The 288,358-nt window shown below is 38.2% G+C and overlaps 8 protein-coding genes across 15 annotated transcripts in view; 4 read left to right on the top strand and 4 right to left on the bottom strand.

Moving 5' to 3' along the window:
* Positions 1 to 14,331, top strand: part of golga1 (golgin A1) — a 23,905-nt gene extending 9,574 nt beyond the window's left edge. Inside the window, exons 8-23 of one of the 2 annotated variants that reach the window (XM_081349828.1) lie at positions 293 to 404; positions 1,452 to 1,547; positions 2,003 to 2,128; positions 2,216 to 2,311; positions 2,450 to 2,545; positions 2,626 to 2,721; positions 2,966 to 3,118; positions 3,216 to 3,311; positions 5,017 to 5,106; positions 5,199 to 5,301; positions 5,827 to 5,987; positions 6,072 to 6,227; positions 7,483 to 7,542; positions 7,640 to 7,894; positions 11,178 to 11,264; positions 13,266 to 14,331. In XM_081349828.1, coding sequence (XP_081205954.1) covers positions 293 to 404; positions 1,452 to 1,547; positions 2,003 to 2,128; positions 2,216 to 2,311; positions 2,450 to 2,545; positions 2,626 to 2,721; positions 2,966 to 3,118; positions 3,216 to 3,311; positions 5,017 to 5,106; positions 5,199 to 5,301; positions 5,827 to 5,987; positions 6,072 to 6,227; positions 7,483 to 7,542; positions 7,640 to 7,894; positions 11,178 to 11,264; positions 13,266 to 13,343 — 1,861 coding nt within the window. In that variant the 3' untranslated portion in view covers positions 13,344 to 14,331. The remainder of the gene's footprint in view (positions 1 to 292; positions 405 to 1,451; positions 1,548 to 2,002; positions 2,129 to 2,215; positions 2,312 to 2,449; positions 2,546 to 2,625; positions 2,722 to 2,965; positions 3,119 to 3,215; positions 3,312 to 5,016; positions 5,107 to 5,198; positions 5,302 to 5,826; positions 5,988 to 6,071; positions 6,228 to 7,482; positions 7,543 to 7,639; positions 7,895 to 11,177; positions 11,265 to 13,265) is intronic. The other variant, XM_081349829.1, reaches the window with a different exon arrangement.
* A 6,654-nt stretch (positions 14,332 to 20,985) lies between these two features.
* On the bottom strand, positions 20,986 to 27,028 carry arpc5la (actin related protein 2/3 complex, subunit 5-like, a). The gene is made up of 4 exons (XM_081348770.1): positions 26,754 to 27,028; positions 24,950 to 25,022; positions 21,643 to 21,819; positions 20,986 to 21,549 (listed from the first exon to the last, which is right to left on the bottom strand). Exons 1-4 carry the CDS (start codon positions 26,894 to 26,896, stop codon positions 21,487 to 21,489), a joined length of 456 nt encoding a protein of 151 aa, XP_081204896.1. The 5' UTR covers positions 26,897 to 27,028; the 3' UTR covers positions 20,986 to 21,486.
* A 43,191-nt stretch (positions 27,029 to 70,219) lies between these two features.
* olfml2a (olfactomedin-like 2A) lies at positions 70,220 to 95,574 on the bottom strand. The gene is made up of 8 exons (XM_081348263.1): positions 95,233 to 95,574; positions 78,622 to 78,885; positions 76,909 to 77,016; positions 76,646 to 76,825; positions 75,713 to 75,980; positions 74,007 to 74,255; positions 72,228 to 72,413; positions 70,220 to 71,629 (listed from the first exon to the last, which is right to left on the bottom strand). The coding sequence occupies exons 1-8, from the start codon at positions 95,299 to 95,301 to the stop codon at positions 71,025 to 71,027; spliced, it is 1,929 nt and encodes a 642-aa protein (XP_081204389.1). The 5' UTR covers positions 95,302 to 95,574; the 3' UTR covers positions 70,220 to 71,024.
* A 1,612-nt stretch (positions 95,575 to 97,186) lies between these two features.
* pop5 (POP5 homolog, ribonuclease P/MRP subunit) lies at positions 97,187 to 99,894 on the top strand. The gene is made up of 5 exons (XM_081348262.1): positions 97,187 to 97,255; positions 97,358 to 97,500; positions 97,650 to 97,799; positions 97,899 to 97,982; positions 99,339 to 99,894. The coding sequence occupies exons 1-5, from the start codon at positions 97,236 to 97,238 to the stop codon at positions 99,440 to 99,442; spliced, it is 501 nt and encodes a 166-aa protein (XP_081204388.1). The 5' UTR covers positions 97,187 to 97,235; the 3' UTR covers positions 99,443 to 99,894.
* A 75-nt stretch (positions 99,895 to 99,969) lies between these two features.
* Positions 99,970 to 113,440, top strand: rnf10 (ring finger protein 10). 2 transcript variants are annotated; one of them, XM_081349959.1, is made up of 17 exons: positions 99,970 to 100,489; positions 101,944 to 102,134; positions 102,323 to 102,528; positions 104,928 to 105,018; positions 105,105 to 105,289; positions 106,138 to 106,274; positions 106,351 to 106,508; positions 107,220 to 107,354; positions 108,923 to 109,121; positions 109,229 to 109,362; positions 110,453 to 110,570; positions 110,901 to 111,002; positions 111,161 to 111,298; positions 111,376 to 111,467; positions 111,654 to 111,711; positions 111,819 to 111,983; positions 112,340 to 113,440. In XM_081349959.1, exons 1-17 carry the CDS (start codon positions 100,339 to 100,341, stop codon positions 112,411 to 112,413), a joined length of 2,334 nt encoding a protein of 777 aa, XP_081206085.1. In that variant the 5' UTR covers positions 99,970 to 100,338; the 3' UTR covers positions 112,414 to 113,440. The 2 variants fall into 2 exon arrangements, with proteins under 2 accessions (XP_081206085.1, XP_081206084.1); XM_081349958.1 differs by having other exon boundaries at positions 111,816 to 111,983.
* A 7,101-nt stretch (positions 113,441 to 120,541) lies between these two features.
* LOC308681248 (putative aminopeptidase W07G4.4) lies at positions 120,542 to 132,993 on the bottom strand. Its single transcript, XM_081349957.1, has 16 exons — positions 132,669 to 132,993; positions 131,419 to 131,460; positions 130,149 to 130,239; positions 129,922 to 130,070; positions 129,635 to 129,743; positions 127,908 to 128,032; positions 127,714 to 127,813; positions 127,545 to 127,620; positions 126,527 to 126,612; positions 126,343 to 126,447; positions 126,190 to 126,265; positions 125,990 to 126,108; positions 123,492 to 123,575; positions 123,348 to 123,405; positions 123,089 to 123,270; positions 120,542 to 121,290 (listed from the first exon to the last, which is right to left on the bottom strand). Exons 1-16 carry the CDS (start codon positions 132,677 to 132,679, stop codon positions 121,162 to 121,164), a joined length of 1,542 nt encoding a protein of 513 aa, XP_081206083.1. The 5' UTR covers positions 132,680 to 132,993; the 3' UTR covers positions 120,542 to 121,161.
* A 426-nt stretch (positions 132,994 to 133,419) lies between these two features.
* Positions 133,420 to 149,074, top strand: fahd2a (fumarylacetoacetate hydrolase domain containing 2A). Of its 4 annotated transcripts, none has more exons than XM_081348424.1 (8): positions 133,420 to 133,483; positions 134,165 to 134,427; positions 135,579 to 135,795; positions 136,044 to 136,103; positions 143,242 to 143,404; positions 143,487 to 143,595; positions 144,583 to 144,670; positions 147,087 to 149,053. In XM_081348424.1, exons 2-8 carry the CDS (start codon positions 134,165 to 134,167, stop codon positions 147,147 to 147,149), a joined length of 963 nt encoding a protein of 320 aa, XP_081204550.1. In that variant the 5' UTR covers positions 133,420 to 133,483; the 3' UTR covers positions 147,150 to 149,053. The 4 variants fall into 4 exon arrangements, with proteins under 4 accessions (XP_081204550.1, XP_081204552.1, XP_081204553.1 ...); XM_081348426.1 differs by having other exon boundaries at positions 133,429 to 133,483; positions 134,226 to 134,427; positions 147,087 to 147,603; XM_081348427.1 differs by having other exon boundaries at positions 133,450 to 133,647; positions 134,226 to 134,427; positions 147,087 to 149,074.
* A 75-nt stretch (positions 149,075 to 149,149) lies between these two features.
* On the bottom strand, positions 149,150 to 199,699 carry gpat2 (glycerol-3-phosphate acyltransferase 2, mitochondrial). 3 transcript variants are annotated; one of them, XM_081348421.1, is made up of 22 exons: positions 199,653 to 199,699; positions 193,815 to 193,922; positions 186,534 to 186,644; positions 183,351 to 183,424; positions 176,837 to 176,947; positions 173,586 to 173,720; positions 172,932 to 173,031; positions 169,932 to 170,065; positions 167,378 to 167,477; positions 163,391 to 163,576; positions 162,354 to 162,452; positions 160,193 to 160,275; positions 158,844 to 158,962; positions 158,659 to 158,729; positions 157,662 to 157,926; positions 156,425 to 156,567; positions 155,944 to 156,021; positions 154,268 to 154,393; positions 152,066 to 152,186; positions 151,849 to 151,917; positions 150,342 to 150,397; positions 149,150 to 150,147 (listed from the first exon to the last, which is right to left on the bottom strand). In XM_081348421.1, exons 2-22 carry the CDS (start codon positions 193,878 to 193,880, stop codon positions 150,022 to 150,024), a joined length of 2,373 nt encoding a protein of 790 aa, XP_081204547.1. In that variant the 5' UTR covers positions 193,881 to 193,922; positions 199,653 to 199,699; the 3' UTR covers positions 149,150 to 150,021. The 3 variants fall into 3 exon arrangements, with proteins under 3 accessions (XP_081204547.1, XP_081204548.1, XP_081204549.1); XM_081348422.1 differs by having other exon boundaries at positions 149,645 to 150,147; positions 199,640 to 199,659; XM_081348423.1 differs by lacking the exon at positions 199,653 to 199,699 and adding an exon at positions 199,078 to 199,135 and having other exon boundaries at positions 149,645 to 150,147.
* Between the last annotated feature and the right edge of the window lie 88,659 nt (positions 199,700 to 288,358).

Raw genomic sequence — 288,358 nt, 5'->3', positions numbered from 1 at the left:
TTTTCATAAGCTGGGCAACAAAATGGAACAGAATATGGCAGTCTCAACAAAAATATCATTTTAAAGATAGATTAAAATCTTAAAATCTAGGTCATCTAGTTCAATCACCCTGATTCATTCCTACTTGAAGATATTTGGAACAGGATTAAATGTTTCAAAGAGTGTTGAAATATTCATTAAACAAATAAGCACTTTCAAGGCTTCCTACTGAAAAAGCGATTGCAGTCAGATTATTCTGTACATCTGTGGAGTTTGCTTATTTATTTCAGTTTTTCTATTTGGTCTCTCTCAGGGATGAGTTGTTGAGTGAGAGAGCGGAGGCTGAGAGGAGGGTGGTGGATCTGGAGAGGAGAGAGCAGGAGTTACAGCAGCTCATCCAGCAGGTCTCGCAGGATTTCCAGAAGGTGGGCACTTGACAACTTTCAGCTCTTCATCAACACAGATGACACTCAGAAGCCAAGAAGGTTACCTTTGGGAGCATATAGTCACCACTCCCATATAAGTGTTTTCATTTCTTTCACTTTTATTTATGCATTGTATTTATGCATTTATAACAGTGTTATAACATTGCTTATGGTGTGCTTAAAATTGCATTGCTTATGGTGTTCACCCAAAATTCTAAATTACCCCATGATTTACTCACCCTCGAGTCATCCTAGGTGTATATAAATTTCTTCTTTCAGCCAAACACAATCAGAGTTATATTAAAAAGTTTTTGAACTCCAAAAAGTGCATCCATCCATCATAAATGTAATCGATATGGCTCCAGGGGGTTAATAAAGGCCTTCTGAAGCGAGAAATATCCATATTTATAACTCTATAAACTATAAGCACTGGCTTCCGGTAACGTCTGTACCCGAGTCTAGTTTTGGCCGAAGAGTGACCTTTGACCTGACGCAACTCAGGTTCTTTTCACTCCCATAAAGCTTGGGAGAGCCAGGATATATCACTCCAATTGTGTTTTGCTAAAAGAAGAAAGTCATACACACCTAGAATGGCTTGTGGGTGAGTAAAAATATGGGATCATTTTTGGATGTACTAACCCTTTAAAGAAGACATCTTTTTTTATTACTATTATTAAAACCAATTACTTAATTATTTCCAATATTTGCATATTTTATTATTTTTATTTCTTCTGTTGCTTGTGTTTGGTCTTTATTTTATTGCTGACAGTTTACATCTCTTGTATAATTATTATTTTATAAATATCAAGCAATAATTGCATCGTGACAATCCTTGACTAATATTAAAAATGCTGATAATTTATTACATTTATAAAAAAAAAAACTTTAAAATAATCTGTTGTATAAATATTTTAACCCTTGCTTTCACTTGCATAAAATGTTCCTAGCGTATCCATTCACTCCAAGAAACTAGAATATGTTTTAAATTTTCCTTGAATGGTATGATAATAATCATTTCCACATTCTATTGTTTCTTTTGCTCTCCAGGCACAAAGCAATGCAAATGTACTAGAGAAATCAATGGAGCAACTCCAGTCTGAACACAATAAGCTAAAGCTACAGCATGAGCAGCACAAGAACAAGGTCTGATTGACTCAACAAAGAATTCCTTGATACTAATAATGTAAAGTATTTACTCGCATTTGCACGTGAAAATTACTGTCTGAGAAAGTGATAAATTATTCAGACTCACATGTGAGTGGCATCCGATCAAAACCTGTAGGTTATAATATTACATCAGAATAAACTATAAATGCAAATGACATTTCTATGCTTTCCATCCTGATCCATTTTATATCCAATTTGTTTTTTAGACAGAGTGTAAAGATAGTTTAAACAATGCATCTTGACACCTTTGGGCTTTATTCCTTTTCATTCCACTGCATAGCTGTTTTTGGACCCAAAAATATGTCCTGTTCCTAAGCCCTGATGCTAAGTTATATATATATATAGTGTGTGTGAATGGATTGACCTATTTGCAACTCTTTATTTTTTTGTCACTTTGGTATAATTCTTCATACCATACTGTGATTGGTCAGGTTGCAGTGACAGAAGAGGAGCGAGAGCGTCTATTGGCTGATCTGCAGGAGAAGGCCACCTCCTTAGAGAGGAGACTAGAAGCAAACTACTCTCAGGATGAACACCTACAGGAACTGCTGAAAGAGGTCAGAGGACACGTGTTTATACATGCCTTTCATCTTACTGCAGTTTCAGTCATCTAATATCCGCATGTTTTGTTTGTGTGTGTTTAGAAGTCTGCATTAGAGCAGAGGTTAGAGGAGGCCAGAGGTCAGTTACTGGAGACGAGAACAAATCACACCACAGCAGTCAGTTCACTGGAGGCCCAGGTAACCCAGCATCTAACCTCATTCGCTGCTCTACGTTATTACATGTCGTTTTTAAAATGTTCAGTGCTTAGTGCTGCCATACTGTATTGTTTCATACAGCTATTAGTGAGAGAATTCCCGTTTCTCATTTGTTTCCAGATCTCTCGACAGAAAGCCAGCATCACAGATCTGCAGACTCTGGTCAAGCACAAAGACGATTCGTCCAGGGCTTACAAGGAGAGGACAGACGCACAGGTGAGATCACTGCGATTCTCCAGTTAATCCACACATCACATGACCGTGGCTGATTGATCTGAATGATGTGAATGTGTCAGATCTCAGAACTGGAGCAGAGGCTGGCTGACTGCACTGAGAAGATGAAGAGTCTGCAACAGCAACTTGAAGACAGTGAAACGCACACAGGAAAACTGGTACATTATTGTCAGTCAAAGTCTCACCAAACGTCCCCAATAGCCTGTTCAGTGTCGTCTATCAGTTTGTTATGACTACCAACTGTTTTTGCTGAAATGTCGCCCTCTTCTGTCAGAAATCTGTCCTAGGACGGCAGCATTAGATGAGGAAAAGATGTTTAGGGTTATTAAAAAATGGGCTTGTTAGGCAGCTCAGTTGTTGTGAATCCCTTAGAGTTTTGACCTTTGACCTTTGGTCCCATAGCAAGTGGAGTGGTCGGAGGAGAGAGAGCGACTACAACAGCAGGTCTCGACACAGAGACAGAGAGGCTTGGAGAAAACAGCCAGGCTGGAGGAGGAACTTCTTGCACTACAGAGAGAGAGAGAAACCGAGGTCAACAAGCATCAGGACAACCTGGTGTGTAACACATCACTCGTGTTTCTTTGACTATCATGAACTTAACATGAGGACATTATTATTATTATTTGTCTGATGTTTGTGTCTTTCTCTCAAGCGGTTGCTGGAGGAGGAAAAGGCCTCACTGTTGAAGAGCAAAGCTGAGATGGACAGCACTGTAGAGAGACTGACAGCAGAACTCGAGCAGTCTAGAGTGAGAATTATCTGCATCTGCACAAACAGATTCACTATGTAACACTACCATGCAAATGTTTGGGTCAATAAGATTTTGATAAGAAGTCTCTTTATTTGATCAAAAATGCAGCAAAAACCATATTTTGAAATAATATTACTATTTAAAATAACTGTTTTCTACTTTAAAGGGATACTTCAGGATTTAGCATTAAGCTTTGTATTAGTAGAAAACCTGTAGTATTTTCGAATTACCATGCTTTCCACCCTCATATCCCCCTGAGACAAGAGATTTATGTATTTTTTGTCTGGAAAAAATCCTCCGATGACGCAAAAATCGTCATTTTGCGTCATCGGAGGATTTTCTGGCCAGAGGCTAAAGACTACAGCCAGTAGTAGGGGCTGTTCCGCATGTGTTCAGCCCGCCCATAGAGGGTGGGATCTCACTCACAGAATGTACACAGTGTCAGCCGTCTTTCTTTGGAAGCTAAGCTAGCAGGCTCTTGTTCTGTGGAGAAAGCTGAAAAGTAGGAGAAAGCTGAGTAAGTAGGGGTTACCATCCTCCTTTTCCCGGACTTGTCCGGCGGGCGAGATCGTTCAAAATGTACGGGATTCAGCTTTTGCGTTCTGCGGTCGCCATTCATTGTTTACATGCACACCTTTTGTTTCAATCTAACTGAATTCATTCTGATTGGTGAATCTGAATGTAGTGTTTACATGAACGCTAAACAAGTGATCGGTTGATGTGCGTTTTACCATTGCTAAGAAAATTCCCGCTCCTCCGTGAGAGATACGAGACCCGGTGCGTCTCAGTAATCACGCCACCGGCCTCGCACTGTTCTCCCGCAGCCGTCAGCCTCGTCCTGCTCGCCACAGTAAACATAATGAATGGCGACTGTAGAACGCAAAAGCCGAATCCCGGACATTTTGGGCTATCTTGAAATCACGGGCAAACTCGTCACGGAGACTCACTAAGTTAGTAGCCTAACCTTCTTGTTGTTTTCAACTGCGCTCTCTAACCGGTAGGCGTGGCCTCCTAGGGCAGCGAAGCAAGTGCATTCTGGGAGTTGTTGTATTTCATCCACATAAGCCAAAAATACATTTTCTGGCTTTTCTCAGGCTAGAAAGCTCAGAATTCAAAAATTTCTTCACATTTCTTCTACATAAATGACCTATTTTAAATACACATTCATCTTTCCAGAGGTGAAGTATCCCTTTAATGTATTTTAAAATGTAATTTATTCCTTTGTTGTCAAATCAGAATTTTCAGCATCATTACTCCAGTCTTCAGTGTCACATGATTCTTCAAAAATCACTCTAATATGCTGATTTGGTGCTCAAGAAACATTTCTGATTATTATCAATATTGAAAACCAGCCGTGCAGCATAATAGTTTTTGCAAACTATGATACTTTTTTTTTTCATTATTTCATTATTTAATGAATATAAAGTTCAAAAGAACAGCATTTATTTGAAATAGAAATTAGAAATGTGTAAATACTGTCACTTTTGATCAATTTAATGCATCTTTGCTGAATACAAGTATTCATTTCTTTTAAAAAAAAAAAAAGACTTTTGAAAGGTAGTGTAAGTTAAAACCGAAGGACAGTACAGCTGATATTATAAAGCGGTCCATCATAATCCCTACTGGTTGACCAGTCAGTCATACCGCGTCGTGTTGCTGACCAGTATAGCATTTGTGTGACATGTATCTGTTTGTGTCACAGGCGGATTTGAGCAGCAGACAGACGGTCAGCGTTGAAATTGCCAAAGCTCTGGAGGAAACCAGAAAACAGAGGGAAGAACTCCAACAGCAGGTTAATTCACTGGCATAGTCAAGTATGCATAATTGTTTTCACTCATAAAGTCATGCACCTGTTTTACTTAATTTATTGCTTGTCTTTTATAGGTCAGCAAAATGACTGAGTCTCTTGAGAAGGCGGAACAGGAAGTGAGTCGTCTTTCTCGGGATTTAGGGGCAAAGGAGGAAGAGCTAAACTTGTTGAAGGAAGGTGAGGGACCAGATGTGTTCTTGCAGGAAAGAAACTGGTTCAACCTACACATTTAAATGCTACACATTTTAATGTTTTAAAAATTTAAATATATGTTTTGTTAATTTATTGCTTTTTTATTATTACTTTATATATATGTGCGTATATATATATATATATATATATATATATATATATATATATATATATATATATATATATATATATATATATATATATATATACTGACTTTGATACTAAGATTCTCAAACCTTAAGAACACAAAACACCTTCAGTTAATTTCTTGCTTCATTTCAAATTCAGACATGACCAAAAGTAAGGTTGTTCAGTGAGTCAGATGTTAATTTAGTAACTGCTTTGACTTATTTAATGGGTTGGTTCAGTGAGAATTTTGTTTAAATGATTTAAACAGGTAATTAGTGTGAGCAATTTATTAAAAGAACCATCTTCAGAACGTTTATGTGCTTTATAATGGTCAGCGTTAAAAAGCTTCTGTTTCTTATTGTGTGTGTTTGTGTGTGTCAGAGCTGAAGGCAGCCCGTAGCGGTCTGTCTTCTCTGCAGGCTGAGTGTGAGTCTCGTCGTTTGGAGGCTGAGGAGAGAGAGCGAGAACACACCTCTCAGCTGACATCACTGCAGCAGGAAGTCCTCACACACACACAGCAACTCTCTTCTTACCAGTCCCAGGTCAGTGTGTGCTTTTATGTAGTTAGATACATTGTCTTTCCAATTTGATGTTTTTGTATTGACATATCTCTTTGTGTGTGGCAGGTGTCTGATCTGGAGGGTGAGGTGTTGAGATTAACAGCACAGTCACATGCAGACGAGTGTGATGGTGAGCAGAACGGGACAGTTACTGCAAGTGATCTTGACCAGTTACAAAAGGTCAATAAAGACCTCGAGCAACAACTGGCTGAAAAAAACAAGGTGAGAGCAAAGAAATGAATCAATATAAGTTCTAAGAAGAGCAGCAAAAACCTATAATGCATTTTGGATATTAGCTTTCATGTTGTGTGTAATCTAGCTGTTTGTTAAGGTAAAGGGTCTACAAAGCAAACTTGCTGCTTGCAAACTACATCTACCTTACACACTGTAGTTGTAGCTGAGGCCTGAAAGAGTTTTGTTCGTGTTGTCATCATGTCAAAAATGTCTGTTTTATGCGCTACGAATGCAAATTAACTCAGTCTTGAATTTATATGGTAAAACCTATGCCATTGTTACTGTTCGTATCACTGTGTATCCAAGTGCTAAGGAAGCCTTCGGGGCTAAAATTCAGATATGGTAATGGAAGTTTCATAAGCGGTCGACCAATCCCAACAGACTGGGCCATCTGACCAATCAGAGCAGAGTTGGCTCGTGAGGAAAGGAGTTTAGAGAGACTGAATTCTTTATCGAACCATTTCTGACACTGAAAATGAAGCTGAATAAATTATCATAATATTTATTTATTTTTTCCTTGCATGTAAATCTTTTATTGAAGACCTACAGAACATAATTAAGAGCCTTTAAATGGGCATAATAGGGGCACTTTAACATTTTATTTTTTTTAAATTATGAACTTGTAATTTTATGTAAGAGCATAATTTATACAGAGAACATGTTTTACAACAATAAATTATTTAAAAGAATCACATCAGTTATTTGGAGAATGTTTTATTTGGAGAATGGAGAATATTTGGAGAATGTGCAATTGTCTTGAAAGACAAAATAAAAAAAATTCTCTATTTGTTTACTTAATATGTCTAGTTTCATTGTGCACCAATCATTCATACATATTACTGTAAAAAATAATACGTATATATGTAAAAAACAGTTGTAGTCAAATTTTCATTACAAATGTAATACGTTTCTCCGCATTTGCACCAACTTTGCGGACATAGCCAAGCTTGCACTGGAGGCGAACATTGTATTCACCAATAATATTACCCTATTTTAATTATAATTTGGGTTAAGGGGTAAGGGAAGGGTCAAAGGTATAATTAAATATGCAATTACAGAAATAAATTACAGCTGTAATTATAAGCAGGTATTTTTTTTAATTTAAGTACAAAGTACAAACATGAATATGAAAAAAAAAAAATATATATATATATATATATATATATATATATATATATATATATATATATATATATATATATATATATATATATTCCCTGATGTTTTTTTATTTTTTTGTCAGACAATAAAGCAGTTACAGCAGAGGCTTGCAGAACTGAAGAGGACGCTACAGAAAGAGCTGGTACGTGTGTTTATTCAGATGCATTTGTCAGTGTACTGTATGAAACACAGTCCATGTCAGCTGTCAGCAAACATTTCCTCACGTGTTTATGCAACAGAAACTGAAACCAGATCCTGATTCTGAGATGAGGGAGAGACTCCAGGAGAGATCGGCCGATAAGATGCTCACAGAGACACAGATGCCCACCACAGCTCCAACCCCAGCTCCAGGACTCCCTCAAACCCCAGGCCTGCCGCCCATCACCGCCAACACCACAGTCACCAACAGTTCAGACCTCACCGACACAAGAGAGATCAACTTTGAGTACCTCAAACACGTGGTGCTGAAGTTCATGTCATCCAGAGAGGCAGAGGTGAGGGCTTGATCACTAATGTACACTACCTTTCTAAAGTTTGGGGTCAGTAGTGTGTATATATATATATATATATATATATATATATATATATATACAGTGAGGAAAATAAGTATTTGAACACCCTGCTATTTTGCAAGTTCTCCCACTTGGAAATCATGGAGGGGTCTGAAATTGTCATCGTAGGTGCATGTCCACTGTGAGAGACATAATCAAAAAAAAAAAAAAATCCAGAAATCACAATATATGATTTTTTAACTATTTATTTGTATGATACAGCAGCAAATAAGTATTTGAACACCTGTCTATCAGCTAGAATTCTGACCCTCAGAGACGTGTTAGTCTGCCTTTAAAATGTCCACCTCCACTCCATTTATTATCCTAAATTAGATACACCTTTTTGAGGTCGTTAGCTGCATAAAGACACCTGTCCACCCCATACAATCAGTAAGAATCCAACTACTAACATGGCCAAGACCAAAGAGCTGTCCAAAGACACTAGAGACAAAATTGTACACCTCCACAAGGCTGGAAAGGGCTACGGGGAAATTACCAAGCAGCTTGGTGAAAAAATGTGCACTGTTGGAGCAATCATTAGAAAATGGAAGAAGCTAAACATGACTGTCAATCTCCCTCGGACTGGGGCTCCATGCAAGATCTCACCTCGTGGGGTCTCAATGATCCTAAGAAAGGTGAGAAATCAGCCCAGAACTACACGGGAGGAGCTGGTCAATGACCTGAAAAGAGCTGGGACCACCGTTTCCAAGGTTACTGTTGGTAAACAACTAAGACGTCATGGTTTGAAATCATGCATGGCACGGAAGGTTCCCCTGCTTAAACCAGCACATGTCAAGGCCCGTCTTAAGTTTGCCAATGACCATTTGGATGATCCAGAGGAGTCATGGGAGAAAGTCATGTGGTCAGATGAGACCAAAATAGAACTTTTTGGTCATAATTCCACTAAACGTGTTTGGAGGAAGAAGAATGATGAGTACCATCCCAAGAACACCATCCCTACTGTGAAGCATGGGGGTGGTAGCATCATGCTTTGGGGGTGTTTTTCTGCACATGGGACAGGGCGACTGTACTGTATTAAGGAGAGGATGACCGGGGCCATGCATTGCGAGATTTTGGGGAACAACCTCCTTCCCTCAGTTAGAGCATTGAAGATGGGTCGAGGCTGGGTCTTCCAACATGACAATGACCCGAAGCACACAGCCAGGATAACCAAGGAGTGGCTCTGTAAGAAGCATATCAAGGTTCTGGCGTGGCCTAGCCAGTCTCCAGACCTAAACCCAATAGAGAATCTTTGGAGGGAGCTCAAACTCCGTGTTTCTCAGCGACAGCCCAGAAACCTGACTGATCTAGAGAAGATCTGTGTGGAGGAGTGGGCCAAAATCCCTCCTGCAGTGTGTGCAAACCTGGTGAAAAACTACAGGAAACGTTTGACCTCTGTAATTGCAAACAAAGGCTACTGTACCAAATATTAACATTGATTTTCTCAGGTGTTCAAATACTTATTTGCAGCTGTATCATACAAATAAATAGTTAAAAAATCATATATTGTGATTTCTGGATTTTTTTGTTTTAGATTATGTCTCTCACAGTGGACATGCACCTACGATGACAATTTCAGACCCCTCCATGATTTCTAAGTGGGAGAACTTGCAAAATAGCAGGGTGTTCAAATACTTATTTTCCTCACTGTATATATATATATATATATATATATATATATATATATATATATATATATATATATATATAAATTAGTACTTTTATGCAACAAGAATGCATTAATTTGATCAAAAGTGACAGTAAAGACATTATATAATGTTACAAAATATTCAATTTCACTTAAATGTTCAAATTATAATAACAGTGATAATAATAAGAAATGTTTCTTGAGCACAAAAGAGCTGTTCACACAGAATGTGTTTTTCCATTCCACTTTTTTTCTAATGTAAACTTGCTAGATGGACATTTAACCGTTGTGATCACATTTTTTGTAGTCTCGTGCATGACACGGCATTCTAAAAATACAGCGCTCAAGTTAAAAGAAGTTCAACTTTTAAAAAGCTTGTTTCTAAAAGATCATGTGACACTGAAGACTGGAGTAATGGCTGGTGAAAATTTAGCTTTGCCATCAAAGAAATAAATTAAAATATATTAAAAACATTTAAATTATAATAATATTTCACTATATTACTGTTTTTACTGTATTTTTGATCAAATGAATGGAGCCTTGAGCATAAGAGCCATCTTTCAAAACATTAAAGGGATAGTTCACTTTGAAATAAAATTTTGGTATGTTTTAGCTTACCTCAAGGGCATCCTAGATGTAGGTGTCTTTTTTTCCACAGTAGTTTCAATTTTGATATTTTTAGGCCAAACTGTCCTTGTCTGTCAGTCGTATAATGCAGGTATACGGTCACTGTCTCAAAGAGCATGCACAGAGTCCAAATTAAAACAATTCCACATCGTCCAAATTAAACAATTCCCCATCGTAAGTACACATTGATGGCCTAAGACACGAAACGAGCGGTTTGTGTGAGAAAAGGAACAGTATTTATATCGTTGTTACCTCTTGAACACAGCCGCGTCCAAATGATCTGACGGCGCGGGCGGGTATAGATATATAAACTAGATGTCGCTTGGCTATGGTTTCGTTCCAATGAACTGCAGTAGCCAAGGCGACGTCTAGTGTATATATCTATACCCGCCCGCGCCGTCAGATCATTTAGACGCGGTTGTGTTCAAGAGGTAACAACGATATAAATACTGTTCCTTTTCTCACACAAACCGCTCGTTTCGTGTCTTAGGCCATCAATGTGTACTTACGATGGGGAATTGTTTAATTTGGACGATGTGGAATTGTTTTAATTTGGACTCTGTGCATGCTCTTTGAGACAGTGACCGTATACCTGCATTATACGACTGACAGACAAGGACGGTTTGGCCTAAAAATATCAAAATTGAAACTACTGTGGAAAAAAAGACACCTACATCTAGGATGCCCTTGAAGTAATCTAAAACATACCAAAATTTTATTTCAAAGTGAACTATCCCTTTAACAATTCTTACTGACCCCAAACTTTTTTAGTGTACATCCAATCATTTTTTGTTGTCCTATAAATGTTTTTTTCGGTACATTATTTACCCTAATAATCCTCTTAATACAATCTGGTTAGTATGTGCTTCAGTGATTTTTAAACTCCGGACTAGCGTACATGTAAGTGATGCTTGAATGAATGAGATGTTACCTCTCTCTCTCTCTGTTCAGGCTTTCCAGCTAATCAGAGCTGTTTCAGTACTTCTGCATTTCACAAAAGATGAAGAGGACATGCTCAAACAGACACTGGAGTACAAGGTGTGTAAGAGAAACAAGTCTAAGTATGATAGAGGACGACATGTAGAAAGTCAGCTTGCTTTCTTTTCAACCCTCGTCACACCCGGCAGCGTTCTCCCATGGACGCTTGAGCTAACTAGGCCACTCTGCTAAGGCAGATAACAAGGTGGGTCAGGATATCTGGCTCACCGCACCAAATCAAACCATTAGCTCTCAGTGACACGGTCAGGAATAGCAGCACAGGCTGGTATTTATAGCTCAACCCAGCTGGAAATCACTGCACATCACTGTGCTACATTACACACGCTGCCCCTTTGAACACTGTGGTACACTGGTACTCTGTGGAGTGTGTATATGCTTTCCTGTAGCTTAGTGGTTCTCAACGGGGTCATTCAGAGAACAACGGGGAGCGTTGGAAGCAAGATTTTTTAAAGGGGGGTGTTCAGGTGTTCATGGGACCTGGATAAAGGATAGGGGGCGCTGGCCCAAAAAAAGGTTGAGAACCTCTGCTGTAGCTCAGACAGTAGAGCGTTGGCACTTTGGGTTTGATTCCCAGGGAAAGCAAGAACTGATAAGAATGTCAATGTGTACCTTGAAATGCAATGCAAGTCATTTTGGATAAAAGCGTCTGCCAAATGCATAAATGTAAATGTAAATTTATGTGAAAAAAATAAATAAATATATACATTTTTATTTTTTAATACAGAAGTTTGACTTATTTGAAACAGGGTTAGATGTCACATGTCATCAGTTTTTTTTGTTTTTTTTTTACCCTCAGAGAGTCTTCGTTTAGCAGTCACACTGAGTGCCTTCCCGGTCAGAAGTGACCGGACACCTAAAAATTAAACTTCCTCCATCCCAGTAAAAACCAATGCAATTTATTTTTGTTCTATAATATTTATTCTTTTTAATTTAGTATTTTGAGACAATTTGATTGAACTTATTAATATTTATGCAATATTTATAGTCCATTTTTTGCCATTGAAAATAATGTTGTTGTTTTTTTATTATTATTATTATTTTATTTATTTTTTCTATGCGGTATTTTTGGTTAAAATAGAGACTAGGCTTTCAGAAAAAAAAAAATCAATTTATTAAACATAAAATTAAATAAATCATGTTATTGCATGGGTTTACCACTAGATGCCTGTAATAGCTCTAAACGGAGATGCTTGTGAATTCTAGTTGTTTTTGGACCAAATTACTTACTTTTAAGATGTGGATTGAATGTATTTTTTTAGAAATTCTCAAATAATACTTTTTGCCAAGGTTTATAACATTTTATTAATTATTATTTTAATAATTGTAATAATTATTATATATATATATATATATATATATATATATATATATATATATATATATATATATATATATATATATATATATATATATATATATATATTAATTATAATTATCAATTATGTTATGTTTTTCACTCTTGATGTTTTAGAGTTTCACCCCTTCATTGCTGAGCACTTTTTTTCTGCATTGTGGCCGATTTGTAGCGAATTTTTGTGTTTTTGTCAATTTCCCATTCATTTCCTATGGGTCGGTCATTTTTGACCGAAGACCATGAGTGTGACTTTTTTTTTTACGACCACTTAGCATGCTCGGATCATGACCTCAATTTTTTTTTTATTCACATACCTAATGCCATAAAAGTATCATAACCTTCCGATGAAGCTGTGAATTCTGTCAGAAGTGACCGAGGACTCTCTGAGGGTTAAATGATCAGAAAAGCAGAATATTATCAGGGATTTATTATTCACCTCCACTTCTGTACTCAAAATGTTTACAAAATGTTTTTGTAAAAGACATTTTCCAGCTTTATTTAAAATTAAATGTGTTATATTGTTTATTTAAAATACTGTGAACTCTTTCAGTTTTTTTTTTTTTTAAATATCAATATTGGATGGATATTAAAAATTAAAAGGAAAAACATTTATAAATGTATAACTTTCTATAGCTGTGTGAAGGATAGAAGCACTATTTAAGTCTAATGTTTTGTGTGTGTTTCAGATGTCGTGGTTTGGTTCCAAGCCCACACCCAGAGGAATCATACGGCCTTCCATCTCAGGAACCTCAAGTTTGAGCTGAGAGACAAAAACATCTCTGAGACAAAGCGAAAGAGGGAACGGTGAATGATCTCGGTAGGAAAACTACTGACGTCTGAAGGGAACAATCGCAGACTCTGCAGTTTCAATCTCTGCCTCAGCAGTTCCTATGTAGCTCATGCCCTTTAAAGAATGGGACACAAAAACAAATCTGTCCATTTTACACTCAAATATTGCAGGGACTAAAAACAAATGCTTTATGATCATCATCTTTCTGTGACCTGGGGAGTTTCATCTTTAATGGTTAAATGACATCATCCATCTCAACTCGTACACTCTGTAGTTTCATCCGCTTTCAAAAAACTACCACTACTGTTTCCAAGAGCCTTCAACTGAGGAAGATCTTTCAACACAAGAAGGAATATTGTTTTTCTCATTTACTTTTTTGTAACACCAGTCTGAGCTTGAACTGGTTCAATCAAATCTTCTACTCCATTTCACTGGTACTCGTGAAGACAATAATATGGCCTTTTTTCTCTTCAATACTGGACATCAGTGAAAATCAGGAACGGGATGTTATAAGATATAATGTTGTGATTTTGAATATGTGGAAGCATCTTACTTTAATCTGCCTTGTTTATGTCTAAATTACAATTACGTACATTCCATACAAGTATTTATATATGAATACCTGTATATAAGTGATAAGAGGATTTATAAATCAGTGGATACTTAAGTTATGTTTTTTGTACATCATATACATGGCATTAGTCACAATACTGTTCATGAGTGTGTATGTGTATGAGATTCTTCACTGTGGGCTTGAAACTGTAATATAGAGGCATATATGCACAGACTGAGGAAACAAGCATGCATGCCTTATACAACTGAATGCTTTGATTGTACTTTGGTTTTGAGTGTATATTGAAGCATTTGAGTACACTTAAAGCCTTAATGTTCAAGGCTAAAATACTGTCAACTGCATTTATATTTCTCTGAGAATAAGTCAATAGAAGCATCTTTTCATTTTACCTGTGAAAACAAAGTCGTTTTCGGTCAGAGCCAGTGTTTTGCTGTCAGAACGATGTAATTTTGTGTGTTTTAACACTTAAAGGAGCATCAGCAGTAAGGTTAACCACTCTAAATGACAGACTCTTCTGGTAATAATAGCTGAATTCAACATTGAATATATCTGTGGGATGCTTAACGTGCGTTTGCTGTTTTTAGAAAAAGAAACCCAAAGAATTTCTGTTCTATGTAAAGCTTGAATCAATGCCGTAAATGAAGGTTCTCTGAAATCCCATTGGAAAATGCAGATAAAATGCCCTGTGCGTGAACAGTTAGGAATGAGACCCATAATGCACTTTTCTACAACTGTATTCATGTTTGTTTTGATGTTATGATACTGTAGCTAGCACGACAGTATCCATTGCCTCTGCTTTCAGCAAAATATCACTACATCCTTAATTTGGTTTGACTTCATGGTATGTCAGGAATATCAAAACTTGATAAAAATTGAAATCTTTCTCAGTGACTTAGTCTAAAGAAGACTCGTTTGTACTTCCATGTGGTTACCAGTGCTGACTTAAGTGTTTTTGTTCTAATAGTGGATCTGAAAGTGATGAGACAAAGCCTTTCTAAATCATTTCAGAGCAGAACTAACAGATCAATAATTAACGATGAACATTAACATTCAGTTTCTCTTGAGAGATTATAGATTAGTTACGATATAACTAATACACGTACACACTACAGCAAAAAAAAATTTGTCAATTCACCATTTAGTGCTAATCCCATTCTATACACACACAGTTCTGTGTGAGCCTTTACTTAGGGTATGTTTACGCGTCAGTGACGGTAACGGTATCGCTTTCAAAAACGTGCACTTTAGGGGTGTTTACAAGACACCGTTTTCAACTAAAAACGGATAATTTGGCCGTTCAGTTACACGACAATGGCGTATTGGGGGCCTGAAAATGGAAACTTTTGAAAACGGGTTTCAAAGTACAAGCAATAACAGTATAATTTTCAAAAGTTTTCATGCTCCAAAAACACTGCTGTCAAGTCACCTTTATTTATATAGCGCTTTTTACAATACAGATTGTTTCAAAGGAGCGAACATTTTTATGTAAACTGTCGTGTAAATGTTTTTAGTTGAAAATGATCTTGTAAACACCCCCTAAAATAAACCTAAATAAATCCAAGTGCTTTTATATTGAAAATAAGACCAAAATATCACAACCCCATTTTAATAACTCTATAATGTTGATGGCCTTATGAGCCAGGCCCAAACAACAAGCTTATTATAATAATATGGGCATGGCAATACTGCAAGAGAGTGCCCTGTAAGCAGCCTTTCAATCATATAAAGAAAAAAACACTTCTGTTGATGGTGGTTTAGTTAAAATTGCAGAAAATAATGGCCTGGTTTCAAAGACATTCTTAGATTAAGCCAGGATTAGGTTTTAGTAGTGACGGTATTTAAGTGGCTTTTGTAAACATGCCTTAGAAAAAAAACATTATTGGTGTGCATCTTGAGACAAACAATGGCAATGATATGTTTTAAAATTTGGTCAGTGCAAGTTGCTTTCAGTTAAAACAGCTCAAATGTGCATTTTAGACTGGCACTAGAATTAAGCCTTGTCTGTGAAACCGGGGTAATGAGTCTTTGGTTGTTTAATGTTACTTTGGTCAAGAATAGGAGATACCAAACATTCAAGATGGCAGAGTCGTGTTCCGTACACACTTAGTGGTAATTTAGGGCATCCATTCCGTATTTAAATGTGTTTGTCACTTCTGAAACTTTAGTGAGTACATGGCCAACTCAATAAGTACTTAGCTGTACTCAATAATGCATATTCATTGGCATATTATGTGGCAACCTGTCATTGTTGCTATGGTATTGCTCTACCAGTGGCCGCCATGGGGGGCCCACAAATTTTGTCTTGATCCCTCTAAATTTTAGCAGCAGCCATGTGTATCACTATTAGTATTCCTCATATTAGGATTCAGGATTAAAGCATCCTCCAACCCTGTGTTTTAAACCCGATGTGAAACATTCTACATTCTGTGACATGAATGATGCCTCAAATCATGTTTTTTTTGTGTTTTTTTTAAGGAGAGATATACTATTACTCTTCAAATTGGACATACCAAAATAGGCAAAAAAGTCATACCTAGGGGAACAATTCCAAAGAGACTTGTGTAGGTAATCCTTGTGTTGGAAAACCATATATTTTCCTCAAAAACTGTAAAGTGAAAAGACTGGAGCGCTTTATGAACAGAATAAATTTAGGCTTTTATTCACATATAAACATTTATCAACCCACACATCAGTTGTGGTAAACGAAAGATGAGGTTCATTCTCGTGTTACGCAGCACGTTTGAGCTTCAGCAAGAACCAATGAGGTTCATTCTCGTGTTACGCAGCACGTTTGAGCTTCAGCAAGAACCAATGAGGTTCATTCTCATGTTACACAGCACGTTTGAGCTTCAGCAAGAACCAATGAGGTTCATTCTCGTGTTACGCAGCACGTTTGAGCTTCAGCAAGAACCAATGAGGTTCATTCTCGTGTTACGCAGCACGTTTGAGCTTCAGCACGAAACAATGAGGTTCATTCTCATGTTACGCGGCACGTTTGAGCTTCAGCAAGAACCAATGAGGTTCATTCTCATGTTACGCAGCACGTTTGAGCTTCAGCAAGAACCAATGAGGTTCATTCTCATGTTACGCAGCACGTTTGAGCTTCAGCAAGAACCAATGAGGTTCATTCTCATGTTACGCGGCACGTTTGAGCTTCTGCAAGAACCAATGAGGTTCATTCTCATGTTACGCAGCACGTTTGAGCTTCCGCAAGAACCAATGAGGTTCATTCTCGTGTTACGCAGCACGTTTGAGCTTCAGCAAGAACCAATGAGGTTCATTCTCATGTTGCGCAGCACGTTTGAGCTTCAGCAAGAACCAATGAGGTTCATTCTCATGTTACGCAGCACGTTTGAGCTTCCACAAGAACCAATGAGGTTCATTCTAGTGTTACGCAGCACGTTTGAGCTTCAGCAAGAACCAATGAGGTTCATTCTAGTGTTACGCAGCACGTTTGAGCTTCAGCAAGAACCAATGAGGTTCATTCTCATGTTACACAGCACGTTTGAGCTTCAGCAAGAACCAATGAGGTTCATTCTCGTGTTACGCAGCACGTTTGAGCTTCAGCAAGAACCAATGAGGTTCATTCTCGTGTTACGCAGCACGTTTGAGCTTCAGCAAGAACCAATGAGGTTCATTCTCGTGTTACACAGCACGTTTAAGCTTCCGCAAGAACCAATGAGGTTCATTCTCATGTTACACAGCACGTTTGAGCTTCCGCAAGAACCAATGAGGTTCATTCTCATATTACGCAGCACGTTTGAGCTTCAGCAAGAACCAATGAGGTTCATTCTCATGTTACACAGCACGTTTGAGCTTCCACAAGAACCAATGAGGTTCATTCTAGTGTTACGCAGCACGTTTGAGCTTCAGCAAGAACCAATGAGGTTCATTCTCATGTTACACAGCACGTTTGAGCTTCAGCAAGAACCAATGAGGTTCATTCTCATGTTACACAGCACGTTTGAGCTTCAGCAAGAACCAATGAGGTTCATTCTCATGTTACACAGCACGTTTGAGCTTCAGCAAGAACCAATGAGGTTCATTCTCGTGTTACACAGCACGTTTGAGCTTCAGCAAGAACCAATGAGGTTCATTCTCGTGTTTCACAGCACGTTTGAGCTTCCGCAAGAACCAATGAGGTTCATTCTCATGTTACACAGCACGTTTGAGCTTCCGCAAGAACCAATGAGGTTCATTCTCATATTACGCAGCACGTTTGAGCTTCAGCAAGAACCAATGAGGTTCATTCTCATGTTACGCAGCACGTTTGAGCTTCAGCAAGAACCAATGAGGTTCATTCTCATGTTACACAGCACGTTTGAGCTTCAGCAAGAACCAATGAGGTTCATTCTCATGTTACACAGCACGTTTGAGCTTCAGCAAGAACCAATGAGGTTCATTCTCGTGTTACACAGCACGTTTGAGCTTCCGCAAGAACCAATGAGGTTCATTCTCATGTTACACAGCACGTTTGAGCTTCAGCAAGAACCAATGAGGTTCATTCTCATGTTACACAGCACGTTTGAGCTTCCACAAGAACCAATGAGGTTCATTCTCATGTTACACAGCACGTTTGAGCTTCCACAAGAACAAATGAGGTTCATTCTCATGTTACACAGCACGTTTGAGCTTCCACAAGAACCAATGAGGTTCATTCTCATATTACGCAGCACGTTTGAGCTTCAGCAAGAACCAATGAGGTTCATTCTCATGTTACACAGCACGTTTGAGCTTCCACAAGAACCAATGAGGTTCATTCTCATGTTGCGCAGCACGTTTGAGCTTCCGCAAGAACCAATGAGGTTCATTCTCATGTTACACAGCACGTTTGAGCTTCCACAAGAACCAATGAGGTTCATTCTAGTGTTACGCAGCACGTTTGAGCTTCAGCAAGAACCAATGAGGTTCATTCTCATGTTACGCAGCACGTTTGAGCTTCAGCAAGAACCAATGAGGTTCATTCTCGTGTTACACAGCACGTTTGAGCTTCAGCAAGAACCAATGAGGTTCATTCTCGTGTTACACAGCACGTTTGAGCTTCCGCAAGAACCAATGAGGTTCATTCTCGTGTTACGCAGCACATCTGAGCTTCAGCAAGAACCAATGAGGTTCATTCTCGTGTTACGCAGCACATCTGAGCTTCAGCAAGAACCAATGAGGTTCATTCTCATGTTACGCAGCACGTTTGAGCTTCAGCAAGAACCAATGAGGTTCATTCTCGTGTTACACAGCACGTTTGAGCTTCAGCAAGAACCAATGAGGTTCATTCTCATGTTACACAGCACGTTTGAGCTTCCGCAAGAACCAATGAGGATCATTCTCGTGTTACGCAGCACGTCTGAGCTTCAGCAAGAACCAATGAGGTTCATTCTCGTGTTACGCAGCACGTTTGAGCTTCAGCAAGAACCAATGAGGTTCATTCTCGTGTTACGCAGCGCGTTTGAGCTTCCGCAAGAACCAATGAGGTTCATTCTCGTGTTACGCAGCGCGTTTGAGCTTCAGCAAGAACCAATGAGGATCATTCTTGAGTTACGCAGCACGTTTGAGCTTCTGCAAGAACCAATGAGGTTCATTCTCGTGTTACGCAGCACGTTTGAGCTTCAGCAAGAACCAATGAGGTTCATTCTCGTGTTACACAGCACGTTTGAGCTTCCGCAAGAACCAATGAGGTTCATTCTCGTGTTACGCAGCACATCTGAGCTTCAGCAAGAACCAATGAGGTTCATTCTCGTGTTACGCAGCACATCTGAGCTTCAGCAAGAACCAATGAGGTTCATTCTCATGTTACGCAGCACGTTTGAGCTTCAGCAAGAACCAATGAGGTTCATTCTCGTGTTACACAGCACGTTTGAGCTTCAGCAAGAACCAATGAGGTTCATTCTCATGTTACACAGCACGTTTGAGCTTCCGCAAGAACCAATGAGGATCATTCTCGTGTTACGCAGCACGTCTGAGCTTCAGCAAGAACCAATGAGGTTCATTCTCGTGTTACGCAGCACGTTTGAGCTTCAGCAAGAACCAATGAGGTTCATTCTCGTGTTACGCAGCGCGTTTGAGCTTCCGCAAGAACCAATGAGGTTCATTCTCGTGTTACGCAGCGCGTTTGAGCTTCAGCAAGAACCAATGAGGATCATTCTTGAGTTACGCAGCACGTCTGAGCTTCAGCAAGAACCAATGAGGTTCATTCTTGTTACGCAGCACGTTTGAGCTTCAGCAAGAACCAATGAGGTTCATTCTCGTGTTACGCAGCACGTTTGAGCTTCAGCAAGAACCAATGAGGTTCATTCTCGTGTTACGCAGCGCGTTTGAGCTTCAGCAAGAACCAATGAGGTTCATTCTCATGTTACACAGCACGTTTGAGCTTCAGCAAGAACCAATGAGGTTCATTCTCATGTTACACAGCACGTTTGAGCTTCAGCAAGAACCAATGAGGTTCATTCTCATGTTACGCGGCGCGCTTGAGCTTCCGCAAGAACCAATGAGGTTCATTCTCGTGTTACACAGCGCGCTTGAGCTTCAGCAAGAACCAATGAGGTTCATTCTCGTGTTACGCAGCACGTTTGAGCTTCAGCAAGAACCAATGAGGAGGTTCATTCTCGCTGATCAATGTTTATATGTGAATAAAAGCCTAAATTCAACCTGTTCATCATATAAAGTGAGTCTCAATTCATATGGATTAGTTTTATGATCTTTTTGAAGATTCAAAGATTCAGTTGCATAGCTACAAATGGAGGGATTAAAATCTCTCAGATTTCATTAAAAAGATCTTCATTTGTGTTCCAAAGATGAACAGAGTCTTACGGGTTTGGAATGACATGAGGGTGAGTAATTGATGACAGAATTTTCATTTTTGGGTGAACTAAACCCTTTAAGTGTTAAGTGTAAAGTTAAAAGCATAAAAACTTTTTTTTTTTGCCATTAAAGCCTAAATGTCTAAAAATGATGTCCCCGAGAAGTATATCAGATATGTAATGACCAAATAGTCAGATAAAAAGAAAAGAAATACACTCTTAATGTTCTTTATTGCACCAGGCACTTCACAATAACCCTCCCGACGCCACACTACGAATTGAATTGACCCATAAATCCACCACCTAAATACTATATATTAAACATCATCCTCTTTCTGTACAATAAGAAAAACTGAGAATTGGAACTAAAGAAATGAGAACTACACATCCGAGAGTGAGTGTAAACTAAGTAAAACAAGCAAATAAAACTTTCATATTCATCACAGTATTTAACGCCCTGAAACTGCTGCTCAGGGCTTATACAGCAAAGTCTCTTCATGAGACCCATAGTCCTTCTGTCTCAATTCACAGACTGTCACACAACCGCTCACCTTCATTAGTCGAGAATCGTGTCTTCCGTATATTGAAGAATCAATAATTTACATTAAATATCATACAATATCTCTGTATTGAGTGAAACAATCGCTTGGGGTTGAGTGGTTTTCCCCCGGATAAGGTCGAGTTGTGAGAGAGGAAATTGTCCACGTCTAAGAAAAGAGAAACAAATCTCTCTTATTTCTTTCAGCTTCTCAGACAGATTTTCTCGCAGTCAGCACCCGTACGATGGACCCCAGACCCCCCACAGCGAAAGCCTGAGTGAGAATATGAAGACAAAAATAGAAATAGACATGTGAGATGGAAAAAAAAGGCTAAAAGAAATTGAACCTCTTTATTCCCAGGCCGACCTTTTCGTGCCACTGGAGCAGGATGGCGCTGCTGTTGTCTGAGGGCTTCTCGAAGCCTCTGTAGATGTACTTCATCAGCAGGTCCACTCCGTTCTTGTCCAGGGACTTCACAGCCGGCTCAATATCGCTGCTCTTGAATGAAGTCAGAACTCGTAACACCACCGCCTGGGCCCGCTCCTGAGAGAGGAGGAGGATGGAGCGAAAGAAACAAGTGGAGGTGGTGTAAAAGAGAAACAGCTTGGACCGTTCAAATGCATGTGCTAGTGACGCACCAAAATGAATTTGAAACGTATTTTTATCTTCTGAGAACACGACAGCATACTGAGTTCAGTTATCCGCTTCCCCAAATTTACTTTTCAAAATGTTATTTTCAGTTTTCATCTAAATGAAAACGTTTATAGAGTGGTGCAGGGATGACATCAGAACCCAGACGACTAATTTGTTGCTGGTTCCTTCAAGATTTTACTTTGGGGTTTTACAATGGGGTTTTTAAATTTAGGAGTAAAATAAAGCCTGTGGTAAACATAACTTGACTATACTTTGATGTTTTGTTCTTTAATGTAAATTGCACACACTCATAGCAAAAACACGAATTTTGAAGCAGTTATGTTCATTTTTGAAAACGTTAAACTCAAAAGAAACAGAGGCAAATGAGACTTCCGAGTTCTGACATCATCCCTGCACCACTCTATAAACGTTTTCATTTAGACGAAAACTAACATTTTTAAAATTAAATTTGGGTAAGTGGATAACTGAACTGTTTGCTGTCGTGTTCTCAGAAGATCAATTAAACAAGTCGTAATAATTTTTTTTTTTTTTTTTGAAAATGAGCTGCCTCACGAAATTGTACATATTGCTTCTCAAGCATAATTTTTTGGTTTTCTCTGGATCACTTTCCTGTTTATATATATAATGCTATATATATGTATATATGAAGAGTTCAGATGCAAAAGCCTCTAAGTGCCATCTGAAAATTTCTTCTAGAATGATCATTTTTATCAAGCTCGTATATTTAAGTTCAGTAATTTCACTTAAACTACAAGTAATAAGTAATTTGCATTGCCATTTAAGTGAAATTACTGAACTTAAATATACGAGCTTGATAAAAATGATCATTTTAGAAGAAATTTTCAGATGAACTCTTCATATATATATATATATATATATATATATATATATATAAGCTAAAATCAAAGCTATGCTGAGGTGCTTACTATGGTAGTGAATGGGGCCAATTTTTGGAGGATTTAAAAGCAGGAATGTGAAGCTTATAATTTTGAAAAAGCACTTATATTAATCCTGTTAAAACCTGTGTACTAAGAGCTGTAAAACTGTTCAGTTTTGTATAGTCATATTAGGCATTACGCTGTAAAATTGGATATAACTTTACACAGAAAAGGTTAGCGAGCTAATTCTTTCACACCAAAAACATGTCAACGCATACTGTTATAAATAGTATTTTATTGTTTACCAATCGGCTCCATTCATTTCCATTGCAAATGCCTCAGTATGGCCCAGATTTAGCTATTTTTGAAGAAAAAGAAAGACAAGTAGAAATTAATTTTAGTGGAATCAACATTTAGCAAATGCTGTCAAATGAGCTTAAGTTGTACTGAACCCAGAATACTCCTTTAAACCATCCAGAAGGCTGAATTTCACACCCCTCAAGTTAAAAGAACAGCACATTTAAGGCACACAATGATGCCATTGTCATCACAACCTGTTGTGCACAAATAGGGCCCCTAATAGAACAGTGAGTCCAAAATCACATACTGTCTGAGTAGGTACTACTACATTTCAGTTTACTTCACGACCATTAAAATGTACATTTGATATATTATGAATATATGTAGTATGAATGAAATTCAGATGAATTACATCCGCCATGTTGTTAAAATTAGCCATTCATAAATCCTCTCCCATGGCTAGGGCCCTATAATTTCCGTGATCACGGAATCGCGGAATTGGCAAATTAACGCAGAATCTAGTGTCAACGCGGAATTTCGCGGAATTTTACATATTTGGAATAAAATTCTGTTTTTGTGTGGGAGAAAAACGTATGTCAGAGGAAAATGTAGACCGGGGGAAGCAAATCTGGGCGCAGTGTTTCCCACACATAGACTAATTCATGGCAGTGCGCCACAGAATCAACACCGGCCGCCACATTGCGTTTCGTTATTATTTTATTTTTGCTTACGCTATAGGCTATAAAACACGCGGCGTATTCATTCCGCTGCATTTCCTTTCCCTGCTCTCCCTCCGTCTCTCTGTCACGTCACGTGTCTCTCTCTTTTTGTCTCGCCAAAGCCTTATTTGATCGGTGAGTGATGTATGACTGCTGCGCTTGCGATAGGGCGCATATTACTGAAAGAACGAGCAGAGAGAGAGAGGCCCGGTCGAGTCTTCAAACTGTCTTGCTCTCTCTCGCTCCCTCACGCTTATTAATCTAAATCAATTGAGAATTGAGACGATGGTAAACGATCGGAAGACCGAAGTTTTAAGTGGAACATTCGGATATTTTTTTCCTGAATTAGCCTACCGCTGGGTGTGAATTGTGCAAAAAAAAAAAAAAAAACTTTTTTACGTTGCCTTCTCCTCTGAAAAGCGTTCCGCCCATTCAGCTGACATAAAAAACACTTTCAATAAACTAAACTAAACCTATCCAATGATGAAATGTTTTCTGTGTTGACAAATCTTGTGCGATGCCTACATTATTTAAATCAAAAGTTGTATTTGTTAACATTAGTTAGCCTAATGCATTGTGTGAAGTAAAATAATAAAAATACAGCTGTTCATTGTTTGTTCAACAAAGATTAACAAAGATTAATATAGTAACAAATGTATTGCTCGGGGTTCATGTTAGTTAAGCCTAATACATTCACTAATGTAAACAAATCAAACCACATTTAACACATTTACCTCAATAAATTTAAGGTCATTCCTATTTTATTTGTGTACATTTTAATCATTAATATTAAATACACACTTTTTAAGACTAAAATAACAGTAAAGGGTAAAAAAAAACTGAATTTCCAAAAATTAAAATGGAAAAAACGGAATTTGCAAAAATTTAAACGGAAAAAACGGAATTTGGGAAAAAATAAAAAGGAATTTGGGAAAAAATAAAACGGATTTTATAGGGCCCTACATGGCCTCATGGGATAGTAGTATCCATCGAATAGTACTCTTTTGGCGTACTGTTTTTCGCATTCTACATAGGCAAGTAGAGAAGTATTCAATTTCGATTTCTTCTTGAACATCTGAAATTGATAGATCAAACTGTCTGAGTAACAGAATTGGCTCTTACTTTCACTGCTGGATTCTTGGAGCCGATTGGTGAATTCCTCAAGGCGATGTGAAATGCTGACATCATGTCCCCTGTGCATCACAGTTAGTTAAGGAAAGCTGACCAACCAGTCAGTTGGCCACTCTCAAAGAACCATGAAGAGCATTCCTTAGAGAGAGAAATCTTATTTTTGTGTGGTTGAAATTGTTTTTGATGATTATAATAAAAGTTAACAGAGAAGCTGGTGTTCAGAAGTTTGGTTTGAACATTTCTGGTGTTGATTTCACTGGCTAATCATGACTTTATGTTAGAATATGTTGATTTGAAAACACTTATTCTATCCCAGCTTAATATAGAGACAACTATAAATAAATCATTTGTGGGTTGATTTCTCAGAAAAATTAAAACTCTCTCGGATTCTCTGTGGTATATCGAAACATCATTCTGTTTATAAAAATATCATTCTGGCCATCCCTACACTAGCTCAAATGATTTTGGGGTGGGACTATCTAAAATAATCATCTGAAACTGAACACTAGAATAGTCCATATGCTGATGACATGAACATGAAAATCATGTCTTTATTTCATAGTGAGGGTAAAGGAGGCGTCAGACTCAAACCTCATTAAAGATCCTATAGTCTAAAAATGTGTCTCTGAGCACCAAAAATGGACACAAACGCTGATGACCTGATTAAATAAATGACATCACGCACAGTTGGAGGGAAAAGAGGGGGAGATTTTTTCTCAGAAACTAAATAACTGTTTACGTTCTGAATTGGCAGCTCTGGTGTGTCATTTAACAACACATCTGAAGATTAATGCTTATCTATCACACGTTAAAAATAAACGACCTTGTCATATTCAAGGTTATTCGAGGTTTAAAAAAAATAATGTATCTAGAAAAACCGAAACTAAATTTTGGTTATACTAGCGTCCACGTTACAGTGTAATAATACATTTAAGTACTGAATAATAGTAATTAACTACACGTATTTACTATAGGGTTAGGGTAGGGTTCGTTTAGGGTTAGTTGCATGTAATTATACATAATTTATAGTTATTACTAAAGTAAATACATGTAATAACGTGTGTAACAAAGACGCATTAAAATAAAGTGTTACCTAAAATGTTAATTGAATCAAAAGTAATGGCATTGTTTAAAAAAAGTGCATAAAAATATTTAAATATTCTCAGTCAATGTGTTAGAACCCCTTAAAGATATGAAACCTAAATATAATAAATTATAAAATAATTGATAATTGATATATCACTAACTAAACTAACAAAAATAAAATCTGTGACAACTTTCTAAAACTATTGCAAGGACAAATAAACTATAAATAAAAAATAAAAATGCTAATAAAATAGAAATAAAACCTAAATAGTCTACTTAAAAAACAAACAGAGCTATAATAAATGAATGCAGAAAGTAATAAGCATTTAGCACCAGCGATAACTCCACAAAATAACCTGTTACCTCAAATAAAATAAAAAAACATCAATCATTTCGAACAAACCTAAAACCACATTCCTATCCTAACTATTTGACTGTTATTAACATTCGTCTCAAACACACAGTGAGCTGCCTACACTTGGACAGCAATTCTGGACAATGATGCCTATAGATAGCTGACTGGTGTTTAAACACAACATGTGTCTAAATAATGTACGAGTTAATCTAAACTAGGACAAGGTTGTTTTTGGGTGCCCTTAAAAGAGATGAACTTTTTTCCCTGCCATGTTTTCTAGAGATAATAAACAATATCCGTCATGGATAATATACAGTATAATGGATGATGACAGTGAAGGCAGCTGAAGGATATTGTCCGATGAGCTCGTCCACCTCACAGGCGTCCGGTTCCTGCTGCTGCTCGGCCGCCTCGTCCTGCTCGTCCACGAATTTATTCTCGTCGTATTCGTCGATGTCGACTCCCCGGAATCGTGAGGACAGGGTGTTTTTCGCCATGAGGAGAAGCCCGGGAATGTGCGATAACGGACAGGTCTGCAGCTTCCCTCAGTGACAGTGCAGAGAGCCGTTAATGTGTTCATCTGTCAGTGGGAAGGTGCGGCTGTTATACCTCCTCTTCCTCCTCCTCCTCCTCCTCTTCCTCTCTCCCAGCTCGAGCATCTCCACACATTCCTGCAGAGCGGACACAAATCCCGACTGGAGCGGAAACGGAATTACACTCCATGGTTTACGCTGTGACACTGTGTTTCCGTTTCCTGAGAGGCAACGATGAATGCGGCTTGACTCAAATGAAGTTGCTTAAAAAATGCTATATTGTTGTAAAGCCTTGAAATGTCATCATTTTTAAGGAACGTTGTGTTTATTTTAGAGATAGGTGACCGGCTGCATAAACTGCTTAGACTAGTCTTAAAAGTTAGTCATCTAATTTTATTCTTCAAGACTAGTCCTAAGATTTGATGTGAGCATCAAAGCATATGATTTTCTGAAAGAAAATGTGACAAACTGAAGACTGAAGTAAGTTAATAATGCTGAAAATTCAGAAATAATTTACATTTTAAAATATATTCAAACAGATCATTATTATTTTACATTGTAATAATATTTCACAACATTACTACTGCTTTTACTGTATTTTTATCAAATAAATGCAGCCTTAGTGATCATACAGACTTCTTTCAAGATCATAAAAAAAAATGATTTGAAATGTTCTAGTACAGCATGTTCATTTGTTTTAGGCCTATATGAAATTTATTTTTGTTATTGACATATCCTATCTGATGAACCTATATGTCTCCCAAGGTGAACCTATTGTCTCCCAATGTGTTTGGAAATATGAACAGTTATAAAGTCTGGAGAGTTTGTGACTAATAGCCTACTAAATAATAATTGTAGATTTTGCATTTTAAATTGCACTAGAAAGATTTGGGGTTAACATGTTATAAGGTTTCATTAGTTAACATTATTTATACTTTAGTTAACATGAACTTAAAACTTCTACAGCCTTTATAATTTGTTAATTTCAACATTTAGGCCTACTAATACATTATTAAAATCAAAAGTTGTAGGCTATTTGTTAACATTAGTTAATGCACTGTGAACTAACATGAACAAACAATGAACAGCTGTATTTTTATTAACTAACATTAACAAAGATTAATATCAAGCCCAATTTATACTTCTGCGTCAAACTTAACGCCGTAGCTACGTCGTAGGCTGTGTGTAGCGCGCGTACCCTTCGGCGTACCCTGACGTGCACCTCTCCAAAAATGTAACAACGCGTCAACTCTACGCGGACGCAAGCGCTGTGATTGGTTTGCTAGGACCGCTCCATCGGGTTTTACATGCTCCCTCTGCTGCACGCGTGAACGCGGACAACGACGCAGAAGTATAAATGAAAATCAACGCGTTGCCTACAGCGTAGACTAGAGGCTCCGGCGTAGGTCCGACGCAGAAGTATCAGTTTTTACATATGTATTGGGTCATTGTCAGTTCATGTTAGTTTATACATTAACAAATGTTAATGAATGAGACCTTGTTGTAAAGTGTTACGGATTCAGAGGAAAGATAAGAAAGGTAGAAATTAGAATAAATAGTCTATACAGTTATTGTGTCTGTTTTCCACAGGTCAAAAGCAGAAAGTGACCACTAGAGGACAGCAAATATTTTCAAGTAAATCCAATTTCACAGATGGATCAAATCACCCCACCATCTTGAACACGTGTTTTATTTGTTTACAAAAAAATATTGTTGAATCATATACTGTTTGACAATGTCAGACATGCAGCTTGATGATGCTATTGTCTTATAGAATTGGATTTATTCAACTTTAAACAAGTAAATTAAATTGTCAGGCTCATGTAAATAGAAAACATTTAACTCAAATTTGACTTTAGCTATTACATTGTCTTATAGAATTGGATTTATTAAACTTTAAACAAGCAAATTAAATGATCTGGCTCATGTAAATAGAAAACATTTAACTCAAATTTGACTTTAATGAAATAGCATGCAGATCACTGAGAGTGTCTGACCCAGTCTGTTCCCATATACCATCATGATTATCATGAATTACTTCTAGTATTTTTCTACTTCTACATGTATATGTTTTAGCAGTTGTTCTTGCCTTGCAGCTAGGTAATGTGTATGTTCAGGCTTTATCAATTCCCGGCTTACATCCTCTCTCTTTCATTTTCTGAGGGCAATACAAATATTTACTCTGAGTCTGAACTGGAAGGGAATGCTGGGAGACAGAGACCTCTGGGTATTCCACACAACCCTGCTGCTGTTTTATGAATCTATAGTGTTCATTTAATCAGAAAATCTTTGGCATTGATGAGAGTCTCGAGTTACAGTCTTTGAAAATGTTCAAAATCTGAATAATTCATTCAACATATAACAGGACAGCATATAGATACAAAATGAAAGTGTATGAAGAATGACTGATTTAGAGAGCTGTGAGCATGTCATTGTGTTCTTCAGTGCCTTAAAAATGAACTGATTCTTAATATATATATATACTGTGTGCCTTTAGTTTCAAAATCAACAGCTGTTTTTGTTTAATTTTTTGTTGCGTTCAGATACTTTTCTCTTTGACCTTCAAAAGTCTATGTAATGCCACTCCCCAGTGCTAAGAGACAGTCACCAGACATGATTTTTGGATGAAAAAGATACATTTTTTATTTTTACATCAAGTCGGAAAGAAATAAAAAGCACCAAAACCCGCAGAGATTCAATTTTCAATGAATCATAATAATCGGCGTCAACACCATTCACTGAGAAAGACCAGATGGGAGTCAGAAATACTAAAAAGTCTATCATTCTTATTTGATGGACTATATTGAAGGAGAGAACATTGCAGACGGTGCTAAAAACCCTTCTTCTCAAAATGTCATAAGGCATTTGAGTTTATTAACCCTAAAGTGGTCCAACGTCAATCAGTTTTTTGCAAAGCAGATTTTCTGTAGTGTAAAGGCATGAAAGGTCACACACAACTGTGCCGTCACGTCGCTCTCAGACTTAATCCAGGCTTCTCCACCTGTTCACAAGACTTTCTAGCTCACACACTGTCTTAGTCTCTCGGGGCCCCTCTGGTCCCCACAAAAACGTCTTGGTAGTTTTCATTTTACGAGGCTGGGACCCCCTGTCAGTGCTCATTATTTTGGGGTGGGGGCTGACTGGCGCTCCAGCCCTTGTTTTTAATAAGCAGGGATTTCCTTTTATTTCTATGGTATGCTGCATGTCATTCATCGGCCGCGCAAATCTGCTGTCATCACAGGCTTTTCTGGTCCTTGTTTTGGATCGGCTGGGTTCAGACGTCGTGCTGAAGCGATAGCCAAATGAAGTTCTATAAAACGATGGCAGGACGCTAACAGAGGGAAAGGGATTTCTGTTGGTCTGGGTGGACGGGAACGTTAGAGGCGTAGCTGTGGCCGGAGAACGTGTTTTGGCATCATACGCTTTGTAAGAACTACTAATCGATATGGTCCTCCTATATATGCCTTCAGTCTTCTCTGTGACAACATGTTCTGGCTTGTCCTCTATGATATTAAAAGATCTGCCAATGTCACATTGAGTTTCTGTGGTTTCTTGTTGTCTGTTGGCGTCTTGTTGGCGTCTCTCCTCCATCATGTCACTCTCAAAGGTTTCATCTGGAGTATCGTTCTGTGTGTCATTCCGACAGGTCTCTGTAATATCATATCGTGTGACATCTGTGAAATCATTTTGTCCTTCATCTTCTGTTTTGTTGATGGTGGCGTCTTGTTTTTGGCTCTCCATGGTGATGTCACGCTCTCCGAGATCCTCTGTGACGTCTTGGTTCTCATGGACCTCTACGCTGCTTTTAAGGAAAACAAATTGTCAACACTTGAAGGGGAAAAAAGGTACACTGTAGTTATAACAACTTAAAATTTGTTGAGATAAATATCCAACTTAACTAAACTAATTAACTAAACTTAATATTTTAAGTCAATCACTAACATACTTTTTTAAGTTGAAAAAACACATTATTTCTTATTCTAATGTTGAATTTTAAGTTAATCACAGCAATCCTTTATTACAGTGAGAAAACAGACTGTTTAAATCTCCTCTTGTTTGGAAAAAGCTGTGCACATGGACTATAAAGTTTACATATTTGTTCGTAGATTAAAAGACTGTTTTGTCTGGAGGGCAAAATAATTTTACAGCATATTACTTTTAAAACTATTTTGTTTTAGATTTCCAAAAGTCATAAAGAGTGATTACATCCTGAGGCTAAGTAAACCTGAAATCCCTTCTCGATTACAGCACCCCGGAGAGCTATGTTCAGAGAAAAGAGTTTTGCTAGCCTGGAACATGAGCAAAAGCCTAATGTGGAATTATATTTGCAGCCTGACCTACAGCTGTATTACAGCTGCTATGATACTGAAACATGCAGTGAACTATGTAGTCATGGGAAACTGAAAATATGTACAAGACAAAACGTACAAATTTCCATTGTAATGTAGATTGGAGATTAGCTCTATTGGCACTCTGGAAATGCTTTAACGGTACAGGTGGCATCAGTACTTCATTAGGTTAATTAAGTCAGCGATGTGACTTACTCTGTTCATGTGTTTTGAAGGAGGCGTGGCTTTAGAGACGCTCTGAAGGGAGGGTGGGATCTTATGCTTTCAAAACTAGCTCGCTATTGCTAGCCTCAAAAATTACCTACCCTACCTTTAATTTATATAAAAATGCAATAAATGCAATTCATACATAAATTACTTGAAGCACCTCTTCCATTATGAGCATGTTTTAGTTTCTATATGACATATGTTTGAGGTATTAAGTAAAAAATGAACATTTTTGGCATAATCATGGAAACACACATGACAACAATGCAATAAACATTCATTTAGCATAAGATGTAACAAAATGTTGAATTACAAAATGTTATGTTTCATTTTTTTGGAGAGTAAACAATGAAGATTATTCTTTTTCTGACTGAAAATCAACATAAATTTACTTGCGCTGGGTTGTATTATGAATGGGCCCCTTCCACCCAGGCCAAATGAATAGTCAGTATCACAGAAGACCTTAGTGGGACCCCCTCACCACAGGAGTTAGGGCAATGTTCCCACCCTGACGACGACAGTAATGTCTCAGTTGATGAGTTACATTTACTTCATCTGTGAGTGTCAGGTTAATGTCATTCCTAGCATGAGTTCCTCTAGTCTGTTGTGAGTTTCCATGGAAGTGAGAACATCATACTGTCACCATCTGAATGGCAGACACTAACCACACGGCTTACAATGTCACTTAATACTGCCTCTGTAGCACAGAAGACTCATGATATCACTCACGTATCCTTAGTAACCGCTCAAGGGGACGGATGAATGAGTCCAATATTTTTGGCATTCGAATATGCTAGCCATCTATTTCGTTTCATGTAGCTGTTACTGTACAAGGGCTTTACACTTAATCTGTTCTTACTTCCAAGGTGTCCGATACTGCCACATGTCGAAGAGATAAGGCTGCCAACCCATTGCTGTCAATGAGAAAAACTTTGGAGTCAATAGAGTGCTGCAGACTTATTTTTGTAGGCCAAACTGGAAGTTAGCATCACCCTGTTTCACTTGGCAAAAACCTTGTGGTGTCTGTCAGGAGTTAGTCAGAACCACACGAGACAGGAGAACTACATCCATCTTGTTTACTCTTCACTCTTCGCGTTCTCCACACATTACATCATTACACAACACTACATAAAAATAGTGACAACATAATTCACTCATGAACACAACAAACCTAATAAGATTTTTCCATTGCTGCATAAATTAAGCTTTATGACCAACAAACATTTATGATTCTTACACATTTTGTAGAAGAAAATGAACATAAGTGTTATGAAGTTTGAAGATAATCTTCACAAATGAACACCACTTTCATGAATTCTGATGTCTAAATACAATTTTAGGCATTTTTTTGTTTGTTTTGCCCTAAAAAAGTATGTCATTCCTGCAGCACACTGTAGATTTACAAAGGAGTAAAATAGTTTTATTGATATGAAATTATATGTTGGGGAATAATAATGTCACCATGACGTATGTTGAGGTATGATTTTCACTTCGAACTTCCACAATCATTTTAATAACCTAAAATTTCACTATTAGCATATATGTTTAAGCACCTAACCTAACATTTTTTCAATAAAACAACATTACATAAAACACATATTGGCTATAAAGATAAAAATACAATAATGTCTTCCATAAAATGAGAAATATCCCAAGTATTTTGAATCCAAACTATCACATTGTTTGAGTAACAGGCGCAAATACTTCACATCGCGTCCTAAATTGCTGTCTGAAATAATGTTACAATGTGAAGTTGGCCATTAATCTATAGTGAAATGCTGAAGTTTGTATTTTTCTTTGAATGAAATGTGACTAGAAGATTATATGTTTGTTCGGAGCATTTGACTGCAGATTGTAATTGTAAGTGAGGTACGTGTAATGAAAGATGTTGAAAGATGAAGAAGACAACTGTATTGGATCTGACAGCAGCTGCATCACAAACCACAAGTAAATGATGTCTATGCTTTGTCTGTAAAGGACTTTTACATGGATTATGTTTTCAAAACACAGTGCAGTATCCAGTGGGCGTTGATACTGTTTCCTATGCAAAGACGTTAGCCAAATCGGTTAGTCTATCAGTTCAGTTTTAGTTTTACCTGTTATCCTGTCGCTCAGCTGTGTCTTCTCCCTGGTCCTGCGGATGGTATGATGAAGGCAGGTAGAGATGTAGTGATGGGGATAGATTGCCCTCAGTAAAATGTCCATGAGTATCTTGAAGGACATTCTGGTCATCTTTTTTTCTCCAGACAATTTTACACATGGGAGTTTCTCCGTAAAGAATGAAACGATGAGAATTAGTGTGTGAGAAATGGACTAAGAATGATTTCTAAATTTACTGCTCGTGACTGTGTCTTGTAAGCATTTGACACTATTTACTTTGAGAAGGAGAACATAGCAACAACGTTCTTCCGCTAGTTTATAACTTTGATCATGAGACCTTTGAGATGACGTAAACAATTTATTCAATCTCATGTTCACAGGTCAATGATTACACTTGTCTCAGATGCCACACAAAACTCTCAGTGTGCCTTTGCTAAGCAAATAACATTTCGAGCATTATCTTTCATTTTGTTATTAAATATTTAATGGCGTGTATTTATAGCATTTGGAAAGTAAAAAGTGCATGTTCTGCATCAAGGGGTCAAATCCAATTTTTTCATCATGATAATCTTCAAAAATTAACTTTTATGAATTTTTAAACATAAATACAATTTTTTTTGTCATTTTATGTGGTTGTGGCTTACAAAAAATAAGTAATCCCTGCAACACTCTATAGACTTATGCAAAGGGGAATTTTAGCATCATGACATTATATGTTGGGGAATTTTTTTTGTCATTTGATCTTATACAGAGTCTTATACCTGGTGTGCCTAATGCTCGCCGTCCCATCTGAATCTCCAGTGGGACAGTGGAAGGCCGGTGGGTTGAATCCAGCGGGACTCTCTGTCTGTGTACACCGCTCCTCGCTCTCTCTCTGTCCTCTGTTCTTTTTATCGCAGTGTATGATTCCCATACCCTCAGCTCACCCTCTTTTTCAAAACCGTCTCTACTGCATTTCTGTCTCCTTGCAGAAGTGGAATGAGGTCTGTCTTTCTCGTCTTTATGAGGTGATGATGTGGAGCAGTTGGAGGGTCGTGATGACAGGACACATCGCACTCCACATGCTGCGAGAACATAAACAGAGATCTTGATTAATAGGGTTTAAACGTCTTTAACTGCAGCTGCTGCCAGCATCAGCTGGATCTTGGTAAAGTATAAGGCATATTTATTTAACTGTTAAGTAGCCAAATAATAGGCAGGATATGTTAGTATCACAGGCTGATTGTGCATTTTTCCTTGCATAATATAAGGAATAATTGATGACGGGCAGTTGAATTTTTGAAAAATAATGCACACCTAAGGTGGTAATGCAGTCACAATGTAAAGTCCAATCGATAATAAAAGTTCATTTAATTGGAAAAAATGTCATCGTTTGCTTTTTTTATCCTATTGTTAGTCATATTTAATTGCCTGGTCACTATCTTTTTGGGCTTTGGTTCATTTGCTGTTTTTAGGACTTTTAAAATAGCTGAAATAATTCAACTTAAACATCTTAAACATCATTAAACATTAAACAAGTGAATTGTACTTAAAAATGAAAGGCAGCAACTTCTTTTTATTTTTACAGTTAACAGTATAATGCATTTGTGTCACTGGCTCCTTGTTTTGTTTGTGTCCCCGGGCTTTTGTTTTGTGACTTTTAGCTTGACTTTTGGTGTGCTCTATTTTGTAGTCCCTTTGTAGTTTTCTTGTTAATTAGTTCCCTGATTTTTTCCAGGTGTGTCTTGTTAGTCTATTACCCTGTGGGTATATAAACCCCAGTGTTTCCTATGTTCATAGTCAGGTCTTTTCTTTCCATAGGTGTTTTGTTGATGTTCTTAATTATTGTTTCCTGAGTTCTTAGATGTTATGCATCTAGGTTGTTTTGTTAATAAATTACTACTGCAATTGGATACTACTGTCCTGCGCCTTTAAAGTTTACCAAACTTTACCGTTTAAAGGGGGGGTGAAATGCTATTTCATGCATACTGAGTTTTTTACACTGGTAAAGAGTTGGATTCCCATGCTAAACATGGACAAAGTTTCAAAAACTAAGTTGTACGTTTGAAGGAGTATTTTTGTTCCAAAAATACTCCTTCCGGTTTGTCACAAGTTTCGGAAAGTTTTTTTCGAGTATGGCTCTGTCTTACGTAAGATAGAGCGGAATTCCTTATATGGGTCCTAAGGGCACTTCTCCGGTAAGATCGCGGGCGCGCGCGCACTCGTAGACCAGAGCAAGAGAGTGAAAGCAGTTCGCCATCAAAGCGCCCTGCCCGGCTTTTGGGAAGTCAATGTCACCAAAGAAGTGTGTTTTTGGTTGCCAGGGCAAGACAACCCTGCACAGATTCCCAAAGAACCCAGCGTTAAGGAACCCGTGGATGGAGTTTGTTTTCCTGAGCATAAACGGAGTTGTGTAAGACTGTTGTTCCCTGCATTTCGACGATGATTGTTTTATAAACAAAGCCCATATCGACGGATTTGCAGATCTAATGCTTAAGGATCGAGCAGTCACAATGATAAAGGTTCGCGGTCGTGCGTTGGAACGGTGAGTAAAACTGTTGTTCAAATGTCTCTGTGTGTTGTTAGCTCGGCGCATTAGCACAGCTTTAGCTTCGCCCACACGGCCCGCCCCCAGCCGCTCGTTTTTTTCCGGAAAGACTCGGTACAGCCAATCTTTCAATTAAAAATATAATAAAACAAAAGACTTTTTGGAGATATGAAGGATGCAATATTACTCTATAGGTACTCAAGATTAACAGGAGATTGAGTGAAAATGAGCATTTCACCCCCCCCTTTAAGACCTGGAACTACTTCCTAGCTTTACATTTACTGGAAAATAATTGTGTTATCATCAACCAATCAGAAGTAAGCATTCAACTGCCCTGTGGTATGGTATGGTATAATATGATATAATATAATTTCATGTCATGTCATGTCATGTCATATAATATAACACTTTAGTTTAGTGTCCAATTCTAGTTACTACAAGTAGTAGCATATTACTAGTAGTTTATTAGTTCTTATAAAGCACATATTAATGCCTTATTCTGCATGACCCTATTCTACATCCCTTAAACCTCAACACCCAAACATAACAACTACCTTATTAACAATTAATAAGCTGTAATTAGGAATTAATTGAGGCAAAAGTCATAGTTAATAGTTAGTCAATAGTGAGAATTGGACCAAACTATAATATAATATCATTTTAAATACAAAACATCTTTTTAATTGGTGTGCAAAATCCCACTAAGCATGTGTAATGTAGTGTTTAAATATATATTTAATACTTTCACATTTTAGAAAAGCTTTGGAATATAGTTAGTTACCTATGAGCAGGGCTTTTTTGGCTGTGAATGATTTCTTGGAGGTTTTCTCTGAGAGGTTTCTTGAATCTTTAAAGGACCTCCCCTGAAGCATGCCGTTGCTATAAGCATAAGTGTTTGGAGAAGATGATCCATGTTGATGTATTGGAAATGTTTTAAGAGGTTGGACCCCTCTCTGGTTTGTGATTTGGAGTTGCAGTCTTTGTTCCAATATAGAGTTCCATGCCATTGAGCCTGCTGTTCTGATGGATCCTGTGTGGTCTCTGAAACGTCTCACGGGACAGAACTGCATCCCATGGCTGTGCCCATTTTTGTTCATGGGTCAACAAGGGGCACCTCACTGAATCTAAAGTGATTGCTAACAAGTTACACCTAGAGAATGTAAGAAGAAAGAATGAGAGAGAAAAGACACAGTCATAATAAATCTTACTTTCTGTCATTTCTGTTATGTATTTTGAACTATGTACTGTTACTTCAACAAAATAGCCATGCCTTTAAGAACATATTTCTATAAAAGGGTATATCAGACTTCCAGAATTATGTTATGGTCAAACTCAACTTTATTAATGATGACTTGATTATTTACACAATAGAAAGAATACAAACATGATGCAACCCAACAGGATGAAAATAAAGAGCTATATTTACATTGGAGTACAGGGAATTTACACGAGAACATCAACTTGAAATTAATTTTGATTTGTTTTAACCATCTTTGGAAATTTTACAATTATCATCCTAATTTCTATAACAGTACTAATTCTATTCCTAATTTCTATTCCATACTAATGTATGGAATGTATGGAGCCACTAAAGGGAGGGGAAATTATATTTCAATGGGTTTGTGTTTATTGCCAAACTTGTGCATTCTCTTAAAGCATTTGCATTCTCTCACAAAACGTTTGCAAGCGAAGTGAACACAAAACTAGTGTTGTAAATAACATGAGATGAGAGGAAAAACTATGTCCGTGTCCAAAATCGTATACTTCTTTTGAATAAGTAATTACTTTGCGACTGCTAACATGTATGTTCTGTATAGTATGAATGTGTATATGAATGTAATCCGGACAAATGCTACCATTGTCATGTGACCTACTGTACCAGTGTCAGTTGCAACTCCTCTCCCGTGGCCTCATGGGATAGGAAAGTGTTCATTGTAATGGTTACTTACTGCCAGACATTTGTGTTCTGTCACAAAACATTTGCAAGCAATACCAAAACTGAGATGAGTGGAAAAAATACATTTCAATGCTTTTGTGAGTAAGCAAGTTTTTTTTGTGGGGAACGCAGAACTTTTGCAGGAGAATGCAAAGTTTATTGGGGGAACGCAATGGATCAAAAGTGAAAAACGAAAATTATTTTCATACTTAAAGGGTTTATTCACCCAAAAATGAAGATCTTTTAATGAAATCTGAGAGCTTTCTGTCCCTCCATTGACAGTCTACGCAACTACCTTTTTTAAGCCCCAGACAGGTAGTAAAGACATTGTTAAAGTAATCCATGTGACTCCAGTGGCTTAACCTCAATTTTATGCAGCGATGCTTTTGGAGCTTTGTTTCTGTTTGCAGAAAAATATAATTTACCACTTTATTTTCCAAAATATTAATCTCCAACGCACGTTCACGAGAGCATCAATGCATGTTGACGCGAGGTCAGATGTTGTTTCGTGAATGTACATTGGAGATAAATATTTTGTCATAAAATTTATATTTTGTCAAAAACATTATGGGCCCTATTTTAACGATCTGAAACGCAAGAATCAAACGCAAAACGCAAGTAAATTTGTGGGCGGATCTCGGGCGGCGTTGCTATTATACCGGCGGGATAAATGACTCTTGCACCCGATGCACATCTAAAATGGGTTGGTCTGAAGTAGCTTCATTGTTCATAGGTGTGGTTTGGGCGTAACATGTAATAAACCAATCAGAGCGTCATCTCACATTCCCTTGTTCCATGGCGGATTGCTATTATAACGGCGGATTTGCCAGGAGACCGACGTTCTCGTCAGGGCCGTACAAGACAGAGAAGTGACATTGGGGATGGAGAAACCCACCCAAATTAGCTTTGGTTGAACAGGCGTATAATAATTTGGGTAAATGTGTAAGCTAGATTTATGCCTATTTTTCTATCTTATCTTCATGGACACCACAATTATTTCCCTCGTATGGAATATTTTTCCTTGTAATTATGTATGATTTGCAAAATGAGAAGCAAAGTGTATGTGCGTTGTGCACACGCTACATTATGGCCAAGCATGTGCGCTTAAAATAGCATCTGAATAACACGCCACTGACTGTAAACTAGGTTTTTCATGGTCTATGGCGGAATTGTTTTCTGAAACTGCAAAATAGCACCAGGGAATTTTGCGCCGGAACATTCCTCCTCTTTTTGCTGAACCGCCCCCGGGAGCACAAGTTCATTCCCTAATTTACTGACGTGCGTCTGTCGAGGGAAAAGTCCGCTGTGCGTCGGGTGCAAAATAGGAATGATACATGCGTCAGTGTACAAAGTCAATTGCGCTGGGTGCAAGATAGGGCCCTAACTCATAAAATTGAGGTTAAACCACTGGAGTCACATGGATAACGTTAATGATGTCTTTACTACCTTTCTTGGCCTTGAAAGTGGTAGTTACATAGACTGTCAATGGAGGGACAGAAAAAAAAGATCTTCATTTGTGTTCTCAAGATGAACGAAAAGTCTTACAGGTTTGGAACAACATGAGGGTGAGTAATTAATGACAGAATTTTTGGGTGCACTAACCCTTTTTATCCAATATGTAAATATACTAAAATGAGGACTGACCCGGCTAAACCTGGATTATCTGTCAGTTGGTGCTGTCAGTATGACTCTTTTAAAGAATGTAAGTCCCAGCTGCATCTGCTGCCTGCACGGAACCCATGTGCTCTCTCCGTACAACCCTCTTGCTCAGCGTTTTGATGTTTTATGATTTTGGACAGTCAGTTAAGCTCTAATCCCATGATGAAAAGGCTTCGGGATGGCATTCGGAATGTGAAGTCAACAGTAACACCAATAAGGGCTTCATCATTAGTCTTTAATTAGCTCAAGTTGTGCGGGTTTGTTTTTCTGTCTGTGCCACATATTGTTGAAAGACGTTCAGACAAACTTTAGGCAGTTAGACATGATAAACAACTGCTTTCCCATGCATAATGTTTTGCATGCATCCATATACTCATCGTATCCTGTCTAAAGGTTTACCTTCCATTGATTTTACTTTAAAATCGTGCTTTAAAATAATATACTTAAGTCTGAACTGAATGTAATATTTTCAGAGACTTAAATGCATGTTATTTGTGATTAAATGAAACTTAGCCTATAGTTTAAACTATACTAAATGAAATTAGTAGTGTTTTTTAAACCACATAATGACTTTAGTACATCTTTATATGTAATTTCATAATTACTATTGTCATTAAAATATGGTTAAAGTGCACTGCCGAATGTAGTGACAAGCATTTATGGGAACTAAAATACTTTCATTTAATTTCTATTGGAACGTGTATGTCATGTATTTATTTGTAATTACTCATTTTTTAATGATGAAGGTGCAATTTAGTACAAATACATTTTAGGTGTAAAACTACAGTTAAAATTATAATCAAGTGCATGCCCTTTCAGTCAGCACATCAAAATAAGTGTTCTTAAAAGCTTTTTAATGATTTTAATTTATGGTGAAACTTCTAATTTAACATTATTGCAAAGTGCTTAAGTGTGATAAAAAACAGTATTGCACTCTCTTTAAAAACACATTGTCTTTAAATTATATTGTCATTCACCACAATTAAATGCACTCCTTTTTCACAAGGTTTGCTTTGAAATCATCTGTAATACATTGTTTGCAGCTTTTACAATGAATCAAGTCTGTGATGTGTGGAATAAGTGGAAATACACGGAGGGTCTTCATTACACCATTCTCATGCACCCTCAAAATACACAACATCTGCAAATCCTTAAATTATCCACCAAACAAAGAGATACATACGTTCTCTTTCATGCGGCCCAACCCTGAAATGGGATAGTTCATGAAAACCCCACTGGTTCCTTTGAGAAACGGGAAAACATGTAGGAAGATTTCCATACAGGCTTCACTCGGTTTGTTTGACTCGGCATCTTACCTGCCAGTAAAGTTAAGGTCCAAAAATAGTTCCTCTGCTTTTATACAGTGTTTTAAACTCCAGTTCAAAAGTATAGATGTCTCTTTGTTGAAGGTTTGACCATCTTTGGAGTTTCCTAGGGAACTTGCAGCTTTGATTTGTGTTTTGGTTTAGTGTCTGGTGGCAAAGGTGAATGAGCAAGACCCATTATGTCGTCAATGGATACAACAACAAAACCTTGCATGAGCTCTATAATTATGTGCTTCAGTGTTAAACCAGGGCACCGTTTCAAATCCGAATGTTAAGCGTTTCCGTGATTTCAGAACCTATTCCAGAAAAATGTGTTCCGAATATCTATGCATCTGTAATCCACATTCTGTGGAATATATTCGAAAGCTTTAGCAAACTACAAAAACACCATCTAAAGATTGCGAAACATATCGCATATGGATTAACATTCTGCCTGTTCGTTCCCCCTTCCCCACCCATTGTTAAACTGTCAGGGCATGATGATGGCTGCTAGCTAAGAAAAGCATGTTTTCGATTTATAAGCATGTGTATTCATTTCAATAGCATGTACCTTTGATTCCAATAAAAATAATGCTTTGTCCATCTATTACAATTATGTGGCCTGATAGTCTAAAGTCTGAATTTTGATTTGAATGTTAAGTGTTTTGTCTTATTCTTGAGTCTCATTTACTCGACAAATCTGTCTGTCAGCGCACTGGCCAACTCAAGCCCCCATGATCCTTTGGGGCTGCTGACTTATGTCAATTCTACAGACGTACATTACCTTGCAGTACAAGTGATGTCATCTCCTTTGAGAGTACGCTTACAAAACAAGTTTGAATAGATATACTGGAATGTGATTTTTAAATGTTGGCATTTCAACTAGCATAATAAAATCTCTCCGTCTGATGTGTTTTTACAATGAGGGAAATGTGTTTTAATCATTTTAAGGTCTGGTTTTATTCTTTCAAAAGCCTAGATCAAATTTAAACTGAGTATTTAAAAAAACGGGTTTATAATATAAATAACATATTTGAAAAATAAATAAAAAATATGTATTAAATCAACAATAAATGAAAAAAATATAAAATGAATTAAAGTGAAATATTGTTCTTCTTGCAAATGTCTCATGTGCTCTTTGTTTAATGGCAACATTCCCGACGTTAGCCAACACTAACATTAGCATTATGAAGTGAATGTCTCAACATGTTATAGATTACAGTACACTTTATCCAGTGGGTCAAGTTTTTGCTTTTTCATCCAAATGCTCTTTCTTTTCTTCACACTTCTGTTGATTTTCACATATGGAGCTTAGCTTGCTGCTATATAAATATGCTATCATGTGTATTATCAGTACCATGTTGCATTGAAAATTCCCCTCTGGCGGTGAATCTGTGATCAGTAATCTTCTTTATTATTTTATCAGTAAAGCATGGCACACATTCTTTTTAATGTGATTTGCTTGGTGCTGTGCTCGAGTTGGATAATATCAATGAGAACCCTATTGCAGAGTTTATGCTCACTGTGTCAGTGGCTCGCTAGTACTTCCTTTACATTCAGATGGATCAAAGAAGACAGTTGGCGATGGATTCAATGAGGGAAGTCTTGGGGTGAGGAATGCAACGGACACTCACTGTATCGACTTCAATATCATCTCAAACAAACAGTTCGGAGCTGTAGAAATTCAAGCAGCACATATTACAGCCTGAGGCTTAAGATATAGATCTCTTATGAATGTCCATTTCATTTTTCAACACTCAGTTTGAGGTCTGAAATGCATCAGGTTCCCTCAGCTGACCTCCTTGGATAGATTCAACATCCAATATGTTTAGGCTCAGAAAGGAGTTCGCAAGCCCTATAACAATGTTTCCTATTCCTGCCCTGGGGGTTCTCAAACTCAGAGCGTCAAGGGACATGAACGGGAATCGCTGCCCTATACGATTTAAAACATGCTTTATTAAAGGTTTAAAAGGCATGTCCTGATTTTGCCGAGTTAGACGCGTTCCTGGGTCAACATATTTTGTTGATCCTGGAACAACATTCCTGTCCGAAAATTTATCCCTACCCTTGAACCTAACCTTACCCATAAGTTATCCCTAAAATCAAATGATAGGGAAATGAATAACAGTGATGTAGAAGCACCTAACCCTGGTAGTAATCCTAAACTTGACATAAACTGTAAACTTGTCCCTCAAATTTGATTGGTTGATTGGAATGTTGATCCAGGATCAACAATGATGTTGATCCAGGGACATGCTATCCGTGGTGAGATCAGGTTCACGTCTAAAGGTATCTGAATGGATCATACTAGGCCACCATTAAAGTTTGATTCATCAAGTCTTCTAAATTTACTAACATTATGAGATATAATTACAGTTTTCTTACAGAAACTCATAGGATAATTATTTAGAATTTTGTTGTATATTATAAGAATGTTATGTTTGGCTTATGCCATTGATTTATCTTTAGACACACACTGCATATTTTAGACACAAATGCATATACCTGGTGTTATTGTACACTAATTATCAGTGCACATTTTAAATCTTTGTCATTTTATTAATGCAATGCCTTCCTCTGAATAAACATTTTCTTTTCAGTCAACGTTACAAAATTTTCAAGCAGTTTTCAAATCCTGATCAATAAAGTCTAATGTTGTCCTATTTTCCTTGAATATGCGTTTTCACTCCGCAAAAACATCACATTTCTGACCGTAAAATATGTTTAAAATGTTGTTTAACATTGCCTTTAATGTCAACTGGAAATTTTTGTTTTTAATCCAAAAGATAGACATCAAGTCTTAAAAAGTTTCCAAACATAAGGTAAATTCATGTTTCTACCGCATTCAAATCATTCTGAGTATTTAAAAATCTTTTGGATCACTGAATACAGGTCCTGCTTTAAAACATGTGAGGTTTATTATGACGGATGCATTTTAACATTGTTTGAAGCTGGATTATGAGTAGCGCTGAAAATGAAGTGGCTGTCTTTGGCTAAGTGGAACATATTTAATAAACAGTACATGAACAGCACATATTTCAAGTTGTCACATTGTTTTAAGTTTATGCTTGTTCACATTCATCTTCTCAGCAACCTCAGGGCAGTGGCTCCTTAAAAAAATCAGTTCATATTTGTTACAGTTGGCAGTGGATAAGTGATAAAAAACAGATGTAATCAAAGAACAACTTCTATATAGCTCTTCCATGACTTTCCCCCATTAAAGGGGTCCTATTATGCCCTTTTACGAAGTCTTGATTTTGTTTTTGGGGTGTACTAGAATATATTTTCATTAATGATTGTTCAAAAAACACATTATTTTTCACATATTTACATTATTACAGCATCTCTCTCCCCAGTCTGTCCTCAATGCGCCATTTAGTTCCAGTTTCAATGAAGCCCCTCCTTTTAAAATGCTAAATGTGCTGTGATTGGTTAGCTGGCCCAGTTGTTGTGATTGGCACTGTTTAGTGCTTGTTTGGGAAATGTCATCTCCCTAACCATAACCGCAAGCTCTACTCAGATGTAAATATTAAGTATGGCATAAATTTCAAACCATTTCACACCTGATTCAGACTTCAGAATGTTAACAAAGAAGAGCATTGTACTGAACTGATTTCAAGCACGGACTTTGCAAGAACGGATTTGCACACCATTTAAGTGTGATATTTGTCTGAAAACTATGGTAATACAAAGTAATCGATCACAAAACCATGGCTAATTTTCACAAGGGGCGGTGAACCATCTTACAAAAGCAAAAGCTACAGTAAACACTAAATCAATACTGTAATGTTAGTTAGCAGGCTAGCAGAGGCTTTGCCCTTAGTTTACATTGTAGCAACAACATAAAACTTATAATTGGAACTGTTAATAGAAAACGGAACTACAAATAATAAGACATACTTACAAGTTGTGATCCAAGAACAACAGATTGTCCCGACAAAGTGGGAACTGCCCCATGTCTTTTTGACATAGCGACAACACTGTCTTCTCTAATGCAGCTCAAACAGGCCTCGTCCCCTTTTTTGCGTAATCCTTGGGCGGGATTATTTAAATGAGTAAAATTCTGAATTAAAATATCTCGAATAAACGCGTTGTAGTCTAAACGAGGTGTTTGTTGTAGTTCTTGGAAAATAAATTCTGTTAAAGGACAAGTTCGGTATTTTAAACTTAAAGCCCTGTTTACAGATCGTTTCTGATGAAATAGAACGGTTAAGATTAAAATTTGGACACATGCTGCTGTCCCGAGAATTTTAGGTTTATTTCGCTTTCCCCAAAACCTCTAGAATGGGTGTATAGGTGCACTGGAACAATCCTTCATAAAACGCATCAAACTTTCGTTTACAAAGACCTGAAACTCACTGAGTGGTCAGGGGTGTTCACTGATATGCTCACACAAAAATCGCTGCAAAAGATGCTTTCCAACAGGTTTTATCATAGTTTTTGTCCAACTCCATTGACTTGTATTGGACGAGCTGTGTGAGGTACGGTATTACTCCGCCGCTTCTTCTTCTGCTTCTTCTGTGTATTCAATAAAATGCCAGTGGAGAAACCTAAAATTCCTGGGACAGCAGCATGTATCCAAATTTTAATCTTAACCGTTCTATTTCATCAGAAACGATCTGTAAACAGGGCTCTAAGTGTAAAATACAGAACTTACCCTTTAAATAAAATATCACCCATTGGAGTGGACTTTGCAGATATTTTTTATGCACAAACAGCAACATTACACATTAACTAAAGTTGAAAAAGTAAAAAAGCATAATAGGACCCCTTTAAGACAAACAATAAGAGACAATGAACTGAAGGCTTATGTATCCACTAATGTATCCACTCTCTAAATAACTCTCTAGTGCTCCTGGATTCAGAGATGCTGCTATTTCCTTCAGAAAAACCAAACAGGCAATTCCATGGAATGAGCGTCTAGGAATTTGCCCTGGTTCTTTGTCTTCCCACTCAAATTTTACAAGTAAAATGGACTCTTGCCCTGCCAACATCTGTTCTGTGGAAGACACCAGTAAATCCACTTTTATATTGGCTCTTTATCTTTTTACCCAACACATGCGGATACTGCTGATGTCCACCTCAGCCGGTGGAGGAGATATGTGAGTGAAATAGCGATTTCAGAGCTTTATGTAACTTTGTGTGTTTGCATATGAGGCGTATAAGCTGCATCAGTTCAAATGTTTTTATGTTATGTTAAAGGAATAGATTACCCACATTAAATGTATCATAAAAGTCATCCATATGACCAGTGCGCCATACGCCAAGTCATCTAAAGTCATATCACTTGTGAAAAAAAGTGCACTTTAGCATACTTTAAAAATGAAAATAGTATACTTAATTGGGAACTGAATGTAGCGTTTTCAGACACTTAATTGCATGTTATTTAAAATTAAATGAAAATGTGTTACAGTTTAAATTTATATTAAATGCGATTAACTGAACATTATAGCACTTTCTTGACACACTTATGTAGGACTTAAGTACATCTTTATTAGCCTATAAGTTCATAATTTCTTCCATTGTCTTTGAAATATGGTTAAAATGTAATGTCGAATGTACTGATAAGCATTTGTGTTAAACTAAAATATACATTAATGTGATTTAAAATGTCCTTTAAAATGAAAACTTTATGCCTAGTTTCACAGTCTAGTCCCAGACTAAAATGCATGTTTGAGCTGTTTTAACTGAAAGTAATATCTTAAAATATGTCACTGCTATTGTTTTGTCTCAAGATGCACACCAGTATGTTTCTTTTTCTCTGACATGTTTAAAAAAGCTACTTAAATGTCTTAATTTAGCTAAGGCCTACTCCTGGCTTAATCTAAGCCATGTCTGTGAAACCGGGACTTGAATTGACAAGCTCCAGCGACATTACTCTTTAAAAATTCTCGCTTTAGACTTCTAATTCGTGACCGGTGTTTTGTTTTCCTCTATCCTCTGTGCTTCCACGTTCGTCAATACATCATGCATCGGGCCAGAATTCACTCTTTGGCCAGAACTCGACTTGTGTACGGAAGCCAGTGATTCTATTTTTTCTTACAAAATCGCATCGCTTCGCTTCGCTTCAGAAGGCATTTATGAGCCGTATAGATCACTTTTATTATGGATAGTTGCACTTTTTTAGTCTTCAAAATCTGTTACTATTCACTCCCATTATAAAGCTTGGAAGAGCCAGGATTTTTTTTATATATATATAACTCTAATTGTGTTTGACTGAAAGAACAAAGTCATATACACCTGGGATGGCTTGAGGGTGAGTAAATTATGGGATAATTTTCATTTTTGGGGGAACTAATCCTTTAAGTTACCCTAGAAATCTAGACGCACCCTAGCGGCAGCAAAATGTATTTTGCAGCCAGGGTAGTCTAGCAACTCTCCATTGACTTTCGAGCTGCAAAAACCTAAATTGGGTCAGGCCAATCACATTGTGTATAGAGTAGGCGGGGCGGGCTTAACATAATGACGACAGAGTTGCGACGGTTCCCTGCTAACGTTACTTGAAAACAAAGAATGGCTGCTGCTGCTGGAGAACAATCTTTCGAATCGGCTTTGTCCGCGACTCTGGAGGACTTGGAGTTTTTCTTTGAGAAAAGAGCAAAGAATGGCACTTAAGTCATTCTTAAAAAAAGGAAGATGTGTTTGTAATTTTGCCGGCCAGATTCAAAAGTTGAATCTATCATCTAACGTTAGCTCCGCTGTTGGGAAAACGCTCTGGTTGGTTGAAGCGCTGTCCTATTGCGTGCAGAGGGAATTTGAAAGACAGCCGTTTATCCCGCCCCTCGGATTGAGCCGTGTCTATGTTGAGTTGCCAGACCCAACATCTTGATGTAGGTCTGGCTTGCCAGGCTACCTTTAAGTATGTTAAAAACAAGAATGTACACGTGTTCTCTTTAAGTACATTTAGCTAGACTTTTGATTCAGTATAATATATTATCTCAGCTAAAGTAAATGACACTTTTTAGATTTGAAGTAGATTATTCTGGGGCATTGCTAGTGTGGGGATAAAGTGGGACTGAGTAGAGGGGGTCCAGATCACAACGGTGCCCCTCCCCGATGGCCCCTGCGATTTCATTTTAGAAAACCGGAGTGATTCATTCATAAATTGGACTTATTGAGTTCTTGAGATCAACTCACTGATGCATTTATGTTGTTGCAGTTATAAACAGCACACTGGAGGTGAAGCTTATCAGTGAATAACTTATTTTGGTCTTTTCCTCACACAAAGTTATTATATGCCTTCAGAATATAAACCACTTGCATGATACTTATGGTGCTTTGTGTACTTTTGAAACTTAAAATCTAAGATCTTGATTTTTAAGTGAACTATCCTTTTAACTTGGGTGTTGGCATGATAGAGCTATTCTTTCCTTCTCCCCAAACTCCAACGCTCACATAAATCAACGTTCTCCAATTCAGTTCCGGGTGATAGTACAGTTTACTTTTCGAAACATTCCTTTTCTCCCCTTGTTTGCATTGGCACAGCATCTGAATATCATTGGCTTCAAAGTCAGTTGCAGAACGAGGCATAAAATCAGTTACAAAATGACCCACAAGCATCAGAGATGCAGGGCGATCTGATTTCACAACATATGGCATCACCTGTTCTCTGGAGGCGAGTATAACGCTCATCCCACCGTATCCCACTCAAACATCTGTGGCTAATTTATCATCCTCACATTAAACAGAGGATTTTTCAGATGCCTGACTGAATCTGCTCTCAAGCCCAAGGCATTAAATCCTGTTATATCACTCACAGCAAATCTCAGCTTGTCATAGAGAGAAATGTAATATTACACCATGTGTTTGGCCCAGTTTATGGAGGGTGGGTTGGAGGATGTATTAATTAAATGTGTATTTGATTCGACCAGAGATTGGGTCTTGCAGATCAGATTAGATGAGTAAAACATGTAAGAGAGGTGCAAGTCATCATGCAGGAAAGTTGTTACAAGGACAAAATCTCAGTATAATCAATAAAAGCAATTCGAATATGGGTCAACCATAATGAAGGTAGAAGGTAAGTTGCCAGGTGTTTTAAATGTTACACATTTATAAAATGTATTAATAATAAACAATTTTATATTTCAGTACATTAGAATATTATTCAAATGTTTGGGGACAATATAATTAAATATATTTATAATGTTACAAGATTTCTATTTCAAAGAAATTATGTTCTTTTGGGATCGTAAAAATATTTCCAGAACTGCTTTCAACATTGATTATATATTTGTGTTTATGTGTGTGTGTGTGTATATATATATATATATATATTCTTTCTTTCATTTTTTTGGAGTACCAAATTAGCATATTAGAATAGTTTCTGAAGGATCATGTGACACTTAATACTAGAGTAACAGCTGCTGAGATTTCAGCTTTCCCGTCACAGAAATATATTACTTTTCAAAATATATTAAAATATTTATTTTAATTTATTTTATTTTACAATATTACCTTTTTTTTGTATTACTGATTTTAAACTTCTATTAGACTTCTTCCATGTGGTTCCTTGCACAATACATGACCTGAAAAGACTATTAACATAGAGCTTGATTTGTAAACTCATACATTTTGATGTTTGCATCAAATATCTAGCTCCGTATGTATGGCTTTTCTGATGTAGTAAACCTTCTCTGTAGCTCACCTGGTACAGCACTCGAGTACGAGTATTTATTTTACAATAATTCTGTTTTTACTGTATTATTGATCAACTAATGCAACCTTTGTGAGCATAAAGAAATTCTAAAAAGTAATTAAAAAAAAGTGACCCCAAACTTTTGAACGATAGTGTACTCTTCACAATTTTGTATGTGAAATCAACTTTTTAAAATAAACCTTCCTTAAGAAATATTCACTGGAGTAAAAAGTGACAATTAGTTCCCCTTGTATAAATATGAAAATGCCCACCCACAAAATTCAACTCTCAGCTCAACTGAGCGATGCATCTCACAAATAAAAATAAACAAAAGCTGAAGTACGAAAATAGTTGCTCATGTGTGTCATTTGAAAAACACTGTGGGCCCGATGAAGGGTTTCATTTACGTAAAGGCCTCACTCGGGGCATTGGGTGATGTCATCAGGGCCTTTTCTGACTGATTCTCAAAGGCATTAGTTAGAATAATAAATGTAAGTGCATGTTATGGGTTCAGGTTACTGGGCTGTTTCCTCGTGTTGGATCTGGAGAGGAACAGGATCAGAACAGGAAACAAATGATTAGTGTTTTTGTCAAATATTGTACACGCACTCTGACCTTGTACAGGAAATTAGTCTTTAGTGATAGAATGTGTGAGTTTTTATGTGTGAAAAAGCTCAAATAGATGCAATAATAATTTAGTGGTATTGGGTGCCATAAAACTCTATTTAGTGAGACATTCATTGTTGTTTTTCTTTTTAAAAAGATGTTGAGAAAAAAAATAATTTACAACATGAGTTAAACAATGCTTTTTATTAGAAATTTGTGGTGCACAAGAGAATAAAAGGATTCCAACAAATTATTTTTGATTTATGGCAGAGTACATGCCCTTGGGAACAGCTGTTGTTGACAACAGCATTTTCATAAGCATTTTTCCAATCCTTAGAGCAAATATACGTTTTGATGTGAGTCTGATTACTCATGGCTCCCAGGAATCTGGAATCTCCTTCATCCAGAGAGAAAGCAAGAAACAGAGTCAAAATGTATCAACACTTGACATTAAGTCCACTTCTTTCCAAACAAATGAAAGAATATTTCTGCAGAGGAATAACACACATCTGTACAGGGCTGCTGATAGCGACACGTTCTGCCTTTATGTCAGCTATATTAAACAAACAGTCCAAAGCTGCATCAATATTCATGTCTTAAAGGGTTAGTTCACCCAAAAATGAAAATTCTGTCAGTAATTACTCACCCTCATGTTGTTCCAACCCCGTAAGACTTTCGTTCATCTTCAGAACACAAATTAATATATTTTTGATGAAATCTGAGAGCTGGATCACTCCTCCACAGGCTTATGGACACCTTAACTTGCTGGCCCAGAAAATGTATTAAAGACATTGTTAATATAGTCCAAGTGATTCCAGTGGCTCAATCTTAAGTTTATAAAGCGACGAGAATACTTTTTGTGCGCAAAAACAAACAAAAATAACGACTTTATTCCACTTTTCATTTCCTTGTCTCTGGGCCTCAAGTCTTTTCACGTAGTGTTTAAGCGTAGCGCGTCTGTGTTGCACGTCACCATGTAGGCTCACTATTGGGCGATGCTGTGGTGACGTGCAACACAGAAGCGCTACGCAAAAACACTACGTGAAAAGACTCGAGGCCCAGAGAGAACGAAATGAAAAGTGGAATAAAGTTGTAATTTTTGTTTGTTTTTGCGCACAAAAAGTATTCTCGTCGCTTTATAAACTTAAGATTGTGCCACTGGAGTCACTTGGACTATATTAATGATGTCTTTAATACATTTTCTGGGCCAGCAAGTTATAATGTCTATAGAAGCCTATGGAGGAGTGAGACAGTTCCCTTTCGAGAACGTTCTCTCGTACTGCGTTGCAAACGCTGTGGGAAAACTCCTTTTCTCGAGAATATTGAAGCCTTTATTTTAAAACGCATTGCTTGCAGCACAGGCGAGAGCATCAGGCTCGCGCGAGCGAGCTGATAGGCTGTGCTGTGGGCAACTGCACGAACCAATGGCGGATCGGCAGAGGCGCGCGAACCAATCAGGGAGCTTGGCACACTGCCAGTGTCAAGCGCGTGAAACTGCACGTGACTGAAGCATATAAATATAGATAATAATCCGCCATTTGACAGATTTAATCTCCTTCAGCTCGACTCACCTCGTCGCTGATCTTCTCCGGATAAAGAAGCCGCTCGTCGTTGAACAGCCGTCCAGCGGAACAGCTTCGCATCCCGGCATCTGCCAGCTGAGCGTTTCCCTGTGGCATCCAACGAGTATCCTTTTTCTCTTTCTCTCTATCCTAAAAGAGCAAATTTGCTGTTTTCACAGCGCGCTGTGTTTATTCAAATGCCGCTCTCTATCTGTGAATACTGCGGGTTTCCCCTGCTTGTGTTTACAGACACACACACTGTGTGCTGCCTGTCTCGGCCCTGAGCACGCCGAGTCAGCGCTCACTATAGGCGGCTGCCTTCTCTGCGACGGGATGCCTGTTTCTACATTGGAGGTCTAAGACTGTGCACCCATCCAAGCCGTGCAGAACCACTTCGGCCATTGCCAGCCGCGCTTATGCTGCCGCCGGTCAAGTTACCTCTGCTCTTCACCCCATGGCGACCCTTCAAGTGTTTCAGGCGAAGCTCCTCCGCTCCATGGACGAGTCAGGCCCTGACCCAGACACTTTTAAGGACCTCAGAAGTGCGACAGATTTGGCGCTACGGGCCACAAAGGCCAGCCTGGTTGTTTTAGAGCGCCACCTATGGCTGACTTTGACTAAAATCAGGGACGCAGACAAAACCGCCTTCCTCGATTCTCCAGTCACAGCATCTGGTCTCTTCGGGCCATCTGTCAGCGGCTTCGCAGATCGCTTCACTGAGGCTCAGAAAGCTTCCAGCGCTATGAAGCATTTTCTACCAAAACGCTCCAGTTCGGGCCAACGGCGCCCCAAGAGCGCGCCGCGACCTGAGAGGGTAGCTTCACAGGTCCTCCAGCCCCGCCCAGTGGCTGAGACCAGCCAGCGCCTGAAGCCTGCAAAGCGGTTCCCGTTCTCTAAGCGCCAGGGCCCGCGGCCGAAGCTCACGCTCGATCACGAGCCCAAGAAGCCGTCCTAACCGGTATAAAGAGGGGCCATTGTCCCGCCGCGGCCGGACCAGCCCCGAAGATCGCTCGAGTGCTACTCTCAACCCCCCCTTCAGTTCAGGCGGTTGGAGCAGTTTTAAATGCAGTACATGGGCCCGTCACCTGTCACGCACCCCTGCACACAAACGCTGTTTTAACAGCGACCCACAAAAAGCACAAATCGTGCAAAATTTCTCCCTCACATACATGTCAGTGCGAACCCCCAACTCTGGGCGTTCCAGATATGATATTGCCTCTGGCTCTGAGGTCTCTAGCTTGGCAAGCTATCCCCGGAGTTTCAGAATGGGTAATGAACATCATAAAGCACGGTTCCTCGCTTCAGTTCGCCCGCAGACCACTGCATTTTCGCGCGGTTATACAAACCACGGTAAGGAGCACACTGAGTCATGTCCTCCGCACCGAAGTGTTAAGTCTGCTGGCCAAAGGGGCCATCGAGAAGATCCCCCCCTTCTCAGAGCGAGTCAGGTTTTTACAGCCGTTACTTTCTTGTTCCAAAGAAATACGGCGGCCTGAGACCCATTTTAGATCTCAGACATCTGAACAAGGCTCTCATGTCACGGCCGTTCAGAATGTTCACGACCAGACACATCCTGGCGCAAATTCACCCAGGCGACTGGTTTTTCTCAATAGATCTAAAAAATGCTTACTTTCACATTCAAGTGAACCCCCACCACAGGCCATTCTTGAGATTCGCCTTTGAGGGGCAGACATACCAGTACACAGTCCTACCATTTGGACTGGCACTGGCACCTCGTACATTCACGAAGTGCATGGATGCAGCTCTCTCCCCCCTGAGACAGCGGGGAATGCGCATCCTGAACTACCTCGACGACTGGCTCATATTGACTCAGTCAGAGGCGGAGTCACATACTCACAGAGCCTGGCTCCTCAAACATCTAGAATGTCTAGGGCTCAAGGTCAATTTTGCCAAAAGTATTCTGTTGCCCAGCCAACGTATTACGTTCCTGGGAACAGTTCTCGACTCCGTACTTATGAGAGCATTGCCCACGCCGGCCCGGGCTCTAACGATTCAGCAGCTCACAGCATCGTTCACAGAGGGCTCTTATGTACCCCTCAGAACGTTCCAGAGGATCCTTGGCCTGATGGCCTCTGCATCATCAGTACTCCAACTCGGCCTACTGCGTATGCGTCCTCTTCAGCTGTGGCTAGCACCTCTGGTGCCACCCCACGCCTGGCACTCAGGCCACTTGGTTATCAAGGTGAACCAGCGCTGTGTTCAAGCCCTGGCCCCTTGGAAAGACGCCAGCTGGTACCAGCAGGGCGTAAGCATGGGGTTGGTCTCAGAGAGGAGGGTGATTTCAACAGACGCTTCCAACTCGGGTTGGGGAGCTCTGTACGAGGGCAGGCCTGCTTCCGGCCTCTGGTCGAGCTCGGAGAAACGACTACACATCAACTGCCTCGATATGAGAGCAGTTTTTCTAGCCCTAAAAACCTTCCTCCCACACCTGGCTGGACACCACGTGCTGGTCCGAACGGACAATATGTCGGTGGTCTCCTACATAAATCGCCAGGGTGACCTCAGGTCCCGCAACCTGCTTTCCATAGCCACGCAGCTCCTACTATGGGCTCACACCAACCTGCGCTCGCTCAGGGCAGCTCACGTGCCAGGCACGTTGAACACAGGAGCAGACATGCTCTCTCGGGGCAGAGTTCCCCCAGAGGAATGGTCTCTCCACCCTCAGACGGTTCTCCTGCTTTGGGAGGTCTTCGGGAAGGCAGAAGTAGATCTTTTCGCCTCAGAAGACAACTGTCACTGCCCAATATTCTTTTCAAAGAACAGGGATGCGTTGGCCCACGACTGGCCCAACCTTCCTCTCTATGCGTTTCCTCCGGTCTCGATGCTCCCTCAGGTCATCGAACGGATCAGGAAAAGCGCGGTTCTCTTGGTGGCTCCTATCTGGCGGACCCAGATTTGGTTCCCAGAGTTGATGCAACTGTCTGTAACAGACCCGTGGCCAATTCCACTGAGGTGCGACCTTCTGGCTCAGACCAACAGGACAATCTGGCATCCTCGTCCCGACTTGTGGGCCCTACATGTATGGCCACTCAACGGGTACCCCAGGATCTCCCAGAAGGTGTCCTGAACACTATTATGGAGGCTAGAGCTCCGTCTAGACACCTCTATCACCTTAAATGGCCAGTGTTCTCCAGCTGGTGTTTAGCTCGAAACCTCGACCCACACACTTGTGAAGTGCCAAAAGTGCTTTCTTTTCTACAAGAGATTTTGGACGCGGGTCGCTCCCCCTCCACTCTCAAAGTGTACGTGGCAGCCATCGCTGCTTTTCACGTATTGGAAGCCGGAGCCTCCTTAGGTAAAAACGACCTTATAGTTCGTTTCCTTAAGGGTGCCAGAAGGCTTAACCCGCCTCGGCCACCGTCTGTACCGGCCTGGGACCTTTATCTGGTCCTGCGGGCTCTTAGGGGACCTCCCTTTGAACCACTTCAGTCGGCAGATCTCAAGCCCCTCTCTCTGATAACCGCCCTGCTTCTAGCACTGGCGTCAGTTAAAAGAGTAGGGGACTTGCAGGCGCTTTCTACTGGCGCTTCCTGTATGGAGTTTGGCCCTAATGACTCCAAGGTCATTCTTAGGCCAAGACATGGATATATTCCTAAGGTGCTCTCAACTCCGTTCAGAGCCCAGGTTATCTCTCTGTCAGCTCTTCCCTCCTCTGAAGAGGACAGTGATTCTCTCACGCTTTGCCCCGTCAGAGCTTTGAGAATTTATCTGGAGCGTTCGGCCTCTTTCAGACAGTCTGAACAGCTCTTCGTTTGTTTCGGGGGCCGAACCAAGGGCCTTCCTGTTACTAAGCTCACGCTGTCCAGGTGGATAGTTGACGCCATTGCTCTGGCTTACACTTCACTGGGCCTCTCTTGTCCCATAGGTGTTAGAGCTCACTCCACGAGAGGTGTCGCCTCTTCGTGGGCTTGGTCGAGTGGTGTTCCTATTGAGGACATTTGTGCGGTGGCCGGCTGGTCCGTTCCGTCCACATTTGTGAGATTCTACAACCTAGATGTTTCTGCCCTGCAGGCACGAGTTCTTTCTGTCTAGACCCTGGCTTTGCTGACCCAGACTGACTTTAGGACTCGGACACATGAGTGTTCCTATCTAGACATTTATGCGGCGGCCGGTTGGTCCGTTCCGTCCACATTTGTTAGATTCTACAGCTTAGATGTTCCTGCTCTGCAGGCACGAGTTCTTTCTGTTTAGACCCTGGCTCTGCGGACCCAGTCTGACTTTAGACCTGAACACGTGAGTGTTCTTATCCAGGACATTTGTGTGGCGGCCGGCTGGTCCGCTCCGTCCACATTTGTGAGTTTTTACAACTTGTATGACTCTGCTTTGCAGACACAAGTTTTTTCCTTCTAGACCCTGGCTCTGTGGACCCAGACTAGTTGTGAAATTGGACACACGGCTGTCACTTTGAATTGTGGTAAAGTTAATCTGGCCCTTGGCCCAGATCTTTATTATTGGATAATCTCTGGGCCCGATATTCGGTCTCGTTTATCCTGGCTATTCTGTAACTTCCCGGAACTTCTGGTGAGTCAGAGCGGCCATAAGAGATTAATAGCATGGCGTTTTAAATAGCGTTCCCACAGCGTTTGCAACGCTGTACGAGAGAACGTTCTCGTAAGGGAACGTACTTGGTTACTTACGTAACCTCGGTTCCCTTAGAGATAAGGGAACGAGTACTGCGTTGCCTTGCCGTGCTATTTCTCTTATGTCAGGTGTTTTCGCTTCAGTCGATTATACCTGTCAAATGGCGGATTATTATCTATATTTATATGCTTCGGTCACGTGCAGTTTCGCGCGCTTGACACTGGCAGTGTGCCAAGCTCCCTGATTGGTTCGCGCGCCTCTGCCGATCTGCCATTGGTTCGTGCAGTTGCCCACAGCACAGCCTATCTGCTCGCTCGCACGAGCCTGATGCTCTCGCCTGTGCTGCAAGCAATGCGTTTTAAAATAAAGGCTTCAATATTCTCGAGAAAAGGAGTTTTCCCACAGCGTTTGCAACGCAGTACTCGTTCCCTTATCTCTAAGGGAACCGAGGTTACATAAGTAACCAAGTACGTTCTCAGATTTAATCAAAAATATCTTAATTTGTGTTCCGAAGATGAACGAAAGTCTTACAGGGTTGGAACAACATGAGGGTGAGTAATTATTGACAGAATTTTCATTTTTGGGTGAACTAACCCTTTAATCTATGACTTTCCCCCCCCTATAATGTTTCAGCTCTTCCTAGTTCCCACAGGATTTTTTAATGCAGTTGCAATGAAGTATCAACTTTGTTATTTCTATCTTAAATTTCTATATCTACCTAGGCTCATTGAAAAAAAATGTCTACTTATATTTGTTCAATACAACTCCATAAATTTTTCACGCAACTTTTTATTACAGACGCAAATTATCAATTGATAAATGCTTATTTCCATGCAGTACCTTGCAAAAAACTAAGCTACGACCTCAAAGCACTTTTACCACAGAGCTTGATTTGTAATATAATACAAATTGTTGTTTGCGTCACATAACCAGCTTTGTATGTATGGGTTTTCTGATGTAGTAAACTTGCTCTGTAACTCACCTGGTACAGCACTTGGGTCTAGTATCGTGAAGCACAAATCATGACACTCAATAAAAAAAGACTTGTAGATGCAAGCGTGGTGCTAACACTATCAGTTAGGTTTAGTGCAGGGATGGACATACCAGGTCCTTGAGCTTCAACCCTGATAAAGCTCATCTGCAAGTAGCCTTCTAACCCTGAAGACATTGAGTTTGCCAATGGTTAGGGTATTAACCAGACATTTCATTTTTGAACTGCCGCGATACTTACAACAACCAGCGTGATAACAAATTGTCTGATGGCTGATTACAGACTTTAGATATTTTGGCAAATCTAAGCACACTTGTTGAGACCTCTTCTTAAATTATGGAGAAGTTATTATCATCAACTACAGTCTAAAGGCCCATTCACACAAAGAATGACAACTGTAACGATTTGGTGTGAATGGGACTTGAGAAAAATTTTTTAGATATTGAGGTGTTTAAGGCCTACATTTGCGTGTAGAATCTGTGTACAATTTCAAAATATAAAATACTAATTTAATATTCAGAAAAAGCTATTAGTAGACCATTTGTAGGTTGATTCCTCTCCAAGGTTGTAAACACTCACTTTGTTCGAAATCGAATACTTACTATATAGTGTGCAAAAAACAGCACACAAACAGAGTATGTCCAAATACATAATGTTCGAAAACCCGTAGGTGAAAAAAGTCCCCGGATGACCTACAACGTGTGCATATAATGGACACTTTACAATCCCATGAGGCCACGGGAGAGGGATATGAATGGCAGAGATGCAACTCAACTGACATTGGTAGGTTAGAAACAACATGACAAATGTAGTATGTCTGAATTTCATTCATACTACCCATATAGAACAAATTTTTTTAACAGTCATGAAGTAAGTTCCAATTCAAATGTACCTATTCAGATAGTATACAACTGTGGACGCAACTGTAAAACATATTATTTTGAGGATCCCAATCAGCTTGACAGCTCAACCAATAGTATTATTTTGGGGTGGATCTATCCGTTTTCTGACCAATGACAGCCAGAAGAGAAACATGTTTGAAAATAGTAATTATTTTCACATTTGGCTGCATCCAAAAATCACATACTTCCCTAATATATATTCAGAATATAGAGGATTTGTGAATGGTAGTGACACGATGCAACTGACGCTGGTAGGTCACATGATAATTACAACATGGCGAATGTACATCCAGATTACATTCACACTACACACACTCATACTATATAGAACATACTTTTTTAGCAGTCATGAAGTCATTCAAAATAAGTACCTACTCAAGAGAGTATGAGATTTCGGACGCAGCCAGGTATTCCATTCGGTGACACATAAATCACACACTTCACCTTTAACCCATGTTTCATTTACATTGCTTATTGTATCAGCCAAACTCTGAAACACTGATTGAAAAATATTACCTCTTTACCTTGTTTATTGTGCTTGTCTGACCCCGCCACTCCCTGCATGTTGAAAGAGATACTTTCACAGTTGAGCGACTTGAACCACAAGGATTTTTTACAGCATTACGTTGTCTTCAGTGGTGCTGAACTCAGTCCTGACAACACGCGAGAGTTGATTATTCTGGCATTTTACAGCACGCTTCGTGCCTGCATGTGTTTGTGTGGATGGATGGGTGATTGACCGTGTGTTTGTGTGTGCTGAGTGTGTATTTTTCTTGGCTGTTTGCCACACCATTGTGTTAAACAGAGCAGCTGGGTAACCCCGTCGCCGCGTTTTGTTACATAGTTTTGGTCTTTCAAGCGCCATTGCCCACACTGCTGAATCAATAAAAACTGGTTTTGCATCATTAAGTTTTATGTGTTTTGTCTTGTGTGTTTCTCCTTGTGTGTCATCAAATGTGTCTGGAAGTAATCTGTTCTGCGTTTGTTTGTAGATTTGTTACTCTTTACTGTACATGGACCATGTGGAATTTTTCTTTGGAAAGTACCAATTAGATTTATTTATCACAAATTCCCTTGTGAAAAAGAAGTGTGCTTAATTGCAATGGATGTACACATGTGTACTTCAAATCTTAAAGTCCCCATGAAATCAAAATGGAAGTTTTTGGGCTTTTTCTATAAATATGTTAGACTGTTATCTAAGCTAGTGTGCTCCAAAACAATGACAAAAGTCACTTTTAGAAGATATAAGCATTCAAAACTTATAGTCTCTCACTTCCGACAATATGATTTTTCTGACATCAGCTTCTCATCAGATTTTCTGTCCAATGAAATGCTCTCTAGAATCTAAAGCATCCCGCCTCCTACGTTATAAATACGCTGATGCTGCAGCTAAAATTGGTCACTTGTTCACACATTTACTATTTTCTACGTGTTGAAAACATAGTGGTGCACTATGGTGCACCAGTGTAAATATGCTTTCCATTTACATATCGTTAGTGTCACGTGAAACGCCGCAGCACACACACAGTCTGCTCCGGTCCAGAGACACGATACACAGAACGGATCATATGCGCGAGTCGGCGCAGAGCAGAAAAAGTAACAAACCCATTTGAATTCTGCACAGAATGTTATATTTTAAAGCGATATGGAGGAGATTAGGAGGAGAAAGGGTTAGAGATTATGAGGAAACTGTGGTTTTATCGAGCTCAACGGCTCTGGCCAAGTTGATATAAACGAAACGCTATTGGCTATTTTAAAAAAGGGGAGGTGCAGTTAGATATGTCCCGCCCTGTCTTCCTGTTTCAGTGGAAATTACGTCAACGTTGAATAATGCTGCACGTTTCAAGGCACTTTTTAACTGTACTTATGGATTCTATACATTAAAGGTCCCGTTTTTCGTGTGTTTTTGAAGCTTTGATTGTGTTTACAGTGTGCAATATAACATGTGTTCATGTTTCGCATGTAAAAAAACACAGTTTTTTCACACAATTTACTTATCTGTATACCGCTGTTATCACTGTCCTAAGAACGGGCTGATGACTTCCTTGTTCTATGAAGTCCCTCCTTCAGAAATACATAAGTTCTGATTGTGCCAGCGGTTTCTGTGTTGTGATTCGACAGCAGCTTAGCGCACGTTGCCCGGAAAGGTCACGCCTCTTACATATGCATGCGCTCAGTGCCAAACAAAGGTGATTGGACTCCAGGATGAAAATAACAGCGTCTTGACGACATGGCGACAAACACACTCTACAAACGCAACTCTTCCTCTTCTCCGTGGGAGCGCAACAAGACCACGCCCTTTTTGTGTATTCCTGTGGGCAGAGGTTAGTCAAAAAACTGTTCTAGTGACGTCATTAAAGAAGGAAGTAGAGGGATGTAGTCCAAACCGGCCGTTCGATGTAGGTGACTTCTGTTGAATAAAATATCTCGCTTGGCATTGAACTTTGAGCTTTATAATTTTACAGATATTATTTATACTCTAACAACAACATTACACACTAACTAAAGTTTGAAACATGGGATCACGAAGAACGGGACCTTTAATGAAATAAAAAGGCCACTTAAGGAGAGGACACTTTCATGACTCTTTTAAAAGTGCACTTTGTAATAATGTAAATAAAAAAAATGACCTTATAGTATACGTTTTAAATAATTATATTTTAATAATAGTTTGTTGTACTAAAGCACATGTAAAGTACTTCATAATTTGACTTTAATGTGTTATTCAATATTATATTTAATTAGTCCTGTCAAATCGGGATTAATCGATTTTACAGCACTAAATTTAATACATTTTCACTACATTTAATACATTTTAAATATACTAAACTGCAATAGAAATTACATTAAAATATGTTTTAGTTACCATGGTTTGCCAGTACATTTGACATTTTAACCATATTTTAAAGACAATAGAAGTAATTATGAAATTACATTTAAAGATGCACTTAAGTGTGTCAAAAAAAGCATCCAATGGACTTGAATATACATTTATATATTATATTTAATTAAAAATGTGTGACATGTCTGACCTCTGTATACATTTCGCCACATACTTACCCTGGGAAGTATTTCCTATTGCTTTCGAACACTGATTTATTAAGTGCTTTAAACCTGCTTTGTGACGAATGTGCCTCTTGTGGTTCAACCTATTAAGACAAATGTCCCTTCCTCTATACAAACCATTATTTTCATTTCTGTTTTCTCTCAGTTTAAGACTTTGTATGTTAGCCTGACAGTATGTGAGCCTTTACATCACAGTCTGAACATGTTGAGCTTTTTCTGTCACAACACGGGTCATTATTCTCTCTCTCTAGACTCTCTTCCCATGGATGACATTTGCACTAAATGAAGACAAACTGCATTAATTCAGCTTCCTGTTGCAGCTGAAACTCTCAGCGCTGTGGTTGATAAGTGTTACACAAAGGCCCTCTCAAACAGAGTGCACTTCTTATGTGAACAATCAAACCAGACATCCCAGACATTTTCTGAACCTATAGATATCTCATCAGAAACAGCATGACTTGGGTCGGTCATATTTCTTGTCAGGGTCAGAGAAAGGGTCATATTTCTGCTATATGCCATGCTTTTTATTTCAGGCAGTGATCTATGAAAGTGACGTACATAAGTATTTGAAGCTTCAAGATGTGTGTCATACAAAACAGTCTGTGCAGTTATTTTCAAACTCTTTATCAAGATATAATATCAGAACATCAACCTCTCATTTGACATCATGAGTGGGAACTCTGAATTTTTCAGATTCTTCACATTTGACTCCATCAGTCCTTAAAGACAGCATTGTGTTTTTTACAATGGCTTCCTACTGTGCCCGTACACTGTGTGTGTTCGTGTGTGTGTGCGTGTGTGTGTGTGTCACAAGGTCATGAGGTCACGAGGGCTACTTCTTTTTCTGATTAGGGCTGGTCATACCCCTCACATCTTGTTAGTAAATGCTTGCACTACACGACAGGACACACCAAATACTTGCCAATCTATTACTGATAGAGTTCAGTTTCTTCACTCCTTTTTCCCCCCAGCAGACTTTAATCAGTGTTGGGGAATCTATTTTGACACTGTAACTTGTGACTTATAAAGTAGTTAAACTTAAGTTATTCAAGGTTTTCTTTGGTAAAAATAGAAAACATTAAAACTACTTGATTTTACCAAGTTTCCAGTGACATAATTTATTATATAATTTTTATACAAATGTATATTTTTTCACTATTTTTTATTTATTTTACAAATTTAACAATTACAGTTACAACTTAAATGAATAAATACATATACACTGAATATATATATATATAAAAAAGAAAAAACCAAAAGTTCCACAAATTTATTTTATTATTTTATAAATTTATGTGAATTGTCTGAATGAACCGATTCACTATAATGAATCAGACTTTCCAATAGGTGTGTATGACTTGAAGCGACACTGCGCATGCCGATGACTTCAAAAGTATGAAATCAAAGTACAGCGAGAGCGATTAGAGAGCAGACGGCTCTGTATGCTTTTGATTTGCTCTCGTGGTACTTTAATGTCATACACTGATCGGAAGTATCGCCATTTCAAATTGAACACATGTAATGCTACACATGAGAAACAGAATCACTCAGCATGAACCAATTCACAAGAAAGATTGTGATTTTTTTTTTTTTTTTTTGTGCTATGAAAGAGAGGATCATTTAGAGTGAAGGACGATTGTTTAGGACGAATCGACTAACTAATAATTCTGATTTTCCAATGCTAAATGTTCTTCCAATGCTACATATGAGAGAAAGAAACCATAAATGATTCAGAATGATTCAGACTTTCCAACACTTATGAGATTAAGACAAACCCATTCACTAGATTTATTCTGACTTTGGCTGTGTCCGAAATCGCATACTCTCTTATATTGAATAAGTAGCCTAATTAATTTGTGATCGCAAATCTATATAGTATATATTTGTGTAATGTGTATGTAATCTGGAAGTACTACATTCGCCATGTTGTCACTGTCATGTGACCATCAGTTGTGTCGCTTCACTGTCATTCGCAATTCCTCTCACATGGCCTCATGGGATGAAAGTGTTCATCGTATCAACAAATCAAAATCTCGCTGGAAGTAGCAGGTCATCTGGGGACTTTTTGCCTACTCTTTTATATGTGTGAATTCGGACATGCTACTCTTGCCACATACTGTTTTTCGCCCTCTATATAGTAGGGAAGTTTGCAATTTTGTATGCAGCCGATATGAAAGAGAGGATTGTTTAGGACGAAGTGATTCACAAGAATTATTATGATTTTCCAGCGCTACATGTAAGATAATAAAATTGTTTAGGGTGAATCGATTCCCTAGCATGATTTGGTTTTCCAGGGCTAGGCTACATTATGAGAGAAAGAAGAGCCATTTAGAACGAATCAGTGATTCAGAGTTTTCAATGCCACATACAGAAAGAATAGTTTAGGGTGAATCGATTCACTAGCAGGATTTGGATTTCAAGCTCTTCATATGAGAGAAAGAATCTTTTAGGACAAACTAATTCACAAGAATGATTGATTTTTAAGCACTGATCTTCCAATTCCCTGAGAGAGAATAGTTTAGGATGAGTAGACTCACTAGACCGATTCAGATTTTTCAATGTTACATGAGAGAAAGACATAATTTAGTATGAATCAATTCACTAGAATGATTTGTATTTTTTCAAAATGCTACATAGAGGAACAGAAACATAGTTAGATGAAAGTTTGCTGATCACCAGCCCTGGAAGCTACTGAGGGCTTTTAATTAACTTTAGCTTGTTGCAAACTTCACACATTTTCTTGTTTTGATGGGTTTCCATAGAGGGATCAAGTCGCTGTTTTAAACAAGTTCAGTAATGTAATGCATGAAATATGATTTGAGTCGAAGCCAGACATTTGCGAATGCAATTGATAAATCAAGGCTTATTTGCTCAGTGTCTTGCGTAAGTGAAGGGGGCTTCTGGGGGCTTCTAGCAGTGTTATTGTCATAATGAGTTTCAATCCTCTTGCGGTCAGCCTTCAGATTATGTTCCCTTACGAGAACGTTCTCTCGTACTGCATTGCAAACGCTGTGGGAAAACTCCTTTTCTCGAGAATATTGAAGCCTTTATTTTAAAACGCATTGCTGCAGCACATGCGAGAGCTAGAAGCTCGCGTGAGCGTGCTGATTGGCTTGTGCAAAGCAACTGCACGAACCAATGGCGGATCAGCAGAGGAGCGCGGACCAATCAGGGCACTTGGCACTCTGCCAGAGTCAAGCGCGCGAAACTGCACGTGACAGAAGAGTATAAATACACAGAGAATCCGCCATTTGACAGATTTTATCTCCTTCAGCTTTCGACTCACCTCGTCGCTGATCCTCTCCGGATAGAAGCCGCCTATAGTGAGCGCTGACTCGGCGTGCTCAGGGCCGAGACAGGCAGCACACAGAGTGTGTGTCTGTAAACACAAGCAGGCTTAACACTTCACCAAAGTGTTAAGTCTGCTGGCCAAAGGGGCCATCGAAAAGATCCCCCTTTCTCAGAGCGAGTCAGGTTTTTACAGCCGTTACTTTCTTGTTCCAAAGAAAGACGGCGGCCTGAGACCCATTTTAGATCTGAGACATCTGAGATGGATGCAGCTCTCTCCCCCCTGAGACAGCGGGGAATGCGCATCCTGAACTACCTCGGCGATTGGCTCATATTGACCCAGTCAGAGGCGGAGTCACATACTCACAGAGCCTGGCTCCTCAGACATCTAGAATGTCTAGGGCTCAAGGTCAAATTTGCCAAGAGTATTCTGTTGCCCAGCCAACGTATCACGTTCCTGGGAACAGTTCTCGACTCCGTACGTATGAGAGCATGGCCCACACCGGCCCGTGCTCTAACGATTCAGCAGCTCGCACCATCGCTCACAGAGGGCTCTTATGTACCCCTCAAAACGTTCCAGAGGATCCTTGGCCTCATGGCCTCCACATCATCAGTACTCCAACTCGGCCTACTGCGTATGCGTCCTCTTCAGCTGTGGCTAGCACCTCTGGTGCCACCCCACGCCTGGCATTCAGGCCACTTGGTTATCAAGGTGAACCAGCGCTGTGTTCAAGCCCTGGCCCCTTGGAAAGACGCCAGCTGGTACCAGCAGGGCGTAAGCATGGGGGTGGTCTCAGAGAGGAGGGTGATTTCAACAGACGCTTCCAACTCAGGTTGGGGAGCACTGTACGAGGGCAGGCCTGCCTCCGGCCTCTGGTCGAGCTCGGAGAAACGCCTACACATCAACTGCCTCGAAATGAGAGCAGTTTTTCTAGCCCTAAAAACCTTCCTCCCTCACCTGGCTGGACACCACGTTCTGGTCCGAACGGACAATATGTCAGTGGTCTCCTACATAAATCGCCAGGGCGGCCTCAGGTCCCACAACCTGCTTGCCATAGCCACGCAGCTCCTGCTATGGGCTCACACCAACCTGCGCTCGCTCAGGGCAGCTCACGTGCCAGGCACGTTGAACACAGGAGCAGACATGCTCTCTCGGGGCAGAGTTCCCCCAGAGGAATGGTCTCTCCACCCTCAGACGGTTCTCCTGCTTTGGGAGGTCTTCGGGAAGGCAGAAGTAGATCTTTTCGCCTCAGAAGACAACTGTCACTGCCCAATATTCTTTTCAAAGAACAGGGATGCGTTGGCCCACGACTGACCCAACCTCCCTCTCTATGCGTTTCCTCCGGTCTCGATGCTCCCTCAGGTCATCGAACGGATCAGGAACACCAAAAGCGCGGTCCTCTTGGTGGCTCCTCTCTGGCGGACCCAGATTTGGTTCCCAGAGTTGATGCAACTGTCTGTAACAGACCCTTGGCCAATTCCACTGAGGTGCGACCTTCTGGCTCAGGCCAACAGGACAATCTGGCATCCTCGTCCCGACTTGTGGGCCCTACATGTATGGCCACTCAACGGGTACCCCAGGATCTCCCAGAAGGTGTCCTAAACACTATTATGGAGGCTAGAGCTCCGTCTACTAGACGCCTCTATCTCCTAAAATGGTCAGTGTTTTCCAGCTGGTGTTTAGCTCGAAACCTCGACCCACACACTTGTGAAGTACCAAGAGTGCTATCCTTTCTCCAAGAGATGCTGGATGCGGGTCGTTCCCCCTCCACTCTCAAGGTGTATGTAGCAGCCATTGCTGCACATCACGTATTGGAAGCCGGAGCCTCCTTAGGAAAATGCGACCTTATAGTTCGCTTCCTTAAGGGCGCCAGAAGGCTTAACCCGCCTCGGCCGCCATCTGTCCCAGCCTGGGACCTTTCTTTGGTTCTACGGGCTCTTAAGGGACCTCCCTTTGAACCACTTCAGTCAGCCGACCTAAAACCTCTCTCCCTGAAAACCGCCCTGCTTTTGGCACTGGCGTCAGTCAAAAGAGTAGGTGACTTACAGGCGCTCTCTACTAGCGCTTCCTGTCTGGAGTTCGGCCCCAATGACTCTAAGGTCATCCTTAGGCCAAGACATGGATATATTCCTAAGGTGCTCTCAACTCCGTTCAGAGCCCAGGTTATTTCTCTGTCAACTCTTCCCGCTTCGGAAGAGTTCAGTGATGCTCTCACACTCTGCCCTGTCAGAGCTTTGAGAATTTATTTGGAGCGTTCAGCCTCTTTCAGACAGTCTGAACAGCTTTTTGTTTGTTTCGGGGGCCGAACCAAAGGTCTTCCCGTCACGAAGCTCACGCTGTCTAGATGGATAGTGGATGCCATTGCTCTGGCTTACACCTCACTGGGCCTTACATGTCCCATAGGTGTTAGAGCTCACTCCACGAGTGGTGTTCCTATCGAAGACATTTGTGCGGCGGCCGGATGGTCCGTCCCGTCCACATTTGTTTGATTTTACAACCTAGAAGTTCCTGCTCTGCAGGCACGAGTTCTCTCTATCTAAGCTCTGGCTCTGCGGACCCAGACTAGTTTTGACATTCCTTCTGGCACATTCGTGCGATGACCGGCTAGTCCGTTTCGTCCACATCTGTGAGACATTACAACCCAGAAGTCCCTGCTCCGCAGGTACGAATTCTCTCTATCTAGGCCCTGGCTCTATGGACCCAGACTAGTTATTGCAGTACCTATACAGGATATTTATGCGGCGGTCGGCTGGTCCGTTCCGTTCGCATCTGTAAACATTTATAACTTATAGTACCTGCCTTGCAGGCATAAGTTATCTCTATCTAACGCTGGCTCTGTGGACCCAGACTAGTTTGTGACTCAGACACTGGTTGTCATTCTGTGTTGTGGGACTCTTAAGACTGGCCTTTGCCCAGCTCTTGTCTGTTTGGATATCTAAGGGCCCGAAGATTCGGTCTCTTTATCCTAGGCTATTCTGTACTTCCTGGAGCTCCCGGTGAGTCAGATTGGCCAAAGATTGACAAGCACGGCGTTTTAAATAGTGTTCCCACAGCGTTTGCAACGCAGTACGAGAGAACGTTCTCGTAAGGGAACGTACTTGGTTACTTACGTAACCTCGGTTCCCTTAGAGATAAGGGAACGAGTACTGCGTTGCCTTGCCGTGCTATTGTCTCTTATGGCAGGTGTCTTTTCGCTTCAGTCGATTTAAACCTGTCAAATGGCGGATTCTCTGTATATTTATACTCTTCTGTCACGTGCAGTTTTGCGCGCTTGACTCTGGCAGAGTGCCAAGCGCCCTGATTGGTCCGCGCTCCTCTGCTGATCCGCCATTGGTTCGTGCAGTTGCTTTGCACAAGCCAATCAGCACGCTCACGCGAGCTTCTAGCTCTCGCATGTGCTGCAGCAATGCGTTTTAAAATAAAGGCTTCAATATTCTCGAGAAAAGGAGTTTTCCCACAGCGTTTGCAACGCAGTACTCGTTCCCTTATCTCTAAGGGAACCGAGGTTACGTAAGTAACCAATTACGTTTTGTACGCCTTAACTGCATTCTGAGAGAACTGAATTAAGGACTGCTGTGGAAAACAACCTCAATGAGCTTCATTAAACTCAACAAAATCCAGTTATGCCTGTAGTGAAGGTCAAAGCCTCTGCTGGGCTGGAATGGAAATCCCCTCTTTGAGTAAACAGACATGTACAAAATTCAAGAATTTATTGATCATCTTGACATTTTTTTCTTGCATGTCAGAGAATGAGTGTTCAGTGGCTTCAAAAACTGTTTATTTAATGTTTTTAAAGGAATAGATGACTCGAGGTCCCAACACAGTGATTTGGATTAGGGTGTGTATTGGAAAGGGTGAGCAGACTCTCCGATACACATAGCGACTTGTAGGAAAGCCAAGAGGACCTTCAGGGGGTCTGGGACACTGGAGCTGCACAACACTAACCCGCCACGGCTCATTTGTCTTCTCAGTTTAATCATATTAATGACATCCTGCACCAAATATGACAACCTGCAGCTTTTATTAGGGTTGCTAGTGAGGTCTTACATGTATTGATGCCCATATTAACAAAGAGATGCAAGTCTCCAAGTGTGGCTTTCACATAAAACAAATTCTTATCCTGCTGAGCATTCGAGCTAACAGATAAATGCGGTTTATTTGTGCATCATTGATGGAGTACTGATGTTGGCTTGAAATTCTGCTGTGCAAGATTTTGGCTCACGGGGAAGTGTCTTGTGGGTTAATTCAGATGCGAAGACTCCACACATTAAAGAAGAACCTCCGCCCTGTTCTACCAACAATTCTATACCTCTCCTGAGTTCCTCTAAACACACACACCGTGTCATGTCAGTCAATCATCACCACACCCAGACCTCCCAAACGCAACAATGACCTCATGAAAACACTTCTGGGTTTTATATCTGGGTTTCCTCTTTCCTGCTCAGACAGAATGAATGTGACCTCAGACCTGGAAGACAAGAAATATGCATGCCATTTGTGGATAAACACCCACTGATTTTCTAACTGGAAACAAAGAGTGTTATTAATGGGTTTGAGCATGTTACTATTTGGTTGCTATAGGGTGTTCTGTGTGGTTTTTACTAATTTTGTCCATAAACTGAAAGTCAATGGGGTCCAAAACAACCCTGGACCCCACTGATTTTCATTGTGGACACAAGACGTGTCTCAAATTATCATCTTTTAGGTTTATGTGCTTGAAAGATTTGGTACAATGAAGGTAAGTAAATGATGACAGAATTATAATTTTGGGGTGTACTAACTCTTTTAACTCATTGGATTCACCTTGGTGAAAAAGCGCAATTAAATATGCGTTTGTATAGTGTACTTCAAATCTTAATATTCTAGCAAATGCTTGCTAATAATATAATATGAAATTAAAGTGTACTATGGTTCTTAACCCTAGAATGCATAAAGGGGGTCAAATTGGGTTGACAGCATGCTGTGATTTTTTAAATATTTTTTCATTGAAAAGATTTATTTATTTGATATTCCATGAATTCTTCAGAAGAAAACCTTGTTTCTGACCCTCATCGATGTAATTTTAATTTTTCTTGGTCATAGGATGAAAAAAAAAAAAAGTTTTATCACTGGCACAAGAATGCATAAAGGGGGTCAAATTTGACCCGTATTCATTTTCTATGGAATTCTGGCTAAACAGTATTTTTGGATACCTTTTTGTCAATAATAATATTTACTTTCTTAAAACTTTATGGATTACCTGTAAATTATTTTTGTTGCTTTTTATTACACATTTTTATTTATTTGCCATTAACATGCAATTGAGTGTAAAAAAACCATTAGTTTGCTCTTAAGTATATTCTTTTAAAGTATATAATTTTCATAATAAGTATTGCTAAAGTGTACTGCTTTTTCACACATGGCTAAAAGAAATATAAATATCCATAAACCTAAATCTTACTGTACACTCTGACCTAAAGTTATTTCCCACTATGCCTTTCCCACTTTTCTCACTATGTCTATGTCTTCAATCATATGTTGCAACATTCTTAAAATGTCAGACATCTGGAGATGGGGAGATGTATGTCAAGTGACAATGATTTATTGTATCTGAATTATGTATGGTTGCATACTGTATTATACAGTATACCACATATTGAAGTGCAAAATGCATAACATTACATTGTGTGTTATCAAGTAAAAACAGCAACTGATTTTAGAAAGTTTATTTGAACTATTTTACACAAAATGTGAAATTTTACACATACTGTAAATGCAACATACAAAACATTGTAACTCATCCAGGAGTAATCATAAGTAACCACTTATATTGAGTGACTACAATCTTAAATATCTGGGGATGATAAATCTGAGCTTTATAATAGGAATATTGTACCACAAAATATTTACAATGAGAATTTAATATTTTACAAAATGAATAACTAAAATAATGAAATTTACATAACATTTAACATCCCACCCATCCAAAATTTGATTGGCACAGAGTTAAATGATATTTGGCTGTTAAATGATTTCACAACACATTTCGCAAATCTTGAATATAAGAATAAACATTATGGCACAAAGCTGTGTAAAACAGGTTACACTTTATAATTGTTCAGTATCCTTAACTGTACCCCTTATTTACAGTGGTAAAGGTTTGGGGACTGATAATGAACTACATAGAAAATGAGACATGCAAGTCCTTAATCTCTTTAGTTGAGGGTAAAAATATATTCCCAAATAACATTGACTCACTTCAACACCTCATCTCAATCATTATACCAATAAAGAAAACAATGTGCTCCTATAAATGGTGTATTTCCTTATTCACCAGGCCCAGTTACGAAAACGCCCACCGCGTCAGATTTTGGACCTTCATTGGCCAACAAAATGAACATTGTAGGTCAGCTGGTGGCCATTGTCCCATGCATACAGCACCTTTTCTTTGGGATTGTAGTCCACTTGGGTCACAAAGGCATACTCATTTGTGAACGGCAAACGTGGAGCGGCCTCCGTGTTCGTGTGCGTATCGTAGGCGTACAAAATCTCGCCGTCTTTATGGTTGTAGACGTCAATGGCGTACAGCACGCCACACACGATGAAGCAGTTGCCGTACGAGTTGCGTTTCAGCCCAGTCCTCCATGTCGTCTCTTTCTTCATGGAGAGGTCGCTTGGGTCCAGCTTGCTGATGACGATGACTTCGTGTTGCGAGTAGTCGTAATCCAGCGCTGGGTAGATCACCCAGAGGCCACTCTCGTCTACGGCGAAATCGATGTCTGAATGGCCTCGCCATTTCCAGGGAGTGGTGTCCTCGTAGACCGCATCATGAAGCTGAGTCCAAGCTGCCACATAGCGCATGCGCAAGTCATATTTGATGATGTTTTTGGTGAAGGCTCTGTTATAATAGAAGGCACCGTTGTAGACCACATGACCAGTTCCTATCCAATTGTAGGGAAGCTTGTAGAGGTTACTCCAGCGACCTATTGATTATGATACAATTTGTTATTAGTTACACAATAAAGGCCATCATGAATATTCTCATACCTATTCTCAACTGCATTTAACTCAAGCCACAATGGGGGAATTTACTGCCTGCATTGGTTTAACACCCAATTCTCAAGAAATTATACAAATCAGTACTAAAATTTTTGCTGAATGCCATTTTTCACAGTGCGATTCTCCATGTAGCAGGCCAGATTTTGAGGACCCCCAACACTGCAATACTGACACCTGAATTGGCTCTCAAAAATGCCATGGTCTTGCTATATGTCTGGTTTTAGCGCTCTTCTCCATGATCAATCATTATTTCATTCAATTACTGCTGCCACGATAAAAAAAAAACATGATTTAAGAAAATGTATGAATAAAACATAATAAAAAAATTTAACTTTTGTGAATTAGGGATGATCTATATTCTAATTTACATAAAAAGAGACATTTCACCAATTCAAATAGTTCAGGTACATTGCTATTTTATTGCACATAATTAGCAAACAAGAATTACTGCTGTAAACTACCATGGAAAAGGTGCACAGTTGTTTAATGGATTAACCCCTCTTTGTTTTTGACTGTTTTTACCTTGTTTGAAGTTCTCCAGGTTGCGGAACTCCACCAGGTTATTGCCGTAGTAGTAGTTTGTGACATAGATCTTGTTGTCTTTGGCCACTGGGTCTTTCATCCAGGCTCCTTCATTCCGTCCATAACTGTGATGCTTCTCTGGAATCTCCACTGAAGCAAGGGTGCCCTCACAGTCTAGAGATTTACCTATTCAAATAATAATACATAAAATTCCATTTTACACATATCCCATGAAAATCTAGAGAATGTGTGTGTGTATATGTGTATATATATGTTTATGTTACATTCCCGATGTGTTTGCCAAAGGCATTCAGTGGAAGGACAGTGATGTGTCAGAGCTCACAAGTATTACATGTGACAGCTCTATAAACAAGCAAAACATAAATGTTTAAAAAAAAAATTGTATCCTCGTCTTTGTTTTTTTATATTGCTTGCACTTAAATTAGCTGGTTTCTGTGGCAGATCACACAATAAATAAACATGTAATTGCTTGCTTTAATGTCCTCCGTGTTTACTTCCGTATAACAGCATGGCGTCTTTTTATCCTTTTTTTTACGCATGTGCAAAATATGAAAAGACAATGCAGAAAAGCTGAGCACATGTGGCGGAAGACAAAACTTGTAGTCCATTATAACATCTATACAGCCTTCATGCTTTCAATGTGGAACTAGGCAAAGCTAGACAGACTTTTTTCTCAAATATTATAAACAGAAACATAAATAACGCATGCACTCTTTTTGCTACTGTAGAGAGACTGACAAACCCCCCAAGCCAGATTCCCAGTGAAATGCTCTCAGACAGCAAATGCAATGAGTTTGCTTCCTTCTTCTCTGAGAAAATCTAAAATATCAGAAAGGCGATCAGCATATCCTCATGTGGCACTGAGGTCAGACAGATCAAAACACATTCTCAGAAAGTTGCTATGTCCGATTTTGAAGAAATGAATGCTAAAATTTTGGAAGAAACAGTACAGCACCTTAAAACATCAACCTGCGCCCCACCTCCTTTTTCAAAAGTGTGTTAAACTGTTTGGAAGCAGTTCTCCTAGAAGTGGTAAACCCCTCATTTCTCTCTGGGACTTTTCCAAAGTCCCTTAAAAACTGCAGTTGTCAAGCCCCTCCTGAAAAAGAGCAATCTGGATAGCAACATATTGAGCAATTACAGACCGATCTCAAATCTTTCTTTCACAGGCAAGATCATTGAAAAAGTTGTCTTCAATCAGCTGAACAACTTCCTAATCTCAAATGGATACTTTGACAATTTTCAGTCTGGTTTCCGACCACATCACAGCACAGAGACAGTGCTCATAAAGATAATAAACGATATTCGGTTAAATAGTGATACAGGCAAAACATCAATTCTGGTACTACTCGACCTCAATTCTGCATTTGACACTGTCGATCACAACATACTTCTTGACAGGCTGTAAAACTGGGTTGGGCTTTCTGGGATAGTCCTAAAATGGTTCAGGTCATACTTAAGAGGGAGAGGTTAATATGCGAGTATAGGAGACCATAAGTCTGAGTGGATATCCATGACATGCGGAGTCCCTCAAGGCTCAATTCTTGCTCCACTCTTGTTCAACCAGTACATGCTCCCACTGAGCCAAATAATGAAAAAGAACCAAATTGCTTACCACAGCTATGCAGATGACTCACAGATTTACTTAGCCCTATCGCCTAATGATTACAGCCCCATTGACTCCCTGTGCCAATGCATTAATGAAGTCAACAGTTGGATGTGGCAAAACTTTCTTCAGTTAGGCAAAATAAATTGTACCTGCTTTGTGCAAATGCGTCTTTCCTCCAGTGCCCATTGGTTTCTCTGGAGCTGGTGTTGACAAGGTTGAATTCATGATTGGCACTTCCCTGGTGGTTGCTAGTGTGGTGCTTGTTGTTGTCACAGCAACAAGCGTAGTGGTGGTTGTTATTGGCGGTACAGTCGACGTTATTTCAGAGGCTTCCAAGACTAGCTCGGAGCCCCTTTTGTCCTCGGTTTGGTGGCCAGTGTGGGTTTTGGCTGGGTTTTCTGAAAAGAGCAGTAAGAGAAAGACAGGGAGGGTTTGAAAGGAACATTACAACTCTTGGCCTAAAGTTTTACCCCAAGCATTTCAGATTCCTCACATCAAAAGAATTATTAATGAGATGTTGCATTTGAAGAAACTTCCTGCATTGTAACCCAGTCTCTGCCTGCAATGCTTGGATTCGACATTCCTACACTGAATCCATTTCATCTCATGCCATTTACAACAGATCTCCGTAAGACAATGTCAGTGGAGAGACCCTAATCTGAGCTTTCTCTTCCTGCACTGTGGGACTGTCTGGAACATTAAACATATGGACATGAGCGCAGGAGAGAGTACATCAGATATTAATACACACACCATCACTGCCATCTGTCATTCAAGGACACAGGACCATTACTGTAATAGTTTAGGACACCTCAACAAACTTTTGATTATTTTCACTTCCCTTCATGTCATGTTTTTTTAGACAGCAATGTAAATGATTTCATCCCAGAGGAAAGTTATTGGTGATACTGCTGATGAAATAAAGAAATACAGACCAGCCTTTCACTAAAATAACTTAAAGTTTGTTGCCGCCTCTCAAGAGAAGCATTTAAAGAGATAGTTCACCCAAAAATGAAAATTCTGTCATCATTTACTTACCCTCAAGTTGTTCCAAACCTGTATGAGTTTCTTTCTTCTGCTGAACACATAAGAAGATATTTTGAAGAATGTCCATAACCAAACAGTTGATGAACCCCATTGACTTCCATAGTATTATTAATCGGGTCCATCAACTGTTTGGTTAATCATATTCTTCAGAATATCTTCTTTTGTGTTCAGCATAATAAAGAAATTAATACAGGCTTGGAACAACTTGAGGGTGAGTAAATTATGATAGACTTTTCATTTTTGGGTGAACTAACCCTTTAAAACAAGAGCAAAACGAATAAAACGACTATACTGTAGATTTCATGTCCAGATTCATGAAAAGGAAACCCATTTTCCTATCCATGGGCTATTCTGGTGTTCACAATTACTACAGTGTTTAAACAAGGAATAAGATATAAGTGGAAAGGGATTTTGGAGGATTTTTTATAGAGAACATGTCAGAGATCCAGTCTTACTAGAGGTTTGTGGAATATAAACAATAAAATGTTTCTCTCAACTTTCTGCTTGTAATGTTTTATTTGCAGGTTCACTGTAGCATTCTCAAAGCCGTGGGTCACAAAAGGGTACAGCTGCAAACAACTATCCTAAAACTCAGCTAAGCAGTATATAAATATGAAAAAAGAAATAAAAAATAGGTGGTTGCTTACTGGTCCAATCAAAACATCTCATCCTCAAGTCTCTACGATGTGTTTTACCCATTTTATCACCCACAGTTAAGCCAGTTGTGCTTGGCTCTGGTAGAACTATACTGAAGTTGCTTTCAGAACACATTAATTGAACACAGATGTGATGTGCATGGTGTCCATACCTCTCTCTCCTCTCCCTGCTGAATGTGATTCAGAGTTCTCTGTCCTGGACGCTTTGTAGTATGTGATCCCCCTGATGACTCCCGTCTGGTGGACTAAGGTCTTGGTTTTGGAGGTGGGGTCTGGCTTTGCAAGTTTTGATGCTTTGGCAGGAGCCTCTTTCTTGGGCTTGACAGGTTTCTCTTTAGGCTGTTTGGGTGGAGGTTTGACAGCTGGGGGTTTCTTGTTGGGTGGTTTTAAGACCTCCTTGGACTTTTTACTTTCTGTGCCCTGGAATCATAAAGTTTTGAATTACAAGGCTGATCTTGTGCAATTGTGCGTGTGTGCTATTGTGTTGGAGAAACTGTGGGCAATAATTTAATGATCTAAGCGCATGGTCTAAAGCTCACGACGCAAGTGCACTTAGGGCGTGTCCGAATCCACTTTTGCTAGTTTAACGACGGGAAAAATGGTCGGCGCACCCGGCGCATGGTCTAAAAGGGTTGTCCCAATTCTCTTAATGAGTAATGGGTGTGTTTTGGGCGTAATGTGCAATAAACCGATCAGAGTCTCATCTCCCATTCCCTTTAAAAGCCAGTTGTGCTCGCATCATGGCGGATTCGCTATTTACATGATGGAATTTGCAAGTGGAAAAACTGAATGCTTCTCTTGCGGATCTGTTGATGTGCGGGGTTAAAGCGCACAAGCAGACCATCTACGGGACAAAGTGTACGTGCATTCTGGACCCGCCTATAGGTGCATATTACCAACGCGCTAACAAAAAAATATTGTGCCATTGACTTCAGGTTTCAGTTGGTAAATGGCACAATCTATTTCAGTTGCCTCAAAATAGCAACGCGCCAACTGAAAATGATAACTGCGTCAGGCTGAAACAAGCAAAAAAACACTTGCGTCGGGCCTGGCGCCACATTGTATGATAGGGCCACGTGTTTTACCTGTGCTTTACTGTCAGAGGCTGCATCTTTCTGCAACATCTGCAGTCCCAGGCTGGAGATCTCTTTCTTGATGCTCACCATGATGTCAGAGTAGTTCTCGTAGCGCTTTAGCTGATTAGACAGATTCACTACACTGTCTCTCACAAAGTCATTTTCCCTGGTAAGGTTTGTCTTTATGGTCTATGAAGAGATCATCAAAACAGTGTCATACTTCTGGCAATTTCCTTGAAGCTTGAATCTTTCATATACAATCTGATGGTTACCTCTTCTAATGTGTTCATCTGAGACACAACCTTGTTCATGTAGGCATGGACCTTCATTAGATCCATACTGTACAATGTTCCTTCCAGCAGATCCACCATGGAATGGAGCTAAACACAAACAGGATAATAAAGAATGTTTATATAATTATAGCCAATATAATATTTAATATGAAACCATATCGGCATGGCTCTTGGTCACTGCTCTTTTGAGCACTGTGGACAGCATCTGCATCATGCTGCTAATTACCACAGAAAACCATTTGACTTTCAGTTAGGAAAAAAAAACTAATTCTGTCCATGTGTTTTTTTGTTATTTTTACCATTTGAGGGGTCAATATTATTTTCTGTTGTAACCAACAGCATCTGTGCCATGCTTTCCATTAACAAAATTTTTTTGACTCCCAGTAGAGAGGTTATTTTGCGTTTGGCACCTCTTGATGAATATGGTACAAATTCAGGCCTAAATATCTAAAAAATGTCAAATTAAGGCCTGAACAGCTTCATAAAAGACCAAATTAAGGCCTAAACATCTTTTAAAAAAAAAGGCAGATTAATGTCTGAATATCTTTTAAAAATGCCAAATTGAGGCCTGAACATCTTTTAAAAATATGAAATTAAGGCCTAAACATCTTTAAAAAAATTGCTAAATTAAGGCCTGAACATCTTTTGAAAATAACCAAATTAAGGCCTGAACATCTTTTTAAAAAAATACCAAATTAAGGTCTGAACATCTTGAAAACGCCAAATTGAGGCATGAACATCTTTTAAAAATACAGAATTAAGGTCTGAACATCTTCAAAAATGCCAATTTAAGGTCTGAACAGCTTCATAAAAGACCAAATTAAGGCCTAAACATCTAAAAAAAAAAAAAAAGGCAGATTAATGTCTGAATATCTTTTAAAAATGCCAAATTGAGGCCTGAACATCTTTTAAAAATATGAAACATCTTTAAAAAATGCTAAATTAAGGCCTGAACATCTTTTTAAAAATACCAAATTAAGGTTTGGACATCTTGAAAACGCCAAATTAAGGTCTGAACTTCTTTTAAAAAAATACCAAATTAAGGTCTGAACATCTTGAAAACGCCAAACTGAGGCATGGACATCTTTTAAAAATACAGAATTAAGGTCTGAACATCTTCAAAAATGCCAAATTAAGGTCTGAACATCTTTTAGAAGTACCAAATTAAGGTCTGGACATCTTCAAAAATGCCAAATTAAGGTCTGAACATCTTCAAAAATGCCGAATTAAGGTCTGAACATCTACAAAAATGCTAAATTATGGCCTCAAAATCTTAAAAATGACAAAGTAAGGCATAGAAATAAAAATGGTAAATGAAAAGAAGTTAACCTTCATAAAAAGTTGCTGACCGACCTCAGGAAGTCAAACTAAATATGTGAGCTTCTTTTATTTAAATGTATCTTATTTTGCCATTTTTTTGCTATGCTGTTACTAAAATGTGTCTAAATAAATAGTGTTTTAAACATTACTTTTTGGTTCATCACTGAGTGAATATATAAATTTAACAGATTTGTTGAGGTGGTACGATCCAAATCCCCATTTCAGTTCTTTTAAAAATGCCCTTCAGTTTGGTGGCTATAGTGCAACTTAACTAAAAATGCCATGTAACTGGAAAATTCTTTTAAACTAAATTCAAGTTGAAAAATCAAGTCAAATATCAAAATCTTTTTTTTTTTTTGTATTTTCTTTTACCTTGAGTAATTCAGGAGCTTGTTTCCTGAGTTTTTCTGTTCTCCATTCATTCTCACAAGGGTTGAGTGAGGATGGAGGAGCCGTGCAAGAACATTTACAGTCAGAGCCTGAGCTCACCGTCTCCACAGTGTAAAAATCATCCACTCGCAAGCTTCCGTCTTTGAGCCTCGTGCACGCCTCAATACTCAGCGGCCGCATCACACACTTACAGCGGCAGTCTGAACCCTCAGATATCATCCGGACCGGCTCCGGCTCACCAAAAATCTGACAGAGATAGACAATGTGAGAAAGTCAAACGTCAAAGAAAAAATATAAAACACATTTACAATAGAACTTTTTATACAATTCCGTTCAAAAGTTTAGGGTTGTTAATGTTTTTGAAAGAAGTCTCTTATGTTACCAAGGCTACAGTAATATTGTGAAATATTAGCTATTACAATTTAACTGTTTTCCATTTGAATATATTTTCACATTTAATTTATTTCTGTGATGGAAAATCTTAATTTCCAGCATCATTACTCCAGCCTTCAGTGTCACATGATCCTTCAGAAATCATTCTATATGATGATTTGCTACTTAAGAAACATTTCTTATTATTATCAATTCAAGTTGTGCTGCTTAATAAAAAAAATAAAAGATTCTTGATAAATAAAGTTCAAAAGAAAAAACATTTATTTGAAATAGAAATCTTTTGTAACCTTATAAACATTTTATCTGTCACATTTTCTTGTTTTTGAATGACTGTCATATTCATTTAATATGGTGTAAACATTTATATGATTTTTTTTTGGAATTATGTGTAAAAAAATATGGAATAATTCTTATCATATCCAGCCTAAACATGAAGGTCAACATAAATCCTTCAAGAGTTAGCGGAATGACGTGATGCAATTGTGAACAAAACAAGTTTAACCCTTTCACGTCCCTCTTCAATCATCAGATTCAAGTCGTTCTGCACTTTAATTCACCGTAACAGACTTTGTCTGTCGGCTTGAACCCTGACGCTCTGGAAGTGATCAGCCGTTACACTCTGGCCTGTGAGGAAACCACTGCAGTGAAACTTTACCAGGCCCTATAACACTTGCCCACAATTTCAACTCCCTACCAGACCTTCATAAACACATACTTTTACTTGATGAATCTGTGCCATTTTACATAGCCTATATGTTTAAAGTCTTATCTGAAGTTCCAAGTTACACAAAACTTAAAAATCTATCTACTTTTTATGAATCAAGACTACTAACTCTGGAGAAGATACAAAAAACGACTACTTTCTCTCTCACGCACACATCTGTTGTGAGTTAGCGCTATAGCTTTTACCATGGCACTGGCTTTGAAGACGGCCTGGGGCTTGAGATTCCCATAAATTCAGCACAGTGATGGGACCTGAGTGGATTTGCACCTTCTCCCATAAACAACTTGTTTTTAAACCACATCCTGCAGCACCTCACAGTTTGACAGAACTTCTCTCATTTCTCAATAACAGCCTTGCATGACATCCAGTGAGATACATGTGAATATCATTTACAGAGTATGTATTAGTGCCATAAAGCAATAATTGGAATGATATGAAGCATCATGAAAGCCAGGTGTTGTTGAATATGGAGGTTGTCCATATATGGTGCTGTGCTCTCTGAGACGTCTACCACATGCACTTCAAAAAGATGAGGAGCTTTTTGCCTTTGTTATACCTGCCTGACGCCGACAGCACTAATAAATCCAGCCTCATGAACAGTAGCAGTAAAAGCGAAAGGAATATGTCAAGCCACAGGGGAAGCAACCACAGAACGGACAAAAGCGCAATGACGGCATACAATTAAGAAAGAAGAAGTAAATGATGCACAGATGTGCTGGTTTTTTTCTCAGGCTGCCAAAACAACCTGCTGCTGTTGAGTATGTACTGAAGAAAGGGTTGTAGGAATGATCTGAAAAGTTACAAAACCTTATTTCCTTGGCTCATGAATATGAATTAGGAGGCCTAACACTCTACTCTACTGATTGACAGAAGCTCTGCTTTGTCTTAAAGGCACAGTCCACCCAAACATGAATTATTTACTCACCCTGTTTCAAACCTCTATGGCTTTCTTTCTTCTGTGGAACACAAACGGTGATTTTCTGAGCAACGTTTCAACTGTTTATGTGCATACAGTGGAAGTCAATGGGGTCCAAAATTGGATTGGAACAACATATGGGTGAGAAAATCATGACAGAATTATAATTTTTGAGTGAATTTTCTCTTTAAGTTCCAAGTTCCCGGTTGCTCCAAACCTGTACGGCTTTCTTTTTTCTTCAGAACACAAAAGGTGATTTTGTGTTCATTGACTTCCACTGTATACACATAAACAGTTGAAGTCAATGGGGTCCAAAATTGGATTGGAACAACATAAGGGTGAGAAAATGTTAACAGAATTATCATTTTTGAGTGAACTTTATCTTTAAGTTCCAAGTCTCCGGTTGTTCCAAACCTGTACGGCTTTCTTTTTTCTTCAGAACACAAAAGGTGATTTTCTGAAGAATGCTTCAACTGTTTATGTGTATATAGTGGAAGTCAATGGGGTCCAGAATTGGTTTGGAACAACATAAGGGTGAGTAAATGATGACAGAATTATCTCTTTAAGAACTATCTCTTTAAGATCACTATAGTCTCAATGACAGCTTTAGTACATCAGTGCATCAGAAACGTTCCTTTCTGGTTGGCATTAATATGTAAAGACAGTATGACCCTATATAAAAACCCTACTGTATTTGATTGACATCGGGCCCCGCCTCCATCTTGGCCCTTTTGCTCTCTGACTGTTTGCCCAAAGAGCTCAGGCCTGTCCTCTATCTGTACTGAGATTTAGAGGTCTCTATAAATGCCCAGCCATAGCACATATGGAACTGCTTACAGACAGTGAAAGATTTCAGCCTTTCCGAAATTCTTTATTATAAGATCCGCTCTGTCTTTGAGACATCCATTTGTCTGATCTCGCAACTGCCACGTAGTCGGGTATAATGGGTCCAAAGGCTCAGCGGGGTAAAAGGAACTCTTGGGGTTTTTTCTCTCTCAAAACAATAAATAGCAACAAAAGACACCACAGACCTAAACACCTGTTTGTTGTTATGTGCTGTAACATTGTCCTGATACATGAGGTCATCATGTGCAATGCCTAAAGGTTTTTTTTTTTTTGAGGTAATTTAAACATTTCATCTCATGAGAATCCTATAACATAAATTTTTGAGACAAAAGCTTGAAGAAAAAATGCCATAAAAAAGACTGAAAGAAAGAATAACTACTTGAGAGGTTTTGAAAAGTGAGTGTTTAAATACTACTAATGAATTAAAATGACAATAAATTAATAAATAAATACATAAAAATAGCATATCAATAGCATATGATGACAAATTTTGTGGCCATATCACTATCACCTCTATATCTACCAACCTAATCTGTATTACTAGGTTCTTTGGGGACTTTTACCCCAAACTGCCTTTATTTTACAATTAAAATCAAATGTTTATTAAAGGGGTCATGACATAAGAAATCAAATTTGTCTTGATCTTTTGACATATAAGAGGTCTTTATATCATTAGAATGTACAGTATACTGCAAGTTGTATAGCATAAAACATCCTCCTCATTATAAACAAAGCATTTATTTAATCGCTCCAAAAACGGTTTGTTTACATATAGTGTGACTTATGACATCACATGGGCAAACACATTTGCATATGACTTCCTTTAGAGCAAGAGCGTCACGTTGCGTCAAAAGCGGATAGAACCCATTATAATCACTGACGCTGTCTACACCGGATACAGTATACAGATGCATGTTCAGTTTCTGACACTCCACGGCACGCTCACGACAGTTAGAATAGTAAATGGAAGAGTAAGGGCCTGCTCACATATCGCGTCTTTTGCGCGCGCAAGTTCGTTATTTCAAATGTAGGTATGCGCGCTCATAATGGAAGCGACGCGGTCGCGCTTGTTTTTTCCAAGCGCGTCCGCGCCGCATCGAGATAAAAACATCTCAACTTTTCAGAATGCCGCAAGCGCACCACAGGTCACGTGACAAGAACCAAGCTTAGCAACGACAGACGCCTCCGAAGCGCAACCACCTCGAGCGCTTTGGAAAAAGGAGAACGCGGCGCGCCTAGCGTTTTCGACGCGTTTTTATGCGCGATATGTGAGCGCGGCCTAAAGGAACGTTTGCTTTGACGCGCCCCTGTTTAAACAGCTCATTCGCTTGCGCGCTTGTCTGAAGTTTAAAATCATTGGTTACCCGTAAGCCAATCACATAACGTTTGGTTATGGCGCGTGTTATGCGCCGGCTCAGCCGCATCTAACTTCCACTGTAAACACATGTATGATGCGAAAACAAAACCATCGAGCGAAATACCGGAGTGAACATGGCTGTGAACAACTTTTGCAGATTATGTGAAGTAAATCTACGCATCCACGGTACAATCAGCGTCTACGTCACGGCTCTCAGCCCGCCCTCTGTTCGTTGATTGGCCGGCTGTTTTGAGGCCGGAGGAAAACGGGGAAAACGGTCGCTATCTCAGACTGAGTACAGAAGCTAACTGAAATTGAGCGGAAGTACGAAGTCTGACATAGTCAGGCTAGCTACATTGTGAACAAGGAAACAATTTTGTAATGCTTTGCTGCAAATAAGGGTTTTATATGGATATTTTTTAGCCAAGACATTGACTAAAGACGTTAGCCAATCATAACAATGGCCATTTACTGACAAGCCTTAAGAGCCGCGCCTTAAAGGAGTAGTTCACTTTAAAATGAAAATTACCCCATGATTTACTCACCCTCAAGCCATCCTAGGTGTATATGACTTTCTTCTCTCAGACGAGTACATTTGGAGTTATATTAATAAACACCCTGATGCTTCCGAGCTTTATAATGGCAGTTGATTGCAACCATTGTAACCATCAGATTGAAGCTCAAAAAAGTTTAAACTCCACACGGCTCCGGGGGTTAATAAAGCCTTCTGAAGCAAAGCCATGAGTTTGTGTAAGAAAAATATTCATATTTAAAACTTTATAAAGTAAAATAACTAGCATCCGGCCAAACGAACATATGGATTTTACTTTAGTCTAAAGCACAACTTATGCGAGTAATGCGACGTACTGCTGATATTTATGCTATGCCATGATGCACTACACTACTTCTGAAGTAATAAGTTGCGTAAGTTGCGCTTTAGGCGTAAGTAGACTGTATATGGCCGTTTGTCCATGCTAATATTCAATAAATTTAATTTATATCTTTAAAAGGGCCATGAACTGGCTTTTCAGTTTTTTTTATATTGTTGTCTGAGGTCAACTTATGACGTTCGCTTGGTTTTTACATTCAAAAACATCAAAATGAATAAGTAATAGGCTATTTTCTACCCTGGTTTTGAGCCTAGCTCCTGAAACGATCGTTTTTTATGGGCGTGCCGTATTGAAGACTTGGAAGTAAACGGCCACTGCTATGATTGGATAACAGTTTTGCATATTATAATGAGTTTCACGTAATGCGCAAATCGGTGGGCGGGCAGTGTTGAAGTAGGCGTTGATCTTCTTCTGCGGAGGCGGTGTTTGATACCCTTTGACGTCATAGATCCTGAAAAACCTGTCGTTCGCTGTGCTTGGTGTCAATAAAAGCTTTTATTGGACTAACAAGGAAGTTTTCAGTTCTGAAACTTACAGGATATTCTTATAGTATGATGAGCTCTTATATGTCAAAAGCTCAAGGAAAATTTGATTTCTCAGTTCATCACCCCTTTAAATAATCATTTACATCAGAACCAGAAAAAAAAGTCTGCCAGATGGTTAAATGTAGTTATTACAATTTAAAGTAAATTATTCATATTATGGGCAGGGAATCCCAATACTATAGACTTAAAATGCATTTGTAGCAGCCAGTTAATTACCTGGACTGACAGATCAAAACTCTTATATTAACAAGGCTTAAAGTCCAAGTCCTTGTGGAGACTTTAATCATGTAGTTCCATGACAACCACACAATAATGCACACAGGGTGCCAAGCAGAAACTGAGCTGTCAGCTTGAAGTGGAAGGTTTTAATAAAGCTTTGCTGTTCTTTTGTGTAAGCTCAGACTGATAGGGGATATTAAAACGATTTAATCTGACAGTAATTTGCCCAACTTCTTAAAAACGCATTTTATCCTCTGTTGAAATTACCAGAATGGCTAAACGAGTTAATTAGGTGAAAAGTCCAGCAACACTTGCAAACATATTCACACACACACACGCAGTGTCTATAAGGCCTAGTGGGCTTTGACAATAAGAGCCCTTGTTAACTGGAATGAAAGAATGTGTTATGGTCATTTTGATGTGTGCATCAGGCATCAAGGCATACTCAGTTCTTTGTGGGCTCTATAGCTTCCCAAACACTCATACACATATGTATTATACACTGCCCGACCCAAAAAAAAAAAAAAGAGTCTATGATTGGATCATTACTACAGTGATTGTGTTTCTAGCATGTTATTTGCTTGACAAAAGTTCTTCTTCTTCAAAAAAAGATCTTCCACCCATAATTGAAGGAGTGTGTAACTTTTCATTTCTTAAATAACCATGTAGGAAGACACATCATGGCCATATTTCCGGATGACAATGTCAAGATTCATCAGGCTCAAATTGGTTGGGAGGGAGCATGACAAATTAATTGGGACCTCTGAATCTATGGAAATTTATTTTCGCCACAGAATAAAACATTTTAAAAGATAATTGCGACTTTTTATCTCACAATTGCGAGTGTACATCTCAAAATTCTGACTTTATTTCTCAGAATTGCGAGATATAAACATTTTTGCGTGTTATAAACTCACAATTGCGAGAAATAAACTGACTTTATTATATATACACTGTTAGAAAAATCTGTAGAAATTACAGTATTACTGGCAGCTACTTGCCAGTAACTTACTGTAGATTTAAATTGATGTTATTTGCTGGCAACAATTTGTTCAAAATTAAATGAACATTAAACATTAGCAAGTCTTTATCTTTACAGAATAAAACTAAAATAACATCCTCACGCAAAGCATTCTGGGAACCAAAATCTGAAGGAAAAAAACAGAAAAAGGTTGATGAAGATTTCTGGTTCCCAGAATGCTTTGCATTAGATTGTTATTTTATAATTTTATTCTTTAAAGACAAAGACTTGTTAATGTTTAATGTTCATTTAACTTTGAACAAACTGTTGCCAGTAAATAACATAAATTTAAATCTACAGTAAGTTACTGGCAAACAGCTGCAAAACTACAGCAAATTTTTTACAGTGTAGCCTACTATATTTAGTATATACTGACTTAATTCTGACTTTTTTTCGCACAATGGGGAGTTTATATCTCACAATTCATAAAAAAAACCCACGCAATTTTCACATATTTTCTCAGAATTGTGAGATATAAACTCGCAATTGCGAGTTACTCAGTGAAGTCCAATTCTAAGGAAAAAAATACTGACTTTTTTCATCAGAATTGCGAGTTTATATCTCACAATTTTGACTTTATAACACACAATTGAGACTTTATATCATGCAATTCTGACTTTATATCACGCAATTCTGATAAAAAGTCAGAATTGCAAGATGTAAACTCACAATTGTGAGAAAAAAAGTCAGAATTGTGAGATGAAAAGCAATTACCTTTTTTATTTTTTATTCTGTGGAGGAAACGAGCTTCAATAGAGTCCAGGCTTAAATTCATTGTAAGTCTTTGGGATGTGCTGGAGGAGACTTTACAGAGTTGACTCTTGCATTGTTGAAACATGTAACATGCTAGAAACATAATAATTACTGCTCTAATAAAACTTTTTTTGCGAAATTCAGCATGGTTATACATTTAAGCTATATTTCAACAGAAAATTGTTTTTTTTTTCTTAAGATATTTGTCATTATTTTACTTCCATATAAATGAACCACTAGTGCAAATTAAAACGGGGTCTTTACCACACAATTTTAGGTCTAATCAATTAAACAAACAGCATTCCAACAGTTCCAGGTCATGCAAACAAACACATTTGTTATCTAAACCTGCTACACTGACATTTGGTTTAACTGTACCAGTGTACCTTAGTCTGACCAAACAGGGAATGGGCTGCTGTCCTGAGATAAGATAGTTGTTTTTCCAAAAATACTTGGCAGGAGCAGTTGTCAACATTGGCCGCTTTCCTGAAAAGGCCTCTTAACCTAATAACCCCATGCCTGGTGAAGTAGTTCAGGTTATGAGTCTGATCTCTGTTTCAATGAGGTGTTGTCAATGGCCGGCTCATCTTCTCCCTTTAATCTAGTGCTTTGAAACAACAATAAAGCAAGTTTATGGCTAGAATTCAAGATGATCCCACACTTAAAAAAACACGTGGAACTGTCTAGAGCATTCTGAAATTTCAAAGATACATTTCTTTGATGCGCACCAGGGTCACGGTTCATATCAAGTGTGCCTTCATTATTCTGCTAAACAAATAATAAGATTAAAAAATATATAATAATAAAAATTCAGCATCATCCTTCAGTGTCTTCAGAAATTATTCTAATATGCTGATTTGCTGCTCAATATATATATTTTTAAAATTATTATCAATGTTGAAAACAGTTGTGCTGCTTAATATTTTTGTGGAAACCATGATTTTTTTTCATGATTAATTTATAGAATTTAATAGAGAAAGTTCAGATGAATAGCATTTATGTAATACATAAATCATCTTAACTGTCACATTTGATCAACTCTTAATTTCTTTTTTTTAAACCTAAACTTTTGAACAGTTGTGTGTGTGTGTGTGTGTGTATATACATATATATATATATATATATATGTATCATATGTATCATATCATGAAAAAATATATAGTAATATAATTTATCTGTGGCTAAAAAAGGTTATATTCTGGTGAATATTGTAGATCTAGACTATTCTATCATTGTTGGATAAATTGGTTGCTTCTGTCATGAAATTTAAATCTTTCTTTTCTATATGGCGTATCTTGACATCTTTCTGTCAATACGATGACCCGATGAATCAAGGACATGGCAAAAGAGTCAACATTAGCATACCAAGACAATCTAATCCCGTGTTAGTTGAGAGTCTGGGTGGCGTTCCAGGGGTCACAAAAGACTGAAAACGACTGAAAATAAATCAATGCCGTAACACATCCTAGCAAAACATATCAGTGCAGAAGTATTATATTACTGTGGTTATCACAGCCTTGAAGACACTTGACAAAATAATGAATCTAGATCTGAAGACACAGACCTCTCCATCACTCCATTCCAACAGGACACACACAGACACACACATGCCATTAGGGCAGACGTGTCAATTAGCCCCAAACTAGCTTAGTGAGCACTTGTTGATTTTGGGGACACACAGCTACATTCCAGATGAGTGTGTTTATGTGTTACAGCTCTCTCTGAACCTCAAACTCTTCATGCTCTCAGCACAGCCAAGAGATGCGAGACGTTCTGGCTGAGGAAGTCAAACAGATGGTTCACGCTGAACAGAATCAGACTGCATCTCAGATATGGTGATTTCATTCAATGCGAATTATAACACAAGCTTTTTTTTTTGCACATCAAATGATGCATGATAATGATATCAGTATTTTCACGATTTTTTCATTCTTTTAAGGTTTTAGTATATGTAATCATTGCATGTTTGTGTCCCCTTGTGAAAAGAAATACACTTTAGCATCCTTTTAAAAAAAGAGTACTTTTTATGACAATAAAAGAATATACTTTATACGAACGGAATGTAATGTTTTTCCGACCCTTAATTGCAATTAAATACAAATTTATTATCGTTTACATTTATATTAAATGCAATTAGTTTAACTTAAGTGTTTTTGAGTAGTACTTCAATTTCATAATTAATTTCATAATTTCTTCCATTGTCTTTAGTAAAAGTGTACTGCTGAATGTACTGACATTATGGTAAACTAATAAGCATTTATGGTAAATCAATATAGATTTTAATTTAATATCTGTTGAAATATCATGTTTTTGAATATCTTTAGAATTGGACATTTGTAAAGATGTATACGTATATTATAAAATATATTAACTTTAAATGTAATTTTAAACTTTAAAACAAGTTAAAATTATAATCAAGTTTACATGTGCTTTAGTATGGTGAACACATCCAAATAAGTGTACTTCTTTAAAGCACAACAAATGCTATCTGCAAATCAAAAATATTTGAAATAAACCAATCAGAGAGTCTTCTCACATTCCCTTTAAGAGCAGGCGTGCTTGTTCCATGGCGGGTTGCTATTACAGCGGCGGATTTGCCGGGCGCACGCCAGGAGCGGTTCACAGCCGAGGAGACCGACGTTCTCATCAGGGCCGTAAAACACAGAGAAGTGACATTGTATGGGGATGGAGAAACACAACTAAATAAGCATTTGGGACAGGGTCAATTTAATAAAAACCAACAATGGTTCAATAAAGTGTAACCAGCATAACCAGCTCTTTTGCCAAGTAATCCACCTAGTGTAACCCCTCCAGTCCTATTTGCCCCGCTCAGAGCGGGACTCAAACCGGCATCTCCAGCATGGAAGGCAGGCGCGCTAACAAGGCCGTAGTCTCAAGCGTCAAATGCTACTGCGCCTCTTGAGATCAAATGAGTGATGTTTACCCTGTATGGTATGAACATGAATTCAGGCACCAGAAAGGTTTTATACATTAATCATTAGGGCACTGATGACTCAGTTTTCAAAACGATTACGTAATTTGTGCAATAAAACATCAGTTAATTAGTATCAACAACGCTATAACACTTCCTATTTGATTTGTTACGATTTGATTTGTATGACTTTTGTTTATCATGCATCTGAGCATGATCACTAGTTTTTAAAGTGCATTGAGGAAATTTGAATGGAGCAATGTTTCAGCGAACTTCTGACTGCCTGGAACCAATTGAGACACACCCATGGTTCATTATTCTAATGCTGTTTATGTAGTGTGTGTGCTGTTTATGGTTTCCAGGCAACTTGCGGCATTAAAATAGAATGCGCATTGGCTTTGAACACAGCTTATCCAATCAGAATTTAGAGTCAGAACTATCTGTTCTATAGAGTGCAACAGTGCCCGCCCACTATTTCAGCGGCACTGGTTCCGGAAGTATTTTTTCCATTCATTACTCCCCATAGGGTTAAAAAGTCTTTATTAAAGTATTATAAGCCATGAACCAATAAAATCAGCTGAGGAGAATCACAACACTACAAACTTTGATTTGAAGCAAAAAAGTATTTGAAAACCGGACAAAAATACAAAGGTACAAGACTATGTACTCAACGGCTTTAGGAAAGAACTACAATCCCATGAAGCATTGCGTACAACATAACTGAATATGGAGAAATATTAAACTGTTAATTTAAAAATATTGATTACATCTAGCGCATTTTGCTTGTGGCGGCTCTCTGATTGGTGGAATCTTCTGTAGAGCATCATGGGCAATGCAGTTTTTCACCATGAATTTTTTTACCATGAAAGTTGAAATAATGCGGACTGACAGCTTCAACAGAAGCAAATATCATCGATCAACAACCTTGTAGGTCTGTCTTTAAAGAGTTTTTACTTCCAAACCCCATCAGTTCAAAGCGAACATCAAAAAACTACAATCGTTTGTTGATTTAACAGAGAGTGCAGAAAGCACTTGAAAATGAATGTCGAGAAACCCAAATGTTTTACGCAAATATGCTGCAAATAGCCCAGGTTCATGCAGGCAAATAAACATTAACCAAACATCATCTGCTGTGGCAGACCATGAGTTATAATAGTGCTGGATGGTCAGTAGCTGCCAACAGAAGGGCCACCAAAGGTCCAGATCTTGCTCACCACACAACCAATGTATTTCCTGTTCATTCACTAAACACACCGAGGTCAAAGATCAACTCTTATGTAAAGGTCTATATAAAAGAATATTGGCATTGTTGCAGCGTTTTGAGGCTCAGTGTCTGGTCCGGATAAAAATATGACAGCCCTTCAGCTATGATGGCCATCATTACCGTGACGGCTCGGTAAAAGATGTGACGCATTAAATGGGACACAGATGTTCCCGGTTACTCCTAGTTTAAATCTTGTGGTAGAAGTGTTACGACAGTTTCATAAACAGGAATTGCTTGAGTCTTTGATTGGCATTGTGTGAGGTATATGTCCCAAGAAACTACAACCGATAGACTTTTTTCTTCTGTTTTAGCATCAACCCTATAATTCTTCATCCCTCCATCTTTGTCTTCATTTTTGCCATAATGTGCTAATGATAGTATATTTTATGTTTAATGTTAAATAGCATGTATTTAAATAATTGTTTTATTTGAAATCACTGCCATGACAAATCTAGTGACTATAAACCTTGTTTTTATTATAAATGACATGATGCTTTTTTGTCTGTATTTAATAATTTATTTTAAATACATTAAAATGTATATATATATATATATATATATATATATACAGTGAGGAAAATAAGTATTTGAACAACCTGCTATTTTGCAAGTTCTCCCACTTAGAAATCATGGAGGGGTCTGAAATTGTCATCGTAGGTGCATGTCCACTGTGTGAGACATAATCTAAAAAAAAATCCAGAAATCACAATGTATGATTTTTTAACTATTTATTATTAGTATTTGAACACCTGAGAAAATCAATGTTAATATTTGGTACAGTAGCCTTTGTTTGCAATTACAGAGGTCAAACGTTTCCTGTAGTTTTTCACCAAGTTTGCACACACTGCAGGAGGGATTTTGGCCCACTCCTCCACACAGATCTTCTCTAGATCAGTCAGGTTTCTGGGCTGTCGCTGAGAAACACGGAGTTTGAGCTCCCTCCAAAGATTCTCTATTGGGTTTATGTCTGGAGACTGGCTAGGCCACGCCAGAACCTTGATATGCTTCTTACAGAGCCACTCCTTGGTTATCCTGGCTGTGTGCTTCGGGTCATTAAGACCCAGCCTCGACCCATCTTCAATGCTCTAACTGAGGGAAGGAGGTTGTTCCCCAAAATCTCGCAATACATGGCCCCGGTCATCCTCTCCTTAATACAGTGCAGTCGCCCTGTCCCATGTGCAGAAAAACACCCCCAAAGCATGAAGCCACCACCCCCATGCTTCACAGTAGGGATGGTGTTCTTGGGATGGTACTCATCATTCTTCTTCCTCCAAACACGTTTAGTGGAATTATGACCAAAAAGTTCTATTTTGGTCTCATCTGACCATATGACTTTCTCCCATGATCATCCAAATGGTCATTGGCAAACTTAAGACGGGCCTTGGCATGTGCTGGTTTATGCAGGGGAACCTTCCGTGCCATGCATGATTTCAAACCATGACGTCTTAGTGTATTACCAACAGTAACCTTGGAAACGGTGGTCCCAGCTCTTTTCAGGTCATTGACCAGCTCCTCCCGTGTAGTTCTGGGCTGATTTCTCACCTTTCTTAGGATCATTGAGACCCCACAAGGTGAGATCTTGCATGGAGCCCCAGTCCGAGGGAGATTGACAGTCATGTTTAGCTTCTTCCATTTTCTAATGATTGCTCCAACAGTGGAACTTTTTTCACCAAGCTGCTTGGCAATTTCCCCGTAGCCCTTTCCAGCCTTGTGGAGGTGTACAATTTTGTCTCTAGTGTCTTTGGACAGCTCTTTGGTCTTGGCCATGTTAGTAGTTGGATTCTTACTGATTGTATGGGGTGGACAGGTGTCTTTATGCAGCTAACGACCTCAAAAAGGTGTATCTAATTTAGGATAATAAATGGAGTGGAGGTGGACATTTTAAAGGCAGACTAACACGTCTCTGAGGGTCAGAATTCTAGCTGATAGACAGGTGTTCAAATACTTATTTGCAGCTGTATCATACAAATAAATAGTTAAAAAATCATATATTGTGATTTCTGGATTTTTTTTTTTTGATTATGTCTCTCACAGTGGACATGCACCTACGATGACAATTTCAGACCCCTCCATGATTTCCAAGTGGGAGAACTTGCAAAATAGCAGGGTGTTCAAATACTTATTTTCCTCACTGTATATATATATATATATATATATATATATATATATATATATATATATATATATATATATATATATATATATATATATATATATATATATATATTGCTTTTTTAATCATAATTGAGATGTGTATTCTCCAGTATTATTTTAGTATTAATTGCGATTATAGCATTTATTAACATTTAAATAGCTTTTATTTTTTTATTTATTTCAGGTTTATTTTAATTACTGCAAATGAATTTGAATAGCCTAGTTTTAGTTTAAGTTAACAATAACAACACTTAGACAGTTAGACACTTAGAATGAATTACACTTTTTGCTTGATTTTTTTTTTTTTCACCAGATAAGTTATTCCATCAGACATGTTCTTGAAAATGCAAAAAAAGTTAATCAACCCTCTATACTAGGTGACATAAATGTCTAAAGAACAAACATTCTCTTGGCTCTTCAGTTTGAGCTTTTTTTAACACGCAGATTTGTGGTTTTTACAAAATTTTCTGCTAATTCTCCCACATAACAGGTTTTTGTTATCACAGCCCTGCTGCCAATGCTGTTTTAACCTCCTCACCTTTTCACACATTTAACCAACGACAAAGACGTTTTAAAAAAATTCGCAACATAACACAATTAGTTAGGGTTACTGAGTTGGTGACTATCATTTACAATGAGTCAAGACCTCTCTCTCTCTCTCACACACACACACACACACCCAGTCATAAGAGGGTAGGGCATGTTTCTGTGGGACCGACAGGGCTGTTCTTAAGTGCTACAGCTGTGTAAGCAGACATATATTGTTTTTAACCCCAGCAGAACTCGACTCCAATTACCATACTAGGCACCAAGCCCAAAACACACTCACACACCCTATCAGGGTCAGTTTTAAAACAAATGTCGTGGTTTTCAGAGGAAATGACGGCTGTGCTGTCTGTCCAAAAACGTTATTGAGGGACATCTGTCTCTGGCTGTAATCGCAGCCTCAGTTGCACTGTTAACACAGCTGAGGTTTGATAAACTGACTCATCTGAGTCTAAAACAGGGACAAACAGAGCAAAATAAATACATTAGGGAGCTTTGACAGGGACTTCGGCTACTTTACAACTCAGAGTGGTGTTTTGCAGGTGCACTGTGCATTAAAACTATCAAAGCGAGCTGCATTGTGGTCAGTTCTCACAGTTTTAGCCTAAAAGGCCTGGACTGGATTTAGAGTAAGGTCAGGGGTCTAAAATGCCAATTAAATCATATTGCCATGCCATCTCAAGGATTAAAGACTGGAATGTTCTGGCAGTGCCAGGAGTCATTTAGGCCAAGGCATATGTGCCAAAATATGTTGCCTGTATCCCGCTTTGGGAGGTGAGATTGTGTGAGAAAGCATATTTGTTAAGTGTTGTTTGAGTTATACTGAATGTTCTGTCTGTGAAACTGACTGTGAAAACCTCCCTTCTCCCATATGGGCTTTTCTGCCCAGTTGCACCACTTGCATAGTCTGATCTGGAACGCCGTGAACACGGACAAGTCGAGTGATGCAAATCCCAGAGCCTTTGAACTTAACATCAGCATTCCTGGAAAGCCGCTTGGCCAATCAAATTCAAGGACTGGTGTCTGGAACTGACTAGTGTATCTTTGTCACCAGAATGATTATTAAACACATAGGCCTGGTTTCACAGAAAGAGCTTAGATTAAGCCAGGATTAGACCTTAGTTCAATTAGGGCATTTAAGAAAGCTTTTATAAAAGTGCCTTAGAAAGAAAAGAAGAAGAAGAAAAAAACATTAATGGTGTGCATCTTGAGAAAAAAACAATGGCAACTGACATTTAAGATTTAAGATGAGTGAAAGTTGCTTTCAGTTAAAAAAGATCAATGCATTTTAGTCTGGGGCTAGATTTAAGCCTTGTCTAAACCGGGGCATAATATAATATAATATAATATAATATAATATAATATAATATAATATAATATAATATAATATAATATAGCATTCAACAGTTTAGGTTTGGTAAGATTTTTCTAATGTTTTTCACTTAGGCTCACAAAGGCTGCATTTATTTGATAAAAAATACAGTAAAACAGAAATATTGTGAAATATTATTATATAGGCCTATATAAAACTTACTGACCTCAAACTTTTGAACGGTATGTATAATGACTTAATACAGATTCCATGTTCCTTCAGAATCCTTTATTAAGTCAGATTAACATTATGCATTTGACCTCGTGGAATTTCACGTTTCATTAACGCTGATTAGGACACGTTATTTCACAATCCCCAGATGAACTTCCATTTCAAAATCTCACGAATGCTACAAATACAGGCACTCCCATGATCCAGCACTATTGCAAAATCAAGAAAATACTGTCTGCTCTTATTAATTTGGCTGGAGGTTTGATGTCCAGTCTTCAACTCTGCCAAAAACACCATGCGCAACAAACGAATGGCATGCGAATATTAAAGACAAACGAATCTAGTAATCAGATGATAAATGCACTTGTCAAGTAATCGAAACGAGATCATACACTAATAATCATGTTTATTGCAAAAACGTGTTTAGCAAGCTGTGCGTAATCTGTGCGTAAAATGTGTTCAAAATAAAACGAAATGAAACGCCTCTTACCTTATTCATAGCTCTTGCATCTCTGGCCAAAAGAAGCATATATGTTAAAATACTTGCGTAGATCAACATTTTTCATTAACTAACCCAAGTCCTTTTTTTAATGCACACCTTCCACCTGATGATATGATTTGGCGTCTCTGAAAGCACCTGTATCCTCAGCCTGGAATTATGAGCCTAGATCCGCTAGAACACAGGTTTACGGCTCCATGATTACAGGTCGGTGCCATGCAGAGTTGTGTATGTTGTGACGCGCAACTTCAGTATAAGCAGCAGTTCGGGCTCGAGCTTTGCTCCGCGCAGATCTGTGATAAACGCGCGCACACACCCACCACCATCATCATTATCCCCATCTCGGCCACGCGGTCTGTGCCAGTGCAAGGAGGGGAACCACTGGCACCACTTCTGTGCCACAATGACATTTGTGTTTTGAGCGTATTTGTAAATCTCCAAGGACATTTAAAAGTCACCGCTGACCACTATAATTATATTTCTATAATAAAAAGTTATGCGTAAATTGCCTTCGTGGTTGATGCTAGATACAAAACCTCTCATTTTTATGTTTCATGTTGTTCTTATTAATAATAATCGTATCGATATTATTAATGTTAGTATTATATAGTTTATATTTTCAGTGGGCAGCAACGTAAAGCAACCTTCAGGTTAAGTTTTGGCTGTTGTCTAGCGCCCTCTTTCAGTTAATAATGATATTACAATTATGACGGGAACATCTCGTGTGCTAAAAATATGGTGTGAATAAAGTGTTTTTAAATGTACTAGACATGTTAGAAGTGTTTATGGTTCTTTAACTACAATGCATTAACTACTAACATAACTAACGAACTTTTTTTTGTTTCAATGTTTACTAATCTTCGTTAAGTTATTAAAAATAGTTAGCTAATGAAAATGATCCATTAAATAATAGGCTATTAATAGATACGACTTTTGATTTTTATAATCTGTTGGTAAATGTTGTAATTAACAAAGATTGATAAATGCTAGAAGTAGGCCTAGGCTATTTTTCACAAACTGATGTTAACAAATGCTACCTGTGTAAAGGTTAACATTTTATTTTACAGTTTTCTGGTGTAGTTACTGTACAATAACTATAAATAATGCATAATTACATGCAACTAACCCTTAACCAAACTCTCATCCTATAGAGTACATGTAGTTAATTATTTTTTACTCAGTACTTAAATGCAAAATTACACTGTAACACAGTCACCTTAAAATAAAGTGTAACCGTAAAGCGTTGATAAGAAAAGCATAGGCTATCTATTCTCTTTCAGAAAAAAATAATAATCAACTTTAATAAACAATAATACAAATTCAAATAGGCTAAATAAAATGTCAATAAATATAATAAATGGGAAATTAAATGTACATGAATAAAATGTCAGCATGTGCATTAATGAATATGATTAAGAACTGCTTTCAAATCAGCCTGGTTTTTGTATAGTCCTAAACTTTCTCTCCAAAAATGTTATTTACATTTTTTTATTACTTACTCACCCTCAAGTTGTTTCAAACATGTATGAGTTTCTGTCTTCTGTTGAACACAAAAGAAGATATATTTTTTAAATGTTGGTAACCAAAGTTGATGGCACCCATTGACCCCAATAGAAAAAAAAAATACTATTAAGTCATTCTTTAAAACATCTTCTTTTGTGTTCATTAGAAGAAAGAAACTCTTTGGAACAACTTGAGGATCATAGTAATGAAGAGAAAATTTTCATTTTTGGGTGAACTATCCCTTTAAGATAACAGGACGACGAACTGGCGACAATTACCCTAAATAATCCTAACTACTAAAAACCTCTAATATTCTTTCTGTTTTAACTGTAAGTGATCTTCAGAAGAACGGTCTGCCACTATGATTATTGTGTTACTGGTTTCCAAACTGTCACCCCGCCCATTTTGACCAACGTGGAATATTATTGGCCAAAAGCAACCCGGAAGCAAAGTGCATTGTTTTCAAAGCCAGTTATGCACGTGTTGGAAAAATGGTCAGATTTAAGTCGAGGTAATGAAGAAGCAAACAAATAAAAACAGATATTTTGCACTTTGGTAAGTTTTGAACTTCTAAACAATTCCGACCTCTCGTTATTCTTTGGACTGTGTGCAGGTATTTGCTATGCGAGGTTTGCTTCTCTGAACGGAGCAGTCTGCCACTGTTGGAGGATAAAGCCATTTACCACACAGTCCGAGCAGCCGTGAACCGAGCACACGGGGACTATGGATCAGCGCACTTCAACATAGGGGTGATGGGTAAACACTGGTCTTGTTTTCATGTTGTGCTCATCGTGAAGATGTCAACGTAGGCTATAAGAAGTAAACTCATTTAGCGACATTGCATTTACTTAGCTCAGCCTAACGTCTCGTTACATAAAGGTAAAATCATTTCAAATGTTCTGTAGTGAAATACCTGAATGCCCACACCGGAGTGGTCCTCATACGCTGCAGGAAAGGGCATTATCAACTCATCTGGTCTGCCCTTACTTTCATCACCTGCCTTGAGAACAGAGGCCAGAGGGTGCCGTGCTTCTTCAACTGTTTACATGTTGGAGGTACTGGTCCAAGTTTAGAAGTCTAGATGAAAGTCAACTCCCCACAATGTCTTTACGTGTATTTCTTACTGCCGTCCATGTCCTTCTTGATCTCCACAGGAACGATTAGAACATGTCAGAAGTTTCTTGTTAAGTACAATAGACAACAGCTCGACAGAATGCTGCTGGACTGCAAAACAGATGGTAGGTTCTTTCTAAGTTACATTGATACATAAAGATCCAATCCATTATCCAACAGCAATTACATTTCATGCTGTGTGTATTAGGAGCACTGTACTTTTGCTGTAGATTAATAACATGAAAGTCCACATGAAATGGAACTTGATAGTCTTTTCTTCCTTATTGTGACAAATCTGAGTTAAATGGCTTCTCGAACAAGAAATGTACAGTAGGGCGAGATTTGGTTTTGTCCATCGTTGATTGATTGGATGGTTGTTGTTTGCTATTGCTGTGATGTCATGTGAGTGACAGGTTGTCCCGCCCTCATGCCAATAAACATCATCAGAGAAGAGAACAGAAGAGATGTCTCTGCTAGAGTTATTTGGTGTAAAGATTACGAGGGTACATGAAAAATAATATTTTTTATTAGTGTTATGCATTACTAAGTAATTTAATTACTTTCCCCTTGAAAAAGTAAAGTAAGGGATTACTCTTAATTTTACTGTAATTTAATTACAGTAATTGCATTAAATACTTTACAGACTTAGAACAATTCTGTATAAAACAGTAGTGGATTTAACATCAACATTGAATTTCTATGTTAAAATGTATGATTGGTGAATACATGAGTTGTACAAGGTATCTATTTTAAAACATGCTAAATAAAATGGCTGCTGATGACACATTTTACATGAGAATTTTAACTACCCTTGGAGATGATTCAGGATTTTGACGTGTAAATCAAATAATTATAAAACTGAGGTTAAATTATGGAATAGAGAATTCCAAAACTAAGATTAGATTGGTATAATGTTGGGTTTTTTATATATAATTTAGGTTTATTTCCTAACTTTGTCTGTTGGTATGTTACTGTGTTATGTAAAAGTCCAAATGTTGTGTTCTGTTCAAATTTCCCAGAAATGAGACAAAGTATATTCAGTTTAATTCAATTAATGTAAGCTCCTTAATGTAATTCTTTGGTAAGTTCTATAATAATTTATGCAATTTTCTATTATTTATTTGAATGAATTAAAAGAGCAGTTTCATGTCTATCCTTGTATTGTTGATATGGGATTTAGAAAGTAATTAGTAATAACTAATGCAATACTTTCTAAAGAGAGTAATAAGTACAGTAATCTAATTACTCTGTTGAAGATGTAATTAGTAGCTAATAATTAATTACCTTTTTAGCACCGGTATATTTATTTCTTTTGGAAAAGAGTGGCAGATGGCAAACTATACATCTCTGGAAGTACTATAAATCCAATATTATAAGAGTGTTATTTTCTTATAGTTTGTGATATTTGAGTAGACAAGGGATTTAATACGACAAGTTTGTGAACACACCGTATTCTGTGTTTCTCTTCCCTTCCACAACAGCCGAAAAACAAGAGGTTAGGAGATCAATCCTGAGCTGTTCCCTGAGTGCTGTCAGAGAAGAGGAAGCTTACGAAGATTGGAGTGATGATAATGAAGAGATCTAAAACCCCTCATGCACAACTTTGTGGTAGTTGTGTAGGTCTTAAATGCATCTTGTAACCATGCAGTGATCAGATGGTCTGATATTTTATTTTATACAACTAATAGGACATGGCTCATGTGTGAAGTAACATTAACATTTCTGATAATATATGAAACCGGTTTCATTTTATGCTGTAAGTGATTTGTAAATTGAGTAGCCTATATCTTTACATTACTTATATAATTGTGTGAAGACTTTGGCCATGTGTTGTGTAGGTCACGTGTACTTTTTCTTCTGTACTAAAACAACTGCTGCTTTTCTGTTATTAACTCAAAACGTCTGTAAACATTTTTTTTTTTTAAATAAACGAAATATTAATAACAGAACTCTTCGCCTATAAAAAGTATGCGAAATTACACATGCATTACACCCATAGACTGTAAGATTACACCACATTTTGCAGTCGGATGCACCAATGAGAAGCGGCGACTCCGCGCATGCGCACTTCGTAACCCCTGTGAGGCTTATAACCCTCATCCGGGTGTTTACGGTTCCCGTTTGGCGACCCGTCGCCATATGTCTGACTTTGTTTAGCTGAAGTAAAATTTGGGTTAAAACCCATTTATTCATCCGTTTTCCTCTTTCGGAGAGCGGCTAACGCCTTGTGGGGCGCAACAATTCCCACGCCAAGGAAAACTGCGCTTTTCAAGGGGCGAGGCCCCGCTTTTTGGGCACTTGTTTTTTTGTGTTAGCGCACAGCTTTTTTTTTTACTGAGACATTTGGATTGTGTCTCTATTTTTCTCGGTTTGTCTGTGGTCAAGATGTCGCCGTAATGGAGTCTCCGCGTTTGAAAGAAATGAATAAGGGCCTTCGTCGCCTGACCCGCGTTCACAACAACCCGTTGTTCTCCCCGTTTAATGCTAAAGAGCTCCGACGCTCTCTCCCCGGAGTTCGGCCTCAAAATGGAGAAAAACCCAAACGCAAACAACAGCAGCAGCAGCAACACGAAGATCCCGCCCCGTTCTAGCTCTACAGGCTCGACTCCTACTGACTCTAAAGCCAAAACAGGTACAGGATCAGCGTCTTATACACACAAACACACGCTTGTCTGCTTCGAGGGAAAGTATTTATATGTTTGGGACTTGCGGCATGGTTTTGTTTGTGTCTGCCGAGATGACGTAGCCACGGCTAGCGATTGGCCCGTTTCTCGAATAAACAGTGGAGAAACTCATACAAATCAATAAAGCTTAGCATTTAACGTGTCAGAAATGAACTGTTATTCATTAAGAGGCAGTAGGTCCACTAGAATTGTTTTTCAGGTATGTTTTACTTTTTTGGTGTACATTCATATTTGTATCAACATCAAATAAATCCATAGTAAACTAGATGGACCAGTATGATAGACTATATTAAATATTATATAAATACTAAAATTATAAATATATTTAATGAACAGTGTTATATACATTTATGGGAATTCAGTTTGTTTTAGAGAAATGTTAGGCTAGTAGTTTTGAATCAAAACTATTGATAACTGTTTATTTATCTATATAGATGAGTGGCAGTCACTACCCGTGTTATCAGAACATGTGAGGTGGAATGGATCTATGCACTGGACACCACAATAAATTACATAAACACATGGACTGAAAGCTGTAAATTCTTGGACAAATGTGGAACTCTGAACCTTTTATGGGATACTATTTCAACCTTTTCCAAACTTGATCAGACTGCTTTTTCTGTGATTGTCAATTAGACTGGTGTCCATCTGTATATATATCCACAGTCCACCTAATATAAACTAATGTTCTAATAACACAAAATGGGTGGTGTTTGTCACTCTCTTATATAGATAAAACAATATCAAAACTGAATTCCACTAAACTAACCCAACATTTTTAACTGCATTCCCCCAAGGAGAAGTTTTTAGTATTCCCCCAAGGAGAAACATATTTAGGTTTATTGTGTCTGCTACTCCTCTTAGTAGCAGATCAGATGCATGAGGATCATGGTCAGGATCTATTCTTGTCAGCAGTCTGCCATGTGACCAGACGAAAAGCTTCAGTGCTGTATTGCCTTCCAGCATATCAGAACCAAATCACTGTAGATAACTTAAACCGTGTTGTCTATGTTTTAGTTATGAGTATGACAATGTTTTGTTGTGGGCTTGTGAAGCGTATGGGACAGCGATCTCTGCTGCCAGATGATAAGCGATGTGTGTTTACACCCCCTGCTCTTATCATGTGGTTCTCCGAAACACTTTAAAGTGCAGTGTGTGACTGAATTGATTAGCCAAGGCCTGTGTGAAATTTAATGTTGTCAAAAATATTTCATTTTACAAAAGGCCCATATATCTAATTTCAGCTTGCAGAGGGACGACACGTATCAAATTGTCAATTTTGCAATCAAGAAACTGCTATATTTTCCCTGAAGTTGGTGGAGGCACCCCCTTGTCTTATGTTATGGTTGGAGTAATATTCATGTATTTTGACGTTTTATCCTCCTTTTTTCTGTTCTTTTAGATGGTAAGAATAATGGGGGCTCAAAGCGCTATAGCCGCAAGCGCGAGCCTACTTTTGCCAAAGCCGAGAGCTGTCCAGGCCCACGTCGCTCCCAGCCACAGAAAAGCAAGAATTTTGACAAGAGACCCCCTCAGAGAGGTGGCGGAGTGGGGCGACAGTATGGCCTCGCTGGTGGTGGCAGAAGAGAAGAGGTGTGTTACAATAAGCCTTTGGATCGTGATTCATTTGTGCTTTCATTAAGGGCTGTTTTTATGCTTCCTTATTGCATGTTTACATGCTGGTTTGCAGTTATCATGCTGATTAATGAACTACTAGAAAATAACACAAAGTAAACAAATAGACCTGTAGTTATGTGGAATAACTTTTGGGTTCTCATTAGGTAGCAGAGAACCGCCGGGCAGAGTTTAGCCCGGCTCAGTTCGCTGGACCCAAAAAGATAAGTCTGAACCACCTGCTCAACTTTACGTTTGAGCCACGTGGAGGCCATTTTGGCTCCGGAGGAGATGGCCATTCCTGCTGGGGTCGCCGCAACAAGTGGGGTCACAAACACAAGCCCTTCAACAAGGAGCTTTTCCTACAGGCCAAGTGAGTACAGCAGAATGTTGCATATTTTTATATCAATTGGTATTAAATCACATGCAATAATATTTAGTGTACCACGTTGTTATATTAGTATCATTATTGTACTATTATATAATTTATTAAAGGGGTCATGACGTGAGAAATCAAATTCACCTTGAGCTTTTGACCTATAAGAGATCCATATACCATTACAACATCCTTTTTTTTTTTAAGCTCCAAAAACTGCTCGTTTTGATATTGTGAGATTTGTGATGTCACACATGCTGCTTTGATACAACCTGTGTTGTGAAAAGCGCTATATAAATAAACTTGACTTGACTTGACATGCAAAAACATTTGCTTATGACTGCCTCTAGAGCAAGACATCGACAATGGTTATAGATCATCTCACCATAGTAAATTATTTTATAACGCTTTGTCTGTGAATGACGGTTTTATATGTATAATATTTTCAAAACACAAACTTGCATGTAATAGCGAGTGGGTGATGATACTGTTTTCTAAGCAATTACGCTAGTCAGTCATAGCAGTGGCTGTTTACTGACAAGCCTTAAAGGAGCCGCCTCTTAAAAACTGATCATTTCAGACAAAGGGTCAGAATGAAGGTTGAAAATAATTGTTTTTTTTACATATATAGTTGTTTTTTGTGCAACAAAAACTTTATTAATATTAAACCTGAAGGAAAATATTAAAATAAAATAAAAAATCCATGTCATGACCCCTTTGATGTAGTTGGATTATATTATTTTTTTTATATTTAGAATTTTTATTTAATTATTTTTAACTACAGTTTTAGTTTGGTTATTTTCAATTTTAGCTTAGTTTTTAGTTTTGATTAGGGATGCACCGAAATGAAAATTCTTGGCCGAAACCAAAAACCGAAAAAGAGGAAACCAAGGCCGAAAACCGAAACACCGAAAGAAATTATGCCAATTATTGTTAGTACCATTGCATTTATGGCTATGACTGTGTACTAAGTTTACTAAAATCAAGGCATTGCAATTGCATAAATTAATATTAAAGTTTCAAAGAATAAATCCATTAAAGTTTTATGCAAATATTTATTTAGCATTTGCAAAGTATAAAATTAAATGTTTAACTTGACCCCACTCATGTGTACATTAAATAATAATGTAAAAGCCTACTGGCCTGGAGAAAGGTTTAAAAATGAAATGTTCTCTCATAAAAACAAAGTGCATTTAGGTCAATACTGCCATAGCCCAAAATAATATCTGCAGTTATATGCTCATGGACGTGAGTTGCAAAAACCATAAACAGCTCAGGTAAACCTCTGAGAAATGACGGCTGCTCTGCACACACACGCAAAGGTCTCTCGCTCCCTCTCTCTGCCGCGCGCGCTACGTATGCGCGCTCATGCTCGCTCGCGATTCCGGGAGATTTAAACTAATTTGCGGGCATTAGGGAGCCGGTATCAATACGCGGGAGACTCCCGGAACTTCCGGAAGACTTGGGATGTCTGTGTTTTGAAAATCGCTGTCCGTGGGTCACTCTTAGATATATTTAATACGTCCACACCGCAGATATGTAATGTTGCTTCAGACAAGCACGTGCAGGTCGCGGTGTCTGCTGTTTGCGTCATCACAACATTTCAGCCGTATTGTTTCGGTGATAAAAGTCTTTCGGCCGAAAACCGAAAATGCACTTTTGGGCCATTTTCGGCCGAAAATTTTCGGTGGCCGAATATTCGGTGCATCCCTAGTTTTGATAATATAAATTAGAAATGATAGCTTGGCAACTAACTGATTTATTTACTGAAAGTATAATCTAAATTGCTTTAAATTTTATTTCAGTTAACATAAATGTTCCTTAATGGTTTTAGTTAACCGTAATAACACTTGTGTACTGTTTAAAGCAGGGTTCACCAATCTCGGTCCTGGAGGGCCGCTGTCCCTGCAGAGTTTAGCTCCAACCAGCTCCAACACACCTGTTTGAAAGTTTCTAGTATGCCTAGTGAGACCTTGATTAGCTGGTTCAGGTGTGTTTAATTGGGGTTGGAGCTAAACTCTGCAGGACAGCGGCCCTCCAGGACCGAGATTGGTGAACCCTGGTTTAAAGGTTAAATTAAACAGTTTAGGTCTGCTCCACCTTTTTCCATTTGATGATACAGTTTTCTAAGCAATTACGTTAGTCAGTCATTACAGCGGCTGTTTACTGACAAGCCTTAAAGGAGCCGCCTCTTAAAAACTGATCATTTCAGACAAAGGGTCAGAATTATTTTTATTTTTTTCATATATAGTTGTTTTTGGATTAACTGGATTAGCTGGATTAACAGCTTGCAGTCAGTGTGATTGCTTAATTTGTTGTAGTGTACTTGTGTCAGTTCATGTTGTCAAAAGAGAAAAATGATTAGCTGATAAGCACATTTTCCTTTTCTCGACAAGTTGCCAGTTTGTGGTGATTGACGATCAGGACTATCAAGCACACTTCACTGATCCGGACACTTTGGTGGACTGGGACTGCGTGCAGCAAGTGGTCAGTTCAGACTTTACTCTTCCTTGTATATGCTGTCAGTGTAGTTTCTTCAAATGTTGCTCATGATTTGTTCTCTTTCCACACAGCGCATCTACAGTCACGAGGTGCCGTCTTGTCCGATCTGCCTGTATCCCCCTGTGGCGGCCCACATCACGCGCTGCGGCCACATCTACTGTTGGCCATGCATGTTGCACTACCTCTCTCTGAGTGAGAAGAGTTGGTCCAAGTGCCCCATTTGCTATGAGGCCGTGCACAGCGCTGATCTCAAGAGGTTCATACTGAAATTGGCAGTTTATAATGCTTGTTTTGTTTTGGTTGAAGGTGCGGTAAGCGATTTCTGAGAAACACTGTTAATATTTGAAATCGACACCCAAACAAACACATCCCTCCCTTCATTGCTCACCCGAATATAACAAACATGCTGATGCTGTGCATCACAGGCAACCACAAACCACTTTAAAAAAGTTCTCGTAAGTATGGATGAATCCACTGCGATTTAACAACAGCTTATCTTGGTTCTGTTAAACAAAGCAAATATCAGTGTTACCCATGTATCAAGCAGAAACAAAAGTAAACTCTGCATCCATTTTCAGGCCTTCCCACTCTCTAATGTCTCTCTAGCGCTGGAAAGCTTCTACAATATTAAAGCAGGTCCTAGGTCTTGCCTGATTGGAATTCCAATTATATTCCTCTGACCTTTCCCTCTTTGGTTATATCTCAGCCATCTCTCTTTCTACAAATGTCCCCTTCGCTCACACTCTCTTCTCCCTCATCCTGAGTTGATACAAGAGTGTTATGGTGTTTGGTCTAATAGGTACGATCCATGTTTTGTTTTTCTCCTATTCACACAGCTAGGACTAGGTACAAACACAATATTTTTTTTCAGCACACACAGAACAGACATCTAGCAAATATTCCCTATTTTTTTAAAAGCGCGTATCAGAAATCGATTACTGCACCTTTAATGATCAAATAAATGCAGCTTTGCTGAGCATAAGAGATTCATTTAAGATAACAAATTAATCATGCCAAGCTTTTGACCAGTAGTGTACATATTTACTTAGAGTGAACTAATTGTAATGTCTCGTTGTCAATAAAACCCATCTGGTCAACTTTCAGTGTGGTTGCAATGGAGACCCGTCAGTATGTGTCTGGTAACAGCATCACTATGCGTCTGATGCGGAGAGAGAAGGGATCGCTGGTGGCTCTTCCCAGCTCTCAGTGGGTTAAAGTGGAGGAGCCCATTCATTTTGAAGGTGAGGCATTCTGCTGCTTGCATGAGATTTTTGTGGTGATCACTTGAGTATGTCTTATTTGACACTTTTTCTGCAGATGTGCATTTGCGCGCATACTCTAAGCTGCTGCTGGCGTCTCAGCACCAGGTTTTGGGTTTGCTGGCTGAAGAGAGGATGGCTCTCCAATCCCAGCTCAGCCAGGAGAAGGACAACCCACAGGCCTGTTTCATACAGAGCGCCTTACTGCAGCTGCAGGTACACATGCATTCACACCGGCATATGAATGTTGGGTTGGACAAGCTGCTTTGAAACTCAAAACTAGTTAAACAAGTCACACTGCTGTTTTCAAAAGTAGTTTGTATACTCAACTAGTAAGTTACTCAACTAGTTTAGATGTTGACATTGAAGCTATTTAAGGGGACAAAAACATGAGTTGTACAACTCAGGTTATGCAATTTCTGGTATAATTTATTTCAGAAAAACGATGAGATTTAGGTTGATGGCAGCAAACTTGAAGGTTTACATGCAACCAACTATATAATGTTTAAAAACGGTTTTATAAAACTGAAAACATACAATGTGACATTAAATACCTGAAAAAATGATAAAGGGAAAAGCTACATGATTTATTTTTTACACTTTGAAAAGTCCCTGTGGATAAAAGCATCTGCCAAATGCATAAATAAAAATAAAATTGCTGTAAGTTACTTAAAAATATCTTAAACTACATTAAAGCCATTTACGGAGACAATAACTTGCAATATGTCATTTATTATTATAAAACATTAATGCTTCATGCTTTTATGAAACTGAGTAAATACATGGTGACATTTAAAAAGGCTAAACAGCTCCATGACTTTGAAAAGTGTTGAGCTATTTTACATTATTGAAAATTGTTAGATTTTGTCACTCTCCAAACACTGCACTCTAACATGTAACCCTCACATTTCATCTCTGAATGAACAGGAGCGGGAAGAGGGTCTTTTGAAGTCTCGCCGTAAGGATGGCGGTTCTGTTGATATGGCGGACATGAGGAAACTATCTCTGTCAGAGCACTTCTCTCCAGAGGTGATTGTGGTCAAGAACCTCACTAACTCCAAGGTCAGTAGAAACTGTGCTCCTTCCTTTTAGGACCCTGCTCTGCTGCCCCACAGGCTCTGGGCTTCAGATTATAAGCTTTCCTGTAGCTCAAACAGTAGAGCGTTGGCGCTTGCAACTGATAAGAATGTAAATGTTTAACTTGAAATGCAATGTCAGTTGCTTTGGATAAAAGCGTCTGCCAGATGCATAACATTTTTTAAATAAAATTAAACATAAACACAAAATAAAACATTATAAATGTCTTTACACTCACTTTTGCTTAATTTATTTCATCCTTGTTGATTAAAAAGGCTGTTTGACAAGTAGTCCTCATCCACTGTGCTTGCGAATTTTGTCATTCATTGTTTTTACACAGCATAGAAAAATAAAGTCTTAGTCAAGTGCTGTGTTGCAAGTTTATGGCTTCTAATTCAGCTCTAGCAATATGATAGACAATAAACGGTGTGATCTGTTCAAGAATTATTCCACTGAACTCCACTTGGAATCTTTTATTTCTCTTCCTAAACCTGTGCCGCAACCGCTTAAGACTGTCTACACTGGACGAGACAAAGCGCTGCATCCAGTGTAGACAGCATTACTGATTATAATGGGTTCTATTTTGGTCATTCTATGTCAAATCATCCAATTTTCAGGAACTTCTCCGTCTCAAATTTTTGATTTTGATAATATTTTTTCTGAAGAAAGATGAACATCAATGATGATGAAAGCCAAAATATTAAATGTCGTAGATATAAAAAGTTTTTGAACTGTCACTGTTGGCATAAAATGCAACAAAGATTGCAAACGTAAAAAGATTTAACTAATGATGCTGCTATCTCTCTACCTCCCTGTAATTTGGCTTCAAATCTCAGGTGAAAATTGTCATTTTGGCCCCCCTCTACAAAATAGTGGATTACTCAGGAAATATACAATCATGACAGATATTATTTTGCCTTTCTTCTTTGTTTATGTATTTCTTTCACCAGGAAAAAAAAGATAAAAATAAAACAAAAATTAGCCAGGGACCTCTGGTTGAGTTGACACGGAATGACCCATTTGCTTTTGCTGCGCCGCTCGTGTCCGGTGTATACTGCGTTAAACTGCTAAAAATAATTTTTAGGTACAATGTGCTTATTGTGTTCATGTTGTATTGCAAACTTAATTTTACAGTCCTGTTCCCCATGTATTAGTAATTGCGATAGCTGGATAATAACTAGGTACTAAACTTGAACCTGCCCCTAAACCTAACCTTAACCAATGTATTTACAGTATTACCCAGTACTTTCTTAGGTAAATGCACATACTGTAAAATAAAGTGCAAACCAAAACACTTTTGCTGCTATTGAGGTGAGATACGGGTAAGGTTAGAGTGTATTTATAGATTTTACAGAATTACAGCTGTTATTACCTGTAGGTATTTTTTTCTGGTAAAGGTACAATGTAAAACATGTAAGCACACAATAAGTGCATTGTATCAACTGATTCGTTTACATGCTAGTATATAGTAGTTAGACACTTAAAATGGAACCTGAATATTGACCAAATATCAGTGTGCATCATTGGACTTAATGTAGTGTGTCCCACCACAGCCCATCCTGCAGTATGCCTCAGCTTTTGATGATGAGCTACAGGAGGCTCATGAGGAGCCAGTGGAAGAGATGACCACTCCGAGTGTTCCTGAGGTGGCTGAGGAGATGCCTGAAGGGGCTCTGGAGGACAAACCTGTAGAAGAGACCCCTCAGACCAGTCAGACTGCTCAGCATGGCCCATATTACTACTTCTATCAAGGTGTGTGTTAGTCTATTTGAGGCTTTAAACCTCTTTTCCAGTTATATTGTAACACTAACTATGTGTAAGCAATGGAGAGTAAATATGACTGTTATTTCTCTCTGTAGCTGAGGATGGTCAGCAGATGTTTCTGCACCCGGTGAACGTGCGCTGTCTGCTGAGAGAGTACGGGAGCCTGGAGAACAGCCCTCAGTCGATCACCGCTACCGTAGTGGAGATTGATGGACAAACGGTCTCTGAGGTACACACAGTCTCTCACATTTATGACAGTACTGTCACACATTTTCAGATGACCTCAGTGCCCAGTTAACATCCTGGCATTAACCCCTTCAACCCGGTACAAAAAAAAATTACTAAGCAACCACTGAATGGAACAACATAAAATAGGCTTTTTAATGCAACTATTGCTGAGTAATTGGGCACCACCTAGCTGTGAAAAAATGAATCATATTTTTCAAAGCTACTACCTAGATCAACTCAAAATAGGTGTCATTTGAAAGTTTAGAGTCTGAAGTGTACAATGAATGTAGCCAATTTGATTAACTCCTAAGTAGTGCAAAGTTATTTGTCACACACGAACCTGCACAGGCGCACACAGAGCCTTGTATATAGATGGATCACTGATGTTGCGTTTTCACTTGTAACTCAATGAAGCATGAATAAATTGTGGAAAATGGCACATCATTATTTACAGCAGATTATTACAATTAAAAAAAGCCCAAATTCACTATAATCCGTCACTCAGATCTAAAGATATTCCTCATGGACTTCTAACACATACGCAGGCGCACATCCAATGAAGTCTGTAGATGCATTTATGTGATGCATTGATGTGACGTTTTAGCTCATAACTCCATGAAACATGCATGAATTGTGGAAAATCATCTTTATTGACAGCAGAGTCTCACGATTACAAAGAGCCCAAACACAACATAATCCATTGCATTGGTCACGAGATATTCCTCACAAAGTGTTTGCACTTTGACCACAAAATTTGATCCAGATGCAGCTCACATGCATAAGAAAGATATGCAAAATCAAAAATATATATTTTGTCTTTTCTCACCAGTTTCTCAGCATGAGAATATCCTAATGTAATGTATATTTTCTAAAACTTTAAAAAGCGTTCTATCTTTTGACTCTCCTTGCTATAGTTTTGGAGTTATGAGTCTTTAGTTTTGTGTGTGTCACTCAGAAAAACAACTCTAAAAAATGTATTTTTGTGTGTAAAAATAATCTTTTACTAGAGTGAATTAATGTTCCTCTCAAAGGATCAGGATTTAAGTAATGCCTACTATTGATGAAGTAATTAACACAGAGCTCATTTGTAGGATATTCGCCGTCGGCATCGTTACCTCTCTCACCTGCCCCTCACGTGTGAGTTCAGCCTGTGTGAGCTTAATCTTCAGCCACCCGTTCTCTCTAAAGAGACCCTGGACAGCTTCGCAGGTACATGCATGCTAAATACAATACAGTAATACAGCTCCACTATAAGATAAATGTAAGTGATAAAGAAATATTAAATAAGTCAAGTAAAATACATACCATACCCATCATGTCTTAATTTCTGAACTTGCAAGAGTTAAACCATCTTGCTTTTATTTTGATGGAAAACTGCACTTTCTGTGAAAACCATGTTTACATAGTGGAAATGGGAAACTATTATCCTACATATGTCATGATTCAATGTTTTGCTATTCAAGTTTGGGGAAAAATAAATAGTGATTTATCATGTAATCGTTTTTGCGAGTTCTACAAACGATTTTGTCTGTCTTGCAGATGACTTGGAGAAACGGAAGCGCCTGAGACAGAAGAAAGCAAGGGATGAAAAGAGAAGGGAGAAGAGGATTGAGATAGAGGAAAACAGGAAACAGGGGAAATGTGAGGATTTAATTCCCCATTGCTTATTGTGTTTCTGAAGAAACTTTTTTTTTTTTTTTTTTTTAATTACACAATGTCAGATTTTTGAACTCAATTTAGATGATGTAGTTGGTTTGTCAGGGTGTGATGATAATTGAATGTCTTGGTGTGGTGTTCAGATCCAGAGGTGCACATTGGGCTGGAGAACCTCCAGCATTTTCCTGCGTTTGGATCTCCTCCTCAGAGTGGCTCAGGGATGCAGATCCCAGAGTTCCTGCTGGGACCCCCGTCCCCTCTGAGCACCAGCCCTTTATCAGGTAACACTCACTCTCTCTCTCTTGCCCTGGCCTTCAGTGCCTTTGCCTTTTGTGCTTATTTCCCATATTTATTTCAGATGGAGTGATGTTCCCTAATCTGAGTGAGCACAGTCCGTCTTTGAGTGTCGCCAGTGTGGAAGAGGACTCTCACTGCATGTCCTTCGCTCAGGTTTGCCTAAAGCACTTTCTTTCATGTTTATAACAACAAAAGTCAATTTCGAAGCCATCACATTGTGTTCATTTTGTGGGAAAATCTGCACTAAAATGAAATTAAAACGAAATTTGAATATAGTAAAAAAAATAATGCCATTGTGAGTGTCAAATTGTCCCATACTGATGATCCTCTCTGGTGTAGATGCTGAAAGATGGGAAAGCCCGTGTGGATGCCGGGCCTAAAAGCACCCCAAAGAAAGGTGAGCCTCCTGTCAACACTTGACCTGACTGATACACTTGTTTCTTGTTGGCTCACTAACTCTTATTAGCGTAGTTTTGTAGTGACGTGTGTTTTCCTCCATAGCAGACATGTTCCTGGCTCCTCCTATGGCAGACAGTGATGGAGAGAGTGACGGCTCGGATCGGGTCCCAGTACCCAGTTTCCAAAACTCCTTCAGTCAGGCCTTCGAGCAGGCTTTGTCTCAGCTGGACAGTGGACATCAACGCCCAGCACAGGCTTTACCCATCCCTGGTGAGAAAAATGCTTATATACACTACTGTTCAAAAAGAGGTTAGGTTACAGTTTATTTTAAGGTGTCTTTACACTCACTTTTGCTTAATTTACTTTTTTAAAGCAGTGTCACGCCAGTTTACTTAAAAATACTTCTAATAAAACATTTGTTAAACCACAAAAGTGCATAAAATACCACACAGGGACTTCTGGACAGAGATCTTTCAAATGAATCAGTAAATCTTTTCTTTGAACCAGCGGATTCATTCAAATGAAACTCCCCTTAACTAGCTCGCTCTGAAACGAAGGAAAAATGAAAGCGGATTGAAAGTGATTTCCAGAACGTTTGTTACACATTCCCTTTCTTTTCTTTGTAGATGAGAAAGGGGGGAAGAAGAAAAAGAAAAAGCAGAAGCTTCTGTTCAGCACCTCTATGGTTCACACCAAGTAAACACTGAAGTTCACCCTTCACTCCCGTCACTTTCTTCTGCCTTATTCCTCCCATTTGCTTCGGTTTCATTATATCCCGCAATAGCAGCTTCCCTCCTTTCAAGCCCCAGTTGAACGAGACCCTCTCCAGATGTTCAGTGACCAGCAGGAAGTTCAATAGCAGCAGTGATTCAGTATTATAGATCAGTCCCACAGTTCTCCAGCGTCTCTTACAGAAGAGACTTAATGGAACAACAGACTCCTGTAACTTCAGCATACGTGTCTCCTATCAGCATTTAAAGAGCTTTAGATCAGTTCTTTTTTATAGTTCAGTGCCGATACTCCATTATTGTCCAGAAAGTGGTTATGGGTTGCAGTGATGTATTTCGGGGGGTCCTGAGGTAGCAGTCAGCCAGCTGTAGAGACGTCCTGCCCCCCCTTCATCATATCTGTGACACCCTTATACTTCAATCTTCATGATTTAAATCTTGGAATAAACCTTAGCAATGCTATCAGCAGAAAAAAAAATGAAGAACCTGAAGTGAGGATTATATGCAGTTTTTCTTCCTGTCAGGCACAAAATATGCTGATTGTAACACGTTCATGCTTGTTTGTTTACACGACATCACACATTTTTCTCCCTACTCTTATTGTGAACTTCAGTTTGTATTCAACTTACCAGCTGTGATCATTTGTCTAGCCTGAGAACTGCCTTTCAAAATCAGACATTAATACATAAACATGCAAATGAGAAATCATCTTTTTTTTTCTGCTGGAATTGCTGAGAACTTAGTGGGTCTTTTAAGCACTTGACTATTAGAACCTCCAACTATTAGACGGGGTTCAGAGCTGCTCATGTTCTCTAGATGTCACTGCTTGCTGTGTGTTGAGTGAACAGAATATGTAAAGACAAAGAGAGGCTATATCAAATTTTGTAGAGGGTTATTTTTTTCCTCTTTTCTTTTCTTTTTTTTCTGATGAAACCTGTGGTAAAGAACCATATGCATATAGATTAAGTTGAATGAATAAAGGATTCTTATGCACTGGTATTCTGTTTGTCTTATTTAAAACATTTAATTTCACACCATAAAATGACAATATTTGAACATTTGCATATAAATATATTGTATGATTGTAGTCACAAAGATGGCACTGCATTATAATGTTAAGGACAGGTTTATATGGATTTTGATGTTTTCATACAGTTTATATTGTTTTTGCAATTCTTTTAAATGCATGTATTCACCATGACTTCCTTTTATAAATGTTTGTAAACAAAAACAAAAAAAGTTTCAAATTTTGAAACAAATCCCCAACTACCTTACTATCAATAAGCAGTAAATTGGAGTTTGAGGAAAAAGTGAGGATAGTGTGGAAGCATTTGGGTAGCAATATTCAATTTGAAATGTAATATGCAAAATGACAATGCAATATGTAATATAGCAATGCATTTGTATTTAAATTTACATTTTTCCATTACATTTATGCAACATTTGTTGCAAAATGAAAATTAAATTATATAATTTACATTTGCCATTTCATACACTCAATTTAATGTTTCATTCATTATTCTATTTCGGAATGAAAGATGAAATTTAAAAAAGGGTGTGGCTTGTTTTTTTGTTTAAAAGAAAAAAAGCAGAAAGTCATAGATATATATATACACTAGATGTCGCCTTGGCTACGGCAGTTTGGACTCCTTCAGTTCACGAGCTTCAGTTCTTCAGTTCATGAGCAATGTAATCGAGCAATGTAAGCAAATGTAATTATATTATATTTGCCTTATTTATTAAATCCAGGCAACTGGTTGATGAAACATTGATTAAAATTAAGATACAATTTATACAAATCGAAATTCACTTTAAAGAAAGGCTTTCTTCAAAAAATAAAAAGATCTTTCTATCCATCAAAAAATCCCAAAAAATGTAAATAACTGTTTTCAACATTGATAACAATGAATGCTTTTTGAGCATTATTCATATATCATATTAGAATGATTTCTGAAGGATCATGTGACACTAAAGACTGGAGTAATGATGCTGAAAATGCAGAAATAAATTATAATTCGTATTGAACCATTATTGGCTTTCGGTTCGGTCCTGCCGACCAAAATTTAGATAGCAGTCGCGCTGGCGCGAACACAACAACGCTGCCAAACATCAAATGGCAAACTCAATCATGCGATAATCATTTGTGCTTCTGCTTCACTGACAGTTTATCAGTTTGGACCAATGTCAGACAGTGCAGCGCGAGCCGATCTTGATCAAGCGACACAAAGATAGGCTACAGTAAAGAAAGCATGTGAATTCGCCACAGAAATAATAACATCGCTGCAAAATCTAGTGAGAAGCATTCAAATTTCTCCCTTATTATCCGTAGATCTCTATAAGATCAAACAGTGTCGATTTACTACTTACCAACATCTGACACACGTGTGAACTGATGCCAAATATCGCGATGTGTTCAGAACGAGACTTCTTCAGCGCGATTTCCTACTGATAAAATATCATTTAAAAAATATCAATAAACAGCAAATCTATCCAGCTTCCCTGGCAATAAGATTGGAATAATAACATAAAAAAATACATAAACCATGATGAGATAAGATCTCGTGAATAAATGTTGATTAAACAGCTTCTCCGCTGAAGCCCGACAGGCAGAAAGAATTTTGGCAATATTGTTTATAAAATGTAACTCATGATGTTAATTTATTGTTAATTTAACTGTTCCTTTCCGTTCACCTTACTTAATAATCTTGACGTAAACATTACATACACCAATAGCAGCGCTTAGTAATCGTGACGTGGGCCAATAGCAAAGCAGAATCATTGTGGGAAATACCGACTGTTTTAACGAATAAAGGTAGAATTTGTGTTCTTATCGTGTTTAACACATCTGTATTTGATCGCGTGAGTATATCCAACGTGAAAAATCGCAGCTTGAATTTCCAGTCACCGTCGAAGAGAAAAACAGGTTGTGTCTGCCCTATATACAGTGAGGAAAATAAATATTTGAACACCCTGCTATTTTGCAAGTTCTCCCACTTAGAAATCATGGAGGGGTCTGAAATTGTCATCGTAGGTGCATGTCCACTGTGAGAGACATAATAAAAAAAAAAAAAAAAAAATCCAGAAATCACAATGTATGATTTTTTAACAATTTATTTGTATGATACAGCTGCAAATAAGTATTTGAACACCTGAGAAAATCAATGTTAATATTTGGTACAGTAGCCTTTGTTTGCAATTACAGAGGTCAAACGTTTCCTGTAGTTTTTCACCAGGTTTGCACACACTGCAGGAGGGATTTTGGCCCACTCCTCCACACAGATCTTCTCTAGATCAGTCAGGTTTCTGGGCTGTCGCTGAGAAACACGGAGTTTGAGCTCCCTCCAAAGATTCTCTGTTGGGTTTAGGTCTGGAGACTGGCTAGGCCACGCCAGAACCTTGATATGCTTCTTACAGAGCCACTCCTTGGTTATCCTGGCTGTGTGCTTCGGGTCATTGTCATGTTGGAAGACCCAGCCTCGACCCATCTTCAATGCTCTAACTGAGGGAAGGAGGTTGTTCCCCAAAATCTCGCAATACATGGCCCCGGTCATCCTTTCCTTAATACAGTGCAGTCGCCCTGTCCCATGTGCAGAAAAACACCCCCAAAGCACGATGCTACCACCCCCATGCTTCACAGTAGGGATGGTGTTCTTGGGATGGTACTCATCATTCTTCTTCCTCCAAACACGTTTAGTGGAATTATGACCAAAAAGTTCTATTTTGGTCTCATCTGACCACATGACTTTCTCCCATGACTCCTCTGGATCATCCAAATGGTCATTGGCAAACTTAAGACGGGCCTTGACATGTGCTGGTTTATGCAGGGGAACCTTCCGTGCCATGCATGATTTCAAACCATGACGTCCTAGTGTATTACCAACAGTAACCTTGGAAACGGTGGTCCCAGCTCTTTTCAGGTCATTGACCAGCTCCTCCCGTGTAGTTCTGGGCTGATTTCTTACCTTTCTTAGGATCATTGAGACCCCACGAGGTGAGATCTTGCATGGAGCCCCAGTCCGAGGGAGATTGACAGTCATGTTTAGATTCTTCCATTTTTTAATAATTGCTCCAACAGTGGACCTTTTTTCACCAAGTTGCTTGGCAATTTCCCCGTAGCCCTTTCCAGCCTTGTGGAGGTGTACAATTTTGTCTCTAGTGTCTTTGGACAGCTCTTTGGTCTTGGCCATGTTAGTAGTTGGATTCTTACTGATTGTATGGGGTGGACAGGTGTCTTTATGCAGCTAACGACCTCAAACAGGTGCATCTAATTTCGGATAATAAATGGAGTGGAGGTGGACGTTTTAAAGGCAGACTACCGGCGCTGATACACTTGTCCGTGCGACACTTGTGTCGCGCCCACAAAGCATTCAGGGAAGGCGGCGCTTCATTTGAAAAATTGCTGCGCGTCAAAAAACTGGCCGATGCCCATCTTTATGCAAATGAATTCCGTTAGACGCGACGCGTCTATCCAATAGAAGTAGAGCATATGGAGACGGAGGGAAGTCTCTCGCAGGTCCTCTGCACTAATACGCTACATTTCCCGCTCGGTTAAAACCACGCCCGCAGCGATAAACGCCCATCAACGTACCAATGTAGGGAGGCGTCGCGACACCATGCGACAGTCGTGTCGGACAAGTGGATCAGCGCCGTATCAGGTCTTTGAGCGTCAGAATCCTAGCTGATAGACAGGTGTTCAAATACTTATTTGCAGCTGTATCATACAAATAAATAGTTAAAAAATCATATATTGTGATTTCTGGATTTTTTTGTTTTAGATTATGTCTCTCACAGTGGACATGCACCTACGATGACAATTTCAGACCCCTCCATGATTTCTAAGTGGGAGAACTTGCAAAATAGCAGGGTGTTCAAATACTTATTTTCCTCACTGTAAATCTGCCGCGCGCATTCTGCAGTAGTGTAGGGCGATCAGGCTGTGAGCGACACTTGACATCCTATTGAATCACATTGATGGGTGATGAATCGGTTGATCGTGGTTGCTGATGATTCTGCTGATCTGGGTGGGTGAACACTTATCGCCCTACATTTTCTTTTTATTATCTCTTCATGATAATGACATAAATTGAGAAAATAACTAATGGTAACATTTCATATAACATTAAAACACAAAATCATTCAATAATTTGAAATATTTCGAATATTTCGAATCTGCACGTTTCGAAATTTAAAAAAGGGTACGGCTTAGTTTTTTGTTTAAAAGAAAAAAAGCAGAAATGTATATTTTGTTTTCCAGATGTATTGTTGTCATCAAATAATAGTATTAGAAAATTTATAATATAATATTATATTATATATTATATTAGTAATATTTGTACGTTTATTGTATTTGATTGATCCCATCTTTACCCAGAAGTAAATTACACCGTCGTGCATTAACATGAACTAACAATAAGCAATATTCTTACAGCATTTATTATTTAACCTTTGTTAATGTTAGTTAATAAAAATATTCACATCCATGTTAAAATTAACATTTAGTACATGGCTTGTTTATCATTAGTTAATTTTAACTAATGTTAACTAATTAAACCTTAACCCTCCTATTACCTTTGGGGTCAATTTGACCCCATTCAGTGTTTAACGTCTCAAAATACATACTTTAAAAAAATTTTTTTGCTTCAAATTTAAAGACTTTTCCTAATTTAATGGGGACAACTGGGTAAACATAAAATTAACATGATGATAGGTTTTCAATGTTCTGTACGTACTTTTGTAGCATCGGTGTTCTTTGGGGTCAATTTGACCCCAGGCTCATTTTGCTGTATAAAACATATAAGAAATATAATTTTTTTTGTTGTTCACACATTGGTGATTAGGCACAAATCCCACATTTATTCTGGATGATATTGAGGTCATTATAAGTTGAGATTTTATGATCTTCAAAAACCTTCCCTCTGCTTTAGGGCCCTAACCTGACATTACCATATAGGCCTACTTGAAGTATTGCGAGAACCACTGATAGTTCACACGATATAGTGGAGGGGGGAATCATAATTCTCACAAGAAATTAGATATTTCCAGTGCCAATTATATATTTCCAGGGAAGGGAAAACATAATTCTTGCAAAAACTTTGATATTTTGTTCCGTGGGGGAGGGGAAAACATAATATAGGGGAGGAGCAAATGTATGAAAGCTTCCACAGAAGCCTTATAAACCATTTCTCTTTGTGCTTTGTGAGCTCTCTCTTTATGCTCTTTCTCAATTGAAAATTACCTCTTAGCAAAGTTTTTTGGGGTTTTTTTGGGGTTCTATACGGACCTATTCGCCAGCAAGACACCAGTCGACCCGCCCGAAATGCAGGACGACGCCATACCAGCCATCCCGTCAGTGTTGACCAGTGAGGTCAGGCATGCGATCCAGAACATCCAGAAAGACCGGGCGCCAGGGCTGGACGGAATCGAGGCCGAGCTGCTCAAAGAGGGTGGACCGATGCTGTGGGCAGCATTGGCCAGCCGTTTCAGCCGCTACATGGCGCAGAAAAGAACACCAGATCAATGGAAGACGGCCAAGACAGTGCTGTTGTACAAGAAGGGTGACCGCGAACAGCTGAGGAATTATCGGCCAATCTGGCTCCTGCCGACCGTGTACAAGGTCTTCACCAAGGTGCTGTACAACCGATTAGCCAGGTAGTTGGACGAACAACAGCCACCCGAACAGGCCGGCTTCTGGTCTGGCTACAGCACAATGGACCACATCCACGTGCTGAACCAACTGCTCGAACGCTGCCGGAAGTACAAGATGCCCTTGGTACTGGCCTTCATAGACTACGAGAAAGCCTTCGACAGCATAGAGATCAATGCCGTACTGCTCGCCCTACAACAACTGGGCATCTCCTACGAGTACGTGGACCTTTTGCGGGAGCTGAACAGCGGATGCGCCACCAACATCACCTTGTTAGACCGGACACTTCCCACTTGAATGACAGGGTACAGCTGTGGCCAAATTTGAAATTTTTGCTGCTTCAGTTGTTATGATGTTGATTCACATTTTTCTAGATTATTGTGCAGAGTGATCAGTGGCATTTTACATCATTTCAAAAAGCTTTATCACAAAACCCCAAATTTCACTGTTTTTGTCCTTGGCACCAAATTACCAGCTAACATCATTTTACTAATCATATCATCAGCACATGATTGCTATAAGGAAGGAAGAAGTGCTTCCAATCATTGTGTTCTTCTGTTAGCAATGGTTTCCTCCAAAGAAAGATGGAGGATCATCTTTGCATCAAAATGGCCTCCATTTACCAGATCATCAAGAGCTTCAAGAATAGAGGTTCGGCTGCAGTGAAGAAGGCTTTAGGATGTCCCAGAGTGTCCAGCAAGTACCAGGAACTTCTCCTGAGGAATCAGCTAGGGAATCGTGTCACCACCAGTGCAGAACTGCTCAATATTGGCAGCAGGTGGGTGTGAGAGCATCTGCACAAACAGCGAGGCCAAGACTTTTGGACAACGACCTGGTGTCAAGAAGGGCAGCAAAGAAGCCACTTCTCTCCAATAAAAACATCAAATATTGGCTGAAATTTTGCAGGAAGTACAAGAATTGGACAGCAGAAGACTGGTGCAAAGTTAATGTATCTGATTAGAACATCTGGAAAATCGATTGTCCAGAGAAGAAAAGGTGAACGCTACCATGAGTCCTGTGTCGTGCCAACAGTGAGGCATCCTGAGACTATCAATGGGAGTGTCATATTGACCCCAAACCTATCCTTGATAAAATATATTGTATAATATAATAAATAAATAGCTATTAAAACACCAAAAATATATATAATTTTTGAATTTTAGATAAATCAGTGACATTTTATAGTGATTTGCTAATTTGTCCATAGTCGTGCAATAGGTATTCTGGATGTATAAGGGGTGGGGGTGGGGGTGGGGGTGGGGGGTTGGTGGTGTTTTATTTAAAGGGCTATTTAAGTAGTCAACAAAGAAACATAAAGTACCTGACTTAAACCTTTGGGGAAAAAATCAAATTGTGGGGTTTAAATTGGTGGGGTCAAATTGACCCCAGTGGGTAAAAGATGTTGGTAGATTTGAGGGTAACAGGAGGGTTTAGTAACAAACAAAAAAATAGTAAATGAAAACATTTTAGATGCACATTTTAATTAGGCATTTCACAAACTTTCAAATCATATTCTATTCAGTATTCACAGAGACATTTATTCTTATGGTCACAGCTAAACTGGACTTCCAGTTGGATACAAAGGGCAACATGTTCCTTTTGTTTGCCAAAATGCTTTTATTCTCATATTTTGATTACATACAAAATGGGCGGTTACACGATATGCAACATTCTTCCAACAGTATTACCAAACAAAGTCACAGATGCAATTCAATATCAAAATCACTGGCTCAACTGAGAAACTGTAAGGCTACTGGGTAAGAACGGAAATAAAACTCTGCTTTGGTTAATTAATCCGATACAGAAAACCAGCACGGGTTCAAAATGATAAAAATGTGATAAGATGATTTTGGTGTATGAGAGAGCAGCATATAGGTTTTTTTAGGACGTGAAGAGATGAATATATATGAAGCGATAAAATGATAAAGATGGATGGCGTTCATAATGGAAGGATAAAAGTGCCATTATTTGGCCACATTGTGTCAGACGGAGCAGATAAGAAAGCCATTAATTAAGAAATGGCACAAGACGGAAATGATTGAATTCACGAAGGAACAGAAAATCATTGGATGTATGTTTAGAGCTGCAGGTATTTTGCCGCCATGGCAAGTATTGGGGCTCCTGTCGGGACCCCAGGGAAAGGGCCGCTGGATCCAGCAATGTCGATGTGGGAGTAAGGCAGAGGTTTTTCCGAGTCCACTCCATGCTGCGGGGGAAATGTGTAGATGGTTATCATATGTATTTTTACAAAAGGGTTAAGATTTTAACTCTTCGCCACCAGCGTTTTATTTTCAGGTTGCCAGACAGCGCCATTTTTTTATCATATATTCACAAAACTTGCATGGCCCCCATAATGTTTTATTGTATGATAACATGAACAAAAAACTAAATTCTTTCATTCTTTTTTATCAACACTTTAATGTTGGTAACGTTTTGAACAAAAAGCTGAGAAAATGGTATTTTTGTCAAAGACTTCGCATGCTAAAAATGTCATTGTTTCGTTAAGGCAGTTTTGATTTATATGCAGTTAAATGTTTGATACGTGGGTTCACAAGAACGAGACGAGAGAATATTTTAACCACTTTTAAAGGGATAGTTCACCCAAAAATGAAAATTCTGTCATCATTTACTCTCCCTCAAGTTGTTCCAAACCTGTATGATTTCCTTTCTTCTGCTGAACACAAAAGAATATATTTTAAAGAAGGTTGGTAATTAAACAGTTGCTGGTCCCCATTGACATCCATAGTATTTTTTTTTCCTACTATGGAAGTCAATGGAGTCCATCAGTCGTTTGGTTACCGACTTTCTTCAAAATATCTTTTTTTGTGTTCGGCAGAAGAAAAAGTCATGCAGGTTTGGAACAACTTGAGGGAGAGCAAATGACAATTTTCATTTTTGGGTGAACTATCCTTCAATGACGAAATATATGACTGGAAAATTATCTTTTATCCGACTGAAAGTCACAAAAAGCAAAACAATGAAAGTGCATTTTGAAATGTTTTAACTAATCTAGTGCTGTCGCTAATGATTATTTTGGTAATAGATTATTTTGATGATTAATCGAGTAATCCGATAATCTTAATAGCCTTTAAAATTACTTAAACATATAGAATAACAATGAGGCAATTATAATTGGTTCAAAAGCAAGAAATCAAACGGTTTTATTGAACAACACTGTTAAACACATAATGTGATATGCTGTATATAATATAAATCAACTTATGTACATTTTTACAACAAATGCCTGTTGTGGTTAAACTTTACAGTTCAAATCCTTGTTTAATATTAGCCAAACAGCATTCAAATTCAAATGTCCACTTAATATTTAATATTTGCTCACTTCTTTACGATAGAAATGCTACAGCCACCGTCATTTCTTGAACAAGAACATTTGGACGTTAAAACGCGCAAACTCAGAGCAAGGGTTTAAACTTTTATTTTGAAATCGGGATGAACAGCAATTTGTATATTTAGAAACATTTTGATGTATTCTCCTGTGTTGGCGTAGGGTTATAAATGATTTCTATTACGAATCTGGGGAAATATGGCGCATGTTGTGTTCCCAGATAACCGTTATGGCCAACTCAAAACTCACAGCATACGCAAAGATGGAGTTTGAGACGCTCCACGCATGTAAATGCTAACAGCGCAACACTTTGCAATGAAACGAAGTGTGTCAGACTTTATATGCCTTCCCAAATGCACGTTTTTGGAAACCGAAGCAAACAGCAAGGTTTTGCCACAAACTCAACTCATGCTGATATCACAAGACAGCTTTCACTTCGACGAGAAATATCATCACGTTTTGGTATCGCGAGATCTCGTGGCAAGAGATCTCGTCAAACACCCCCAGAGGGGAAGTGGATAATGTGTCATAAATAACGAAGGAGAAAGAGCTAATACATCCTAAACTGATATTACATCAGGAATAAGGTTTTTCCCCATAGTTCTCTTAACGCTAAAACCTTAGGCGAGTGTGTGTGTGTGTGTGTGTGCGCATCTACCTTATCCAGTCCAGAAGCCATGATGAGGAATGCGCTGGGTGCCTGGTGTCCGCGTGGTGTGGCAGATGAAGGCAGGTTATTGGACTGCAGGATCTCCTCATACTCGGACTTCCCTTTGTGGAAATCATAATCATCCCGACGGATAGTGGACACCTCAAACATGTCTCCCAGCACCTCTCCCGCTGCCACACAGACAGATTTCAGACGAATCAAACTACGTTGATGGAAACAAAAACAAAACGGTCTTAGCTATTCTTACCTTTCTGCCACTGCAGAGCGTTCCCAGAGCGTTGAGCAGCACCGTTATCCATTATGATCTACAGGGACACATGGAGAGGGACACGGTTGAAATGAAAGCGGTCACAGTAGCACTGATGCGGGATGAAGATGTTCAAGTACTCACGGAATAGTGCGGCCCCATGGCTCTGATAGCATGTCCGGTCAGAGTGGCAATAGTGAAGAGATGAGGAGACACCTCCCGCAACGCCTAGAGAAACAAACACGAGATGTCCAGACATCCAAAAAGGATAAATGTCATATTTAACTGTTTCCATGCCATTGATGGAATTTTCCAGCTTTCCTTGTTTTCACTGTTATAGACCTTATGTAGCTCCGCCCCATTTCAGCGCAGGGCTCGTTGTGTTCTGTCTTCCGGTTTGTATTTTCAGAACGTGAAGGTAAGATCTTACGGATTTATGAATGAATCGCTCGTTTTAAAATCTTTCCAAGCTACTGACATTTGTTATGATGTCGCTTCAAACATTACAATGCTCATGATGACTTTCGTTAACTCTACAATAAGTGAATCCACGTCACCGGCTAATTACTCTTCGACAGCAATGTGATAGAAATATATAGAGCTACCGCAAAAACAGAAGTTTTCAAATGGACGAGCAGAGGAAGAAAGAATATGGTTGCGACTTGCAAGATACCAAAGAAAAAGAAAACATCATATAAGTAGGTTTTTAAGGTTTAACGTCAGGGTTGTTTGCTCTGAATACATTTTATGAGACGCTGTGAGTTAATAAGGCAACTCACACAGCGTTAGGGCTGTCACTTTTGTGAAAAAATCCTGTTCGATTTTTGAGACATAAGTGTTCATTGAATCGATTGTAAAATCGAAAATTGAAAAATAAAACGCCATATATGGGCAAATCCACGGACAACTAACAGGACGAACGTAAAGAGGGCGCGCCGCGCCTGACGTGCACAAGTCAGCAATATTTCTGATAATTTATTGGCGAGAAGTTTCGCGCACAATGACTAGTGCAACATTCTCGAAAAGCAATAAGCAATAATTTCCCAGATAGCACACGTACGTGTGCTATCTGGGAAATGTCAAACAAATTTCGTCTACGTAGGCGATTGTAGACCGTAGCCCGAATCTGTATCTGAATGCATGAGACTGTCTGAATACCGGGAAAATTCACAGTTTTGTAGTAAAAAGAGACACATTATGCAGAAGGATCATTTGCTGTTATGCGTGTTTGTCAGAGCCTGCAGTTGCAAATGACGCGCGTTCGCTGCGGGCATAACATGACGAGCTGGACGCGCTCCGAGAAAAGACCGTTAAAATCGATTCCCTATTTTCGTTTTCGAAACTTGCATTGGTTGGTCCGATCGATTGTGCAATCGATTTTCGAACGTAAAGTGACAGCCCTACACAGCGTCTTATAAAATATATCGGTTCGCAGTTTAGCATAACAATCCATATACGCTTACACCTGAGCTAGTAATACACGCATTTACCATGTCGTGTTTACGTTACGGTTTACAAATGTTTAACTAATGTGGGGAAGTAAGCTACAGCTGTCAGTGTTCAGCGAGTTAACATTTGGCAGTTTGAAATCGATTAGCAGCTAAGTAGTTACTTCAGTTCAGAATAGGGCTAGAAATGATAAAATTGGTAACTTAGACAGCGGTTTCTTCTTCCGGTCGGCGGACTGTGAATCGAAACTAGGAATCGAAATTTAAACTTTTGAACGATTCCGGGAAAATCGCAAAGCTAGTCCCGGTTCCAATCGATACTCGATACTCGATACCCAAGCCTACCGATATGGAACCGGTACGCAAGTAACTGGGCCGAATCAAAACGCAGATTTTGGTGCCTCATTTCGGTGTCACTTAAATGCCTCAGCTGTCGGTTGAAATGGTTCAAACCGGTATGATTAGAAGGTTCAGATCGCGTGATCATCAACTGATAAAATTCAAATTTATGATATAATGCATTAAATAATTTGTTGTTTAAATGGTTTTTAAACGTGAATACGTCTATTAAAGAGTGTAAGTGTACAAAGAGAATGGCAATGCTGACAAAACTTTTTTTTTTAATAAAAGTTGCTGATAACTTCTAGATCTGAAATAAAAATAGTGAGTATGTGTTTATGGTACAGCCACGGATCAGTTACGCACTGCAAACGAATCATATGTGAAAGCACTATAGCACGTGCTGCTCCTGCTCCACATACACACTGCAAATGGAGTATGTGTGAAACAGGCGTAAGTCAGGAGAGGTGTATTTGGCCAGAAAAGGCAAAAAATGTGAAAAGAATGGCTGACATTTAAACAGACTACTTTGCTGTTATTAGTATACTGTAGTGTTTTTTAGTGTTGAATTATTGTATATGGGTCAGGTGGCTAAGGTTTTATTGTGTATTTGTTATGTAAATTTGTTGTGTTTTGTATTTAGACAACTTATATTTAGAAATTTACTCTAAAATTTTAATATATTAAATTGTAAGAATTTTTTATTTATTTTTTTTCAATAAAAAAGCCGTTCTTTAATGTCATTCACCATCGTTTTGAGGCTCTCTTTTTTTAAAAGTATCGATTTGGCACCGGTATCGGAAAAAACCCAAACGATACCCAACCCTAATTCTATATGCTGATATATGTGTGTACCTGCTCCTTCATCTCACACAGCAAGTCCACCATGACCATTCTTCCTTCAGCATCAGTGTTTCCAACTCGGATTCTACGACCAGCGCGAGACACCAACAACTCGTCCGCCACATAACAATCTGTCAAAGGGTAAAAAAAAACAAAAAAGACTAAGTAACAGACACCCAAACTGGTAAACACATGCAGACAAAGTTGCTTACCAGACCCGACACTGTTCCGCACCATGGCCATCGCACCCACAACCTTCAGGTGTTTGGGCTTCAGTTTGGCTAAGATCTAAAACAACAATGATATTAGTCTCTAAGATTTGTCTGACCGTCAGTAACACGAGCAGGTGTGTGTGGGACCAGTACCTGGAAGAATCCAGCAACAGCAGCAGATCCGCATTTATCCCTGTGCATTCCAGCCATGACTCCACCGGCCTTGATGTCAGCTCCACCGGTGTCATACGTAATGCCCTGAAACAACATACAACGTTCATATGGACTGGAAAATGCTCTGTCCTGGGTGTCCAGATACAGTGAACCGAAATATTACCTTGCCAACCACCATGAGAGTCTGTTGAATGGGTCCTTCTCCAGAGTACAGCAGTTTGATCACTCTGGCCTGATGACGCGGCACAGCTGAAGAAGAAACATCAGCCTTTTAGCACTTTACAGAACACAATCACTAATGAGATCCAGGGATGGACTCTTGGTTTGGGTCATGGTCTTATGGTTTATGGCCTCATACCTCATCCTACTTCCACTGTACTAGGTGAAAATGGGCTCAACAATAACCACATCTTACTTTTATTGACAATGTAAAAAGATATTGTAAACATTAAAATTCCATTATGCTCATCAAGGCTGCATTTATTTGAACAAAAACTACAGCAACAGTAATGTTGTGAAATATTATTATTATTTAAAGTGACTTTTCTATTTGAATACATTTTAAAATGTAATTTATTCCTGTGATGACAAAGCTGAATTTTCACCATCATTACTCCAGTCTTCAGTGTCACATGATCATTCAGAAATCATTCTAATATGCTGATTTGGTGATTAAGAAACATTATCAATGTCAAAACCAGTTGTGTTTCTTATATATATATATATATATATTCTAAAATGAATATAAAGTTTAAAGATTCTAAAATGAATATAAAGTTTAAAAGTACATCATTTACTTGAAATAGAATTTTTGTGACATTATAAATGTCTTTATTTGATCAATTTAATGGATCCTTGCTGAGTAAAATGATCAATTTCTTTCAAAAAATAAATTAAAATAATAAATTATATATTTTTCTCTGCTTTTGGAAAAATTAAACAAATTCAGTGTTTGAAATAAAATGTTATTATGAATAATTTATAAATACATACTGCACTTTTCTCTTTTTTTTTATCAGACTTGGTTCTGGATCAGTACTTTAGGGATCTAGTTTTGGCTTTAACTGATCTGAAACAAGTTGTGTTTAGAATCCATTTGCTGAAATTTGTCTGTAAATTAAACCCATATTATATTAATTGGATATAATTTCCACATATTCCATATTAAACTGTGCTCTTACTGTTAGCACAGCGGTTGACTGCAGCCAAACAGGGGTACTCCTTCTCCAGAGTATTCAAATTACTCACTACAGTCACCTAAGAAACACATGGAGATGAATGAAGCATGCCAATGCTTACTGACACGAGATACAGCTTAAAACTCTATTGAACGTTCACTCAAAGACTCACCGTCACAGGACTATCTTTGAAGACAGCTTGAACATACTCAGAGACACGCGGGGCAGCCATGCGCTCTGGGTCAGAGCCGCCGATATCACGACAGACAAACCTGCATTATACACAAAGGATATTTTTTTATTGCTTATTGTACAAAAAGTCAAAATGATGCTCCTGAGAACACAGTAAAGTACACACACTCATACCTGCCGCTCTCCAGAGCAGTGGCCATCTCGGTAATGGCGACTCCCTCAGTCTGGTTCTTCGCCCAGATGCCCAGAATCGACACCTTATGACCGGGGGACGGCTTGGACTCCCTCACCTCTAGAGGCTGACCACACAGATATTAACTACAGTAGGTTACGCTGGTACTGACAAGCATTAAGGTCTAAAACTAAAGAACAGATAGGGCATTAGTTCTATAAGATCTAGTGTTAGTTTAGTTTTACTAGTATTTATTATTTTAGTTTTAGTAATTTTGTTAGTTTTTTATATTTCTATTTGGCTTGAATTTATTTTAATTTCAGTTTTACTCATTGAAATTAAACATTTTATTTCAGTTAGTTGCAGTGGCAACATTTCTAAGTCTCGTTCAAGTTTCACCGTTAATTTCTTCATCTAATATTTATATATTTTTTTTTTTTATTGCAGCTTTAGGTGCCCACATTATGTTTTTCAGGTATACCTTTCATTTAGGGTGTTATAAAAGCTGTTTATTAATGTAAAAGGTCTGAAAAATAGATATGATAAATTGAGTTATTGTCTTGATGTATTGCGACATCAGAAATGAAGAAAAACTAAATAATGACTATTGTAACGCTTGACGTAAAGCAAGTCTCATTCGAACTACAGAAACGCGACCCGGTTTGGCAAATTTGCATAGCGCGGTTATAGCAGATATAGGGCTGCAAAGCGAATCCAGGAGTGCCTTTCACCCTGTTACGACTTGATGAACCACTGAAACCATTTTGGAAACATTATTTTAAAGGTAAAAAATGTTACTTAGTGTTGCTTTAAATTAAACTGAATAGAGGATTTTAACTGTGACAAGATGATGACAGGGCAGTTTACGCTGACAGGATGGACGTAACTAAGCGGCAGAGATGTCCGTTAAAGATGACGAAGTAGTATGTCCCAAAGCTTGTCTACTTTTTTGCTACACACTCAAAAGAATGGATTTTTTCTTCACAAAAATAGTACATACTTTAAGGGCACAGTATAAGTAGGCGAACTGGGCATGAATCTTCGAACAAGTTATTTTCAGACTCTTTGGGAAGTGAGGTCACGTGCAATGTATATTATGAGAAAATAAGTGTTTTAGACCTCGGATGCTTGTAAACCTATTGTAGGGCAAAATTAGGAACCTTTAAATTAGCATAATAGGAAGTCTATGTACATTTTGGGGTAAACTGAATTTTTAATATGTGACCCTGGACCACAAAATCAATCTTATGTGTAATTTTTTTCAAATTGAGATTTATACATCATCTGAAAGCTGAATACATAATCTTTCCATTGATATTATGTTTGTTAGGATATGACAATATTTGGCCTAGATACAACTATTTGAAAATCTGGAATCTGAGGGTGCAGAAAAATCGAAATATTGAGAAAATCGCTTTTAAAGTTGTCCATTTCTATTGGCGATTGTGCTGCATCCACTCACAAAAATACTTTTTTTATATATATTTAAGGTGGGAAATTTACAAAATATCTTCATGGATCATGATCTTTACTTAATATCCTGATGATTTTTGGCATAAAAGAAAAATCGATCATTTTGACCCATGCAATGGCTATTGCCACAAATATACCAGTGCGACTTAAAACTTAAGGTTTTGTGATCCAGGGTCACATATGTGTCTATTTTGATGATTTGATGAGTAAGTAAATATTAAAAATGTAAAATGAAAACAAAAACAACGCTTCTTACCATGTAGAGAATTTGCAGGGCTCCTAGCACGGCTGCCAGGGTGTTTTTTGCATAGCTGTTGTGTTGGGGACAAACCAGCAGAGGGCGCTGCATGCCAGTTTTCAGAGCCCTATATGATCAAAAATCATTCAGATCAATGAAACAAAACCTTTAGATGAGTAAAAGCCTTCTTCAAACACAGAAATATGTCCTCGAAGGACAACAGGCCAAGGACATGAACATTAAAGACACAATGTTGTTTTCAGAGGATGCAAGATGATCGTCACGCATCATGTTTGCATAGGCACCTCTTAATGCCATTAGCAGCAGCATCACTGAACCGCCTGATATCATCATAGTCCCGATTCACTGGACCGGTGGAGGCAAACAACAGTCTGTTTCCAGGGAGACCAGGGGCCTTGACAACCACGACCTCTTCCCCGAAGCAACAGTCCACCTGCATGAGAAGAGTGACAGAAGTGAGCAAGAGAAATATAACTCAGGGCTGGTTAGATGTGTGTGGTGTTGAACTCACAGCGCTGTAGTCCTGTAATGGTGCTTTCAAACACTCCAGTTCATCAGGAAGCTGCTCATAACTTTGGGTTATTAAGATAATGCCATCAAAACTGTAAAAGAGAAGAATAATCCAAATCAACCTTCAAAATATAGCAATTAGCAGTATATACTTTCACTCTAATATATAAACATCCTTAAACCACAAAAACTTGTGAAGCAGAATTGTGTAAAGGTTATATTGGGTATATAAAGGGTTATATTAAGACTTGTTTTCAGACAATATATCCATTAAAAATCATTTTTGTTCATTGAAATAAAGCTGAAATTAAAATACAATACTAAAGTACTCTCTTTCTTGCACTTTCTAACTTTCAACAACGCTATACTGTGGTTGCACGACTGTTTATACTGTGTGTTGTTTAAATTATATTTATATTGTTTATTTTATTCTTTATTTATACTAGTTATGTATTATCATTTATTGTTTTCTGCATCTTTTTTAGAGCTGCTAACTCCATTTCGTTGGTTTGTACTACTTTGAGCATACAACGCCAATAAAGATTCTTATAGATATTAGGGAAAAAAAGAAATGAAAAATACTGAATTGTTGCTTTAGCAGCTAACTGAAATAAGTTGAAGCTAAAGTAGACTAAAACTGAAATATTATAAATTAAAGCAGTACACAATACACAACAAAATTACAAATTCAAAATATTAATAACCTCTATAATCGTATATAAACAAGCTGCTTCTGCTGGGATCATTTTTGTTTGTTAAATGTATTAAAAATAACAAAATTTGGTGTCAAGGAATAAATGATTTGCCAAAAAACTAGATATATTCTTATAGTCTCATTACATTACATAATTTTGCTTTTCATGTATATGTACAGGTATGTGGTTTTGAGGATGTTCAAGTACTTTTACTGGAAAATAAAGACACAAAAACAGATTCATTTGTTTGGAAATGTAGCTCAGTTCACAAAGAGTCACACTCGACACAATAAACTATACTCTTACACATCAGGGATAAGAGAGCGGTCTAAAGTCTAAAGTCTGTGTGTTGTAGATTGCAAAGCAGACAGGTCAGGTAACGGCAGTGAAGACTGATTCATATCTAAGATACAAAGTCACAGTTCCAGTGATGGTGATGAAATGAAGTAGTCTATCACCCTTCTGAATAAAAAAAAATAAATAAAAAAAGGCAAATGGGACAGGGACACCATTCTTCACGTCTGTGAGCCAACAAGATTGCAATGGCACATTCAGTTTGAGACAGGATTTACTCACTTCGGGTCCTTGCAGTCAGAGGTCCACTGGAGAGGCTGAACACTGGATGGAAGGAAAGACAGAGAAAAGATTAAAACCTTAACACATGTGCTGAGACATTTGCTTTAAGTGAATCTTGCTTAATTATTATGCTTATGGTCATGAGAGGCTCTTCAAGAAAAAAAAAATTGAGTTGATGTTTAGCTCGACACATTTCCGCTACGCTCGTGATTTCTGATAATGTTTGATCGATATTTGAGTGTCTTTTGGCATCTATACAGTACAGTCCAAAGAACTGAGACTATGACAAAGGACTGTGAATATGAAAAATGTTTCCTTTTAAAAACTTGTTTTTAAACTAATGGCAATTTATGCACGTTTACAAATTTGATTTGCATCCTAGAAATTGCAGGACTTCTGCTACTGCAAAAATGTTGCATTTAAATAATAATTAAATTCCAATGAATTAATGCACTGAAACATTTGCAATATTTTTCAGATGAGGGACGAATAAACAACTTGCAGCTTCCACAAAAACAGTTCCTCAATACTTAATAATTAAATAACAGTTTCAGCAAAAACAGTTCCTTTTTGCTGACATAATACCGTTAAAAATAAATTTTGACATTTAAGAAGTATTTGATTTTGTCATGTCAGCAGCGAGGAATTGTTTTTGCTGAAACTGTTATTTAATTATCCTTCATAAACTTGGTACTCTGGATGGGGACTGCGATGGGGGATAGTGAGTGTATGGAAGACTTAGAAAAGCAAAAAAAAAAAAAAAAAAAAATTCTAATAAAACGCACAACAGCATGTCACAATGGTTTCATCCTACACTAGTAAGAAATCATATCAAATCACAAAATAATCAATTAACAAAAAGGTAATTACGTCCCCCAAATAGTATTTTATATATAATATATATATATATTTTTTTTTTTACAGCATAAATGGGTCTTTGTCGATAAAAATAGACGCCATTATATTTTACCCCCTGCTCTGGAACAAAGCGCAAAAACCCAACCAAAGGTCACTTGCATTTTTCTGCCAAGAAACAAATGAAAAAATAAATCACAGAAAAATATTTCAACACGTTTATCTTAGCACTGACTATGTAACGAACCAACATCTAACGTTTAGCAAGTATTACTTAAAATAATTGAATTTGAAAAAAATATATAATGATCATACCAAACACAATATACCCCAGAAAACAGTAGTAATGACGGAAACTTATTTTAAACATTAACAATTATAAATAATCCTCTTACCTTACAGACATCCTCACGTTTCCTCCTCACGCCTTGCAGAAATGAAGTCGTGATGTCAGCTGAGCTGATAGTCTAATCACATGACCAATGGAGTCACGTGATGTATGAAAATGTAGTTTTCCCGAACTTTGTAGTGAAATAAAATGCACAGAAATTGTGGAAATAATGCATTTATTTATTTTAAATGCGCGATTTTAATACGCACCTTAATGTTTTAACCCACAAGTGTATTTTAATACGACGAATTCCTTAACTTACATCCTTCTCAACAAATACTCCTCAAACTACAAAATACAAACCGGAAGTCACCAGTGATGACAAGTCCAATTAATTTCTGCGAATCGGTTCTTTTGAACGTTACAAACCTGTTAAAAAACAACTCCGTAATTCTTTTATCATCCTGTCGTGGCTGGCACGCTATCTAGCCACTAAACATGGCTGTTTATTAAGTTTTTATGTTAAGTTTTATTAACAAAGAATAGGTTTTATTGCATTTCTATGTATCCCGGTTCAGTTTGTTGAAGCCATAAAGTCTTTAGAATTTTTTTTTTTTCACGTACAGTAGATTTATAGTAAAATCTATTTAAATCAGCCATCTTTAAAACTATACTGACTTGTTTCGTATGTCTTTTAATGAATGGTCGTGAACATACGTTAGTTTTTTCTTTTTCTTTTTTTGAAATCCACAGGTCATGAATCATTCTGTCCACTTTTGTGAACCGGTTCAATATATACACTGAAAAGATCCGACTCAGGAGACGATTCTTTGACGAATCCGGACATCACTAGAAGTCACATGACAGCAACGACAGAGAGTAAGCGAGCTGTACTTGTATCAAAGTACAAAGATTGTGTTATTTTAGTCGAATCACATTGAGATGGTACAGTGAGCAACACATTAAACCTGAGACAGGTCATTTTGTAATCGTTTTGCAACGTGCACGATCAAACTATCATTTTTTCTTTGCACCAAGATCAGGTAGGATCCACTGCACTGCAAAAAACTGAAAGCAGGGGAAAGCGACCTCTTATCTACACTGCCTTGCATGATATCTTATTTCTAGCGATAAATAGGTTGTCTTAAGCAATGCGTAATCTGACGATTGCTGAATATTGTTACATAATCGAAAAACCTGCTTTGATGTCTTTATCTTAAATAACTCTGCTTTCTGGTGCACCTGGGAAACTCGTAACTTACCTCCGAGTCGGGCATTCAAGTCAGAAACATAACAAGAGCCTAACAAACAAAGAAAATAATTATATTGTAAACAATAAACGAAATAGATTCGTCAAAGTTGGTCCAAATTTAAATTTGACCCCTTAAAACAGTATATATATATATATATATATATATATATATATATATATATATATATATGATTCCATTTGAAGGGCTTATTCTGTCATCCTGCATTTTTTTTCCATGCTTGTCCACTTCTCTCTTTCACTGCTGTATGTCCTTTCTTCTATCCGTCTCTCTTTTCCTGTTTTAATAGATGAGAATTCTGGGTATCTCTCAGCTCAGTTTGAGGAGACTCAATGCCGTATTTTCTGCAGGCACCATCAGAGGCACCTCAAGCTCAGCCGCTATGAGACTCGTCCAGTTCTGCCACAAAGGCGGCGAGGAGAGCGTCAGAGTCGGGGTGGAGCAGGCAGAAGGTCAGGGGGTCATTGATCTGAAAGCTTTCGACCCCTCCATGCCTTCCACTATGAGAGAGTTTCTAGAAATGGGGCAAAAGGGAATGGACTGTGCTAAGAGGTATAAACTACAGGAACTCAACAAAGAGAGCACAACATTTACACTCACCTGCCACATAATAGAATGGTCATTTTGTCCGGATCTGTTGATTTTTTTTATTTTTAAATAACATTAAAAATGCAATTTATACATACAATGACTCCAATGCACCTCTTCTATGATTTTTAATTGTATTTTTCTGTATTTTTGGGACATAAAAAAATGAAAATAATGTCACAGAGAGGACTCCTTAAAGGGATAGTTCACCAAAAATTTTAATTTAGCCCATGATTTACTCACCCTGAAGTCATCCTAGGTGTATAAGACTAATACTGTATTTCAGACTAATACAATCAGAGTTATATTAAAAATGTCTTGGCTATTGCAAGCTTTATAATGGCAGTGAATGGCTGTATGTCTTTGGATGTCCATCAAAGCCCATCTATTCATGATAAAAGTGCTCCACACAGTTAGTAAAGGCCTTCTGAAGTGAAGCGGTGCATTCGTGTCAGAAAAATATCCATATTTAAAACTATATCGACTAAAATAATTATGCCAAAAGAGAACTTGACACGCAACTTAATGATGGCAGTTGACGCCTCTCGCTGTTCAAACAGGACTTAGCAACCGCGTGCGTCTTTACGTTGTCCGTCAAGTAAAATAATTGAAAGTGGGGGGGAAATCACATTATGAAATAATGGCCACAATTTTTGGCACCTCTAGAATATTCCCATTAATATTTACCTTTTTTTAGCACACCAGGGTGACTAGGAACATGAAATTGTCCAGCTATGACTTCTTGTTTCACAGGAGTTTAAATATAAGGAAACACAAAGGCCAAATCCCCTTAATCATCCATCACAATGAGTAAAGCCAAAGAATATAGTTCTGATGTGCATCAAAAGATTGTTGAGCATCACTAAATAGAAAGTGGCTGTAAGACAATAGCTAAAGAATTGAAAATCCCCGTTTTGACCATCAGGGCAATAATTAAGAAGTTCCAATCAACTAAAGATGTTACGAATCTGCCTGGAAGAGGACGTGTGTCTATATTGTCTTAATTGTGTTTAAGACTAAAGGTCTATTAACATGATTTGTTAATTATTAAGGCATTCAAGAGCTGATAAATATGTGGAGCGTGTCATGTCTTTATTTTACCGTGTCTCTCTCAGGGCTTTGTCCAGCGGTCAGCATGTGGTGTCGCGGTCAGATATCAGGCTGCTCTCCCCCGTGACCGGCCCAGAGAAGGTGGTGTGTGTTGGTATGAATTATAAGGACCACTGCCTAGAGCAAAACGCCCCGATTCCTAAAGAGCCCATCATATTCAGCAAGTTCCCCTCCACCATCACTGGCCCTTATGATGACATCATTCTACCGGAGGAGAGTCAGGTGAGCTCAGGATTATAATTCAATTTCAAACACACACTTGGTGTCACTTTAACCCAACAATTATACTCAATATTAAAGAACGCTCTATAAGACTGACTCTTGTAATATCAGCAAATGCAGTTTTTTTTGTTTGCCGTATCCAGCATGTGAGGATTGAAGATTTTGTACATGTAGAATAATACTAGTGTTTTTACTCCGGTGTGCGAGAACGAAATCCATAGTTTCACATTGTGGCGGCTCATTCACAGGAAGTGGACTGGGAGGTGGAACTTGCCTTTGTGATTGGACGAAAAGGGAAGCATATTAAGGTAGTAAAAGATTTATATCTCCATTTGTTGACATATCTTAAAATGAAAATGTTCTGTTAATTGATTGATCAGATTTACTATATTAAACATTACAGGTATAATTTCAGCAGCTCTTGTGAGACGCAATCTCCTTTAGTTTTGACAAATGCTAAATGTGAACAGTCAAAATATGCAATATAACACATTTAACCCTATAAAATCGACTATATCATAATTGATACAAATTTCTAAGGCCTCTAATTTTCAACCTAAAAAACTTTGCTGATTAATAGTTCATATTTTTAGCAAGTCAAAGGCTTTTTAGGATCATTCTAAAAGGTTGTAGGACATGTGTCTTTTAGTTGTTAAAAGCTGGAAAATCGATTTGGTAACACTTTACGGTAAGGGTACATGAATTACCATGAATTCATGTATAAATTCATGCATGAATTATGCATTCATTCATGCATTAATATCTCATGAATCATCAGGAACTAACACGAGTTCAACGTTTTCATTCATGACTTCATGGATGAACAACACCTTAATTAAAGGAGGATTCAAATAAGAGGAGTACATCATCATGAATTATGATTTATTATGCATGATCATGATGTTTATTATCACATTGTTCATCGGTGTTTCAAAGGACCTAGTCAACACTTTAGTTGAGGGGCCACACACATGATGAAGTCATTGATAGATAATGCTTAGTTAATGATGACTACTGTATTGGACAGGCCCCAAAATAGACCAATCACAGCACATAACATACGAATTCTGTTGACATTCAAATACAGTAGTCATCATTAACTAAGCATTATCTATCAATGACTTCATCATGTGTGTGGCCCCTCAACTAAAGTGTTGACTAGGTCCTTTGTTCACAGTTATGCCACCATTAATATCACATTGTTCATCAGTGTTTCAAAGAAAACATCATGATCATGCGTAATAAATCATAATTCATGGTAATGTACTCCTCTTAGTTAATGTTTTAATTAAGGTGTTGTTCATCCATGAAGTCATGAATGAAAAACGTTGAACTCGTGTAAGTTCCTGATGATTCATGAGATATTAATGCATGAATGATTGAATTTATAATTCATGTACCCTTACCGTAAAGTGTTACCACAGAGGTTTATAAAAATAAATGTAAGAATGTTTTAATATTGTTAGTAATATTTCAAAATGAACACTTCCTGAAGTGAAATTAGTTTTTACTTGATTAATCCAAGCATATTTTCTTTGAAAAATCATGTTAAAATGTGAGTATCATATACAATACATCAGGCTTTTGAGGAATGTTTATTTGTACATCTCTTAATCATCATTGTCGTTTCCCCTTCAATAAAAACTACATAAAACTTAAGACATTATTGGGAGATACAGAGTGACAACTTATATTATATGCATTTTATGTAGTCTGCAATATGGTTATAAAGATCTCATTGATTTACATTACAAGCGCTTAGAATTTCACTGTAGTCTTTGGCAATATAAATAACATTGGTTTCAAATTGCAAATTTTTTGCTTAGTTTGGTCCTCTGTATAATTCAGAGATGTTTTTTTTTTCTCATTGAGTATGTATGGAAGCTTGTTTCCGCCACTGAATAGAACATTTTAAAAGATAATTGCGACTTTTTATCTCACAATTGCGAGTTTACATATATAAAGTCAGAATTGCGTGAAATAAAGTCGCAATTGCGTGTTTTAAAGTCAGAATTGCGAGATATAAAGTCAGAATTGCGTGAAATAAAGTCGCAAATGCGTCTTATAAATTCAAAATTCTTGCGACTTTATATCACGCAATTCTGACTTTATGATCTCAGAATTCTGACTTTATATCTCAGAATTCTGACTTTATAACACATAATTGCGAGTTTATATCTCGCAATTCTGACATCTTTTCTCAGAATTGTGAGATATAAAGTCCAATTCTAAGGGGGGAAAAAAGATGGACTTTTTTTTTTTACCTTAAAGGGACAATAAGTAACTTTTTAGGTATTTTATTATCTAAAATCAATATTTTTATTCATAAATATGTCCTCAATGGTGTCCAAATACCTCTGCCAATGATCTGACTTATCCTCGTAAACGAAGAATTTATTATCTTTATATACGGGACTCATAAATTTTGGGGCATCTCGCCCGGGGGGCGGGGTTACGTCCTGCGTCACATCTCTAATGCGGGTTCTCGTCGACCAGGGTCAGCGCGCACACAGGCAGGCACAGAACTAGCTAGCGAACCTAGGTCTTAAATCTAATAAGTTATGTTTTTTACAACACGTTTTTTGATGGAAAAGTGATGTTTAATTTCCATAGTCTTTGTTTTGAACGAAAGCGAAATCAGGAATCGCGGTCTTTCAGTTTGTTTATCGTTGCCTAGCTACCAAGGGTTGTACAAGATGTTTTTTTTGTTTTTTTTTTGCATTACAATATAAATCAATACAATGGAAATAACACAAAACAATGAACATGAACATGTGGGGATACAGAGAAAATGAAAGTAAATAATAACAGTAAATAAAATACAATTACAATTTACATAAAACTTGTTCTATAATACAGGATGTTTTCAAAGCTTTTTTATTGGAGGGGATTTTCTGAAGTGAAGACAATAATAACTAAATCATAAGCAAAAATTTTGCAACTAGGTTTGAATTTAAGGTATCTTGCTTTGTGGATGTGGTATTTTCCCATCATACAGAACAAGTTTAATATATCATCTAGCTTTTTATTTTCAGAGACATCAGAGTGAAAAATAACCTTACTGACAGAAATATTACATAACTGATGAAATGCAAGAAATATGGAAGCTGAAATTTGAAGCCAAAATTGTTTAGTATAAGAACATAAGTAAAATAAGTGTAAAATAGATTCTTCCTCCTCTTGGCAAAAAGAGCATAGTGGGGAAATATTACTGTAAAATTTACTTAGATATTTATTACAAGGGTATTAACGGTGAATATTTTTAAAATGGATTTCTTCTATTTTATTATGAAACAAAAATTTGTTTGGCACTGTCCATACCTTATGAAAAGTGATATTTGGGAAAAGCGCTAACCATTTCTGTTGTACAAGATGTGCTGTAGCCTTAATTACAATGGCCAAGTCTCGTTTCATATTAACAGATGAATAGGCTTCGGCTTCGCTCAGTTTATTAAATACATCCAACCTGAAATGTCTCTTACAAACTATGATGGGACAATGAATCAATACACTGACATGGCAATGCTAGACAGATAGTCTACTTTGTTTGCACAGTCCTACCGTGATTTTCAGGTTGGATGTATTTAATAAACTGAGCGAAGCCTATTCATCTGTTAATATGAAACGCGACTTGGCCATTGTAAATAATTAAGGCTACAGCACATCTTGTACAACCCTTGGTAGCTAGGCAACGATAAACAAACTGAAAGACCGCAATTCCTGATTTCGCTTTCGTTCACTAAACAAAGACTATGGAAATTAAACATCACTTTTCCATCAAAAAACGTGTTGTAAAAAACATAACTTATTAGATTTATGACCTAGGTTCGCTAGCTAGTTCTGTGCCTGCCTGTGTGCGCGCTGACCCTGGTCGACGAGAACCCGCATGAGAGAAGTGACGCAGAACGTAACCCCGCCCCCCGGGCGAGATGCCCCAAAATTTATGAATCCCCTTTAGGGACTAGGGACGGGTAGATCCACGGAGGCTTCCATGTAGTTCCGCCATCTTGAAAAACTATAATAGCAGAGAGGGACAAAAAGTACTAGGCCAACGCGTTTTCGTTCAGAGCCCGCGTCAAGTGACTGAAGCAGAAACGGAGCAGAGCAGTGAGAGGCGCTTTTGTCACTGCCCCGGCAAGTTTAAAAGGCTGCACTGCACGGTTAAAGGTGCTGTATGTAGGATCCAGCGGCCTCTAGCGGTGATGTTTCAGATTGCAACAACAGTGCTCGTGCGCGTGCTCAAACTCAAGAGCGCGAACTCACTACCGGCGGCCACACTTTTCAACACAACGGAGAAAGCATCACACAACATGCTGGAAACTCATGTAAACTCCCACTGCAACATTACCATAATAGGCTACTTTTATCAGCTTGACGTAGAACTAATGCTCCATGCTCGTACCATGATAACGTTACATTGACTGTATTTTGCCGACATGTGGTGTTATCTAGCATTATTTTACTAACTATTTGTGTATCTTTCACAATCAGCAATGTCAATATAAGGTCAATGAATGAAAACGAAAACGGTTAGTCAACTAGACTGGACAATTTCAGTGTAACAATAAGACAGTAAGTAATATTACTGTACTGAACATGTCTGGAAATGTGTATTATAAACAATATGATAGTAGTGGGATGAGTGACGTTAGACAGTAGATCTAGAACATAAAATAAAAGTTACATCCTAAAGCACCTGCTTTTTGTTATCATGGAACAGTCTTTTGTATTCATTTCATGTCTTATGTATGTTATATTTTACCTTGCTATTTCAAAACGGAGGTCTCTCATCAATTCAAACGCTCTGCCGATGTTGATCCGTGTTTTCGTCCTGAGTCGATCCGATTGACGTTTGGCCTGACGAGCTTCAGCAGATATATATATATATATATATATATATATATATATATATATATATATATATATATATATATATTTTTTTTTTGGAGTTTGTGTTGTGCTGGAGGCAGGTCGTTTTTTGGTGTTATCAGACTCCATGTCGTTAGCTGCAGTGCAGTTGCAATAGACTGTAGGCTCGGGAGCGCGCATGCACGTCACATCCGGTGGATTTCGCAGAAAATCCGACCCGGAGACTTCACATAAAAATAGGAATACTGGCCTTCAGAGGTAATAGCAAAACACGAAAAGTGGATCAATGTAATGTGTGACAACCCCTTCACAGACGGGCAATAAAAAAAGGATTCATTTTATAAAAAAAGTTACATACAGCACCTTTAAGTCACAGGATAACGAGTCCTCTTAGTCGAAAAACTCCACAATAAGACCGTAAAGGGAAACGTGATCGGAGATTACAAAAACAAGGGTTATTAGCTATAATGTCGGGATAGCTAATGCAGGAGAAAGCTTTCAAAAGAGACGCTGAAGTTGCCTGCTTTCTTCTCGACAGGTAAGTCAATGTTAAGGTCTTAATTACAGGCTTTTTATTTTTTTTATTAGCCTATATAGACCAGCGTTTCCCAGCGGGAAACTGTGTAAAAAAAACAAATCTTTACCATCAATCTCGGATCGTCGGAAGTCTCTAATAACAACAAATAATGCGCACAAATTTATAATACAAATGCAAATCATAAGTTTTTGGCGTTGAATTGCGGAGGTTGCGCTTGCATGTGATTTTATTCCCGTGCCTCATTCCCAGTGCGTCCACATAAAGCTGCCTATTTTTCATTGATGCGCTTATAGTCAAATACACACGAATTGTCACAACGTCCGTCTTGTCGCGTATTCACATCGGTTGTGCTGTTGTCAACGCAACGCGTGCGATTAATATTTTTCAATTTAACACGTTAAAAATATTTAACGCAATTAAAGCAGCATTTTTTTCTGTCATCCTTTGGCTAGCGTTACATTATATAATCACGTTCGTCTTCATGCAAATGCTTCTAACCATGAAAGCGAGAAAATACAAAAGAGAATGCGCTGTCCTGTGATGCTGACACGACGCGCGCCAGACTCGACTTCTCTTTCGCGCTTTCGCTTTGAGTATCCTCATGAGAGCAGTCTTAAATTAGTTAAATAAAGTCTTAAATGAACGTTAAGAGTTGTGAGAAAATGGGACGCTTGTGGGATCCACATGTGACAGTGCAGCAGTGACATCAGAATCAAATAACACTTCATTCATAAAAAGATGCCATTAAACAATTATTTGAAATATACTGTCTTTATGATGTTTCTACATTAATTTGGAGATTTACTGTGAAATTATTAGGCTACATAAAATATAGTAAAAACAAGCTATCTTGTGCAATTATAACAAAATTATATATTATATAAAATTAAAAATGTTTAATTCATTCATTCATTTGTAACATGCATGAATGAAGAAAAAAAAAAGGAACAGGAAGAAGAAAATCTTATGGTAGCCTACCTGTCATTTATTTGTGCACATCAAAAATAATTAAAAAAAAAAAAAAAAACAGCACATTTCAAAGTATAGTATCAAAGTAGTATCGTGACAACACTAGTGTAGGGTGCCACACATTTTTTTTAAAATTTCAAAGGGTGCCTTGACTGAAAAAAGGTTGGGAAACACTGATATAGACAGTAGAACATGGTTAAAAGTTAAACAGGCTCTTTGATGAATAGCAGCTATTGAGTAAAGTAGAGATGGTCCTATAAACAAGGTTGTAAGTTTTGTTTGTTCAAAACTGTAACATTCGTTTGTTCGTTGTGTCAAGTTGTAGTTTGTTTGAAATAACAAACCAGTTCACCAGAAGGAAAACTCGACGAGGTGCTATTAGAAGACATCCTGTCAAAGCTTTTTGGTACATATCGCTTACCGTAGATGCAACGCGCATTTGAAAACGCGAGGCGCTGGAGAGCAAAATTAGTTTGATTGCAAAATACAAATTCACCACTAGATGGGAGTAATTCTTACTTACTGCCCCTTTAAAATAGTTTACATCTCACAATTCTGACTTTATAACACGCAATTGCGACTTTATATCATGCAATTCTGACTTTATATCTCCCAATTGCGTGATATAAAGTCGCAATTGCGAGAAAAAAAGTCTGAATTCTGACTTTATAAGACGCAATTGTGACTTTATTTCACGCAATTCTGACTTTTATATCTCGCAATTCTGAGAAATAAAGTCAGAATTGCGAGATGTAAACTCGCAATTGTGAGATAAAGTCGCAATTATCTTTTTTTTTTTTTGTGGCGGAAACAAGCTTCCATATATTATCCTATATACTAGCCTGATCAAAAGAAAAAGAAACACAAAACATATTTGCAAACTTTTTTTTTTGTCTTTCATTAAATATCTTAGATATTTTTATTAGTTATACCTATTATTTCATACAGTATGCCAGGCTTACATGATTAAGTGTACCTCCTAGCAGCAGGACAATCTTATGCCATTCCTGTTGGAATTTCAACAAATGTCCCAACCTAATCGATGTCAAATAAATGTGTCTCTGTCTCAGGAAGAGGAGGCTCTTTCCTATGTTGCAGGTTTCACTGTAGCGAATGATGTGAGTGCTCGTGATTGGCAGATGAAGCGCAATGGAAAGCAGTGGCTGCTGGGAAAAACATTTGACACGTTTTGTCCACTCGGGCCAGCGCTGGTTACCACTGCAGCACTGAAAGGTACTTGAATATGTGAAAACAGTTAGGACATGTTATATTTGGGAGTTAATACTAGTGATATTATTTCTGCTTGTTCAAACAGATGTTCATAAGCTGGGTATCCGTTGCCTGGTGAATGGGGCCGCAGTTCAGGACAGTAACACCAGTCAGTTGATCTTTCACACCGAGAAGCTGGTGGCTTGGGTCTCACAGTAAGAAAACTCACTCTGGTTTTAAATGTTTAGTATAATATTCATTATAAAAGTCGTCATGCTCTCCAAGGTTGCGTTTATTTGATCAAAAATACAGTAAAAATATTGTGAAATATTATAATTTAAAATATAATTTATTCCTGAGATGAGTAGTAGTCATTAGTAGTCTTCAGTGTCACATGATCCTTCAGAAATCATTCTAATATGATTTGGTGCTCAAGAAACATTTCTTATTATTATCAGTTGAAAACAGTTGTGCTGCTTAATATTTTTGTGGAAACTGATTTTTTTTCTTCTTCTGGATTCTTTGATTAATAGAAAGTTCAAAAGAACAGCATTTATTTGAAATAGAAAACTTTTGTAACATTATAAATGCCTTTAATGTCACTTTTGATCAATTTAATGCATCCTTGCTGAAATAAAAGTACCGGTATATATATATATATATATATATATATATATATATATATATATATATATATATATATATATATATATATATATATATATATATATATATATATATATATATATATATATATATATATAAAAAACAGCTTTTTGTTCATGTTACTTCACACACAGTGTATTAACTAATGTTAACAAATGCAACTTTTGATTTTAATGTATTAGTAAGTGTTGAAATTAAATGAACAGATTAATAAATGCTGTTGAAGTGCAGCTCATTATTAGTTCGTTAACTAATGAAACCTGTAAAGTGTTACCATAATTTATTGTGTATAATAATGTTTTATGGGATATTCTGGTTTACATTTTACCTTTTTTGTTGCTGAGCAGTTATTTAAATGTGTATTTTATTAAAGTACATAGTCAGTAATGCTGAAAATGTTATTTTTAATGTATTAAATTACTTAATATTCAATTGTTAATATCTGCCCCCCAAAAAAACATTGTTGCAACATTTGAGAGTTTTTATAAATTTGCTTCTCAACTTGTAATTGTTTTTTTTGTTTTTGTTTTTTGCAGGTTTGTGACTCTTTGTCCTGGCGATGTGTTTTTGACGGGAACGCCTCCAGGCGTGGGGGTGTTCAGAAATCCACCTGTGTTTCTAAAGGTGAGGAAAATCAATGTATATTTCAACATTGCTGGGTTAGCGTCACAACTCACAATCACTGCACCTGGCGGGCTGTCAACACCCGTTTAGAGCCTTTCCTGAAACCTTTGTTTTGCTGCACAGATAAAGTCTAAACTCAAAACCTCTGATTCCCTTCTGTTCAAACGGTCAGAACAGTGTGACTGACGCTGACACAATGAAAACAGTTGAAACAGAACAACACAAGACCAGCTGTAATGGCCTCATTGACGTTGACGCAATGCCAGTTTTCACACAAAACCTAAGTTCAAAAACGTAAGAGGCACATTTAACAAGCACTGGCTTCAGTGTTTAGGCTTTCTAATGGCCATTGATTGGGCTGACACCAATTAAAGCTGATTTACAGAGGGAATCGCGGGACCGAACAAAACACTGCAAAGATAGGCTACAATTACTGACTTAGTGTTCTACATCTACTTGAGCTGTTCTTCATGGTTTTCCTAGTTGTCCATAGTTGAATCACACTCTTTATCAAGAAAAATTGTACATGAAGATCTATCTTTATATCATCTAATCGCATTTTATAGGTGTAGACAATTCAATGAAATATAATGAAACTAAAATAAGAAAACACAATCAGCTGAAACACACAAATGCTTTGTTTTATTCTCAATATGTAACACCAGAAGAAAATAACAGTAGTAATGCAGACTAATTTGTTTAAAAAATAAAATAAAAGGTAACTCTTTACAACAAAGGTTTCTTTTGTTAACATTAGCTAATTTTAAACTCTTTTTTTGTGCAAATTTTGAGAATTTCTATCAAATAGTAAACTAAGATGATTTTATATAGTTGTTACTGTGATGTAAGTAGTTGAATTGATTAAAGAAACACTCAACCGTTTTTTGAAATAGGGCTTATTCACCTTCTTTCCTACATTTAGATAGGTGGGCAAATGCATTTTTGTCTCAGTGCATGCATTGTTTTAGTTTGACAGGGTCGGCGCTAGCTTAGCTTAGCATAATGAATGGAATCCTTTGTTGCCAGCTAGCATGTCCTGAGTAAAAGTAATATAAAAAAATAAAAAAAAACCCACCTAATTACTTCTTGTGGCCTGCGTATTCACAATAGGTACAAATAGCGATGCAGATTAACACTAGGCGATTTCCTAGGATTTCCTATATATTACTTTTACTCAGGACATGCTAGCTGGCAACAAAGGATTCCATTCATTATGCTAAGCTAAGCTAGCGCCGACCCTTTCAAACTTAAAAAATGCATGCACTGAGACAAAAATGCATTTGCCCACCTATCTAAATGCAGGAAAGAAGGTGAATAAGCCCTATTTCAAAAAACGGTGGAGTGTTCCTTTAAAGGTGTAACTACTATCTAACTTTTGGTCTCTAGCAGTCAAAAAATAGTTTTGTGGAAGAATATTGTTTTGGTTGTGCTTCGCCTCTGCATGGATGAATATGGTTCAAGGTACAAAGTGTATACAAAGGTACAACGTGTATACAAAGTATCATTTTTTTTTTATTTTTTATTTTCACAAACAGTGAATCCCTGGATGTTTGCCATTTTAAATAACCCAAATTTTTCATTCGTCGTGACGACAAACTTTAAACTTCACGCTACTGACAACCAGAGCGGCCGGTCTAATTTTCAATTACCCACAAAATCCGTCCTGACAGCTCTAAAATAAAAATAATTATTATTGGTTTATCAGCGTGTATTTGGGTAGGACATGGTTTGTAAGATGGATTTTCTTTGAACCCTCTCATTACTTTATAAAAAAAAAAATAAAAAAAAACTTTAATAATAATAGTAATCGAATCAACACATCAAACCATCAGAACAGCAGCTGCTGCAACTCTTCCTTCGGAAACCAACCAGAATAAAAAAAACGTCTTAATCTTTCATCCATACAAACACTGTTTATCGAGCGTGCAGCATGCCGTGCCCAAGAGAAAAGCAGCCGCCACGCCACACATCATTTACACCAAATGAGCTGCTTGAGAAAATAACTAACATTAATCCTGTGTGATTAGAAATGCAATTTACACAACAGAAAAGTGTTAGTTCCTTTAGAAAACTTTTGCATTTATCTGGTACACTGGGGTTTACAAGCCCCACTGGGTAAAAGCACATCATTAGACTTGTCTGTTAACAGAAACTCTACTCTCTAAAAAATTATTATATATTTTAATGTATAACATGTATACTAAATCTGTGTCCCAGTAGATGTAATTGGTTCATTTTTCTGAATAAAAAAGCAGCCAATTTCCTATAAATTAAGTCCTCAAGTGTATAAAATGTATAATCCGTTTCCTAAGGCAGTAGATATCATTTTAAAATATTTCTATATATCATTATATTATTGTTGTATTTACTGAAGGTCGGTATATTGTAATGAAGTAACTTTAATGATCTGTTTCAGAGGGGAGATGTTGTGGAGTGTCAGATTGACGAGATCGGATCGATACGGAACACAGTCGTGTAACAGGAAGTCCTGCAACATAGATGCGAGTGCCAATACGGAATCCAATTATTTCATATTGTCAATGTAAAAAAAAAAATGATTTTTTTTTTTAGCTGAAGTAAATCAAATAAACATTATGCTCTGGGCCACTTCTTAAATAAAAAAGTTTTTAGAATGCAGCATTTTATTCTGATCATCGCCGAATCTGGCACACGTGTATTTTTCATAAAGAAGTGAATTTCATGTTAATGTCAAACTGGGGTTTTCATGAACAGGATACAGAACAGATCATTTCCAGTAGAGGGCATTACTGACCCGTGTACGTTAGCATTCTTGTCCAACTATTCTCAGCTTGAGATAGATAGGCTTGGTTCCCAGAAACAATTTTGTTTGCGTGTGTGTGTTAATTTAAACTGTCATCCGAACTAAGATGACTTTTAAATATGCAGGGTTCTTATTGAAAACCTTTAAAATGAATAAAAACCATAAAAAAGGCTTTATTGATTTTTTTGTTGTTGCAATTTTGCTAGTAATGATCAGCTTCCTCTTTATGATTGCTAAATACTAGTGATGATTCTTGAACGAATCATTCTTTATAGCTGGAAAGCAGTCGAGCCGGTTCACAGAATCGAACTGAATCTAACTATGGTTCTGGTTTGATGACGCAAGATGCACATCTATAGTAGCCGACACGCTCCTTGTGCAGCACTGCATGAACCAATGAACGTGTCCAGATGGGTTACTGAACCAAAGTACCGGTTCGAAATGAACGAATCAAAAAGAACCAAACGATCTGGTCCTGTCAGTTTTCCTAGGGTTATCCTCTGAAAGCTTTGACAGTAGAACCAGCACATTTAGTTCTTTTTGAGTTGGAAATGACTGAAAAGCTGACTTTCAACTCTGCCTGTAGGTTTGATTCATTCATTTCAACGCAGTTCTCTGGTTCAGTAACCCATCTGGATATGTTTATTGGCTCATTAGGTGCTGTTCACTCCTATTACTCATGAATGGGAGAAACTGCAATGCGTAATATGGCGGAGCTTTTCAAGTTTCGTTCTGACTTTAAAACATTTTAATAAATGTAGGAAGGAAAGTGGGATCAAGTAGGGGACTGTGTTAATCATGTGAATCCCTGAGAGCAGTGGCCAGCTGTTATTTCTCAACCCATCTTATTTCTTGTTAATTACCCAATTCTTCTGCCGTCTCCAGCTTTCCCGCTCATGTGTTATTGATAGCCCAGTGTCCGCGGGTCGATTGTCTGGATGTCTCTAGAGAGCTTGTTCAGCACTTCTACACTACGAGCAGCAGCCGTCCGTTAAGTCTTTTTGTTTCAGACGAACATGTTCAGGGCCACACACTCGTTTGTTGCTCAGTATTAAGATACACAAGAATGATGTTCCTGGGTTAATGCACATTTAGAATGGTTCTCGTGTTGCATGGACGGGTGTTTATATATGAGATTGTCAAGTGATTGGTATATATATAGAGCCAAAGTCATTTCCAGTGAGTGATAGTGCAGCGAGCCCTCAACACTGCCTGTGCCTCTGTAGCATCCATCATGATTATTACCCCGTCATTTAGCGAAAACCTGAAACTCAACAAGACCAGGATGGTTTCAAAAGATTGTAGCTGTCTTTTGAATACAGAAAACCTTGCAGGGGTGATCAAATGACAACGTTCTCTTTAATCTGACATAATAATGAAAGCAGAGAGAGGCAAATTATCTAAAAATCTCAAACAATTTCTCTATAGTTTGGCAGTTTTGATGGCTGGTTTGACTCGACTCATTTCCTCTCACCAATTACCTAAAATTTCACTAGAGCCTGTGATGTTGAACACAGCAGGTGGGGTAATAAGGAAAGGATGTGATTTTGGGATTGTTTTTTTGTTTTTTTAAATAGTTAATAAAAACATCTTATGAACAGTATGAACATGACTGAAAACTTGAACACTTCCCTCTCAGAACATGGTATATTTCTGTAATTTCATCATCATATCATATATAACATATATGAGATGTCGATTTAAAGTATTGGTCTGGGTTTTTATTTATTTATTAATAAGTGTACATAAATTCTTCATATATTAGTGTACAAGTATCAATCTATATTTTTTTACATAAGAAATTTTTAGATGGTTTTGGGTGTTTATAGTAGTGTATTGTTGTTTTATTTATAGATATTTAAAGAATTATCACTTTGATTTGTTTCACATGTCAGTAAATAATATGTATATTCTAATGATAATCTCACATTCATTTTAAAGAGAAAATGTTGTCATTTTGACACGACAGGACATGTTTTGGTCCCATGTTTCAAGATTCAGTGGAATAGTTCTTAATGGTATTCAGTGTTTGTGCTAAAGGAAGCAGAATATGCATAGGATGGGAATGTATGTGATAATTCATCCTAATGTTTTAGGTAATGTCATAAAGATAATGCAGAATGTTTGTTAATGTGAACATTCATGCAGTATATAGTGCTGTGTGGAAAAACTATAAATCAAACCATGACAGAAACACTACAAACTGGGTCAATTGTTAGAAACTTGTGTACTGAACAGAGCCCCAAGTAAACACAAGACTCAAATTAAACAATTCAATAAAACATCTTGCAATTTATCTGCTCTTTATAAACAGAGAACAATATTTAACCATCTGAATGGTGATTATCTAACCAATAACTAAACCAAATACGTGCTTTCAACAACAATGAACACAAAAAGCAACCTCAGCATCACATATACTGCAGAAATCAAGTGTGTTAGGCAATATGTATGTATAAACACACACACAAAAAAAGCATAATGAATTATTTAAACAACCCTGAAGAACTGAATAGTAAATTAAAAGCGCCAACTGTTATCATTCCCAGCTGAGACTTCTCCTAGTCTTTTACTTTTCTCTTTTAGTAATGAACTGTTTGAAAAACTGCAAGAGTTTCTCTTTGTAAGTGCATTGAGAGAAGAGTGGACTGACGTCTAGATACACATCTTCTCTCTGTCTGTCCTCAGTCAACACCTGAAGTGCAGGAACAGAGAAACGGCGTTCAGTCAGGACAGGCCAAATTAACTGTCCTTTATTACAACACCTGCTACAGTTTGTTTCACTTTACTGTTCTCAGTTTATCTGGCCTTGGGCTTTTATTTACAGCTTCTGTACTTGTGTGTGTGTGTGGGAATATACAGTAAATCAGGATGAATAGAATCACTTACCCCAAGATCAATGAACGTACGAAGCGCCATTCCGACCAAGTCAATAGATGAGCTCTCTACAGAAGATTCACACAAACACATCAAATATGCAGCGCTGGGGCATCAAATGACACAAAGACTTCGGGTCTTGAGGCATTATTTAATAATGCTGGAACACAATTTGATCTGCAGAAACTCTCATAAATCATCAAGACTCTAGTCTTCAGCAGAGTTAGATTACCCAGTTACACAGAGCAGTGATTCACAAGTCTGTTAAAGACAGCGGGATTAATAATACATTAAAGAAGCTGAAGTGAAGCTGTCAGCATCTATGTAGACGGGAACGGTTAAAGCCACTTCATTTATTCTTTATCAGTGATCCTGAAGAGGAGAGATGCTTAAATCTACTTTGACAACAGAAATGCTAAGGCCAGTTGTTTACATGCACTGATTTTCGTCAATTGGAATTAATCTCATCCAATTTTTAGATTCTGGATGTTGTTAATATGAACCATAAACTTTGTAATCCAAATCGCGATTGTGTCACCGGAGCTGCTGTGAGTATAACTGTCTTTTGATGACATATATATGAGTGTGTTCGCTTTGCTTAGTTCGTTTGGTTCAAAAAGATACCGAATCTCAAAGCACAGGGATACGTTCACAACCTGATTGGTCGGCCTTCATGACGTATTGCCTATTTTGAAACGGAAGTTAACGAACGTCGAAAACAGATCATCTAGTCTGACAGATCCTGTCAGGATTTTGCACAATAATATTTGTACACAATAATAATAATCTTTTACATTGTAATTCTTTTATTTTTAATATTTAGCATGTTTGTGTGCTGCTGCCCTGTGTAATAAGCAGTGTACGCGCGTTGTGGACCCGCCTATATGCGCATATTTCTAATGTGCCCTTTAAATAACAAAAAAATATTGCGCCATTGGCTTTAGGTCAGGTTTCAGTTGGTCAATGGTGCAATCTATTTCTGTAGCCTCAAAATAACAACGTGCTAACAATGCGCCTGAACACACCTCATTGTCAGACCAGCACGCCTATGGGCAAACAAATAGGCGAAAATGCATTTGCTATTTAAACAACGTGGCACAGGACGTGAAAATGATAACTGCGTCGGGCTGAAACTAGCAGAAAACACTTGGGTTGCGCCTGGCACCGCATTTTGCTGGGTGTATGATAGGGACCTTAGTTTTTTTTAAATATTTGTATTGAAATTACTGTCAATATATATTTAAGTATATTTATTTAAACAATTAATACATTTCATCCCTCAGAATCAGACTACACTTGTAGTGCTACATGGTTTTTATTCATGCTTATCTGTGGTGCATTAGGAGAATTAATGTCACATGTGTTTTTAACAACCTCAAAATGTGGTTGAAAAAAACATTTTAGACCATGTTTACACTTGTATGTAGTGCTGACCACTTGTTATGACCACGTGGAAACATCTAATCCTTTAGCATCATGGTGGTGAGTGTAAAATGAAAAGCATGTTTTTGTTTTTTACCATAGTGCGCTTTGTCCAGCTGAGCTCGGTTCTTCAAGTGTGTGTGTAGTTGACTCAAACAGTCCTTCTCTAAAATAAACAGTTTTTAGGTTATAAACACTCATCTGTTCACACTCAGTGTGAATAGTGACAGAGATGCTGCCAAAGAACACTTACTCATCACAAATGGCAACAGCATTGTGTGGACAGAGGTCAGAGTTTGTGTGTGTGTACTAACCTGTGATGGGTGTGGGGAGGTAATGAAGGCTTTCTAGCGCCCAGCACAGAGCTCTCAGCTGGACACTCAGTAAACTACAGAGAAAGAACAGCAGCTCTGGGCACTGAGATGGCTGACTCAACTAGAAAGCAGAGAGAGAGAAGACATCAGAAGGGTAGAGGACAGTGAGAAAACATGCAAAGGTTACTATTAATTAGGAAGCAGATGTTGTTTGGGCAGTAAAGACTTTTACATGGTTACCAAAAAATTATATTTCCAATAAATCAGTTCCCCCCCCCACCCACCCCCCACAGCACAACTGTTTTCAACATTGATAATAATAAAAAAAAATATTGAGCAACAAATCAGCATAATTAGAATGATTTCTGAAGGATCATGTGACACTGAAGACTGGAGTAATGAAGCTGAAAATTCAGCTTTGCATCAAAGGAATAAATTACATTTTAAAATATATTCAAATAGAAAATTACTTAAAAAGCTAATAATATTTCATAATAGTACTGTTTTTACTGTATTTTTGATCTTGGTGAGCATCTTTCAAAAACATACCAACCCCAAACTTCTGAATGCTGTTTTTGTTCATATGTATGTATTGTGGATGCATAAAGGCTCATTTTTTAATTATTGCATAAATGGGGGTTTTCAAAATGCAATAAAATGACAAATTATAAATATTTTTTAAATAGAAATCCATGCATGATACCATGTTGTCATGCTTGGATTTCTATAAAATAAAAGGAACACTTAATTATGATTATATTGTAAGCTCTTAATATGGATAATTTTAAAGTATCCATAATATGTATTTATTTATTGAACTTATATACACATACACACACACACACACACACACCAGCCACTTTAGGAGCTACTGTTCAACTGCTTGTTTAAGCAAATACCTAATCAGCCAATCACATGGCAGCAACTCGATGCATTTAGGCATGTACACATGATCAAGACGATCTGCTGAAGTTCAAACTGAGCATCAGAATGAGGAGGAAAAGTGACTTTGAATGTAGTATAGTTATTAGTGCCAGATGGGCTGGTCTGAGTATTTCAGAAACTGCTGATCTACTGGGATTTTCAGAAAACAATATGAAAGCGTGGATCCATATCCTGTCTCGTGTCAACGGTTCAGGCTGCTAGTGGTGTAATGGTGTGAGGGATATTTTCTTGGCACATATTGGGCATCTATTGTTGCTGACCATGTCCATCCCTTTATAACCAAAGTCATCATCTTCTGATGGCTACTTCCAGCAGGATAACATGCCATCTCACAAAGATCAAATCATCTCAGACTGTTTTCTTGAACATTACAATGAGTTCTCTACACTAAAACACCAGATCTAAATCCAGTAGTGCACCTTTGGGATGTGCTGGAACGGGAGATTCGCATCATGGATCTGCAGAAACTGTGATGATATCATGTCTATATGGACCAAAATCTCTGAAGAATGCTTCCAGCACCTTGTTGAATCTGTCACAAAGGTTTAAGGCAGTTCTGAAGGCAAAAGGGGGTCCAACACGGTACTAGCAAGGTGTACCTAATAAAGTGGCCGGTGAGAGTGTATATAAATATATAATATAATTAAAACATTTAAAATCCAAGTAAGTGTTCCTTAAAAAACAAAAACAAGTAGTCTCTCAGTTGTAGCTAGAGTGTCCCTCATTTAATGTAAGTATATGGGATTGTCTGTGTTATTGTGTTATTGCAAACACCACTTAAATAATCGTACAAAAGCTTTAACATGTAAATGGAAATGACCCCAAAATATCAATAAGGATAAGCTAAAACTCGAGGAAAGCCTAAACCTGTGTCCGAAATGTTTGGTTGAGGTTTTGATTTAACAGATGCCACCAATCCACAGCAGTTTATGCCATTGACACTCCCTTCCTGTTCTCTTTCTGCTGGATTCATCGCAGATACCAAGAAACAGCAATTTGCAGACAGAAGCACACTTCAAGGGCAGCAGAGTTGTCTGTCTTAGTTATTGGGTCTTAGTTAGTCTGTGTATGCATCTATAAATGATGAATGAGGTTTGCGTGTTAGTGTTTTTTAGTGGTTTTCATCTCACTAGAACTCTGGATCCAGAGTGAACAGAGATGATGTGACGTGAGTACTATGAATCTCAATATATGATTATTATAAACACAAAAATCCCACTAAATGTTCATTGATGATGGGTCTGTGGGTTTGTGTACCTTGTAAGAGTGTTTGTCTGGTTCCTCACAGTCTGAATCGCTGCTCTGGTCAGGGTTGTCTGAAGCAGCCCATGATAACACACCCTGCCTCTTCATGAAGTCACATGCTGGTGTATCCTTCTGAACCTGCACACACATAAAGTTCAAATATCTGAAGACACAAGTTGAAAAATGTTCAGTTTAGGGTTGAAATGACCTTTAACCATAGTAAACAAAAATAGCATTCATCTCTGTGGGGGTCTGTGAATCAGTCAGCTGAAAACTCTGGTGGCACTTGAAAATAAATAGGCACAGACTGAATGGTCAGTGTCAGAGATTAGATTGAGCCTGAGAGCTTGCTAGATGTCTGGGCAGTGGAGTGAAAACTGTATTTTTGGCCATGTCTCTGCGAATTTACAGTTTGTTGTTTTGACCTAAGCATTGAAAACTTGTGTGTGTGTGTGTGTATATATATATATATATATATATATAAAAAAGAACTCAAAAATTGAATTACCAATGAAATTTGGATTTGGATTTCAAGATTTGTCAAAAATAAGAAAAACAGAGTATATATGCTATAATTATATATATTATATATACACACACACACTTAAGCACTTAAAAAACCTTTTTTTAATCTTTTAAGTTCTATTACCATATTTTACAGTGCGAGTAGTAAAGTAGAGAAACAAGATACCAGTTAATTTGTGCTATAGTGTTTAAAAAAAAAAAAAGTTCAGTAAATGCAAATGCCTTATTAGTGGAAAATATATTAATCTTAAGTAATTACTGTGCGAAATTATTTTAATTTCAGCAACAATTTTGAGTGTGTATACACACACACAGACACACACACACACACACACACACACACACATACATATATATATATATAGTGTGTATGTGTATATATAATATATATAATTATAGCATATATACTCTGTTTTTCTTATTTTTGACAAATGTAAACATTTTTGTATGATTTTTAGGTAGGTCTAACAGGTCTAACATTTGTACAGATATTGAATAATCAATTAGTCTTCACTACATAAATAATAAATATAGATTAATCCTTATTAAAGCTACAAAGGTTATTCAGTGAACAGTGAGATATTTTCTCTTTGTATTTTGTTCTTTGATTAACATTAATGACAGACAGAAGCAGGTTTATTAGGCTGTGGCAACTTTAAGACCTGACGCACATGACCTGGATCTGACACACACACAAAGAGAACTCAATGCGGTGCTAGCACACTGTCTGAAGCAGCATTCTGTGCACACGTATCGGGTATTTGTTCAGAGAGCCTTTTTTGAGTTCTTTTTTTTTGCATATTGCACTTTAATGGTTTAATAGCACTTGATTGAATGATAGCATGATCATATACTGTAGTGCAACCAAAGGATGACAGAAAAAAGACGCTGCGTTAACTGTGTTAAATATTTTTACATATTTAGTAATACATTTGTATTAAATTGTACCATCTCTGTAGTTTATGATACAATGAATTTGTATTATATAATACCAAATTTCATACCAAATTTTTGTATATTCTATATTCTGTAGAATATTAAGATCGGCTGAACAAAAACCCACTTGGACTGAACACTGTTGAGGATTTTAAAAATGCTGCATGTGTGAAGACTAACTATGATCAGAGAATGAGAGCATTTGTTTGTTAATGCAGGTGTCTTACCTCCTCCATAACAAGAACCCCACAGCGCACCATGCTGTCCACTACATCAAGAGCAAAGCTGTGAGCGTTCTGACACGGCTGAGAGAGAGAGGCAGACAGATACGAGAGAGAGAGAGCGGATAGTAAGGAGAAATAATTAGTTGTGTAGTGTTCTTGTTCTTCTTGACATTTCACAGCCTTTACAAGTGTTTATTTGCTGATGTAAGTATAAAATGTGCCTGCAATAATTACACATTCTATTCCCGCCGCTGAAGAACCCTTGAACGGGAAACTCGATTTGAGAGACAACGAGAGAGAATAATAAAGCGAACAGATGGGGAGCAACTAATCGATTGGAAGAGCGAGAGAGACATTTGGAGACTGTTTGAAAAAAATAAATGGATTTTTTTTTTATTGACTGAAGAGCAAGGCAGCTGTATGAGTCACTACTTGCATCAACGTGATTATACATGTCATATGTGCGTGTTTGAGCGAGACTCACCGGTATGTACCCGGGAGATAGTAAATGTGTGAGTTGGAGGCTTTTCTCCGTCAGCTCCTCCTGACCCAGGACAACATCAAACTCCTGGTCTCCACCCCCTCCACAGCCTACAACCTCACTCAGCATGGCTGAGACAGCACACGCTTCACACAAACACACATGCCTTCAGGGTTAGCACTGTCAATAAACCCTGCTGAGTACAAACGTGACTCAACCCAAACACATCAACACCCTGAAGCGCCAGAACCATTCAAACTGGGAACGTGCCCCCTCAGAGTATTTTTTTTTTTTTTATCTTTTACTGTATCATTAAAGGAACAGTTGCACAAATATTGTTGGTAAAAAAAAAAAAGTGTATAAAACAGATTGGAGAAGATTAAAGTTTAAAGTTATCAAATGTTATTGGTTATTAAAATGCCAAAACTGCATAAAAGTTTTTTGGGTAGATTTTCTCATTAATAATAATCTTCGTTTGATTGATCGATACTTATAATCTCAAAATGATAAGATTATTCTAAATTACTTTTAAATTAAATTAAATCAATCAAGTGACAGTATATATAAGACATTTATAATGTTACAAAAGATTTGTATTTCAAATAAATGCAGCTCTTTTGCACTTTCTTTTCATCAAAAAATCCTGATAAATGTGTCACAGTTTCCACAAAAATAGTAACTACAAATGTAACAATTGTTTTCAACATTAATAATAAGAAATGTTTCTTGAGCAGCAAATCATCATATAAGAATGATTTCTGAAGGATCATGTGACACTGAAGACTGGAGTAATGATGCGGAAAATTCAGCTTTGCCATCATAGGAATAAATTACATTTAAAATAAATAGAAAACAGGAATTTTACATTGTACTAATATTTAACATTATTGTTTTTACTGTATTTTTGATCAAATAAATGCAGCCTTGGTGAGCATTAGAGACTTCAAAAATGTCAAAAAGGTTTGAATGGTAGTGTATGTGAAATGGGATAATAGATAGAATGCACCCAAATTAATTGGCATCGAATTAGGAAATCTGTATCAATATCAAGATTTGAACCCTGCTTGCAAATCAAAAACATGTCAATAGACTAACATGCCGTATACATAAAAACGACTACTTTAGTCATATCTTATCTTGCCAAGGTACAGTATACTAAATAAGTGTGCCACCGATTGCCCTTCAAAAGAAGATCGGTGCATGACGCCTGCCAACACCAACACCAACACACTCTGCCCACCTCCTACAGCCTCGTGTATGAAGACATGAGTGAGCAAATGGCAGTGCTGGCTCAGTGTGAGCAGAGACTCCGGGTCGGGCCGCGGTGCGATGATGGGTTCTCCAGTGGGCGGAGCTGCAGCCAGGAGCAGATACGGGCGGAGCAGAGAGAGCGCGTGATGAACCAGCCCGACCAGAGCGCCGCCGAAACCCACGTCTGTGTTTCTGAACAACACCTCCTCCAAAAGCCAACAGATGTCCCTGCACAGCACGGATACACGCACACCCTGAGAAAGAGGGAGAAGATTGTTATGATCATTAGCAAAATCATTCAAGCGAGCAGAATCATGTTTGACGCTTATATGAATCATCTACAACCGGTCGATGACTAATAAACCAATTAATGTACTATTGTAAAATAGTTCTGGCTCTTAGATGTTAATTGCTCGATCCAGCTATATCGGCAGAAATTAAAAATGTTTTATTTTATTGTATTTTTATTGTGTCTATAATATATATATATATATAATATGGAAAACAGACTTAAATTGTGATGAATACTACATCTGTTATATAAATAGCAAATTAACTAACAAATATTGATAATCTATTGTCAAAGATCAACAACATTATGTATATACTGTGTATATATTTAAACAATTTTGATTAGAAATAAATTGTTTTATTAAACAAATTAAGTAAAAAAAAAGCAAATTATATATATATATGTGTGTGTGTGTGTTTGTGTAATTTTCTTGATTTACTTAATTTGTTTAATAAAGCAATCTTTTTCTAACAATTTTTGAAATTCATAAACTAGCAACAGTAAGAAAAAAGTAAATCAGATACGTTGTGTAAATGTAAAAGTAATGCGTTACTTTATGCGTAACTTGGGGAAAAAAAAGTAATCCGATTACATAACTCCCGTTAATTGTAATGCGTTAACCCCAAACACTGTTAATAGTGATATATATACTTCATATGTGATGTGATGCCCAAGAGGAGTTTTTAAAACACACCCTGCGATGCTTGTGCAGCAGCAAACAGGACACCAGACTGGTAGACATGACGGCCATACTTGTAGTTGAAGCTAAAAAATAATAAAAAATAAGACACACACACAAACCTTAGCCTCATAAATAAAACACCAACTAAAGTGCAAGGGTTTGATCTTTGAGAGCTTGCGTGTGTCAAACAGACTCACAGTACATTAAATGAAGAGTCAGTGCGATAGTCTGCTGTCTGTCAGCGGGAGGCAGTTCAGGCATGACAGCGGGTGGGAGGAGCCAGGACACATCCTTCTGGTTGAAGATGGAGTCCATCCTGATGAAATAAACCACATTTCATTTTATTACAACATACTTTTGTTTAAAATATAGGGGTGTACATCCTTTCATTCTCTGAAATCCCACCATTCAATTTACATTACAGTCCTCCGCAAACCTCACGTGACTGCATCACAAGTTCACTGTTCTCACTTCCTAACGTTTACAACAAAAGGCTTTACAACAATACATTATTACCAGCTGTCAAAATGCAAATGTCGAGCCCTGCAGGGCTGAATCTTCACGATAAGGCCTCCCCTGCTGTGGATGTTCCGCTTTAAACGTATAACAGCGCCTGAGGCTCTTAGACGAGGGTGAAGAACAGATGAGAAGCTCTATGTAGATTTTCCAGGACATTCCAGCTCATTATGAGGAATAACTTCTCCCGAGAACCTGAGTTGCTTGCAATGAGTGCACTGCAGAAAACATTTTATGCACTTGGCTCTTGAGCTCTGCTTTGCTTGAGTCTCAGTGCTTTGCATCACATGAATAAATTATATTTTAATATATATTCAAATAGAAAACTTATTTCAAATTGTAATAATACTTGACAATATAACTGTTTTACTATACATTTGATCGAATAAATGTAACCTTGGTGAGCATTAGAGACTTCTTTCAAAAACATTACAAAATCTTACAAACTCCAAACTTTATAAATATTGCTTACATTTCTCAAGTAGTTGTTTAAACCAAGTGAACAGTCAGTGATAAATTACTCACAAATTACAAGGAATAGAACAAATAAAAACATAATACAAATATGCAAATGATATGCTAAATAAGTATTAGATAATTATATAATAGTCATTCAGCAGACTGAATCAGACCTCTAGAGCCACGTGCACAAAACGTTTGTGTTTTAAGCAACTCTAGTTACACAGGAAGTTCAAAGAAAGCGATACGTTGAACTGCTGAAGTGGACTGAAAGGTATCATTCATCATCCTCAACCAGAATCCTTACATCACTATTAGTTCTTCCTGTTATTTTTCTTGCTTTTTTGTCTTACCAATTTGGTACATCAGATAAATAAAGGTGAAGAAGAAGAACTGATGACTGACAAGAAAGACTACAGTGAAGGATGCAGGATGGTGAAGTGAAGTGAAATGCGTGAGCTCTTTCGTCTTTGACCATATGTGCAGACAGATGCTAGGTTGGCAAATAGGAAGAGATGGATGATAAGTGGATTCTGCCAATGAGACACAGGAACAGAGGGATTAAAGAGACCTGTTGTTCAGTATGACAGTCAATAGCAGTTCCTGTAGGGGGCGCCCTCCATCCACACGACACCTTCCACTCTCGCACATCTCCTGAGAAAGAGAGAGAGAGAGAGAGAGAGAGAGAACGAGTCTAAAAACTTTTCCACAGTGCCCATACATAAGCTTCAAAAATTGATTTGTCGCAATAAGTCTAAACTGGTTCTGATTCAAGACCCAGATTTTGGACATCAAATGGCAGTACTGTACGAAAAGTACTTAAAATCAAACATGGAATTGTATTAATATTACCACAAACTGAAAAGGTCCAACAATGTAGTTTTCAAAACAAAAAAAGGAACACAACAAAAGAAACAGTAGTGTATATCATCTCAATTCAATGCGTGAGTGCTGTTTGACATGTGGCCACGCACATGGGTATTCATGCTCTTAAGAATGCCCAAAATAGTTTATCTGTGCATTAGGTCTTGCAATGTGAATGCAGTCTAACCGCAGTCATTCAAGTTGTTAATATTGATCAAACAATAGTATTAGCGAGAAAACAAGAAACGTCTCACTGCTCTTTGGATGGATAACTTTAATTAAAAAAAATGATTCTCTGTCAAACAGCATCAAATCAGTATTATATCTAAGTAAACAACTTTTATACATTTAATTTGCATATTATTTGCAACAATTAAAGGTGCAGTCTGTAAGAATGACAACTAGTGGTCGAAATAGGTACTGCAGTCCAATTCAAAATATCGGAGATCGTCGTTTCTCCCGCCACCTGCTCCTCAGACTGGACGGCTCTCACACCGGTGGCCAGTTTGAGCACACGCAACAGGAACGAGCACAATGGACAATGAAAATTGGCAACGTGCAGTATCACAGACCAATTTTTTTTTTTTAAATAACTGGCTGTAAAAGTGTTTTTCAGAGAAACGAGTAGGTGAACTTAGCATGTTTCCTCAATACATGTATATGCAAACATATTATTGCATTTGTATGCTTTAGAACAGCGAAAAAGTTACATACAGCACATTTAATGGACAAATTGAAGCAATATTTAAACACACTACCATTCAAAGATCTGGAAGATTTTTTTTATATTTTTAATGCAAGGCTGCATTTTTTTTTTGCTGATTTGATATTCAAGAAACATTTCTTATGATCAATGTTGAAATTTATGCTTTATATTTTTGTGGAAATAAAAAAATGTTCAGGATTGTTTGATGAACAAACGTTAAAAGAACAGTATTTGTTTGAAACAGAAATATATATATATTTTTTTTATTAACATTTTTATTAATTGTACTAAAATGAAATAAATTGTACCAACCCTAAACTTCTGAATGTTACTGTAAGTATTTGAAGGTTATGTTCCATTGTTTTATTCAATTTGTCAACAAGTATATTGATATTTAACTTTTTAAAAGAGTGTGTTCAATAGTATATTAGCATATTATTTTCAATTCAATAGCCTATTTTGCTGTATATAAATTATTGGTATTGAGAATCATGAGATTATGAAGAAAAATGTCAATAGATATTTAATTTTAAATATTAGATATTAAATATTTACAAAAATTTTGGTATTGCGAATATACCCCAATATTACACATATTACCAAGCTCTGGATAAATTTGCGAATCTACAAATGGTTCTCCTCCTTTTCAAAGGAATAGTTCACTTCAAAATGAAAATTCTGTGATCATTTACTCACCCTCAATTTGTTTCAAACCTATATGAATTTCTTTCTTCTGCAGAAACACAAAGGAAGCTATTTTGAAGAATGTCAGTAACCAAACAGTTGATGGACAACATTGACTTCCATAGTAGGAAAAAAATAAATACTATGGAAGTCAATGGGGTTCATCAACTGTTTGGTTACTGACATTCTTCAAAATGTATTCTTATGTGTTCAGGGTGAGTAAATGATAACAGAATTTTCATTTAGAAGTAAAGTAATCCTTTAAGTCTATTAGACAATTTATTTTGATATACTTACTACGCATTATTATACGGCTTGCATTTTATTATTTGCATTTTGTTTTATTTCCCTGCTGTCACGAATACACCAGCCGAGAACCACTGCGCTAAGGCTCTGCATTTGTATGAAATGATTATATTTTATTTGCTGGTGTATACGGATGAGCAAGCGTGTGTAATTCCATGCGTGTGAGTCATACCTTCAGAGAGAAAGCCTGTGCAAAATGGATCCTAACACTTCCTCTGTGATCACCCTTCAGCAGGGAGACCACAAACCGCAGAGCAGACATCACGCTGGCCTAGAGAGCACACAAACAAATGAAAAAATACGCTGCCACTCACACACACGAGCTGAGGAAATGACTTGGATCTAATTCGAGAAAACTATTCTGATCTTCACGGCGCTCTAATGGTGAAGAGCCATTACAGGAGAAATGAATGGCTGAAATGGATGCACACAATAATATGGATTTCTCAGAGCCCTTTATCCCTCTCTTTCCCTCTAAATGTGAGACGAAAACACATCTCACAATCTGCATATTAAATATCATCAAATTAAAATGCAAAAAAACTGCGTCTGGTTTTATTTAACTGAATATTGCTGCTAATTAGTGTGTAATGAATCAGTTCACCTCAGGAATTACAAATACAAAACTGCATGACTGCAATTCCTGTGCAAACATTCTGTGTGGTTTATAGCACATTGCTATGTCATCCCAAACTCGTAAGACATTCGTTCATCTTCAGAACACAAATGAAGATCTTTTTAAAGAAATCTGAGAGCTTTCAGTCCCTCCATTGACAGTCTACGTAACTGCCACCTTCAAGGCCAAGAAAAGTAGTAACATCATGAAAGTAATCCATGTGACTCCAGTGGTTTAACCTCAATTTTATGAAGCGACGCGACGGCTTCGTTTTTGTGCAAAAAAAAACAATTTACCACTTTATTTACAAAATGTTAATCTCCAACGCACGTTCACGCAATAATATAGTGCATACCGACTGAGTAACATTAAAAGTTTATCACTTGAGTTAAAAGTTTAGTAAATCCTTCCCCAATTGGCCAATGATCATTATGCTTATGACCACCATTATCATGTTTGCCTCTGTCAGGAAAAATGTGTATCTACTTCTGTTTGTAATTTGTTTATTGGTTTGTTTAATAGCCCAGTGCACTGACGGTGACTGCCGGGTCATTATGGAATGGAGTGTGCATTGTTAATATTAAGGTCGTCACCTGTGGACGCATAAAGTGGCGTGGTAGGCAATCGTAGGAAACTCCCACAGGCACGATGCTAACATCAGGCACTAGACCGTCACTGATGGCCTGATGTACACGCGCCAGCCACTGCCCGCCGTGACCTCTGGCTGCGGTGATGCCCACGCTGAGAGCGGCGCCCTCTCGTAACAGCTCGCCAATGAACTGTGGAGTGGGACAAAAGAGGAGAAATGATGGATAAAAATGTTTGTGGGAAAGTAGAGAGGTTGGATAGTTGTATGTAAAAGAGATTTGAAGCAGAGAATAAATGAACTGCAATATCTGCAAAATCAGTCACATAAAAATGAATTGAAAGCCTGGTGTATGTTTGTGGAAAGTGTCTATATAGGAGAGGAGAGGAGAGGAGAGGAGAGGAGAGGAGAGGAGAGGAGAGGAGAGGAGAGGAGAGGAGAGGAGAGGAGAGGAGAGGAGAGGAGAGGAGAGGAGAGGAGAGGAGAGGAGAGGAGAGGAGAGGAGAGGAGAGGAGAGGAGAGGAGAGGAGAGGAGAGGAGAGGAGAGGAGAGGAGAGGAGAGGCAGATAAAATGAGCTATAGCAAGAGCGAAAGTGGCAAGCTGACAATTCTGTAGAATCAAATGGTGCTTTTCTAATGCTGGGACAAAGCATTATGACGATTGTGTCATATTTACTCACCCTTGCGTCCTTCTAAATGCATATGACTCACAGGGAGAAATTCTGGTGACGTTTTAGTGATGTTACATGCAGTGACCAAGGGCTATCCAGCTAGGCCATGAAGTTCAAGAAAGCACCATAGAAATGGTTTGTGTGACTCATTTGCTATATTCCTAGTAGTGTTCTGTCAGACTGAACATTAAGTCATTATAAAAATCTAGCTCTCATATCTTAATCGTGCTTGTGCATATTCAAACCATTTAAGTGTATTTTTTTTGTATTATTATAGTATTTATCCTCCTAAGAACCAGATTTGTTTTTACTTAATATGCAATATGCATGTAAACATGGCCATAAATGCCATTCCAATTCTATGCAATGCATCGACACACCATGTAATCTGCATATTAATGTGTTCTTGGGGCAACATGTAATTAAAAAAAGACTAATGTCAAAAGAATATTGATATCTAATTTATTTCCCTATTCACTTCTTGTGTCTCCAGAATCCCTGATAAAGATGCAGTAAGTTCTGGTGTCCTCTGCAGTGGACATGTATGAAATCGATGCCCTGTTTCGTATAAGAAAGTAATATTCTGATTTGAAACCCCATAACATTTTCCTGAGATGTTGATTTCTGACAAACAATTAGAAAATGAGTCTGATTTAAATGATAATTACAAAATATTATAATATTCCATGTGCGCTAAATTGTATCATTCAGTCATTTTTAAAGACCAAGGAGAGGGAGTTGTCATGGTTACACCTCCAAACATTTGGTATCTCTGCAAAGCCCTAAATGTGCTCTTTACATGAAATCGACATGCATGTTGTCAGAGAAATTTGCTAAAATATAAATGTCCTCTACAGAAGAAAAACTCCACTGCTGGGTCTCAGGATATTTAGAATAATTTTATATGTTCAGTTTTCATTTTAGTTTAAGCTTTTGTCATTTATGTGCTTTTGTCATTTTAATTTTTTTTGTCAAATATTTCTATTTAGCTTTAATTTATTTTAATTTTAGGGATTTTATTTCAGCTGTCATTGCAACACGTTTTCCAAGTTTGTTTTTCATTTAACATTTCCTCATTTTTTTTCATCTAAGCTTTATTTCAATTAACTTTAGTTTACATTTACAATAAAAAAAACTGATTTAAACTTGCTGTTTCAAGAAGTTTTACAACAGATTTGACGTCTGTGACATCCAAGTCATTGCTCCTTGTGTGCATCGAATATGTTTTAACTAAAATCACGATTGCACATTTCCCATACAGATGTGAGGGCGATGCATCAGTATGATGAATAGAGCTCACATCTGAGAGAAGAGAATGATGTATTACCCACCTTTAGATTTTATTTCCATATGTTAAAGACTCAATTAATCTTCGGACACATTCGTGTTCATCTGGCTGTTATTAGCATTTTGATTGTTGTCTTTAATATTTCAATTCCATTCTTCATTAATTCCAACTGCTCATTGTCAATTAAATTTATAGTTTATTTAAACCAAAAATAAAAATTCTGTAATCATTTACTCACCCTCAAGTCATTCCAAAATTATGACATTTAATGAAACCTAAGAGATTCCACCAAAACGCTGATGTTCCAATGAAGTGTCAAAGTTTTGGTAGAACGGACTTTCAAATGGAAGGATTAGAAATCTCTCAGATTTCATTAAAAATATCTAAATTTGTGTTTCAAAAATGAGTAAAAGTCTTATGGATTTGAAATGACACGAGGGTGAGTAGATTATGACAGAATTTTCATTTTTGGGGGGGTAAACTATCCCTTTAACAGCCCCTGCTCTCAGTCTGTTTTAATATGGGAAAGAACAGCATCAACACTGATTTTTTTTGTGATTCATGCAGTAAAGTACTTTATACAGGTTTTGAATTATATAAAGGTGAGTAAATGACAAAATGTTAATTTTTTGATGAACTATCCCTTTATCCCTTTATCTCTCTCGCTCTCTCTCTCACACACACACACACAAATCCTAAATCCATCTTGAGAAGCCTGATAAGCTCATATGCTATTCCAGGCATGACAGATTATTTCCTCTGTTCATTTACGCCAATCAGAAGTCGCACATATGCACATATCTAATCAAAGCCCTTCATATTAAACATATCAGCCCTTCTTTCAATCAAGATTCAAATGCAGTTTGTCAAATCCCGTTTAAACCCCAACAAACGTCCAAATTCTGGTAATGTTTCTTCTAAACTGCTAATAAGATGCTCCTCCAAAAAAATTCAGATAACAGTATGAAATCTTGAGGCCGAGGAGATTTATTATCCACCTCCAAGCATCAGCGAGGCAGAATAATGGGTTCAGCGACTCATGCAATCTCGCAGTGAAACATCTGCAGTCCGCAAGTGCCCCATTGTCATGGGAACCACTGTGCCCATCAAGGCCAGGTTACTAATGTATCCACACCCGCCCTGAAAACGTGGGTGACTGTCCGTCATGAGACTAAACCTGGTATCAATGGAATTTAAAAGCAGTGTGTCTGTGCAAACGTCTTAAAGGGAGAGTTCACCCAAAATCGAACTTTCTGTCATTAATTACTCACCCACGTGTCGTTCCAAACCCGTAAGACCTTCGTTCATCTTCGAAAAACAAATTAAGAGATTTTTGATTAAACACAAGAGGTTTCTGACCACACACAGGCAGCAATTTCATTGCAACTTTCAAGGCCCAGAAAGGTAATAAAAGACCTCGTTAAAATAGTCCATGTGACTCCAGTGGTTCAACCTTAATGTTATGAAGTGACGAGAATACTTTTTGTGTGCAAAAACCCTTCAAAATAATGACTTTATTCAAGAATCTCTTCTCTTGCACATCATTCTCCTACTCAGCTGAAGTAGTGTAAACAGTGCAGCGCTTCTGGGCTCTACGTCAGAACGGCGCCTCACTATTGGCTGACGCTGGTCACGTGACGTACGACACGTGTGTAATGCTGACACAGGAGCTAGCCAATAAGTATTCTCGTCACTTCATAACATTAAGGTTGAACCACTGCAGTTACATGGACTATTTTAATGATGTCTTTACTACCTTAATGGGACTTGAAAGTGGTAATTAAATTGCTGTCTATGGGTGGTTCAGAAACCTCTCGGATTTCACCCCCGGATTTTCAACCCCTCTTAATTTGTGTTCTGAAGATGAGCGAAGGTCTTACGGGTTTGGAATGACATGAGGGTGAGTAACTAATGACATCAATTTCATTTTGGGTGAACTAACCCTTTAAGCAAGAGTCTGTTTCGCTCGTCTTATCATGTGCTGAATCCGAGCAATTCAAACAGAACAGCAAACTCAGCCTTTGCGGGGGCTTACAGAGGTCATGACTGGAGAATAGAGGCTGTCCATCTCCACGTCTCGCTCTGAGCCAGTGCCTTCTGGGAGCAAGACGACACCCAGCCTCTGAAGGATGGACCTGAGAAGACAAAACGGTCTCAATTAACAGTGACTAATGGGACATTCCTTTAGGTTATTCAGCCAAATAAACATCAACATAGATGAGACTTCAAAGGGGCCACATAAAAGCACTTCCGTAGCACTATTTGTTTCCCCTGATGTCTACTTAAAGACAAGATCAGAATTAAGGGAGTCTCAATCCCATCCCTAGTTCAGTGGTAGGTGCAATGCAAAAGGGTTCAGCCATTTCTACTCACATTTATTACCAAAATAGTTAGAGAACTGCAATGTTTTCTGCCTAGAAATTTCCAGGATGCACCATGAAAAACTTCAAGGCTACTGATTATTGACTTACAGGAAATGTCATCATAACTTCAGAGCCTTTCAAGTCACAGGATGGGCAAACATGTATGAAGACAAACCTTCCTTTTATGTTTCTAATTATTGTTCACACGTCTGGCGTCAGGGAGGTTTTTTTATTTCATGTTTTTGAAAGACGTCTCTTATGTTCATGAAAGCTGCGTTCATGTTATCAATAATACAGTACAAACCAAAAAGTGAAATATTTCAATAACTTTTTTATTTTAAAATGTAATTTACGTGATGGTAAAGCTGAATTTTCAGCATCATTACTCTAGTCTTCAGTGTCACATGAGCCTTCAGAAATTATTCTTATATGCTGATTTGCTGCTTAAGAAACACTTTGCAATATTGTACTAATGTACCAATATCTTGTTTAACTGCTTTGTTCAATATAAAAAGGCAGAACAAGCACATATTTCATAATGGCACTCCATTAGATACTTTCTAACACCTACAACAAAGGTGTCATGCAGAGACGTTGATAAATACCAGCTACATTTTAACGCGCAACCCTCATAATCGTGTCGCCGGCAGATCGCAGGCAATTGAGTCATGAGTAGATTGTTGTTTAGTGGATAAGGTCCTTGCTAGTGCCTGAAATTGTGTTTACTGATTCATCCACGTAAAATGACCATTTTCCAATTTATTGTTAGGAATTAAGAATCCAGGAACCAACAAAATTCAAAAGGTCTGGGGAGTTTAGCACTGAGAATAGGGATGGAAATCACAAAGAAATCAACGATTCTTCATCCAACTCCAATTTCTCGTACTGGTTCTGATTCCTTAATGATTCCATTAACAATTCTAGGACTTGAACACCAACTCATTAGAACAATTCAAGCCAACAAGTATTTTTATTATTTCACCTCAGGCAGTCGTTCAGTCAGATTCAATTCAGATTAAGCTCACAACACCGCTAAAACTTAAATTTGGTAGCAGCACATCACCAACATTGAATGACAACTCAGGAAACACTGCCAGAGAATTTTAATGGAAAAGGGCCCAGGGCCCACTAGGGGGCCTCAGCAAACTTCAAATGGGGCTGCAAGAAGACTAATACCTTAACTTATTAATAATATTTTTAAATAATCTAACTAAAATATAAATTAAAAATGTTTTTTTTTTTTAAAAAAAAACGAGATGTAAACTGAAATCACATTTTCCCCCTTTATTGTTTCTATTCAAGAACATACAGTTATTGATACTTCCGGAATGACAACATTATTTGTGGCTAATTAAATATATAACTGTTCCCAGTTTGTCTGTATAAAGTTTGAAAACAAGCTGCTTTGAGCACCTGAAAATATCTTGTTTATATGGGAGGGGGCTTCAAATCAAAAAGGTTGAGAACATAATACATTTAACTCTTCTTTCAAAAGAGCAAGAAAAATCTTGTTTTGTTAGTTTGTTTTTTTCCCCCAGTGAATTTGTGGCACATTTGAAACTTGGACTTGGAAAAAGTGAAAAAGTGTGAACTGTTCAAGCTGCATTTTTACATTTGTATTCATGTGTGCTCCACATCCAGTGACAATCAATCAAGCATTGCACCTTAAGCTTGAAGCATATCATAAATACATTAACAATTACTGACAGGGCAATTTGTATAAACAGCTATTAAGTAATTATTGATGTAGCCTTGTAAACAAAGCACAGACTTCCCCATGGCTTGGAGTCGAAGTCTTCCGTTAACTGCAGGAGGAAACTATTTACCCCCACCACTCCCTCGCCGCGGTCGACTGCCGTTTCCAGCACTCTGTGTCATGATTCTTTAAGAATTGTATGTTTCATTACTTACCGAACCATTATGCCCTGTTAAATGCGAACAGGTGCTTCCGTTGGCTGTCTAACAGACTGAATAAGTGCACTGAACTTTAGAATCTGCTGCGCTTGCACCGAACTAGTACGAAACTAATGAACCAGAATGTTCTTTTTAACAATAGTACGGCTGACACAAACAGAGCGGATATGTACATTTACAATATTAGAGGGCAGGTAGGGAAGTAAGTAACCTTGCGAAAAGAACCTTTCTAAGCAAACTATGCATCTGTGGGTGCTACATGATGAGTGTATTGTGTTTTGAGCGAGTGTGAGTGTGTGTGCGCGCGTGTACCTTAGCCAGGTTTGTCGGACGTGGGCTGGATAAATGGTGTAGGGAACCCTCAAGTTGTGGCAGAAAAGAGTCAGACAAATGAGAGCATGATCGATGCCGCTCTGCCGAACACACACATAGACCAGCGGAGTTTTCTACAACACACACACAGACACGGACAAAATTAGAGGACACTTCAGTGCAGGGAGAAATAAAGTTCAGTGCTAAGTGCGCACTTGAAAATGAACCCGTAAATGAACTGTTTTTGTACTTCAGAAAATGGCACTCAGTTGTGTTTCTAGACCCTTTGTACCAACTGTGCTGATATTTTTTATTTAACAAGCATTGAGAGCCACGAGCACAGGTTAAAGGTCACAATAGCCCTATTACAACAAACAAAACCTTGTTCATCTTAACTCTGATCAAGTATTCTACCCATAATTTTATATATAGAGCCTACATGAAATCTCAAATGCATTTCTGCATTCTTATAGCCATTATTTGGAATAAATATACATTTACACAGAAATGAACAGTAAAAATGTAAATGTTTTTTTCCTCATTAATAAAGTTTTACCCCTAACTAAGAAACATTTTATTTAAAAGGGTTTCAAATCATCTACACTCACATGATATAGACGCATATCAGCCTAAAATATATATATTAATATAAAACAAGGCAACAATGCTGATAATGAATAGGATTTTGTATTATATGTACTGAATTCTTTCAAACTCTCTTTTTGTGGAGTTAAACTGAGTGGTGCAGAAATGTATCAGTGCTATTCAGGTGGGCGGCAACTGGCAAGTAGGTGAACAGGTGAGCTCAATACTTTCCGGAGTCATGCACATGGACTGAGGCCAAAAAGATGATTTCTGGCTGTGCTGTAGAATGCATGTTTAATTGGTTATAAAACCACAAGCTAGATGAGGTCTAATCGGTTCTCTGACGTTTTGTTTCATATTGCACTTGCACCATATGTAAGAATCACACAATCAAATGTAACAAAAAAGCTTTCAAAGTGTGCTTTTACTTCCATATAAAGGATTATCTGTGACCAAAAGCCTGAGGTGGAAAACCTGACTGCAATAAAAATAAATGTGTAAACAGGATAAATGGAGCAATAGCTTGAGAGAGGGAGAAAGAAAGAGAGGCACACACAAAAAGAGCATTTTGATATAGAGAGCAGCCTTCAGCTTCATATATTTAAATCGCAATATCATACAGTGAAATCGAGAATAACTGAGTTTTGGTCAGAAAAACACTGCAAATGTAAGAAAAAAAAAGACACTTGAGGAGAAATAGTGGTGAAAGAAGAAAAGCAGTAAAGACTAATGAGATATAGGAAGAATAAAAGCATGCAGTACATGAAGCACAGGATGCCTACAGGGAAGGAAAGCTGGTAATATGAGAGAATGGGGTGAAGAAATACAACATTTTGTAAAATGTAATAAAGAATCTGTGATTTGTTAATTCTCTTTCAACTTCTTTTTACTGACAGAAGTACAAAGAAAAAAACCCAATGTTTTCACTGACAAACTGTATTATATTTTGTAAATATGAACAAATTTTGATTTTGATGGCTGCAACACACTCCAAAAAATGTTTACCACAGTGTCACATCGCCTTTCCTTTTAATTACACAATTTAAATGTTTAGGAATTACTGTTTTCTGGTCATTTTTGCCAAATCTCGCCTGATATAAGACGTCTGCTCAACAGTCGGTGGTCATCGTTGTCAGATTCTCCTTTTCATGAGCCATACATTTTCAATAAGAGACAGATCTGGACTGCACGCAGGTCAGTCAAGCACATCCACTGTACAGTGTAGAGTTCATACGAAACCACTCTGTTGTAGCACATGCAGAATGAGACCTGGCACGGTCTTGCTTCCCAGGAAGGATGTCATCTTGAAGTCTCAGTACAATCCCAGTATAAGCCTCCACGTCAATGGTACCTTCACACATATTCAATGTCGTTTGCACTGATGCACCCCCATACCAAGACAGATGTTTGCTTTTGCACCAAAACAAACGGAAACATGGACTCATCTGACCACAGCACACTTTTCCAGTATCTTTTGGACCATCTGAGAAGAGCTCGGGCCCAGAGAACATCAGCGGCATCTCTGCATTGATCAGATGTGTAGCTTTCTCCTTGCGTAACAGAGATTCGAGTTGCATTTCTTGATGCAGCGACAGATTTGGCTAAGTATTCCAAAGTACTTCTGAGCACATGTGGCTATATTTAACAGAGCAGCATGAAGGTTTCTCATGCAGTGCAATCTGAGGGCTCAAAGGTCATGCACATCCAATGGAGGTTTCCTGCCTTGTCCTACACAGACTGAGATTTCTCTGGATTCCCTGAATCTTTCCACTATATGCAGCTAGATGCAGAAATACCAAACTACTTCGCAATCTCACAATCTCATGGTGGTGAGCCATGACACATCTTTGCTTACAAAGACTGAGATGCTCCATTTAGTGAAGTGAAGCAAAGTGACGTGACGTGAAGTGTCCTCTTCATATAAGCCATCCATGTTAGTGCAAGCATATTAGGAGCAGTGAGTAGTGGACACACACACACACTGCAAGCCGTGGACACACACACACCCGGAGCAGGGCACCAGTGCTCAAGGGCACCTCAGTCCTTTCCTGTCGGTATTGAGCATCGAAACCACAAGTCTGACTCTCTAACCATTAGGCCACGACCCTGCCGTATTATCGTTTTATACCCAAACACGATAGTCTCATTTATTACCAGTACAACTGCTAATTGTGGACCATTTAACTTTGCTTTTCTGTGATCTTTTCACTTTTATTTTGCCTCAGTCCTAACTTTTTTGGAGTGGGTTGCAGCCATCAAAATCAAAATTAGTTTTTATTTACAAAACACAGTTAAGTTGGCCGGTGAAAATTTTGGAAATCTTTATTTTTTATTTTTAGTGTTGTCTGTTTAATAAATGTTAAACAAAATGAACTTTTCTGGAATTGGGGTTGTAAAGGCTGTATATTTGATTACCAGTCGTGTGGCACGGTGTAAAGCTGCCAGCTGGTTGAGGTTGATCTGTACATTGCAGAACATTAAACTGAAGAACTTCAGCAGCATCCAGCTCACAATCCTAAAAGAGTTTGGGGAGACATCGACTAAAAAGATCAAAATATCTTAATAATAATCTGCAGAGGGACAGTTGACATGACATATCAAGCAGTGACAGCAGTTTCCTTAAGAATGTCAAGCTGCCCTTCATTAAAAGCTATAATAATTTAGTTCTTAGTAAATCATATAGGGCAGTTATGTAGCCTTCATGACCTCATTTTAATTAAAAGGCTACATGGAATATCTGAGCTTTTAAAAAGTCATGTCATACTGCAGAACCGAAAAAAAAGAAAAAACTTAAAGACGACTGAAATGCTGAAAAATACTTGTACAAATGAGTTCACATGGTCAATGTCCCAAGTTTGGTTATTTAATTAGTGACCAAGAAATGCATGGAGTGAAATATTTCTTCATTTGACAATTCCTTTAACTTTTCAAAATGCGACATACCAAGGGTTATTTTACATTTTTGTTACATTTTGAATGCTGAACAATCTATTCGTTTTTAGACTTGTTAATTTTTGTAAACAGAAGGATGAAAGTGATTTGCTTTAAGAATGAGAATTACGTTCAGACCTGAGTAGGCTGGGGGAGATGAAGGTCTGTGTAAGGGCCAGAAGTCTGCTTAAATAACCTCTGACCTTAGGCATCACCAGTTCCACCACCTTGGTCTCATCTGAGGAGCATGCTGTTTCCAGAGCCTGCCTCACCCTGGATAAAAACACACACAGAGTCACAGGACAACAGACCGCAGAGAAAACAAAGAGGATATTGTGTCATGGATCATCACATAAACACCACGCAACACACCGCTTATGCCTGCAGAGTGAAAAACACACCCATACTGTTTGGGAATATAAAAGGTTATTTAAATGTTAGGGCCCAAATTGGGTTAGGTGAATGGAGGGAGGGTGTGGTAGCAGGGTTGAACCAAGGTAAGAAGCAAAAAGAAAAGTTAGCATGGCATATGTGGCATACAGTTGACAGCAACATTAAAGTGAATGCCATTCCAGTTGGCAATGGGACACAATTGTCCAATAGTGCTCTGTTGAACTGTTTTTGAATGCAAGAATGCATCTTATGTAATTGCTCCTATCAGATACGCATACAGTCAGGGTCAGGTGACTGTAATTGTATATAGGGCTTCACGACCGATTAGTCTTTCAAGCAACCCACCAACTTTTCAAATTAGGAAAATTCGAGTCTCTAGAAAAAGAGCATTCACCAAATGTACTTTTAGGGCTGTCAAAGTTAAAAGGTCACATAAGATATTCAATTTATTTAACATTATATTTTCTAACAGACTTAGTCATTCTGCTTTCTGGGTCAGGAAAGGACAGAAAGACAATTAAAATGGTGTTGAAAAATACTTATACAAATGAGTTCCACATGGTCAATGTCCCAACTTATTTAATTAGTGACCAAAAAATGCACGGGATGGGGGTTGATTTCTTCATTTGACATTTCTTTAAAATTTAGATCCTAAAACTTTGGACTTCTAGACTCTATCAAAGGTTAATTTTTTAACCAACAGAAAGGGAGAACATTTGACATCTCTGCTACATTTTGAATGCTGAGATTATTTTATTGACGACTATTTATTTTGATGAAATTAATTTTACTGACATGCATAATTATAATTTTTTTTTAGTAAAGGCTAAATTGACAGTTTAGCTGTGTTTTAATTGTATTTTAAGCTAACATGATCTGTCAAAAGGTATTAAGTGTTAAATTACATCTGAATTGAAAATTGCTATTTAGAAACAAATTGCTATTTTGTCTCACAGTATAAACTAGCCTTTATGCTGCCTTTATATTTTACACTCCAAAAATAACCATGGCATAGTTTAAGCATTTGCATCTGTTTGATTTTATGTAAATAATCTTATTTTAAAAATGCATTCAATTTGAGAATTAACTGTCAATTGTGAAATCTAAATATTAGGCCTATATATATACAGTGAGGAAAATAAGTATTTGAACACCCTGCTATTTTGCAAGTTCTCCCACTTGGAAATCATGGAGGGGTCTGACATTGTCATCGTAGGTGCATGTCCACTGTGAGAGACATAATCTAAAAAAAAATCCAGAAATCACAATATATGATTTTTCAACTATTTATTTGTATGATACAGCTGCAAATAAGTATTTGAACACCTGTATATCAGCTAGAATTCTGACCCTCAAAAACCTGTTAGTCTGCCTTTAAAATGTCCACCTCCACTCCATTTATTATCCTAAATTAGATGCACCTGTTTGAGGTTGTTAGCTGCATAAAGACACCTGTCCACCCCATACAATCAGTAAGAATCCAACTACTAACATGGCCAAGACCAAAGAGCTGTCCAAAGACACTAGAGACAAAATTGTACACCTCCACAAGGCTGGAAAGGGCTACGGGGAAATTGCCAAGCAGCTTGGTGAAAAAAGGTCCACTGTTGGAGCAATAATTAGAAAATGGAAGAAGCTAAACATGACTGTCAATCTCCCTCGGACTGGGGCTCCATGCAAGATCTCACCTCGTGGGGTCTCAATGATCCTAAGAAAGGTGAAAAATCAGCCCAGAACTACACGGGAGGAGCTGGTCAATGACCTTAAAAGAGCTGGGACCACCGTTTCCAAGGTTACTGTTGGTAATACACTAAGACGTCATGGTTTGAAATCATGCATGGCACAGAAGGTTCCCCTGCTTAAACCAGCATATGTCAAGGCCCGTCTTAAGTTTGCCAATGACCATTTGGATGATCCAGAGGAGTCATGGGAGAAAGTCATGTGGTCAGATGAGACCAAAATAGAACTTTTTGGTCATAATTCCACTAAACGTGTTTGGAGGAAGAAGAATGATGAATACCATCCCAAGAACACCATCCCTACTGTGAAGCATGGGGGTGGTAGCATCGTGCTTTGGGGGTGTTTTTCTGCACATGGGACAGGGCGACTGCACTGTATTAAGGAGAGGATGACCGGGGCCATGTATTGCGAGATTTTGGGGAACAACCTCCTTCCCTCAGTTAGAGCATTGAAGATGGGTCGAGGCTGGGTCTTCCAACATGACAATGACCCGAAGCACACAGCCAGGATAACCAAGGAGTGGCTCTGTAAGAAGCATATCAAGGTTCTGGCGTGGCCTAGCCAGTCTCCAGACGTAAACCCAATAGAGAATCTTTGGAGGGAGCTCAAACTCCGTGTTTCTCAGCGACAGCCCAGAAACCTGACTGATCTAGAGAAGATCTGTGTGGAGGAGTGGGCCAAAATCCCTCCTGCAGTGTGTGTAAACCTGGTGAAAAACTACAGGAAACGTTTGACCTCTGTAATTGCAAACAAAGGCTACTGTACCAAATATTAACATTGATTTTCTCAGGTGTTCAAATACTTATCTGCAGCTGTATCATACAAATAAATAGTTAAAAAAATCATACATTGTGATTTCTGGATTATTTTTTTTTTTTAGATTATGTCTCTCACAGTGGACATGCACCTACGATGACAATTTCAGACCCCTCCATGATTTCAAAGTGAACTATATATATATAGTTTTACATTATAGAAAGGATCCTCATAAAGGGAATCATTATATTTGAAATTTGAAGGTTTTTACATCTCTGCAAGTGAGCTAATGTAATGTCAGATTAAGTGCCTACCAATCTCCTATATTAACAGAGGAGAAAGACATCTGAATTAAATCTCAATGGGAGCGCCTCTCAATCCTCAAAAGCATCTCTCTCTCTCTCTCTCTCTCTCTCTCTCTCTCTCTCTCTCTCGCTCTCTCTCTCTCTCTCTCTATGGCATGTCATCTAATCAGCGAAGAGTGCTCGAGCGAGCCGCACCTCTCGCTGTCGTGGACTCTATGCCGTCTGTCTCCAGCAGGGCTGGGGTGAACTTCACGACCCCAGACAAACAGCAAACAGCACACCCTCCTTACTAACCAGCCACGGTACCTGAAAACACACACACACACACACACACACACACACACACACACACACACACACACACTACATTCAAGTATGACCGCTCTCTTTTACCCAATTAGCAAAATAAAAGGAGCCCTTGTGTAAACAGATATTGTCTTACTCACCTTGGGACAATGAAAACAATCACTGACCAATCAGAAATTGGTGAATACATCATATTCTCAGCATAATCAGGCTGCAAAATGTTAATTAGCTCAACCAATGAAAGAGCAGGCTCTGATTTGGGCCTATTAATTCAAGACGAATTAAACGCTTCAGCAGGATTTGCAGAGCTCGGCTTCTGACACTTTCTAAAGTGAGAGGGGTGATTGAAAAGAAGATAAACTGGGTGCTCACAGAGTCAGTCGCTGTGTGTTTTGATGCGAATCCCATTTATTTGGCCTAATAAAGTGTTTTCTAGGAAGTCAGAAACCACTCTTCATGAGTGCCCTCTTTCTTTTCTGGGAAACAATGACTGCATCACCACACGTCAGGATCTTTCAGCAATGGCTTAAAGGGCCATTCACACAGAACGCTGCAGTTAAAACGTGAGATGCATCAATGGAATGAAAAAAAATATGCAAGGTCTAGAGACCTAGACGTTGAAATTCTTTAACTTGAGTGCCACATTTTGGAAAACATGTTCATCTAGTGACCTTTATTTTATCGGTCTCTTGACACACCGCAGCCACAATAGCACTGTATGGCAGATGTATCGCTTTTATTTCACTTTTACTCCAGGGAAGTGGTTGAAGAATAGAGTAAAAGTTATAGTTACCAACACAATGTGTATCTGATATGAATAAAACACCTTGTCAATTTATAATTGAATGTATTGTCATTGACGCTTCAATGGACATCAGTGTGTATTTTACAAACTATACATGTATTGTTTTGCCTGTGCTTAGTATTTAAATGTCTGAAACCTGAAATAAACATTATGGGGTTGAAAACACTGAATAGTTGTGAAATATGACGAGCGCTGAGCGCATCTGTCTCTGGCTCAGAGCCAGCCAACGCATGAAAGCACACTTGAAGTTAGCAGTTGATCACGTGATGCACTGAACGTTCTAATCACACCGATGTGATTAGAACCAATGTGAAGCTTTCGTGATGACGCGTCACGTGAGCGTTACCATGATAGAGACGATAGTCCAAAATCTCCACCAGTTGACAAATTTCAACTGGTTAATCATGTCTACCGGTATATAGCCCACCCCTAAAGTCATTGTAGTTTGACAAAGACGGCATGATGGTGGTTCTTCACCATTTAATAAATTGCCTTGTGGAACTCTTGTATGACCTAAACCGCATCTAGTAAAAACAACTTGATCATACTAAGATTTGATATTAGCTTTAACATTCTTCTTACACTAGGATTTATTTCATGTAACTTATTTCTGCGGCATCCATGCCATTCCATCCTGCCACGTTATTAATATAAGACTTTATTACTGGTCTGAGATCAGAGGTTGGCATTTGACACTCTGAAATACTCAAGCTGAAAGCCTCCTTTACAGCAATGTCTGCTTTCTCGTCACCAGATAAACAAATATGACCTGGAACCCAGCAGAAAAAGATACTGAAGTTTTTCTTGCATACCATATCTACTTTAGCTAATATACTTGTAATTATGGGATGATCAATCTTTACAGATTCAAGTGCCTGAAGGCAGGATTTTGAGTCGGTAGATTAAGAAATTTCGTTCCTGTCCATTTTCTATTTTCCACAGCCAGGAGTAAAGCACATGCTTCAGCTGTAAAGATAGAACTTTGTCCTCGGATTTGCATGCCATGAAATTGATCTCCAATTATTGCTGCTGCCGAAACATGATTACCTGCTTTGGATCCATCTGTGAATAGAGGTCCATGGAGAGGAAAAATGGCATTTTACTCAAAAAATTTCTTCTGATATTCATGAGGGTGTGTTGTTGTCTTTTTGTGTTGTTTCAGGGTTGATAGAACAGGGTTGATATAACCTTTTCAGATCCCAGGGAAGAATAGTGCAAACATGAGTCTGAGTCAAGATGTCCAAATTTAAGCTCAGGTTTTTCAAGTAAGGTTTTGTCCAATTCTTCAGAGGCAATTATCAAGGGGAAGTGATATCCATCCACCAAGTGTTATCATAAGTCTTCTCCAGGTCAAAGAAAACAGCATGTTCTTTTTTTAATAAAGGTATCACGTAAAAATTACTCTATTCCAATAAGACGATGGATCTAAAGTACTTTTACCTCATCTAGAACCACACTGATATTCATTTATTTTATGGCCCGACTACAGTATCCACACCAGATGTTTATTAACCATTCTCTCCATTGTTTTGCAAAGGCAGCAATGCTATTGGGCAATAGTTGTTTGTCTCAAAATGGTCCTTGCCTGGTTCAGGTATAGGAAAAATTATGGCTTCTTGCCAAGATTGTGGTATATCTGCTGTTCTCCAGATTGTATTAAAAATTGAGGAGGAGTAATAATACAGCATGGAGTAGATGCTTCAGAAACTCATAGTGAATTTCATCTGGACCAACTGCAGCATTATGGGAGCATTTAAGAGCACTTGAAAGCTCTTTCATAGTGAAGAGATCGTTATACGGTTCCGAGTTATTTGAGGAGAAGTCCAGATATTTCTGCTTTTGCAGTGTTCGTACTGTTTGAAATTCAGGTTGTCAATTTTCTAATAAGGCGTTCTTTTCAAAAGACTAACATTTGCTATTTCTTGATTGTCATTAAAAGAATATCTCAATATTTAATATGTTGTATTTGTGATCCACCTTCTTTGTTGTTCATCTTTCGAAATTACATCCCAGATCTTGTTGTTCGGTGTGTTTGCAGTTAAACTTGATACAAAACTTTTCCAGCTCTGTCTCTTTGTGTTAATAACTCTGCGTGCTTGTGCCTGACACATTTTAATCTTATCAGATTTAATTAAATTGTTTCTGCTTTTTTCAGGATTTCAATAACTTTGCAGTTTTCATTGAACCATGGGTTAGACCTACAATATGGCTTTGTTGACAGTTTAGGAATAATTTTGTTTGCTATTTCAGTAAGAATGTCAGTGAACCTTTTTACTGGATCTTGAAAATCTTTTAAATATAAATTTTTATAGCATATTGTTTGAAAATTGTACTAATTTGCTTTAAGTTGCCATCTTGGGATTCTTTGTTGGATGTCCAATTCTTCTGAGGCAATTATGAAGGGGAAGTGGTCACTTTCGCATAAGTCATCCCAGGTCTTCCATGAGAAGTCAAGCAAAAATTTAGATTGTTACATTAATGGCAGTATATGTTCCTTGTCCCGGGTGCAAGTAAGTATTTGAACCATCATTGAGGTGGCACAAATCATTGTTACAAATCAATGAAAATCTTCAAGTATTTTGCCCTTCGTATTTGTGTGGTGTCCTCCCCATAGTGGACTGTTAAAATCTGACATAAGAATGAAAGGGGGTGGTAACTGATCAACAAGTTTGTTTAAATCTTGAAGTGTCACAGATACATCAGGAGGTATATATTTATAATACGGTTCAATCCGACTGAAAAGCCTTCAGGTAAACATTAATCGATCCGACTGAGCTCGATCCAAATGAAATTTCAGTTCGATTGAAAGGGGTGGTTTATTCCTTTTCTAGTCCAATCGAGAGAACATGTAAACTTGATTGGATTGAAAGCCGAAAATGGAAAGGACTGTGCATGTGCAACGATGCAGAAATGGCGTAATGACGCATGACGCACAGAACGAGCTGCAGTTGCTGTTAAATAAAATGTCATTAATGAATAAATAAATACAATTCTACTACCACTCATCGTCTGTGAACTTTGATGAAAGGTTTTGATCCTTTTCAAATGTTGACTACTGTATCTTTCTCCACTGACGCTCTAAGTTGTTTAAACCGTTTCTGCGGATGCTGATATTTGGTAGGCAGCTGTATGACTCAGAGATGGTGAACAGGACATGGTTTGGGTAACATTAGCAACAAAGGGCTAATCATATTAATTACCGTTATGTGTCAGACATTACAAAGAGTGATACCATTGTGCAGCGTTTATTACAGTAAAGTAGTTGACCGAGTGGATCTCTGAGCTGGTGTGAGTGAGTGGAGGTGGGGCGAATTTGCATATTCATGGTACCGCATCTACTTGATGAAGTAAGGGTGTTTAGACTGAAGCTATTTTAAAGGGTTAGTTCACCCCAAAATGAAAATTATGCAATCAATAAATCATCCTCATCTCCTTCCAAACCCAGAACACCTTCGTTTATCTTCGGAACAATTTTTTTTTGATGAAATCTAAGAGCTCTCTGACCCCCATATAGACTGCAATGTAATTGCCACTTTGAAGGCCCAGAAAGGTAGTACCATTAAAATAGTCCATGTTACTACTGTGGTTCAACCTTAATTTTATGAAGCGACAAGAATACTCTGATGCTGTTCACGTTGTAAACACAGTGCAGCGCTTCCGGGTTCTATGTCAGAACGCCGGCTCAGTATCGGCCGACTCCTCCGTCAGCATCACACGCATGTGTCGTGGGGCTCAAGTGAACAGAGTCAGACACTGACATGGCAGAAAATAAATTGTTGAATAAAGTCATTATTTTAGGGGTTTTTTTGCGCACAAAAAAGTATTCTTGTTGTTTCATAAAATTAAGGTTGAAGCAGTTGAGGTTGAACTATTTATTTTCAATCTTTAAAGGAGAACTTGGTAGCTTTTTTAACTTAATAAAACTGTCTAGAAATCATTTGGATGGTTAAACAACCTGTTCTGGTGATATTGGTGACTTTCCCCACTCCCCCCAGCGTTCCCAGGCGGAAAACCAACCTTGCAACTTGTTCACTACCGTCCCGGCAAGATAGAAATTGGAAGTCTCGTGAGAAGCGAAAGCGAGAACGAGAACGAGCGCGAAACACAAATTGCTTTACGGCAATTCGACATAAACACACACGCATGTATGATGTATTACCAGATTACCCACCTCGGTAGACATAACTCCACACGATACAGTTGGCTTGCTCCGATCAAAACAAACGCACATGAGCAGCGGTAGAGAGGGGGAGGAGGCCGCCGCAAGTAAGTTTTTTACGACTGTGTTGTGAAATATACGCCCCACCACAGCTGTAGGGGGAGCTCGTGGGGAAAACATGCGACAACAAAAGGGAAAATCAGCGAAGAAGTGACTAGAGTTCGCTAGAGTTGCCGAGTTCTCCTTTAACATTTTTACATTTTAATCTGGACTACAACATGCCCTAGATATTGATTTAAAATGTTCAGATTTTTTATTATTGATTGGTAACACTTTACAATAAGGCTCTATTAGTTAACATAAACTGAAAATGAAAAATGCTTCTAAAGCATTTATTAATCTAATGTTAGTTTCAACATTTAATAATACATTATTAAAATTAAAACCTGAGCTAACATGAACTAACAATGATCAGTTGTATTTTTTAACTAACATTATCAAAGAATAATAACTTCTGTAACAAATGTAGCTATTTTTCATTGTTAACTCTTTCCCCGTCATTGATGTCCTTTAATGAGAAAATGCTTTCCTGCCATTGACGAGTTTTTACAGCTTTTCGTGTTTTCACTGTTAGGAAGGGGCCGCTATTAAGCATCTCCTGAACAAGTACAGTCTCTCCAGACCAAATCACAGGTAAAGAACAAGCAGAAAGGAGCGATCTCATATGTAAGCAGATGCATATGAAAAAAAAATGTGATCATCAACAATAAACAGCATATAAATCAGAACGGCCTAATGTTACTGAGTGAAATGTCGACCCACAACGTGGTTAGGACTGTGCAAGCTTTGATCTAAATTTTGATCATCGTTCTGAATCTGATCTGGATGTAGTCTTTGACAAAAACGTGATTATTTTTTTATTTTTTTAAACACAGGTTCTGTTCTTTCTTTTGACATATTGCATGTTCAGATATTCATACAAGAAAGTATTCTGGGGGCCATGAAATTGTGAAAATGACCAAAAAACACTGGCAGTGGCTGGCAACTTTTTTTAAAAACGCTGTAAGGGAAAAAGTTAAAAAAAATTTGTATAGTTTTACTGTATTTAAATGTTCTTTTTGATATAAAAAAAGTTATTAAACCTGTGCAGCTTTAAAGTATCTTCCCCAGCTCTGGCGTGTGATAGGCTAAAAGTGTCCAAAAAGGGTACGCTTTTACAAAAGGGTAGCGGGATTGTGGATCTACACTTGATTGTGGGTCTGCGATGTAAAAAATAAAGAGAAATTTATTCTAGGGACTGAAGTACATGTGCCTGGCTTGCGAGTCAAACACAAACAGTAATTACACTTGAGCAGTTTGAATCTGGAGTTGAGAGGTGCATTGTTATTTTAATGGCCCGGATGTGGAGGGCTTGAGTTGAGTGAAGGATGTGCACTTACCCGGTGTGTGTCTCGTTCACACACGTCAGGTTCTGAAAGCCCAGGGGAGGAGTGTTACACAGCAACTTCAGACCCTGAGAGTGGCAAGAGGATATTTGATCAAACTTGATGGAAAGCGCGCTAACCAGCCTCCATCACAGTACAGAGAGTCTGCTCTGCTGTCCTACATAGACTGAGATAATGACACACTTTAGGGAAGCCTTTTAGTGTTCAAAATAGCACCCTATTAGTTCCACTATAAATCATAGCCTGAAAGATGTTCAAAAATTGGGCCTGAATAAAATACTTCAAAAATAAAATGTTTCTCAAAACATAGTGGCATGCAAGTAACACTATCATGCAAGCTTCTAAATGATAGAATAAAACATTTAAAACTGCTAGTTTCTGATTGCTTAGTTTTTGTATCATTTTATTTGTTTAAAATAAATTAATAAAATAGATTTGGGTTGTACAGTACAAAGTAAAGTAGACATAAAAGTGTATTTTAATCTCTGTAAAAGGGTTAGATAGTCTTTTCAAGCAGCTGCATCAGCTCCAAACAATTCATCACTAAAAAGTATCTTGAACAGACTTATTTGAAAAGTTGTGAATATAGAAGTTGGAACAATGTACATTTTAATGATTTGCTGCCATTTAGGTCGACCATAACTAATCCCTCTGAGCACCAGCACTCTTAAAAGCTTCTGGAATAAAGACTAATTTGTAAAAGTTTGTTAATAAGTAAATTACTAACTCGTGTATTATATTTTCTGTGCAGCAGCATACAAAGCACTCAGAAATGAAAAAGATAGTTCCTCAAAATTAAAACTGTTTATTTTAGTTTATTTACAGAATAAACTGAAATTTAGGTAACTATTCACTGAAAATCTTCTTGTTTAGGAAGGATTTTTGCATACACTACCATTTAAAATTTTGGGGTCAACAAGATATGTTTATCTTATAAGCCTTTAGAAAAGACGTGTAATGTCTTCTGCTGTACTCTTTTTTTTTTTTTTTTCAGTGAGGAATCCTGAAAAAAAAAAAAAGATCAATGTTTCCACAAAAACATTTAGCAGGACAAAATTCAGATTTGCCACAGGAATACAATTACATTTTAAAATAATAATAAAATAGAAAATGGTTATTTTAAATCATAATATTTCACAATATTACTGTTTTGCTGTATATTTGATCACATAAATGCAGTCTTCGTGAATAAAAGAGACTTCTTCAAAAATATAAAAAATCTTAGCAACCCCACACTTTTTATCAGTTTGTTAAAACGGTTCCATTTACAATTGGCCACATAAATGTGTCTCTGCAAAACGAATATAAATCCAATCTTTAATTCCCGTGCTATATGCAAATTTAACTGAGGTCACGTCAGTCAAAAGCAACAGATATGTGCTGCATTTTACTTATCAGTTAATTTCAAGATTAAAAACCGCAATACGAGAGAGAGCGGCATCAGCACTGGTAAGATCATTTAGTCTCAATACTTTTAATGAAGATGATTTTTGTGTTGAGCGTCTGCGACTTACTTTCAGATTAATTTGCGGCAGTCAGCGCATTGGTTGCTGAAGAGATACTCAGCTACTCATCTGCGGCGTCGCTCTCACAAGTTTATTTTCATTTCATTTTGGCTGAGTAAATTTTACATCCAGGTATGTGGTTTAAACAACCCGATGCATTTACATTTGTCCAGTTTCGTCTGAAATGTGAGAAGTGGTTTGAGTGATGTGATTCTCTACAGCGTTTCGGAGGACATTTACACCTGGTCTTTTCACGATCAGATAGCCATCCAATCAGAAAAGTGATCAGGTGTAAACAGGCCCTAAATTGAAAGTACAGAGATAAATTGCAACTTTAGATCTCCCACAATCTTGCAATTGCAACTTCTTTGCCTGGTTTCACAGACAAGGCTTAAAGGAAAAAATTAAAATCTCATTTACTCACCTTCAAGTTGTTCCAAACCTGTATACAGTAGTGTACATGTCCTTGTTCTGCTGAACACAAAAGAAGGGATTTTGAAGAAAATTTGTAATCAGGCCTCTTTTGGGCACCATTGACTACCATAATAGGAAAAAAAAATGGTTCCTCAGAACTGTTCAGCTTCCGATTCTTCAAAATATCTTTCTTTGTGTTCAACAGAACAAATAAATTCATGCAGGTTTTGAACAACCTGAGGGTGAGTAAATGATGACAGAATGTTTATTTTTGGGGGAACTATTCCTTTAAGTCTAGTCCCAGACTGAAATGCATGTTTGAGCGGTCTTAACTAAAAGCAACTTGCACTGACACATCTCAAAATATGTCAGTGGCTTTGTTTTGTATCAAGATGCTCACTAGTAATGTTTTTTTTTTTTTTCTAAGGCACGTTTATAAAAGCTACCTCAATGTCCTAATCCTAACACCTAATCCTGGCTTAATTAAATTACATTTTCATTTGTCTCACAATATGAATATTTCTTATTTAATGTCGCAAATAAAAATATATTTTTCTTTTTTTACTTAAATTCAGAAATGTGCGTACATTGAAAAAAGATACATCCTGCTAATAATTTCCTTTTGCGCTCTACAGAATGACGTGAATAGACTGAGTGAATAACTAGGGGGGGGTAAATGCAGACATCTCATAAGTACAATTATGGTGGTTGCTACCTACCTAGTTCAGTGCCGATTTATTGTACTGGGTTGTTAAGTAAAATCCAAGCATGCTTTTTAAACGACTTTTAATACAAACACCAGATAGCTCAAATATGATTTATCTGGCTGGCTGGCCTGAGATTAATAGATTGTTTCAGGAGAGGTTCGATCCAATAACCCTCTGATTACTGCTCCATTAGCCTCACATCCCAGCTCTCAGCGCCATGTGCCCACTGGGACCAGTGCTGCTGGAAACAAGCTTAGTCGTCTGCAGTTTTCTGAAAAGCTCTTCATAGCATGGGGGGGAACTATGCCTCTTGAGTGTTCATTATTTTTCTCTCCACAACTAATCCCTTTTTTTCTTGCTATCCCTACCATAAGTAACACGTTTGCTGGAGCTCTGAAATCCCTTTGATCGCCCCTCATGATATTGGTTTGTGAAAGCAGTGTCTGAGGTTTTTCAGGTGAGCCTAAATCTGTGTACTTCCCCCATCTGCCTCTGGCTGTTTGTCCTTTTATTATCTTCAAATAATCCTTTCATCCCTCTCGTTTTCTCACCAGACTCTCTGGGGTGCATTGGTGACAGCACCGTCCAACCATCGGCCTGAACCTGCCCAGGAAAGGAGCCACGCTTCTCAACTTCCTCTTGATTTTCACACACCACGACAGCTACCAAAAGGAGAAACACACACACAAAGAAACATATAAAAGGGTTTGCCGGAACACAAAGAAATGAATAAACTGAAGATTTAAAACTGGGACTACAAGCGTCAGCACTTTCCACATGGAGAGAGATAAGAAACAATCCTCCGGGATGGAACATGTTCCAATTTTATCTTTTCTATGATCGCTTCATTTGTTTCACATTTTCCAACATCAAAGCAGGAACGATGAATGTTTGAATGCAAACAGAGGGACGGAATATGAAATCTATTCATGAGTGGTTACGATTGATGGTACAATTTATTGGCAGTCAATTTGGGCCTTTGTGACAGAGAGCCGTCCCCTGAAAGATTTCCACTGAAGATGACATCAATTTAAATTGGTACTAATAATAACATTTTAGCACAGACGGATAAGAGACATGGCTGGAGACAGTAGGACTTATTTATCATCATTCAAAGCTGTCTCAACAACAGACGCCATTAAACTCATCTGTGTGGGAAATATCACTTACAGCAATCAATTATTAAATAAGACTGCATAATAGATGGAGGCTCCATCACCCAGGTTAATTCTTTCAATCTCCTTTTCAATGGAAAATTATTTCTGCTGGTAATGTTTCATTAGCTAGGGCTCACAGACACCATAGTGTCTGTCTTTGGAGAAATAAAAGCAAGAAAATATAGTCTGGCATCCAGAGGAATTGCATTAGGTTGTAATTCACTTCACCTCAAATTTCAAAACAGATAAGAATCAAATGCTTTGGTTTTAAGAGTAGAAGAGAAATATTTTACAAATAATAATATATGAAATGGACCATTCAAATTCACTAAACATTAAAATGATAAAAATATATATATATATGGTTCACATTGTAGGGGAATCCGGTTATTCTTAAATTAGCTTTTTCAGATCAAACTGCAAGGTATCACTTTTGCTATCAGGTACACGGCTATTGGTTGTCACAAGTAACAAGGCAAACTTGCGAGGATTATTCAGACTGTGACGCATTAACATTTCAATGGGATTTCAAACCATTTACCAAGGTTGTTTGTCTCGTGTGTGTTTTTTTTGCTATCTGACCTGAGATTTCTTAATTGTACAAAAATCAAAATTGTGATTATGGCTTTGTGCGCTTATCAATTTGCAAAAGGCTGCAACTAAATAAAATAAGTGTATAGTGTGATGTGCTGCGGGTTTCAGAGCGATGTGCGACACAGTGTTTTTAGTGTATCAGAGAGGCACGGTTCAAAATTAATGCATCTGACTCCTCCTCTGCATGTATTGTACTGTGGGTTTAACGTGCATTTGGTAACCCAATGTGTGCCAGTTAAGCTTTAGTTTCACATTCCAACATTATCATGGACAGATGATTTCCAGATGATTCATAATGACAAGCAATCAGTTGGTGGAGATGGCAAAAGCGCGCTAGTAGTTCATTCTGAAATACCCCGTTCTCCCATTATTCAGTGTTCTATTTGACTCGAGGTAAGCCTATCTTCGATTCCTTTTCCTTTATATCCTCGCTTATAGGGCTTATGCTACTCTGAACAATGCCTGAACTTCGTATTTTGAGCACCTCTTGCGTTGTTTTTTGCCTCTTCACGATGACTTGCTTAATTTAGTCCTAATTTCTAAGTCGCTTTGGACAAAAGCGTCTGCTAAATGACTAAATGTAAATGTAATGAGAAGCATTTGTAAACTTGTCATGAAGTGGTAATGAAACTGAAGAATTGTGATGCACACCTGAGTGTAACAGATTACTGGAAAAAATATTGTTTTCTATCCACCGGATGTTGATCAGTCAGTAGTAAGAAAGTGGCAGGGTTTAAATGGACCAAATGATCGGAGAAGTCGTGAGTACGTCTGCCATTTCACACAGTGGTTCCCAAACTGGGGTATGTATTTCTAACAGACAAAATGCCACCTCTAGTGTAAAAGCGGGAAAATGGTAGTGCTGTAAAAGGTCAAATAACCTGTGACAAATGACCTGTTTACAAACAGATCGGGTGAATTTTCATTTCATGCCAACTTTATAAGTCTCCCAGCAGTTTCCACCACAATAAACATTTGAATAATAATGAACTCTTGCAATTGATGAAATTAAGACATAAATATTGCACATTTACTACTGCAGTGTAAATTAAATAATGAATATACTTACTATGAATTAGATTATTTATTTTTTACAGTGCAGCTGTATTACAATAGTAATATACACCTTTATTTGAAATGATAATAATACTAATAATTACCGAGACACACTCTCACAAGCTAGAAAGAGTTGAGTCCACTTTAAAGTCCAGGTATAAGTCAATTAAACTAATTAGGTTTGTTGATGCAGATACATTTATGTTCCTTTTTATTATATTTCTTATGATATCAAATAAATGTATTTTGGCACTTCGGTTGGGAAAAGACAAAAAACTATGGGAAACACTATTCTAAAGAATCCTTTTGGACAGAAAGTCTGGTTCTGGACTCACTTGAATTACATATAATTGTCATGGCTCTGTGCAGAAAATATTATCTCCAATCTAATAAGACTCAGGAAAAAAGGGGAAAATTGCTTGTTACACCCTTGCTCAGAAAACTGCATGCATTTCTAAGTAATTCAATAATTTGGTAGAGTTATTATTTCTACAACTGCATCTAATTTGACAAGTTTTCAATCTCATTCCTGACCAGGTGAGTACATCTATGTCTGGAATCAATTATAGAAAAAAAACGATATAACGATCCCACAAAGGTTCCACATGATTGACTCCTGACAGTCTGTGTGTGTGAGCTTTTTGGCCGTGTGTGCGCATTCATTAACGGAGGCAAGAGATACCTTACGCTTACCTGGTGCTGTGCTTTGAATCTGATTATGATAATCACCATCATTACAAACACAGATAACATTTTTCAATCTGATACAGCAACACTAATGAACTAATCAAAAATGGAATACATTTCAGGTCATTTTCCATCAGCGTTTGAGGGGAAGCAGCTTCTGAGAAATTTATCAAAGAGCTTTTTGACTTTGTTCACAATGAATCCAATTTTATCTTGTTTTTCAAACAATTTTACAAGAGATGAAATCAGATCTTTTCGTTTAGACAGTCATCATCTATAGAGGTTTCCATAGTAAATGACAGGGCCGGGACACACTATTGAAATTTGATAGGACCGATCAGGACTCATTTTAATCAGATTTCCAACCCGTTTATTGTAGTTCATGTGACAAACAACAGGTTTGAGTGGGATACAAAAAACAGATTTTTGCTGCTCGTCTAAACCAAGCTTTTGTCATCTTCAGTGTTCTTTTTCTTGTCAACATTAGTTTCATCAAAGACTAATGTCACGTTGCATTTTTTACTACTCGACGACACAGTGCATATAAATGGGGACACACAATACAGGATTCAGCAATATTATTGATTTGACTGTACTGACACTATTAGATGAGAACTAAACTGAGCTGAACGATGACATCACCGCCTCTACTGTGCTGCTATACAGCTGAATTGATCTTATTTCATTTCTGATGATCTTTACACAGTTATTGAACAGGACAGAATCAATTCTGATCTGACCTCAGCTGAACAATGACCCTTTTCTCTTTAGAGCTGCTTAACAGCAGAATTGAATTCTGTTTGCATCACTGAATCGTCATTTCCCTGTTTACCCCTGTAAAGCTGCTTTGAAACAATCTGTATTATATAAAGTGATATATAAAGGTGACTTGACTTGACAGTAGCTCATTATTTGTGTTATGTATTCAACCTGCCCTAGAATAAGAGGATTACTAGATGATCAAAGACCCAATCAAGAACCCTCAAGTGGACTGAATCACACATAAAGTCAGCAGCTCTTCGGGGGTAAACCAACACTGCCAACAACAGCTGGGAGAAAATGGGATGGCGTTTGGAGTAATCGTCTGCAGCTGGTCTGAGTTATGAATTCAATTATCTTCTAGAAAGTAGGTGGATTTGGAGAGAGGTGGGATGAGTGAAAATATGAAAGAGCAGACTTTATTGTTTAAAGATATCATGGCCTCTCTGTAGCAAATTCTGCACACTGACCAGGCAATATTAACAATGGATACTAAGGGTGTAACGGTACACAAAACTGATGGTTTGGTTTGGATGGGGCGCGTTCAGTACGCCATGAGATTATCGCGATACGTACCGTGTATGTTTTTTCAGTTTGGTTTGAATATCGTTACACCCGGTAAATTGACCGAACGTGAATAAAAGACATTTTTAATGTCAAGATTTAAAATGACAAAAAAATTAAATTTCAAATAAATGGAAATTAAATTTCAAAAACAAAATCATAACGACCAAAACGTTTTAAGGGTAGTGTATGTACATACATATGCTGAGTCCCAATTCGCATACTATCCGTCCTAAATAGTATGCGAAACTAGAATTAGTACGTCCCAAATCATAGCATGTTGAAATAAGTATTCCAAAGATACCCGGATGGTTTACTATTTCCGGTTAGAATTCGAAGTGCAGATCAATGCACACTCTAACGGCTAATATTGCCCACAACCCATTGCGTTCGGGAGGGAGGAGCTTTGCGGTGATGGTGGTGATGTAAACCTGGCAGTCGGATGCAGCAACGGAGATGCGCCCTCAGTTTTTAAGTGTAAGAATTCAAATGTTTAACCCTAATTAAAGTTATATTTTATTGTCTCGTAATATTAATGGGTTTATGTTGTGCCAAAAAAGTACCGTGTTTATCTTGTAGGGTCCGATGAAGATACCGAGCGCCTCATTGCAGTCTACAAAACAATAAATAAAAAGGCTCTAGTAGTAGTGTCATGCAAGTGTCTTTTTTTATATATTTCTTTTGATGTTTCTGTCTGACTTATTTGTAGTAATACTGTGGCTGTACATATGTTAACTTTATCAGTCCAACCAAAGAAACATGGTTACTACACTTTTACTATAGTAAAAGCATGGTTCATTTTCATCGGGGTATTTTTAAGTATTATACATAAGTATAAGATGAAGTATAAAATACGTTAAACAATAGTTACACTATAAACTTTAAATATTTTAACTCAGAAAATAAGTAGCGCTAGCTTTCGTTACACACATTTGCACATGAACGTCAGAGCCGCCTCACAAACGACCTGCGTTTGGTTGATCTACGACGACGCCCTGCTTCACTCCTCAATTTGGTAAACACATTGTAAATGTATTGTGGAAAAAAAGATGGGAATAGCAAATAAAATTATATTGGATATATAAGAATGAATGAAATGTTAAATGTTTTGTTAACAGTCGCGGTGTGCGTAACTAGGCAACCACGTTCAAGTTCACGTTGCATGATGTCATCGAAGTATGTCCCAGAACGTGCATACTTTTTGCTACACACTCAAAAGTATGTACTTTTTCATCACAAAAAAAGTACATACTTTTAGGTCGTAGTATAAGTAGGCGAATTGGGACTCAGCCATACACTCACCTAAAGGATTATTAGGAACACCTGTTCAATTTCTCATTAATGCAATTATCTAATCAACCAATCACATGGCAGTTGCTTCAATGCAATTAGGGGTGTGGTCCTGGTCAAGACAATCTCCTGAACTCCAAACTGAATGTCAGAATGGGAAAGAAAGGTGATTTAAGCAATTTTGAGCGTGCCATGGTTGTTGGTGCCTGACGGGCCGGTCTGAGTATTTCACAATCTGCTCAGTTACTGGGATTTTCACGCACAACCATTTCTAGGGTTTACAAAGAATGGTGTGAAAAGGGAAAAACATCCAGTATGCGGCAGTATGATTCAAGCTGATAGAAGAGCAACTTTGACTGAAATAACCCCTCGTTACAACCGAGGTATGCAGCAAAGCATTTGTGAAGCCACAACACGCACAACCTTGAGGCGGATGGGCTACAACAGTAGAAGACCCCACCGGGTACCACTCATCTCCACTACAAATAGGAAAAAGAGGCTACAATTTGCACGAGCTCACCAAAATTGGACAGTTGAAGACTGGAAAAATATTGCCTGGTCTGATGAGTCTCGATTTCTGTTGAGACATTCAGACGGTAGAGTCAGAATTTGGCGTAAACTGAATGAGAACATGGATCCATCATGCCTTGTTACCACTGTGCAGGCTGGTGGTGGTGGTGTAATGGTGTGGGGAATGTTTTCTTGGCACACTTTAGGCCCCTTAGTGCCAATTGGGCATCGTTTAAATGCCACGGCCTACCTGAGCATTGTTTCTGACCATGTCCATCCCTTTATGACCACCATGTACCCATCCTCTGATGGCTACTTCCAGCAGGATAATGCACCATGTCACAAAGCTCGAATCATTTCAAATTGGTTTCTTGAACATGACAATGAGTTCACTGTACTAAAATGGCCCCCACAGTCACCAGATCTCAACCCAATAGAGCATCTTTGGGATGTGGTGGAACGGGAGCTTCGTGCCCTGGATGTGCATCCCACAAATCCCCTCCATCAACTGCAAGATGCTATCCTATCAATATGGGCCAACATTTCTAAAGCATGCTTTCAGCACCTTGTTGAATCAATGCCACGTAGAATTAAGGCAGTTCTGAAGGCGAAAGGGGGTCAAACACAGTATTAGTATGGTGTTCCTAATAATCCTTTAGGTGAGTGTATATTCCTAAGTGTGCAGAGGCTTAAAGTTCACCCAAAAATAAATACATTCTGTTATCATTTATTTACCCTCAAGTTGTTCCAAATCTGTATGAATTTCTTTTTTCTGCTGAACACAAAAGAAGATATTTTGAGGAATGTCGGTAACCAAATAGTTGATGGGGCCCAATGACTTCCATATTTTTTTTTTCTACACTATTGAAGTCAATGGGGGCCAGCAAATGTTCAGTTAACCATATTATTCAAAATATCTTATTTTGTGTTCAGCACAAGAAGAAAAAAAAATCATACAGGTTTGGAACAACTTGAGGGTGAATAAATGATGGCTCACTGCATCAGAGATTAAATTACTGGCATTGTGTAAAAAAAGAGATTTCCAAAGAAGTAACACAAAGTAATCAAAGTACACAAAGACTTAGTAAATTAAACTTTTACCCAAGTCTTAGCCTGAAGTTACTTTAATCTAAACGTTCAGCAAATCTTTAACATTCAGCACTTCTAACCCCACATATATAACAGTAAGATATGTCATGTGAAATGAAGTCTTACCGTGGGGCGTTTGGGCTGGAAAGAAACTGCAGTTTTACAGGAAGGATTTTCACTGTCTGGGTCCATGATTCTTCAAACCTAGTTGCTACCTTACCATCAGAAGTAATCCTGAAGAAATAAAAATGATAGATTATTAAAAATGCACACCGTTTATCAAGAGGTGAATTTCTGAGTAGCTGATGTAAGTGCAAGTGTTCGTTTTTTTTTTTTTTTTTTTTTTTTTAAGTTTGGTTTTAGACAGACTTTTTCCGGGATCCTTGGGAGGAGATTAGAGCTTTTAACTTTAATTTCCCCATTTCAATAGGACATTTCAACAGTTTATTCCACACCGATTGATTGTGTACTAATTGCAGTAGTGTACTAACTGATTTTGCAGGAGTGTGGGCGGGGCCTTGAGTCTGCGCGATCAGTGCCATATTGGGACATTGGCAAGAGGACATTCAATGGAAGAGAGTTAAAGTGCATCATCCATCTTTTTTACATTAAAGTATATCATCCAATATGTCCTAAACATGAGACATGATTTATATTAAGGGCTTCAAAATAACTTGTAAAATATAGTTAACAAGTATAGTTTAATGTGGCTTGCCCCATCAGATGCTTGTGACGTTGCGGGATGTGAAATTAGCCTACCCTTTAAGATAAATACAGATTATTTTTTTAATCCAAATAGAAATAAGTTCAAAACACAGAGATATATAACACACATTGCCATTAAGCCCTAAAACATACATACTGTGGTCATAATTTTTTTTTGGCCATATTGCCCAGCCCTAATACTGAATGACCTCTATTATCTGAAAAAGATGAAGCTTAACATCAGTTTTGCTGAGCTGACTGCAAAATTATTCATGACATCTAACTGCTGACCAAACATAAAACTTTAAAATCTATATAGAATTCATGGTGCCTACAAATCCTTTTTATTTACATAGCAGCGTTTATTTCAGAAAATGTATCTTTCTAGAAAATTGACATACAGTGTCTTTCACTGTATCGCCATTAATATAGAAATCCAATGATCTTCCTCTCTCCAATATTAACAGTACAAGCATGAACAAAACCAGACCGAAAATCTCATTCTCCCCAGCACCCTCAAAAACATCATTATCCCCATCTCTCTCCAAAGCTGAGTGTATCTCACTGTACATCAAATGCCCCTGTAGCTACAATTATTTCATGTCCGAACATCTCCATATCTCTTATTTAGTCCAGTTTTCATTTCTCACTCCTTTTCTCCACATCCACCTCTGCATTACAGAAATGAACTACAGTATGCTTGTTTCATTTTGTTCATTGTTGCATCACGAAAGTGTCAGAAAACATAACACAACACCAAGGAGTGCTATAACAGGCATTAGTGTAAAGTAAACTGTATTTATGGTCAGTTTATGTGTTTTCCAAACCTGCATGGCTTTCTTTTTTTTACTGTGGAACATGAAGATACTTTTTTTTTTATACAATGGAACTCAATGGTCATCAAAACAGTTCAAAATATCTTTTGGAATGACAAAAATGCTAGAATCTTCTATTCTAGGGTGGTAGGGTGACTAAAAATGTTAGAATCTTCTATTCTGGGTGAACTATCCTTTTAAAGTCATTTTTATTTTAGCTAGTCACCTGAATAATAACAAATCCACTTTAATGGCACAAACATTTGAAGCCAACTATCACCCCATTGAGCACTAAAGTTTTTTTACCGCCACAGCAACAGAAGAGTCCACTTTTAATAAGTAGCCTATGTTCAATACTTAAAAGTACTGACATCTGCATAATGAAATAAGTTTCTGGCCTTGTTTCTATGTCATCATTCATTAAAAATCAACCTAATGGAGGAACAACACTGCCAAAAGCTCAGGCAAAAAAAAAAAAAAAAAAAACTTGAAGAGGGTACCTTCAGGAAGCTGACTTTAAAACTATGCACTAATATGGACAAAAAAGTTTTGTGGGTCATTTCTGTTATGCAGTACCTTTTGAACTCGTGGCTGTTCAGTTGTGTTTTTTTCACATGCCATTTAATTAGTAGCACTCATTTCACTACTAATGAGCACTTTGTATGCAGCAGAGATACATTTACTAAGTAGTTTTGTTTCATGAAATAATGTATGCGGTGTATTCTAGATCATTTTGTGGAGAACGTGCACACTATATGAATATCTATTGCATGTCTGTCACTCTTTATCTGTCAATACTTGCAAACACTAGGTGTTAGGGCTGCACGATATTAGAAAAAAAAATCTGACATTGCGATAACAGTTTCACCAGATAAATCAGTCTATTTGGAAATAATTAATTATTGTAGAATTATTAGGGTGATTTTGTAGGGGAGTGAATCTGCATAGAAAAAAGTAATTCCAAGCATAGATAAATACAACAAAACAAAGATACCTGAAAAAACATTGGCTAAAGCACTTAATTTCCTTTGTAAGTCAGACAGTATTCAGGTACACAAATTGATTAATCAAATGTAAAATAACACTGCATAAAGTCTTCACTGAATAAATTAAATATAATTAATCTTTGAGTCTACAAAAGTGATTTTCTTTGTATTTTACAGCTTTGTGATAAAAGAAAAGATTTTCATATTTTAAACTGTTTAAAGTCAGCATGACACTGAAGTTGTGACTGTATTTTCTTCCCTATCCGCTTGTTAAAGTCCCCTTGTGGTGAAAATCAAGCTTTTAATGTTTATATGTCTATGTGGTGTTTTTAATTTGCTTTAAGACAAACCATGTGCAAATTCAAAAGTCAGCACCATTGCTGAGTATTTTCTCTTTAAAGTCCCCATGAAATCAAAATTGACCCTATTTACTTTGTTAGCGCATATTACTAGTCTTGTGGTGAACAATTAATCCGTGCAAGAAAATATTTAAAAAAAAAAAATTTTTACCATGGTAATCTTTAATCAAAATCTGAAAATGCCCCTCCCCTCTGCATTGGAGGACCTTCTCTGATGACGTAGGTTTGAGGAATTGGTTTGGGCAACGCTTAACCACTCCCCTCAAACCGTTAGTCTGCTATGAGCAGAGATGGAGAGGAGGAGCGCTAGAGTAAAACCCTGCCCTCTGTTCAATATTCCGTTTCACTGGGAAATACGTCATAACACTGGAGAAAAGTCGTTTGCAACTTCCGGTTCACGGGGACTTTAAAACTGCATTGGAAAAAAAAGCGGTTTGAAATCGCTGGTGTTTCTTACGTCACCGACGTATCCAATCACGTCAACGTGCGGGCGGGCTTTAGCATTTCATTAACTACCGTATTTTCCGGACTATAAGTCGCTCCGGAGTATAAGTCGCATCAGTCAAAAAATGCGTCATGAAGAGGAAAAAAACATATATAAGTCGCACTGGACTATAAGTCGCATTTATTTAGAAATTTATTTCACAAAATCCAAGACCAAGAACAGACATTTAATCTGGAAAGGCAAGTTATTCAACTACACAGTAGCACACAGAACAACAGGCTGAGTAACGTTAGGTGTCCGGTATGTTAACGCACCCCACATTAACAGTTATTCAGCTACACAATAGCATAAATAACATATACCTGGGAGGCTGAATAGGCTAAATTAACATAAGCCAGCGAGTCCAACAAGCAAGTTACCAGTAAACAAGTTCACCAAGCTCCCGCGATCTCATTCCACATCACTGAATCCATTGAATTTTCTTCATCCTTGGTGTCGCTTCTGAACAACTCCGCCATAGAGCGCCCTCTCGCCGCTGTAGACGGTAATGTTTTCATCTCAGTCTGAATTAATTTTGATATATAAGTCGCACCTGACTATAAGTCGCAGGACCAGCCAAACTATGAAAAAAAGTGCGACTTATAGTCCGGAAAATACGGTAATATATGAAGCAGGGGAGTCTCAAGAGAAGCCCGGTATATTTTTCTGTTAATACGAAAAATCTTGTACATTTAGCAATATAGCGGGTGAACTGTGTATGTGATGTATATTACGATGTTAAGAACAACTATATTCCTTTCTCACTAACGTTCTAAGTTGTTCAAAGCATTTCTGCGGATGCTGATTGTTAGAAGGCATCTGTCGGAGATGGCGAACAGGACATGGTTTCTGTAGCATTAGCAACACATTATTAGCTGTTTGATTACATAGTAAGGCAAAAGGCTAATCATATTATTTACAGTTATCTGTCAGATGTTGTAAAGAGCGATACCATTGTGCAGCGTTTACCTCTGTTGACCGAGTGGATCTCTGAGCTTGTGTGAGTGAGTGGAGGTGGGGCTAATTTGCATATTCATTAAAAATGTATTTTTTTTTATGTCATTTTGGTGATCAAATATGAATTTAAGGGATAAAATTGACAACAGGGGGACTTTAAATGTGTAAAATGAATAAATAGTGCACATAAACTGCTGTTGAGATAGTAGAAGCATGGACCCGGAAACAGCATTCCTTATGTCATGATGAATTAACAAGCAGATTTTGACATATCCTAGTGAAACTGCTTGTTGAACAAGACATATGTAGGACGGAACTTGATTTTGTCCATCAGGAATTATTTGATTGGGTGGTTGGATCATTGTGGTTTGCTATTGCTGTGATCTCTTGTCATCAGAGAAGAGAAGAGATGTCGCTGCAAGAGGGAGGGGAACTTATTTTGATTAAAGAGGACTTATTATGCCTTTTTACATTTTCAACACAAAGTGCACTTTAAAATGGAGTTATACTCTATCTGACCAAAAAGAGCACACTGTGTTTTTCGGAAGAAGGGGCTTCATAGAGTGTTACTGACAGACTGAGAAAAGAGAGGTGCCACTACAATGTAAAATATGTGAAAAATAATTTGTGTTTTTTGAAAATTCAAGCATGAAAACCTATTCTTGTCGGCCCAAAAACAAAATCAAGACTTTGCAAAAGAGCAAAATACGGCCTCTTCAGATATTAAGAGGGCACATGAATTAAAAAAAATATATATTTAATAATAATTATATATCATGCACGGATAAATAATTTAGAATAAGCACTGCATTATTCCTTAAAAATAATTACTGTCAATATTGATATTATGGTGACTTCAATATTTGACATATAAAACGTACTACACGACAATAATGATCCGCGTATTTTTATTTGACTAGCAAAGTGGCATGACTCAGCCCCGCATCACTCACGAGACTTGACTCTGTCCGCAAGCCAGCTTAAACTGTCATGTTCAAATGGTAATGTTTATAATTGTTATGTCTGTACTGGAAAGATTTCAATAATAAAAAATAAAAATAAATAAATAAAAAAATCACTCACGAGACTTGATGAGCCGCGAGCACCTGAAGCTCGTGAGTCAGCTCTACTTCACGCGCACAGGTCAACAACGCGCATGCGCCAAAACAAAACATGACGCACGTGCAACTCTTTTCTTTTTGATATATGACTCACGTTAGAAAACTCGAGTGTGTCATGATATTATTATTTATATGAATCATATAATATAGAGTTTAATCACCCGGGCCCAGCAGTTCCATGTATGTAAGTGTATTCAGAAAATCAGTCAGGGCACGTTGCTTACAAAAGCTGTCTGCTTCTTTGACGGACAAAAGTAGAACAGCTCAAGGTTACGATCTCCTATAAAGTGTGGTTATCCATTATGCAGAATTAGGACTAAGAGAAAAAATATTTACTTCCCAATCGATTTAAGCACATTTGATAAAGGGCCTCAGCATTAATGTTGGAAGATATCAAGCAAAACGAGGCTAAACATCACCTGGTGCTTCAAAAAATCCCCCAATATTTCACACAGTTCATATTAAAAGAGTTAGGCTACAAATTCAAATCAATATCTTGATCGAGTAAAGAAAGAACGACAGACATGCATCACTCACCTGCAGCAATTAAACTGGCTGTTACTAATGCAGCTCATCCGTTTATCGCCCCCTACAGGTGAGGACAGGTTTATTGTGCAGATGTACATTCATATATGTTATGTTATGTTATGTTATGTTATGTTATGTTATGTTATGTTATGTTATGTTATGTTATGTTATGTTATGTTATGTTATGTTATGTTATGTTATGTTATGTTATGTTATGTTATGTTATGTTAAGTAATAATTGACGACGGGCCGTTGAATTATTAGAAAAATAATGCACACCCGAGGTGGTAATGTGGCCACGACGCGAAGCGGATAACTGAAATCATTTGGCGAAGTGATAATTCGGTCAAGACCTTACTGGAACTACTTTTACCGTGTTTCCCTGAAAATTGCACACCTTTGGTCAACCCATCGGCATCAGAATCAAGCATTCAACAGCTAGCCATATATTATATTATATTATATTATATTATATTATATTATATTATATTATATTATATTATATTATATTATATTATATTATATTATATTATAGGCTATTGCTGAGTTATATGATGGAGACAGAAATAAATTAAATTACATTTGATTTAAAGTACTTTTTATTCTTTGCTTTAGTTGTTTTTGCTTTAACCAGCATCTTATTTTTCTACAGTCAGTCTCACACCTTTAGTTCCACCATGACCTTCAGTATTCACCATTTCTATTATTCTCTTTTTTTCCTTTATTTTGACAAGCCCCGAAACTTCTTTACTCCCTGCTGTATTGTCTTATTTTTCATTCTGTTCAGATTTTTATTTATTTATTTATTGACCTTTTTTTGATTTGCCCTATCTCTCGTCTTATTTTTTTATTTTTTTATTTTTTTGAGCAGGATTATGCTGGAACGGATGTCCGGATGTTGAATAAGTCATCATGTTTGCCTAACTCTCCAGGAAATTGTAAAAAGTTCCCTGTCTGTTCAAAGGACATCTTGAAGCCCAGATCTCCATTTTATAACCTTTCTTCTGGCTTGTAAAACATTTGCAAGGTTGCCATCACTTCGTCTCACAACAATCCAACTGGTAATTTCATCGTAATACTTTTAAAATGAAATCATTTTGAAAGGTTTTTGGATGTGTTTGATTTCTGCTCCCCCAGAATTCACCGCGTCTTTTTCTTCTTTTGATACAGTGCCATCCTTTGGCATAAGATAATGTGACCTGATACATAAAAGGCCAGCTGCCTAGGTAATAAGAGATGCTTGCTGATTGCATTAGCAAACACTGTTTCATTTCAGTCCAAAAGCACAAACTCCACCCGAGTGGATTTATTATGACGGGCAAAACATGAATAAGTTGATATAATAAGGGATTAGACCCGATGGGTTTTACAAAAAAGACTTTAAGATCTCCTGACATAACATAAGTGAAATAGGATTTACATAAATCCTACAGATTTTAAAAGAATCTTGGCAGTTATAAAACAAAGACAGACAACAAAGGGGTTACATATTAACAGCACTAATACAGATTTGTCAAGAATGAATAATGACGGATTTAAATTTTTTTTTTTTCAGCAGATAAAGATAGTATCTTATTATGGGGGGAAAACTTAACTCTAAACACATTCAGAATCCTTTAAACCAAGGATTTTTGATCTTTTAGATTCCAAGGACCACCAAATATTTTCATCTGGTGCATCTTAATGCTTTTGAAATTTGGAACTTGGTGTCTTTTGAAATTTAAAAGGCAGCCATGTATTTTCACGTATTAAGACAAAACTGATGCTGTTATATTAATATTATATATAATGTGTAAATAGTATTTTGAAAGTAATATTTTCTGTTATGTTTCTGTTCACTATTACTGTGCTTTATTTTATCAATGTTTAGCTTATTTTATTCAATTCATTTATCTTATCTTATTTATTATTATTTTATTGTATTTAATTTGATTTATTTTGTTACATTTTTACACTGTTTTTCTATAGACTTTTCCATGGACCGTCCCTTGCAGCCCCCTAGGGATCATTAAAAACCCCCCGCTTTAAAGTACATCCCTTGTTTTTCTCTAGGTCAAACATTCATGCTCAATTTCTTCACACAGAGAGACCAAACATAGCCAGATGCTTTGAATGGCGTTTATGGGGCAAAAGGCATTTGCGGTTCACAAGACAAAAGCAGCACACAGATACTTAGTGCGGATAATATCGACTGAAGAGAGCTCAAAATAGCTGAAGTGTTGTGAATAACACTGTGTGAGTGTCTGTAGCCTACATGTATGTTTTAATAGGTGACGCTGTCAAATAACATTCATTCGGAAAGGATATTGCGTGACGTCAATGTCAGACATTGTCCAAAAAGTTTATTTTTTGCACAGTGTAGGTACTTGTATACCTCTTGTGCATCGTATGACTACGTGTGTTTACCGCACTGTTGTGTGTGTGTGTATGCACCATGTAGGTGTAAAAGTGGGTGCTTAAAAATTAGATATGACCTGTCTGTTGAAAATAACAATATAGTGTGTTCTCTTTTTTGTCTTTTTTCCCCTCACCCTTAGACCTTTTAGTGATTTTTCCTTTTTTTATGTATAGAAAAGCACTTTTCCGTTTTTCCACCCTCTCTAAAACATTCATCATCGCCCACATGTGTAAATATACACATTCAGGGGGGAAAAAAAGTCTCATTTCTCAAAAATGATTTTCACTGCTAGGTCTTGGGATATTCTAGCAAGATTATTCTATTGTTTTTTATTATTAAAAATATAACTCACGCAAATATAAAGGCTATAGATTATTGTAATTCAAACATTATGTTGTATAAATTATAAAAATCTAATTGATATGAGTCTGCAGTATCTTAATTGTGAGGTATTGCGAGATTATTTCTTATATTTGAGATTTTGAGATGCAATTGAGGGGGGGGGGGATTGGGTTGGGGATTATTTGTTACAAACTCAAATATAAATTTTACATTTCCAGGCCCCTGATAATGAAAGACCGCAGGGCATTAAAATATCCATGAATGAAAATTCGGTCATAATTTCCTCACTGTCATGTCATTCCAAACCTGTATGACTTTCTTCTGTGAAACGCAAAAGTAGATCTTTTGAAAAATGTCTCACCAATGCTCTTCAAAATATCTTTTGTGTTCTGCAGAAGAAAGAAAGTCATACAAGTTGGAAATGACACAAGAGTGAGCAAATGCTGACAAAACTTCATTTTTGGGTGAGCTATAACCTATTTTTTTGGTCTTAAATGGTGTAAAAACTAGGAATTTAACACTGCAGACAATTAGTGAATAAAATTCCAAGTATAGTCTGATGAATAATCATAGTAAGACCAACAAAAAGGCTCATCTTAAGTCTATGAGAGCTATACGGATGTGTTTCTGACACAGAGATTAATGAGTGTGGGCTTGTGTCTTATTATAAAAACAGAATTGCATGCAGTGTGTTAATAATGAAGAGAATAGGTTTGCTGATCAAATCCAAGTGAGAACAAATATTGAGTTATATACTGGCAAACATAGAGCAGTACCCGTCCCACACAATCAGTGATACGCAAATCTACACGCTATACACACAGCGATAGGTTAGTTGAGTTGAACTTTTTGTCACAGAGCGGAAATGTATCTTTGACACTGGTGACATAGATATATTCACATTACTGCTTAAAAACACATCGCACATTAACAACACAGATACAAAATTTACTAAATTATACAATTAAACACTGTTTCAAAGAAAAAACACTATAACACACACGCTATGATGCCAGCCGCTGTATCACTTTAAAAAACTGTATGGTTTGTTCTTTTGTTTTAATGTTAGATTGCCGTACCATGAAACAATATTAAATGTGAGAATACTTTCAATCATTGATCAATTTAGCATAGTTAGAGTGTGCGTGCTAATGTTAAAACTTCTCAGTTTCCTAAAAAGACTCAAACATTGTCTTGCCTTTTTATGGATGTACTCCACGTTACTTTCAAAATTAAGTTTCTCATCAATAATTGCTCCTAAATATTTAAAATTTACCTACTATTCTCGATTGATTTCACAGATAGCTCTTTTGTCTTTTCAATATTAAGATGTAAGAAACTACTCTCAAACCAACAAATAATACTGTCAATATACTCAAAGTATGAGGAGCAATTCATTTCTTTCTGACAGGAGACCAATGCCATATCATCGGCATACTTTATAAGGGAAAGGTTATCATCATCACACTGTAATTCAGTGATGTATACAGAAAACAGTATTGGAGACAGTACACATCCCTGTGGTACCCCAGTATCTAAAACCAAGCAATCTGACATGATATTATTATTAATACAGACTTGCTGAGGTCGGCCTTTTAAAAACTCCTTAATCCATAAAATCATCTAACTACTAACACCTAAATCATAGAGGCGCTTTAAAAGAATATAAGGTTGGACAGTATTAAAACCAGACGAGAAATCCATGTAGAGTATTCGAACATTGGAATTTGGTGATGTTGAAACTTACTTAAAGGAGAACTCCGGTCAATTTTAACATTGAGCTCATTTTATTGTACATTTGGAGTGCTGTCAATACAGAGAACAACGACAAAAATCGGTGTTGCCTACACCGAGTTATTCTATTTTTAAAATTTGCACCCTGTTGACTTCAATGGGGCAAGTACTAAACCTGCTTTTAGCCTCTTAACATCCTTGATGTGTCATTACAAGTGCACAGAAAATGTGAGTGATTCCTTCAGAGTGAACACGAGTGGATCTGACTGCAGTGGATGTGAAAGAAATGTATAAAAATGATGTTATTTAAAGGTGCTGTATGTAACTTTTTTATAAAATGAATCCTTTTTTTATTGCCCGTCTGTGAAGGGGTTGTAATCACACATTACATTGATCCACCTTTCGTGTTTTGCTATTACCTCTGAAGGCCAGTATTCCTATTTTTATGTGAAGTCTCCGGGTCGGATTTTCTGCGAAATCCACCGGATGTGACGTACATGCGCGCTCCCGAGCCTACAGTCTATTGCAACTGCACTGCAGCTAACGACATGGAGTCTGATAACACCAAAAAACGACCTGCCTCCAGCACAACACAGACTCCAACACAGACTCCAACACAAACTCCAATATATATATATATATATATAAATTGCAATATATATCTGCTGAAGCTCGTCAGGCCAAACGTCAATCGGATCGACTCAGGACGAAAACACGGATCAACATCGGCAGAGCGTTTGAATTATGGAGAGACCTCCGTTTTGAAATAGCAAGGTAAAATATAACATACATAAGACATGAAATGAATACAAAAGACTGTTCCATGATAACAAAAAGCAGGTGCTTTAGGACGTAACTTTTATTTTATGTACTAGATCTACTGTCTAACGTCACTCATCCCACTACTATCATATTGTTTATAATACACATTTCCAGACATGTTCAGTACAGTAATATTACTTCCTACTGTCTTATTGTTACACTGAAATTGTCCAGTCTAGTTGACTAACCGTTTTCGTTTTCATTCATTGACCTATGTTGACATTGCTGATTGTGAAAGATACACAAATAGTTAGTAAAATAATGCTAGATAACACCACATGTCGGCAAAATACAGTAAATGTAACGTCCTGATTATAGGTTTAGTTACCTATGATCACGCGTGTGAACTCGGCAATCGACTACTTTGGACTTCACCCGAAAACAGGATGTAAACACAGGTATTTGCGCTGGCTTAAATAACATCATTTTTATACATTTCTTTCACATCTACTGCAGTCAGATTCACTCGTGTTCACTCTGAAGGAATCACTCACATTTTCTGTGCACTTGTAATGACACATCAAGGATGTTAAGAGGCTAAAAGCAGGTTTAGTACTTGCCCCATTGGAGTCAACAGGGTGCAAATTTTAAAAATAGAATAACTCGGTGTAGGCAACACCGATTTTTGTCGTTGTTCTCTGTATTGACAGCACTCCAAATGTACAAAAAAAATGAGCTCAATGTTAAAATTGACCGGAGTTCTCCTTTAAAAGAGTCAGAGAGGCATCCACAGTGCTCCTATTGGCCCGATAGGCAAATTGCAGGGGGTCAATGGATGTGTCAATTTGAGATAACAATTCCTTACACACTATGCGCTCCATACATTTGCAAAGAATGGATGTGAGTGCAATTGGGCGAAAGTCATTTAAAGATTTTGCATGGGGTATTTTGGGCACCGGGGTGACGATGGAATTCTTCCAGGCTAATGGTACAAAACCATTGTCCAGAAACATATAAAACAACCTTGTACACACATATCCAAGTTGTGCTGCACATTCTTTCAAGATTTTCCCCTTCAGGCCATCTGGGCCAGGTGAAGCACTTTGTACGAAGTACAAGCAGTACGAAGCACTGTGACAATCTCTCTCTCTTGTATGGTCATAGGCTGTGATTGAGTCATAGTCATTACTTCATTACTAAAAGTCAAATCATTTAAATTATTATCAAATCTTGAATAAAAAATATTACGATTATTTGCCAACGCATTCTCATCCTTAGGTGTCATATACTGAGAGTCTTCATATTGTTGAACTCTTTTCTTTTGTCTACTCATCATTGTATTCAAACCCTTCCATGCATCTCTTACATTCCCTGTTTTGTATTTCTCTTTAACATTATCTTTATATTCATTTTGTGCATCTTTTCTCTTACGTTTTACTGCATTACTACTTAAAACAGTGCTCTTGGCATCTCAGGATAACCCTGTTAGTATTGAACAAGTCTCAGTGCAAATATGTGGGGGGACAAAAGGGCGCTAAACAGAGTATGTGGATGTTTGTGTGAAGATAAGAGTTCCTGACACCACTGACACCAAATCAGAAGACTAATTCAGCCTCTATTCATCATTATCCAGTCATCTGTTTCCTGAGCCACAGTCCCTCTGGGCTTTGATGAACCATTGAAAATTAGAAATAGATTGGGATTGGGAATCACTGGCATGGAAGGTGGGTTGCTAAGTGTATACCAGTGGTAATTAATGTGGGAAAGAGAGGATGAGAGAAGCCCTATAACTGGAGGGGAATGCTAAAGGGACACTCTAAGAGGGATCTAATTACTTCAGATGACATGAGGGGATAATGACCAGTGGGTTACTGATTTTACTGCATCAGAATGTAATGAATGGCTTTACAGGAGTGTTTTCAGAGTTCCCAAAGTCTCATGTTGTATATAATCACGCATGCTGTTAAACAAACTTCCTCTCAGGGTCAAAAACAGCAGCTTTGTTTTGAAACATGGTCAGTGCCTAATGATGGGTTGAGCATTTCATGTGTCCAGAAAAAAAAAAAAAAATTCCCACAATGACCGCCAAGGGATGGATCATATTTAGAAATTTCTTCTTATTCCATAAAACTTCCATCAAAAATATCAATCATGATCATTCATTTAATCAAATTTAATAAAATGTAGAATTAACATAAAAATAATAAAAAAATATACACAAATAAAATGCATCAAATATTATAAATTGTTAAAATGTAGAATTGACAAAATCATAAACGATTTTGATAAAAAATATATTAAAAATAATAAAACTGATGTAGAATCAACATAAAATTCCTATTTAAAAAAAAAACATTTAGAATTAAAATAAATATAAATCATATAACATATTTGACTGATCTGTGACATAGACAAATTTGTTAATATTAAAATATTTAAATTAGCCTATTCAATTACCTACATTTCTTTTACTTTCAGTCCCAATTTTTGTCAAAACTAATAGCCATGACAATTAATTAAGTAAAATGAATACATTAAACGGATAAAATAATATTTTGTATAAATGTAGTGCTTATACTGTTGAAACTTTTACTGTTGTGTGTGATCCAAAGGTTTTCTCAAGGAAAAAAACATACACAACATATAGGCTACACATGCTGTCTACGACTTCTATTGGGCCCCATTCATGAAACACACAAGCAGAACACATTTCTTTGTAAATCGGTCAAAAAAAGCCGTATTAAGTTAAATAAATGCTCCACCTTACAAACATATGATTTTATGAAGGAATTAAATTCATTTTTCTCATGCTTCATGAATAATTTCCACTATTTTCTTTAAGTCATGAACAACAGAATGTGTGTAGATGCAACTCAAGTGTACATGTCATGAGGCTTATCAAAATCTTCCACCTATGCATCAGTACTACCTCAATCACATGATTCACATTATTAATTTTTAAAGGGTTAGTTCACCCAAAAAAGAAAATTATGTCATTAATGACTCACCTTCATGTCGTTCCAAGCCCGTAAGACCTCCGTTCATCTTCGGAACACAGTTTAAGATATTTTAGATTTAGTCCGAGAGCTTTCTGTACAACATAGACGCGCTGTGCAAAAACACTACGTGAACTCAATGTAGGCGCCTTGAAAGACTCCACAACAAATCCTCCCTTCTTGTCCACGCCATAGCCTATTCTGACTCAGTAGTGAAATACAAAGAAGCACTAAACATCGCACGCTCTAACTATCTCTCTACTGTTATTAACAAAGCTAAATGCAAACCTAAAGCTCTATTCACAGAAATAAATAAACTGGTCAAACCGTCCACCGTAGCTCTTACTGGTTCTGCCGATCTTTGTGAAAGTTTTCAGTCTTTTTTCCTACAAAAAATTGACAACATTTATCAGTCGTTTTCTTCTACTGCCACTACTCCTTCAACTCCATATTTGATTGGTTGTCCGCTAGACACTTTTTCACTCACTACTACATCTGTGGTTGAAAAGATGATTAACAAATCAAATTCTACCTCCTGTACACTTGATCCTATTCCTACATACCTTCTAAAAACTCATTTGTCTTTACTCATTCAACCTATTACCCACCTTATTAACAGGTCTCTTGCCACTGCCACTGTTCCGCTTAATCTGAAAGTAGCGGCCATTACTCCCATCCTCAAGAAGCCCGGCCTCGACAACGCCGCTCATAGCAATTATAGACCAATATCAAACCTTGCATTCGTTGGCAAGCTACTTGAGAAGGTAGTTGTGGCACAACTGCAATCACACTTAGAGAGACATAATCTCTTTGAACCCCTTCAATCTGGTTTTCGTACATACCACAGCACAGAAACAGCTCTATTAAAAGTACTAAATGATCTCCTTCTGGCTTCTGATTCTGGTGCATGTAGTATTCTGGTTCTCCTTGACCTCAGTGCAGCATTTGACACTGTGTGCCACCCTACACTTATCTCACGATTGTCTGAAATAGGCATCACGGGTGCGGCACTTCAGTGGTTGACCTCGTATCTATGTGATAGACAGCAATTTGTTAAGATAGGTAAGAATCGCTCACGCTCTGTGTCTGTTTCTCACGGTGTGCCCCAAGGCTCTGTTCTTGGTCCGCTTCTATTTCTGATCTACTTGCTACCGTTAGGCCAGATCATCAGACGGCATGGTCTCAACTTTCATAGCTACGCTGATGATATTCAAATCTACTTCACGTTCAATCCCAACTCATCTTTTCCACCCTCTTCAGTTACCTCCTGCCTCCACGAACTTAAAACATGGATGTCCTCTAACTTTTTACAGCTTAATGCTGGTAAAACGGAAATCCTGTTGATTAACCCTAGATCACAGAGTTCACCCGGACATGACATTTTTATTGATATAGATGGTATTGAGATTAGGCCTTCAAAAACTGTTCGGAATCTGGGAATTTTGTTCGACCCCACGCTCAGCTTTCACTCACACATTAGTCAGACTGTCAAATCTTGCTTCTTTCACCTGCGGAATATTGTTCGTATTCGCCCCTCTCTTACCTTTATAGATGCGGAAATTGTTATTCATGCTTTCATCACTTCCAGACTGGACTTCTGTAACTCATTATACAGCGGACTACCCACCAAAGCAATACACCGCCTTCAAATGGTACAAAACTCTGCTGCACGAGCCCTCACATATAATAAAAAATCTACCCACATCACTCCTATCCTTCACCAACTGCACTGGCTTTCCGTAATAAACCGCATCCAATTCAAACTGTTAATCCTAGTGTATAAAGCCTTACATGGCCCGGCACCAAAATACCTTGTTGATTTGGTACAGCCATACGTTCCAACTCGGGCCCTTAGGTCCAGCACTGAAAACCTACTTGTGGTACCCCGGGTCAGACTCTCTACGGTGGGCGGTAGGGCTTTTAGTGTTGTTGGCCCTAAGCTTTGGAATAAGCTGCCCCTGAATCTTCGTGCGACCGACAACATCCGGACCTTCAAAAAACTACTCAAAACTCATTTTTTCAAGCTTGCCCAATAAATAAGTATCCTCAACACCGTTTTCTTTTGTTCTCCACTTTCTTAGTTCTATTTGCTACATACTCTGTCGTATTTGTATACTTTGGGTAAATAGTACAATGTGTTTTTCTTTGATTCTTGTCAATTAGTTTCATGCTTGTTTCCATCTGTTTGTCTGTAATAAGCAGATGGCCTTTGTATCTGTTTGCTTGCTGTTTGTCTGCTATTTGTATTGCATTGTGAAGCGACCTTGGGTTCTTGAAAGGCGCTATATAAAATAAACATATTATTATTATTATTATTATTAACTCACTCGAGGCCCAGAGAGAAGGAAATGAATAGTGGAATAAAGTCGTTATTTTTGTTTACTTTTTGCGCACAAAAAGTATTCTCGTCGCTTTATAAACTTAAGATTGAGCCACTGATGTCACATGGACTACTTTGATGATGTCTTTATTGCCTTTCTGGACATGGACAGTATGCCGTCCATTGACTTTCAATGGAGGAACAGAAAGCTCTCGGACTAAATCTAAAATATCTTAAACTGTGTTCCGAAGATGAACGGAGGTCTTACGGGCTTGGAACGACATGAGGGTGAGTCATTAATGACATAATTTTCATTTTTGGGTGAACTAACCCTTTAAAACCTCCTTTTCCCATGCCTATTTGATGTATTCATTACATTGTCAAAACACCTCACACAATGCTACTTCACAAACTAGCAAGACGTCTAGTGGCTGCAAATGCTGAAATCTAGGAGATTTTTAGAAAAATATTGGTGATTTGTACATTTCAGCAAATATAACAATAGACATATATGAAATTTGATTAAGCCTGAACACAATTGATTTTCCTTGGGTAATTTCACAGTGTGCAGGCATTGGAGACTATCAATTCGTGCAAATGATCTTAGACTACTTCTGTCAGATCATCTTCATGTACGACTACTTCCCAATCAGTCTTCTGACATTCCTTTTGAAAGATTAAGGGTAGCCTGGTAAGTTTTGGAAAACAAGCTAACAAATTTCTAGACAAGACATCGCTTTTGCAACTAATGCATTTCCATTTTTTTCTCTCCTAAAAGCTCAAATTTGCAATGTCATGTTGTCCTATGGGAAATTTCCTTTTTTTAAATAGCTTTGATTTTTGCACAAAGTGTATTTGCAAGCACCTACAAAGAGCTTCACACATGAACTGAAAACCTTCGGAAGTATTTAATTGTTAATTGTGCACAGACAGACTTTACAGACCTTAACTTCACGGGTAGTCTACTTTAATGAACTTTATCTCATAAATTGATTACATTCCCCTCACCCCACCCCTCATTGCTATTTACTTTCCTCTTAAATCATCTATGATCCTGCTGATCTTCTTCAAATGCTGATTAAAACACTTTGCTCATGTGAATGCAGAGGTTGAAGGGTGACCTTTTAGCCATATAGTATAAGCTGGGCAACACTTGACAATCATCCATCCATAAGAGGCAGTGTAAAGAAGCCTTGCCTTTCTGTCATGCTGTCATACTGATTGCTAATGTATGCATGCAGTGATATCACATTCAGCATAAGATAAAGACAACTTTCAACTGAGGTTTTATCTGAAGACTGGCTTGATAGATGTCTATGTTTACTTTGAAGTTTTTTTCTGACATTGTGGCAGCATAACGCATATGCATAAAAAGGGGTAAAGTTTTGGTTGAGTTGCGTTAGTAGTGTGTTGAAACTCGTGGTTATGGTAATGGGTGTGACTTTTCCAAAACACATACAAAGCTGTTGACCAATTACAACACACACTGATACAGCCGACCAACCAGAGTGCATCACATTTTTCAGAAGGAGTGGCTTCATAGAGACAGGAAGACAGAGCGTTACTGACAGACTGGGAAAAGAGGTGCTGCAACTAAAATATGTGAAAAAATAATGTGCTTTTTTGAACATTCACACATAAAACCTATTCTAGTAGACCCAAAAAGAAAAGCAAGGCTTTGTAAAAGCAGCCACTCAACCGAGATTGCCCTGCTCTCGGTTATTAAAGGTTAGGCTGGCAAGAGCAGCTTCCCAATTATCAGTACTCATCTTGCTGGATCTGTCTGCTGCTTTTGACACATTTAACCATCCTCCTGTCAACACTCATGATGAAGGGCATCTCAGGAACTGCACTCCAGTGGTTCAAGTCTTATCTCTCAAGTAGGTCCTTCAGGGTATCTTGGAGGGGTAAGGTGTCAAAGTCACAGCATCTAACTATTAAGGGTGCCTCAGGGCTCAGTGCTTGGACCACTTCTGTTCTCCACTGACATGACATCACTAGGATCTGTCAATCAGAAATAGGGCTTTTCCTATCACTGCTATGCTGATGACACAGAATTACCTCCCATCCGACAGTAGCTGCTCACATCTCAGCCTGCCTGACAGACTGACATTTCTTGTTGGATGAAGGATCACCACCTTCAATCCAACCTTGCCAAGACAGAACTGCTTGTGCTCTCAGTCACTCCAACACTTCATCACAACTTCTCCATTCAACCATAACTCCTTCCACGACCAGAGCCGTCGCAATGGGGTAGGCAAGGTAGGCAGCTGCCTAGGGCCCCCAGCTGAAGGGGGCCCCCGATGGCCGCATGGTCGTTTAGGTTGTGTATCTGCCCTCGTCAAACAGTATCAACCACAACAAACCACCACAGTGAGACAGCGCTATCACTTTCCAGTACTGCTCCGTGAGAGGGCCCCCCCAAACTAGAGGGATTCCCCCTATGCAACGACAAACACCATGAGTGCCCTAATCACTGTAATGTTGAAGTGACATCCACCGTCGCGCACCCCCCATCAGGTCCCCCACTAGCTGTCAGTGGAAGAGAAACTGTCGTTCTCACACTCAGCGCTACGCGGGCATTTAAATTTAAAAATGTCATCATGAAGCGCTCATACCCTTCAGGATTTTCCAAAAGACAGAGAAAGAAAGAAGAAGAGGAAAAACGCCAAAGACACAGCGGCAAGTAAACCATATTATCTCCAAATACTACAACTGTCTGACGTATTTTCACATCTCTGCGAACATAAACCTTGACATCAGTGACCAAACACAACGTTAGATGTGAGCGTTGTTGAGGGTGAAAAAGTTCAACTAATAGTCATACACAACTTTGTTCTGTTTGCAGAATTTAAGCATAAAATACACACTAGACAACTTCTCGCCCCTTCATTGTTGTAGCTACAGCGTTCGAAAACTTCCTTTGAGCTAAATCCTCTTGATGCACGAGCCCAGATTACGATCTTTTTTTTTGCCATAAAGGCAAAAGCTAGAGAAGTGTTGTCACTTAAGGCCATTGCACACTGAGTCCGAAATTCGCATCCGAAATTTTCGCACATTAAAAAAAAAAAATTCGACCTCACGTTATGTCAATCACGCTTGCACACTGTCTACGAAACTTTCGTCCGTAATAAAAAAAATTCGGATCGGGTTCGACTTTCTGCGTTTTTCGCATCCACATTCAGTATTTTTTTTTTTTTTTTTTTTTTGCTTTATTAGGTGCTAAATTTCCAAATTTCTGTCTGTGCCAATTGATAATTCATGACTCTTAAAATGCACCAGAAAACAAGAAATCCCATCTGAATTTTAAAAATTTTCCTGAGGAGGACTTGGGACCTCGCTTCACTCTTTTGCCTAGGGCCCCCAAATATCTTGAAACGGCCCTGTCCACGACAACTTGGAGTTGTGATTAATAATCACAAGATCAGGCCCTTCCTATCGGAGAATGCTATATCCTTGTCCAAGCTCTTGTTCCATCCAGACTGGACTATTATAATGGTCTCTTGAACTGTCAGACCTCTTTAACTGATCCAGAATGCGGCAGCAAGCTGAAGACAGAGCATGTCACACCTCTCTTCATCAATTTGCATTGGTTGCCAATAACCACTCACATCAAATTCAAGGCACTGATGCTTTCATACAGAACAACCACTGGCTCTGCACCCTTATACCTACAGTGTAAACTCACTACATCACACCAATGTGCCCACCAGAAGATTGATTTCTGCAAGTGAACGGCGCCTTGTGGTGCCATCCCAAAAAGGCACAAAATCCCATTCACAGACCTTTTCCTGGACTGTTCCCTGCTGGTGGAATGACCTGCCTAACTCAACCCGAGCTGCTGAGTCTTTCAAGAAACGGCTAAAGACGCACCTTTTTCGTCAACACTTAAATTATTCTAACACTCTCTATTCTATTTCTTTTTTTTTCTTTTTCTTTTTTAAACACCTTGCTACGTGTACTGTGCTAGACTTACTAGAGCTAAAAATTATTACTCTTTTGTTGTTTTAACTTCTTTTATTGCTCTCCTCATTTGTAAATCACGTAAGCGTCTGCTAAATAATTAAATGTAAATGTAAAAGGGCATAATAGCTCCTCTTTAACTGGTTAATCTCTTGAAATTTAGTATCTAAACTAAAATAGTTGTGGTTCATAAACCATGTGATAATTAATAATTAATTACATAAATAATTGCATTACATATAAATAAAAAGTTGTGTAAATTAATTTACTAAATAAATATTTTTGATATAAAATGAAATTCAATGTTAAATAATGCACTTAAGTAATAACAAAATACATTTGAAATGTATTTGCATGAAATATATATACTATTTCATATTTGAAGAATGAGCTTGATTTTAGCAAGAAAATAAATCAAACTAAAAAAAATCGTAATGTAAAGTTTGGCTAAAAACAAACCATCAACATTTGTTAAAGATGTGATTATGATAATATATCTCTGTGAATGTAGTGGTGAACAGATGACAAATTTAGCACACTTAAAATTAAAATTAAATTAAATTAGCATCATCACAAAATGTGTGATCTTTCTTATCTTGGTGATGTATAATCTCATTATGATAACTTGAATTAAAGGCTTGCTGCACGTTATGAGAATTACATGAATCTGTAAAGATTTCCACATAATCTAAATGCCTATCAGTGACCTAATTGTCCACGTTCTACACCCATGCATGTTCATTTATTCTTTAATGATAAAAGTTTCTGAATAAATATCTTTCAGCTAAAAACAGAGATATTTAAATCCATATCATATATTTTTTATAACAAAAGGATTGGTGTGAGTCTATTTGTAATACTAAAGGGATATGAATAGTAAAATATTTATTTCAATGAATAAATCAAATGTTAAGTTATGCATAATGACTTTAATGTTATCCCACAGGTGAGATACAGTAACACAGTACAGTGGCCAAAAAGTTTGTTTAAAAATTTAAGGCGGCAAGTGAATATGCATGAATCTCTAAGCACACTATATGCATATTAAAGTCTGTCCAACTGCACAAGATTTTATCATTTATCATTTATCATTTATATTGGTATTTTTTTTCTTCAGAAAACTACTGATATTCTTCCTCCATGAATATGCACTTTTAAAACTTTTTTGTCTTTTTTTCCCTCCTCTAATACATTGCAAAACATGTGTTTTGCATCTTCAGACATATACTGTATAGCCCCCTTTTGAGAGTATCTGATCTGGCACCAATAGTCAGATCTCATATGTGATTTACTTCACCTTTTTCTTTTTTTTAACCCTCCACTGTCGACTTTGAGTGAACACCGACTGGGAGTAACTTTTTGATCAACTGAGGAGTCCAAGTTCAAGAGTTCTAGAGTTCAGCATCAGCGTTTGGAGGGCCAATCATTCGGACAGGAATTTTGACCTCTGACAGTTCAAAGGCATGACAGGAAGAGTGGGAGAGAGAGAAAGAGGGAAAAGGGATAAAACAAATCATGGGGATTATAAGTCACCAGGGCAGACGGTGAAAGGAATTCAGATAGCACCACTTAAAAGTGTGAGCGGAAATATCAGGAGGTCATCAGGCTTTAGGTGTTTACTGTGATTAACATCAGATGGAAGAAAACTCATCATAGATGAGAAGCATTATGCAAGGAGGTTATAGAAACAGGACAGCTTATGGTATGGAATCTCAGGCAATAGGTTTAAAAGTTTGGGGTCAGTAAGTAAGTTTTTGTTTATTTAAAAAAAAAGTATGATTTATTTATTTTTAAATTAATAGCCTACATTTATTCAGCAAGGATGCATTCTGGAAAAGTTTTCTGGCATTTCATGATTTTTCATTCGGACTGCCTACCTTACATAACATATCCCAATAATATCAAGGTCTGATACCATGATTAAAATAATTAAAACAAGATTAATCTATCCGAAATATTTAATAAACAAACATGCAAGGAGTTTTCTGCACAATCTCATGCAGCCTAGTCATGGGGTACAGGATCAGTTGAGGAAAAACAATCAAAAAGAATTTGGAATATTAAAGCAAACAAAGTCATAATGTGAGATGGCTCCAACTAGGGCCCATGTAGGGCCCATGGGCAGCGTAAGGATACATTTATGTTCTTCCTTTGTTGGGATCGGAAATTCTCGGGTGATGACTCAGGTGCGCGAAACTAAAAGATGCAAACAACTATCTGGACATCTTCCACACGCAATGTCTGAGGAAGGCTCATAAAATCATTGCTGACCCCAGTCATCCAGCACATCCTGTTTAACAAACTGCCACCAGGCTGGTGGTACTGGAGTATTCAATCCAGAACCAGCAGATTGAAGAACAGCTTCTACCTGCAGGCCATCAGATCTCTTAACACACTGTAATGCAGACTTCACGTCTGTTCATGACAGCAATTTTTCTTTTCTTGCACTGTATTCTTTGCACACAAATCTAGGCATATACTTTGATTATTTTCCCTTACAAAGAGCATTTGCACTTTAAAACACTGCACATATATCACACATTCTATTATTTAAAGTCCCCCTGTGGTGAACATCAAGTTTTTAATGTTGTTGTATGTGTAGTGTTTTTAATATGCTTTAAGATAAGCCATGTGCAAATTCATTAGTCAGCACCATTGCTGAGTATTTTCTTCTTAAACTGCAGTGAACCAAAGATAGTCTCCAAAACGAGTTTTGAAATCGCTGGTGTTTCTGACATCACAAACTACCAATCACGTCAACGTGTGATCGTCAACAAGTTGATCTCTGAGCTGGTGTGAGTGAGTGGAGGCGGGGATAATTTGCATATTCATAGTTCCGCGTATAGGCTACTAAATGAAGCAAGAGTTACATTAAAGCTATTTTAAGACATAATTATTTATTTATTTTTTAAAGATGTCATTTTGATTATCAAAGATGAGTTTTAAGAGATAAATGATTGACAACTTTAATATACAAAGCAAACATACAAGCATATAATTGTTTTGCATATAAATACATACTTTACTGTAAATATCTACTTTTTTTCCCTTCTTCCTCTAAATTGTATTGTATTATATTGCACATGCATGAGCCTCAACCTAAACATTTCAATGTACAAATTGTCACTGAAATTTGTATACGTGACAAATAAACTTGAAACTTTAACTTGAAACAATTCCTTAATTCAGCTCCTCTGAAGAAACCACTGATTCATAGTTTTAATACACTCAAGTAATGGCTGCAATTAAGGTTGACTCGCTGGATGGCATCACATGCTTTCCTTGGTGTCTTCTATATGTAGAAAGATAAAACTTAATAATAAAAAAAGAGCCCGTGGCTAAAGACACGACCACATAAAAGTCATTTAAAACCACTATTCTTTGTGAACAATCTTTAATATCAGCACACACACACTTCAGTCACATCAACGGCATTGCCACACTGTCTGGATGACATAGTCACCACTGTAATAAAAGAATACAATCTGCTCTTACACACTTGACTGAAACATCAACTGACCAGCAGACAAGGTTCAAATGTTACAGAAAGGGGAAGATTTAGTTGATCCAGGTCTTGTGATGGGCTATATAAAACAAGGAGGGGTTGATGATAATCCTCTAATACAATCAGCCCAACAGCAGGCATGTGAGTTCCATCTACTGCAGGCACAAACATTAAACACTGCAACAAAACAAGAGATAAAAATATTTTTCTTCATTCCCGGAGAGAGCGAGAGAGCGTGATATCAGGAGTTCTATAAAGGACATCTATAAAGGTCTGAGCTGTGACATTAATTATCTGAAATAGAACAAGTGATAAGCAGATTACACTATAAAAAAATAAAAAGTTGAATTCAGTTGAAAATATGGCAACCAGCAGCATAGCATTTTTGAAGAAGTAGTTGTACAGTTGTGCATAACTAATTTTTCAATTGGTTGTAGGGGAGTAGATGAACTACTAGAGTTTACAAGTTTAAACAGCGGTTTACCCCTGAAGTCCAGTAAACTCACAGCGGTTAGCAGAACTCAAAATATTGAAGTAATCACTTACATCATAATTTTGAATTTAATAAACTCCCAGATTAAATCCATATAACTTTATATTGTTTTGTAAGCTAACTCTTACAATTTGATTGGTAACACTTTACAATAGGGCTTCCATTAGTTTACGTTAGTTAATACATTAACTAATAAAGACTTGCAGTATTTAACAATCTTTGTTAATGTTAGTTAATAAAAAATCAATTGCTCATTGTTAGTTTGAGTTAGCTGAGGTTAAAGCAAACCTCGGGTCTTTTGTGACCTGGGACATCATTTACTATCCTCCTTCTCATTCATTTAAAAAAAAAAAAAAAAGTTAGACCTCAACCTTTTCAGTATTCCTCAATCAATTAATTATAAAAAAATATAACAAGAAAAAATTACTGAATGCCTCTCTTCATATTTATTTTATATATAAAAATTGTATAGGGTCCCTAACGACCCGAGGTGTGTAACAATGTAAGAATATATTTTTTCTGCAGAACAATAATTGAATCTTTGATGACTGAATAAGTGCAATTTACCTTTTTTTCCCCATAAGGTGGCAATGTCTGATACACAATGATAAAGTGACGTTTCACTCATAGTTACAGGCAGAAAATACCACAGGCAGAAAACAAAAGAATAGGAAGAATCATCAGCAAAGCTTGAAATGGCTCAGTGATTTACTGCAGAGCAAGCACTGAACGCAATCAAATTTTAGTGTCACTGTCACTTGATGGTGGTTCTGGTGAAGAAGCTGTCAGCAATCAAAATATTGATTTCGAAGATGTTGAAAATTATATGAATGTTTTGAGAAACTTTTTGAGATTGCGAATATGAGCCAGATACTGAATGTACAAATGAACTCTGATGAGGACACTGATGATGGTATAAAACATCTGCTCAAACTGAACCCTTTCAAGTTCCAAAAGGATACAAAATATGCTTTATTTTATTCTTCTGTAATTGTTACTGTAATATCAGGAGGCAAGGCCAGGCAAGGCAAGGTTATTTATTTAGCACATTTCATACACTATGGCAATTAAAAGTGCTTTACATAGAAAGGAATAAAATTAATCACAAAATAAAAGCAAGGAAAATTAAAACAGTTATTCATAATGCTTTACATAGGAATTAAAATATCACACTATGGCAATTCAAAGTGCTTTGCATAGAAAATAAGCACAAAATAAAAGCAAGGGAAATTAAAACAGTAGTTATATAAGGAATTAAAAGAGAAATTATACAGTTATAAAATGAATTCGAGTCATAGAATAAACTTCTCTGGCAAAACACCGGTGTATCTTATTTTGCATTGTATCATCTTTCAATTTCCCCCATCAAGTGGTTTATATTTCTCTCTTAGCCAATTCTCAGTGCCATTTGAGTTCAGTTTAGAATCAAAAGGAAAAATACAGTGCAGTCAGTTGGACGTACAGTGGATACAGTTATAAAAAGAAATATAGCTGCAAGCAGCAATTACCGGGGCCAAGCAGAATAAGACGACAAGACATGCCAACATGTCTGAAAGTGTCAGACCAACTGCAACAATGAGCAATTAAAGACATTTAAAGAGGATTTTAGGCGAAATGGCTGAAAAATCATGTAAAAAGTGATTCAAAATATGATTTAATGGATTGTCACTTTTGACCAAAAGGTGGCGCTGTTACGAAATTGATGTGGTGTGGTCAGAGTAAGGAGACAGTGACACATACAAAGTTTTGTGTCAATATGTCGAGGCATTGCAGATATAAAGCCTGAATAGTCATTTTGGCATCATGCCTCAAATTTGCTGCTGTGCTATACGAAAACGGTTTCATCAATCGACACGAAATCCATAACTTTTTGTCGGCACAGTCTGGAGATGATACGATTCGATTTTGGTGAAAATCGGACAAACGGTCTAGGAGGAGTTCGAAAAAGTAGGTTTTGAATGAAAATCAAGATGGCGGACAGGAAGTTTGGCCAAATAAGGAAAACTTGGTATCTATGTTCTCGGCTTGACCCAAGGAATCTATTAAGAACCGTGGAATTTCAATAGCCAGATTTATTCAAAAGTTATTAGCCTTTTTGGAAATTTTGTTATAACTTTTGACCACTAGGTGGCGCTGTCTTGAAATATTTTGGTTGCCTTCAGGGGATGGTGCTGATGACACAATCTGAGTTTCGTAATATTACACCAATGCATTTGTTTAGTATAGCATTTTATTTCACAAAACTGTATTGAAGTCAATGGGAATTTCATATTTTGTTCAATTATAGCGCCACCAAGAGGCTCAGTCCCACAATTTTTTTTACGTGTCCTCAGAGTGAGCCCATACATATGTGTGTCAATTTTGGTGAAAATATCTCAATTCGCTTCGGAGTTATAGACATTTATATGAAAAAACACGAAAAAAATGACTGACACATGACTTTGATTGAATATTACTACCCCTAAACATCAATATTTTCGCATTTGGGCATTGGCGTATAGCTATCGACCTATGTTTCCAAACTTCTGACGGTGGTTTCGTCTCGATCGGACAAGCGGTTTCGAAGATATAGCCAAATGTTTTTTAAGCGCTAAATCACAACGCTACACAAACCGTTAGGCGAAACCTAACATGTTTGGTATCGTTGGACTCGGCAATGATTCAGGAGTCCAATGAGATGAGTTTCGTGAAAATAAGTCGATCACACCCAAAGTTATAAGCATTTGGAAAAAAAAATTCACCACTAGGTGGCGCTGTTACGAAACTTCTCACACTCCTTCAGGACATCGTGTTGATGACCCATACCAAGTTTCGTAACAATCCGTTCATGCGTTGTTAAAATACAGCATTTTAGCACAAAATTCAAAATGGCCGACAGTCAAAATGGCCGATATGGCAAAATTGGATATCAGTCGACTCGGCATGTCGTCCTGAATCTATCAAGACCAATTTTATGATTTTTGGACAAACTGTTCAGAAGTTATAAGCAAAAATAGCCATTTTTCATATCTCCGGACCAGTAGGTGGCGCTGCGCCGAAACGCAGCATGTAGCCTCAGGTCATGCTTGTGAGTACATGTACCAAGTTTGGTCTGAATACGATAAACCGTTGCGGAGATACAGCCTTACAACTGTTTTTCCTAGCGCTACGTAAAATTTGTTTGTGCGTTTATTGAAAATGGTTAAGCGAATCAACTTGAATTCCATAACTTTTGGTCACCACGGCCTGAAGATGATCTGGTTCAATTTTCATGCAAATCGGACAAACCGTCTAGGACGAGTTCGAAAAAGTAGGTTTTTCGAAAACTTCAAAATGGCAGCCATATTTTTATGACGGAAAATGACTTCATAGGGTGCAATCGAATCGTCATGAGCTCAGGAATAAGAGTAAAAAAGGATTTTACTGATTGGCCTTACGGTTCAAAAGTTATTAGCAAAATGAAAGTGAAATTTTGGACAGGTGGTGGCGCTAGAAGGAATGACTTAGAAACACCAAAATTGGTGTATTTAATGTTGGCACTGTCCTCTATCAGAATGTCAAATCAAAACAACTTTCCCGCAATCGGCTCTATGGGCTGCCATAGACGCCAAGTCGGAAGAAAAAGAAGAATAAATATAGCTGCAAGCAGCAATTATCGGGGCCAAGCGCAAGCAGATGACAGGATATGCCAACATGGCTGAAGGTGTCAGACCAACTGCAACAATGAGCAATTAAAGACATTTAGAGAGGATTTTAGGCGAAATGGCTGAAAAATCATATAAAAAGTAATTCAGAATATGATTTAATGGATTATCACTTTCGACCAATAGGTGGAGCAGTTACAAAACTGATGTGATGTGGTCAGAGTGAAGTGACAATGACACATACAAATTTTGGTGTCAATATTTCAACGGATTGCAGAGATAACGCCTGAATAGTGCTTTTGGCATCATGCCTCAACTTTGCTGCTGCGCTATACGAAAACGGTTTCGTCAATCGACACGAAATCCATAACTTTTAGTTGGCACCGTCTGGAGATGATACGATTTGATTTTGGTGAAAATCGGACAAACGGTCTAGGAGGAGTTCGAAAAAGTAGGTTTTGAATGAAAATCAAGATGGCGGACAGGAAGTTTGGCCAAATAAGGAAAACTTGGTATCTATGTTCTCGGCTTGACCCAGGGAATCTATTAAGACCAGTGGCATTTCAATAGCCTAATGTATTCAAAAGTTATTAGCCTTTTTGTAAATTTTGTTATAACTTTTGACCACTAGGTGGCGCTGTCTCGAAATATTTTGGGTACCTTCAGGGGATGGAGCTGATGGCACATTCTGAGTTTCGTAATTTTACACCAATGTATTTGTTTAGTATAGCATTTTATTTCACAAAACTGTATTGAAGTCAATGAGAATTTCATGTTTTGTTCTGTTATAGCGCCACCAAGAGGCTCAGTCACACCATTTTTTTTAAGTGTCCTCAGAGTGAGCCCATACATATGTGTGTCAATTTTGGTGAAGATATCTCAATTCGCTTCGGAGTTATAGACATTTATATGAAAAAACACGTAAAAAATGACTGACACATGACTTTGATTGGAATTTACTACCCCTAAACATCAATATTTTTGCATTTGGGCATTGGCGTATAGCTATCGACCTATGTTTCCAAACTTCTGACGGTGGTTTCGTCTCGATCGGACTAGCGGTTTCGAAGATATAGCCAAATGTTTTTTAAGCGCTAAATCACAACGCTACACAAACCGTAAGGCGAAACCTAGCATGTTTGGTATCGTGGGACTCGGCAACGATTCAGGACTCTAATGAGATGAGTCTCGTGAAAATAAGTCGACCACACCCAAAGTTATAAGCATTTGGAAGCATTTGGGGAAAAAAATTCACCACTAGATGGCACTGTTTCGAAACTTCTCAGGCTCCTTCAGGACATCATGCTGATGACCCATACCGAGTTTCGTAACGATAGGTTCATGCATTCCTAAAATACAGCATTTTAGCACATAATTCAAAATGGCCGACAGCCAAAATGGCTGATCTGGGAAAATTGGATATCAGTCGACTCAGCATGATGCCGTGAATCTAACAAGACCACTTTTATGATTTTTGGACAAACCATTCAGAAGTTATAAGCAAAAACAGCCATTTTTCATATCTCCGGACCAGTAGGTGGCACTGCGCCGAAACGCAGCATGTAGGCTCAGGTCATGCTTGTGATGATATGTGTTTAGTTTGGTCTGAATACGATAAAGTGTTGCGGAGATACAGGCTTGTGTCTGTTTTCGGAAGCGCTACATAAAATTTGTTTGCGCGGTATTCGAGAACGCTTTGACGAATCAACACGAATTGCATAACTTTTTGTCGGCATGGTCTGAAGATGATCTGATTCAATTTTCGTGGAAATTGGAGCAACGGCCTAGGAGGAGTTCGAAAAAGTAGGTTTTTTGAAAAATTCAAAATGGCGGAAAAATTATAATGACGGAAAATGACGTCATATGGTGCAATCGAATCGTCATGAGCTCAGGAATTAGAGGAAAAAAGAATTTTGTTTCTAGCCCTTGTGGTTCAAAAGTTATTAGCATAAACATGACTGCAACTTTGGACAGGTGGTGGCGCTAGAGGGAATGACTTAGACACACCAAAATTGGTGTATTTAATGTTGGGACTATCCTCTATCAGAATGTCAAACCATTACAACTTTCCCGCGATCGGTTCTATGGGCTGCCATAGACTCCCAGTCGGAAGAAGGAAGAATAATAATAATAAATATAGCTGCAAGCAGCAATTACCGGGGCCAAGCAGAATAAGACGACAAGACATGCCAACATGTCTGAAAGTGTCAGACCAACTGCAACAATGAGCAATTAAAGACATTTAAAGAGGATTTTAGGCGAAATGGCTGAAAAATCATGTAAAAAGTGATTCAAAATATGATTTAATGGATTGTCACTTTTGACCAAAAGGTGGCGCTGTTACGAAATTGATGTGGTGTGGTCAGAGTAAGGAGACAGTGACACATACAAAGTTTTGTGTCAATATGTCGAGGCATTGCAGATATAAAGCCTGAATAGTCATTTTGGCATCATGCCTCAACTTTGCTGCTGTGCTATACGAAAACGGTTTCATCAATCGACACGAAATCCATAACTTTTTGTCGGCACAGTCTGGAGATGATACGATTCGATTTTGGTGAAAATCGGACAAACGGTCTAGGAGGAGTTCGAAAAAGTAGGTTTTGAATGAAAATCAAGATGACGGACAGGAAGTTTGGCCAAATAAGGAAAACTTGGTATCTATGTTCTCGGCTTGACCCAAGGAATCTATTAAGACCCGTGGCATTTCAATAGCCAGATTTATTCAAAAGTTATTAGCCTTTTTGGAAATTTTGTTATAACTTTTGACCACTAGGTGGCGCTGTCTTGAAATATTTTGGTTGCCTTCAGGGGATGGTGCTGATGACACAATCTGAGTTTCGTAATATTACACCAATGCATTTGTTTAGTATAGCATTTTATTTCACAAAACTGTATTGAAGTCAATGGGAATTTCATATTTTGTTCAATTATAGCGCCACCAAGAGGCTCAGTCCCACAATTTTTTTTACGTGTCCTCAGAGTGAGCCCATACATATGTGTGTCAATTTTGGTGAAAATATCTCAATTCGCTTCGGAGTTATAGACATTTATATGAAAAAACACGAAAAAAATGACTGACACATGACTTTGATTGGAAATTAGTACCCCTAAACATCAATATTTTCGCATTTGGGCATTGGCGTATAGCTATCGACCTATGTTTCCAAACTTCTGACGGTGGTTTCGTCTCGATCGGACTAGCGGTTTCAAAGATATAGCCAAATGTTTTTTAAGCGCTAAATCACAACGTTACACAAACCGTAAGGCAAAACCTAGCATGTTTGGTATCGTAGGACTCGGCAACGATTCAGGAGTCTAAAAAGATGAGTTTCGTGAAAATATGTCGACCACACCCAAAGTTATAAGCATTTGAAAAAAAAAATTCACCACTAGGTGGCGCTGTTTCGAAACTTCTCAGGCTCATTCAGGGCATTGTGCTGATGACCCATACCACGTTTCGTAACAATCCGTTCATGCGTTCATAAAATACAGAATTTTAGCACAAAATTCAAAATGGCCGACAGCCAAAATGACCGATATGGTCAAATTGGATATCAGTCGACTCGGCATGTTGCCCTGAATCTAACGAGACCAATTGTATGATTTTTGGACAAACTGTTCAGAAGTTATAAGCAAAAATAGCCATTTTTCATATCTCCGGACCAGTAGGTGGCGCTGCGCCGAAACACAGCATGTAGCCTCAGGTCATGCTTGTGAGTACAAGTACCAAGTTTGGTCTGAATACGATAAACCGTTGCGGAGATACGGCCTTACGACTGTTTTTGCTAGCGCTACGTAAAATGTATTTGTGCGTTTATCGAAAACGGTTTGACGAATCCATTTGAATTCCATAACTTTTTGTCAGCACTACCTGAAGATGATCTGGTTCAATTTTCGTGCAAATCGGACAAACCGTCTAGGACGAGTTCGAAAAAGTAGCTTTTTTTGAAAATTCAAGATGGCGGCCATATTTTTATGACGGAAAATGACGTCATAGGGTGCAATCGAATCGCCATGAGCTCAGGAATCAGAGAAAAAAAGAATTTCGCTGATTGGCCTTACGGTTCAAAAGTTATTAGCAAAGTAAAAGTGAAACTTTGGACAGGTGGTGGCGCTAGAGGGAATGACTTAGAAACACCAAAATTGGTGTATTTAATGTTGAGACGGTCCTCTATCAGAATGTCAAACCAAAACAACTTTCCCGCAATCGGTTCTATGGGCTGCCATAGACTCCCATGGCGGAAGAATAATAATAATAATAATAATAATAAATATAGCTGCAAGCAGCAATTACCGGGGCCAAGCAGAATAAGACGACAAGACATGCCAACATGTCTGAAAGTGTCAGACCAACTGCAACAATGAGCAATTAAAGACATTTAAAGAGGATTTTAGGCGAAATGGCTGAAAAATCATGTAAAAAGTGATTCAAAATATGATTTAATGGATTGTCACTTTTGACCAAAAGGTGGCGCTGTTACGAAATTGATGTGGTGTGGTCAGAGTAAGGAGACAGTGACACATACAAAGTTTTGTGTCAATATGTCGAGGCATTGCAGATATAAAGCCTGAATAGTCATTTTGGCATCATGCCTCAACTTTGCTGCTGTGCTATACGAAAACGGTTTCATCAATCGACACGAAATCCATAACTTTTTGTCGGCACAGTCTGGAGATGATACGATTCGATTTTGGTGAAAATCGGACAAACGGTCTAGGAGGAGTTCGAAAAAGTAGGTTTTGAATGAAAATCAAGATGGCGGACAGGAAGTTTGGCCAAATAAGGAAAACTTGGTATCTATGTTCTCGGCTTGACCCAAGGAATCTATTAAGACCAGTGGCATTTCAATAGCCAGATGTATTCAAAAGTTATTAGCCTTTTTGGAAATTTTGTTATAACTTTTGACCACTAGGTGGCGCTGTCTTGAAATATTTTGGTTGCCTTCAGGGGATGGTGCTGATGACACAATCTGAGTTTCGTAATATTACACCAATGCATTTGTTTAGTATAGCATTTTATTTCACAAAACTGTATTGAAGTCAATGGGAATTTCATATTTTGTTCAATTATAGCGCCACCAAGAGGCTCAGTCCCACAATTTTTTTTACGTGTCCTCAGAGTGAGCCCATACATATGTGTGTCAATTTTGGTGAAAATATCTCAATTCGCTTCGGAGTTATAGACATTTATATGAAAAAACACGAAAAAAATGACTGACACATGACTTTGATTGGAAATTAGTACCCCTAAACATCAATATTTTCGCATTTGGGCATTGGCGTATAGCTATCGACCTATGTTTCCAAACTTCTGACGGTGGTTTCGTCTCGATCGGACTAGCGGTTTCAAAGATATAGCCAAATGTTTTTTAAGCGCTAAATCACAACGCTACACAAACCGTAAGGCGAAACCTAGCATGTTTGGTATCGTAGGACTCGGCAACGATTCAGGAGTCTAAAAAGATGAGTTTCGTGAAAATAAGTCGACCACACCCAAAGTTATAAGCATTTGGAAAAAAAAATTCACCACTAGGTGGCGCTGTTTCGAAACTTCTCAGGCTCATTCAGGGCATCGTGCTGATGACCCATACCACGTTTCGTAACAATCCGTTCATGCGTTCATAAAATACAGAATTTTAGCACAAAATTCAAAATGGCCGACAGCCAAAATGACCGATATGGCAAAATTGGATATCAGTCGACTCGGCATGTTGCCCTGAATCTAACGAGACCAATTGTATGATTTTTGGACAAACTGTTCAGAAGTTATAAGCAAAAATAGCCATTTTTCATATCTCCGGACCAGTAGGTGGCGCTGCGCCGAAACACAGCATGTAGCCTCAGGTCATGCTTGTGAGTACAAGTACCAAGTTTGGTCTGAATACGATAAACCGTTGCGGAGATACGGCCTTACGACTGTTTTTGCTAGCGCTACGTAAAATGTATTTGTGCGTTTATTGAAAACGGTTTGACGAATCCATTTGAATTCCATAACTTTTTGTCAGCACTACCTGAAGATGATCTGGTTCAATTTTCGTGCAAATCGGACAAACCGTCTAGGACGAGTTCGAAAAAGTAGCTTTTTTTGAAAATTCAAGATGGCGGCCATATTTTTATGACGGCAAATGACGTCATAGGGTGCAATCGAATCGCCATGAGCTCAGGAATCAGAGGAAAAAAGAATTTCGCTGATTGGCCTTACGGTTCAAAAGTTATTAGCAAAATAAAAGTGAAACTTTGGACAGGTGGTGGCGCTAGAGGGAATGACTTAGAAACACCAAAATTGGTGTATTTAATGTTGAGACGGTCCTCTATCAGAATGTCAAACCAAAACAACTTTCCCGCAATCGGTTCTATGGGCTGCCATAGACTCCCATGGCGGAAGAATAATAATAATAATAATAATAATAATAATAATAAGAAACGGAACAGATACAATAGGTGCCTCCGCACCTTCGGTGCTTGGCCCCTAAATATAGCTGCAAGCAGCAATTACCGGGGCCAAGCAGAATAAGACGACAAGACATGCCAACATGTCTGAAAGTGTCAGACCAACTGCAACAATGAGCAATTAAAGACATTTAAAGAGGATTTTAGGCGAAATGGCTGAAAAATCATGTAAAAAGTGATTCAAAATATGATTTAATGGATTGTCACTTTTGACCAAAAGGTGGCGCTGTTACGAAATTGATGTGGTGTGGTCAGAGTAAGGAGACAGTGACACATACAAAGTTTTGTGTCAATATGTCGAGGCATTGCAGATATAAAGCCTGAATAGTCATTTTGGCATCATGCCTCAACTTTGCTGCTGTGCTATACGAAAACGGTTTCATCAATCGACACGAAATCCATAACTTTTTGTCGGCACAGTCTGGAGATGATACGATTCGATTTTGGTGAAAATCGGACAAACGGTCTAGGAGGAGTTCGAAAAAGTAGGTTTTGAATGAAAATCAAGATGGCGGACAGGAAGTTTGGCCAAATAAGGAAAACTTGGTATCTATGTTCTCGGCTTGACCCAAGGAATCTATTAAGACCCGTGGCATTTCAATAGCCAGATTTATTCAAAAGTTATTAGCCTTTTTGGAAATTTTGTTATAACTTTTGACCACTAGGTGGCGCTGTCTTAAAATATTTTGGTTGCCTTCAGGGGATGGTGCTGATGACACAATCTGAGTTTCGTAATATTACACCAATGCATTTGTTTAGTATAGCATTTTATTTCACAAAACTGTATTGAAGTCAATGGGAATTTCATATTTTGTTCAATTATAGCGCCACCAAGAGGCTCAGTCCCACAATTTTTTTTACGTGTCCTCAGAGTGAGCCCATACATATGTGTGTCAATTTTGGTGAAAATATCTCAATTCGCTTCGGAGTTATAGACATTTATATGAAAAAACACGAAAAAAATGACTGACACATGACTTTGATTGGAAATTAGTACCCCTAAACATCAATATTTTCGCATTTGGGCATTGGCGTATAGCTATCGACCTATGTTTCCAAACTTCTGACGGTGGTTTCGTCTCGATCGGACTAGCGGTTTCAAAGATATAGCCAAATGTTTTTTAAGCGCTAAATCACAACGCTACACAAACCATAAGGCAAAACCTAGCATGTTTGGTATCGTAGGACTCGGCAACGATTCAGGAGTCTAAAAAGATGAGTTTCGTGAAAATAAGTCGACCACACCCAAAGTTATAAGCATTTGAAAAAAAAAATTCACCACTAGGTGGCGCTGTTTCGAAACTTCTCAGGCTCATTCAGGGCATTGTGCTGATGACCCATACCACGTTTCGTAACAATCTGTTCATGCGTTCATAAAATACAGAATTTTAGCACAAAATTCAAAATGGCCGACAGCCAAAATGACCGATATGGTCAAATTGGATATCAGTCGACTCGGCATGTTGCCCTGAATCTAACGAGACCAATTGTATGATTTTTGGACAAACTGTTCAGAAGTTATAAGCAAAAATAGCCATTTTTCATAACTCCGGACCAGTAGGTGGCGCTGCGCCGAAACACAGCATGTAGCCTCAGGTCATGCTTGTGAGTACAAGTACCAAGTTTGGTCTGAATATGATAAACCGTTGCGGAGATACGGCCTTACGACTGTTTTTGCTAGCGCTACGTAAAATGTATTTGTGCGTTTATTGAAAACGGTTTGACGAATCCATTTGAATTCCATAACTTTTTGTCAGCACTACCTGAAGATGATCTGGTTCAATTTTCGTGCAAATCGGACAAACCGTCTAGGACGAGTTCGAAAAAGTAGCTTTTTTTGAAAATTCAAGATGGCGGCCATATTTTTATGACGTCAAATGACGTCATAGGGTGCAATCGAATCGCCATGAGCTCAGGAATCAGAGGAAAAAAGAATTTCGCTGATTGGCCTTACGGTTCAAAAGTTATTAGCAAAATAAAAGTGAAACTTTGGACAGGTGGTGGCGCTAGAGGGAATGACTTAGAAACACCAAAATTGGTGTATTTAATGTTGAGACGGTCCTCTATCAGAATGTCAAACCAAAACAACTTTCCCGCAATCGGTTCTATGGGCTGCCATAGACTCCCATGGCGGAAGAATAATAATAATAATAATAAATATAGCTGCAAGCAGCCATTACCGGGGCCAAGCTGAATAAGACGACAAGACATGCCGACATGTCTGAAAGTGTCAGACCAACTGCAACAATGAGCAATTAAAGACATTTAAAGAGGATTTTAGGCAAAATGCCTGAAAAATCATAGAAACAATAAATAAAAATATGATTTGATGGATTATCACTTTCGACCAATAGGTGGCGCAGTTACAAAAGTGATGTGATGTGGTCAGAGTGAAGTGACAATGACGCATACAAAGTTTGGTGTCAATATGTCAAGGCATTGCAGAGATAAAGCCTGAATAGTGCTTTTAGCATCATGCCTCAACTTTGCTGCTACGCTATACGAAAACGGTTTCGTCTATTGACACGAAATCCATAACTTTTATTCAGCATAGTCTGGAGATGATACGATTCGATTTTGGTGAAAATTGGACAAACGGTCTAGGAGGAGTTCGAAAAAGTAGGTTTTGACTGAAAATCAAGATGGCGGACAGGAAGTTTGGCCAAATAAGGAAAACTTGGTATCTATGTTCTCGGCTTGACCGAAGGAATCTATTAAGACCAGTGGCATTTCAAAAGCCAGATTTATTCAAAATTTATTAGCCTTTTTGGAAATTTTGTCATAACATTTGATCACTAGGTGGCGCTCTCTCGAAATATTTTGGGTACCTTCAGGGGATGGTGCTGATGGCACATTCTGAGTTTCGTAATATTACACCAATGCATTTGTTTAGTATAGCATTTTAATTCACAAAACTGTATTGAAGTCAATGGGAATTTCATGTTTTGTTCTTTTATATCGCCACCAAGAGGCTCAGTCCCACCATTTTTTTAATGTGTCCTCAGAGTGAGCCCATGCATATTTGTGTCAATTTTGGTGAAAATATCTCAATTCGCTTTGGAGTTATAGACATTTATATGAAAAAACACGTAAAAAATGACTGACACATGACTTTGATTGGATTTTACTACCCCTTACTATCAATATTTTCGTATTTGGGCATTGGCGTATAGCTATCGACCTATGTTTCCAAACTTCTGAAGGTGGTTTCGTCTCGATCGGACAAGCGGTTTCAAAGATATAGCCAAATGTTTTTTAAGCGCTAAATCACAACGCTACACAAACCATAAGGCAAAACCTAACATGTTTGGTATCGTTGGACTCGGCAACGATTCAGGAGTCTAAAGAGATGAGTCCTGTGAAAATAAGTTGACCACACCCAAAGTTAGAAGCATTTGGAAGTATTTGGGGAAAAAAATTCACCACTAGATGGCACTGTTTCGAAACTTCTCAGGCTCCTTCAGGACATCATGCTGATGACCCATACCGAGTTTCGTAACGATACGTTCATGCATTCCTAAAATACAGCATTTTAGCACATAATTCAAAATGGCCGACAGCCAAAATGGCTGATCGGGGAAAATTGGATATCAGTCGACTCAGCATGACGCCCTGAATCTAACGAGACCACTTTTATGATTTTTGGACAAACTGTTCAGAAGTTATAAGCAAAAATAGCCATTTTTCATATCTCCGGACCAGTAGGTGGCGCTGCGCCGAAACGCAGCATGTAGCCTCAGGTCATGCTTGTGATGACATGTACCAAGTTTGGTCTGAATATGATAAAGTGTTGAGGAGATACTGGCTTGTGTCTATTTCCGCAAGCGCTACATAAAATTTGTTTGCGCGGTATTCGAGAACGGTTCGACGAATCAACACGAATTCCATAACTTTTTGTCGGCATGGTCTGAAGATGATCTGATTCAATTTTCGTGGAAATTGGAGCGACGGCCTAGGAGGAGTTCGAAAAAGTAGCTTTTTCGGAAAATTCAAAATGGCGGAAAAATTATAATGACGGAAAATGATGCCATAGGGTGCAATCGAATCGCCATGAGCTCACGAATCAGAGGAAAAAAGAATTTTGTTTCTAGCCATTGTGGTTCAAAAGTTATTAGCAGAAACATGAGTGAAACTTTGGACAGTTGGTGGCGCTAGAGGGAATGACTTAGACACACCAAAATTGGTATATTTAATGTTGGGACTGTCCTCTATCAGAATGTCAAACCATTACAACTTTCCCACAATCGGTTCTATGGGCTGCCATAGACTCCCAGTCGGAACAATGAAGAATAATAATAATAATAATAATAATAATAAGAACGCGAACGAAAACAATAGGTGCCTCCGCACCTTCGGTGCTTGGCCCCTAATAATAATAATAATAAGAAACGGAACAGATACAATAGGTGCCTCCGCACCTTCGGTGCTTGGCCCCTAAATATAGCTGCAAGCAGCAATTACCGGGGCCAAGCAGAATAAGACGACAAGACATGCCAACATGTCTGAAAGTGTCAGACCAACTGCAACAATGAGCAATTAAAGACATTTAAAGAGGATTTTAGGCGAAATGGCTGAAAAATCATGTAAAAAGTGATTCAAAATATGATTTAATGGATTGTCACTTTTGACCAAAAGGTGGCGCTGTTACGAAATTGATGTGGTGTGGTCAGAGTAAGTAGACAGTGACACATACAAAGTTTTGTGTCAATATGTCGAGGCATTGCAGATATAAAGCCTGAATAGTCATTTTGGCATCATGCCTCAACTTTGCTGCTGTGCTATACGAAAACGGTTTCATCAATCGACACGAAATCCATAACTTTTTGTCGGCACAGTCTGGAGATGATACGATTCGATTTTGGTGAAAATCGGACAAACGGTCTAGGAGGAGTTCGAAAAAGTAGGTTTTGAATGAAAATCAAGATGGCGGACAGGAAGTTTGGCCAAATAAGGAAAACTTGGTATCTATGTTCTCGGCTTGACCCAAGGAATCTATTAAGAACCGTGGAATTTCAATAGCCAGATTTATTCAAAAGTTATTAGCCTTTTTGGAAATTTTGTTATAACTTTTGACCACTAGGTGGCGCTGTCTTGAAATATTTTGGTTGCCTTCAGGGGATGGTGCTGATGACACAATCTGAGTTTCGTAATATTACACCAATGCATTTGTTTAGTATAGCATTTTATTTCACAAAACTGTATTGAAGTCAATGGGAATTTCATATTTTGTTCAATTATAGCGCCACCAAGAGGCTCAGTCCCACAATTTTTTTTACGTGTCCTCAGAGTGAGCCCATACATATGTGTGTCAATTTTGGTGAAAATATCTCAATTCGCTTCGGAGTTATAGACATTTATATGAAAAAACACGAAAAAAATGACTGACACATGACTTTGATTGGAAATTAGTACCCCTAAACATCAATATTTTCGCATTTGGGCATTGGCGTTTAGCTATCGACCTATGTTTCCAAACTTCTGACGGTGGTTTCGTCTCGATCGGACTAGCGGTTTCAAAGATATAGCCAAATGTTTTTTAAGCGCTAAATCACAACGCTACACAAACCGTAAGGCGAAACCTAGCATGTTTGGTATCGTAGGACTCGGCAACGATTCAGGAGTCTAAAAAGATGAGTTTCGTGAAAATAAGTCGACCACACCCAAAGTTATAAGCATTTGAAAAAAAAAATTCACCACTAGGTGGCGCTGTTTCGAAACTTCTCAGGCTCATTCAGGGCATTGTGCTGATGACCCATACCACGTTTCGTAACAATCCGTTCATGCGTTCATAAAATACAGAATTTTAGCACAAAATTCAAAATGGCCGACAGCCAAAATGACCGATATGGTCAAATTGGATATCAGTCGACTCGGCATGTTGCCCTGAATCTAACGAGACCAATTGTATGATTTTTGGACAAACTGTTCAGAAGTTATAAGCAAAAATAGCCATTTTTCATATCTCCGGACCAGTAGGTGGCGCTGCGCCGAAACACAGCATGTAGCCTCAGGTCATGCTTGTGAGTACAAGTACCAAGTTTGGTCTGAATACGATAAACCGTTGCGGAGATACGGCCTTACGACTGTTTTTGCTAGCGCTACGTAAAATATATTTGTGCGTTTATTGAAAACGGTTTGACGAATCCATTTGAATTCCATAACTTTTTGTCAGCACTACCTGAAGATGATCTGGTTCAATTTTCGTGCAAATCGGACAAACCGTCTAGGACGAGTTCGAAAAAGTAGCTTTTTTTGAAAATTCAAGATGGCGGCCATATTTTTATGACGGCAAATGACGTCATAGGGTGCAATCGAATCGCCATGAGCTCAGGAATCAGAGGAAAAAAGAATTTCGCTGATTGGCCTTTTGGTTCAAAAGTTATTAGCAAAATAAAAGTGAAACTTTGGACAGGTGGTGGCGCTAGAGGGAATGACTTAGAAACACCAAAATTGGTGTATTTAATGTTGAGACGGTCCTCTATCAGAATGTCAAACCAAAACAACTTTCCCGCAATCAGTTCTATGGGCTGCCATAGACTCCCATGGCGGAAGAATAATAATAATAATAATAATAATAATAAATATAGCTGCAAGCAGCAATTACCGGGGCCAAGCAGAATAAGACGACAAGACATGCCAACATGTCTGAAAGTGTCAGACCAACTGCAACAATGAGCAATTAAAGACATTTAAAGAGGATTTTAGGCGAAATGGCTGAAAAATCATGTAAAAAGTGATTCAAAATATGATTTAATGGATTGTCACTTTTGACCAAAAGGTGGCGCTGTTACGAAATTGATGTGGTGTGGTCAGAGTAAGGAGACAGTGACACATACAAAGTTTTGTGTCAATATGTCGAGGCATTGCAGATATAAAGCCTGAATAGTCATTTTGGCATCATGCCTCAACTTTGCTGCTGTGCTATACGAAAACGGTTTCATCAATCGACACGAAATCCATAACTTTTTGTCGGCACAGTCTGGAGATGATACGATTCGATTTTGGTGAAAATCGGACAAACGGTCTAGGAGGAGTTCGAAAAAGTAGGTTTTGAATGAAAATCAAGATGGCGGACAGGAAGTTTGGCCAAATAAGGAAAACTTGGTATCTATGTTCTCGGCTTGACCCAAGGAATCTATTAAGACCCGTGGCATTTCAATAGCCAGATTTATTCAAAAGTTATTAGCCTTTTTGGAAATTTTGTTATAACTTTTGACCACTAGGTGGCGCTGTCTTAAAATATTTTGGTTGCCTTCAGGGGATGGTGCTGATGACACAATCTGAGTTTCGTAATATTACACCAATGCATTTGTTTAGTATAGCATTTTATTTCACAAAACTGTATTGAAGTCAATGGGAATTTCATATTTTGTTCAATTATAGCGCCACCAAGAGGCTCAGTCCCACAATTTTTTTTACGTGTCCTCAGAGTGAGCCCATACATATGTGTGTCAATTTTGGTGAAAATATCTCAATTCGCTTCGGAGTTATAGACATTTATATGAAAAAACACGAAAAAAATGACTGACACATGACTTTGATTGGAAATTAGTACCCCTAAACATCAATATTTTCGCATTTGGGCATTGGCGTATAGCTATCGACCTATGTTTCCAAACTTCTGACGGTGGTTTCGTCTCGATCGGACTAGCGGTTTCAAAGATATAGCCAAATGTTTTTTAAGCGCTAAATCACAACGCTACACAAACCATAAGGCAAAACCTAGCATGTTTGGTATCGTAGGACTCGGCAACGATTCAGGAGTCTAAAAAGATGAGTTTCGTGAAAATAAGTCGACCACACCCAAAGTTATAAGCATTTGAAAAAAAAAATTCACCACTAGGTGGCGCTGTTTCGAAACTTCTCAGGCTCATTCAGGGCATTGTGCTGATGACCCATACCACGTTTCGTAACAATCTGTTCATGCGTTCATAAAATACAGAATTTTAGCACAAAATTCAAAATGGCCGACAGCCAAAATGACCGATATGGTCAAATTGGATATCAGTCGACTCGGCATGTTGCCCTGAATCTAACGAGACCAATTGTATGATTTTTGGACAAACTGTTCAGAAGTTATAAGCAAAAATAGCCATTTTTCATAACTCCGGACCAGTAGGTGGCGCTGCGCCGAAACACAGCATGTAGCCTCAGGTCATGCTTGTGAGTACAAGTACCAAGTTTGGTCTGAATATGATAAACCGTTGCGGAGATACGGCCTTACGACTGTTTTTGCTAGCGCTACGTAAAATGTATTTGTGCGTTTATTGAAAACGGTTTGACGAATCCATTTGAATTCCATAACTTTTTGTCAGCACTACCTGAAGATGATCTGGTTCAATTTTCGTGCAAATCGGACAAACCGTCTAGGACGAGTTCGAAAAAGTAGCTTTTTTTGAAAATTCAAGATGGCGGCCATATTTTTATGACGTCAAATGACGTCATAGGGTGCAATCGAATCGCCATGAGCTCAGGAATCAGAGGAAAAAAGAATTTCGCTGATTGGCCTTACGGTTCAAAAGTTATTAGCAAAATAAAAGTGAAACTTTGGACAGGTGGTGGCGCTAGAGGGAATGACTTAGAAACACCAAAATTGGTGTATTTAATGTTGAGACGGTCCTCTATCAGAATGTCAAACCAAAACAACTTTCCCGCAATCGGTTCTATGGGCTGCCATAGACTCCCATGGCGGAAGAATAATAATAATAATAATAATAAATATAGCTGCAAGCAGCCATTACCGGGGCCAAGCAGAATAAGACGACAAGACATGCCGACATGTCTGAAAGTGTCAGACCAACTGCAACAATGAGCAATTAAAGACATTTAAAGAGGATTTTAGGCAAAATGCCTGAAAAATCATAGAAACAATAATTAAAAATATGATTTGATGGATTATCACTTTCGACCAATAGGTGGCGCAGTTACAAAACTGATGTGATGTGGTCAGAGTGAAGTTACAATGACACATACAAAGTTTGGTGTCAATATGTCAAGGCATTGCAGAGATAAAGCCTTAATTAATGCTATTAGCATCATGCCTCAACTTTGCTGCTGCGCTATACGAAAACGGTTTCGTCTATCGACACGAAATCCATAACTTTTAGTCGGCACGGTCTGGAGATGATACGATTCGATTTTGGTGAAAATCGGACAAACGGTCTAGGAGGAGTTCGAAAAAGTAGGTTTTGAATGAAAATCAAGATGGCGGACAAGAAGTTTGACCAAATAAGGAAAATTTGGTATCTATGTTCTCGGCTTGACCCAAGGAATCTATTAAGACCAGTGACATTTACATAGGCCGATGTATTCAAAAGTTATTAGCAGTTTTGGAAATGTTGTTATAACTTTTGACCACTAGGTGGCGCTGTCTCTAAATATTTTGGGTACCTTCAGGGGATGGTGCTGATGGCACATTCTGAGTTTCGTAATATTACACCAATGCATTTGTTTAGTATAGCATTTTATTTCACAAAACTGCATTGAAGTCAATGGGAATTTCATGTTTTGTTCTATTATAGCGCCACCAAGAGGCTCAGTCCCACCATTTTTTTAATGTGTCCTCAGAGTGAGCCCATACATATATGTGTCGATTTTGGTGCAAGAATCTCAATTTGCTTCGGAGTTATAGACATTTATATGAAAAAACACGAAAAAAATGACTGACACATGACTTTGATTGAATATTACTACCCCTAAACATCAATATTTTCGCATTTGGGCATTGGCGTATAGCTATCGACCTATGTTTCCAAACTTCTGACGGTGGTTTCGTCTCGATCGGACTAGCGGTTTCAAAGATATAGCCAAATGTTTTTTAAGCGCTAAATCACAACGCTACACAAACCGTAAGGCGAAACCTAGCATGTTTGGTATCGTAGGACTCGGCAACGATTCAGGAGTCTAAAAAGATGAGTTTCGTGAAAATAAGTCGACCACACCCAAAGTTATAAGCATTTGAAAAAAAAAATTCACCACTAGGTGGCGCTGTTTCGAAACTTCTCAGGCTCATTCAGGGCATCGTGCTGATGACCCATACCACATTTCGTAACAATCCGTTCATGCGTTCATAAAATACAGAATTTTAGCACAAAATTCAAAATGGCCGACAGCCAAAATGACCGATATGGTCAAATTGGATATCAGTCGACTCGGCATGTTGCCCTGAATCTAACGAGACCAATTGTATGATTTTTGGACAAACTGTTCAGAAGTTATAAGCAAAAATAGCCATTTTTCATATCTCCGGACCAGTAGGTGGCGCTGCGCCGAAACGCAGCATGTAGCCTCAGGTCATGCTTGTGAGTACAAGTACCAAGTTTGGTCTGAATACGATAAACCGTTGCGGAGATACGGCCTTACGACTGTTTTTGCTAGCGCTACGTAAAATGTATTTGTGCGTTTATTGAAAACGGTTTGACGAATCCATTTGAATTCCATAACTTTTGGTCAGCACTACCTGAAGATGATCTGGTTCAATTTTCGTGCAAATCGGACAAACCGTCTAGGACGAGTTCGAAAAAGTAGCTTTTTTTGAAAATTCAAGATGGCGGCCATATTTTTATGACGGCAAATGACGTCATAGGGTGCAATCGAATCGCCATGAGCTCAGGAATCAGAGGAAAAAAGAATTTCGCTAATTGGCCTTACGGTTCAAAAGTTATTAGCAAAATAAAAGTGAAACTTTGGACAGGTGGTGGCGCTAGAGGGAATGACTTAGAAACACCAAAATTGGTGTATTTAATGTTGAGACGGTCCTCTATCAGAATGTCAAACCAAAACAACTTTCCCGCAATCGGTTCTATGGGCTGCCATAGACTCCCATGGCGGAAGAATAATAATAATAAATATAGCTGCAAGCAGCAATTATCGGGGCCAAGCGCAAGCAGATGACAGGATATGCCAACATGGCTGAAGGTGTCAGACCATCTGCAACAATGAGCAATTAAATACATTTAAAGAGGATTTTAGGCGAAATGGCTGAAAAATCATATAAAAAGTCATTCAAAATATGATTTAATGGATTATCACTTTCGACCAATAGGTGGCGCAGTTACAAATGTGATGTGATGTGGTCAGAGTGAAGTGACAATGACACATACAAAGTTTGGTGTCAATATGTCAAGGCATTGCAGAGATAAAGCCTGAATAGTGCTTTTAGCATCATGCCTCAAGTTTGCTGCTACGCTATACGAAAACGGTTTCGTCTATAGACACGAAATCCATAACTTTTAGTCAGCACAGTCTGGAGATGATACGATTCGATTTTGGTGAAAATCGGACAAACGGTCTAGGAGGAGTTCGAAAAAGTAGGTTTTGAATGAAAATCAAGATGGCGGACAGGAAGTTTGGCCAAATAAGGAAAACTTGGTATCTATGTTCTCGGCTTGACCCAAGGAATCTATTAAGACCAGTGGCATTTCAGTAGTCAGATTTATTCAAAAGTTATTAGCCTTTATGGAAATGTTGTTATAACTTTTGACCACTAGGTGGCACTGTCTTGAAATATTTTGGGTACCTTCAGGGAATGGTGCTGATGGCACATTTTGAGTTTCGTAATATTACACCAATGCATTTGTTTAGTATAGCATTTTATTTCACAAAACTGTATTGAAGTCAATGGGAATTTCATGTTTTGTTCTATTATAGCGCTACCAAGAGGCTGAGTCCCACCATTTTTTTTACATGTCCTCAGAGTGAGCTCGTACATATGTGTGTCGATTTTGGTGAAAATATCTCAATTCGCTTCGGAGTTATAGACATTTATATGAAAAAACACGTAAAAAATGACTGACACATGACTTTGATTGGAATTTACTACCCCTAAACATCAATATTTTCGCATTTGGGCATTGGCGTATAGCTATCGACCTATGTTTCCAAACTTCTGAAGGTGGTTTCGTCTCGATCGGACTAGCGGTTTCGAAGATATAGCCAAATGTTTTTTAAGCGCTAAATCACAACGCTACACAAACCATAAGGCAAAACCTAACATGTTTGGTATCGTTGGACTCGGCAACGATTCAGGAGTCTAAAGAGATGAGTCCTGTGAAAATAAGTTGACCACACCCAAAGTTAGAAGCATTTGGAAGTATTTGGGGAAAAAAATTCACCACTAGATGGCACTGTTTCGAAACTTCTCAGGCTCCTTCAGGACATCATGCTGATGACCCATACCGAGTTTCGTAACGATACGTTCATGCATTCCTAAAATACAGCATTTTAGCACATAATTCAAAATGGCCGACAGCCAAAATGGCTGATCGGGGAAAATTGGATATCAGTCGACTCAGCATGACGCCCTGAATCTAACGAGACCACTTTTATGATTTTTGGACAAACTGTTCAGAAGTTATAAGCAAAAATAGCCATTTTTCATATCTCCGGACCAGTAGGTGGCGCTGCGCCGAAACGCAGCATGTAGCCTCAGGTCATGCTTGTGATGACATGTACCAAGTTTGGTCTGAATATGATAAAGTGTTGAGGAGATACTGGCTTGTGTCTATTTCCGCAAGCGCTACATAAAATTTGTTTGCGCGGTATTCGAGAACGGTTCGACGAATCAACACGAATTCCATAACTTTTTGTCGGCATGGTCTGAAGATGATCTGATTCAATTTTCGTGGAAATTGGAGCGACGGCCTAGGAGGAGTTCGAAAAAGTAGCTTTTTCGGAAAATTCAAAATGGCGGAAAAATTATAATGACGGAAAATGATGCCATAGGGTGCAATCGAATCGCCATGAGCTCACGAATCAGAGGAAAAAAGAATTTTGTTTCTAGCCATTGTGGTTCAAAAGTTATTAGAAGAAACATGAGTGAAACTTTGGACAGTTGGTGGCGCTAGAGGGAATGACTTAGACACACCAAAATTGGTATATTTAATGTTGGGACTGTCCTCTATCAGAATGTCAAACCATTACAACTTTCCCACAATCGGTTCTATGGGCTGCCATAGACTCCCAGTCGGAACAATGAAGAATAATAATAATAATAATAATAATAATAAGAACGCGAACGAAAACAATAGGTGCCTCCGCACCTTCGGTGCTTGGCCCCTAAATATAGCTGCAAGCAGCCATTACCGGGGCCAAGCAGAATAAGACGACAAGACATGCCAACATGTCTGAAAGTGTCAGACCAACTGCAACAACGAGCAATTAAAGACATTTAAAGAGGATTTTAGGCGAAATGGCTGAAAAATCATGTAAAAAGTGATTCAAAATATGATTTAATGGATTGTCACTTTTGACCAAAAGGTGGCGCTGTTACGAAATTGATGTGGTGTGGTCAGAGTAAGGAGACAGTGACACATACAAAGTTTTGTGTCAATATGTCGAGGCATTGCAGATATAAAGCCTGAATAGTCATTTTGGCATCATGCCTCAACTTTGCTGCTGTGCTATACGAAAACGGTTTCATCAATCGACACGAAATCCATAACTTTTTGTCGGCACAGTCTGGAGATGATACGATTCGATTTTGGTGAAAATCGGACAAACGGTCTAGGAGGAGTTCGAAAAAGTAGGTTTTGAATGAAAATCAAGATGGCGGACAGGAAGTTTGGCCAAATAAGGAAAACTTGGTATCTATGTTCTCGGCTTGACCCAAGGAATCTATTAAGACCCGTGGCATTTCAATAGCCAGATTTATTCAAAAGTTATTAGCCTTTTTGGAAATTTTGTTATAACTTTTGACCACTAGGTGGCGCTGTCTTGAAATATTTTGGTTGCCTTCAGGGGATGGTGCTGATGACACAATCTGAGTTTCGTAATATTACACCAATGCATTTGTTTAGTATAGCATTTTATCTCACAAAACTGTATTGAAGTCAATGGGAATTTCATATTTTGTTCAATTATAGCGCCACCAAGAGGCTCAGTCCCACAATTTTTTTTACGTGTCCTCAGAGTGAGCCCATACATATGTGTGTCAATTTTGGTGAAAATATCTCAATTCGCTTCGGAGTTATAGACATTTATATGAAAAAACACGAAAAAAATGACTGACACATGACTTTGATTGGAAATTAGTACCCCTAAACATCAATATTTTCGCATTTGGGCATTGGCGTATAGCTATCGACCTATGTTTCCAAACTTCTGACGGTGGTTTCGTCTCGATCGGACTAGCGGTTTCAAAGATATAGCCAAATGTTTTTTAAGCGCTAAATCACAACGTTACACAAACCGTAAGGCAAAACCTAGCATGTTTGGTATCGTAGGACTCGGCAACGATTCAGGAGTCTAAAAAGATGAGTTTCGTGAAAATAAGTCGACCACACCCAAAGTTATAAGCATTTGAAAAAAAAAAATCACCACTAGGTGGCGCTGTTTCGAAACTTCTCAGGCTCATTCAGGGCATTGTGCTGATGACCCATACCACGTTTCGTAACAATCCGTTCATGCGTTCATAAAATACAGAATTTTAGCACAAAATTCAAAATGGCCGACAGCCAAAATGACCGATATGGTCAAATTGGATATCAGTCGACTCGGCATGTTGCCCTGAATCTAACGAGACCAATTGTATGATTTTTGGACAAACTGTTCAGAAGTTATAAGCAAAAATAGCCATTTTTCATATCTCCGGACCAGTAGGTGGCGCTGCGCCGAAACACAGCATGTAGCCTCAGGTCATGCTTGTGAGTACATGTACCAAGTTTGGTCTGAATACGATAAACCGTTGCGGAGATACGGCCTTACGACTGTTTTTGCTAGCGCTACGTAAAATGTATTTGTGCGTTTATCGAAAACGGTTTGACGAATCCATTTGAATTCCATAACTTTTTGTCAGCACTACCTGAAGATGATCTGGTTCAATTTTCGTGCAAATCGGACAAACCGTCTAGGACGAGTTCGAAAAAGTAGCTTTTTTTGAAAATTCAAGATGGCGGCCATATTTTTATGACGGAAAATGACGTCATAGGGTGCAATCGAATCGCCATGAGCTCAGGAATCAGAGAAAAAAAGAATTTCGCTGATTGGCCTTACGGTTCAAAAGTTATTAGCAAAGTAAAAGTGAAACTTTGGACAGGTGGTGGCGCTAGAGGGAATGACTTAGAAACACCAAAATTGGTGTATTTAATGTTGAGACGGTCCTCTATCAGAATGTCAAACCAAAACAACTTTCCCGCAATCGGTTCTATGGGCTGCCATAGACTCCCATGGCGGAAGAATAATAATAATAATAAATATAGCTGCAAGCAGCAATTACCGGGGCCAAGCAGAATAAGACGACAAGACATGCCAACATGTCTGAAAGTGTCAGACCAACTGCAACAATGAGCAATTAAAGACATTTAAAGAGGATTTTAGGCGAAATGGCTGAAAAATCATGTAAAAAGTGATTCAAAATATGATTTAATGGATTGTCACTTTTGACCAAAAGGTGGCGCTGTTACGAAATTGATGTGGTGTGGTCAGAGTAAGGAGACAGTGACACATACAAAGTTTTGTGTCAATATGTCGAGGCATTGCAGATATAAAGCCTGAATAGTCATTTTGGCATCATGCCTCAACTTTGCTGCTGTGCTATACGAAAACGGTTTCATCAATCGACACGAAATCCATTACTTTTTGTCGGCACAGTCTGGAGATGATACGATTCGATTTTGGTGAAAATCGGACAAACGGTCTAGGAGGAGTTCGAAAAAGTAGGTTTTGAATGAAAATCAAGATGGCGGACAGGAAGTTTGGCCAAATAAGGAAAACTTGGTATCTATGTTCTCGGCTTGACCCAAGGAATCTATTAAGACCAGTGGCATTTCAATAGCCAGATGTATTCAAAAGTTATTAGCCTTTTTGGAAATTTTGTTATAACTTTTGACCACTAGGTGGCGCTGTCTTGAAATATTTTGGTTGCCTTCAGGGGATGGTGCTGATGACACAATCTGAGTTTCGTAATATTACACCAATGCATTTGTTTAGTATAGCATTTTATTTCACAAAACTGTATTGAAGTCAATGGGAATTTCATATTTTGTTCAATTATAGCGCCACCAAGAGGCTCAGTCCCACAATTTTTTTTACGTGTCCTCAGAGTGAGCCCATACATATGTGTGTCAATTTTGGTGAAAATATCTCAATTCGCTTCGGAGTTATAGACATTTATATGAAAAAACACGAAAAAAATGACTGACACATGACTTTGATTGGAAATTAGTACCCCTAAACATCAATATTTTCGCATTTGGGCATTGGCGTATAGCTATCGACCTATGTTTCCAAACTTCTGACGGTGGTTTCGTCTCGATCGGACTAGCGGTTTCAAAGATATAGCCAAATGTTTTTTAAGCGCTAAATCACAACGCTACACAAACCGTAAGGCGAAACCTAGCATGTTTGGTATCGTAGGACTCGGCAACGATTCAGGAGTCTAAAAAGATGAGTTTCGTGAAAATAAGTCGACCACACCCAAAGTTATAAGCATTTGGAAAAAAAAATTCACCACTAGGTGGCGCTGTTTCGAAACTTCTCAGGCTCATTCAGGGCATCGTGCTGATGACCCATACCACGTTTCGTAACAATCTGTTCATGCGTTCATAAAATACAGAATTTTAGCACAAAATTCAAAATGGCCGACAGCCAAAATGACCGATATGGCAAAATTGGATATCAGTCGACTCGGCATGTTGCCCTGAATCTAACGAGACCAATTGTATGATTTTTGGACAAACTGTTCAGAAGTTATAAGCAAAAATAGCCATTTTTCATATCTCCGGACCAGTAGGTGGCGCTGCGCCGAAACACAGCATGTAGCCTCAGGTCATGCTTGTGAGTACAAGTACCAAGTTTGGTCTGAATACGATAAACCGTTGCGGAGATACGGCCTTACGACTGTTTTTGCTAGCGCTACGTAAAATGTATTTGTGCGTTTATTGAAAACGGTTTGACGAATCCATTTGAATTCCATAACTTTTTGTCAGCACTACCTGAAGATGATCTGGTTCAATTTTCGTGCAAATCGGACAAACCGTCTAGGACGAGTTCGAAAAAGTAGCTTTTTTTGAAAATTCAAGATGGCGGCCATATTTTTATGACGGCAAATGACGTCATAGGGTGCAATCGAATCGCCATGAGCTCAGGAATCAGAGGAAAAAAGAATTTCGCTGATTGGCCTTACGGTTCAAAAGTTATTAGCAAAATAAAAGTGAAACTTTGGACAGGTGGTGGCGCTAGAGGGAATGACTTAGAAACACCAAAATTGGTGTATTTAATGTTGAGACGGTCCTCTATCAGAATGTCAAACCAAAACAACTTTCCCGCAATCGGTTCTATGGGCTGCCATAGACTCCCATGGCGGAAGAATAATAATAATAATAATAATAATAATAATAATAAGAAACGGAACAGATACAATAGGTGCCTCCGCACCTTCGGTGCTTGGCCCCTAATAATAATAATAATAATAATAAGAAACGGAACAGATACAATAGGTGCCTCCGCACCTTCGGTGCTTGGCCCCTAATAATAATAATAAGAAACGGAACAGATACAATAGGTGCCTCCGCACCTTCGGTGCTTGGCCCCTAATAAATATAGCTGCAAGCAGCAATTACCGGGGCCAAGCAGAATAAGACGACAAGACATGCCAACATGTCTGAAAGTGTCAGACCAACTGCAACAATGAGCAATTAAAGACATTTAAAGAGGATTTTAGGCGAAATGGCTGAAAAATCATGTAAAAAGTGATTCAAAATATGATTTAATGGATTGTCACTTTTGACCAAAAGGTGGCGCTGTTACGAAATTGATGTGGTGTGGTCAGAGTAAGGAGACAGTGACACATACAAAGTTTTGTGTCAATATGTCGAGGCATTGCAGATATAAAGCCTGAATAGTCATTTTGGCATCATGCCTCAACTTTGCTGCTGTGCTATACGAAAACGGTTTCATCAATCGACACGAAATCCATAACTTTTTGTCGGCACAGTCTGGAGATGATACGATTCGATTTTGGTGAAAATCGGACAAACGGTCTAGGAGGAGTTAGAAAAAGTAGGTTTTGAATGAAAATCAAGATGGCGGACAGGAAGTTTGGCCAAATAAGGAAAACTTGGTATCTATGTTCTCGGCTTGACCCAAGGAATCTATTAAGACCCGTGGCATTTCAATAGCCAGATTTATTCAAAAGTTATTAGCCTTTTTGGAAATTTTGTTATAACTTTTGACCACTAGGTGGCGCTGTCTTGAAATATTTTGGTTGCCTTCAGGGGATGGTGCTGATGACACAATCTGAGTTTCGTAATATTACACCAATGCATTTGTTTAGTATAGCATTTTATTTCACAAAACTGTATTGAAGTCAATGGGAATTTCATATTTTGTTCAATTATAGCGCCACCAAGAGGCTCAGTCCCACAATTTTTTTTACGTGTCCTCAGAGTGAGCCCATACATATGTGTGTCAATTTTGGTGAAAATATCTCAATTCGCTTCGGAGTTATAGACATTTATATGAAAAAACACGAAAAAAATGACTGACACATGACTTTGATTGGAAATTAGTACCCCTAAACATCAATATTTTCGCATTTGGGCATTGGCGTATAGCTATCGACCTATGTTTCCAAACTTCTGACGGTGGTTTCGTCTCGATCGGACTAGCGGTTTCAAAGATATAGCCAAATGTTTTTTAAGCGCTAAATCACAACGCTACACAAACCGTAAGGCGAAACCTAGCATGTTTGGTATCGTAGGACTCGGCAACGATTCAGGAGTCTAAAAAGATGAGTTTCGTGAAAATAAGTCGACCACACCCAAAGTTATAAGCATTTGAAAAAAAAAATTCACCACTAGGTGGCGCTGTTTCGAAACTTCTCAGGCTCATTCAGGGCATTGTGCTGATGACCCATACCACATTTCGTAACAATCCGTTCATGCGTTCATAAAATACAGAATTTTAGCACAAAATTCAAAATGGCCGACAGCCAAAATGACCGATATGGTCAAATTGGATATCAGTCGACTCGGCATGTTGCCCTGAATCTAACGAGACCAATTGTATGATTTTTGGACAAACTGTTCAGAAGTTATAAGCAAAAATAGCCATTTTTCATATCTCCGGACCAGTAGGTGGCGCTGCGCCGAAACACAGCATGTAGCCTCAGGTCATGCTTGTGAGTACAAGTACCAAGTTTGGTCTGAATACGATAAACCGTTGCGGAGATACGGCCTTACGACTGTTTTTGCTAGCGCTACGTAAAATGTATTTGTGCGTTTATTGAAAACGGTTTGACGAATCCATTTGAATTCCATAACTTTTTGTCAGCACTACCTGAAGATGATCTGGTTCAATTTTCGTGCAAATCGGACAAACCGTCTAGGACGAGTTCGAAAAAGTAGCTTTTTTTGAAAATTCAAGATGGCGGCCATATTTTTATGACGGCAAATGACGTCATAGGGTGCAATCGAATCGCCATGAGCTCAGGAATCAGAGGAAAAAAGAATTTCGCTGATTGGCCTTACGGTTCAAAAGTTATTAGCAAAATAAAAGTGAAACTTTGGACAGGTGGTGGCGCTAGAGGGAATGACTTAGAAACACCAAAATTGGTGTATTTAATGTTGAGACGGTCCTCTATCAGAATGTCAAACCAAAACAACTTTCCCGCAATCGGTTCTATGGGCTGCCATAGACTCCCATGGCGGAAGAATAATAATAATAATAATAATAATAAATATAGCTGCAAGCAGCCATTACCGGGGCCAAGCAGAATAAGACGACAAGACATGCCAACATGTCTGCAAGTGTCAGACCAACTGCAACAATGAGCAATTAAAGACATTTAAAGAGGATTTTTGGCAAAATGCCTGAAAAATCATAGAAACAATAATTAAAAATATGATTTGATGGATTATCACTTTCGACCAATAGGTGGCGCAGTTACAAAACTGATGTGATGTGGTCAGAGTGAAGTTACAATGACACATACAAAGTTTGGTGTCAATATGTCAAGGCATTGCAGAGATAAAGCCTGAATTAGTGCTATTAGCATTATGCCTCAACTTTGCTGCTGCGCTATACGAAAACGGTTTCGTCTATCGACACGAAATCCATAACTTTTAGTCGGCACGGTCTGGAGATGATACGATTCGATTTTGGTGAAAATCGGACAAACGGTCTAGGAGGAGTTTGAAAAAGTAGGTTTTGAATGAAAATCAAGATGGCGGACAAGAAGTTTGACCAAATAAGGAAAATTTGGTATCTATGTTCTCGGCTTGACCCAAGGAATCTATAAAGACCAGTGGCATTTACATAGGCTGATGTATTCAAAAGTTATTAGCAGTTTTGGAAATGTTGTTATAACTTTTGACCACTAGGTGGCGCTGTCTCTAAATATTTTGGGTACCTTCAGGGGATGGTGCTGATGGCACATTCTGAGTTTCGTAATATTAAACCAATGCATTTGTTAAGTATAGCATTTTATTTCACAAAACTGCATTGAAGTCAATGGGAATTTCATGTTTTGTTCTATTATAGCGCCACCAAGAGGCTCAGTCCCACCATTTTTTTTATGTGTCCTCAGAGTGAGCCCATACATATATGTGTCGATTTTGGTGCAAAAATCTCAATTTGCTTCGGAGTTATAGACATTTATATGAAAAAACACGTAAAAAATGACTGACACATGACTTTGATTGAATATTACTACCCCTAAACATCAATATTTTCGCATTTGGGCATTGGTGTATAGCTATCGACCTATGTTTCCAAACTTCTGACGGTGGTTTCGTCTCGATCGGACAATCGGTTTCGAAGATATAGCCTACTGTTTTTTAAGCGCTAAATCACAACGCTACACAAACCGTAAGGCAAAACCTAGCATGTTTGGTATCGTTGGACTCGGCAACAATTCAGGAGTCTAATGAGATGAGTTTCGTGAAAATAAGTCGACCACACCCAAAGTTATAAGCATTTGAAAAAAAAAATTCACCACTAGGTGGCGCTGTTTCGAAACTTCTCACACTTCTTCAGGACATCGTGCTGATGACCCATACCAAGATTCGTAACAATCCGTTCATGCATTGTTAAAATACAGCATTTTAGCACAAAATTCAAAATGGCCGACAGTCAAAATGGCCGATATGGCAAAATTGGATATCAGTCGACTCGGCATGTCGCCCTGAATCTAACAAGACCAATTTTATGATTTTTGGACAAACTGTTCAGAAGTTATAAGCAAAAATAGCCATTTTTCATATCTCCGGACCAGTAGGTGGCGCTGCGCCAAAACACAGCATGTTGCCTCAGGTCATGCTTGTGATGACTTGTACCAAGTTTGGTCTGAATACGATAAAGCGTTGCGGAGATACACCCTTACGACTGTTTTTGCAGCCGCTACGTAAAATTAGTTTGAGTGTTTATCGAAAACGGTTTGACGAATCAATTTGAATTCCATAACTTTTGGTCAGCACTGCCTGAAGAGGATCTGGTTCAATTTTCGTGCAAATCGGACAAACCGTCTAGGACGAGTTCGAAAAAGTATGTTTTTAGAAAAATTCAAAATGGCGGCCATATTTATATGACGGAAAATGACGTCATAGGGTGCAATCGAATCGGTATGAGCTCAGGAAACAGAGGAAAAAATAATTTTGTTGATTGGCCTTACGGTTCAAAAGTTATTAGCATAATAAAAGTGAAACTTTGGACAGGTGGTGGCGCTAGAGGGAATGACTTAGAAACACCAAAATTGGTGTATTTAATGTTGGGAATGTCCTCTATCAGAATGTCAAACCAAAACAACTTTCCCGTAATCGGTTCTATGGGCTGCCATAGACTCCCAGTCGGAAAAATGAAGAATAATAATAAGAACGGGAACAGATACAATAGGTGCCTCCGCACCTTCGGTGCTTGGCCCCTAAATATAGCTGCAAGCAGCAATTACCGGGGCCAAGCAGAATAAGACGACAAGACATGCCAACATGTCTGAAAGTGTCAGACCAACTGCAACAATGAGCAATTAAAGACATTTAAAGAGGATTTTTGGCAAAATGCCTGAAAAATCATAGAAACAATAATTAAAAATATGATTTGATGGATTATCACTTTCGACCAATAGGTGGCGCAGTTACAAAACTGATGTGATGTGGTCAGAGTGAAGTTACAATGACACATACAAAGTTTGGTGTCAATATGTCAAGGCATTGCAGAGATAAAGCCTTAATTAGTGCTATTAGCATCATGCCTCAACTTTGTTGCTGCGCTATACGAAAACGGTTTCGTCTATCGACACGAAATCCATAACTTTTAGTCGGCACGGTCTGGAGATGATACGATTCAATTTTGGTGAAAATCGGACAAACGGTCTAGGAGGAGTTCGAAAAAGTAGGTTTTGAATGAAAATAGCATTTTATTTCACAAAACTGTATTGAAGTCAATGGGAATTTCATGTTTTGTTCTATTATAGCGCCACCAAGAGGCTCAGTCACACCATTTTTTTTATGTGTCCTCAGAGTGAGCCCATACATATATGTGTCGATTTTGGTGCAAAAATCTGAATTTGCTTCGGAGTTATAGACATTTATATGAAAAAACACGAAAAAAATGACTGACACATGACTTTGATTGGAAATTAGTACCCCTAAACATCAATATTTTCGCATTTGGGCATTAGCGTATAGCTATCGACCTATGTTTCCAAACTTCTGACGGTGGTTTCGTCTCGATCGGACAAACGGTTTCGAAGATATAGCCTAATGTTTTTTAAGCGCTAAATCACAACGCTACACAAACCGTAAGGCGAAACCTAGCATGTTTGGTATCGTAGGACTCGGCAAGGTTTCAGGAGTCTAATTAGATGAGTCTCGTGAAAATAAGTCGACCAAACCCAAAGTTAAAAGCGTTTGAAAAAAAAATTCACCACTAGGTGGCGCTGTTTCGAAACTTCTCACGCTCCTTCAGGACATCGTGCTGATGACCCATGCCAAGTTTTGTAACAATCCGTTCATGCGTTCCTAAAATACAGCATTTTAGCACATAATTCAAAATGGCCGACAGTCAAAATGGCCGATATGGTAAAATTGGATATCAGTCGACTCGGCATGTCGCCCTGAATCTAATGAGACCAATTTTATGATTTTTAGACAAACAGTTCAGAAGTTATAAGCAAAAATAGCCATTTTTCATATCTCCGGACCAGTAGGTGGCGCTGCGCCGAAACGCAGCATGTAGCCTCAGGTCATGCTTGTGATGACATGTACCAAGTTTGGTCTGAATACGATAAACCGTTGCGGAGATACAGCCTTACGACTGTTTTTGCAGGCGCTACGTAAAATTTGTTCGTGCGTTTATCGAAAACGGTTTTACGAATCAATTTGAATTCCATAACTTTTTGTCAGCACTGCCTGAAGATGATCTGGTTCAATTTTCGTGCAAATCGGACAAACCGTCTAGGACGAGTTCGAAAAAGTATGTTTCGCGAATGATTCAAAATGGCGGCCATATTCTTATTACGGAAAATGAAGTCATAGAATGCAATCGAATCGGCATGAGCTCAGGAATCAGAGGAAAAAATAATTTTGTTGATTGGCTTTACAGTTCAAAAGTTATTAGCAAAATAAAAGTGAAACTTTGGACAGGTGGTGGCGCTAGAGGGAATGACTTAGAAACACCAAAATTGGTGTATTTAATGTTGGGACTGTGCTCTATCAGAATGTCAAACCAAAACAACTTTCCCGCAATCGGTTCTATGGGCTGCCATAGACTCCAAGAGCGGAAGAAGAAGAAGAATAATAATAATAAATATAGCTGCAAGCAGCAATTATCGGGGCCAAGCGCAAGCAGATGACAGGATATGCCAACATGGCTGAAGGTGTCAGACCATCTGCAACAATGAGCAATTAAATACATTTAAAGAGGATTTTAGGCGAAATGGCTGAAAAATCATATAAAAAGTCATTCAAAATATGATTTAATGGATTATCACTTTCGACCAATAGGTGGCGCAGTTACAAATGTGATGTGATGTGGTCAGAGTGAAGTGACAATGACACATACAAAGTTTGGTGTCAATATGTCAAGGCATTGCAGAGATAAAGCCTGAATAGTGCTTTTAGCATCATGCCTCAAGTTTGCTGCTACGCTATACGAAAACGGTTTCGTCTATAGACACGAAATCCATAACTTTTAGTCAGCACAGTCTGGAGATGATACGATTCGATTTTGGTGAAAATTGGACAAACGGTCTAGGAGGAGTTCGAAAAAGTAGGTTTTGAATGAAAATCAAGATGGCGGACAAGAAGTTTGACCAAATAAGGAAAATTTGGTATCTATGTTCTCGGCTTGACCCAAGGAATCTATTAAGACCAGTGGCATTTACATAGGCCGATGTATTCAAAAGTTATTAGCAGTTTTGGAAATGTTGTTATAACTTTTGACCACTAGGTGGCGCTGTCTCTAAATATTTTGGGTACCTTCAGGGGATGGTGCTGATGGCACATTCTGAGTTTCGTAATATTACACCAATGCATTTGTTTAGTATAGCATTTTATTTCACAAAACTGCATTGAAGTCAATGGGAATTTCATGTTTTGTTCTATTATAGCGCCACCAAGAGGCTCAGTCCCACCATTTTTTTTATGTGTCCTCAGAGTGAGCCCATACATATATGTGTCGATTTTGGTGCAAAAATCTCAATTTGCTTCGGAGTTATAGACATTTATATGAAAAAACACGAAAAAAATGACTGACACATGACTTTGATTGGAAATTAGTACCCCTAAACATCAATATTTTCGCATTTGGGCATTGGCGTATAGCTATCGACCTATGTTTCCAAACTTCTGACGGTGGTTTCGTCTCGATCGGACTAGCGGTTTCAAAGATATAGCCAAATGTTTTTTAAGCGCTAAATCACAACGCTACACAAACCGTAAGGCAAAACCTAGCATGTTTGGTATCGTAGGACTCGGCAATGATTCAGGAGTCTAAAAAGATGAGTTTCGTGAAAATAAGTCGACCACACCCAAAGTTATAAGCATTTGAAAAAAAAAATTCACCACTAGGTGGCGCTGTTTCGAAACTTCTCAGGCTCATTCAGGGCATTGTGCTGATGACCCATACCACGTTTCGTAACAATCCGTTCATGCGTTCATAAAATACAGAATTTTAGCACAAAATTCAAAATGGCCGACAGCCAAAATGACCGATATGGTCAAATTGGATATCAGTCGACTCGGCATGTTGCCCTGAATCTAACGAGACCAATTGTATGATTTTTGGACAAACTGTTCAGAAGTTATAAGCAAAAATAGCCATTTTTCATATCTCCGGACCAGTAGGTGGCGCTGCGCCGAAACACAGCATGTAGCCTCAGGTCATGCTTGTGAGTACAAGTACCAAGTTTGGTCTGAATACGATAAACCGTTGCGGAGATACGGCCTTACGACTGTTTTTGCTAGCGCTACGTAAAATGTATTCGTGCGTTTATCGAAAACGGTTTGACGAATCCATTTGAATTCCATAACTTTTTGTCAGCACTACCTGAAGATGATCTGGTTCAATTTTCGTGCAAATCGGACAAACCGTCTAGGACGAGTTCGAAAAAGTAGCTTTTTTTGAAAATTCAAGATGGCGGCCATATTTTTATGACGGCAAATGACGTCATAGGGTGCAATCGAATCGCCATGAGCTCAGGAATCAGTGGAAAAAAGAATTTCGCTGATTGGCCTTACGGTTCAAAAGTTATTAGCAAAATAAAAGTGAAATTTTGGACAGGTGGTGGCGCTAGAGGGAATGACTTAGAAACACCAAAATTGGTGTATTTAATGTTGAGACGGTCCTCTATCAGAATGTCAAACCAAAACAACTTTCCCGCAATCGGTTCTATGGGCTGCCATAGACTCCCAGTCGGAAGAAGGAAGAATAATAATAATAATAATAAATATAGCTGCAAGCAGCAATTACCGGGGCCAAGCAGAATAAGACGACAAGACATGCCAACATGTCTGAAAGTGTCAGACCAACTGCAACAATGAGCAATTAAAGACATTTAAAGAGGATTTTAGGCGAAATGGCTGAAAAATCATGTAAAAAGTGATTCAAAATATGATTTAATGGATTGTCACTTTTGACCAAAAGGTGGCGCTGTTACGAAATTGATGTGGTGTGGTCAGAGTAAGGAGACAGTGACACATACAAAGTTTTGTGTCAATATGTCGAGGCATTGCAGATATAAAGCCTGAATAGTCATTTTGGCATCATGCCTCAACTTTTCTGCTGTGCTATACGAAAACGGTTTCATCAATCGACACGAAATCCATAACTTTTTGTCGGCACAGTCTGGAGATGATACGATTCGATTTTGGTGAAAATCGGACAAACGGTCTAGGAGGAGTTCGAAAAAGTAGGTTTTGAATGAAAATCAAGATGGCGGACAGGAAGTTTGGCCAAATAAGGAAAACTTGGTATCTATGTTCTCGGCTTGACCCAAGGAATCTATTAAGACCCGTGGCATTTCAATAGCCAGATTTATTCAAAAGTTATTAGCCTTTTTGGAAATTTTGTTATAACTTTTGACCACTAGGTGGCGCTGTCTTGAAATATTTTGGTTGCCTTCAGGGGATGGTGCTGATGACACAATCTGAGTTTCGTAATATTACACCAATGCATTTGTTTAGTATAGCATTTTATTTCACAAAACTGTATTGAAGTCAATGGGAATTTCATATTTTGTTCAATTATAGCGCCACCAAGAGGCTCAGTCCCACAATTTTTTTTACGTGTCCTCAGAGTGAGCCCATACATATGTGTGTCAATTTTGGTGAAAATATCTCAATTCGCTTCGGAGTTATAGACATTTATATGAAAAAACACGAAAAAAATGACTGACACATGACTTTGATTGGAAATTAGTACCCCTAAACATCAATATTTTCGCATTTGGGCATTGACGTATAGCTATCGACCTATGTTTTCAAACTTCTGACGGTGGTTTCGTCTCGATCGGACTAGCGGTTTCAAAGATATAGCCAAATGTTTTTTAAGCGCTAAATCACAACGCTACACAAACCGTAAGGCGAAACCTAGCATGTTTGGTATCGTAGGACTCGGCAACGATTCAGGAGTCTAAAAAGATGAGTTTCGTGAAAATAAGTCGACCACACCCAAAGTTATAAGCATTTGAAAAAAAAAATTCACCACTAGGTGGCGCTGTTTCGAAACTTCTCAGGCTCATTCAGGGCATTGTGCTGATGACCCATACCACGTTTCGTAACAATCCGTTCATGCGTTCATAAAATACAGAATTTTAGCACAAAATTCAAAATGGCCGACAGCCAAAATGACCGATATGGTCAAATTGAATATCAGTCGACTCGGCATGTTGCCCTGAATCTAACGAGACCAATTGTATGATTTTTGGACAAACTGTTCAGAAGTTATAAGCAAAAATAGCCATTTTTCATATCTCCGGACCAGTAGGTGGCGCTGCGCCGAAACACAGCATGTAGCCTCAGGTCATGCTTGTGAGTACAAGTACCAAGTTTGGTCTGAATACGATAAACCGTTGCGGAGATACGGCCTTACGACTGTTTTTGCTAGCGCTACGTAAAATGTATTTGTGCGTTTATTGAAAACGGTTTGACGAATCCATTTGAATTCCATAACTTTTTGTCAGCACTACCTGAAGATGATCTGGTTCAATTTTCGTGCAAATCGGACAAACCGTCTAGGACGAGTTCGAAAAAGTAGCTTTTTTTGAAAATTCAAGATGGCGGCCATATTTTTATGACGGCAAATGACGTCATAGGGTGCAATCGAATCGCCATGAGCTCAGGAATCAGAGGAAAAAAGAATTTCGCTGATTGGCCTTTTGGTTCAAAAGTTATTAGCAAAATAAAAGTGAAACTTTGGACAGGTGGTGGCGCTAGAGGGAATGACTTAGAAACACCAAAATTGGTGTATTTAATGTTGAGACGGTCCTCTATCAGAATGTCAAACCAAAACAACTTTCCCGCAATCGGTTCTATGGGCTGCCATAGACTCCCATGGCGGAATAATAATAATAATAATAATAATAATAAGAAACGGAACAGATACAATAGGTGCCTCCGCACCTTCGGTGCTTGGCCCCTAATAATAATAATAATAAGAAACGGAACAGATACAATAGGTGCCTCCGCACCTTCGGTGCTTGGCCCCTAATAAATAGCTGCAAGCAGCAATTACCGGGGCCAAGCAGAATAAGACGACAAGACATGCCAACATGTCTGAAAGTGTCAGACCAACTGCAACAATGAGCAATTAAAGACATTTAAAGAGGATTTTAGGCGAAATGGCTGAAAAATCATGTAAAAAGTGATTCAAAATATGATTTAATGGATTGTCACTTTTGACCAAAAGGTGGCGCTGTTACGAAATTGATGTGGTGTGGTCAGAGTAAGGAGACAGTGACACATACAAAGTTTTGTGTCAATATGTCGAGGCATTGCAGATATAAAGCCTGAATAGTCATTTTGGCATCATGCCTCAACTTTGCTGCTGTGCTATACAAAAACGGTTTCATCAATCGACACGAAATCCATAACTTTTTGTCGGCACAGTCTGGAGATGATACGATTCGATTTTGGTGAAAATCGGACAAACGGTCTAGGAGGAGTTAGAAAAAGTAGGTTTTGAATGAAAATCAAGATGGCGGACAGGAAGTTTGGCCAAATAAGGAAAACTTGGTATCTATGTTCTCGGCTTGACCCAAGGAATCTATTAAGATCCGTGGCATTTCAATAGCCAGATTTATTCAAAAGTTATTAGCCTTTTTGGAAATTTTGTTATAACTTTTGACCACTAGGTGGCGCTGTCTTGAAATATTTTGGTTGCCTTCAGGGGATGGTGCTGATGACACAATCTGAGTTTCGTAATATTACACCAATGCATTTGTTTAGTATAGCATTTTATTTCACAAAACTGTATTGAAGTCAATGGGAATTTCATATTTTGTTCAATTATAGCGCCACCAAGAGGCTCAGTCCCACAATTTTTTTTACGTGTCCTCAGAGTGAGCCCATACATATGTGTGTCAATTTTGGTGAAAATATCTCAATTCGCTTCGGAGTTATAGACATTTATATGAAAAAACACGAAAAAAATGACTGACACATGACTTTGATTGGAAATTAGTACCCCTAAACATCAATATTTTCGCATTTGGGCATTGGCGTATAGCTATCGACCTATGTTTCCAAACTTCTGACGGTGGTTTCGTCTCGATTGGACTAGCGGTTTCAAAGATATAGCCAAATGTTTTTTAAGCGCTAAATCACAACGCTACACAAACCGTAAGGCGAAACCTAGCATGTTTGGTATCGTAGGACTCGGCAACGATTCAGGAGTCTAAAAAGATGAGTTTCGTGAAAATAAGTCGACCACACCCAAAGTTATAAGCATTTGAAAAAAAAAATTCACCACTAGGTGGCGCTGTTTCGAAACTTCTCAGGCTCATTCAGGGCATTGTGCTGATGACCCATACCACATTTCGTAACAATCCGTTCATGCGTTCATAAAATACAGAATTTTAGCACAAAATTCAAAATGGCCGACAGCCAAAATGACCGATATGGTCAAATTGGATATCAGTCGACTCGGCATGTTGCCCTGAATCTAACGAGACCAATTGTATGATTTTTGGACAAACTGTTCAGAAGTTATAAGAAAAAATAGCCATTTTTCATATCTCCGGACCAGTAGGTGGCGCTGCGCCGAAACGCAGCATGTAGCCTCAGGTCATGCTTGTGAGTACAAGTACCAAGTTTGGTCTGAATACGATAAACCGTTGCGGAGATACGGCCTTACGACTGTTTTTGCTAGCGCTACGTAAAATGTATTTGTGCGTTTATTGAAAACGGTTTGACGAATCCATTTGAATTCCATAACTTTTGGTCAGCACTACCTGAAGATGATCTGGTTCAATTTTCGTGCAAATCGGACAAACCGTCTAGGACGAGTTCGAAAAAGTAGCTTTTTTTGAAAATTCAAGATGGCGGCCATATTTTTATGACGGCAAATGACGTCATAGGGTGCAATCGAATCGCCATGAGCTCAGGAATCAGAGGAAAAAAGAATTTCGCTAATTGGCCTTACGGTTCAAAAGTTATTAGCAAAATAAAAGTGAAACTTTGGACAGGTGGTGGCGCTAGAGGGAATGACTTAGAAACACCAAAATTGGTGTATTTAATGTTGAGACGGTCCTCTATCAGAATGTCAAACCAAAACAACTTTCCCGCAATCGGTTCTATGGGCTGCCATAGACTCCCATGGCGGAAGAATAATAATAATAATAATAATAATAAATATAGCTGCAAGCAGCAATTACCGGGGCCAAGCAGAATAAGACGACAAGACATGCCAACATGTCTGAAAGTGTCAGACCAACTGCAACAATGAGCAATTAAAGACATTTAAAGAGGATTTTAGGCGAAATGGCTGAAAAATCATGTAAAAAGTGATTCAAAATATGATTTAATGGATTGTCACTTTTGACCAAAAGGTGGCGCTGTTACGAAATTGATGTGGTGTGGTCAGAGTAAGGAGACAGTGACACATACAAAGTTTTGTGTCAATATGTCGAGGCATTGCAGATATAAAGCCTGAATAGTCATTTTGGCATCATGCCTCAACTTTGCTGCTGTGCTATACGAAAACGGTTTCATCAATCGACACGAAATCCATAACTTTTTGTCGGCACAGTCTGGAGATGATACGATTCGATTTTGGTGAAAATCGGACAAACGGTCTAGGAGGAGTTCGAAAAAGTAGGTTTTGAATGAAAATCAAGATGACGGACAGGAAGTTTGGCCAAATAAGGAAAACTTGGTATCTATGTTCTCGGCTTGACCCAAGGAATCTATTAAGACCCGTGGCATTTCAATAGCCAGATTTATTCAAAAGTTATTAGCCTTTTTGGAAATTTTGTTATAACTTTTGACCACTAGGTGGCGCTGTCTTGAAATATTTTGGTTGCCTTCAGGGGATGGTGCTGATGACACAATCTGAGTTTCGTAATATTACACCAATGCATTTGTTTAGTATAGCATTTTATTTCACAAAACTGTATTGAAGTCAATGGGAATTTCATATTTTGTTCAATTATAGCGCCACCAAGAGGCTCAGTCCCACAATTTTTTTTACGTGTCCTCAGAGTGAGCCCATACATATGTGTGTCAATTTTGGTGAAAATATCTCAATTCGCTTCGGAGTTATAGACATTTATATGAAAAAACACGAAAAAAATGACTGACACATGACTTTGATTGGAAATTAGTACCCCTAAACATCAATATTTTCGCATTTGGGCATTGGCGTATAGCTATCGACCTATGTTTCCAAACTTCTGACGGTGGTTTCATCTCGATCGGACTAGCGGTTTCAAAGATATAGCCAAATGTTTTTTAAGCGCTAAATCACAACGTTACACAAACCGTAAGGCAAAACCTAGCATGTTTGGTATCGTAGGACTCGGCAACGATTCAGGAGTCTAAAAAGATGAGTTTCGTGAAAATAAGTCGACCACACCCAAAGTTATAAGCATTTGAAAAAAAAAATTCACCACTAGGTGGCGCTGTTTCGAAACTTCTCAGGCTCATTCAGGGCATTGTGCTGATGACCCATACCACGTTTCGTAACAATCCGTTCATGCGTTCATAAAATACAGAATTTTAGCACAAAATTCAAAATGGCCGACAGCCAAAATGACCGATATGGTCAAATTGGATATCAGTCGACTCGGCATGTTGCCCTGAATCTAACAAGACCAATTGTATGATTTTTGGACAAACTGTTCAGAAGTTATAAGCAAAAATAGCCATTTTTCATATCTCCGGACCAGTAGGTGGCGCTGCGCCGAAACACAGCATGTAGCCTCAGGTCATGCTTGTGAGTACAAGTACCAAGTTTGGTCTGAATACGATAAACTGTTGCGGAGATACGGCCTTACGACTGTTTTTGCTAGCGCTACGTAAAATGTATTTGTGCGTTTATCGAAAACGGTTTGACGAATCCATTTGAATTCCATAACTTTTTGTCAGCACTACCTGAAGATGATCTGGTTCAATTTTCGTGCAAATCGGACAAACCGTCTAGGACGAGTTCGAAAAAGTAGCTTTTTTTGAAAATTCAAGATGGCGGCCATATTTTTATGACGGAAAATGACGTCATAGGGTGCAATCGAATCGCCATAAGCTCAGGAATCAGAGAAAAAAAGAATTTCGCTGATTGGCCTTACGGTTCAAAAGTTATTAGCAAAGTAAAAGTGAAACTTTGGACAGGTGGTGGCGCTAGAGGGAATGACTTAGAAACACCAAAATTGGTGTATTTAATGTTGAGACGGTCCTCTATCAGAATGTCAAATCAAAACAACTTTCCCGCAATCGGTTCTATGGGCTGCCATAGACTCCCATGGCGGAAGAATAATAATAATAATAATAATAAATATAGCTGCAAGCAGCAATTACCGGGGCCAAGCAGAATAAGACGACAAGACATGCCAACATGTCTGAAAGTGTCAGACCAACTGCAACAATGAGCAATTATAGACTTTAAAGAGGATTTTATGCAAAATGCCTGAAAAATCATAGAAACAATAATTAAAAATATGATTTTATGGATTATCACTTTCGACCAATAGGTGGCGCAGTTACAAAACTGATGTGATGTGGTCAGAGTGAAGTGACAATGACACATACAAAGTTTGGTGTCGATATGTCAAGGCATTGCAGAGATAAAGCCTGAATAGTGCTATTAGCATCATGCCTCAACTTTGCTGCTGCGCTATACGAAAACGGTTTTCGTCTATCGACACGAAATCCATAACTTTTAGTCGGCACGGTCTGGAGATGATACGATTCGATTTTGGTGAAAATCGGACAAACGGTCTAGGAGGAGTTCGAAAAAGTAGGTTTTGACTGAACATCAAGATGGCGGACAGGAAGTTCGGCCAAATAAGGAAAACTTGGTATCTATGTTCTCGGCTTGACCCAAGGAATCTATTGAGACCAGTGGCATTTCAATAGACAGATCTATTCAAAAGTTATTAGCCTTTTTGGAAATTTTGTTATAACTTTTGACCACTAGGTGGCGCTGTTTCGAAATATTTTGAGTACCTTCAGGGGATGGTGCTGAAGGCACATTCTGAGTTTCGTAATATTACACCAATGCATTTGTTTAGTATAACATTTTATTTCACAAAACTCTATTGAAATCAATGGGAATTTCATGTTTTGTTCTATTATAGCGCCACCAAGAGGCTCAGTCCCACCATTTTTTTTATGTGTCATCATAGTGAGCCCATACATATATGTGTCGATTTTGGTGCAAAAATCTCAATTTACTTCGGAGTTATAGACATTTATATGAAAAAACACGTAAAAAATGACTGACACATGACTTTGATTGAATATTACTACCCCTAAACATCAATATTTTCACATTTGGCCAAACTTCTGACGGTGGTTTCGTCTCAATCGGACAAACGGTTTCGAAGATATAGCCTAATGTTTTGGTCTGAATACGATAAACCGTTGCAGAGATACAGCCTTACGACTGTTTTTGCAGGCGCTACGTAAAATTTGTTCGTGCGTTTATTGAAAACGGTTTGACGAATCAATTTGAATTCCATAACTTTTGGTCAGCACTGCCTGAAGATGATCTGGTTCAATTTTCGTGCAAATCGGACAAACCGTCTAGGACGAGTTCGAAAAAGTAGGTTTTTCGAATGAATCAAAATGGCGGCCATATTTTTATTACAGAAAATGAAGTCATAGGATGCAATCGAATCGGCATGAGCTCAGGAATCAGAGGAAAAAATAATGTTGTTGATTGGCCTTACAGTTCAAAAGTTATTAGCAAAATAAAAGTGAAACTTTGGACAGGTGGTGGCGCTAGAGGGAATGACTTAGAAACACCAAAATTGGTGTATTTAATGTTGGGACTGTGCTCTATCAGAATGTCAAACCAAAACAACTTTCCCGCAATCGGTTCTATGGGCTGCCATAGACTCCAAGAGCGGAAGAAGAAGAAGAAGAAGAAGAAGAAGAAGAATAATAATAATAAGAACGCGAACGGATACAATAGGTGCCTCCGCACCTTCGGTGCTTGGCCCCTAATAAATAGCTGCAAGCAGCAATTACCGGGGCCAAGCAGAATAAGACGACAAGACATGCCAACATGTCTGAAAGTGTCAGACCAACTGCAACAATGAGCAATTAAAGACATTTAAAGAGGATTTTAGGCGAAATGGCTGAAAAATCATGTAAAAAGTGATTCAAAATATGATTTAATGGATTGTCACTTTTGACCAAAAGGTGGCGCTGTTACGAAATTGATGTGGTGTGGTCAGAGTAAGGAGACAGTGACACATACAAAGTTTTGTGTCAATATGTCGAGGCATTGCAGATATAAAGCCTGAATAGTCATTTTGGCATCATGCCTCAACTTTGCTGCTGTGCTATACAAAAACGGTTTCATCAATCGACACGAAATCCATAACTTTTTGTCGGCACAGTCTGGAGATGATACGATTCGATTTTGGTGAAAATCGGACAAACGGTCTAGGAGGAGTTAGAAAAAGTAGGTTTTGAATGAAAATCAAGATGGCGGACAGGAAGTTTGGCCAAATAAGGAAAACTTGGTATCTATGTTCTCGGCTTGACCCAAGGAATCTATTAAGATCCGTGGCATTTCAATAGCCAGATTTATTCAAAAGTTATTAGCCTTTTTGGAAATTTTGTTATAACTTTTGACCACTAGGTGGCGCTGTCTTGAAATATTTTGGTTGCCTTCAGGGGATGGTGCTGATGACACAATCTGAGTTTCGTAATATTACACCAATGCATTTGTTTAGTATAGCATTTTATTTCACAAAACTGTATTGAAGTCAATGGGAATTTCATATTTTGTTCAATTATAGCGCCACCAAGAGGCTCAGTCCCACAATTTTTTTTACGTGTCCTCAGAGTGAGCCCATACATATGTGTGTCAATTTTGGTGAAAATATCTCAATTCGCTTCGGAGTTATAGACATTTATATGAAAAAACACGAAAAAAATGACTGACACATGACTTTGATTGGAAATTAGTACCCCTAAACATCAATATTTTCGCATTTGGGCATTGGCGTATAGCTATCGACCTATGTTTCCAAACTTCTGACGGTGGTTTCGTCTCGATTGGACTAGCGGTTTCAAAGATATAGCCAAATGTTTTTTAAGCGCTAAATCACAACGCTACACAAACCGTAAGGCGAAACCTAGCATGTTTGGTATCGTAGGACTCGGCAACGATTCAGGAGTCTAAAAAGATGAGTTTCGTGAAAATAAGTCGACCACACCCAAAGTTATAAGCATTTGAAAAAAAAAATTCACCACTAGGTGGCGCTGTTTCGAAACTTCTCAGGCTCATTCAGGGCATTGTGCTGATGACCCATACCACATTTCGTAACAATCCGTTCATGCGTTCATAAAATACAGAATTTTAGCACAAAATTCAAAATGGCCGACAGCCAAAATGACCGATATGGTCAAATTGGATATCAGTCGACTCGGCATGTTGCCCTGAATCTAACGAGACCAATTGTATGATTTTTGGACAAACTGTTCAGAAGTTATAAGAAAAAATAGCCATTTTTCATATCTCCGGACCAGTAGGTGGCGCTGCGCCGAAACACAGCATGTAGCCTCAGGTCATGCTTGTGAGTACAAGTACCAAGTTTGGTCTGAATACGATAAACCGTTGCGGAGATACGGCCTTACGACTGTTTTTGCTAGCGCTACGTAAAATGTATTTGTGCGTTTATTGAAAACGGTTTGACGAATCCATTTGAATTCCATAACTTTTTGTCAGCACTACCTGAAGATGATCTGGTTCAATTTTCGTGCAAATCGGACAAACCGTCTAGGACGAGTTCGAAAAAGTAGCTTTTTTTGAAAATTCAAGATGGCGGCCATATTTTTATGACGGCAAATGACGTCATAGGGTGCAATCGAATCGCCATGAGCTCAGGAATCAGAGGAAAAAAGAATTTCGCTGATTGGCCTTACGGTTCAAAAGTTATTAGCAAAATAAAAGTGAAACTTTGGACAGGTGGTGGCGCTAGAGGGAATGACTTAGAAACACCAAAATTGGTGTATTTAATGTTGAGACGGTCCTCTATCAGAATGTCAAACCAAAACAACTTTCCCGCAATCGGTTCTATGGGCTGCCATAGACTCCCATGGCGGAAGAATAATAATAATAATAATAATAATAATAATAATAATAATAATAAGAAACGGAACAGATACAATAGGTGCCTCCGCACCTTCGGTGCTTGGCCCCTAAATATAGCTGCAAGCAGCAATTACCGGGGCCAAGCAGAATAAGACGACAAGACATGCCAACATGTCTGAAAGTGTCAGACCAACTGCAACAATGAGCAATTAAAGACATTTAAAGAGGATTTTAGGCGAAATGGCTGAAAAATCATGTAAAAAGTGATTCAAAATATGATTTAATGGATTGTCACTTTTGACCAAAAGGTGGCGCTGTTACGAAATTGATGTGGTGTGGTCAGAGTAAGGAGACAGTGACACATACAAAGTTTTGTGTCAATATGTCGAGGCATTGCAGATATAAAGCCTGAATAGTCATTTTGGCATCATGCCTCAACTTTGCTGCTGTGCTATACGAAAACGGTTTCATCAATCGACACGAAATCCATAACTTTTTGTCGGCACAGTCTGGAGATGATACGATTCGATTTTGGTGAAAATCGGACAAACGGTCTAGGAGGAGTTCGAAAAAGTAGGTTTTGAATGAAAATCAAGATGGCGGACAGGAAGTTTGGCCAAATAAGGAAAACTTGGTATCTATGTTCTCGGCTTGACCCAAGGAATCTATTAAGAACCGTGGAATTTCAATAGCCAGATTTATTCAAAAGTTATTAGCCTTTTTGGAAATTTTGTTATAACTTTTGACCACTAGGTGGCGCTGTCTTGAAATATTTTGGTTGCCTTCAGGGGATGGTGCTGATGACACAATCTGAGTTTCGTAATATTACACCAATGCATTTGTTTAGTATAGCATTTTATTTCACAAAACTGTATTGAAGTCAATGGGAATTTCATATTTTGTTCAATTATAGCGCCACCAAGAGGCTCAGTCCCACAATTTTTTTTACGTGTCCTCAGAGTGAGCCCATACATATGTGTGTCAATTTTGGTGAAAATATCTCAATTCGCTTCGGAGTTATAGACATTTATATGAAAAAACACGAAAAAAATGACTGACACATGACTTTGATTGGAAATTAGTACCCCTAAACATCAATATTTTCGCATTTGGGCATTGGCATATAGCTATCGACCTATGTTTCCAAACTTCTGACGGTGGTTTCGTCTCGATCGGACTAGCGGTTTCAAAGATATAGCCAAATGTTTTTTAAGCGCTAAATCACAACGCTACACAAACCGTAAGGCGAAACCTAGCATGTTTGGTATCGTAGGACTCGGCAACGATTCAGGAGTCTAAAAAGATGAGTTTCGTGAAAATAAGTCGACCACACCCAAAGTTATAAGCATTTGAAAAAAAAAATTCACCACTAGGTGGCGCTGTTTCGAAACTTCTCAGGCTCATTCAGGGCATTGTGCTGATGACCCATACCACGTTTCGTAACAATCTGTTCATGCGTTCATAAAATACAGAATTTTAGCACAAAATTCAAAATGGCCGACAGCCAAAATGACCGATATGGTCAAATTGGATATCAGTCGACTCGGCATGTTGCCCTGAATCTAACGAGACCAATTGTATGATTTTTGGACAAACTGTTCAGAAGTTATAAGCAAAAATAGCCATTTTTCATATCTCCGGACCAGTAGGTGGCGCTGCGCCGAAACACAGCATGTAGCCTCAGGTCATGCTTGTGAGTACAAGTACCAAGTTTGGTCTGAATACGATAAACCGTTGCGGAGATACGGCCTTACGACTGTTTTTGCTAGCGCTACGTAAAATGTATTCGTGCGTTTATCGAAAACGGTTTGACGAATCCATTTGAATTCCATAACTTTTTGTCAGCACTACCTGAAGATGATCTGGTTCAATTTTCGTGCAAATCGGACAAACCGTCTAGGACGAGTTCGAAAAAGTAGCTTTTTTTGAAAATTCAAGATGGCGGCCATATTTTTATGACGGCAAATGACGTCATAGGGTGCAATCGAATCGCCATGAGCTCAGGAATCAGAGGAAAAAAGAATTTCGCTGATTGGCCTTTTGGTTCAAAAGTTATTAGCAAAATAAAAGTGAAACTTTGGACAGGTGGTGGCGCTAGAGGGAATGACTTAGAAACACCAAAATTGGTGTATTTAATGTTGAGACGGTCCTCTATCAGAATGTCAAACCAAAACAACTTTCCCGCAATCGGTTCTATGGGCTGCCATAGACTCCCATGGCGGAAGAATAATAATAATAATAATAATAATAAATATAGCTGCAAGCAGCCATTACCGGGGCCAAGCAGAATAAGACGACAAGACATGCCGACATGTCTGAAAGTGTCAGACCAACTGCAACAATGAGCAATTAAAGACATTTAAAGAGGATTTTAGGCAAAATGCCTGAAAAATCATAGAAACAATAATTAAAAATATGATTTGATGGATTATCACTTTCGACCAATAGGTGGCGCAGTTACAAAACTGATGTGATGTGGTCAGAGTGAAGTTACAATGACACATACAAAGTTTGGTGTCAATATGTCAAGGCATTGCAGAGATAAAGCCTTAATTAATGCTATTAGCATCATGCCTCAACTTTGCTGCTGCGCTATACGAAAACGGTTTCGTCTATCGACACGAAATCCATAACTTTTAGTCGGCACGGTCTGGAGATGATACGATTCGATTTTGGTGAAAATCGGACAAACGGTCTAGGAGGAGTTCGAAAAAGTAGGTTTTGAATGAAAATCAAGATGGCGGACAAGAAGTTTGACCAAATAAGGAAAATTTGGTATCTATGTTCTCGGCTTGACCCAAGGAATCTATTAAGACCAGTGACATTTACATAGGCCGATGTATTCAAAAGTTATTAGCAGTTTTGGAAATGTTGTTATAACTTTTGACCACTAGGTGGCGCTGTCTCTAAATATTTTGGGTACCTTCAGGGGATGGTGCTGATGGCACATTCTGAGTTTCGTAATATTACACCAATGCATTTGTTTAGTATAGCATTTTATTTCACAAAACTGCATTGAAGTCAATGGGAATTTCATGTTTTGTTCTATTATAGCGCCACCAAGAGGCTCAGTCCCACCATTTTTTTAATGTGTCCTCAGAGTGAGCCCATACATATATGTGTCGATTTTGGTGCAAAAATCTCAATTTGCTTCGGAGTTATAGACATTTATATGAAAAAACACGAAAAAAATGACTGACACATGACTTTGATTGAATATTACTACCCCTAAACATCAATATTTTCGCATTTGGGCATTGGCGTATAGCTATCGACCTATGTTTCCAAACTTCTGACGGTGGTTTCGTCTCGATCGGACTAGCGGTTTCAAAGATATAGCCAAATGTTTTTTAAGCGCTAAATCACAACGCTACACAAACCGTAAGGCGAAACCTAGCATGTTTGGTATCGTAGGACTCGGCAACGATTCAGGAGTCTAAAAAGATGAGTTTCGTGAAAATAAGTCGACCACACCCAAAGTTATAAGCATTTGAAAAAAAAAATTCACCACTAGGTGGCGCTGTTTCGAAACTTCTCAGGCTCATTCAGGGCATCGTGCTGATGACCCATACCACATTTCGTAACAATCCGTTCATGCGTTCATAAAATACAGAATTTTAGCACAAAATTCAAAATGGCCGACAGCCAAAATGACCGATATGGTCAAATTGGATATCAGTCGACTCGGCATGTTGCCCTGAATCTAACGAGACCAATTGTATGATTTTTGGACAAACTGTTCAGAAGTTATAAGCAAAAATAGCCATTTTTCATATCTCCGGACCAGTAGGTGGCGCTGCGCCGAAACGCAGCATGTAGCCTCAGGTCATGCTTGTGAGTACAAGTACCAAGTTTGGTCTGAATACGATAAACCGTTGCGGAGATACGGCCTTACGACTGTTTTTGCTAGCGCTACGTAAAATGTATTTGTGCGTTTATTGAAAACGGTTTGACGAATCCATTTGAATTCCATAACTTTTGGTCAGCACTACCTGAAGATGATCTGGTTCAATTTTCGTGCAAATCGGACAAACCGTCTAGGACGAGTTCGAAAAAGTAGCTTTTTTTGAAAATTCAAGATGGCGGCCATATTTTTATGACGGCAAATGACGTCATAGGGTGCAATCGAATCGCCATGAGCTCAGGAATCAGAGGAAAAAAGAATTTCGCTAATTGGCCTTACGGTTCAAAAGTTATTAGCAAAATAAAAGTGAAACTTTGGACAGGTGGTGGCGCTAGAGGGAATGACTTAGAAACACCAAAATTGGTGTATTTAATGTTGAGACGGTCCTCTATCAGAATGTCAAACCAAAACAACTTTCCCGCAATCGGTTCTATGGGCTGCCATAGACTCCCATGGCGGAAGAATAATAATAATAATAATAATAATAATAATAATAAGAAACGGAACAGATACAATAGGTGCCTCCGCACCTTCGGTGCTTGGCCCCTAATAAATATAGCTGCAAGCAGCAATTACCGGGGCCAAGCAGAATAAGACGACAAGACATGCCAACATGTCTGAAAGTGTCAGACCAACTGCAACAATGAGCAATTAAAGACATTTAAAGAGAATTTTAGGCGAAATGGCTGAAAAATCATGTAAAAAGTGATTCAAAATATGATTTAATGGATTGTCACTTTTGACCAAAAGGTGGTGCTGTTACGAAATTGATGTGGTGTGGTCAGAGTAAGGAGACAGTGACACATACAAAGTTTTGTGTCAATATGTCGAGGCATTGCAGATATAAAGCCTGAATAGTCATTTTGGCATCATGCCTCAACTTTGCTGCTGTGCTATACGAAAACGGTTTCATCAATCGACACGAAATCCATAACTTTTTGTCGGCACAGTCTGGAGATGATACGATTCGATTTTGGTGAAAATCGGACAAACGGTCTAGGAGGAGTTCGAAAAAGTAGGTTTTGAATGAAAATCAAGATGGCGGACAGGAATTTTGGCCAAATAAGGAAAACTTGGTATCTATGTTCTCGGCTTGACCCAAGGAATCTATTAAGACCCGTGGCATTTCAATAGCCAGATTTATTCAAAAGTTATTAGCCTTTTTGGAAATTTTGTTATAACTTTTGACCACTAGGTGGCGCTGTCTTGAAATATTTTGGTTGCCTTCAGGGGATGGTGCTGATGACACAATCTGAGTTTCGTAATATTACACCAATGCATTTGTTTAGTATAGCATTTTATTTCACAAAACTGTATTGAAGTCAATGGGAATTTCATATTTTGTTCAATTATAGCGCCACCAAGAGGCTCAGTCCCACAATTTTTTTTACGTGTCCTCAGAGTGAGCCCATACATATGTGTGTCAATTTTGGTGAAAATATCTCAATTCGCTTCGGAGTTATAGACATTTATATGAAAAAACACGAAAAAAATGACTGACACATGACTTTGATTGGAAATTAGTACCCCTAAACATCAATATTTTCGCATTTGGGCATTGGCGTATAGCTATCGACCTATGTTTCCAAACTTCTGACGGTGGTTTCGTCTCGATCGGACTAGCGGTTTCAAAGATATAGCCAAATGTTTTTTAAGCGCTAAATCACAACGCTACACAAACCGTAAGGCGAAACCTAGCATGTTTGGTATCGTAGGACTCGGCAACGATTCAGGAGTCTAAAAAGATGAGTTTCGTGAAAATAAGTCGACCACACCCAAAGTTATAAGCATTTGAAAAAAAAAATTCACCACTAGGTGGCGCTGTTTCGAAACTTCTCAGGCTCATTCAGGGCATTGTGCTGATGACCCATACCACATTTCTTAACAATCCGTTCATGCGTTCATAAAATACAGAATTTTAGCACAAAATTCAAAATGGCCGACAGCCAAAATGACCGATATGGTCAAATTGGATATCAGTCGACTCGGCATGTTGCCCTGAATCTAACGAGACCAATTGTATGATTTTTGGACAAACTGTTCAGAAGTTATAAGCAAAAATAGCCATTTTTCATATCTCCGGACCAGTAGGTGGCGCTGCGCCGAAACACAGCATGTAGCCTCAGGTCATGCTTGTGAGTACAAGTACCAAGTTTGGTCTGAATACGATAAACCGTTGCGGAGATACGGCCTTACGACTGTTTTTGCTAGCGCTACGTAAAATGTATTTGTGCGTTTATCGAAAACGGTTTGACGAATCCATTTGAATTCCATAACTTTTTGTCAGCACTACCTGAAGATGATCTGGTTCAATTTTCGTGCAAATCGGACAAACCGTCTAGGACGAGTTCGAAAAAGTAGCTTTTTTTGAAAATTCAAGATGGCGGCCATATTTTTATGACGGCAAATGACGTCATAGGGTGCAATCGAATCGCCATGAGCTCAGGAATCAGAGGAAAAAAGAATTTCGCTGATTGGCCTTACGGTTCAAAAGTTATTAGCAAAATAAAAGTGAAACTTTGGACAGGTGGTGGCGCTAGAGGGAATGACTTAGAAACACCAAAATTGGTGTATTTAATGTTGAGACGGTCCTCTATCAGAATGTCAAACCAAAACAACTTTCCCGCAATCGGTTCTATGGGCTGCCATAGACTCCCATGGCGGAAGAATAATAATAATAATAATAATAATAATAATAATAAGAAACGGAACAGATACAATAGGTGCCTCCGCACCTTCGGTGCTTGGCCCCTAATAATAATAATAAGAAACGGAACAGATACAATAGGTGCCTCCGCACCTTCGGTGCTTGGCCCCTAATAAATATAGCTGCAAGCAGCAATTACCGGGGCCAAGCAGAATAAGACGACAAGACATGCCAACATGTCTGAAAGTGTCAGACCAACTGCAACAATGAGCAATTAAAGACATTTAAAGAGGATTTTAGGCGAAATGGCTGAAAAATCATGTAAAAAGTGATTCAAAATATGATTTAATGGATTGTCACTTTTGACCAAAAGGTGGCGCTGTTACGAAATTGATGTGGTGTGGTCAGAGTAAGGAGACAGTGACACATACAAAGTTTTGTGTCAATATGTCGAGGCATTGCAGATATAAAGCCTGAATAGTCATTTTGGCATCATGCCTCAACTTTGCTGCTGCGTTATACGAAAACGGTTTCATCAATCGACACGAAATCCATAACTTTTTGTCGGCACAGTCTGGAGATGATACGATTCGATTTTGGTGAAAATCGGACAAACGGTCTAGGAGGAGTTCGAAAAAGTAGGTTTTGAATGAAAATCAAGATGGCGGACAGGAAGTTTGGCCAAATAAGGAAAACTTGGTATCTATGTTCTCGGCTTGACCCAAGGAATCTATTAAGACCAGTGGCATTTCAATAGCCAGATGTATTCAAAAGTTATTAGCCTTTTTGGAAATTTTGTTATAACTTTTGACCACTAGGTGGCGCTGTCTTGAAATATTTTGGTTGCCTTCAGGGGATGGTGCTGATGACACAATCTGAGTTTCGTAATATTACACCAATGCATTTGTTTAGTATAGCATTTTATTTCACAAAACTGTATTGAAGTCAATGGGAATTTCATATTTTGTTCAATTATAGCGCCACCAAGAGGCTCAGTCCCACAATTTTTTTTACGTGTCCTCAGAGTGAGCCCATACATATGTGTGTCAATTTTGGTGAAAATATCTCAATTCGCTTCGGAGTTATAGACATTTATATGAAAAAACACGAAAAAAATGACTGACACATGACTTTGATTGGAAATTAGTACCCCTAAACATCAATATTTTCGCATTTGGGCATTAGCGTATAGCTATCGACCTATGTTTCCAAACTTCTGACGGTGGTTTCGTCTCGATCGGACTAGCGGTTTCAAAGATATAGCCAAATGTTTTTTAAGCGCTAAATCACAACGCTACACAAACCGTAAGGCGAAACCTAGCATGTTTGGTATCGTAGGACTCGGCAACGATTCAGGAGTCTAAAAAGATGAGTTTCGTGAAAATAAGTCGACCACACCCAAAGTTATAAGCATTTGAAAAAAAAAATTCACCACTAGGTGGCGCTGTTTCGAAACTTCTCAGGCTCATTCAGGGCATCGTGCTGATGACCCATACCACGTTTCGTAACAATCCGTTCATGCGTTCATAAAATACAGAATTTTAGCACAAAATTCAAAATGGCCGACAGCCAAAATGACCGATATGGCAAAATTGGATATCAGTCGACTCGGCATGTTGCCCTGAATCTAACGAGACCAATTGTATGATTTTTGGACAAACTGTTCAGAAGTTATAAGCAAAAATAGCCATTTTTCATATCTCCGGACCAGTAGGTGGCGCTGCGCCGAAACACAGCATGTAGCCTCAGGTCATGCTTGTGAGTACAAGTACCAAGTTTGGTCTGAATACGATAAACCGTTGCGGAGATACGGCCTTACGACTGTTTTTGCTAGCGCTACGTAAAATGTATTTGTGCGTTTATCGAAAACGGTTTGACGAATCCATTTGAATTCCATAACTTTTTGTCAGCACTACCTGAAGATGATCTGGTTCAATTTTCGTGCAAATCGGACAAACCGTCTAGGACGAGTTCGAAAAAGTAGCTTTTTTTGAAAATTCAAGATGGTGGCCATATTTTTATGACGGCAAATGACGTCATAGGGTGCAATCGAATCGCCATGAGCTCAGGAATCAGAGGAAAAAAGAATTTCGCTGATTGGCCTTACGGTTCAAAAGTTATTAGCAAAATAAAAGTGAAACTTTGGACAGGTGGTGGCGCTAGAGGGAATGACTTAGAAACACCAAAATTGGTGTATTTAATGTTGAGACGGTCCTCTATCAGAATGTCAAACCAAAACAACTTTCCCGCAATCGGTTCTATGGGCTGCCATAGACTCCCATGGCGGAAGAATAATAATAATAATAATAAATATAGCTGCAAGCAGCAATTATCGGGGCCAAGCGCAAGCAGATGACAGGATATGCCAACATGGCTGAAGGTGTCAGACCATCTGCAACAATGAGCAATTAAATACATTTAAAGAGGATTTTAGGCGAAATGGCTGAAAAATCATATAAAAAGTCATTCAAAATATGATTTAATGGATTATCACTTTCGACCAATAGGTGGCGCAGTTACAAATGTGATGTGATGTGGTCAGAGTGAAGTGACAATGACACATACAAAGTTTGGTGTCAATATGTCAAGGCATTGCAGAGATAAAGCCTGAATAGTGCTTTTAGCATCATGCCTCAAGTTTGCTGCTACGCTATACGAAAACGGTTTCGTCTATAGACACGAAATCCATAACTTTTAGTCAGCACAGTCTGGAGATGATACGATTCGATTTTGGTGAAAATCGGACAAACGGTCTAGGAGGAGTTCGAAAAAGTAGGTTTTGAATGAAAATCAAGATGGCGGACAGGAAGTTTGGCCAAATAAGGAAAACTTGGTATCTATGTTCTCGGCTTGACCCAAGGAATCTATTAAGACCAGTGGCATTTCAGTAGTCAGATTTATTCAAAAGTTATTAGCCTTTATGGAAATGTTGTTATAACTTTTGACCACTAGGTGGCACTGTCTTGAAATATTTTGGGTACCTTCAGGGAATGGTGCTGATGGCACATTTTGAGTTTCGTAATATTACACCAATGCATTTGTTTAGTATAGCATTTTATTTCACAAAACTGTATTGAAGTCAATGGGAATTTCATGTTTTGTTCTATTATAGCGCTACCAAGAGGCTGAGTCCCACCATTTTTTTTACATGTCCTCAGAGTGAGCTCGTACATATGTGTGTCGATTTTGGTGAAAATATCTCAATTCGCTTCGGAGTTATAGACATTTATATGAAAAAACACGTAAAAAATGACTGACACATGACTTTGATTGGAATTTACTACCCCTAAACATCAATATTTTCGCATTTGGGCATTGGCGTTTAGCTATCGACCTATGTTTCCAAACTTCTGAAGGTGGTTTCGTCTCGATCGGACTAGCGGTTTCGAAGATATAGCCAAATGTTTTTTAAGCGCTAAATCACAACGCTACACAAACCGTAAGGCAAAACCTAGCATGTTTGGTATCGTGGGACTCAGCAACGATTCAGGACTCTAATGAGATGAGTCTCGTGAAAATAAGTCGACCACACCCAAAGTTATAAGCATTTGGAAGCATTTGGGGAAAAAAATTCACCACTAGGTGGCACTGTTTCGAAACTTCTCAGGCTCCTTCAGGGCATCGTGCTGATGATCCATTCCGAGTTTTGTAACGATACATTCACGCGTTCATAAAATACAGCATTTTAGCACATAATTCAAAATGGCCGACAGCCAAAATGGCTGATCGGGGAAAATTGGATATCAGTCGACTCAGCATGATGCCCTGAATCTAACGAGACCACTTTTATGATTTTTGGACAAACCATTCAGAAGTTATAAGCAAAAATAGCCATTTTTCATATCTCCGGACCAGTAGGTGGCACTGTGCCGAAACGCAGCATGTTGCCTCAGGTCATGCTTGTGATGAGATGTACCAAGTTTGGTCTTAATATGATAAAGTGTTGAGGAGATACTGGCTTGTGTCTGTTTTCGCAAGCGCTACGTAAAATTTGTTTGCGCGGTATTCGAGAACGGTTTGATGAATCAACACGAATTCCATAACTTTTTGTCGGCATGGTCTGATGATGATCTGATTCAATTTTCGTGGAAATTGGAGCAACGGCCTAGGAGGAGTTTGAAAAAGTAGGTTTTTCGGAAAATTCAAAATGGCGGAAAAATTATTATGACGAAAATGACGTCATAGGATGCAATCGAATCGCCCTGAGCTCAGAAATCAGAGGAAAAAAGAATTTTGTTTCTAGCCCTTGTGGTTCAAAAGTTATTAGCAGAAACATGAGTGAAACTTTGGACAGTTGGTGGCGCTAGAGGGAATGACTTAGACACACCAAAATTGGTGTATTTAATGTTGGGACTGTCCTCTATCAGAATGTCAAACCATTACAACTTTCCCGCAATCGGTTCTATGGGCTGCCATAGACTCCCAGTCGGAACAATGAAGAATAATAATAATAAATATAGCTGCAAGCAGCCATTACCGGGGCCAAGCAGAATAAGACGACAAGACATGCCGACATGTCTGAAAGTGTCAGACCAACTGCAACAATGAGCAATTAAAGACATTTAAAGAGGATTTTAGGCAAAATGCCTGAAAAATCATAGAAACAATAATTAAAAATATGATTTGATGGATTATCACTTTCGACCAATAGGTGGCGCAGTTACAAAACTGATGTGATGTGGTCAGAGTGAAGTTACAATGACACATACAAAGTTTGGTGTCAATATGTCAAGGCATTGCAGAGATAAAGCCTTAATTAATGCTATTAGCATCATGCCTCAACTTTGCTGCTGCGCTATACGAAAACGGTTTCGTCTATCGACACGAAATCCATAACTTTTAGTCGGCACGGTCTGGAGATGATACGATTCGATTTTGGTGAAAATCGGACAAACGGTCTAGGAGGAGTTCGAAAAAGTAGGTTTTGAATGAAAATCAAGATGGCGGACAAGAAGTTTGACCAAATAAGGAAAATTTGGTATCTATGTTCTCGGCTTGACCCAAGGAATCTATTAAGACCAGTGACATTTACATAGGCCGATGTATTCAAAAGTTATTAGCAGTTTTGGAAATGTTGTTATAACTTTTGACCACTAGGTGGCGCTGTCTCTAAATATTTTGGGTACCTTCAGGGGATGGTGCTGATGGCACATTCTGAGTTTCGTAATATTACACCAATGCATTTGTTTAGTATAGCATTTTATTTCACAAAACTGCATTGAAGTCAATGGGAATTTCATGTTTTGTTCTATTATAGCGCCACCAAGAGGCTCAGTCCCACCATTTTTTTAATGTGTCCTCAGAGTGAGCCCATACATATATGTGTCGATTTTGGTGCAAAAATCTCAATTTGCTTCGGAGTTATAGACATTTATATGAAAAAACACGAAAAAAATGACTGACACATGACTTTGATTGAATATTACTACCCCTAAACATCAATATTTTCGCATTTGGGCATTGGCGTATAGCTATCGACCTATGTTTCCAAACTTCTGACGGTGGTTTCGTCTCGATCGGACTAGCGGTTTCAAAGATATAGCCAAATGTTTTTTAAGCGCTAAATCACAACGCTACACAAACCGTAAGGCGAAACCTAGCATGTTTGGTATCGTAGGACTCGGCAACGATTCAGGAGTCTAAAAAGATGAGTTTCGTGAAAATAAGTCGACCACACCCAAAGTTATAAGCATTTGAAAAAAAAAATTCACCACTAGGTGGCGCTGTTTCGAAACTTCTCAGGCTCATTCAGGGCATCGTGCTGATGACCCATACCACATTTCGTAACAATCCGTTCATGCGTTCATAAAATACAGAATTTTAGCACAAAATTCAAAATGGCCGACAGCCAAAATGACCGATATGGTCAAATTGGATATCAGTCGACTCGGCATGTTGCCCTGAATCTAACGAGACCAATTGTATGATTTTTGGACAAACTGTTCAGAAGTTATAAGCAAAAATAGCCATTTTTCATATCTCCGGACCAGTAGGTGGCGCTGCGCCGAAACGCAGCATGTAGCCTCAGGTCATGCTTGTGAGTACAAGTACCAAGTTTGGTCTGAATACGATAAACCGTTGCGGAGATACGGCCTTACGACTGTTTTTGCTAGCGCTACGTAAAATGTATTTGTGCGTTTATTGAAAACGGTTTGACGAATCCATTTGAATTCCATAACTTTTGGTCAGCACTACCTGAAGATGATCTGGTTCAATTTTCGTGCAAATCGGACAAACCGTCTAGGACGAGTTCGAAAAAGTAGCTTTTTTTGAAAATTCAAGATGGCGGCCATATTTTTATGACGGCAAATGACGTCATAGGGTGCAATCGAATCGCCATGAGCTCAGGAATCAGAGGAAAAAAGAATTTCGCTAATTGGCCTTACGGTTCAAAAGTTATTAGCAAAATAAAAGTGAAACTTTGGACAGGTGGTGGCGCTAGAGGGAATGACTTAGAAACACCAAAATTGGTGTATTTAATGTTGAGACGGTCCTCTATCAGAATGTCAAACCAAAACAACTTTCCCGCAATCGGTTCTATGGGCTGCCATAGACTCCCATGGCGGAAGAATAATAATAATAATAATAATAAATATAGCTGCAAGCAGCAATTACCGGGGCCAAGCAGAATAAGACGACAAGACATGCCAACATGTCTGAAAGTGTCAGACCAACTGCAACAATGAGCAATTAAAGACATTTAAAGAGGATTTTAGGCGAAATGGCTGAAAAATCATGTAAAAAGTGATTCAAAATATGATTTAATGGATTGTCACTTTTGACCAAAAGGTGGCGCTGTTACGAAATTGATGTGGTGTGGTCAGAGTAAGGAGACAGTGACACATACAAAGTTTTGTGTCAATATGTCGAGGCATTGCAGATATAAAGCCTGAATAGTCATTTTGGCATCATGCCTCAACTTTGCTGCTGTGCTATACGAAAACGGTTTCATCAATCGACACGAAATCCATAACTTTTTGTCGGCACAGTCTGGAGATGATACGATTCGATTTTGGTGAAAATCGGACAAACGGTCTAGGAGGAGTTAGAAAAAGTAGGTTTTGAATGAAAATCAAGATGGCGGACAGGAAGTTTGGCCAAATAAGGAAAACTTGGTATCTATGTTCTCGGCTTGACCCAAGGAATCTATTAAGACCCATGGCATTTCAATAGCCAGATTTATTCAAAAGTTATTAGCCTTTTTGGAAATTTTGTTATAACTTTTGACCACTAGGTGGCGCTGTCTTGAAATATTTTGGTTGCCTTCAGGGGATGGTGCTGATGACACAATCTGAGTTTCGTAATATTACACCAATGCATTTGTTTAGTATAGCATTTTATTTCACAAAACTGTATTGAAGTCAATGGGAATTTCATATTTTGTTCAATTATAGCGCCACCAAGAGGCTCAGTCCCACAATTTTTTTTACGTGTCCTCAGAGTGAGCCCATACATATGTGTGTCAATTTTGGTGAAAATATCTCAATTCGCTTCGGAGTTATAGACATTTATATGAAAAAACACGAAAAAAATGACTGACACATGACTTTGATTGGAAATTAGTACCCCTAAACATCAATATTTTCGCATTTGGGCATTGACGTATTGCTATCGACCTATGTTTCCAAACTTCTGACGGTGGTTTCGTCTCGATCGGACTAGCGGTTTCAAAGATATAGCCAAATGTTTTTTAAGCGCTAAATCACAACGCTACACAAACCGTAAGGCGAAACCTAGCATGTTTGGTATCGTAGGACTCGGCAACGATTCAGGAGTCTAAAAAGATGAGTTTCGTGAAAATAAGTCGACCACACCCAAAGTTATAAGCATTTGAAAAAAAAAATTCACCACTAGGTGGCGCTGTTTCGAAACTTCTCAGGCTCATTCAGGGCATTGTGCTGATGACCCATACCACATTTCGTAACAATCCGTTCATGCGTTCATAAAATACAGAATTTTAGCACAAAATTCAAAATGGCCGACAGCCAAAATGACCGATATGGTCAAATTGGATATCAGTCGACTCGGCATGTTGCCCTGAATCTAACGAGACCAATTGTATGATTTTTGGACAAACTGTTCAGAAGTTATAAGAAAAAATAGCCATTTTTCATATCTCCGGACCAGTAGGTGGCGCTGCGCCGAAACACAGCATGTAGCCTCAGGTCATGCTTGTGAGTACAAGTACCAAGTTTGGTCTGAATACGATAAACCGTTGCGGAGATACGGCCTTACGACTGTTTTTGCTAGCGCTACGTAAAATGTATTTGTGCGTTTATTGAAAACGGTTTGACGAATCCATTTGAATTCCATAACTTTTTGTCAGCACTACCTGAAGATGATCTGGTTCAATTTTCGTGCAAATCGGACAAACCGTCTAGGACGAGTTCGAAAAAGTAGCTTTTTTTGAAAATTCAAGATGGCGGCCATATTTTTATGACGGCAAATGACGTCATAGGGTGCAATCGAATCGCCATGAGCTCAGGAATCAGAGGAAAAAAGAATTTCGCTGATTGGCCTTACGGTTCAAAAGTTATTAGCAAAATAAAAGTGAAACTTTGGACAGGTGGTGGCGCTAGAGGGAATGACTTAGAAACACCAAAATTGGTGTATTTAATGTTGAGACGGTCCTCTATCAGAATGTCAAACCAAAACAACTTTCCCGCAATCGGTTCTATGGGCTGCCATAGACTCCCATGGCGGAAGAATAATAATAATAATAATAATAATAATAATAATAAGAAACGGAACAGATACAATAGGTGCCTCCGCACCTTCGGTGCTTGGCCCCTAATAATAATAATAAGAAACGGAACAGATACAATAGGTGCCTCCGCACCTTCGGTGCTTGGCCCCTAATAATAATAATAATAAGAAACGGAACAGATACAATAGGTGCCTCCGCACCTTCGGTGCTTGGCCCCTAATAATAAGAAACGGAACAGATACAATAGGTGCCTCCGCACCTTCGGTGCTTGGCCCCTAATAATAATAATAATAATAAGAAACGGAACAGATACAATAGGTGCCTCCGCACCTTCGGTGCTTGGCCCCTAATAATAAGAAACGGAACAGATACAATAGGTGCCTCCGCACCTTCGGTGCTTGGCCCCTAAATAGCTGCAAGCAGCAATTACCGGGGCCAAGCAGAATAAGACGACAAGACATGCCAACATGTCTGAAAGTGTCAGACCAACTGCAACAATGAGCAATTAAAGACATTTAAAGAGGATTTTAGGCGAAATGGCTGAAAAATCATGTAAAAAGTGATTCAAAATATGATTTAATGGATTGTCACTTTTGACCAAAAGGTGGCGCTGTTACGAAATTGATGTGGTGTGGTCAGAGTAAGGAGACAGTGACACATACAAAGTTTTGTGTCAATATGTCGAGGCATTGCAGATATAAAGCCTGAATAGTCATTTTGGCATCATGCCTCAACTTTGCTGCTGTGCTATACGAAAACGGTTTCATCAATCGACACGAAATCCATAACTTTTTGTCGGCACAGTCTGGAGATGATACGATTCGATTTTGGTGAAAATCGGACAAACGGTCTAGGAGGAGTTCGAAAAAGTAGGTTTTGAATGAAAATCAAGATGGCGGACAGGAAGTTTGGCCAAATAAGGAAAACTTGGTATCTATGTTCTCGGCTTGACCCAAGGAATCTATTAAGAACCGTGGAATTTCAATAGCCAGATTTATTCAAAAGTTATTAGCCTTTTTGGAAATTTTGTTATAACTTTTGACCACTAGGTGGCGCTGTCTTGAAATATTTTGGTTGCCTTCAGGGGATGGTGCTGATGACACAATCTGAGTTTCGTAATATTACACCAATGCATTTGTTTAGTATAGCATTTTATTTCACAAAACTGTATTGAAGTCAATGGGAATTTCATATTTTGTTCAATTATAGCGCCACCAAGAGGCTCAGTCCCACAATTTTTTTTACGTGTCCTCAGAGTGAGCCCATACATATGTGTGTCAATTTTGGTGAAAATATCTCAATTCGCTTCGGAGTTATAGACATTTATATGAAAAAACACGAAAAAAATGACTGACACATGACTTTGATTGGAAATTAGTACCCCTAAACATCAATATTTTCGCATTTAGGCATTGGCGTATAGCTATCGACCTATGTTTCCAAACTTCTGACGGTGGTTTCGTCTCGATCGGACTAGCGGTTTCAAAGATATAGCCAAATGTTTTTTAAGCGCTAAATCACAACGCTACACAAACCGTAAGGCGAAACCTAGCATGTTTGGTATCGTAGGACTCGGCAACGATTCAGGAGTCTAAAAAGATGAGTTTCGTGAAAATAAGTCGACCACACCCAAAGTTATAAGCATTTGAAAAAAAAAATTCACCACTAGGTGGCGCTGTTTCGAAACTTCTCAGGCTCATTCAGGGCATTGTGCTGATGACCCATACCACGTTTCGTAACAATCCGTTCATGCGTTCATAAAATACAGAATTTTAGCACAAAATTCAAAATGGCCGACAGCCAAAATGACCGATATGGTCAAATTGGATATCAGTCGACTCGGCATGTTGCCCTGAATCTAACAAGACCAATTGTATGATTTTTGGACAAACTGTTCAGAAGTTATAAGCAAAAATAGCCATTTTTCATATCTCCGGACCAGTAGGTGGCGCTGCGCCGAAACACAGCATGTAGCCTCAGGTCATGCTTGTGAGTACAAGTACCAAGTTTGGTCTGAATACGATAAACCGTTGCGGAGATACGGCCTTACGACTGTTTTTGCTAGCGCTACGTAAAATGTATTTGTGCGTTTATTGAAAACGGTTTGACGAATCCATTTGAATTCCATAACTTTTTGTCAGCACTACCTGAAGATGATCTGGTTCAATTTTCGTGCAAATCGGACAAACCGTCTAGGACGAGTTCGAAAAAGTAGCTTTTTTTGAAAATTCAAGATGGCGGCCATATTTTTATGACGGCAAATGACGTCATAGGGTGCAATCGAATCGCCATGAGCTCAGGAATCAGAGGAAAAAAGAATTTCGCTGATTGGCCTTTTGGTTCAAAAGTTATTAGCAAAATAAAAGTGAAACTTTGGACAGGTGGTGGCGCTAGAGGGAATGACTTAGAAACACCAAAATTGGTGTATTTAATGTTGAGACGGTCCTCTATCAGAATGTCAAACCAAAACAACTTTCCCGCAATCGGTTCTATGGGCTGCCATAGACTCCCATGGCGGAAGAAGAATAATAATAATAAATATAGCTGCAAGCAGCAATTACCGGGGCCAAGCAGAATAAGACGACAAGACATGCCAACATGTCTGAAAGTGTCAGACCAACTGCAACAATGAGCAATTAAAGACATTTAAAGAGGATTTTAGGCGAAATGGCTGAAAAATCATGTAAAAAGTGATTCAAAATATGATTTAATGGATTGTCACTTTTGACCAAAAGGTGGCGCTGTTACGAAATTGATGTGGTGTGGTCAGAGTAAGGAGACAGTGACACATACAAAGTTTTGTGTCAATATGTCGAGGCATTGCAGATATAAAGCCTGAATAGTCATTTTGGCATCATGCCTCAACTTTGCTGCTGTGCTATACGAAAACGGTTTCATCAATCGACACGAAATCCATAACTTTTTGTCGGCACAGTCTGGAGATGATACGATTCGATTTTGGTGAAAATCGGACAAACGGTCTAGGAGGAGTTCGAAAAAGTAGGTTTTGAATGAAAATCAAGATGGCGGACAGGAAGTTTGGCCAAATAAGGAAAACTTGGTATCTATGTTCTCGGCTTGACCCAAGGAATCTATTAAGACCAGTGGCATTTCAATAGCCAGATGTATTCAAAAGTTATTAGCCTTTTTGGAAATTTTGTTATAACTTTTGACCACTAGGTGGCGCTGTCTTGAAATATTTTGGTTGCCTTCAGGGGATGGTGCTGATGACACAATCTGAGTTTCGTAATATTACACCAATGCATTTGTTTAGTATAGCATTTTATTTCACAAAACTGTATTGAAGTCAATGGGAATTTCATATTTTGTTCAATTATAGCGCCACCAAGAGGCTCAGTCCCACAATTTTTTTTACGTGTCCTCAGAGTGAGCCCATACATATGTGTGTCAATTTTGGTGAAAATATCTCAATTCGCTTCGGAGTTATAGACATTTATATGAAAAAACACGAAAAAAATGACTGACACATGACTTTGATTGGAAATTAGTACCCCTAAACATCAATATTTTCGCATTTGGGCATTGGCGTATAGCTATCGACCTATGTTTCCAAACTTCTGACGGTGGTTTCGTCTCGATCGGACTAGCGGTTTCAAAGATATAGCCAAATGTTTTTTAAGCGCTAAATCACAACGCTACACAAACCGTAAGGCGAAACCTAGCATGTTTGGTATCGTAGGACTCGGCAACGATTCAGGAGTCTAAAAAGATGAGTTTCGTGAAAATAAGTCGACCACACCCAAAGTTATAAGCATTTGGAAAAAAAAATTCACCACTAGGTGGCGCTGTTTCGAAACTTCTCAGGCTCATTCAGGGCATCGTGCTGATGACCCATACCACGTTTCGTAACAATCCGTTCATGCGTTCATAAAATACAGAATTTTAGCACAAAATTCAAAATGGCCGACAGCCAAAATGACCGATATGGCAAAATTGGATATCAGTCGACTCGGCATGTTGCCCTGAATCTAACGAGACCAATTGTATGATTTTTGGACAAACTGTTCAGAAGTTATAAGCAAAAATAGCCATTTTTCATATCTCCGGACCAGTAGGTGGCGCTGCGCCGAAACACAGCATGTAGCCTCAGGTCATGCTTGTGAGTACAAGTACCAAGTTTGGTCTGAATACGATAAACCGTTGCGGAGATACGGCCTTACGACTGTTTTTGCTAGCGCTACGTAAAATGTATTTGTGCGTTTATTGAAAACGGTTTGACGAATCCATTTGAATTCCATAACTTTTTGTCAGCACTACCTGAAGATGATCTGGTTCAATTTTCGTGCAAATCGGACAAACCGTCTAGGACGAGTTCGAAAAAGTAGCTTTTTTTGAAAATTCAAGATGGCGGCCATATTTTTATGACGGCAAATTACGTCATAGGGTGCAATCGAATCGCCATGAGCTCAGGAATCAGAGGAAAAAAGAATTTCGCTGATTGGCCTTACGGTTCAAAAGTTATTAGCAAAATAAAAGTGAAACTTTGGACAGGTGGTGGCGCTAGAGGGAATGACTTAGAAACACCAAAATTGGTGTATTTAATGTTGAGACGGTCCTCTATCAGAATGTCAAACCAAAACAACTTTCCCGCAATCGGTTCTATGGGCTGCCATAGACTCCCATGGCGGAAGAATAATAATAATAAATATAGCTGCAAGCAGCAATTACCGGGGCCAAGCAGAATAAGACGACAAGACATGCCAACATGTCTGAAAGTGTCAGACCAACTGCAACAATGAGCAATTAAAGACATTTAAAGAGGATTTTAGGCGAAATGGCTGAAAAATCATGTAAAAAGTGATTCAAAATATGATTTAATGGATTGTCACTTTTTACCAAAAGGTGGCGCTGTTAAGAAATTGATGTGGTGTGGTCAGAGTAAGGAGACAGTGACACATACAAAGTTGTGTGTCAATATGTCGAGGCATTGCAGATATAAAGCCTGAATAGTCATTTTGGCATCATGCCTCAACTTTGCTGCTGTGCTATACGAAAACGGTTTCATCAATCGACACGAAATCCATAACTTTTTGTCGGCACAGTCTGGAGATGATACGATTCGATTTTGGTGAAAATCGGACAAACGGTCTAGGAGGAGTTCGAAAAAGTAGGTTTTGAATGAAAATCAAGATGGCGGACAGGAAGTTTGGCCAAATAAGGAAAACTTGGTATCTATGTTCTCGGCTTGACCCAAGGAATCTATTAAGACCCGTGGCATTTCAATAGCCAGATTTATTCAAAAGTTATTAGCCTTTTTGGAAATTTTGTTATAACTTTTGACCACTAGGTGGCGCTGTCTTGAAATATTTTGGTTGCCTTCAGGGGATGGTGCTGATGACACAATCTGAGTTTCGTAATATTACACCAATGCATTTGTTTAGTATAGCATTTTATTTCACAAAACTGTATTGAAGTCAATGGGAATTTCATATTTTGTTCAATTATAGCGCCACCAAGAGGCTCAGTCCCACAATTTTTTTTACGTGTCCTCAGAGTGAGCCCATACATATGTGTGTCAATTTTGGTGAAAATATCTCAATTCGCTTCGGAGTTATAGACATTTATATGAAAAAACACGAAAAAAATGACTGACACATGACTTTGATTGGAAATTAGTACCCCTAAACATCAATATTTTCGCATTTGGGCATTGGCGTATAGCTATCGACCTATGTTTCCAAACTTCTGACGGTGGTTTCGTCTCGATCGGACTAGCGGTTTCAAAGATATAGCCAAATGTTTTTTAAGCGCTAAATCACAACGCTACACAAACCGTAAGGCGAAACCTAGCATGTTTGGTATCGTAGGACTCGGCAACGATTCAGGAGTCTAAAAAGATGAGTTTCGTGAAAATAAGTCGACCACACCCAAAGTTATAAGCATTTGGAAAAAAAAATTCACCACTAGGTGGCGCTGTTTCGAAACTTCTCAGGCTCATTCAGGGCATTGTGCTGATGACCCATACCACGTTTCGTAACAATCCGTTCATGCGTTCATAAAATACAGAATTTTAGCACAAAATTCAAAATAGCCGACAGCCAAAATGACCGATATGGTCAAATTGGATATCAGTCGACTCGGCATGTTGCCCTGAATCTAACGAGACCAATTTTATGATTTTTGGACAAACTGTTCAGAAGTTATAAGCAAAAATAGCCATTTTTCATATCTCCGGACCAGTAGGTGGCACTGCGCCGAAACACAGCATGTAGCCTCAGGTCATGCTTGTGAGTACAAGTACCAAGTTTGGTCTGAATACGATAAACCGTTGCGGAGATATGGCCTTACGACTGTTTTTGCTGGCGCTACGTAAAATGTATTCGTGCGTTTATCGAAAACGGTTTGACGAATCAATTTGAATTCCATAACTTTTTGTCAGCACTACCTTAAGATGATCTGGTTCAATTTTCGTGCAAATCGGACAAACCGTCTAGGACGAGTTCGAAAAAGTAGCTTTTTTTGAAAATTCAAGATGGCGGCCATATTTTTATGACGGAAAATGACGTCATAGGGTGCAATCGAATCGCCATGAGCTCAGGAATCAGAGGAAAAAAGAATTTCGCTGATTGGCCTTACGGTTCAAAAGTTATTAGCAAAATAAAAGTGAAACTTTGGACAGGTGGTGGCGCTAGAGGGAATGACTTAGAAACACCAAAATTGGTGTATTTAATGTTGAGACGGTCCTCTATCAGAATGTCAAACCAAAACAACTTTCCCGCAATCGGTTCTATGGGCTGCCATAGACTCCCATGGCGGAATAATAATAATAATAATAAATATAGCTGCAAGCAGCCATTACCGGGGCCAAGCAGAATAAGACGACAAGACATGCCGACATGTCTGAAAGTGTCAGACCAACTGCAACAATGAGCAATTAAAGACATTTAAAGAGGATTTTAGGCAAAATGCCTGAAAAATCATAGAAACAATAATTAAAAATATGATTTGATGGATTATCACTTTCGACCAATAGGTGGCGCAGTTACAAAACTGATGTGATGTGGTCAGAGTGAAGTTACAATGACACATACAAAGTTTGGTGTCAATATGTCAAGGCATTGCAGAGATAAAGCCTTAATTAATGCTATTAGCATCATGCCTCAACTTTGCTGCTGCGCTATACGAAAACGGTTTCGTCTATCGACACGAAATCCATAACTTTTAGTCGGCACGGTCTGGAGATGATACGATTCGATTTTGGTGAAAATCGGACAAACGGTCTAGGAGGAGTTCGAAAAAGTAGGTTTTGAATGAAAATCAAGATGGCGGACAAGAAGTTTGACCAAATAAGGAAAATTTGGTATCTATGTTCTCGGCTTGACCCAAGGAATCTATTAAGACCAGTGGCATTTACATAGGCCGATGTATTCAAAAGTTATTAGCAGTTTTGGAAATGTTGTTATAACTTTTGACCACTAGGTGGCGCTGTCTCTAAATATTTTGGGTACCTTCAGGGGATGGTGCTGATGGCACATTCTGAGTTTCGTAATATTACACCAATGCATTTGTTTAGTATAGCATTTTATTTCACAAAACTGCATTGAAGTCAATGGGAATTTCATGTTTTGTTCTATTATAGCGCCACCAAGAGGCTCAGTCCCACCATTTTTTTTATGTGTCCTCAGAGTGAGCCCATACATATATGTGTCGATTTTGGTGCAAAAATCTCAATTTGCTTCGGAGTTATAGACATTTATATGAAAAAACACGAAAAAAATGACTGACACATGACTTTGATTGGAAATTAGTACCCCTAAACATCAATATTTTCGCATTTGGGCATTGGCGTATAGCTATCGACCTATGTTTCCAAACTTCTGACGGTGGTTTCGTCTCGATCGGACTAGCGGTTTCAAAGATATAGCCAAATGTTTTTTAAGCGCTAAATCACAACGCTACACAAACCGTAAGGCAAAACCTAGCATGTTTGGTATCGTAGGACTCGGCAATGATTCAGGAGTCTAAAAAGATGAGTTTCGTGAAAATAAGTCGACCACACCCAAAGTTATAAGCATTTGAAAAAAAAAATTCACCACTAGGTGGCGCTGTTTCGAAACTTCTCAGGCTCATTCAGGGCATTGTGCTGATGACCCATACCACGTTTCGTAACAATCCGTTCATGCGTTCATAAAATACAGAATTTTAGCACAAAATTCAAAATGGCCGACAGCCAAAATGACCGATATGGTCAAATTGGATATCAGTCGACTCGGCATGTTGCCCTGAATCTAACGAGACCAATTGTATGATTTTTGGACAAACTGTTCAGAAGTTATAAGCAAAAATAGCCATTTTTCATATCTCCGGACCAGTAGGTGGCGCTGCGCCGAAACACAGCATGTAGCCTCAGGTCATGCTTGTGAGTACAAGTACCAAGCTTGGTCTGAATACGATAAACCGTTGCGGAGATACGGCCTTACGACTGTTTTTGCTAGCGCTACGTAAAATGTATTTGTGCGTTTATTGAAAACGGTTTGACGAATCCATTTGAATTCCATAACTTTTTGTCAGCACTACCTGAAGATGATCTGGTTCAATTTTCGTGCAAATCGGACAAACCGTCTAGGACGAGTTCGAAAAAGTAGCTTTTTTTGAAAATTCAAGATGGTGGCCATATTTTTATGACGGCAAATGACGTCATAGGGTGCAATCGAA

This window comes from Scardinius erythrophthalmus, assembly GCF_964197995.2.
Source record: "Scardinius erythrophthalmus genome assembly, chromosome: 20".
Lineage (NCBI taxonomy): Eukaryota > Metazoa > Chordata > Actinopteri > Cypriniformes > Leuciscidae > Scardinius > Scardinius erythrophthalmus.
Note: the sequence above shows the minus strand (reverse complement) of the source record. Positions and strands in the feature narration are given on the sequence as shown.

Excerpts from the sequence above, each read along its gene's own strand:
- arpc5la (XM_081348770.1), bottom strand. The coding sequence starts at position 26,896 with ATGGCGAAAAACACCCTGTCCTCACGATTCCGGGGAGTCGACATCGAC. Across the intron at positions 25,023-26,753 it reads GTGGACGAGCTCATCGGACA|AGGGGACATGATGTCAGCAT; the intron begins ATATCCTTCAGC and ends ACTGTGATGCAC. Across the intron at positions 21,550-21,642 it reads TGCTCCAGTGGCACGAAAAG|GCTTTCGCTGTGGGGGGTCT; the intron begins GTCGGCCTGGGA and ends ATTCTCACTCAG.
- olfml2a (XM_081348263.1), bottom strand. The coding sequence starts at position 95,301 with ATGTTGATCTACGCAAGTATTTTAACATATATGCTTCTTTTGGCCAGA. Across the intron at positions 76,826-76,908 it reads AGATGAACACATTAGAAGAG|ACCATAAAGACAAACCTTAC; the intron begins GTAACCATCAGA and ends ATCTCTTCATAG. Across the intron at positions 74,256-75,712 it reads AGCAGGGAGAGGAGAGAGAG|AAAACCCAGCCAAAACCCAC; the intron begins GTATGGACACCA and ends TGCTCTTTTCAG.
- pop5 (XM_081348262.1), top strand. The coding sequence starts at position 97,236 with ATGGTCAGATTTAAGTCGAG. Across the intron at positions 97,501-97,649 it reads CTTCAACATAGGGGTGATGG|TGAAATACCTGAATGCCCAC; the intron begins GTAAACACTGGT and ends AATGTTCTGTAG. Across the intron at positions 97,983-99,338 it reads GCTGGACTGCAAAACAGATG|CCGAAAAACAAGAGGTTAGG; the intron begins GTAGGTTCTTTC and ends CTTCCACAACAG.
- rnf10 (XM_081349958.1), top strand. The coding sequence starts at position 100,339 with ATGCTAAAGAGCTCCGACGCTCTCTCCCCGGAGTTCGGCCTCAAAATG. Across the intron at positions 110,571-110,900 it reads GACCCTGGACAGCTTCGCAG|ATGACTTGGAGAAACGGAAG; the intron begins GTACATGCATGC and ends TCTGTCTTGCAG. Across the intron at positions 111,712-111,815 it reads TAAAAGCACCCCAAAGAAAG|CAGACATGTTCCTGGCTCCT; the intron begins GTGAGCCTCCTG and ends TTTCCTCCATAG.
- LOC308681248 (XM_081349957.1), bottom strand. Across the intron at positions 130,071-130,148 it reads CATTACAGGACTACAGCGCT|GTGGACTGTTGCTTCGGGGA; the intron begins GTGAGTTCAACA and ends CTTCTCATGCAG. Across the intron at positions 127,621-127,713 it reads TCAAAGATAGTCCTGTGACG|GTGACTGTAGTGAGTAATTT; the intron begins GTGAGTCTTTGA and ends TGTGTTTCTTAG.
- fahd2a (XM_081348424.1), top strand. The coding sequence starts at position 134,165 with ATGAGAATTCTGGGTATCTCTCAGCTCAGTTTGAGGAGACTCAATGCC. Across the intron at positions 134,428-135,578 it reads GGAATGGACTGTGCTAAGAG|GGCTTTGTCCAGCGGTCAGC; the intron begins GTATAAACTACA and ends TGTCTCTCTCAG. Across the intron at positions 136,104-143,241 it reads GAAAAGGGAAGCATATTAAG|GAAGAGGAGGCTCTTTCCTA; the intron begins GTAGTAAAAGAT and ends TCTCTGTCTCAG.
- gpat2 (XM_081348421.1), bottom strand. The coding sequence starts at position 193,880 with ATGGACCCAGACAGTGAAAATCCTTCCTGTAAAACTGCAGTTTCTTTC. Across the intron at positions 183,425-186,533 it reads AATGCACCCCAGAGAGTCTG|GGTCTGAAGTTGCTGTGTAA; the intron begins GTGAGAAAACGA and ends TGCCACTCTCAG. Across the intron at positions 156,022-156,424 it reads TATCTCCCGGGTACATACCG|CCGTGTCAGAACGCTCACAG; the intron begins GTGAGTCTCGCT and ends TCTCTCTCTCAG.